Genomic DNA, 287414 nt, shown 5'->3' with positions numbered 1-287414 from the left:
GCGTGAGCACCCTAGGACCGGAACATGGAGAAGTGTGAGTGCTCTTGAAGTGCTGGGTTCGGTGTTCCACATATCTCCCAAAGACAGAGCTGTTCATATATTCCATATTGTTCCTGATTTTCTGTCTCCTGAGCGCTGGACTGAGTTATCTCACTGATAGTGGTGTACTTACCAACCTTCTTTGTAGTTTGCCCAGTTTTACTTTATGTGATTTGGAGCTTCTTCGTTAATGACATACAAGTTTGAAAGGGTTACATCGTACTCCTGTCCTTTCCTCCCTCCCTGCCTTCCTCCCTCCTCCTGAGCCCATTCTCCTTGCTGTCCCAGTACTGAGGGTGGAGGATGGGCAAACACTTCCTCTGAGCCGCTGCCAGCTGGACAGTACCCTCGGGAGAGGGGGGGGGGGTCTCAGACAACAGCAGAGTCTCTAGTACTCTCCAAGGGCTGCAACCGTGCAGGACGAGGAGTTGCAGAATCTGAGGGTTTGTGTTTTATATGGGTTCTGGAAAATTCTTGGTTGTTATTTCTACAACTAGTGGATTTCTCTGCTATTTTTTATTATTTTCTCTGGATGTTCTAAGTATTTTGCATCTTCTTTATCATTGGTCCTGATAGCTGTTTCCTCTCTTTGTCTGAGTTTCTGCCTGTTTTCTTAGCAAATTCTCTTTTGGGTGGTGTCTGATGCTATTTTTGTGCATGTGTGTGTGTGCTGGTCCTGGTGCTTGAACTCTGGGCCTGGGTGCTGTCCTTGAAGCTTTTGCTCAAGGCTAGTGCTCTACCACTTGCACCACAGCATCACTTCCATCCTACCTATTATTTAACCCAATTCACTGAGTTTCTAATATCAGTTATATTGTTCCTTTCTAGATATTCTATTTGGTTCTCTTTAGTCTGTTCTGTGACTGGAATTTTTTCAGATATTCCTATTTCTTTAAATGTAGATTGCTACATTTAGATGTAAACTACTCAGTGTGTTAATACTTTGGTTTCTGCATTTCTTGGTTGTCCTATCTGCATTTTTGTGGTAGTAGTTGTAGACTTGTTTCTGCTAATTCTCCGAGTAGCTTGCTGACTACAAGTTACTACAGTGGCTTATTTTTGTACTGGTTGTTTTTACGCTAGGTTTTCCCTTCCTGTCTGGACAGTGACCTCCATGAGGCCAGCTCATGCACAAAGGGAACAGTGAGCCAAGTCCTCTCAGAGCCACAAAACACCAGGAACAGAAAAGACAAACAGGTAGTGAGGATGGTACTAGCTCACATTCAGAGAAAACTAAAGCAGGAAGAGACTGGGCTGAAGGCTGGCTGGGGTTGGGAACAGGGAGGGAGGTGGAGATGGTGTAAAGGCTGGAATCCTGCGTGGAACCTGATGGAGCCAGCATCGGGGAAGCAGAGTGCAGGAAGGGAGGCAGTGGCCGGGAAAAGACTGTGGTCTGCTGCCAAGCACACCCATTCCTCAGCTCCACAGAGTTAATTAACATTCCTCAGCACTCACACCTCTGAGAGGACAAGGACTGAGGAAGCTGGACCCAGACTCAGGTCCCCAGCTGTGAAGACACAGGCAGCCCAGCTGAGCTCTCCAGAGCTCCAACCTCTTGCATCACCGGTCTTCAAGAACTATGGTGGTGGCAAGCACCCATCTGCCCCATGTCTCCTCTTCTTGTTCAGTCCTGCCACCTCCCTCCTCCTCACATTCTGATTTTCCTTCCATGTTTTGGTTAGAGCCCTGTGGCTTTTGCCCAAACAAACAAATTCATTATAAATATGGTATGAGAAGAGTCTATGCCTTCCTCCGGTTGGATGGCAGGCATTGCTGTTTGCCAGCATTTCATGAAGAACACACCCCTTTCCTTCCTCACACTGAACATATCAGCTTCCTTAAACATCTCCTTTCGGAATGAAACAAAGTCTTTGCTCTCTTCTTATTTCACCCTGAATGAGGAGCCCCAGGGTGTGTGGAGATCAGAAGAGTAGCTTCAAGTTCTGGTTGCAGGGCTCAGGGGAAGCAAAGGACAAGATTGGCCTGCTGGTCCCCAGGGGGATGGGACCGGCAGGCTCAGGTTCTATGGGCCATCACCCCAGTGCAGCTGCCCATGGCAGAGCACACACACAGCCCAGCCAGGCCCAGCCTTCAGAGAGGAGCAGCCCCGGCGCTGCGGGATGTGTTGGGAAGGACAGGAATGTCTGCCTCCCTTGCTGTTCTTGAGCAACCACAAAAAGAGGAAGTGGGTCGCTGGTGCCGTGGCCTGCCGTCTGTCTAGACGCCACAGCCCTGGGTGAATGAGTTACGGTCCTCCAGGCCAGGACACAACACCTTCCTACAGCCTAAGTTCATAGTGGAATGTTGTGTCCACTTTAAAACTCTACTGGCTGTTTGCTATGATTGCACAGATTTTTCTAAAATGGGTCAAGCTGAGCCCATGGACAGATGGCGTGACAGGTGTGGCCTCTGGCTCTGCAGGATGGGGTCACCACCACAGGCCCTGGGGCCGGCGCCCTCTGAGAGCCATAGGTGGCGGAGGCCTGGGAGTGGAGGAGCCGGGTTCTACCCTGGCTCTACGGTACTCAGACTCCTTGGCCGTTGTTTTGTGTCTCGGGCTTTAGCTTGCTCACCTGCAAATTAGGAGCAGGGGCAAGGTGGCCTCCCTGGTCCTTCCAGGCCACAGCCCTGTCAACATGCAGCCCCCTGGTGTGTGCTCACCTGGGACCTGTCTTCCTCCAGCATCAGACACTTCGCTGTAAGCCTAGTAATGGCATTTTTAGTAAAGCCAGCAGAGGACAACTTTAGTTACTTCTAACGATAGTCTCTTCCTATTTCCAACAAGCCTCAGTCTGGCGATGCGCTTTGAGTTTGGGGGGAGCTTGGCATGCTGGAATCTAGGGTCTAAAGGTCACAACCCGGGGTCATCTCAGGGTACAGGTGGAATACACGGTCTCATGGCTCTGTTTGAAACTGCTGTCCTATGACAAGCCTCTGTGTAAACGCCGAGTGCCAGTACTAGCGCTTTTACGTGCACGGTGAAGAGTCTGCACTGCCGTCTTGTAGGCCACGGAACACCCCTTCCTTCTTGCCGCATCTATTTGTGTTCACTGTTTATGCTAGCATGCAAATTAGTCTCTTCCGCTTGGAATGAGTCAGTTTAACTAGAAGCATTAAATATAATTAAGTAGACATGTATATTGTCTCTCTGGCATAGATAGAAAAGAAAAAAGAAAGAAAGTGGAAAGGCAGGCTGCCTTGCTGGTGCGATGGTGGGGGCCGCCGTGGGGCTGCAGTGAGGCCCAGGCTCGGTGACTGCTGGGGACTGCAGCAAGGGGCGGCCTCCTTGGCCTGTCTAAATACTGAGTCGAAAAGATGGCTTTGCATCCTTGAACAAACGGATGGCTGGTGTCTCCTCTGAAGGACTATGGCCAGGCATTCCCTGAAGAACAACCCATCGGGGCAACACAGGGAGCTACATAGGTAATCATTCCCAGCTGCTCAAGTGAAACCTCACAGGAAGTTCCTCCTGCCACTGGAAATAATGTGGAATTAGTGGCGAGGGGAGACTGGGTGTGAACTGACCTCCCATTAACTCTTGATTCCTGTCCAGCGCTCCAGAGCCAGGTGTGAGCATTGCGTGTCTAGGCAAGCAGGGACTGCAAGTGTGCTCCTGGCTGGCTTTCTGACCAGGACATGGGCCTGCTGTACTGAGCATCCACACCCTCGGGAAGGAAGAGCAACCAGACTCGGCAGAGGGCGGGCCACAGCATCGGGAGGCTGCTGTGGGAGCACACACAGCTGCAGAGGCTGTCCAGCTCCAGGGCAGTGAACAAGGTGGGCTGAGCACTTGGGTGAGACTGATGGTCGACGAGGGTCCTGACCCTCACCCCACACACCCCATCAGTCTGCAGATGCTTGGCCTCAGGGCAGGGCGGGCAATGGGCAGCACAAGCTTAAGGGCTTGGCTTAGAAGTGACGGTGTCTCCCCTGAGGGGCGGTGCCGACCAGCTCCCTCCATGCATCTGACCCAGACTGCTGTGCACCTTGGTCTTCCCACCAGCTTCTGCGCAGAACCTCTCTATACCATCAGCCAAGCAGGTACCTCTGCATCTGGGCAGCGTCACCTTCTCTGTTCCTCAGGCCCATCAGAGCGTGAGCCATACCAGGCAGCCAGAAACCTCACGTCCATCTCCCTGGGAGCCTCTGTCAGCTGGACAACAGAGCCGCAATTCATCACATGGCATTCTGAAAACTTCCCAGGATGCTCTAGGGAACTGATGGGTCAGTTTCCTTAGGGGGGGGGCTGGGAAGAGGAAGGGGAATGAGAATGACCCAGCACTGTCCACTTGCAAAGTCCACCGACCTGTGCCCAAGGACTGGCTCACTGGGCATAAGTCACACCCAGGGAAAATTCATTTAACATTTTTAAAAAGTCACCAAATGACCTAATTGATATTGATGATGTCCCTGTCTCCACTCTGGCCAGGGCCAGTCTAATGTCCCACAGAGAGAGACAATAGAGTCCCAGCATTGGCCACACACTGCCTAGCACTTAATGTTATGCCATGGGTCCATAAGACCATCCTCTGCTGTGATGTCCAGGTCTCAGTGCTGCCCGCCAGCCTTCGCCCATCCTCTACCCGACATCCCTGTCCCCAGGTCACATGTGACCTGTGTCACAGCCCAAGGGGCCAGCATGCTTCCGGGGGAGTCCGCAGATCCTCTCCCTTTTGAGTTTGTCCCACGATTCTGAGTCTTGCTGTGTGTGCCAGGAGACATTCTGGCCCGGCCTGTGGCGGCTTGAGCAAAGGGGATGCAGATGGAGAAGAACAACCCTGGGGTCCTCCTCTTTCAGGCTCCCATAAGGTGGGCATCCGGCCCAGAGTCCTCTGCTCCCCCGAGGCTCTCCACTAGCTCAGCCATGGCCCTGGGCTTCCTCCGCATCCCACATCCTCTGTGGTAAACTTCTGCCTCTCAGGACCAAAACACTTGGACAAAGTAGGTTTTCACGTCTCCATCAGACACAACTGAGCCTTGAGAGATCTGAGGACTTGTTGGAGTCATGTGCTTTAGACTCCAGGGCTCCAGGCTGTGTTTTGCAGGGAGGCTGTGGGTCATCCACTCACACAGTCCCTGATCTGAGCAATGGTGTAGTTCTCAGCTGGCCACGGCTCCAGGGTGAGGCATTTGTAAACCAGCAGAGGGCCCACGGTGACTAGTGTGGTTCCCTCACTAGCCCTCACTTGGAGAGACGTTCTCCTGCCCCAGTGGCAATGGGACAATGCCTGTAATGGGCCTCCTATCCCAGAGACACCTGTCGAACATGCGTGTGGGAAAACAAAGGGAGATAGACATCATGACCCGAGCAGCCGTGGTTCAGACTCAGAACGCAAGGAGCTAAAAATGGTGATCTGAGGCCAGGGCTGGCAGGAATCAATGTAATTCAGTCGTAAAGTGGCTGAACCTTGATGTGACAGCACAAATGGTTCTAACTGATTAAAGGACTGTCGTTGATCCAAAGAAGCGCTTTCCTGTCATTGACCCCAACTGCAACCTGCAGCTCCTTTAAAGTGGCTGTGCGCATCGCTGGGTCCCGTGTCTGCAAGGTGCATCGAGTAGAATGGTACACATCCATTTCTAAGGGTGGTTTTGGTAAAAGCTTAGGCTCCAAGGGGAGCCTTTCTTTCCTCAGATGGACACATTTGAAAATACACACATGGCAGCGATCTAAGCGCCACCATGTCTCCCCCCACACGCAGTTCCTGGGCGTACCAGTGGGGCACTGGTGGGAGTTTTCTCCCAACCTGGATTTTCGTCTGAGGGTGGGTGCTTGTCTGACTTCCAGAAGCGCCACGCAATGGCCTCCACTCACGCCTTTGGCTGTGCTGCTCACCTGAGGCACCTGGCAAAGGACACCAACGCCAAACAGTTCAGAGCCTCAGGCAGTAGTCTGAGCACAGCTGCCACTTCAGTCACTGGAGCAACTGCCCTGAGGAGCCAGAAACAAATGTCACGCCCCTGTTCCTGGGGTTCTGACATCACAGCCTTTAGGACGTTAGATGAAGATGTTCCAGCTGAGTGCCATTCCCAGCTCGCCCTAGGCTCTTGCTCTGGGGACTAGGGAGTCCACTGAGATGCTGCAGCCTCTAAGGAAGAGGGGGAGCTGGGTGGCTCTCCTCCCCCCACCCCCAGGGAGTTGGCATGCAGGGCTCACAAGATGGCGTAGAGGATAGGGATTTCTCTGCCTGGGCAGGGGCAGGGAAGGTGTTGTCTGTCCTCTCTTTCCCTTCCCCCCCCTCCCCCAGGAGCAGGACTCGTGGCTCTTACTTAGCTAGGCTCCCTAGTGGAGCCGGGCATCAGGCTGTCTTTCAGGTTGGGCTGGGGCGGTGCTCACAAATGCCCTTTGCCAAACCTGTTGCTCCCTGGACGGACGGACCGATGCAGGCAGTCTGTTTCTGATTCTGCCTTTCCCCAGTGACTATTTTCAGGGCATCTGCACTGATCCACTTTTGTTCCGTGTGAGTGAGTGGTGGTGCCAAGAGGGCAGTGGAGAGGAAAACAAAAACAGAAAACAAGTGGGCATCAGTGGCTCACACCTGTAATCCCAGCTACTCAGCACACTGAGATCTGGGGACTGTGGTTCAAAGCCAGCCCGGGCAGGAAAGTCTGTGAGACTCTTATCTCCAATTAACCACCAGAAAACTGAAAGTGGAACTGTGCTCAAGTGGTAGAGTATCATCCTTAAGTGAAATAGCTATGCAAGAGTGAGAAGCTATGAGTTCAAGCCCACTACTGGCACAAAAACAAAAACAGAATGGCAAAACCCATCCAGGAGGGAACTTCTGTCCTGTTGCTGCCATGTTAGGGTTTACAGTCCAGGGTCCATCTGACTGAGTGAGGTTTTTCTTTCTATTTCTTCTGGAAGTTTAGGATTCAATAATTGTGATTTCCATTGGTCTCTGTCTGCTGACACTTTTTCTGGAACCCTCCGCTAATCTAGCCTTTCCCTTAACTCCTGCATCTGCAGTTGATCCACAGACACAGGGAAGTTTGGCTGTCCGCAATCCGCCATTTTCTCCATTCTCGCCTTAAAGCTACTTTAACAGTGAAGCCACATTCAGCACGTTCACATTGTAGTACAACAATTACTGTCATCTATCTCCTGAATTTTTGTCATTTTGCAGCACTGAGACTGTCCCCATCAAACATTAACTTCCGCACCCCCTTCCTTCTGTCTCTGAGAAATCAATCACTCTGGTAAAATCAGGTGGCATTTGTCCTTTGTGGCTGCTGTTTTGCACTCTGTGTGATGTCTTCAAGTTTTATTGCTGCAAGTATCAGAATGTCCTTTTTGTGTGGCTAAGCATATTGCATTGCATGTACAAATCACATTCTGTTTATTTATTTGTTATCAATGGGAATGAGCTGTGTCCACCTTTGGTTGTGGTAAATAATGTCATTGTGATTCAGGGTATGCAAATACCTCTGGGATTTCAGTTCTTTCCATTCTTCTGGGCATGTGCCTGAGGAGTGGAACAGTGGCTCAGCTGGTAACCACATTCTTCGTTATTTTAGAGGTGCCATTATACTGTTCTCAACAGCAGTGACATCGTTTTCCTTCCCACAGTAGGGACAGGGCTCCCATTTTCCCACGTCCTCACCAGCATTTTGTACTGTTGCTTTCTTTCTTTGTCTCATGGCTTATGTTGTATGGAAATTTGTTTTCAACCTACAAACTAGTTACCTGTAGTTTTCATTGCTTTATATGTAGACTCGCAAGAGGACATTATTCTTATCTCACTGATGAGGAAATGAGGCTCAGAGAGATGAAGTAATCTGTCCAAGAGGAGAGGGCTTCTAAGAGCTGGTGTAAGGCAGCTCCCTTCCCAGAGGCAGAGCATCTCCCTGTGCTGGGCAGGGTCAGCCCTCTCCTGTGCTGTCCAGTTGGTGAGGGACTGCACCACTAGCCCTACAAAGCCATGTCCCGCAAGGAGGGCAGTCTCCCTACCCCAACCTGGTCCTGAGTGCCCAGCCAGCTCCCTCCTGAGCTTCAAGGTAAGCAGGATGGAAGGAGGAAGGAGGAGCTGAGAGTTCGGGCTCTCGTGAGGCGTAACTCTGGTGGCAGCTGCACCGCAGGGCATGTGTCTGGCCACTGTTGGTCAGTTTGTGCCAGGTGCCAGCCATGTCACAGAGGCGTCTGCCTCTGAACTGTGAAGGGAACCAGAGCCCCAGAAAGCGTGTTCTTATGCCAGGCAGGAACAGAATGCGTGCTACCGGAAATAAAGATTTTATGTATTTGTAGATTACCCTCTAAATAAAGTTTATATCATCTCTGGGAGTGCCACCCCCCAGGCTCATCCGCATCCAGTCTGCATGCTGGTTATTCACAGTGCCTGGAGCCAGCTGCTGCCTTTCTGCAATCCCACCTGGTCAGAGCCAGGCCCTCTGCCATCCTCTGGGGTCCCTGGAGGCAGCTCTGCCCGGTGCCTGGCCCTTCCTCGCTCCCCTCCGTGGGGGTCTAGGAAGGCACGTTAAGGCTCTGGCTGGTACCCCATGGCCCTGTGGCTCTGAATCACTGGGGTGTGGACTGTCCTTGAACAGGAACCAGCCAGAATTCAGCACTGGCAAGGAAGACCACTGTCTTGTGCTGTGGTGGCGTTCAGGCATCCCACTGTCAGCAGCCAGGGCAGGGGGCTAGAAGCACCAAGCAAAATCTCATTGTCTTGCTTTTTCATGTAGACTCAGGAATTACAGCTTGGTAGCATGCAGAGATTATATTTAACCCTCATTTGGTTCCATCTGTGTCAATTCCGGGTAATGTGCATAGTTCTCTGGATTTATAGAAGACAAAAAGAAACCTAAACCAGAAAGAAAGGTATGGGATGCTTTTCTGGCCCAGAGGACACAGCCACCAGCTCCCAGACCAGCTCCCAGACCAGCAGTGCAGCCGCTTCCCCAGGCTGAAGGAGGAAGAAAGCCTGGTCAGCCAGGAGACAGCTGTGGGCTGGGGAGTGAGCTCCTAGTGTCCTGCCCTTCAGGACGGCCTTCCACGGGCCTCCACTGGGCCAGACACTGGGATGGCCCCTGGGGAGCCTGTGTCCAGTAGGCCCCATGCTTCCCTTTGAAAGTTCTAGTTCACTGGGATAGGCCGACCATGACCAGTTAACACAGCAGCGATGAAGCAACGGCTGTGAGACGCAGGATGCGCTGCCGTAGCATGGGAAGGAGGGCTCAGGCAGAGAGGATTTCATCAAGCCAGGGTCAGTGTGGCTCTGACCCCTTGTAATCCAGAGCCAGGCTGCTCTGTCATACAACATGGGCATGTTGGGGCCTTGGTGTCCTCCTGGGTAAGACAAAGATTGATAGTCATACATCCTAAGAGGGCTCTGGGAGGAAGGCGTAGATGACACATGGAAAAAACTTAGGCTGGATTCAGAACGCAGCAAGCACTTAGACTGGACACAGAGCTCAGCACCCAGACTAGACTCAGAACCCAGCACCCAGACTGGATACAGAAGGAACTAGGCACCCAGACTGGGTACAGAACTCGGCATCCAGAGTGGACATGGAAGGAACTCAGCACCCAGACTGGACATCTAGCTAGCCAAAGGCCCTGAGTTCAAACCCCAGCACTGCCCACCCCCCAATGTAAATAACAGTAGAAAATCCTGCAGATGGTACCTGAGGTGGGGCTGAGGCCGCCAGGGTGGCGAGCGTCTCTGCGGGGTGGCAGGAGCACCTGAGAGAGCTGAGAATGATGAGAGATCAGAGCATGGGAGTGGGGGGGGGTGGGGGAAAGGGGAGGCTTCCACAGCAAGCACCAAATGGAGCGCCACCTTGGCTCCTCCACCCCAAGAAGCAGCCAGCTCTGCAGCCCTGTGGGAGCACGCTCCCCTCCTGTTGCCTTTGTGGCATCTGCCATGAACAGAGCAGGGCAGAACCCACGAACCTCCCACTGGCAAACACTCAGTGTGTGGGGTACTGCACCACCTTGTCTTTGTTTACATTCAGATACAGGGTCTTGCTCAGCTTCCCAGACTGGCCTTGCCCCTCCGGAGCCCCTGGGAGTACAAGGATGTGCCACAGTGCCTGGCTGGGGCCCTGCCCTGGAACATGAGCTCTGGGTCTGTGTGGGTGAGAAGCTCAGTAGAGCAGGTATGTGAAGATCTCTGGAACTGGATTAGAACTAGAGACGAGCTGCTGCCCATTTCCCAGGCAACACTCGGGCAGCTTAGAAAACAGGACCCACACAGGAGGCCACGCAGGACACTGTGTGCTGGAGGGACAAAGGGCTGTCCCCTGGCAAGGAGGACAGCGATGGGTGCAGAAAGGGATCTGGGGGCTCCTGGACTAGAAGCTCAGAGCTCCTGGAAGGACAGATAGCAGTGAGAGATCACAGCGATGGCGCCATGGCCACAAGGCTAGGGACGTGTCCACAATGCATGGACACAGGCAGGAGGAGAGCAGTCAGGTCGGGGCACAGGGCACAGGGAAGGAGGCACAGCCTGGCTCTGGGACAGACCTGGGGGAATTCAGGGAGAAGGACGAACATGGGGCCAAAGGTGGAAATTAGAGCATCTTCTAGGAATACTAAATCACTCAGCTGCAAGACACAGTTTGTAGAGGAATTGGAGCCAAGTTGGAAACAGGTTCATGATCCACTGTGACTAGCTTCAAGCCAGACAAGACAGAGACTCCAGTGGTACTTCAAAGTCTTTTCTGAGCATCTGCCCTGGGCTGGTGCTGTCCAAGAGACAGACAGGCACTGGCACTGTTCTGAGCAGGAGCACAGCATGCACAAAGGCTGGGGCGTGGCTGAGCAGGACCGGCTTCCAGGTACACATCAGGAGATGCACACTGAAGCCCTCTGCCTTCTTCCCGGTTCAAGATTGGAGTAGTTGATCTTGTCTTTGCCTCTGATCACTTCTTTAAGTGGACAGGTGGTTGGGGGGTGTCCCAAGTGTCCAGCCACAATTTGGATGGGGGCTGGAGGATGGGTGGGGTCTCCACTTCCTGCCAGAGCGGGGCTGTGTGAGGAAAAGGCTGTGCCCAGGGCCCTGCTGTCTTCCAGCCCCATGCCTATCCCCGGTCTTCCGCTCTTCTTCTGCAATGTGACTGTCTTTCTTCTCAGTTTGATATTTCAGCCAACATAGCTCAGTTCCAAGGTTCAAAGGCTGCAAGGAGTTCAGCGCCCATCTAGAAGCAGCTTGTAATGTGAAATGAAGGGCAAGACTCCTGCTTCAAGGCGGCTGCTGAAGGAATAAGTAATGGAAAGTTGCCTTCCACGTCTCACTCATTTTAGACACATTCTAATTAACTCTGCCAGAAAAAATAATTGGCCTGGATCGGGTCGATCGGATTGAGGATCTAAATAACCTCGGTTGAGTGGTATTTATATTTCAGCTTCTGGTCTTGGGTGCAACAATTATGTGGTATGCATGCTAATTGCTAAGTGGGGACAAAAATAATACCCAGGTTCATACGCATGACACCTACTTCCTTCTCGACTCCTGGTAAAGCGGTGCACAGGAGTTTCTCAAGAGTTCAAGTTGTATTATTTCCCGGAGGAAAGGATGTGGGTGTGGTGTCCCTGTCCAGAGACAGAGACTTCCATTGAGCATCCATAGCATGACGGGGTAACAAGGAGACACCTCAGGACACGCAGCAGGCATGTGTCTGGGTATGGATACTGTTTTGCTTTGCAGGAAGGGAGGTGGGTTTCTTCTCCTCCATCCTCACTCATGTGGCTGAAGCAGGGCCTCACCATATCCTGGTCCTTGAAGGAAGATAGAGCATCAGGGCAGAGGCCTTCTGTAAATAAGGTGCTTTTTAATGAGATAGGAAACGCACATGCTCAGGTGCTCAGACCCAGCCACCCCTTCCCCTCAGCTACAAGGAAGGCTAGGAGAGCTGTGAATTGAGGAGAGACACCCCATGGCAGCCTGGGAAATGAAGGCTGTATTCAAGGAGGAAGGTGTTCGGTACTTTCTGTACAGTGTCTGTACTTGTGCGGCTCTCGGGTAAGGGTCTGTGCTGGCTGAGTGGCGGCTTCAGAGCAGCATGGGTGAGGGTCTCAGCTTTGTTGGTGCTGAATGATGCCTGGACAGGTGTTGTCCCTGGAAGTAATGGGATGAAGGGGTCCTCCATGCCTGGGGGTCCCACGGCACACCACCCGGCGAGAAGACAGAGACTCACAGTTTCTCCACTGACAGCTCTAGTCCCACGGGAGGAGTAAAGTGTTAGAACAATCGAGTCTCCTCCTCAGGCCATCAGCACCCACAGTCTGGAGGCTCCTCTGGCTCTGCTCCAGCTTTAGGAGAGCAAGCTGCTGGCCGTGGGGTGAGCTGCTGGCCGTGGGGTGAGCTGCTGGCCATGGGGTGAGGGCTGACTGGGGGTGAGGGCTGGCTGGGGGTGAGGGCTGGCTGTGGGCTGAGGGCTGGCCATGGGGTGAGCTGCTGGTTGTGGGGTGAGCTGCTGGCCATGGGCAGAGGGTTGGCTGTGGGGTGAGCCACAGAGTGAGCTGAGGGTCACGGGTGGAGCCGCTGGCCATGGGGCTCTGGGCAGAGCTCCATGGGAGATTTAAGGCAGCCGCAGATGGTTCTTGCCCCTTCATGGAGCAAGTCCTGGTTGTGTGCCTGTAGGATTCTCTTAATTTGACTTTTGCTCCTCCCATTTTAAATAAGAAGGTTCGTGGATGTGAGCGAGGAGGTTAATCAATCGTCATATGACTTCTCACAGTACATTCTAACCCTTACAGCCCTTTCACAGTTGGCCTTAGGCAAGCAGGCTGAGTGGGCCGCCTCAAGGAAACCTATTCTGGAGCTCAGCAAAGGTGCATTCCAGGAAGTTCTTTGTCCTCATCCTCCAGCCAGACAGTCCTGGAATCGGTGTGAGCCGGGAGCAAGGAAGCTTGTCTTTGCCCATCCATGGCTCATCTTCAAAATCAGAAAGCCAAATTGTCAAGGATTTTTTCAGCTGGTCTGAATGACAGAACCGAGGTCATAGGGCTTTCCACGCTTGCATTTACTGAGCTTCTCTGTGCTACATACAAATCTCAGCGTGCCAATCAGCACACCAGGTACGTGCGCATCATGCACTCTACCAGTGATGAGAGGAAAGTCACGCGATACCCCAAGGCACATAGCTAATAAGAGTCTAACCTTGAGCCTGAGACTCTTCCATTCAGTTTAAACAATCTAAACGAGGGCTGAGAACAATCTATTGTGTTCAGGCCCTGGAGCTTCACTCAAATGCTTTGGACACTGAGATGGACTTTTATTTCCAGGGACAATGGTAAAATATGGAGCACCTGGCCCTGCAGGATAAATGCAAATGTGGAAACATGCATATGTGTCATTGAAGGGGCTGGAAGGCTTTCTAGAGCAGCGAGGAGTCAGCTGGCATACGTCCTGAGAAAGGGCATCCAAGTCAGGAGTGAGAACTGGCTGGGGGTATCTGCACCTGCAGAGGAGGAGGCTCCAACCCTGGCAGGCACCAGCCCACTCCCAAAGGCCCCACGGGTGTGGAGAGTGAGATGTTGGGCACTGCCTCCCCACCATGCTTCGTGTTGTATGTGTTGACACAGCCCTTGTATAACTACCTTTGTAACAGAAAACAACGCAAATATCTTTCTGTGTGCCTACTAGCCTCATTGATGTCTTCTTTAGTAAGCTATCCACTCTGGTCTTTGGCCCATTTGTACAGCTTTGCCTTTGTGTGACTGGGCAGGAAGAATCGCTCATATACCCTGGCCAAGAGTCCTCAGACAGAAGTCCTGCAGATGCTCCCTCTCAGTCTGTGCCTTGTGGTTTCTTTTCAAAATTGCAAGTGATGGCTTTTCGTACAACGTTAGAGCTAAATGGTCCAGCAGTGCTTTCATACCTTTGCTGTTCTACATGTACACCTGCAAATGCATCTTCATCACGTAGTTCAGATCAGGAGTGGTCCTGGTGCTTGTAATGTTTGGATGAGTAAGAGCATAGAGGGCACTCTGCTGGGTGCCTAGTTGCTCAGAGGCTGAGATCTGAGGATCAGGGCTCCAGGTTAGCCCACACAGAAAATCTGAGAGATGCTTATCTCCAATTAACCAACAAAAATCGAGAGCTGGATGTGTGGCTCACCAGCCATGAGTGTGAGTGAAAAAGCCAAGCAGGCGTGCAAGGCATGCAAGACCCTGAGCTCAAGCCCCAGTACTGGCACACAACAATTGTGAACATTCATTCCCTAGACTCTTACTCAGCAATAAGAAAGGACAGGCCACTGTGACCTCCGGCATCTGCAGCCCGTGGGTGGCTTCTGGATACAATGGTGTATAAAACAAAACAGCACTAAATCTCGCAAGTAGGCTGCATAGAAGAAACCAGGCTCAAATGAAGAAGTCCACCAGTAGAACATCCTAGAAAAGGCCAAATGCCAGGATGGAAACACTGAGCTGTAGTTTCCAGAAACTGCACAGGAAGGAGGGACAAATTGTCTGGTCATCCTACAGTATCCTCTGGGACAGGCCGCAGGCTCCTCCACAAATACCCAAACCTACGGACACACAAGTCCTTCATAGAAAATGGTGTGCAATTTGGTAACCTGTGTAATCCTCCCAGGCACTTTAAATTACCTTTAATTACTTATAATGCACAATAGGATATAAATGATATGCAATTCATTGTTATGTTGCATTCGTTTTTTACTGTTATATGTTTGGGCTTTTGGTGGGAGGGATTTGAACTCAAGGCCTGTGCTCACTAAGCAGGTACTTTACCACTTGAGCCATGCCCCAGCCCCTTTCTGATTTATTTTTGAGCTGTGGCTGGTTGGATCTGCTGATGTGGAGCTCCTAATTACAGAGGGCTTGAACAAGCGCTGTTTTAACAAACACTTTGCCCTTTCCACTAAGGACTGCAAGCCCACGGGTCTTTGCTGCCAACATGTGCTAAATATTTAATGAAGAATGATACTAGCCCAGAGCAAAAACTCTCCTAGAGAACAGAAAAAGATAGAACTCCACTTTTTTTTTCTCAGACCAATGTAAACCTGATCCCCAAACCACAGATGCAATACTGAAAAAGGAAATCTATTGGCCAACTTACTAATTCTAAATAAAATATTAGCAGAGCAAACCTAGCAATATAAAAAAGGATCAGATAGCACAATCTGTTGAGTTTATCCTGGGTATGCAAGATTAGCTTCACATTTGAAAATTAATCAGTACAATTTACCAGAGTAAAGAAAACTATACAGGGACTGGGAAGGTGGCTCAGTGGTAGAGCACTTGCCTTGCATGTATGAGGCCCTGGGTTTGATTCCTCAGCACCACATAAGCAAAAAAAAAAAAAAAAAAACAGAAGTGGTGCTGTGGCTCAAGTGATAGAGCGCTAGCCTTGAGCTGAAGAGCCGAGGGACAGCGCCCAGGCCCAGAGTTCAGGCCCCACGACCGGACTCCCCCCCCCAAAAAAAGACTATACAATCTCAATGAATACAGAAAAACACTTGATAAAATGATGTATCCACATAATTTTAGAAAACTCTCCACAAAACCACAAATGAAGGCCAATTTCTTAACTGGATAAGGTAATCTTTTTGAAAACCTCTAGCAGAGTGCGTGTGGTGCTGCGCTCTGAGATCAGGATGTGACTGCTTGTCCCTATCAGTTACAGTTAATACCCCACAAGGGACCCAACTCAATATAGTGAGACGATAAAAACAAATGCAAGGCTGAAGGGATGGGTGGCAAAATTACACCTGTCCTCTTTTTTTGCACATAATATGGTTGTGTTTGTGTGCATTAAATCTATAGATTATTGCAATAAATTGTCAGATATAAGTGTAGAAAATATAAAAATATTTATATTCCCTTAACAGCAATAAACATAAAATGAACCTTAAAGATTCTGAATACAACAGTGTATGAAACAAAATAGCACTAAATCTAATGATGTTCAAGTCAATAAAATGATTTTGAGGGAAATTAAATAGACCTAAGTAAATGGGAAATGTATAACAATCATGGCTGAATAGAGAAGGAGATAAAAGCAACAGGGAAAACTTGGTAAAGACATTATCCTTTGATGATAGGATTGAAATTGATTGAAAGATTCAATAAAATCCCCGCAGATCCCTGTGGGTGTGTATTTGTGGGGAAACCAGCAAGCTAATTCTAAAATTCACAGGGAAATGTCACTGTGGAGGAATCCAAGGAAACAGAGCACAGGCATGGCCCTGTAGAAGATGCATCTTTCAGAGCTGGCTGGCTCAGAAATGCACACCAGTGAGGCAGGATGGAGGGGTTTTAAATAGAGCATGTTACCCATTGCTCAGTGCAGAACAAAGGATCAATGCCCATCTTTAGTAAGTGGCACTGGGTCCTTAGATATTCAATCGAGGAAAAGTGAAACCCAACCTCCCACCTTACACCAAATGCAAAAGGAAGAGTCCACACAACTCTAGACTGAAGTGTGAAGGCAGGACAGGAAGCGTCATGAACCCATAGGAGCCTTTCTTTGTGTTCAGGAGGCAGGAAAGGACTCTTATAGCAGAGCCTGCAGGCTTAAAGGAAAAGGCTGACAGGTGACACTTCATAGAAATAAAGCAATCACAGAGCCCTCCCATGTGGAGAGTAGCATGCGGACGGATCGTGGCGAGACCACCTTTGTTTGTGCTCTCTGTAATTGTGGCCTGCAGGAAACTCAAAGCAAGTCAGGTCTGCAGATCCTCAATGCAAACCTAGCAACCACAGGGCAGGTTTCAGTGCAGTACCAGGCAAGACCCCCTCGCTCTGGCCCTTGGGAAAGCTCCTCCTTCTTCAGCAAACCCATCCCTGCCTTGCTCCACAGAAGGCAGCCATAGGTCTCCAGGGGCGGAGATGTGGGGTGAACTGTGGCAGAAAGTTCTGGAGAGAAGGCGGATGTCATCAGTTTCCACTGAGGAAGCTCTGACGCACAAGGGTGTCACACTCATTGACCTTCTGCAAAACTCGAGTGCCCGGGCTGAAGTCAGGTGACACAAGCACTCGTGGGAGTGAGCCCAGCTCAGATCTGAGAAGGCCATGTTTCGAGAAGGAGAGAGCTGGTCCCCATGTGCAGCGAAGTCCTGGGTTTGTCTCTGAGGCTAACTGCAGTGAGAACAAACGAAGGTTGAGGCTGCCTTTCCTCCTGCAATTCCCAGGCACTTTTATTCTTCTGTTCCTCTTTCCTTACGCCTCTCCCTAACTTCCCCTTCTCTCCTCAATGTTCATTTTCTCATTTTTTCCCCTCTCTTGCCTATGTGTTCTATAGTCTCTCGTTTGTGTCACTGAGACCTAAGTACTTCAAAGGTTTCTCTTGGCTGTCAGTTTCGGCTGCTTGTGGAGGAGGAAGGGGGCAGCAGTTCACCTCTTGAGGGCAGGAAGCAGGGCTGAGCTGCAGCAGGAAGGCCCCAGGCCAGGGACAGCCTCACCGACCAGCCCAGGCACCGCCTTCCTCCCGTGCCGGCTGGCCTTCCACTGGCACCAGCACCTGGCCGTCTGTGCAGTGTTGAGTCCATCCGTGGGTTGAAGCGGGTTAGCTCAGAGCCCTGAAACACTCACCGGAGCTGGGCTTTTCTCATCTCCACGCGTGCCTCCCACCCGCCAGCCGGTGGCTCCTTCTCTTTACAGTCCAAGATCTCTCACTTTCCCTTACGCTAGGCTTCCCTCCTTCCCTCCCTAGATCACCATCTTCCCTCCTTCTCGAACTCCCCCTCCCACCCTTTAAAGCCTAGGCTAACCCAGAGCTCCCATCCACCTCATTCTGTTTTCCTTGCCTCTCCAGACACATTCGCCCATAAAGCTGCCCCTATGCCCTCTGGAGGTTTTCAGACAGATGCTTGGCCTGACAGGGCGTGTATAGAGGGCTTGGGAATGGGTGTGGCAGGGGAGGTGTAAAGGGGGCATGGGAACAGATCGGTGGAGAGACATCGAGGCAGAAGCCTTGGGTGTTGTGTGTCAGGAGACAGGTGCAGTGGGCTGTAAACCATGGTCTTTCGTGGCTGTCAAGTTTGCGTGACATAAGGGCCACAAGCTCACACAGAACTTCTTGCTACTGAACCACTGCGCCAGAGACGAATGTGAGATGAGGCAGAGGGAAGGAGTGGGAAGGACCTCCCTCCCCCCTCCCCCCTTGAGGTTTCCCCTTGGCCACAGCAGGTCTCTGCTGTGTGCATCCCTTTCTCACTCACAAGCTCTGGACCAGAGCCTGTCATTTTCCCCTCAATAATATCTGTATCTTTTTCTTTCTTTTTTTTTTTGGGGGGGGGGGTCAGGTCGTGTTTCCTGAACTCTGAGCCTGGGCGCTGTCCCTCAGCTCTTCAGCTCAAGGCTAGCGCTCTACCACTTGAGCCACAGCGCCACTTCCGGCTTTTTTTCTTTTTGCTTATGTGGTGCTGAGAAATCGAACCCAGGGCCTCAGGCATGCAAGGCAAGCACTCTACCACTGAGACACCTTCCCAGCCCCATGTATCTTTTTCTTGTCAATAAAAAAATAGCACGGAATTTGATTGCAGATTTTTTAAATTGTTCATTAAAACAATTTTAAAACTCACTTAAGCAATTAGCAAGCAGCTCTTCTGAGTTAACAGTGTGCCTGAACAATTTATGAGCTAGCAAAGTCTTGATTAGATTAATCAATCAGGCATTATTTAACTGTTTTCGCTGTCTGCTTCTGCATCCACTGCCTTGTGTGAAATCACCATCTTTCGTTCTGGTGGTCAGATGCCGTGCCTAGTCTCTGTCAGAGATGCCCTACTGTTGGAGTGGCCTGCTCCTGGGGTAGGCTCAGAACTGGGGACAGAACAGAGCAATCTAAGGACAGGAAAGTGGATTGAGGGCAAGACTGGGATGAGGGTGTGCAGGCCTGGTGCGTGGTAGGACAGAGAGGCTGGGGAGGAAGGAAGGAAGGAAGGAAGGAAGGAAGGAAGGAAGGAAGGAAGGAAGGAAGGAAGGAAGGAAGGAAGGAAGGGCATCCATGCTGAACACAGGGAACCAGGAACTGTCCACATGCTGTCCAGTCACAGATCCCCAAAGTCCTGAGGGTGATGACTGCTATTCCCATTTTATAGGTGAGGGATCTCATTTCCCAGTGGCCTCATGCCCAGTGTCCTGTGTCTTTTCTCTGAGAATCACCACCCACCTACACTTCTGCAAATGGGACGATGGGCTGACCTGGAAAGACTTGTCTAGTCTGGCTGAACACTTGTACAGGCCACAGGCTGCGGCTGTTGGGGAAGGGGAGGATGGGCCTCACGGCCTGGGGGTGGGGTACTTAGCGCATGGTGCCTGCCTGAGCAGACAGCTCCCAAACCACTGCTCAGACCTGGCTTCCAGCATTGGCTTCCAGAGACAGCCACTGTGAAAGGCTTCAAGCCACACAGAGTTCAGTTTACAGTCAGCTTCTATCATGTGATCTGGCTTTGGGTGAGTGCACTTACCTTCCTGAGCATCGTTCTTCTCCAGAGAGGGGCTCACCACCTCTTCCTTCACGTGGGACTCAGGAGAGGTACGCCTGTGGAGCCAAGCAAGGCCAGACCAGATCCTGAACCTGCTGCCGCCTGACCTCAACTCCCAGCCCTACAATGAAGGAACGAACTTCCATTGTTTCTAGTTTTGCCAGAGCATCCTAAAGGGGCTGAAGCCCAGCCTGATCTGATCTGACAGAGCATTAATGAGAGGAGGGGATTTGTCTCCTGGTATTTGTGGGAAGTCCACTGCAGCCAAACACATTTTCTCGCCAGACACACCAGCTTGGGATGCATTTTTCCAAGCACTTGGCTTCTGTTTCTCTCTCCCTGATGGTGCCTTGCAAGTTGGGTGTGTTGCTGAGATGTCACCTCTTGTGGCCACACGTGGTCTCCTGGCTGTGGTCTCTCTCTGCTGAGGACTGATGAGTGAGCGGCGCCCATACAGAATGAAGACTGGGAAAACTAGATTCTCCAGCCCTCCTGCTGATGAGTCCTCCCTGCTCTAGAGGCAGTGCCCGTGGCTGGCCAGCACCATGCACGTTGGTTCCCACACAGCAAGGGCACTGCATGCAGTTTGCCCAACCCCAAGGTCCCTGTGGAGCCCAGCTCTCTGAATACCATGACCGACTGTAAGATAAAGACCAGAGAAATATCCTGAGGCCTTCTGAGGTGCTGGTGTGGGGGAGGCTGGGTCACTTCCACTGGCCATGGACAGGGGCTCTGCCAGCGGGCAATCCTGACACCGGCCCCAGGGATGCAGACCAGGCATGCAGGAGCTCCCACTCCACCCTGGGTGGGCTCCAAACCCGGTGGAAGGGGGCGTGGGAGCCTCCAAGGTCAGACTGCACCAGCTGCATATGCTGGCTGAGGAGAAGGGAGAGGGGAACAGCCTTCTGCTGTTGTTAAAAGCAAGTATTTCATTTTTAGGACCATGTCCTCCAAAGTGCTATGCTATGGCATAATGAAATACATGCTCTGGATACCAAACCAACGCTTGAATAAGGCCACCACAATAACACTGCGTGAGATGCCTGCCAGAGAGGCCATGCGGGCAAAGGCTGGAACAAGTAGATTCCTTCCCTGTGTGTATTTGCTTCATGCAACATGTGCACATGATCGTGAGCATGAGTGTGGGGGACCTCGGGGAAGCCCACGGGGCAGTCTCGGAGGACAGCTCGCCCTGCAGGGCTGGATCCAGCCCTGGGCTCTGGGCAGAGCCCAGGCTGCAAAGGGCTCCCCCTCAGAGCTGTTCTCAGCTCCTCTGCCCCTGCCCCTCTCCCCATAAAACCTCTCTGTTGCCCCAGGAGCAGGGACAGCTGCAGTGGTTGTCAGTGGAAACACAAGTTGTCAAGACCCTTAAAAAATGTTTACACCATGTAAAAGAAGAACTTTCTCAGACATTTCTCTCCTGGGTAATCTAATCCAGAAAAGCAATCCAAAATTAAACTTAGGTTTCTGTACATTTTTACCACCCTCCCAAATCATTTTTGAAATGGAATAAAATTATCACCAGTGAAGACTTCTACTAAGAGAGTAATAGTCACAGTCAAATGCTATAAATCAAATGATTCTGATGAAGAGCCTGCCAAATTGGAATCCTCGCCAGGCAAGGTGGCACACCATCCCCGCTATGTGATAGGCTGAGTCAAGATGATTGCAGTTCCAAGGCCAGCCCTGACAAGCTCAACAGAAAAGACTGGGCATGGTAGTGTCTGCCTGCCATCCCAGCTATGTAGGAAGCTTAAAAAGAAGATCACAGGCCAAGCCAGCCTAGACAAAAAGCAAACCCCATCTCAGAAAGAACCAGTGCAAAAAGAGACATCGGGGCAGAAGGTGTGAGTCTTGCTCAAGCCCTCACTGGCAAGTTTAAGACCCTGAGTTCAGAGCCAGCACCCACCCCCTAAAGTCTGTGAAAATCATAGGCTGATTTCAGAAAGGTGAGTTTGAAAACTCTTTATGATAAGAAGTATTAAAGATGCAAGCAAGAGGGGCTGGGAAGGTGGCTCAGCGGTAGAGCGCTTGCCTTGCATGCTCGAGGCCCTGGGTTCAATTCCTCAGCACCACATAAGCAAAAAGAAAAAAAAATGCAAGCAAGAAAAGCTGACAGGAAACAAAGTGTAATCATCTGTGTCTATGGCTGGCGAGGTCATAGATCTCATTCTTGCTTTTGCAAATTGCACCACATGTTCCTAACTTCCTAAAAATGGTGTGTGGCTATTTTACAATCTGGAATGACCAAGCAGTGAACTTGAAGTGGGGCATCCTCGTGGGGTCTCGTCCTCGGGGCACCCCTCTCCCTAGGCCCGGCAGTCTCAGCCTTCACTCCTCATGCCATAAAAGACACCCCGAAGGTCCATCAGAATTCACGCAGTCCAAGGACCTTGTGTCCAAAGCAACAATGCAGGCACACATTTGAGAAAACAGCACAGTGGAAGCAATCCTGCTACTGAGAAACCAGTGGAGACTGCTTAGCCCTGGTTGCAGTTCACACATATTTCATAATTGTCTCCAAAAAGCTTTGATACCTCACCAACCAAGAAGAAATGATCAACATCAAAAGCTTTAAAATAATAACTCTACTACAAAATTTAATGGTACAAAGCTGATACGGATTTAAAAATTCCTACAGCAGATGCCGGGCACTGGTGGCTCACGCCTGTAATCCTAGCTACTCAGGAGGCTGAGATCTGAGGATCGTGGTTCAAAGCCAGCCCGGGCAGGAGAGACTGTGAGACTCCTATCTCCAATAAAACCACCAGAAAACCGGAAGTGGCACTGTAGTTCAAGTGGTAGAGCGCTCGCCTTGAGCTGAAGAGCTAAGGGACAGCGCCCAGGCCCAGAGTTCAAGCCCCACGACCGACCAAAAAAAAAAAAAAAAAATTCCTACAGCAGGGCAACATGAGCATTCTGTTCTTTTTTTGGGGGGGGTCCAGTCATGGGGCCTGAACTCTGGGCCTGGGCACTGTCCCTCAGCTCTTCAGCTCAAGGCTAGCGCTCTACCACTTGAGCCACAGCGCCACTTCCAGCTTTTTTTCTTTTTGCTTCTGTGGTGCTGAGGAATCAAACCCAGGGCCTCAGGCATGCAAGGCAAGTGCTCTACCACTGAGCCACCTTCCCAGCCCAAGCATTCTGTTCTTTTTTTTTTTTTTGGTCGGTCGTGGGGCTTGAACTCTGGGCTTGGGCGCTGTCCCTCCGCTCTTCAGCTCAAGGCGAGCGCTCTACCACTTGAGCTACAGCGCCACTTCCGGTTTTCTGGTGGTTTATTGGAGATAGGAGTCTCACGGTCTCTCTTGCCCGGGCTGGCTTTGAACCGCGATCCTCAGATCTCAGCCTCCTGAGTAGCTAGGATTACAGGCGTGAGCCACCAGCGCCCGGCTAGCATTCTGTTCTTATTGGCCAACTGTAATCACATAGGAAGCAGTACACAGTATAACCCTTAAAGAATTAGTTTGTAAATTAATTGATATGTTCAATGAGTAGTCTTCTAAGTTAGTGGGTAGTTTTTCTTCAAAATCACTTGGAAATCTTTCTTTCTTTCTTCCTTCCTTCCTTCCTTCCTTCCTTCCTTTCTTTCTTTCTTTCTTTCTTTCTTCCTTTCTTCCTTTCTTTCTTTCTTTCTTTCTTTCTTTCTTTCTTTCTTTCTTTCTTTCTTTCTTTCTTTCTTTCTTTCTTTCTTTCTTTCTTTCTTTCTTTTTTGGGTCTGGTTGTGGGGCCTGAACTCTGGGCCTGGGCGCTGTCTCTCAGCTCTTCAGCTCAAGGCTAGCGCTCTACCACTTGAGCCACAGCGCCACTTCCAGCTTTTTTCTTTTTGCTTATGTGGTGCTGAGGAATCGAATCCTGGGCCTCATACATGCAAGGCAAGCTCTCTACCACTTCCCAGCCACCTTCCCAGACCTCACTTGGAAACCTTATTCCCAGGAATCAATGCACGAAGCACCAAAAGTCTTCTAGAATTTCTTGACAATTTCAGGGAATTTAATTAATTCATCTCTAATTTATTTTAATTTTTTTGTGTTGGTCCTGGGCTTGAACTCTGGGTCTGAGCACTGTTCTTTAGCTTTTTTTTTTTTCTTCCCCAATGCTAGTTCTCTACCATTTGAGCTTCAGCTTCACTTCTGGCTTTTTCCTGGTTAACTGGAGATAAGAGACTCACAGACGTTCCTGCCCAAGCAGGCTTTGAAGCAGATCCTCAGATCTCAGCCTCCTAAATTGTTAGGATTACAGGCCTGAGTCACTGGAGGCCAGCAGAATTGAATTTAGTAAACCAAGACTTGCAAAAAGGGGAATAAATTTATCTGTACTGGAGTACAAAAAGCTCTAAATAAATTAAAAGAACACTGTGCAAGATTAAGGCAGTGCACCATTTAGTTCTGAAACTCAACAAATGAGCTTTGGAATATTTTAAGTCCTTTAAGGAGCTCTTATTTTTGACCAGATATATTTTATTTTACTGGAATGGAATGAAATTGAGAAAGGCTTTTTTTTTTTTTTTGGTAGCATCTATCTTTAGCAAAACATTTAAAATCATAATAGATATAACCTCAAAAATTCTGTTGAAAACTGGGCACTGGTAACTCACTCCTGTAATCCTCACTACTCAGAAGGTGGAGACCTGGAGGATCCAAGCTCAAAGCCAGCCCAGACACAGCAGCCAGTGAGACACCAGCTCTAATATAACCAGCGAAAAAGCCCAGGCTGGAGGCTTGGCGTAAGCGATAGAGGACTTGCTCAGCAAGCACCAGGACCGGAGTTAACACCCTGGTACTCAAAAGAGCAGGTGGGTGGGTGGGCCCCAGAGGGCAGCTCCAGCCCAACATGGTCAAAGCGGAGCTCACACCATGGAAGGTGCAGCTCCGCCCACCGCGGTCAGAGCGGAGCTCACACGCGAAATCGCACAGCACACTTGATCTGCACCGTATCTTCAGCGTTCAAATAAATATTGTAAAATGTAGTTTAAAATCTGGATCCACTGCCAGGACAGGTTCTGTTTCTGGAGAGAAGGAGCACTGTGATGTAATGTGTCCGTGTCAGGAACCTGGCTTCCGTGGCAGTCCGCTATAGTGGTCAGAGGGTTTCCTCTGCCCTGTACGCCAAACAAGATGCCCGGCCAGGCCTGTGTCTGCGAGGCCCCGCCCCCGGCCTCTCCCCCGTGGCTCCGCCCCTGGCATCTCCTCCATGGCTCCGCCCCTCTGCCTCTCTTCCCTGGCTCCTCCCCTCGGCTGCTTCTCTATGCCTCCACCCCTGGATGCTCCCCTGTGGCTCCGCCCCTTACATCTCCATGACTCCGCCCCCAGTCTCTCCCCTGTGGCCCCACCCCTGCCATCTCATCCATGGCTCCGCCCCTCGGCCCCCCTGGCCTCGCCCCTCAACCGCTCCTCTGTGCCTCCACCCCTGGCTGCTACCCTGTGGCTCTGCCCCTTACATCTCCTCCATGACTCTGCCCCCCCCTCCATCTCCTCAGGGGCCCCGCCCCGACCTCTTCCTGTGGCCCCGCCCCTCCCCTCCCCCACCTCTCCTCCAGTGGCCCGCCTCCAGCATCTCCTCCTTGGTCCCGCCCCTCTGCGTTTCTTCCAGCTCTCCCAGCCCTCCCCCCACCTCTCTGCGGCCCCGCCCATCAGAGCCACTTCCTGGGCCCCTTCGGGTCACCCAGGGTTGGGTTCATGGTTGTGTAAAGGCTCTGGTGGCTGTGCACTCTGGAAGCCTGTTCCGCTCTGTTTAACTTCATAATGGAAGGCACAGAAGACGCCACAGGGCTAGCTTCAAAAGGTTGTGAACTAATGCACGCAATCTGTGTTAGGGGTTAAAGGGACGAGCTGAGACCAAGGCAGATAGCTAAGGCTGACCGCCAGCAGACCCTGCACGGGGTTGTGGAGAGGCCTGGCGGGAGGATGTGTCTGTCCTCAGTGGGTGGTCAGAAGACCCTCACAGGGCTATGGACAGGCCCTGGTGGGAGCATGTATCTGTCCTCGGTGGACCGCCAGCAGACCCTGCATGGGGACAGGACCTGGCCGGAAGATGTGTCTGTCCCTCCGTGGCCCTAGGATGGGTTCTGACCCTAGAGACGTGGTCCCCTTGACCCCTGAGTTCCTCCTATGGCTCCAAGGCGGCCTCAGCCCCCGGCTCCCAAGCAGTCCACCACTCCTTGGCTGCACCAGGTCAAGTCTGGGCCCAGTCCACCCCTCGGCAACCAGAGCCACAGATGTCCTCCTGGTTGTCTTTCTTATTCCTGCTTGTACCTGTGTTCTGACTTACAATGGACAGAGCTTAGCCATAAAGCTTCAGTTTCTTTTAGTTATGTTTAAAGAACAGAACCTTCTTCTGATGAACATCTCCTTAAATACCACAACTCTACCCCTGGTTCTCTTTTAACTGTTGCAGGTGCCTGACTCCATCATGGGGCTATGAAGTGGCCTTCTGCTTGCCCTCCTGACAGAGGAGGATGAGGTGTGAGGAGGCTATCGAATCTATCCAAGGTTGCAGAGCCAGGATGGGCGTTAGCCGTTCTGGCTTCCCCAGTGTGCTTCTGCACTAGGCCTCATGCTGCCTGTGTGTGGACAAACAGACACCATCTGTGTACAAGATGACTGGGTGGAAAGATTTCCCAGAGACTGATAAAGGGGCAAATGAGGGCTGAAGCTGAAACAACCTGTGGAGACTGTGCACGACAGGATGCTCCAAAAGGCCCAGGGTGTGGTCATCTGTTAGCAGGTATGGCCAGGGGCATGTGTCCAACAAACTGCCCTTGCCTCCACCAACCATCTCAATGGCCTCTGATCTGACCCTGAGGTTGGAGACACCGCTGCCTGTGAGCCTTTCATGCTTTCCCAGCAGGAAATAAAAGAAATAATTGCTCCTTTATTTTCACTTATCAAAGGTCACTCTGTGTGGTATCTTGAATGCTTCCGTCTAGAGCTCTGTTTTTTGTTGTTAGCAGGTTTTTTTCCTGAAGTCTTTCTGCCTTTGTACCTGTGGATGTCCCTTTATTCCTTCTCATTCTTTGTTATGGTATAGTGGATTCAGGAGACTTCATGTATTCGTATATTTTAAAAAATCAATATGTGGTTTTCTGTTCTAAACAGTATCAAAAAATAGATTTTACTTTTGGCAAGAGAGCAAAATGTGATTTATTGCTGGAGCCTGATAAGTCACATGTATTTGACCATAAAGAATAACATCCAGGGTGTTCTTGGCTAATAACCTGTCCCAGCGGAATTCACGGCTTTTGATAGATTAATGATCTTGTGTGACAGGCTAATTAAATTGCCATCCTGAGCTCAAAGAAAAACCAGTTATCCAAATGCCTCAAATTCCTTCTTTAGTTCTTAGAAACCAACCATTTCCTCCCCCACCCCTTTTCCTGGGAGTAAAACAAAGCAGCAGATGTCAGTGAACTGTGAGTCCCAGGCCTCTGACACAGGAAAGGTGTGCACAGGCTGGTAGGGATGGTCTTGTGGTCCAGATGTTCCTTCTGGGTTTCAGAGCACCGGGCTGGCTGGAGCTGGGCCTGTGCACACCACCATGGCTGCTGAGATGGGGAGACCTGTGGCATGCCTTAATCTAGGTCTGCGCCATGCATGAGCAGGACCTGGGCCTTCTGGGAAGGAAGAGGAGCCTCTCTTCTCCAGGGAGAGAGGCTTGCTAGCAGGGCAGAGAGCCTGGACAGGACTGCTGGTCTCACTTCTGGTGCCATGTTCAGGACTCCCCTGCCCTAGAGAAGTTGGGGCATTAGTCTGACTCATGCAGGGACTCCCCGTTCAGCCATCGGCTCCCTGATACTTGGGTGTCTGTCCTGACTCACACCTGGTGACATACACGTGGCCATGCCTATCCATTCAGCCAACACGGCAGCTGGTGATAGAACCAAATTGGCCTTTTGGCGATATGACAAAGTTAATTATGGGTGCTGACAATCCAATTATGCATATCCACACAGTCTATAACAAACTCAACAACTGTCTGTAGTTGGTAGGATTCCAAATATGTTACCTAACTTTTCTCAGCTCCACATCTTTTTCTAACTTTGGAGGGACAAATGTAAGCTATCTGGCACAATCGAGAATGTGTACAAAAATGTCCCTTATAGCATTTGGCATAATAACAAAGCGTGTTAATAATCAAAACATGCACCTGAAGGATTAAATGAAGTACAGGTAGCACCTTCAGACTCTACATCTAAAAGACATGATTTATATGACTGTGTAGGAATCTGCCCATAATACATGTGTACAGTGGGAGCAGAACTAGATTATGTGACAACACACATGTCACAACCACATTTTTCCATGTGCATGGATACGTGTGCACTTCCAATCACACATGAGCTCATCTCTGACAGAGTGTGGGATTGAGGGGAGTAATTCCAGGAGATCCTCACGTGTAATTCCAGAAGCTCTCTACCTGTAATTCCAGGAGAACTTCACCTGTAGTTCCAGGAGATCTTTACTTGCCATTCACATATGGCCCTATACTGTTTTATTTTTATTTTATTTTACACATGTTAGTTTTATGATTTTAAAGGTCCAATAAATGCATTTCTATTAGAAAAAATAACTTTTGGTTTTGGGATGGGAGAGTGGAAGCATGCCAATAATCAGGCAAAATGAGGTGCATCTTTTAAAGTTAGACTACAGTAAGTTAGACACAGATACCCTGAACTCTAAACCCAGCACTAAAGCCAGGCGGGCTGATGTGTACCTGCAATCAGCAGCTGGGGAGGCAGAAGCAGGAGGATTTCTCAGGCCCAGGAGTCTGAAGTCAACCTGGGTCATAACATGGCAAAGGAGACCCTGTCTGAAAACAAACAAAAATAAGTAAATAAAATCATGTGTGCCACCAAAGTAAGATTAATTGCTAATAAGCCAAAAAGGAACTAAAATAGAATTAAATCATTCAATTAATTCAAAGGAAGACAAGAAATGAGAAAAAGAGAGGGAAAACAGAAGAAAGGACTAATAGAAAACAAATATTAAGAAGTAAAGCTATTCCTATAAATAATTACATCAAATGGAATATTGTAGTCTAAACACCCCAACTAAAAAAGACAGCCTGGCCCAACCATATGCTGCCTACAAGAAATACAGAAGTTGGCTAAAAGATGGAAAAAATAATTCACAAGTGAAATTAGTAAGAGTGTTTAACTGATGAAAAATGAAAACACCAAAACTTGTGAGATGCTCCTAAATGCTAGAGCCAATTTTGATGCACTAAACTAAAATATAAAAAAATAAGGAAAGTCTCAAACAAACAACCTTTGTTTTTACACTAGGAAATCAGAAAGCAAAAACAACAACAACACAGTAACAAAAGAAAGGAGCAGAGATAAATGAAGTAGAAGCAGAAAGGTGATAGGGGGAAAAATCAATGAAACCAAAAACTACATCTTTGAATTGATCAATAAATTTCATCATTCTCAAAGAAGACTAACCAGAAATAAACCTACCACAGGCTGAAATTCCCAGTGTCTAGAGAGGAGATAGGACTGGAGACTCTAGAGATGTTGGGAGAGAAATAAGACAGATCACTGGCGTGAGTTTCCTGGGTGCGGTGTAGTCATGTTCCCCGAGGTTCTAGGAAGATCCCTTGCTCCCTTTCCCAGCCTCTGCCAGTGACCTGCAGTCCTGGTGCCCCCTGGGTTTGAACTTTATCACCCCACTCTCTGTGTCTGTCCCAACAGGACGTTGGCCCTTGTGTCCGCAGGACTCTGGAAGTTAGCCTCACCTCCAGCCTGCAGCTCTCAGAGCACAAAGGTCAGATTCTGAGCATCCAAATGTCCCTCTTCTTTTTTTTGGGGGGGGGTCCGGTTGTGGGGCCTGAACTCTGGGCCTGGGCGCTGTCCCTCAGTTCTTCAGCTCAAGGCTAGAGCTCTACCACTTGAGTCACAGCTCCACTTCCGACTTTTTTCATTTTGCTTATGTGGTGCTGAGGAATCGAACCCAGGGCCTCAGGCATGCAAGGCAAGCGCTCTACCACTGAGCCATCTTCCCAGCCCAAATGTCCCTCTTCTTATAGAAATGCCAGGCACATTAGCAGTAGGGCTGGCCCTCAGTGCTATTTCATAACTAAGCATATACGCAAATATCATGGGACTTATGGACCCTCAGGTACTAGATGAAATCAAAGCTGGCTACCTCAGCCTTCCTTTTCTGTGTCCTTTCAACCTTAAAGTGTGAGTCAGATTCCCCGCTCAACTCTGCACATAGGTATGTTAGTCATTTCAGGAATGTTTGCCTAAGGCCAGTGGTCCTCCCATTTGAGGCTGAAGGCACAGCATTGATGCAATCCCAAGGGAGGAAGTTTTCAGATCTCAGAAACAGGGAGTCTTGCATACAGCACACGGATGAGCTGTCCCTGCTAGGCGGCCCCGGCATCTCGGCATCTCGTGTCGAGAACTGAGTTGCTACCCAAAGCAATAATGATGTCTCCAGAATGAAGTGCACCTTCAAGAACCCAGACCTGAGATCGTATCTGCTGGAGCCCATGTGATGGAGCTCCATGTGCACCTTGCACTGGCCTCGCTCTGTTCACTCCCCAGCCTGACCTCACACTGCACACTCCTTCACTCTGCTCACTCCTGGGCCTGGCCTTGCTCCTTCCCCATTGGAACTTGATGCTCTTGTCAGCACCCTGATGGTGGTTCTGGGTACAATTGCTCCTCTTGTCTTCTAAGACAACTACGCTGAATGAACTCCTCTCCTGATGTTCACTGTGGCTCCTTCTGTTTGATCTCTGGGGCAAGTAGGTGGGCTTGGTATATACAGGATGCCCTGCCATCAGCCCTCCCTTCTGGTCTAGTACTTTACTGACACAAAGACCACACTTACATATGGTCATATTCTGAGGTTCCAGAAGACATGAGTTTTGGGGAGATTATGCTAATGAAACTAATAGTTTAAGCCAAGTGCCAGTGGTTCACGCCTGTAATCCTAGCTACTCAGAAGGCTGAGATTTGAGGATCACAGTCGAAGCCAGCCCTAGTAGGAAAGTCTGTAAGCCTCTTAGCTCCCATTAACTATCAAAAAAGCTGGAAGTGGAGCAGTGGCTCACATGTTAGAGCACCAGCCTTGAGCAGAAAAAGCTCAGGGACAGTGCCCAGGTCCTGAGTTAACACTCCGGGACCAACACACACACACACACACACACACACACACACACACACACACACACACACACCTCTAATGGTTTAAATGAAAAGAGCATCAAGTTACTAAATCTTACTCAACAGGAAGTAGGTAAGTCAAATTGCCTTACATCTATTAAAGAAACTGAAGCTGCCTTTAAAAACATTCCCAGTAGGAAACAACAAAGATAAAAAAAAATTACACACAGAGCACTGAAGAATAAATGGGTTTTGATTAATTCAAGTGAAGGAATAAATAACACCAGTCTAAAATCTCTTCGGGAGCATCAGTTGTACAAGTCCTGCAAGGCAAGCGGCAGTGTCCTTCCACTCACCCCTCACCGGAGCCAGGTGAGGACCCACGCAGATATTTCTTCTGGCGACAGCAGCAAATTCCTTGGCCACATTCTAATGAATGGAATAAGAATATTTAGAAAAGGTCATTCTTGGGCTGCCTCAGGATTGCAGGGCTGGTTTCCCATTTGAGAACCAACATAGAATTCGCTGGACCAACAGACTCATAAAAGTGACAAGAGCATCTCAGCTGATGACAAAAGCATCAGCTGATGACAAGGTCGCTCCTGGGGGCGACCTTGGAGACAGTGACCTTTCCTTCCACAGAGATGCACTCCTGAGCTCCTGTGCTCCAGATTCTGAAGTTCTGCCATGACCTGGGTCACGTTTTCAAACCACTGTTGAGATGGCATGGAACAGGCTGCCTCCTGTGGGACAGGCCGCCCTATGGCAGCGTGGGCAGCTTGTTATTGGGTGCTAAGGAATTCGGGCTGACTTTTACCCAAGTGCCCGCATGTGGTGCCTGAGATCCTGCCTTCTACCTGGAAACACTGCTTCTACTCGGAAACACTGCTTCTACTCCATGGTCAGTTCCTAGAACTCATATTTTTCAACCGAGTTACAAATAAATACCAGCTTCTTTGCCTTGAGCCACTGTCAGCAGACTGAGGTAAGCTGTGCAGGGGGAGCACCTAGGAGAGGAGGAGCACCCAGGAGAGGAGGAGCACCCGGGGAGAGGAGGAGCACCTGGGGAGAGGAGGAGCACCCAGGAGAGGAGGAACACCCGGGGAGAGGGGGAGCACCTAGGAGAGGAGGAGCACCCAGGAGAGGAGGAACACCCGGGGAGAGGGGGAGCACCTAGGAGAGGAGGAGCACCTGGGGAGAGAAGGAGCACTGGGGAGAGGGGGAGCAACTGGGAGAGGAAGAGCATCTGGGGAAAGAAGGAGCACCCAGGAGAGGGGAGCACCAAGGAGAGGAGGAGCACCTGGGGAGAGGGGGAGCAGCTGGGAGAGGGCCCATCGAGGGCAGGCCTGGAGCAGAGGAGTAGAGCCGGGGAGCACACCCTGGAGAGCTGTGCTGTGGCTCCTCCCTGCCATGCCGGTGCTGGTGCTGAGCCCACAGCACCACGCCAGGGCTCAGGGAACACCTCCAGTGTCCTCAGCACTGCGTGCTTTCTTTGAGGCCCATAGAATCTGGGTCTGTCCAGTCCAGGCACAATGCTGAGGACATTGTTGGCGTGGGAGGGCCTTCTAATCACCATTGCCTCCCTCCCCCTCTCCCTTCTTGACCCATGTCTCCGCCACCTAGACAAAGTGCTATGTGTGCATGTGCCAGGTGGACACATGTATGCATGCATGTGTGTGCCGTACACATGAATGCATGTCTTCTGTGTACTCATGGACCTATGTGTGCATACATGTGTGCTGTACAAGTGCATGAACGTCTTCTGTGTGTTCGTGGACCCATGTGTACATAAATGTGTGTCGTACATGTGTGTGAATATCTTCTGTGTACTCGTGGACCCGTGTGTGTGTGTGTGTGTGTGTGTGTGTGTGTGTGTGTGTGTGTGTGTATGCGCAGGCATGTGTGCCAGCGTGGAACATGAATGCCAGAAGCACATATCCTCACATACACAGTGTCTGGATGGTGTGCTGCTGTCCTGAGTGCGTTGTCCCCTCCCTGTTCCCACCCCCCCCCACAAATCTCTCAGTACTTCCCAGAGCTGTTCTGAGAGCACCCCTCCCCCTCCCCAGCACAAAGCTCTCAGTACTTCCCAGAGCTGTTCTGAGAGCACCCCTCCCCCAGTACAAAGCTCTCAGTACTTCCCAGAGCTGTTCTGAGAGCACCCCTCCCCCAGCACAAAGCTCTCAGTACTTCCCAGAGCACCCCAGGCATAAGGCGCTGCTGCTTTTTTAGGTCCCTGCTTACAGAGATTTAGCACATCAAAGGGGAAAAATAAATCCTAGCTTCACCGGCCCCTCCCCTGGCCAGCCCCTCACAGAAGGGACTGGAACAAGGTCTGGACAGCCCCACAGCACTAGTACCAGTCTCCAGGCACCCGGAACCGGCACATTCATTGGGATGACCTTGAATACCTCTCTGCCACGAGAAATTCCTCTGGCTTCCGAGTCTCACTGGAATCCTAGTCAGTGATCCCAGGCAGTTTCTCAGCAAGTGAGTGCTGACAGAGGATGCTTCAGATGGGAAATTCAAGTGTGGCAGCTTCTGCGGGCTGCTCTCAGGCAATCGCTGCTGGCTGCCCACGAATCCAGGACTAACCTGCTCTCGCTCCTCCACTCATCCCCATCCCAGCCCTGAGTCCAACACCGCTGGGCTGGGGATTGATAGGAGAAAGAAGCCTAGCTTCCGGGTTTGGTTTTTGACTCGCGGAGGCTGGGAATTATGGAAGGCATGGGCACTGGGTGTCTGCAGGTCGGTGGCCCGCCAGCCGGTGCCCGTCTGCCTGGGTGCTGCTCCCGGTCTAAGGAAGTGAATGGTGCCAACTGCAGCTTCATGGCTGGCGCAGCAGTGGATCAGTTGGGCAGCCTCGGTAGGTCCTAAAGTCGGAGGTCATTCCTGTGCCACTTCCTCCCCAAGCAAGTTACAAATAGCGCTTTACTTCCCACCTCAACTGAGTGGCAAGGAAACCAGGCTCAGCAATTCAATTAACTGAGGTTGCTTTGCATATCGGTGTCTCGGGCACCCTCATTACGTGGTTCACCTTAATACCAAGATGAAGACAAACAAAAGGATGTCTTTAACTTGGATGCGTGCCCTGTAGCACAGACCCCAGGTGCCCTCCTGGGCCTTTGTGCCTTTCCAGGCATTGGTGCCACACAGCATTGACCCCGGGTGCCTGCTGGGGCCTTGGTGCCTGTCCAGGCCTTGGCACTATGCAGTACAGACCCAGCCATCCATGAAGCCTTAGACAGTGCTGGGACAGAGATGGTTGAGTTGGTCCAGGCCACGCCCTCTGGGCCGTGCTTGGGGCAGGGAGCGCACATGTTGTTGTACGTTTGGTTTACATTATAACAAAGTCACAGGACCAATGTCTGGGCTGGGTGGTCAATGTTAGCAATAGAAATGGCGGCAAATCACTTCTGGCTGGCACTGGGTCATCAAGTCCGTGGTTGCCATCTGAGCACCCCCCCCCCAGCCCCCAGCCTCCTCCTCCCTGCTGGCCCACCCCATGCGTCCAGGCACAGAAATGGCCAGCCAGCAGTGAGTGAGCTGGGACACAGACCTTACTGGAAACCACAGAAGGTGGAGCCTGGTTGCAGGAAGTAGTAACTGGGGGCAGACCTTGGAGGGAGGCTTTTGACCCAGGCCCTTCAGCTGCCCCAGGAGCAGCTTTCCCCACAACCCCCCTCTGCAGCATTGTTTCTCCTCACTGCTAGATGCAAAGCACCGGCCAACCAGGGACTGGAAGCCAAATAAGGCCTCAATCCTTTCAGTGGCTTATGTCAGATGGTATTTTGTCACAGTGATGCAAAGTGACTTCCATGAATGCCAAAAATCACATTCTATATATACCAATAGCAAGTTAGAAAGGATTAAAATTAACACATTTACAAAAATCACTTAAAAGTCAAATACCTAAGGAGAACATCAAACAAGAGACACAAAAGACCGCTCTACCTAGTGAATTACAAGACATTACTGAAGGGGAGAGGAAGAAGGGAGGTGAGGACAAAAAACAAAACGCTGAATAACTATACTTTGATATGTTTGAATCCCTAGAGAACATGGGTGATTTTCAAGGAAATATTTATTTGCAAGATTAATCAAGACATGGAGAACTTGAATAGATCAATTACCAAATGGGGAAGAAAAGTATGAATTAAAGATCTACTACTAAAAAAAAAAAAACTAGGAACCAATGCTTTTAACATTTTTTTAAAAAAAATTTTAAAGATCAGACAATTCCAAGCTATAAAGATTAAATGTTTCCTAATGTATTTTATATAATGAATTTTAAAATGTAGTATAATACAAAAGGAAAGACACAGCTTAATCTCCCATATGAATGTGAAGCAAAAAATTCTAATACAATATTATCAAATACAATACATTATATCAAAAGAAAATACTATGCTAGACATGGTGATTCATATCTGTAATACCAGCACTCAGAAGGCTGAGACAGCCTGGGCCATAAAGTGGGACTCTGTCACAAAATAAAGAAAAAGAAAAGCCAAGCATAGTAGCTCATACCTGTAATCCTAGCTACTTGGAGGTTAAGTTTAGGAAGATGGAGGTTTGAGGCCAGCTTGGGCAATGTTTAGGAGACCCCCATCTCAACCTATAAAACACGAAAGCAGTAGTGCATGCCTATTATCCCAGCTAAATAAGCCTAATTAGGAGGAACACTGCCCAGGGTAGCTTAGGCAATAACTGAGAAGCTATCAGAAAAAATACCTGAAATTAAAAGAGCTGGGACATAGCTCAAGTGGTAAAGCCTGCCTAGCAAGCACGAAGCTTTAGGTTCAAACCCCAGTACCAACAACAAAACATACAAACTGTAAACAAGCAAGCCATGTCCTTCGAGATGCGTGTGTGCGTGCGCGCGCGTGCGCACGCACACACACACACACAGAGGTAGAATTAGATCTGTATACAATTATATCTGTATAAAAACAGGACCAGTAGTGATATACAGGGTAGGAGCAGGTTACAATATAATACTTTTATTTCAATGAATATAAATGTTACCTTTCCTTTACTGCAACTAATAAAATAACTTATAACATCAAAAGCTTTATTTTGGCTCACAGTTTTTGAATTTTTGGAATTAGGAGATAGTATTTTTGAAATGACATTTTGGCAATTAACAGAAGCTTAGACATCATGGAAGAAAAGATTGGTGACTTGGAAGTTACAAAGAAAGACCATGCGATAAAACAGAAGAGGGAAAAGCCTGAGCAAAGTGCCGGCCTGGCCTGTGCCCAGGCCTGCTGGGAGGTCTGTCCAGTAGTGCAAGGCGACCCCACCATGCCTGCTGGGAGGTTCTGACTCTCCCCGCCACTCTGGGAACTCACAAGTGGTCAACTCTGGAACCACAAAGACACCGTGATCACTGGGCTGAAAGCAACACCCCAGTTCCCCAACTGCAAGCTGCCTCCTGGGCTCTAGGAGGATGATGATGGCCGGGACTCCTTGGTCCCCCTTGTCAACGTGGCGTCCAGGGCTCAGGGCTGTGAGGTCAGTAGGTCCAGCATCACCCCAGCTCCCACCAGGCCTCTGGGAGAGTCGCTGCCCCCGCTTTGCCTGTTCTCTCTGCTTCTCCAGATGAGATCACTGAAAACTCAGATCATTAATATTCCAGGGCCTGTGTAAAGCAACAGTTCCAAATAGCGCAGCATCTGTGAGCCGCCATTTATCATCCAGATCCCTGTGTTCAATTATTCATACCCCACCACCACGCGTCCCCAGAGGCAAGCAAACACACGGGGCATCTCAGCCCTGGTGGAGGATGGGCCGAGAATCCAGGCACACTGAAGGACTCAGACAGACGTGCAGAAGCAGCCAGGACACTGCCAGGAAGGCACCAGCCCCTGCCCGGGGCCCCAGGGGGACCTGGCACAGGTGTCATCAAACACAGTTCCTTCTAGCCACTTGGGGACAGACCTCAGTCAACATTTCTGCAAACATCTGTTACTTGTCTGCCGTGTGCCAAGCTCTGTGCATGGCACAAATATTGAACAAGATGTGGTTCTTGACCGGTAATCTGATGAGGAAGGGAGGCAGTCCCACTGGCTGACAGCTTCCCTAGAGGTGTACCTTGGGGCAGAGGAGGTGGGTCAGTTTAGGTCACCGGGTAAGGGAGCACAGCCCCAGTTGAGCCAAAACGAGTGGGGCTGGCTTCCACCGTGGGCTTCCACATCTCTGCGGGATTGCTTGGAGCTTTCCTACCAAAGTTAAGTATGAACTCTAAGATGCAAAACTGCTTGAGTGTTGGCCGGGCTCATGGACGTATTTTCACACATTACAGGCAACCTACACTGTTAAACAACAGGGAAGAAATTAAGTCAGCAATGCATGCAGGCCTCCAGGCATTAAAAACAGCAGTGCCCAGGGTCATTCCATCATCCAGCTAACCCTTGCCAAGCCCGAGGAACGGGGCCACAGCAAGATGAGCAAGCTGGAGGCAGATGCCGGGGCAGGGGTATTTGGACAAGATGACCCAGGGCTGAACACCAAGAAGAGAGGTCCAGAGGCGGGGACCTGGATAATCTCTGTTCAGGAAATAAAGCTCCGTCAGGTTACCAAGAGGGCAAAGGGCTGACTAGAGGAAAGGCAGAAGAATATCCATGGCCACACTGATCAATCAGAAACCACGAAGCCAGCTGGGAAGTCTAGACCAGCGCCGCCTCCTTCCGGGGGCTTCTATTTAGAGCATTTCCCAGAGGGCCGTCTGCTGTCTAAGCTCCCCGCTGTCTGCAGTCTTCACCGTCTGCAGCACTCCTCCCCACCCCGCTTTACTGTATGACAAGGCCGGCCCGGTGCACAGTGCCACAGGCAGAGCCTTCACCAGCCCCAGGCCCCAGGCCTGGGAAGGGCTGCAGGGCAGACTTCCTGTCACCTGAACAGCCCCAAGAGAAGCGCTGCAAGACCTGCGTCTGAATGCACTGATCTCCGGTCTGGGCTCCTGTCTCTGACCCGCAGTGTGAAGAATGCGGCTGGCTGAGGTTCCCCCAGAAACTCCTCCACCAGACACAGGAGCGGTGGTCAGCCCCAGAGTCTGCGCTCCACCTCCTTCCTCGCTTCTCACCCCTGTCCACCTGTTCTTTCCGACCCTTGTCCTCGCCGCCAAAGCCCGGAGGAGGCCAGCAACACGGCCTGTCTGTGCAGTCGGGAGTCATGGGATCAGCACCGCCCTCAGGCTCCAGGGATGCTCAGACGGGAAACAGCCTTGGAGCTGATCTGCAAGCGGGCTAGTTGCTGCTCTGCTTAAATTCCTGAGGTTGATACAGAAACAAACAAACAAACACAAAAAAAAAAACCTGCTCACAGGCAGGGGTCCAACCAGGTGTCTTGGGGACCATTTCAAGGGTAAGAATATGAGCCAAGTAGTGTAGTGCATGCCTGTATTCCCATCTACTCAGGATGCAAAGGCAGGAGGATCTTGAGTTTGAGGACATCCGGACAAAAATGGTAGTGATATTCTATCTCAAGAAGAAAATACAAACAATTAGGGTTATGGCTCAAGTGGTACAGTGCTTGCCTAGATGTGCAAGGCCCTGGATTCAACCCCACACACATGCGCACACGTATACGCGTGCACACACACACAGGTGTACACGCAAATGGCCACATTTCTGAGGCCTCTCTGTAGCCTGTGAGAGGCCTAAAGCACGAGTGTCACTATTTCATGGCAAATGCAGCTACCCTTGTAGCACAGGGTACCCCTACCCGGGCTTGCTGGTGAAGAAGGCTCCGGAAGGGGAAAAGTAGTCCACTTGGCATTGCTGGACCAAGAGAGACTGTTCCGTGCTCACCCACTGCTGTGTGGGTACCTTGGCTGTGCCTGGCAGCTGGCAGCGTGGGCAGCTTGATTGCGCAGACATCTTGGTGTGCCTGGCCCAAGGTGAGTAGAAAGGAAGCACTGCAGCCTTCCCGGCAGAGCCAGCATCCAACTCACCAAATGGTTTGCACTTGGGAGGCCTAGACCACTCCTCAGAGGCCGGAGAGCACTGTCTCCCTGCTACCCCAGAGGGAGCTCACACGCTCCATCCTTTGTGGTAGTTTTAACAGGGCAGAGATGGCCATGTCTTGGCCATTGCATCTGTTCAATAGTCAAAAGCTGACAATCTTTAACTCTTGAGTCTGGGTTGGAGAAATGTGGGTTAGAGAAGTCTGTCTGTAACAGTATTGCTACTTGGAGAGTGGAATTTGGTTTGTTTTTTGTTTCTTGTTTTCACATTGAAGGGGACAGCCACGACTCTAGAGCTGAGCTTGGCTCCTGGAATTGTCTACCCCGACAGAGACCTCTGAGGCCCGCAGGATGTGGCTTCTGCACACAGGACAGCTCTGGAAACACGGCAGGTCCAATCAAGGTGGGCTGCTCACTTGTTTTTAATACTAATTTCTTTGGCGTGGTTTTAAGCAGCCCTGCGTGGCGGTGGCTACCACATTCCCAGTAAGAAGTTGTCTCTGAACATGAGAGGAATTGCAGCCATGAGGAAAGCATTTGTGTCACTGTGTAAAACCATAAGCCAGGAAATCACAAGTGAGGCTAAAATAAAGCAAAGAGGGTTTTATTTAGCTGCAGCATAGATTAACAAACTAAGTGTATGTGTCAGTCTATAAAGAAACCAAGAAAGAGTTCAGCTTACCTGCCCCCCCCCCCCCCACCCTGGACAGAGCAAGGCCCAGGCATCTATTAGCAGAAGGAGTGTTCTTTGGGGATGTGTAAATTCAGTGGTGAAAAACTGGCACAAGCCAAGGAGGTGGTAAATACGTAAATGTGTAAATAAGTCCACCAGCGCATCCTTGCCAGTCCCATACTTCTTAAGCCTTGCCAAGTGCTGTTGGGTTTGGAAGCTTGTCTCTTTCTGTTTGCTGTTGGCTTATCGGGAGGCTGGTGGTGTAAGTGTAGCACGTGACAGTTCAGAGATCCTGGAAAGCCGCAGAAGCAGCTCAGGTAGAAAACTGCTCCATCTGTAGAGGAAGCGATCACAGCGATGTCTGCTACCTCCAGGCACAAATCTAGAAGAGTTTGTCCCAGAAACACAAGTCCAGCAGAGCAGAGGGCAGATCAGTTGGGCAGAAGGCCGCTGACCTCTTGGGCTGCCACTGCCTCCCACACTCTACCTGTAACCTGAATTTCGTGTCCAGAGTCTCCAAGGGCACAGACACCCCAGGAGCTCGTGATCCACAGCCCACATCTCCAGAGAGGGCCACCAACAATAAAGGACAAGCTGACCCTACAGAAAAAGTGATCCAAGTGGACAACAGGTCAGTCCAACTCTAGCAGAAGGAGCAGAGTGAGGACCCAGACTAGTGGAATGTTAGATGAGCATGGTGTGCAGGTGTCCCGGTCCGAGATCACACTCAGGATGCAGATGGCGATGCCCCGGGCACTCCCGGCAGCCCCGTGTCCCCTCTAGCGGCACATCATGACCAGTGATGCCACCAGAGCACCTGTTGGACATTGGCTCCATTTGTGGGGGACTCCTGCTACCACACACAGGAGGCTGAATGTGTCTCCTCGACCTCGGGGGACAGCACAGAATGGAAGCAGGGCGTGTCATGAGCAAGAGCCAGAACAATGGACGTGTCCAATCTCACTTCCCAGCAGGGAGGAACAGGCTCCAGAGAAGGAGCTGCCACAGGGCTACACGAGGGCTATGCCAGGCGCCGGCAGCCTCGGACACATGCACCTCCACCCCTCAGCCAGCCCAGGATGTGACACACATCCAGAGCCCTTTAGAGCAGTGTCTGAGCCACCGCGGAGACTGGGGTGAGAGGGCCTCAAGGAACCCAGAATTCGAGCTCCCCCAAAGCCCAGGGTGACGGCCGCAGCTATCCACAGAGTGGCATTGGGAGCCAGTCAGATAAATGACCGAAAGTGGTTCATTTTGAGGCTTTGTCCTATCTTCAGGGATAACTTATTATAATCCTGTCTACTTTTTTCCAGCAAAGAAAAGGTCATGGTTCTTTTCTTTCTTCCCTTTTTAATATCTTGGGTAAGGTTTCAGTCTCCGCCTGGGGCAGTCTCAGACTTCCATTCTCCTACTTACACCTCCCCAAAGCTGGGATTACAGGTATGAGTCTTTGCACTTGGCTCAATGCTTCCTCTTCTCTTGACCCTGATTCTTTGACTTTCATGTTTGTCCCTCGAGTCCTCAGTCCACACAGAAGACAAGACCCCCAGGGCGCCGTCCCCAGAGGGAGTGGCCCCCAACGTGCTCGGACAGCATGCCAGTGTGTGAGTGAGCTCCCTCCCACTCCTGACTTGGTCTGCCCCCACCCCAGAGGTTTGTTCCCACCCTAGCTTGGGGCCCGAGAGGATCAGGACTCTCAGTGTCAGTGGCTGCCCACTGACCTGTCATCAGCATCCTGAGCCTGGTTTTCCACTGGTAAACCAGCAGTAATTCCTACAGCAAGGGCTCCAGTATTACACCTACCCAGATCATTCAGAATAATCCCTTTTCTCAAGACCCATCTACCAAAGCCCTTCACCATCAAAGACCAAGGACCCACCAGAGACCCCAGGGATTAGGATGTGAACGTCTCTGAGGCAGCCACCGCCCTCCCTTGTGAAAATGGCACTTCTGACAGGACAGTCACTCAGCATTATTTGTAACATGAACAAATGAAAATAACCCACACTTATTGGAAGGAGAGTTTGTAAACTCTGGTTCATATGATGAAGTATACTACACAGTTGTTAAAAGAACGAGGCTACAGGAGAGGGCAGCAGGGGGCAGACCCCGGGGCCCTGTGGCTTCTCACTTGGGCCTCGGCTGCACAGTGACAGAGATTGGGAGAGGACAGGGGCTGTTTCCTGCTCTTTCCTGTGAGCCCCTTACCCATGCAGACCCCTGTGTGGGCCCAGGCCTTGACCCCTCGGGGCAGGCCTTGACCTCGCTGGCGCTCATCTGCAGCTGTGCCAGGGCAGACGGTATGCAGAGAGAGCCCCGCATCACCTCTGCTATGAACCATTTGCCAGACCTCTGAGAAGCAGCCCCACAGAAACAAACACTAGAGCCTTTTCAGAAGGAGTTATGACTGGCTGCCAAGGAAAGCTCTGAGCCATGATTCTTCAGGGGAAATCCAGGCCTTCATGATTAACCAAAGGCAAAACAGGGAAATAGTAAATTTGTACTAAATCGCTACCCTGGAGCAGTGCCGCTCTCCTCAATTCCTGTCAGCCTTCGTTCCTGACAAGCAGGAAAAGGAGTAAATGTCCAGATTCTCTCTGTCTTTCTGTCTGTCTCTGTCTCTCTCCGTCTCTCTGTCTCCCTCCCTTCTTCCCTCCCTCTCTCTCTCTTTCTCTTCTTATTTTTCTCTCTCCTAAAGGTCAAACGCAAACCAAGCCGCCTCCAGGAATAGTTGTCTTCCACTCAAAGGCTGAAATATTGCCAGCAATGAAGCAATGCAGTGAAGGCCAAAAGTCATGGCAGTGAGCTCCTGGTGGCCTCTGGGGGACACTGTCCGTGAGGGACACACCCACGGAGGACATGTCCATGGAGGACACGTACAGAGGACACCACCATGGAAGACACGCCCATGAATGACACGTCCACCGATGACACGTTCACGGAGGACACCTGCACAGACAGATCCCCACGGACAGACCCGTCATGAGCAGACTCCTGCAGACAGACTGCATCCCCCCTTCCCTAGGCCTGTGGAGCTGGGATGGCCGGGCCAGGCCAGGCCGGGCCGGGCTGATGCAGTCAGCTCTCGGCTACTGCAGGATGCAGTGCTGAGGGCTGACCCTGGTGTCTCAGGAACCAGAGGTGTCACCCAGAGCAACACCTGTTTCTGGCAAAAGTCGGCTCACCTGTGCCCAGCACAGTGTGGGACCCGTCCACCATGCTCACTGGTGTGGCTAGCCAGGTGCCTCTGAAATACTCTATCCAATGATGTGAAAAGCAAACACAGCTCCACCACGCACAAGGCTGTGAGGCACCAGAGGCTGCTTCCCTTTGACAAATGAGCAATGGCGGGTGCTATTTTTGGTTCCGCTTCCAATGTTTGCCTAGCACTGGAAAGTCATGGCTGTTTATCCTGGGGTTGTGCCTCTCTGTTTTCTCTGGAAGCTCTGTGTTGTGGATTATTCTAGAAGGTGGCAGAACCCTGAGTCTAGGAGAGCAGAGAACCAATCAGGGAAGAACCAGCCTCAGAGCTGTCCTGCTCCCCTGGGGCCAGCAGCAAAAGAGGAATCAGGACCAGATCAGGAGAAAGCAACCGACAGCAACACAGCAAAGGCCCAGGGGTACAGGCCTGGCAAGGGCTAGCTGCAGGAGGTGAAGGTATATCTACATTTACACACAGGTCCCTGGGGCGTTGGGAAAAGTCAGAGGTGGACTCGGGACATGGCCCAGAGAGGCCAGGACAGGAGGCCACCATCACACAGGGCTTGTATTTTAGCATATTTCAGTTTATTTGATTTCACAGGAATCACATATGCTCACAGTAGAATTCGAATAATTTCTAAGGTGGATAGCTAAAAAGGGGAGAGAAAGACAGCCTTTGTCCCCGGCCCCCCGGGGCTGGTGTCATCTCAGTTTCTTGGGTTTCTTTTTCACTGTCCCATTTATTTATAAGCACAAATCCTCTTTCTGCGCACTTTGATTTTATCTGGACTGGATTCCAACTCTGCTTTCTTCACAAGGCAATGTCCCCTGGATGGTTGGCCACAGATCTAGTTTGCTCCTCTGAGCCTCTGGCTTCTGTGGGTGACATCTACCTTGTGTCTGGATCCTTGTGACAAACAGGCCGTAGGAACAGTTCTTCCGGGGAGGCCTTTCCACAGGTTTCTTCAGATACACCTGGCCAAAGCCATGGAATCTCTTCATGTAGGATTTCGACAGATTGCTAAGTTTTTCTGCCAACATGTCGCAAGAAATCACACTCCCCACACAGGGCGCAGGGCATGGACTTCCTTTCGCCCTACCAGGCACAGAACAAGACCACGTTTCCACCTCTGCCAGGCAGCGGATGAAGCAGTTCCTCCAGAACGAGGGTGAAGTTCTGCTGTCTGTGAAGCCTCGGTATTTTTTTTTTAATGAGATTGCCCTTGTCTGTAATTCCATGGGTTGTTCTTATTTTTCTTAGGGATGTCAGAGAGCTCTTGGCACTGACAGAGTTTTAATGACTGAATCACCAGAGCGAGACTTCTTTTGGATTCTTTATGTCAGGCTTTTCCCTGATCTGGCTTCTCATCAAGATTGTCCAGAGGTGAAAAATGTACATGTTCCTGGCCTCCATCCCAAGCTGTAACAGATGGGTCAGAGGCAGGGCCAGAATCTCCTTCCCCGACTCCCAGGTGATCTTTGGAGCCTCACTCCTCCATGTCCAGCTTGACAGCGCCAGGACTGGACACATTGCATCCTCCCGTAGGAGTGTGAAGGCAAAGGGCCTGCAGTGTCCAGCTCCCTCTCTGTGGCCTCCCTTGTACTTTCGCACAGGGGAAACAAGAGAGGGAGGTGTGGGTGCTGCGTGGACCTCAGCTCACTCGGTCTAAGCCTCTCCTGGGAGGCATGGAGGGAGGCCAGAGGCAGACGGGGTCCCTGGTGTCCCAGCTGCTGCTCCTTCCCCTGGGGAGACACTGGACAGGACCTTGGCTCCAGGTAGAATTGGGTGTGGCCCACCATCTTCATCTTCCCCCCTTCCCTTGGCCCCCTGGAGCTACTTCCAGCTCTCTAAGACAAGGCTGAGCATTCTGGTGGCTCAGAGCAAAGCCAGTACCTTAAACAGAGCGAGCACCTTTCGCTGTGATGCTGCCGTCTGGCTTGCGTTGTTCAGGGTGGGTGAAAGTTGCACTGGGGGAGGCGGGTCAGTCATGGGTGACTGATGCTCACCAGGGTGTCCCTGGGGCTGGGGCTGCCTGGACAAGGCAGGAGGCTAGGAGGGGTCCCCAGCGTGACGGGATAAGGCTGTGGCTCTGCCACAGTGGGACCTGGGCAAGAGGGAGGGCCGTGCCAGCAGTGGCACTCTTCATGTTTGGCTCATAAACCAGAGCACGTGGCACTTCTCAAGCTGGGAACTTTGGTGTTGCACAATTGTTCTGCCTTCGTCAGGAGCACCAGCAAGCTTGGCCTATTTTATGGGAAAAAGAAACAGGAAGAAAAACAGATCAATTTCAGCTCATAAACAAGACCAATTACAAGACTGTAATTTTTACTTTTTAACCCTCTAGCATTACAACCAACACACAACTGGCCATAGACAGAATCTGTGCCTCCATCCCCTAGAGGCCTGAAGGGAGCCTCTCTTCCAGGCCACCCTGTGCTGGGTGGGGTGCTGCTCCCCACCCCTCTCTGCTGTACCCCTTCATTCTCTCCCAAGCTCTGAGGCTCAGGCTGGCTGCAAACAGTGGTCTACCTGCTGCCCCATGGGAACCCTGTCCTCCCAGGACCACTCACGTGAGCTTCACAGATGTCCTTTCAGCCGCAGGACATCCTCTCCCTCTGGGTTCAGGTCCTGACTCCTGGAAGAAGAACTAGTGGTTCTTTCAGAGAGGTTTCTTTGTGGCAAGTTACTTGACTCTTGTGTGTCTGAAAGTACTTTTATTTCCTCCTGACTCTTTGATAGTGTTTGTAGTACACAGATTTCTAGGATATCAATTATTCTGAAATAGATTGTGTTTTCTCTTCTGTGGATTTTTCCCCCCTGGTCCTGGGGCCTGAACTCTGGGCCTAGGCTCTATCCCTGAGCTTCCTTTGCTCAAGGCTAGCGCTCTACCACTTGAGCCATAGTGCCACTGCAGGCTTTTCCTGTGTGGTTTATTGGAGATAAGAGTCCCACAGACTTTCCTACCCAGGCAGGCTTAGAACTGGGATCCTCAAATCTCAGTCTTCTAAGTAGCTAGGATTATAGGCATGAGCCACCAACACCGGGCTTCTGTGTTTGCTACTGAGAACAGTACTGTCCATCTCATGTATGTAATTCTGGTTTTCTCTTTGTTTGGTTTGGTTTGGGGATTTCTTTTGGAGATAGGGTTTGCTGGGTAGCCCAGCTGGCCTCAAATTCAATCCTGCCTCTATTTCTAGAGTTGTTGGGGTTGCAGGTATGAGCTACCCCTCTCAGTTGGTATCTATATGCTTTTTAAGTCACCTGTCTAAACATGGGCAGAATGGGTCATACCTGTAATCCCTTGGGTGATCAGGAGAATTGTGGCTCTCCAGTAGCCCCTCAAAAAGATAGTGAGCCTCTCACTCCGTCAGTAAGTGGGATGTGTGGCATATCTGTCACAAGCCTCTCACTCCATTGTAAGTGGGGCGTGGTGGTTCATCTCTATCATCCCAGCTAAGCAGGAAGATAGGTAAGGAGAACTGACGTTGAGGCGAACACTCAAGACCCCGCTTAAGCCGGGCGCTGGTGGCTCACGCCTGTAATCCTAGCTACTCAGGAGGCTGAGATCTGAGGATCGCGGTTCAAAGCCAGCCCGGGCAGGAGAGACCATGAGACTCCTATCTCCAATAAACCACCAGAAAACCGGAAGTGGCGCTGTAGCTCAAGTGGTAGAGCGCTCGCCTTGAGCTGAAGAGCTGAGGGACAGCGCCCAGGCCTGGAGTTCAAGCCCCATGACCGACAAAAAAAAAAAAAAAAAAGACCCCGCTTAAAATATAACTAAAGCAGATAAAGGGCCAGACTGAAGCCCAGGAGGTAGCCTCCCTGGCAGGTGTAGAGATCTTAGTTCAAACCTCTGCATGGGGAGGAGGGGGATGGACAACAAAAAAGTAAACGTGGGGAGCTCACGGAGCTGAGCACACTCATGGTTTGCTGTGCTAAGTCCACGTGGGACGCAGGGTACCTCATGAGTCCAAGAATTGTGCCTTACAGTTGTGGATAATTCTCGGCCCTCAGCCCTCAGTCTTTCCCCCATTCTCTCTCCTCTCAGTTGGAATTTCTCCTCATCCAAGTCACCCAGAACACTGAGCTGTCAAACCTGGAAGCCCTGGGATTGATGCCTGTAAATCTCTGTCCCCAGCATTCTAAGCTGAAGATTAAGTCACTCTGATCTCTGCATTTGTGCTTAAGAATGCTGAGAACTGTTGACTCATTAACAGTGAATTCTCAGCCAGCGGTGTCACAAACAACGCTCACAGTCTTTCCTCCTGTGCTGGGGAGAGTGGACAGTGCCCTGGCACCCCACGGAGACCTGATGAAACAGGGAACAACAAAACCGTGTGAGATGCACGGTGTTATGTAGCCTCTGGAAGGACAAGGTCTGCTGGAACGCTGGACCTTCTGTGGGAGACTGGAATTCCTCACCTGGAGGGGCTGTGTGTATGGAAATGCTGCCCAGGAACAAATCGCAAGCCTTGGTTCCAGGGCCACAAACAATTTTACCAAGGAGGCAAATTAGCTGAAAAGGAATGGGAAAACAATGAGTATTTGTCTCGGCCTCTGGGGAGTTTCCTGTCTTTCTGGGAAGCTTAACTAGGTGCTTTGTTTGCTTTAGTTTGATCATTACAGGTGTCCTAGAAGCAAGAAAAATGTCAGCTTATCTAACCCAGCCTAAAAGAAAGCCCCTTCTGTCTCTGCCAGAGAGAGGAAGGCATTTCCTGGCAGTGGGGTGAGGGTCGTCTCAGTTCAGGGGTCAAGGTTCCGTGTCCGTGTTTCCTAGCTATCCTGCAGGTCAAGTGAGCTGCAGCAGGAAAGCCATTCTAGCACCTAGACAGACACTGCATCCCCAAACGCCTGTGACACGTCAGGCACTGAGCACAAAACCAGAACAGAGACCAAGACCTGTGCTCTCCACCCTCCTGCCAGCCCATGAAGCTTCATGACTTTTGTCATAAAGGAGAAGGCTTCCACGCACAAAGGGTCGGAACAGCATCCAGTTTCTGAGACACGCCTGTCCTCCTCCCACAGCGTACATGATGTGACCATCGACACACACTCACCAAGGAAGGCCATCCTGCCCAGCCACAGGGCCTGGTGGACATTCTAGGGCAAAGCATTTGAGCCCCAGATGTACCCCCAAAGGGTCAGTATGTGCTCACCCCATGGACACTGTGTGTGGACAATTAAGAGGGAGACACAGCAGACCTACGGTTGTAGGTCTATCTGCTTGGCTGGGGCCCGCTCCTGCCTTCCCACAGGCCACAGGGTCCTCCTCGTCTATGGTTCTTCCACTGGTTTCTTTGCTGGTCACCTTTAGCCTCTTGTTTGCTTTCCTATAGCTGACCCAGGGAATGAAGCTGAGCCTGGGCAGCCTTGGATCTGACTTTTCTTTCTCACTCAGATGATGTCGGATTTCTTGCCCCAGAGCAAACTTCTTCATCCTTGAAGAAGGCTGGTGCTGTGGACAGGCACAAGGCAGAGGCACAATACGCTGGAGTGCTCTCCCCTGAGGTGGAGGAGGGGGAAGAGAAGGAGGAAGAGGGGAGGAGGAGGGGGAGGAGGAGGGGAAGGAGAAGGGGACTTCTGGCTGGTTCTTCTGGGGAGTTGGGACATGAGGGTGCTGTCTGAAGATGGACTCCACCTATAGCACTGTCCTGAAGAGGGTGAATGAAGAAGGCTGGAGGAATACAATGGTGCCAGAAGCCACGTGGAAGCAATTAGAACCAGGAGCAGCAGGAGGCCCTGGGAAAGGAGGCCGGGAGAACACAGCCAGCCAAAGCCTGGAAGGAGCCAGAGTCTAAAATAACCCCTGACGCCCAAATCCTGCCAGGTTGGTGTCGGGATCCGGAGTAAGGCCAGGGGAATCAATACTTGTTCTGATCACCACTTATGGACAGATCCTGAAATTTGGAGATCCCTCATTTGAATTTGACTGTCCTCAGACTGAAGATTCATCCATTCCCTGTAAAATCTCACTGCTTTGTTGATGCCCTCTTTGGGGACAGGATAACTGCTTCCATTCTACTCACCTTGGGCATGATAATGATCCGCGTGGAGCCCTCGGAGAGTTGATACACGCTGACGGGTCACAAGCATCAAGGAAAGGTGTCCAGGCTCCCAGGGCCCCATGTTCTGACCCTTGTCTGGCCCAGCATTTCCAGGACAGTCCATGCTAGATTTGGGCTGGGTATGCTTCACGCGCTATGGCTTCAAGCCCTACGGCTTGCCTGAGGGGCAAAGCCCTTACAATTCCAGGGTGCTGCTCCCCGTTTACCTGTTTACCTATGCTGCTCCAGTCTGTTAGGCTGCTCTAGCAAAGCACTATATACTCAGTGTACAACTCCAGCCTCGAAGATGGAGCTACCTTACATGAAGGAGGCTCTTACCAGCATGTTAACCCTTTTCTTCAGAGTTTTACCCTCCTAGCCTTGGCCCCCAAAGCTCCATCTCCTAATCCTGTTGCCTTGGGGTGAGCAGGTGACACATGACTTTTGGGTGTGCACAGTTCAGCCCATTATACTTACCCTGACCTTCCCACTGGGTGCTGGTGTTCAGTCTAGCTACTGGGAAGCAGAGAGCAGGGGTTACAGCTCAAGCCAGCATAGGCATACATCGTTCACGAGACTCCATGGACTAGTGCTAAGGACACTGGTGGTTCCTAGTTCCTGCAGCTCTGTCCAGCCTGAGGGTTCGGGGAACTGAGGCAGAGCTGTCCCCTCCCCTGTACAGAGGCACTGAGGGCCTCTCTGAGGCCCAGGGTGCCCGACTGTGGCCCCACACCCAGTACTGGCCTTGGGCTGAGAGCTCCGCAGGCTTCCCAACTCAAGGGCTCCCAGATTTGGGCTTGCCCACCATCTGAGCAGGACCTTGTCAGGAGGCCAGCAGCTACGGCAAACAGAACAGAGCAATCATTTTCCCCAGTCTGTCTTCAAGGGCAGAGCGTCTGCACCTCCCGAATCATACCACACTTTCATTCAGAGCACACCTCTGTCTGCCCACAGCAGGATGCTCAGCTTGCTCACTCTCCTCCTGCTCTCCTTCCCCTCTCCTCTCCCTCTCCTTTTCTCTTTCCAAATTCTCCTCTGGTGTTTCAAGCTCACACTGAATGCTCTTGCCCTGGGGCATCTAATTCTACATTTGATAAGAACTAAACACACAACGGCCATATATGGAGCAGACTTTCAGAGGTAAAACTCCCTACTCCGCACAGGCCCCCGGCTGCCCCACAAAGATAGTTAAGAGCAGGTGGTCTTTGCAATGGCTGGTTCTGTGTCACCTCCTTGATTGCAGAGCAGCCCTGAGGGCTGGTGAGACTCAAGTCTCACGACTAGAGGTCGTGAGTTCAAGGAGTGTCTCTGGGCTCTTTCCAGAAAGGCAGCTCCTGAACGGCTTGGATGGAACAACACAGGGTAAGAAGGGAGAATTTGTTCTCTCTACAGGACCTGGGACTTCCCACCTTTCCTGCACGCAGGCCTTGCTCTCCAGGTACATCTTCAGCCACTTGGCCCTCGGGCCTCCATGTTCACAATGGCCAATCATGTCTTTCCAGTTTACAGGCATCAGAGCAGGACTTTCTTGGCTTCCGTAATCATATGGGCCAGTGCCCAGATGAATTCCATTGTCCACCTTTCCTTTTTTTTAACTCAGAGCCTAGGTGCTATCCCTGAGCTCTTCAACTCAAGGCGAGCACTCTACCACTTGATCCACAGCACCACTTCTGGTTTTCTGATGGTTAACTGGAGATAAGAGTCTCATGGACTTTCCTGCCTGGGCTGGCTTTGAACTACGATCCTCAGATCTCAGCCTCCTGAGTAGCTAGGATTACAGCAGTGAGCCACCAGTGCCCAGCCGTTGTCCACTTTTCTATCTGTCCTACTGGCTCTGTTTTGCTGGACAACTTTGACCTAGTCAAGCCCAGCGTTTTTGCCAAGGTTCCTTACACTTCCTGCCCTGCATGAACAAGGTCTGGTCAGCAAGAGGATGCTCATTGTCCCTGAAAACCAGGTCACGAACAGCACTTTGTCTGCCCTGAGTTAATTCTACCCTTCCTCTCCAAGGTTTACTCTCCTTACGAGGAGTAATTATTAGGCACTTTAAAACCAGTAATTATTGTAGCTAATAAATTTTACCCTTGTGTGTACGTTGTGCAGAAGGTGAAAATCCTGGCTCTCCATAGTGTATCGATTGTGGGCCCTTGATTGAGTTTTAAATTAAATTAAATTTTACATCAGTCAGGTGGAAGGCAGAATGAATCGATCGGCTGATGCATGGATGTGCACGGCTGTTGGATGAGAGAAGAAGAAAAGGAACTAGAAGTGGGATTCATTATGCTAGCTGTGGAGACCCACTCCAGAGAACAGCTTCCAGCTGTCTTGGATCCCAGGGGTCAGCAGCGGGTGGCCCGCAGATCCCGGTACCCACGTGGGAGGTCTTTCTTTGGTTTGATGTGTTATGCCTATGTGAATTAGGTCCCTTCTGACACCTCAGGATTTCCCACTCCCAAGCCCCTGTCACCTTCCAGCAGCAGCACAGGTGGCTGGCCCGTGCCACACAGCTGCGTCAGGGACACTCACAGCCCAATCATCACAAAATCTAATTGGTGCTTAAAAAAATTATATTGTTATTATAAAGGTGATATACAGACAGGTTACAGTTAACACAAGTCAGGTAAAGAGTGCATTTGTTTTTGGACAATGTCACATCTTCATGTATTACTTTTTATACAAGAAAGTATTTACATTTTTTAGCTTTATCTTAAAATTTTGGATACATAGCTTTAGTTGGGAAACCGAGTGGCAACCACAACCCCTCCAGTGGGCCCCCATGGTTCTAAAGCCTATCTGACGAAATGGCAGATTGTTTCTAGATCGTCATTGATTTATTGTTTTTGTTTTCAGAGTAGAGATTTCCCAGCTTAGGATAAGCTGAATCACCTGGGGATAATGAGATTCTTTTTCTTTGCTAATTTTTTTTTTTTTTGAGAACTAGGGTTTTCACCTGCATTCTCCAGGAGAGGGCTTCTCCAAAGGCCTCCCTGAGCATTGTGCTGTGGTAGACATTTCTCCAGCCAGGCCTTTGTCTCAGGAGACAGAAAAGTCATTATTTCTGTTACCAGGAAAATGGAAAAGAAAGAGAGAGAGAGAGAGAGAGAGAGAGAGAGAGAGAGAGAGAGAGAGAGAGAGAGAGAGAGAAGCTGCATCTTATAACCACTTTCTCTCTGGTGCGGAAAACCCTGGTGTCACGCACAAAAGCATTAAATTATTAAAGTCCGTGCCTGTGAAGCTGAGGAGAGGTGTTCATGAACACCACCGTGACCACTAAATCCACTTTGCTGCGGGCTGTGACTTTATTTTCTTAAATTCATGGTGACACACTGCTTTGAATCATGCAGGTAGCAGGCACGCTGTTTTATGAGGTCCTTTCCTGGGTCTAAAATGCACAAGAGTGTGTGGGAGGAGGGACAGCCGAGAGCAGGAGGGAGGGCAGGAGGGAGGGAGGTGCTCAGGATGCATGCAGAAAGGGCTAAAGTGGGAACTTCTATGTATTGTACATTTTAACACCAAAATCAAACCCACAAAACCATTCTTGCCAGTGTGGATTCAGCCATCTTATCAGAAACAGGTCTCCCAGCCAGACGCCATTTCCCAGGCCTCAGCTGCTCCGTTCCCTCATCTCTGCAACCACCAGCAGCCTTCATTGTCGTTTTCCAGATCCGGGTTTCTTAGCATGGTCTCTCTATGGTACCCAGACTGACTTCCATCTCTTGCCAACAATCATCTTTTTTTTTTTAATGGTTTGTGCTTTTTGTGCCCTATCACATGTTTTGCTCAACGTGCATATCAATTTATTCCTAATTTTCCTTGGACAAGTTTGTTCTATAATCTTAGATCTTAAGCTTAAATCTGTGGCCCGTTTTTCCCCTGCTTTTGGCAGTACTGGGGTTTGAATTTGTGGTCTTTTGTTGCTAAGCAGGTGTTCTACCTCTTGAGTCAAGCCTCAGTCCTTCAGCTTTAGCTATTTTGGGGGGTACGGTTTTGTTTTTGCCTACTCTGGCTTTGAACTTCAATTCTCTCAATTACTGCTTTCTAAGTAGATGGGATTGCAGGTGTGAGCCACCATGCCCAGACCTATAATCCAAGTTAAATTTTATTTGCCACTAATACTTAGGCTTTAAAGTCCAGTGTTCAAGCCTTTTAGGTAGACAATCCATTTTCCACCTTAGCAGCTTGACTAACAGCCCATGAGCTGGGTATATGTAGTTTGTTTCTGAGCCTTCTTGTCTGTTTGATCTCATTACTGGTTTACAGCATTGTCTTTTAAATCAGATAAAACAAAAAAAGGCAAAAAATACACTGTATGCCGTGTGTGTGTGTGTGTGTGTGTGTGTGTGTGTGTGTGTTCCACTGTAAAGATTCCAGATACTCTACTGCTTCTGCCTGTCAGCAGGAAGCACTCTTTATGCCTTAGCATCCTTTGTAAGACAGGTATGCCAAACACAGTTGCGCTCATTCAGCTTTGTTTTATCTGGAGATGTCTGGGCTTCTTTTTGGTTTCTGTGGGAAATCTGATTCAACAGCCTTTCCCCCTGCAGGTTGAATTTGCCTGGGTCTCCATGTCACCCGTCTCCCACGACAGGCCAGCTGTGAGCCCACTGGGCCTCTGGCCTGGAGGCTGGACTCACCCGGGCATCTGCCTCTCTGTTGATTTTACCATTGGGTTGTGGTCTATGCAGGGATGCATCTCTTGCTTACGCTACTTGAGGTCAGGCCTCTCAGATGTACAGACTAATGTTTTTGGTCAGATTTGGGAAACTTTCAGGCCTTATTTCTCAGCGTGGTCTTTTGCCCATCTTTCCCCTTAAAGATTGTGTTCCATTTTGTTTAATTGGGGTTTATTGACATGAGTTGTGTATACTTCTTTTACATACTGGGAGTATTTGCAGACTCTGAAGTAGTGGCCCATTCTGTCAAGCCTCAGATCAGTCACTTGTGCCTTCTCTCTTTTTTATCTTTTCTTCGCTTATCTTATTTTATGACTGTCCCTCTGATTGGGGGGTGGTTATATATCTTATGGATCTTCTGACAAGATCAGCTTTTGAAATCATTGGTTGTTCTTTATTATCTTCAGGTTTTTATTTTATACTATTTCCTTTATTCCAATTTGCTGGGCTTTACTTTGCTCTTCCTTCTTAGTGTGTTTGGTGGAGACCAGCTCCTGTGAGGCTGTCTGCCTGTCTTTGGCTGGTGAGCACATGAGGCTGTACACGTCTCCAAGGAGAATGCATGACCTTGAATGCAACCCGAGAATCTTTGTGTGCTGTTTTCCTTTGCGTGTCCTCTCAGAGGTTCTTCTTTTTTATCATATAAATTGAGGTGTGAGTGTTTTCATTTTTGCTATAATTTCTCCTTGACTAGTAGGTTATTTAGAAGAGGGCTAGGTAGTTTGATTTTATGATTTAAATCCACCGGGATGTGTACTATTTTGGTAGCTGATTCATATGTTCTGAACAATAGTACCCACCGTGTAGCTAGCTATAGTCTGTCTTCTCCAAAACACATATTGAAATGCACTGCTCATTGTGGGATGTGAAGAGGTGGGATATTTCAGATATGGTGCACCTGTCATACAATTGATGAGTTCCTGGATTCAGGGGTCTTCTATGAAAGCCAGGTAGGGGTTTCCTCACAGGTTCCCTGTCTCTCACTATGTGGTGCCCTGGGCCACCTCAGAGCTCTGTCAACAGGAAGCTAACAGTCAGATGTGGTCCTTCAACCCTGGAACAGAACCATAAGACAAAATATACCTCACTGCCAATAAATAGAGCTGTTCTTAGATGGGCTGTAGTGTAAAAGATGAGGTTCTGACTGGGCGTTAGTGCTCACATCTGTAATCCTGGCTGAGATCTGTGGATCACAGTTTAAAGTCAGCCCAGGCAGGAAAGTCCCTGTGAGACTCTTATCTCCAATTAACTACCAGAAAGCTGGAAACAGAGCCATGGCTCAAGTGGTAGAGTGCTAGCCTTGAGCACAAAAGCTCAGGGACAGTGCCCAGGCCCTGGGTTCAATCCCTATAGCTGACCAAAAAAAAAAAAAAAAAAGGAGAGGAGAGGAAGTTCTGGATAGTGTTGTTGAAATCTTCTGTTTGTGCTGAGTGGCACTTCCCTTGGAAGACGGCACCCATGTCCTAGGGGTTGGGGGCTGCCCTCACTTGCTGGGACACAGACGCTCCCTTTGGCTCACACATGTCAGCCTTAGCTTTGCAGAGCTGTTCTCCAGTCCTGTGGTCTTGTGCACATGGGTGGGTCCGTGTTCATCAAAAGACAAAAGCTTCCTGCATGGCCATCTGGGACTCTTTCTGAACAGTTCAGCTCCTTTTTGTGCTCTCAACATGATGTCCCACAGACCTAACCACCTTGTCTCTGCTTGGAGCTAAGACAGAATCTGGGACCCTTTTCTTCACGGTGGAAAAGATGCTCTCGGATGCAGGCAAGAGAAGATGAGCAGAGAGCAGATGCTCTCTGAGATCAGGGCTGTGGAACTCGCAAAAAGTTTCCAGAAACCATTCGGTGACATTTGCTTTCCCTGTGATATGGGAGACACAGCCCTCAGTTTAAAATGCCGGGAGACTAGAAGTTTTGGGGTTGTGAGGTTGTGGTTTGTGGGCAGCTGGCGGAGGCGGGAGTGCGAAGGGGCCCCAGTGGGAAGAGGCTAGGCTGCTGGGACCATGGGACTCAAATCACAGCTCCGTGAGGAGGCCAGTGGAAGAGAAGGACGACAGAAACAGCAGCAGTACATCTGAAATAATGCTCTGGTGTGTCTCCACCCCTCAGAACCCCAGGCTCGTGGGCATGGAAGCAACCCAGGCTTATGGTCATGGAGCACTGCTGTCTTGTATTGGGCCCTGAGCAACCAACATCTGGGTGGAACTGAGTAGAAATGCCAACCATGTGAGGTCTCCAGCCCACTTGCAGGCTTGCCTGTGAAGCCATCCTTGGACATGACTCTATTGCTTCATTAAGCAGCCAGAAAGGAAGCCAGTCATGGTGGTGCATAATTATAATCCCAGCTATGTGGGGGTGAAGATAGGAGGATTGTACTCTCAGGCCAGACTGGGAAAAAAAGTAAGGGAGCTACGGTATTGCTCAAGTTGTAGAGCACCTGCCTAACAAGTGCTAAACTCTGGGTTCAAGGTCCAGTTCTGCCAGACAGGTGGGCAAAAGAATAGAGCAAAAGAGGTGGGGGTATAGCACAGTGGTAGAGCACTTGCCTAGCAGGTGCAAAACCCTGGTTCCATCCCAGGCACTGTAAAAATACACAAATATAAAGGAAATAATGGAAAAGACAGTGGGAGAAGAAAGGAAGGGAAGGAGGGAGGAAAGAAAAAGGAGGGAAAGAAGGGAGGGAAAGGAGGAGAAAGGGAGGAGAGAAGGAAGAAAGGAAGGCAGGCAGGCAGGCAGGAAGCAAGGAAGAAAAGAAAGAAGGGAGAGTTCACACTGTGAGGTAATCAGTCAGATAGTGCTCCTGGGCTGGAGAGTGGAATCCCCCTTCCCCCCCAAGGATCTGGCACCACCAGGGCAAGGCCAGTCCTGGGTGAACCACACACAAGCCCTTTCCTCTGAGCCTCGTTGGTACCAGTCCTCACATTTACACATTTATAGCCTCAGTTTATTGCCCAAGTTCTGCCCAACTTTTAATGATGAGTTCGGTGAGGGATGCCTGGCTTCTCCTACCCTCCTTCCACATATGTGAAGTCCCGTGTGAAGCCTCTTAACGTGTGGGGCGGGGGGAGTGGGGGGCAGAGTTCAGGCACCAGTCCTGGTACCTGGCCAGCCTTCTCAGTGCAGTGTACCACCAACCCCTGCACAGACCTGCTCTTCTCCCCTTGATCCTTTCTTTTCTCTTGCTACAAACAGTTCATAGTAGTTTTGCTGATAGGCAGGGCCTGGCCTCTTCATTTGCTTTTTGTTTTTCTTTCCTTTTTAAAAAAAAAAAAAAAAAAGAAATCAGGCAGCCCCATTCCCAGCAGTGTGCCTAGAATGCAACCACAAGCACGCTACGTTGCCAGTTGTTGGGCCAGCAAGAGTCCGGAGAGCCAGAGGTCAGCAGAAGCATCCTGTCCAGCAGTCATCAAACCCAGTGCCAATGTTTGCTTTCCAGGTTGTGTCTGGGGATCTGGGCTCTTTGGCCCCAAGGACTAGGACTTGTGTGTTCGGTGCAGGACTCAACGCGTTGAGTGCCCCCTGTCTACAGTGCATCTGCCAGGGGGTTGGGAGTCTGTGTGTTCCACAGCTTATCTGACAATAGAGGGTCTTGTGTCTTCCTGTCCTCCCCCAGTGCCGTGTCAGTGGGAAGCTCTGCTGCAGCCTCTCTCTCTGCACTCCGTCCTCACTCCTTGGGTGAAGGGGCTACACGGGTTTTCTGCCATTGTGTAGATGCCACAGTCTGGGACAGCACTGTGATCATGATGGCACTCGGCCACTGGTTTCGGTCTGAATGACTGTCTCCTCAGGACAGTCTGGATATACACCCCAGGCTGGCTTCAAACTCATGATCCTCCTGCTTCCATCTTGTGAGTTCCTGATTACAGGTGTGTTCTGCCATGCCTGGATCCTGACTCCTCTCTTCATCTATTTTATGGTTTCCACATCCCCCAATAGCAATAAAACCTACACTTTAAAACTAGTAGGACCCAAGATCTTGTCGGATTAGGAGAATCTCTGGAGTCTTGCTTGGAATTATAGGGCAGCACTCTACCCTACCCCAGGGAGAGAGGTCTGCCGGCCCTCGTGCAGTCTCCTTGTGCCTATAGAGAAGCCATCCAGGTCTTGCACTCACTGGAGGGGTGGAAATCTTTCTGATGACATCACGGCCTCCAAACCATCACTTGGCTCACCCTGAAACTCCAGAGCTATCCACAAAGCCCCTGAGCCAGGGTGCAGGAGAGAACCCTGAGCAGCACAGAGGATGCTCAGTTATCTCCAGAATGGCCCTCCGCCCGCTTTGCTCTGCAGAGCCAGTGTAAAGTGGGAGATGTGAAACCACCCAGTGTGCCATTCTACCCAGACCAGATACCAAGTGCAGCCGGGGCTGCACTGCCCGGCCAGCGGGACATGACGACCAGCACAGACCTGGGTAGGATATATACACAGTGTCACCACAACACACGTCCAGAACACTTCTCACCGGCCATGGCCTACCCCACAGGGACCAGGGTGATGATCCACACAGAGAGTGACACCCCCCCCTGCCATGGGATTCTGCCACCCTGGGATGCAGGTGCAGTCTGGTGTGCACAAGCACTGGTCCATGGCTCACACAGTCAGCGAAGGTGTTCCTTAGAACCACCCCTGTTGGAAGTGATGTACAACTGCCATCAGATACTAGGAAGGACAATAGAATTCACCTCATTAGTTAAATGAGATCTCATATTTACTTTTCTAATTCTTGATGAAATGGGCAGGTCACCTCTGAACATGGAGATCTGACTGGCAACGCCATCCAGACTACAAAGCAACAAGCAGAGGAAACCCAACACCCACGTGGCTGCGAGAGGTGGTGAGGGACACTCCACTCCTGGGGTGCTCCAGTCACCACCTCTTTTCTCCTGGAAACCCCAGTGGCTTTTGACTTAAAAGCCAGATCAACAGTAGCAGGGATTAAGGACAAGATGCCTCTTTCCACTGAAAATCCAACAGGGATTTGGAGAGCAGCCTGGCTTGCTCTCCATCACCTACGCTGAATTTTAAATCTTCTGTTGACCTCTTAACAGTCCCTCTCCAGAGTCTGCCACTGTATGTATTGCCTTATATTCGATTTCCATGGGTGCCCCAGAGGTCAAGTCCTTTCTAGGGAGAGGCTGGTTAATAAAGTGATACCTTGATTAAAACCTCCTCAGGGCCGGGCACTAGTGGCTCACTCCTGTAATCCTAGCTACTCAGGAGGCTGAGATCTGAGGATCATGGTTCAAAGACAGTCTGGGCAGCAAAGTCTGTGAGACTCTTATCTCCAATAAACCACTAGAAAACTGAAAGTGGTGCTGTGGCTCAAGCGGTAGAGCCCTTACCTTGAGCTGAAGAGCGCAGGAACAGCGCCCAAGCCCAGAGTTCAAGCCCCATGACTGACAAAAAACAACAACAACAACAGCAAAACTCCTCAGGAATGAGGCTCATTTATTCAAAGTCAACCGTGCTCAAAAAAAAAACATTAAAGCATAACATCTTCATAAATCATTCCTCACAGAGCTGCCTGCTCAAAGCTGCATGTCAACTATCCTAATGCATAGCTTTTGTTTGCATCTGCCTATTTTGGCCAACATGGCCATCCTAGGGGCAATATGCAGTCTTGAGGTTTGTTTGCCTCAGCTTCCCCATTCTCCGTCTCCAGCAGCTTTGCTGGGAAGCCTCTGGAAAGGTGCACATCCCCAGCTTGGATTCCTGGAGCTCCTGGAGAGTGGGTAGATCTGGGGGGCCGTCCTCCTCTCTTTGCAGATGAATTAGCTGCGGTCTTGGGTTGTAGTACGCCAGAATGGATTCGGACACAGTAAGTATTCCTGGAGCCTATGGCTGTTTTCCCAATGGGGTTTATCCTTGGAGAACTTTATCTCCAGTTGTTTGTGAATGTGTATGAATGTCCCCCTTCTGTGCATGAATGTCCCCCATCTGTGCATTTTGAAGCAAACATGCATGCCCCTGAAATTCCAGTAGGCTGATTAAACTGACTGACTGTGTGGCTGGGCTCGTGTGCCTCTGGAGGCTGCAGCTCTTTCCTGGTAACTGGCAGAGGACAGGCTGTGGCAGGGCCCTTGTGTCACCAAGCCCACTCCAGCCTCTTCCATCTAGGCTGGACCCTGTCTTTCATCCCTGTGGAAGCATGATGGTTTTCCCTTGGCCCTTGACTCCAACCCACCCACTCTGCGCTCCCTTCTCTCCTGTGTAGTAAACTTCTGGAGACACCATTTTCTGCAGTCCCTGTTTGGGATCTGATTTAAGGACTTCTCTTTGTTAAAAACCTCCCCTTTCTGGCATCCTCTAACATCTTGGATCATTTTCTTCCTGGCTTTCTGGGAAAGATACTCTTCCTGGGAAAGAAGCCTGTTTGCTAACAAAAGTATAACTTTGGTGCTTTTTTGGAACCTCGTGAAGAATGCTCTCCAGGGCAAAAACATTCTCATGGAGCTGGATTTGACCATTACTGTTTCGAAAACAGGAGTTCCCTAGTGTATATTTCTGTTTCCTTTTTGTTATTTGTAGACGGTTGTGGCCCAGTACAGGCCTGTAATAAACACCTGTTGAATGATTGATTGACAGACAACCGGGTATGCCAGATGTTTCTGTTTGGTTGCAATGTCTGGGATTTTTTTCATATAGTAAAATTCTAATTATTTTCATTGCAATTATTCTCCAGATTTCTCTCACTTGTCCTTATTTTTCTTTTTTTCTCCCAATTTTTCACTTTGAAATGGTAAAATAGACACAAAAGTCTAAAGGAAGGAATGTAATACTCCATCAAGCTCTACATCAGGGCTCACCAGTAGCAGTTTCCCATATCTGTTTTTATCTCCTCCTAACCCTGTGTCCATGTTGTATTCATGACTCTATAAATATGGATGCATATTTTTTTCTAAGCCATTTGAAAGTGAGATGCAGACATCAAGACACCTCAGGCCTGAGTACTTGGGCACACAAGACAGGCCCTGCACATCAGAACTCCTCACCCCCAAAACTTGACGTAAAACCTGGAAATATTGCCAGTGATAAGGAAGCCTCTGATGACCTTGTCTGATAGGAGGTCACAGACGTCCAGAAAAGTGCCCTGTCCCATCCAGGGAGGAGGCCAAGAAGACCAACAGCCCTGCTGGGTCCTCTTCAGCCTGCCAGCCCTTTTGTGCAGTCATTTCTACATGTTGTCCTATCATCGTCAGATCTAAGCATGTAGACAATGTTTTCCTGGGTTCCTGTGGCTAGCAAAGCTTGAGTTAAGTGAACCTGCCTCAGCCTTCTCTTGACCCCTGTTCTTCTGCTGCAGGGATGCGGGGTATACGTCCATGATGGTAAGGGGAGGTGTCTCCTCTCCTGCCCATATCTCAGCCAGGTCTGTTCTCTGTAGCTAGCGTGGTAATGGTGTCCTCACCCTACTCCTGTCAGGACTATAGCCCAGATTTTTCAGCAGGAAAAAAGCTGAACAGAACAAAGGGACTGTGGTGCTGACTGTCTGCTCCCGGCGGAGCCCTCTCTGTAGTTCTGACCCATGAAGGCTCCAGGAGGACCCCAGGCGGAATGAAGGAGATAGGAGCCGCTCTCCAGTGTGGGAGCAGCCCAGGGGGCAGGCCATTACCGCAGGGGCCTGATCCCTTCACCAGTGGGGCCAATGACAGCTGAGCTCACGTGGGGGCCACTAGCAGCCCTTGGAGGCTGCAGGAGGCCCCCCTTCCCCAGCAAGTAGTTCCAAGGGCTGGGCTACTGGGCCCTAGGACCAGGCAGGGGCAGGAGCTCACTGCTGCTGTGCTCTAGAATGTGCTGGGGTGACTGCTGTGGAGGCTTTCACAGAGAACTGGGATAACAGGAGCAGTGACCATGCATCCTTCCTTTTGCCGAAGTGTAACTTGTCTGTGGAAAGTTCACAGAGTAGAATTGCAGTCCAGTGGACTTTCTCAGCACGTCTAGCTCCTGGATCTAGAGGTCAGGTGACCCCAGCCTCCCCAGCACCGTGAGTGTGTGTAGCCTGCCTCTGCCTCATCTTCCCTGGAGCCATGGCCAAGAATCCTAGCAGGGCAGACTCATTCTGTCAGCAGTGGACCACTGCTCACTTGTTAGCAGGTGACCTAGGGCCATGCAATATGCTCTGTAGGACTAGAATAGTGGCAGCATGTAGTCCATCCTACCACAGAGATTTAATAAGACAACTTGAGTGCTGTGTGGACACAGTGCTGGGCACAGTTCTGAGAAGCCCATCATGAATACTTTATGCTCATTCTCAGTCACAATTCAGGGTGGCAGAGGGAGGTCCACCCTGTCCGTGGGGTACAGAAGTTTGAGCTCTTGCCACCAAGAGCTAATTACTGTCAGGTATCAAACTGTCCCCTCCATTATAGCCAGCCAAGGTGAGCCCTGGGATTGACAGAGCATGGACAGGGTTCTTCAATATCATCTTTTACACAAGATTTTGTATAAAAGTGCTTGAAAACATGGGCAGGGAACGTTCTGATTATATGGTCTCTGTGTTTCATATTTTGGTCCTATTTAAGCAATCATCTTGCTTTCTTTTCTCCTATGGAAATGTTTTAGAAAAAGGAAAATTGAATAGATTGTGAAAAGACTCTATTGTATAAAGTCCCATTGTATCACTAAATTATACAGGACTCCTGACATCTCAGACAGTGGTAAGAGGTCAGTGAACTTTAAGGAGATACTGGAGTAATATTTATGTGTTGCCACTGACGTGTAGATGTTTCCACTGTATTATACAACCAGGAATAGAAAAAAGCTACCCTAAGGGCTTGTGGTAGGAAAATGTTACAGTGATAAATGACAGTCATGGTGCTATGCAGAAGCAGGGCCAGAAAAGCCCAGGCTGTAGCACTTGGGAGCTTGCTACATGGCCCTTTGCCTGTCCAAACCATGGAAACCACCTGGGAAAGACTGAAGTGTGTGTGGTGTGTCAGGAAGGTAAACAGAGGCAGGACAAATGGGGAAAAGAGGTCATGTGTGCCACAGCTTCCTGGGGGTGCAAGACATGGAATCCAGAGGCCTGAGTTGTGTGGCCTTACTGGGATGATTTCAGCTTCTCAATCTGTAAAATGAAATTAGGAACAGAGCCTGTCACAGTTCAAGAAAAGTCACTTTTTTTTGGTACGAGTTTAACTTGGGACATAGCTTGGCTTACCATGCCTCTAGTCTTTCAATTGTCTGTTTATGACTTTCTCCATTTTATAGGATTCTTCCTCCTCTGTTGTTTCAATTCTTTATATATCAGACGTATTACTATTTTGTCTATGTGTGGAAATGCTATTCCTCCCTCCCTCTCTTCCTACAGGATCTCCCTATTTAGCCTAGGCTGACCTTATATCCCCAATGCTCCTGCTTCAGCCTCCTGAATGCTGGGCTATGGCTGAATACCATGCCTGGCTCTATGTTCAGTTTCTTCATTGTTTTCTTGCCACTCTTCAGAGTCCTTTGTCTGTTTTCATTAGGATGTATTTTCCCTAGAGTACTTTGCATTTATTCTCTGTTCTGAGGTAGGTAGTTTTCTTTTTCTTTCCTTTTTGGTGAAACGGGGGTTTGAACTAATCAGCAGGAACTTGATCTCCTGAGCCACGTCCCAGTCCTTTCTGTTCTGATTACTTTTGAGACAAGAGTCTCACTTTTAGCCCAGACTGCCTCTCAAAGTTCTCACCATCGCTGGAAGGAAAGGCACGTATCACTGGGCCCAGGTATTGGTTGAGATGGGGGTGAGGTCTCCAAAACTCTTTTCTCAGGCTGCCCACTAACCAAGAACTTCCTAATTTTCAACCACTACTACCACACTGCTACCTAGTAGCTAGGGTTGGAGATAGGAGCCACTGGAACCCAGCTGATACCGGGGTTTTGAACTCAGGGCCTTGTGTTTCATAAGGAAGGTGATTTCCTTCTCAAATCATATCCTAACCTTTTGCTTTAGTTATTTTCAGATAAGGTCTGTGTTTCTTGCCTCTGCTTCCCATGGCTGGGGTTACAGACATGAAACTCTGTTCACCCTATTCTTTGCTATAAAGTTTTGGTAACTTTTTGCTTGGGCTAGCCTTGAATGGTGATCCTCTTCCCAAGTGGCTGGGTTGCAAGGATGAGCCTCTGAGTCTGGCTCATTCTACTTCTTAATTTGGTAAGTCTGTTCTGGGCTTTTGACATCCTATTTCCAGCCATGTATATGTGTGTGTGAATCCACAAGTCGTTCAATTTCATGTATGGTATTCCAGTGTTCTGCTCCACGGCTTTATGGTATCTTTTACAGATCAGGTGACATGTGCGTCCAGTTTTCATCATCAGAAGTGTGATAGCTTTTATTCTGGTAGTAGCCTTTTCCTTCCTTTTCTTTTTCTTCTTCCTCCACTGGTGGATGGATGTTTTCTGCTCCTAGGCGCTCGGGGCGTTCTCTGTCGGTGTCTGAGCTTAGGCTGTGAGCAGTGGATGCTGGCATGGAGAGCTGCGGGATCTGCAATTTCTGCCCTTTCCTCTCCCCTCCCCCGCATCCTCCCGGGCCGGGGTGGCTCGTCCCGCGTGCTGGTGTGGGTTCGAATCCTCCTCCCTGATGGAGGTCCAGGCGCTGGCCGGGGCTCGGCTGGGGCCGGGCTCCTGGCTTCGGAAGGCGGCGGAGGGTCGGGACCGGTTTCGCGGCAGCGCGGACGGACCGAAGTTCGACGCTGCACGCCCAGGCGAGGGCGGAGAGCGCGGGCTCCGTCCCTCGGAGGCCCGGTCCGCCGCTTCTTCCAGAGGGCATCCGGGGGAAATGCCCCGCTGGGCCGCGCGGGCCAGGCGAGCGCCGCGGGCCCCGATGCCGCCTTCCCGGGTCCCGCCTCGGCCTGGAGGTCAGCGGAGCCCGCGGGGCGGCCGGGGCGTGGCGCCGGCGGGCTCGCGGGAAGCCCGGGCCGGAGTGCGGGCCGAGCTCCCCAGCTCACGCCCGGTCCCACCTCCCCCCCGTACCCCGGGCCGCCCCGCGGGAGCCCGGGCCGTCGGGCAGCTCCCCGAGCTGCCCGCGGGACGCGCAGAGCGCGCCCGGGACCAGGCGCGCCCTCGCGGCGGCCACCTGCCACTCACGGGGGCGCCGCTGCCATGGAGACGCGGCCCCGCCCCGTGCGGGCCCCGCCTCCCGGCTCCGATTGGTCGCCCTTTGCTCCCTGACCCCGCCGCCGGGGCCGTCGCTTCCTGCCGGGCGCGAGCGCCGCCCGCCCGCCGCCGCGTCCTCCCGCGTCGCCGCGCCCCCGCGCCCCCGCCCCGTCCCGTCCCGTCCCGCGCCAGCCCGCCCGCCCGCCGCGCCGGCCAGGCTGCGCTCCCGCGGCCGCGCCGAGAGGGAGGATGCGGCGGCGCTCGCGGATGCTGCTGTGCTTCGCCCTACTGTGGGTGCTGGGCATCGCCTACTACATGTACTCGGGGGGCGGCTCCGCGCTGGCCGCGGGCGCGGGCGGCGCCGCCAGGAAGGTGAGAAGCGCGCGGCCTGCGGGCGCGGGGCCGGGGCACCGGCCGGGCCTCGCTGGCCGTCCCGCGGCGGAGTTCCGGGCGGCGGGGCCCGGCGGGGGCGGCCGCCCGCTCGCGTGTCCAAGTTTCTCCTCAGACGCTCGGGGGCGGCGGCCGCGGACCCCGGCGGCGCCCCAGGCTCTGGCGGGCCGGGCCCCCGGGCTCTGGCTCGGGGACGGACACGGGGACGAGGACGGCCCGGGCCGGGCGAGCGCCGGAGCCCCGCGCCGCGCTCCGCCCACCCACGGGCGCTATCCCCGCCGCTGTCCGCGCGGCCCCACGGGGCCCGCGGCGCGGCCCGCGTCTCAGGGCCGGGCGCCGCGGGGTGAGGAGCGCGCGGGGCACGCGGCGAGGTCCGGCCTGGCTCCCGCGCGCTCGCCGCCCGGGTCGCGCGGTGCGGCCGACTTCCCCGCGGCGAGGGCGAGGCTGTCATTTTCAGACCGGGACGCCAGGGCTCCGCTGGCCCGGGAAGTGGGAGTTCCCCGGGCCTAGGCGTGGGGACCCGGGGCCGCCCGGGGGCACGGACGGACCCGGCCTCGAGTCCGGGGGAGGAGGGTGGTGGAGGAGGCTCGGAGGAGTCCCGAACTCACTTCACGAAGAGCACCCCCGCTGGCCTGGCTTGCGCTCGCGGCGGCTGGCCGGGTCCTCGGGTTTCCACGCGTGTGAGGCCCCTGCTGCTCCGTGACCCGCGCCCGAGGCAGCAATGTCCGGAAACCCAACGGTTTGCGCACATGGTGCTTCCCCCAACCCGGTCCCCGGCCCAGCCCAGGACTCGTGAGGCGGCTGCCCAGTGGGTGCAGCCTGGTGAAACTTTCTGCCTGTCACACAAAGAAAAGCAAGCCGGGGACCCACGTGCTTAGGTGGGCGCAGGTGCGGCAGGAGGCCGGGTGGTGCCAGAGGACGCTCCATCCCGGACTTTAAGCTGGCGGGGGGTCTCCCGGGAAAGTCTTCAGACACCTGTCAGGAGTGATCTTTACCTTAAAAAACGATCCAAGGACTCCCTGTGACCAGGTAGGAAAAGTGGGTAGTTGAACAACTGGTGACAGGGTTCTGTTCCGTGGGTGAGCCGTAAAATGTAACCCCAGCCCTTGGATTGGCTTCGTTTCTCGGTGGAGGAAGAGGTGTGTGAACGCAGTAGCTTTTGAAATTGTAGAAGTCCCATTAATCTGGTGAGGTGGACCCTGAGAGAAATAAAATGTAGAGGGCTTAACGCCCAGCTGCTGGAGGAGGTGAATAGAACCGGGCCTAGAATTCCTAATCTGTTTCATCTCCTTTTCTGGATTGTTTCCATGGGTTTAGACACTAGAAGTCTTTCCACATTGAATTCATCATGATAAAGGAATACATTTGGCTTGTTTAGCTTGTAAAATAAGGATGTAAAAAGAGTGGGGTATGAATGTAAAATCAGAATGTAAGCGCTCTAGTTTTTCAGATGTAAGGACTTAGGTTTCTTGTTTTCTGTACTGCTCAGGTTTGGGCGCTAGTCCATATTCATGGACGAGACTGTTTTCATGAGCACCAGGCTTCTGTGTCATGCTTTGGGGGATTGTCTGAGAAATCCGTGCTAGGATTTCTGCTGCTTCAGCAGCCCAGCCTGGCCCCTCTGTGTGTCCTGCCTGTTAAGTAACTCATCTCTGAACTGTTATTTTCTGTTTGGCCAAACCCAAAAATTCAGCTCACCTGGGATTGTAGATTTAGTAAACTGAGGAGGGACTGCTGTACACAGACCCCCAGTATTTGCCAGAAAACTCCTGTCTCACTGGTGTTGCTGAGTGTGTGTGTTAAAGCAATTTATGCATGCCATTGTTTAAAATTACATTTCATTTACATTTGTATAGGCACCCCCTTTATTTTACTCTTTCTTAAATTGATAATTTGCACTTCAAGGTTGTCTTTCCTTTGAGCATCTTAAATGCTTTAAAAATTTAATCACGTTAAGTTTCCCTGGGGCCTTGGATGGAGCTGCCTGTGAGAGCATCTCTGTTGGCTTCAGTGTAGCTGTCTGGGGTGCAAAGGAAGGGTTTCCAGTGGACGAACAGTGAGTGTTGCTAACAGTCTGTACACCCTTTGCCCTTGCTTCCTACATCCTTGGTGTAGGCCCATTGTCATTGTCCTTCTGGGGTGCTGTGCCCTTGCTTTGGGGTCTGAATGGAGGAGTTTGAGTGGGGAAAATGGAATGAGAAAAGCCTACAAACTCCAGAGAATAGAATAAACCAGGAGTCCCATGTGTTGTTTTGTATTCTGGAAAACTGGACCCTCTTATCTCATGTTTGTATTTCTGAGACTGAACCGATCGGTTCCTTTGTGGCTTGTGCAGTGAGCCTTGAATGCCACATGCAACTGACGTTTGGAATGTTGTCCAGGCACCTCTTCTAGCTCTGTGCCCAGCTGTGGTGTCACAGGGAGTTCCCATTGGCTGTCAGTAGAGAAAGTGGGTGTGGCGTGGAGCTTGCCTTTGGGATAAAGTCCACAGTGGTGGGGCACTGGTGCATGTGCTGAAGCAGGGCGTCCTGGGGAAGGCTCTGGGTTCCCTCCGTCTCCTGGTTTTCCTTCCCAGAAGGAGTTTTTGAAATTGCTGGAAGGCACATGCCTGAGGCCAACCTGGTATCAAGTCCAGAGTAGTGCTGTGAGTAGACTAGGAGTGGGGAAGGGGCCGCCAGTCCCTTCCACCTGCGATCAGTTTGCAGCCCAGAGGAAGTTCATTGGCAGTGGGAAGCTGAAGTTAGGGTGGGAAGACAGTAGGGTACATCCTGTGGCCTAGTTGGTCAGAGGCCACTGGGCCTCTCTTTTTAAGGAAAATAAAGCTCCCTGTTGGCTAGATCTGTGGTGGCTGCCTGCCGGTACTCAGATACAATAGAAACAGATTGTAAACAGAATAAGTGTTCAGCCCTGGGCCTTCCAACAAAAGTGAAAAAGAAGCTGCAGTACCCTGGTGTGGGGTCAGCCTGCTCTGCCTGCATGGCGGTCACACTTCAGGGTAGGGTGGGAGGCCCTGGAAACTGGTCAGGGTTTTCCCAGGCTTCAGACCCTCTCTTGTCTCTCCAGCCTTGCTCCGGGTTGGGAGAAAGATGGCTCTTGGATGGATAAAGAGGTATTTAGAGGTGGCCAGCAGAATAGCTGGGGGAAGACATGCACAGGAGGTGGTTTCTCATTGCTGTGTCTCTGACTCTCAGGTCTTTGTGGAGGAGTCCCTTAGAATGATGTCAGCATCAGATGGGCTGAGGCTGTTGTCCCGGGTCCATAGTATGCAGAGGTGAAGAGGTGGTGTCAGGTTGCCTGGGCAGAGCTGGAGGCTCTGGTGGAGATTGGGGAAGGTACTCCTAGAAAGAAGCTGCTAAGTGTCCTGGTGGCCCAGCAGGATCCACAGAGGAGGCCTTCAGCCTTGGCCAGGCCACTCACTCCCCTGGGGTAGGTAGTTATTCCTTTCTCCTTGGGGAGCCAGTCCCAGGAGCTCCAAGGGCAGGCCACAGAGGTCCTTCTGTTCACTCTCTTAAACTCCCAGAACTCCCATGCTCCACCTGCCTTTTCTCTCCTTGGCACCCATTTTCAAGGTCAGCAGCTGAGGGTGAACCACCTGGGTGGCTCCGGACCTGCTTCTGTGCCAGGTGTAGGAGTTGGGACAGGTGTGTGTTACCCTGCAGCAACCTACCTCCAAAGAGGTTAGGGCCTCACCCTTAACCTGAAAGACACCTTTCCCTGAGCAAATCATTACTGCTAGGAGCTGTCATCCCATGGTGGCGGTCTCTGGCTTCTGCATGGTGCTCTCTTGAGGAGGAGGAACCCCTCGCTGCCTCCCCATGCACATCTGAATGGTTTCCAGGACAGGGGGGCTTGGTGGGTCACTGTACTCACAGAACAGTTACTCTAGATGCACTGAACGAGCAGACTTACCAACTGACAACCCTGCCCTCAGAGGGCAGGTTGACCTGTGCTCTCGGGATGAATGCTCTCAACCTTTGGCCTGTGTGTGATCTTCAGGATTAACTCCTTGTGAGGAGGGGCCAGGAATGTGTGGCTTAGTTAAGTCTCCCCGACCCTTCTCTGTAGACATATACCCATTCTCAGGATATAAATATCAGGCCACAGCATCGATCGACCTTTGCTGCTAGGCCTCCCTGTCTCAGTTCTTGAGCTGGGCAGGTGACTGTCCAGCCTCAGTGTGGGGTAAAATGCTTTTTGTTTTTGCACTTAGTCACATCCAGTAGTGTGGGCTTGGGAAACATATGTCATTTTGTAGAGATCAGGTTCCTTAGCATGCTGAAATGTAGACCAGTGATTCATCTGGGCTGGATCTAGAAAAAACAAACCCTGTGTTACATAGAGTCTCCCTCATAGGCCTGTAATTAAAGAGCTTTTGCAGCCTTCCAGTTGCAGGAGTCCTCTATCCTGCAGTCCATTGGTGACTAAACTGGAGGGTGGCTGCCTGGGCAGGCTATGTCCCGTCACTTGTGGCCTGGCAAATCTTTGGAGTACGTGAGGTTCCACCCCAGGAGCACTCACCAGTGGGCCCTCTCACCTCAGCCTCTCCTGCTGTTGCCTGGTCCCACAGGGCTAGCAGCCTCCTGTCCCTCTCAGGGAAGAGTGGCTTTTCTAGGGAATTACTAGGTTTCTAGAACCCAAATTGAGATTTGCGTTTTGGCAGAGACAGGACACTTAGAGACAGTAGTTGCCCTAGTTTGGGGTTTCTCAAATCTAGCCCAGGTGACAGCTTATGACTGGGCAGTTTCTCTTGTGGAGGCCTCTGTTGGATGGTCTGACATTTCAGGAGAGCTCCTTGAGTCATAACCAAACGTTGCTGAGTATGTGTGGAATACAGAATTGACTGCACCTACTGAAAGCACTATTGGTTGTTCTACTTGTGCCTGTGTGTTTAGAAATTCTCAGAAGGAAACTGCTGCTGTGTGGTTGACAGACCCCAGTGAGGAGTCATGTGGCTTTTACTATTTTAAATGTAATACATGTTCGCATGGCATTGTGGCTTTAAAGGAATTTTACAGATTGACTCCCTGCTCTCCAGAGCATCTCTGTATCTTTCCCACAGTACCAATGAAGAAGCTGAAAAAACAGGCAAGAAGGTGGAGAAAATCTGCTGGGCTGCAGAGACAGCTGTAGTTGAGGGCATGGCTGTCATCCCCTGGGCTTCCCAGGCCCCTCTTGTTTGGGCAGTGCTCCTATCCAGTGTGCTGTTGGGATGTCTGGAAGGCACCCTGGAGTCACACGTGCTCAATAGTGCTGTGATCTGGAGCCATGTGTGCTCAGCAGTGTTGTGACCTGGAGCCATGTGTGCTGAGTAATGTTGTGACCTAGAGCCACGTGTGCTGAATAGTGCTGTGACCTGGAGCCACTCGTGCTCAGCAGTGCTGTGACCTGGAGCCACGTGTGCTGAGTAATGTTGTGACCTGGAGCCATGTGCGCTGAGTAGTGCTGTGACCTGGAGCCACCTGTGTTCAGTAGTGCTGTGACCTGGAGCCACGTGTGCTGAGTAATGTTGTGACCTAGAGCCACGTGTGCTGAGCAGTGCTGTGACCTGGAGCCACGTGTGCTGAGTAGTGCTGTGACCTGGAGCCACGTGTGCTGAGTAGTGCTGTGACCTGGAGCCACCTGTGCTCAGTAGTGCTGTGACCTGGAGCCACGCGTGCTGAGTAATGTTGTGACCTAGAGCCACGTGTGCTCAGTAGTGCTGTGACCTGGAGCCATGTGTGCTCTGTAATGTTGTGACCTGGAGCCATGTGTGCTGAGTAGTGCTGTGACCTGGAGCCACGCATGCTCAGCAGTGCTGTGACCTGAAGCCACGTGTGCTCAGCAGTGCTGTGACCTGGAGCCACGTGTGCTCAGCAGTGCTGTGACCTGGAGCCACGTGTGCTGAGCAGTGCTGTGACCTGGAGCCACATGTGCTGAGTAGTGCTGTGACCTGGAGCCACCTGTGCTCAGTAGTGCTATGAGCTGGAGCCACACATGCTGAGCAGTGCTGTGACCTGGAGCCACGTGTGCTGAGTAGTGCTGTGACCTGGAGCCACGTGTGCTGAGCAGTGCTGTGACCTGGAGCCACGTGTGCTGAGTAGTGCTGTGACCTGGAGCCACGTGTGCTGAGCAGTGCTGTGACCTGGAGCCACATGTGCTGAGTAGTGCTGTGACTTGAAGCCACATGTGCTCAGCAGTGCTGTGACCTGGAGCCACGTGTGCTGAACAGTGCTGTGACCTGGAGCTACGCGTGCTGAGCAGTGGTATGACCTGGAGCCACACGTGCTGAGTAGTGCTGTGACTTGAAGCCACATGTGCTCAGCAGTGCTGTGACCTAGAGCCACGCGTGCTCAGCAGTGCTGTGACCTGGAGCCATGCGTGCTCAGTAGTGCTGTGACTTGGAGCCACGCATGCTCAGCAGTGCTGTGACCTGGAGCCACACATGCTCAGTAGTGCTGTGACAATAATGTTTTGCCTTTGGGAAGCCAGAAGTTAGAGCCTGCAGTATTCCCCTCTCTCCCACTTTGGAGAGGTAGTTGTTGGCAGTGGATTACATCTAAGCTCTATGATCTGAGGTGTTTGTGGGAAGTGATATGAGCTATGGCTCCTGAGTGTGGTTGCTAAGGGAGGGGGTCAGTGGGAGCTCTTGGGCCAGACGGTGCCAGGTGAGTATCCAGCTATGTTCTCAGAGGCTGGCAACTCATAGAATGTCCATATGGTGGCCAGAGGCATCTTGGCCTGAGCCAGGGATGCTGTTGAGGTTTCTTATTTGCTTCCAAGGCTGAGCTGCTCTAGAAAACCTACAGGCTTCAGTAAAGATCTACTTTCCCAACTGATTGCCTTGTGGAAGCTTGAGAAGTTGGAGTAAATTGAAGACCTGTGTTTGGAGTTGCCCCTAAATTAAGGGTAAGTGAAGACACCTGCACTGGTGGTTGTATAGTGGCCGTGGTACTTGGCTCACTGCCTAGTGTAGATGCATTGATGTCCCTCTGACCCTGTGCTTCTCTCCTCCAGGCCTTTCCTTTGACCCAGATGTTGAACCTTTGCTCTGTGACCTCTCTCACTCCCACCCTGCTTGTCCCAGAGCTCCACAGCTGTGTGCCTTCTCAGCTCTATTTTGATCATCACTAGTGTCATCGTGTCTCTCCTGATTATTTCATTTTTATGAACTCAGATGTCATTTGGTAAAACACTCTTATTTTATGTACCACTAGGAAAGGGAAAAAATGCTCTCCATTGAACCAGATCACAATGGTTTCTTATCAGCTAACATTTTTATTTTCTGCTTATTGAAAGAGCTCTTTCAGACTTAATTAGACATTGATTTTTCCATATATTACTCTGTGCATAGAAAAATAGAAAAAAAGGAAAAAGAAAAGTGGAATACATTGGGTAAGATGTTCCTAAAACTTTTCAGAGTTGAACTGCTCTGAGTCATGTTTTCCTGCTTCTCAAACAGTTGTCCACTGGGCCACCAAGAGCTTTTGGCAGGGTAGCCTTTCCCAGGAAAAACCATAAAAGCACTAAAGGCCATTGGCTTTTTCTGGACCCGTTAGACAGCTGGTCAGTTATGTAGTTAGCTAGCCCATGACCTGAAGAGGCTCAAGTCAACATCTGTCCTGCCTTATATGATTTGTTTCTAGGGATTTGTTTGAGGGTTTTCTTCTAAATCAGTGACATACTTGCAGCAGAGTTACATGTTTGAGTTGGAGATGATACATCATGGCCCTTGTCTACAGCATCTTCAGGTACCATTGGGAGATGCATCTCAATTTCTGTGAAAAACTGTGGCAGGCAGCTCAGAACCAACCAGTGGTGACCCTTGCTGTCCTCAGCTGCATGGGAGCCAGTGATAGCCCCTGTGCCTTTGTCAGAAAACTGACTCCTTTGAATGTGAATGTCAGCCTTGGGCCACTTCTATTCCTGGAGTCATATAAAGAGTAGTTTCAGAGAGCTGCTGGGCACGCACACAATTACGCATTTCTGGTTTGCCCGGTCACAGTCTGGCATTGCACAGGGTTTTCTCTCATCCTCATGGCTGCATGTTTGGAAGGCTTAGAGTTATTGCCCACTTACCCAGATTCTCAGGCGAGATGTCAGGTAGGTGTTCATCCTATGTTCCCAATGCAGTTTCTGGCAGACCCTCTGGTACCAGGTCTCCCCTGAAGGTGGTACTGTAGCAGAGCTGTGCTGGAGGTTGAATGTTCTACTAGCTACTGGGAGCCTACCCTGGCTCCCTGGCTTTCCATCCTGTCCCTAACCATCCAGGTCCAAATAGCAGGCTCCCTTCTGTGGATGCAGAGCCACAGCTCCAGACCTGGAAGGTGCTGATTAGGGACCAGTTATCATTTACTTCATCTTCATCCAAACTGCTGATGTAGGCTTAAAGGAAGTTGGGAGCTTGGAGTGGAACAGTCTGGGTTCCTGGGTGGTCTGAACTCCAGACCCAAGGCCCGGCATCATGAGTAGGTTTCTCAGATGGTTGGTAGGGGCAGTGGGGACTTTGGCAGAGAGCACTCTGTGTGTGTCTGGTGTCTGTGTTTGCCCAGGAAGACTTGAATCAGATGTCCTTTGTCTTACAAAGGAGAGCAGCACAGATAGGTTCTCCCACCCTGGGGATAAATAGGACTTGCATCTGTCATCATTGCATCAGTCTTTTATTTTAAAGTTTTCTTTCCTAATAGGTGGTAAAGAGCACATGGCTTTGTTTGCCTGCAGTGGCCCAAAAAGGCATATCTGATGATGGGAGACTGTGCTTCCTTTTTCTTTAATCCAAGTGTTGGGAGGTGCCAGCCTCCTTCCCAGGAGTGTCATGTTTGTTTGGAAGCATAGAGCTCATTAGTGCTGTGCATTCAGGGATGGCCCTGTCTGCAGAAATCCCAAGTGCAGAACCCAGGCTGAGTCTGACCTCAGGCCTTGCAGGGAATTCCTCATAGTTTCCAAGTGGTTGCCTTGCCACCAGGCCACTAAGGTACTGGTGCTGGTGGTAGGCCCCATTGCCAGAGGATGGCAGACAGCTTTGCTTCTTCCTGGTTTTGTGTCCTGACAGCTGGGAGCTGTGCATAGCAACTCTCAATGACACAGTTGGCCCTAGGGCATCTCTGTGGGGAAGGTGTGGGATTGAGGGCATAGAGTGCAGGGGCCAGGTCTGGGCGCTTGCCAGGCTGCTTGGGTGTGAATTCTGGCTTCCTGGGCAGTGCTGTGGCCTCAGGCAAGTCACATAACCACCTCTGTGGCTGCTTCACTATCTCTCATGCGGAGTACAGTGACGTGTGAAGTGCTCTGAGTAACACACAACCAGTGTTGAGGTGGTGGCAGCAGCTAGTGGTGAGTAGTGGGGAGGTGCTGATGTAGGGACTAGAGACCCTCGGCCTCCACAGTGGTGGGACCTCCTCCTCTACCAGTCTTGTTCTCCACAGCGGCAGGACCTCCTCCTGCACTAGTCTTGTTCTCCCTAGTAGCAGGATCTCCTCCTCCACCAGTCTCAGCCTCCACAGTGGTGGGACTCCTGTATCCTTCCTTGCTCCTCCTGTAGGCGAGGAAACAGCATTCCAGCCAGCTAGCTTGGTGAGCTGCCTGATGTTTGCCCCTGGTCTGATGCCTGTAGCTTGAGCCCTTTCCATCCTATCCTTTATCTCTTGTTCTTTGAAAAGTAACATCAGGATGTAGTCTATAACTGTGTTGCTATATATATAATTGATAGTTAAACTCTGACAGTTGGTTTCTCAACATCTTGAGCCATTATTATCTGAACTTAGCATGTTATTTGAAAAACTTCTCCCCAAGGTTTTAATTGGTAAACATTCTTTTAGATTCATTAGTGAATTCTGGCTTGTAGGAGAGTAACAGAGAAGACAAAGTAGCAGTGGTGGCAGCAACAAGTCCCCTGCAAGGCCTGAGGCCTTGTGTCAGAGATCTCAGTGTGAAGATGGCTTCCTACACTGCAGATTAATAGCTGCACCTCTGATGATTTTAGGAGGAATTATCTGGAAAAGCTTCGTCATTTAGTGATGATGACTGGCATGAGGACTGGCAATGCTCCTGGGTGGCTCTGGGACTTTGTCTCCTTGGAGGGTATGTTGGGTGTCAGTAGGCTGACAGGCGGATACCAAGGGGCACAGGAGACCCCTCCTACTGCTGCTTCTGTACTACTTCCCTTACCCTGGAGCTCTGGCTTGATCTTCTGCCCCAGTGGGATGGTGAGAGCAGACATGCTGGGGACTTGTTGGGGTTGACCCCTCTGCCCCAGTGTGGGATGCTGGGAGCAGGGCTGGCACACTCAGCATCCCTGGGAGGGTGGCTTTCCCTTGTTACCTTTCATTTCTTTTTGTCTCCCCCTCTTTCTGGCCTTACCTTGGATCTAGGAAGACCCCTGTTCTCATCAAAGGAAAAACTGAGGTTCCATTTTAGAGTGCTGTAATGAGTCCAAGTGCAGTGGATGCTCCCAGAGGCACTGTGGAGCAGAGTGGGCCCAGTGGTAGGGGCAGCTGAGGGTGCTGGTGGAGTGGTCACTGTATATCTGGCTTTCATCCCTTCCAGGTTCCCTAGACATCCATGCCCCACGAGCTGGTCTCCCCCTGAGCTCCCCTACTCTTCGTTTCTTTCCCCCATGCCATCATCACCTCCAGCTCCTCTCCTGACTCCTTGCAGGGCAGAGCTGGAGGAACATCTGGAGTGTGGTAGTTGTCAGTCCCTCTCAGAGCTTGTCACACATAGGAGTAGTGGACAAAGTGTGGAAAGCTGGCTGGTGTTCAGTACACAGTTAGGAATCCCTACATAGGAACATACATGCTGGAGTGCTGGCTCGGCCGGTGGGCAGAACAGGAGCTGCAGGACTTTTAAAGGCCACCTGAGCCTCTAAATCCTACTCCATGTTAAAATGTTTCATTTGGAAGCATGGATCCGTCCTTTAGGAAACAGCCTTTGCTGTCAAACAATGCTTAGGGGGAGTTGAGAGGTGGACACCATTTCTTGTGTGAATGGTAGTAGAGGCCTATGTTTTCACACTATATATCTGGACAGATTGGGACTAGCTATAACTGTGTGGACCTAAGTGTGTTCCATGGCCTTTGTGTGTGCCCTTTGACTTGTGCTTGAGCTAAGGGACTGTGCTTGCTGGGGGCAGGGCGGGGCGGGAGAGTCGGGGAGTCTGCTCCACCTACTGGGGTCTGTCAGTTTTGCCTTTCACACTGGACTAGTGCTACTCTTTAGAGTTCCATCTGGTCCTCACTGGACTCCGCATGCTTGGTCCTCAGCTGATCCTCACTGGATTCCGCACGCTTGGTCCTCACAGCCAGTCAGGCATGGCAGTTGCATCGTTTCCAGGTGCTGGCTTTTCTCCAGGTGCAGCAGGAGGAATTAGGGGAGACAGCATCAACTTTTGTCCAGAAATGCCACATAGCCATTTTGGCTGTTTGTCATTTAACCCCTAAATCCTTGTGCTTTCATAGGTAGAAGTGCCTGTCACGCCTCAGGAGTGTGGAGATGGTGCAGACATGTTCAGCTATGTGGGGTACACTGCTAGACCCTGGATCAGGCCCTTGAGGGTCTTTTATTCATTACATATGGGACTTTGGGCCCTCCTGTTGACTGATTAATGTCGTGTCTTGACTGACCCTCTATAGAACTGTTGTTGTGCCGCTGACTTATGGGGTAGGCCGAACTTCTAGGGTTCTCAGACAGGATGGAGATGGAGTTACATCTGAAATGCTAGGGATGTGTCCAAGGCTCTACTTAGAGCTTCCTAGGTTCATGCCCAGCGAGTGCTCCTCCTTAGGCTGGATGCTGCATACAAGAGCAGTGCTGGCGGTTTGTGGGCACTATGGAGCTGGCTTCCTGAGTTAAGGGTAGAAATGTGTTGAAGGGCTCTGTCTACCTTTGTGGAATGCAGAGAACAAGTGAAGGCTTTTAATTGGAAACTTGATATTCTTAGGAATATCCTAGAGAATATCCTTGATCATGAATGAGTTTGTAGATACATGTAATCAAGGCCCCTTGGCAGAGGGCATCTGGAGTAATTTCAACTAGGAGAAGAGATAGTGGCAGATGTCAGTGGGCTGGATGCAAGGGCTCTGCAAATCCTTCAGCCAGGGAGCAAGGTGGCATGGGCTAGGATGGAAATGCGTCCATGGAGGGCAAGAAGGTAGGATACTGAGGCCAGAGGAAGACCCACAGAGACTTTGCCACCTCTGGTTTATACTGGCCTCTGAGGAAAGCAACTGAAAGAAGTCATTCTCACCAGACACTGGTGACTGACACATGTAGTCCTAGTTACGTGTCCTAATTACATGTAGTCCTAGGATGAGATGAAGATTGTGTCACAGCTAGCTTGAACAGACAAATCCAAGAAATTCTAGAAGTGGAGGTGTTGCTGAAGTGGTAGAGCACCAACCAGCCTTGAGTGAAAATGCTTTGTGAACACTTGAACCTCTGAGTTTAAGCACCAGTAACTGGGACACACAAAAAAAGGCAGGGGGGCGGAGTGGGGGAGAGATCCTTCTCTATGTATTGAGGGACTTTGCTTCACTCTACATTCTCCCTCTTCGGGATCTTCAGCTTGGAGGTAACTTTTACAGAAGGAAGGGTCCCATTGCAGGTTGACTAGTCCCCATTCAGTTTTCCATTCTGATGAGTAATCACTTGAGGAATCAGATATAACAAGTTGTACCATGTTTGTCCTTTCGTGACTTGTTTAACTTTGCCCAGTGTCTTTGAGGTTTATCCCTTTAGCATATAGCAAGATTTCCTTCTTTTTTGTAGGAATGAATTCTATTGTGTGGATATGTCTTGTTTGTTTGTTTACCAGTTGATTGACAGCTGAGTTGTTTCCATTTTTTGCTCTTGTGATAATGCTGCTATAGACATGCATGTGCAGATCTCTTGAGACCCTGTTTTCTGATCCTTTGGACATGAATTGAGTGGAATGAGGTATCCTGGTAATTCTACTTTCATTATGTGTAGGAACTGCCATCCTGTTTTCTACAGCAAGTTGCACCATCTTAATTTCCACTAATATTGGGCAAAGGTTCCAGTTTTGTTGCATCCTCACCAATGAGTTACATTTTCTCTTTTTTCCTAACAGCCTCCTAATGCATTTCTCTGGAGTTATATTGAGTGCCTGTAATCATGATGTGGTGGATGTAGTTCCCAATGAAAAACTCCTGAGGACTTGAGGCGATTCCTCCTTGGAGATGCTAGCCCCAGTCAGGCAGTACCTCTGGTGGAGTGTTGCCCTGCACAGCTTCTGCACAGCACATGCCTGCAGGGGTGATGCTCTCACCCCCAGCGTCTGCATTCCCTGTAGTTGTTGACTGCTTAGAAGAGAGGGACCGAGAAGTGGGATGAAGTTTGGAGGTCCCGGTGGCCCTTGGCCTTAGCAATTCCTCTGCTGGGGGAAATGGTCAGTTTAAGAAATGCAAATGGGCCGGGCGCTGGTGGCTCACGCCTGTAATCCTAGCTACTCAGGAGGCTGAGATCTGAGGATCGCGGTTCAAAGCCAGCCCGGGCAGGAGAGACCGTGAGACTCCTATCTCGAATAAACCACCAGAAAACCGGAAGTGGCGCTGTAGCTCAAGTGGTAGAGCGCTCGCCTTGAGCTGAAGAGCTGAGGGACAGCGCCCAGGCCCAGAGTTCAAGCCCCACGGCTGACAAAAAAAAAAAAAAAAAAGAAATGCAAATGGGCCTGACCAGCAAGCTGAGTCTTCATGGTGAATGTGGTGTATTTATAGAAATAGTGGTGGCTTCCATGAGTATTTGCTTCAAGGGACCTGTTGTGTTTTTAGCGTGCTCGTTACTGGTGGTCAGACCTGTGGTGGGAGGGCCTCAGGCTGCTTCAGACCTAGACACTGTGCTCAGGGTTCTCACTCAGTTCTCCTACTGTTATTGGTCAGGGATTGGGGTTTGCAGGGGTCAGAGCTGTGTGGTATTGCTGTCTGAGAGATAACTTTTGACTGGTAAGATGGCCTCTGAGAGGCCCCTGACTTGTGGGTAAATTCTTAGCAGCCCGCAGCATGGTTAGGTGAGCAGATACATCTTCTGTAGGTTTGTTTTTGTCACCTCTCAGTTCTGGGGATCTTTATGTAGCATCAGTACCTCCTTCCTTGGGTAGCAATGGATACTTGTTTTTCCAATCTCTGGTGTGCAGTTTACCATATCAGAGTCTCAACCCCAAAGAGTCTGTACTTGCAGGGATATGGAGCAGGCTGCCTTTAGCATTGCCACACCCCTCTGCTTGACTCCACCATAGAGATTTGGAGAGGGACCAGTAAGACGGAGGCCAAATGTGGTCCTTTTTTTGTCCTCCATCTGGCTGCCGTTTTCCTAGCACTGGCTGATCATGGTCCTTAGCCCTTGAAGGTACCAGCACTAGCTGAGCAGTGGTCCCCCCTGGGGACTCAGGTGTCCTGCACCAAGGGTCTCTGCTCTCTGCTGCAGAGGCCCATAAGCACAGTCATCCTCCTTCCTTCCCTCCTTCCTTCCCTCCTTCTCTCCCCCCTTTCTCTGCCTCTGGAGGAAGCCGGCTCTCTGATGCCTCTGACAGTTACCTGGTTGCTGATGAATTTATGTGAATGCTTCTGTGTTGGACAGTTTACATAGGCTCCAGATCCTGAGTGGATCTGATTGATTCATGCCATGTACCTTACAACACTGCTGCAATCAGTGAACAAGACTATTTTGTGGTTGGTGGATCATGCTTGATTAAGTCAAAGTTCCCCTGATGTTCCTGGAGCTCTCAGGACGCCCTGAGAAGGTTGCAGGTATGTTTCTCCACGGGACATTCTCTTCTCATCAGCCACATCCCTAAGTGCTCAGCAGGATTGATCCGTGCCCTAGAAGCGTCATTGCAGAAGGCTAACAGCATTCATTCTGCTGGTCCTTCTGGCTTTATTTTTAGAGGGTGGCATTTCCAATCTTAGCCCCACAGTTACTGTCTGTTAATGGAGCTGTAGATGGTTGCTACTGTATTTTTAAGCTTCTATATATTCCTAAAAAGATTTAGCCAGTTTATTAGAAAAAGTGTGTATATTGTGTAAATACAGATATGTTGAAGATTTTAAAACTACAGGGCTGTGTAATTTTAGGGGTGAGGGTTAGGACAGGGAGAGTAGATAAAGAGGAAGTAGACAAAAACAATCAGTGATGGAAAAGAAGTGTAGAGCACTTGGGTTGTTCTTTTTTTTTTTTTTGTTGGTCATGGGGCCTGAACTCTGGTCCTGGGCGCTGTCCTTCAGCTCTTCAGCTCAAGGCTAGGGCTCTACCACTTGAACCATAGTGCCACTTCTGGCTTTTTCTGCTTCTGTGGTGCTGGGGAATGGAACCCAGGGCCTCATACATGCAAGGCAAGCACTCTACCATTGAGCCACCTTCCCAGCCCCACTTGGGTGGTTCTTGGTTAGGTATTTCCCTTTTGTTCAGTGCTCCATGTAATCTAGCTTGATAGGTTCCTGATGAGGAGCCTGAGGGTCTACAGGACCCACTTGTGCATCCACATGTCATTTGACACTGGCCAAGGAAATGCTTTCAGTTAAACACAGGGTTGTATATAATGTCCAAAGCTAGAGAGAATTCAGGGTGGGCTGTACATTTCTTATTTTGTGATAAAAATGAAGCATTTCCTTGGGAAGACATTTTGTTAGCCTTCAAACTTGGTAAGAATATAGTGGATTCTAACCTAAAAGTCATGGAACATAACTAGTTAATGTCCACGAGGGCAACTAGAAAAGCCAGGTGCAGATAAACACAGGCTGGTAGCTAAGAAGTCTATACCCAGAGCTACTCCTCGCTGGAGTTAGGCCCTGCCTCAGTCACCCAGGAAGGCTTCATGAGCTTCCTGGGGACTTTGGGCATATGGAAGGGACTAAAGTGAGGTGTGCTTTATGTTTCTTTTACTTTACTCTTCCATTTCCCTGGACAGGATGAAGTGCAGAAGCCATGAGCTCTGTCCCCAGTACTGCCTCTGGATTCTTGGGGTGGCACAAAGTGGAGCTAGGATAGTGGGCTTTGGTGAGAAGCATAGATCAGTCCTGGACTGTGCACAGGCTTGTAAACTTTCCTTTCTAAGCCTTAGCCTCTGCATGTACTATTAGATGAGGAACAGCATTTTGTTTTTTATGCACGTAAGTTTGTGTGTTTGTTCATATACATGGACAGCCAGGGGATGATGACCTTCCGTTTTTGCAGGCAGGAAGCAAATTTCAATTTGGATCCTTAACTATGTTAGTGTGGTCAGAGTTCCTCATGAGGTGATGAGGACATGTGATGCCCTGCAGGTAAAACCCTGCATGTACTGAGATTCAGAGGCCGCCAGAGCCTGGCCCTGTGTATGTTTGTGGAGCAGAGAGCTGGCACCGAACGTGGGTAGGAGTCTGTAGACCAGGGTTTGAGCCTGTCCGTCTGTGGCATGAATGGACTTTGGAGATGCCATCCAGCAGAGTGTCTGATGTGTGAGCTGTACCAGTCCACACATCGAGTCTTTCTAGAAACCCCACAGGCTCTGAGAACAGGTACAACATAGTGGTTCTTTGGGGCACTGGTGGCAGTGGTAGGTTAGAGTGTGGATTCTGTTCACTTAGCTCCTGGCCTGGCTTACATTAATTATCTGTGATGTAGACTCTGGGAAATGATGTCCAGTTCTAGGTCCAGTCCCAGGTGGGTTTGAGGACCTTCCTTGGGGGTTAACTGGCCTTGGAGGTAGTGACCTGTGATCCTCTGTGGCAGGTGGGCTCCAGCTTCAGCCTGGCATTTTCTCCTCCCTTTATACCTGCATACTTCTCACTTGGTGCCTCCATTCATCTGGGCCCATCCAGTGAAAGACAAACTACAATGCTGTAGATGTGGCACTGAGCCTGTGTGTCTTATCTTTGCTGTCTGGAGCCAAGCTGTCCCATCCCATTGTTCTGCTGAAGAAGGAAGCCCTGTGCAGGCCTTGGAGGGCAAGTCTGTGTGGAAGAGGCTAAGCCCTCATGCCCGGTTTGTCCAGTGCAAGGTACCTAGAGGACATGTAAGGACTTGCTTAGGCCCCTGTATTTGGGGAGGGCTTCCTGCAGAAATAGTCCCTGAGCTGCTTGCTGTGCCACCTTGTGTGTGTGTGCACATGTGGTATATGCACTGGCACTGGACACCTTGTGTGTGTATTCACATGTGGTATATGTGCTGGCACTGGGCACCTTGTGTGTATTCACATGTGGTATATGCATTGGCCCTGGGCACCTTGTGTGTTCACATGTGGGTATATGTGCTGGCACTGGGCACCTTGTGTGTATTCATATGTGGTATATGTGCTGGCACTGGACACCTTGTATATGTGTGTGTACATGTGGGTATATGTGCTGGAACTGGGCACCTTGTGTGTCTTCACATGTGGGTATATGTGCTGGCACTGGACACCTTGTATGTGTTCACGTGTGGTATATGTGCTGGCACTGGGCACCTTGTGTGTATTCACATGTGGTATATGCATTGGCCCTGGGCACCTTGTGTGTTCACATGTGGGTATATGTGCTGGCACTGGGCACCTTGTGTGTATTCACATGTGGTATATGTGCTGGCACTGGATACCTTGTATATGTGTGTGTACATGTGGGTATATGTGCTGGAACTGGGCACCTTGTGTGTCTTCACATGTGGGTATATGTGCTGGCACTGGGCACCTTATGTATGTGTGTACATGTGGGTATATGTGCTGGCACTGGGCACCTTGTGTGTGTTCACATGTGGTATATGTGCTGGCACTGAGCACCTTGTGTGTGTTCACATGTGGTATATGCACTGGCCCTGGGCACCTTGTGTGTGTTCACATGTGGGTATATGTGCTGGCACTGGGCACCTTGTATGTGTGTGTGTACATGTGGGTATGTGTGCTGGCATTGGGCCTCTTGTGTGTCTGCACATGTGGGTATGTTCTGGCACTGGGCACCTTGTGTACCTTCACATGTGGGTATATGTGCCTGCACTGGTCACCTTGTGTGTGTGAGTGTGTAAGTGTGTGTGTGTGTATGTGTATGTGTGTGTGCATATGTGGGTATATGTGCTGGCACTGGACACCTTGTGTGTCACATGTGGTATATGCGCTGGCACTAGGCACCGTGTGTGTGCACATGTGGGTATATGTGCTGGCACTGGGCACCTTGTGTGTGTTCACATGTGGTATATGCACTGGCATTGGGCATCGTGTGTGTGTGTGTGTGTGTGTGTGTGTGTGTGTGCGCGTGCGTGCGTATACATGCGAGCGCACACACATGTGGGTATCTTGATAATGCATTTGTGGCCCAGGTTGTAGAACCAGAAGCTTGTTCAGCTCTCATAGCAACAGGAACTGCCCTTGGTTCTTCTCACTACCAGAAAGCTGCTTGGGTGCTTTGGGCTGAAGGATAGTAAATCACCTGCCTTTGTCTTCTCATTCTAGCAGCCAGGTTAGGTAGAGCCATGAGAGAAACATTTCCCTTTTAAAAAGGGTCTAATTACTGAGCTGAAATATTAACAAGCACTTATCTATGGTAATTATGACTAAAGCAGCCTTATCAGCCCAGCTTAGTCATCTGCTTAAGTGATTGAATTGTATTTGTTAATAGAACATCTTATCAGGGGAATGTGGAGGGCAGGACTCTGTTGGGGGCCCTGCTCCTCTATCTCCTCCTTCCCCAAGATCTTTCATGAATCAGCACTTGATCTCCATGAGCAATCCACCCTTGGCCTCTCAGTTTATGATTAGTTCTGTCTCTACCCCTGCCTATCCTTGTCCTGGACACTGGTAGAGAACTAGTGTCCCCAGCAGATATGCTCCTTGTCATCTCATTGATCTCTGCTCAGACACAGTTTGGTACTTGGTCGTGATTGATTCTGGGCCTGAACCTAGAAGTCGCTTTTTCTTTGGGGTTGTTTGAGTCACAGGAGGCCCCCAGCCTCTTGTTGGGGATAGCTCCCTCAGTGACAGAAAGTGACTGCATCCTGTTTCCCGCAGAGCCACTAATACCTTGCCTGAAGTCTGAAAGGTTTGTTCAGAAGCAGGCAGAATGGCTCTCCCATTGCTGGCTCACTCCCATGTTCTTAAATTTGTCCTGAGACTCAGGATCACCCTAAATTGCTCTATAGATAGTTTTTGGGGAGGAGCGTAAATAAATAGTGAAAAAAAAGAGAAAAGTTTATTCAACAAAAATTCAGATCCAGGGGAATAGGTAAGATCAATAACAACAAAAATACCACCCCCCTCCAAAAAAACCCCCCAAAACCAAAACCTCAAACATTCCTGGAGCTGGAGCCCAGGACCTTGTGTCTCACTGGCCTTTTTTGCTCAAGGTTGGCACTTACTCTACCACGTGAGCCTCACCTCCACTTCCAGCTTTTTGCTGGTTCAAGATAAGAATCTCTCAGCTTTGTTGCTCTAGCTGGCTTCAAACATAAGACTCTCAGATCTCAGCCTCCTGAGTAGCTAGAATTATAGGCATGAGCCACCAGCTAGAAGATAACCAGTTTTGGCATCAGAATCACCTATTTGTTCACACTGAATGCACTTCCTCACTTTTTAAAATCTCCATTTGTAAAAAGTTACATTTTGGTAAAATATGTATAATGGAATTTCTTTCCTTAGTCTTTTCTTTTTTCCCCCTGGAACAGACATTTGAACTCAGGGGCAGGGAACTATTCTTTAGCATTGTTTGCCCAAGGTTGGCACTCTGCCAACAGAGCCACATCTCTACTAGTCTCAGCCTCTTGAGGAGTTAAGACTGTAGATGTGAGCCACCAATACCTGGCCTTAACCATCTTTAAGTGTGCAGCTCAGTGAGATCAAGGGCAGTCGCATTGCTGTACAGCCATCAGCAACAACCTCTTCCCAAAGGAAGCTTGTCCCCTTCCTCACTAATTGCCCCTCCTTCCTGAGTCCCTGGCACACCTTTGCCTATTTGTCTTTTGTATTTGGCATTCTTGGTACCTCTACTTGTGGAATCACACAGCATCTGGCTCATTTCACAATGCAGCATCCTCAAGATTCTTGTATGTCAGAGTCTCCTTCCTTGTTAAGGATGAGTATTAAGGTATGGGTGCACCAGGTTACTTGTTCATTCCTTTGACTAGGATGCTTGGTCCTTGCTGTTCTTTATGTTTTTTTAGCATTGAAATAAATTGTTGAAATTTACATTTGATATCTTTATATCAAATAGTTTTTCTTGGTGAAGAATTGCACTCACATCTTTAATACTTAACTGGTCTTCAGATTTGGCTTTTATAAAGTAGTTATAATACAACTAATTGTATTTTGGATTGGGGAATCAAAATGAGTCAGTATATAGGATTGTGCTTTGCAAAAAGAAGTATATAAATATTTGTAGTTGGCACCAGATAACTAGATGATTGATTCTTAATTAATTAATAAATACATTCTGATTTTTTATTTGTATTCTGTAAACAATTACAGTGGTTTGGTATGACTTAATTTCTTGTAGAAACATCAAATGTCTATTAGTCCTGGCTTGAACTGTAATGGAACTATGTGAGGTTATGAGAGTTTGTGTGTGTATATGTACGTGTACATGTGTGTGTGCATGCACACATGCATACGTGTATGCCAGTCCTGGGGCTTGAACTTAAGGCAGCCTAGGTGCTGCCCCTCAGCTTATTTGCCCAAAGTGAGGGCTCTACCACTTGTGATACACCTCTGCTTCTGGCTTTTTGGTGCTTAGTTGTGGATAAGAGACCCACAGACTTTTTTGTCTGAGCTGGCTTTGAACTGCCAGTCTCATGAGTAGCTAGTGTGAGTGTGAACCACCTTACCCAGTAGTTATAAGTATTAAAGCTGTATCTGAATCTTGCAGATTCCCTAGTCACTGGAGTGACTTTCTTATTTCCTCTGCCTTCCCTCTGTTGATTTACCTGTTTTTGTAGAGTACACGTTACATACTGAGGAGTAGCATTCTTTCCTAGACCACATGAACTATACAAATTGTGTAGTTCATAGATTTCTTGTGTCTGGTTTTAGAAATGTGTCCAGTGAGTGCTGGTTGGGTGCTGGAGGCTGACCAAGATGTGAGATGAGGCCCAGGGGGATTCAGCCCACAAAAAGCTGGAGGTTGTGTGGAGACCCCAAGCCATAGGGCACACGGTGCAGTTCTGCACCGAGCTGGCGGGCCCAGTTTAGGTATTCCTGTCCACACAGGATCATGCTGCCTCAGGACTTTCAGATGTTTTTTTTTTTTTCCTTAGAAGAGCTGGCTTTTGGCTTCCTACACATTGTGACATTGGCAGTTCTACAAAGCACACATTATGTGCACATGGTGTGTTTTGCAGTTGCTCAGAGGCCTGGAATGTTAGAGTCACCTGCCCAGACTGGCTTCCTTGAGGTCGTTTCTCTGGTTGCCATTTGCATGCATAGGTTGTTCCTGTTTCTGACCAGCTTCAGGGACCCGGAGCCCAGGGTAGACAATGTGGCATGAGACGCACACTTGCTCACATGTCTTTGGGAGTCAGGTGTAAGCACTGTTGACGCACACTCTTCTGTGAATCTCCACCCAGGCTACACAGCTCCTCTGACAAAGCTCTCCACACAGTCCAAGATGCTATCCTGAGAAATGCCAGCTGGGGAGTCTGGTTTGGGAACAGTGTGTGTCACAATGCCATGGCCAAGTCAGCACCAATCTGTAGCTACCACACCTGCCTCCAGAAGGTCTACCATGGACAGTTTGTGCATTTTGGGCTTTGATTCTGGAGGAATCCCTCTTTCCACTACAGTGCAGAGATGAGTGCAAGTCTGTCACTTCCCCTGGGGGGTGTGGTTACACTTGCTTTGCACATAGTATGGCCAAGCCCAGAGGGGATCAGTCTGGAAGGTTGATGTGGTACCCAGGAGCCCTGTCTGTACTACAGGATTATGAGATGCCCCAGTCTAGAAGTTGCTTTACCTGAGTTTCATGTCCCCTGCACTTCACAAGTGAGTAGTTAATGACATTTTCTTTCCCCACTGGGCCTAGATGCCTCTAGGGCCAAGGCTGCAAATTACCTGCAGATGCATTCCCAGTGCTGCATCTGTAGCACAAAACTGAAAGCCCATGAATTGTCAGTGAATGGCTAAAATACAGAGTTGAGTCCTAGCAGCAGTTTTACTTAGCTGAAATCCCGGGCAACTTGCCTAAGAACTTTGTCTTCTAGATTTTATGGTTCTCCTGGCTCTGGCACCTGTGTCTGTTGTCCTGCATGGTTGCCCACCCAGTGCATGGGGAAGAGTATGTGCATAGACCTAAGAGGCTCTAGCCACTCAAGTTGAGTTTTTCCAGTTTGTCAAGTAGGAAACAGAGCCGTTGTTAGGCTCTATGAGAGGTTCTTGATGCAATCCTTGTGGTCTTAGCAGCTTTCAGGCCTTGGCCAGCCAAGCCCTGGGCCAGAAGAACGTGTTAATGATGGCATCAGGTGACATTGGGGGTGGTCCCTCTGTGGGCATACTACTCATGTTTCTCCTGAGAATTTTTCTTTCCCTTTGGGATATGTAGCAGTTGTTGAGTCTCAGTAGACTGCTGTGTAGTAAGAATAGCAGACTTGGAGAAATGTAGGGCCTAATATCTTTATCTTCATTTTTGTCCCTTTGCCAGGTAGAAGGCAGAGGCTGGGTGAGGGCTTCGCTTCCCGAATCAGCCCTGTTTCCCCAGGTTTTCACTGGTGAAGTGACATGATTGTCTTCGTAAGCACTTGTATCATGTAAAAGGTAAAGATGGATTTGCTGCATCAGAGGAGCCCATTTCAAGTGCTGGTAGGTTCTAAGTGCTTACAAGACTCAGGTGGCTTTTTTTAAATTTTGGGTCCGGTTGTGGGGCCTGAACTCTGGGCCTGGGCGCTGTCCCTCAGCTCTTCAGTTCAAGGCTAGTGCTCTACCACTTGAGCCACAGCACCACTTCCAGCTTTTTTCTTTTTTGCTTATGTGGTGCTGAGGAATTGAACCCAGGGCCTCATGCATGCAAAGCAAGCACTGAGCCACCTTCCCAGCCCACAGGTGGCTTTTATTTATTTATTTATTTATTTTTAATTTTTTTATTGTAAAGATACTATACAGAGGGTTACAGTTACATGAGTGAGGTAATGAGTACACTTCCTCTTGAACATTGTTACCCCCTCCATTGTTTTCCCCTTACCATTCCCTCCCTCCCTCCCTTCCCCAGGTTCTTTTTTTTTTTTTTTGATTGTGATTAAGTGATTACATAATTTCTGGAAATTCACAGTATTGTGGAATAATGATGCTCATTTAAAGTCACAAGTTCATTCTAACTTTCCTGGAGCAAATTGTCTATCACAGTCTGTAATATATAACGGTGCTCACATGTTATATACCATATATGTGATCAGCAGCATGGGGATATTTGGTAGTGGTTCAACCAGATGAGTGGGAGTTCTTTGTTTCTTAAGTCCTGTTAGTTTTGTCATATCACCTAACATTTTGGATTTATCATCCACTTATCAGGGAGACCATGTACTGTTTGTCTCTTCGTTCTTGGCTTACCTCGCTCAACATGATTCCTTCTAGCTCCATCCATTTCCCTGCAAATGCCATTATTTTGTCATTTCTGATGGCTGCATAATATTCCATTGTGTATAGATACCAGTTTTTGGATCCATTCATCTGTGGTGGGGCATCTAGGTTGTTTCCATATCCTAGCTATTGCAAACAGTGCTGCAATAAACATGGAGGTGCACGTGTCCTTGTATATTGGTTCCTGTTGTTCAGGGTAGATGCCTAGAAGTGGTATGACTGGGTTGTAAGGGAGATCAATCTTTAGCTTTCTAAGGACCCTCCAGACTGCTTTCCAAAGTGGTTGTATGAGTGTACATTCCCACCAGCAGTGTAATAGCGTTCCTCGTTCTCCACATCCCCTCCAGCATTTGTCGTTGACTGATTTGTGGATGTGGGACATTCTGACTGGGGTAAGGTGGTATCTCAGGGTTGTCTTTATTTGCATTTCCTTCACCACCAGGGATGATGAACATTTCCTCATGTGTTTCTTTGCCATTTTTATTTCTTCATTTGAGAAGTCCCTCTTTAGTTCCCTTGCCCATTTAGTAATTGGTTTGTTAGGTTTGGGAGGGATTAATTTCTTGAGTTCCCTGTATATACAGGATGTTAACCCCTTGTCTGATATATTGCTGGTAAATATTTTTTCCCAATTAGTTGGTTGTCTTTCTAGCTTGGTTGCGATAGCTTTATCTGTGCAGAAGCTTTTTATTTTAAGGTAGTCCCATTTGTCGAGTCTCTCTCCAACTTGTTGTGACCCTGGGACTCTGTTCAGGAAGTTCCTTCTTGTGCCTATTAGTTCAAGTGTCTCTCCTACTCTGTCCTGCAGTAGTTTCAGAGATTCAGGTTTAATGTTAAGGTCTTTAATCCATTTTGAGTTGATGTTGGTGCATGGTGATAGGCTGGGGTCCACTTTTAGTTTTCTGCATGTGGCTGCCCAGTTTTCCCAGCACCAGCGGTTGAAGAGGCTGTGTTTCTTCCATTGTATGTCTTTGGCTCCTTTGTCGAATATCAGCTGGCTGTAGGCCTATGGATTTATTTCTGGATCTTCTATTCTGTTCCATTGGTCTTCGGGTCTGTTTTTGTGCCAGTACCATGCTGTCTTTGTTATTATAGCTCTGTAGTAGAGTTTGAAGTTCAGCATGGATAGCCCTCCCATATTGTCTTTATCCCCTAGAATTGTTTTGTCTATTCTAGGTCTTTTGTTGTTCCATATGAATTTTTGGACTGTTTTCTGTATTTCAGTGATGTACGTCATTGGGATTTTAATAGGAATTGCGTTGAATTTGTATATTAGTTTTGGAAGTATTACCATCTTTACTATATTAAGTCGGCCTATCCAGGAGCATGGGAGGTCTTTCCATTTCCTAGTGTCTTCTGCAATTTCTTTCTTTAACTTTTTATAGTTCTCATTAAATAGTTCTTTTACATCTTCGGTTAGGTTAATTCCTAAATATTTTATTTTTCGGGAGGTTATTGTGAATGGGGTTGCTCCCTTTATTTCCCTCTCTTCCTGTACATTATCAGTGTATAGGAAGGCAACTGATTTTTGTGGGTTTATTTTGTATCCTGCTATTTTGCCGAAGTGATTTATGATTTCTAAGAGTTTGGGGATGGAGTTTTTGGGATCGTGGAGGTATAGTATCATGTCGTCTGCAAAAAGGGATAGTTTAACTTCTTCTTTCCCTATGTGGATCCCTTTAATGTCTTTTTCTTGCCTTATTGCCCTGGCTAAGGGTTCTAGGACTATATTGAAGAGGAGTGGAGACAGTGGGCATCCTTGCCTTGTTCCTGATTTTAGGAGAATTGGTTGTAGCTTTTCCCCACTAAGTATAATATTGGCTATTGGTCTGTCATAAATGGCTTTTATTGTTTTTAGAAATGTTCCTTCTATTCCTATTTTCTCCAGAGCTTTTAGCATGAATGAATGTTGAATTCTGTCAAAGGCCTTTTCTGCATCTGTGGCGATAATCATGTGATTCTTGACCTTGGCTCTGTTGATATGTTGGATTACATTTATTGACTTACGTATGTTAAACCATCCCTGTGTCTCTGGGATGAAGCCTACCTGGTCATAGTGAATTATTTTTTTTATGTGTTTCTGGATTCTGTTAGCTAGAATCTTGTTAAAGATCTTTGCATCTGTGTTCATCAAGGAGATTGGCCTGTAATTCTCCTTTTTGGTTGGGTCTTTGCCTGGTTTGGGGATGAGTGTGATATTGGCTTCGTAGAATGAGTTTGGGATAGCTCCCTCCTTCTCTGTTTCTCTGAAGAGCTTGAGGAGTATGGGTATTAGTTCTTGTTTAAAGGTCTTATACAATTCTGCTGTGAATCCATCTGGTCCTGGGCTTTTTTTTGTTGGAAGACTTTTGATAGCTTCCTGTATCTCATTATAGTATATTGGCTTATTTAATTGGTTAACTTCTTCTTTGCTCAGTTTGGGCAACTTGTATTTCTCTAAAAATGCATCCATTTCTGCCCAATTTTCTTCCTTTAGAGAGTATAGCTTTTGAAAGTAGTCTGTTAGAATTGTTTGGATATCTTGGGTACGAGTTGTGATGTTTCCTGTGGCATCCCTAATCCTATTAATATGGGTTTCCTCTCTTTTTTTAATTAATCTAGCCAATGGGCCATCAATTTTGTTTATTTTTTCAAAGAACCAGCTTTTTGTTTGGTTTATTTTGGTTATGGTTTTCTGATTTTCTAATTGGTTAATCTCTGCTCTTAATTTGGTTATCTGGCTTCGTCTAGTAGCTTTAGGTCCCATTTTTTCTTGTTTTTCTAGCTGTTTTAATTGCAACATGAGATTATTTACTTGGTCTGTCTCTATTCTCTTGATGTGGGCACTGAGGGCAATAAATTTGCCCCTCAGGACTGCTTTTGCTGTGTCCCACAAGTTTCTTTGTGAGGTGTTTTCATTTTCATTGAGTTGTAGGAAATGCTTTATTTCTTCTCTGATCTCTTCTGTTATCCAGGCATTGTTAAGGAGTGTGCTGTTCAATTTCCATGTATTAGAGAAATTTCTGCGGTATGCTTTGTTATTGAGAGCTAGCTTGATTCCACTGTGGTCAGATAGGATACAGGGGATTATGTCGATCCCTTTGTATTTGCTTAAGTTCCTTGCATGAACTATGATATGGTCTATTTTGGAGAAAGTTCCGTGAGCTGCTGAGAAGAATGTGTACTGTGTTGTTTTAGGGTGAAATACTCGGTAGATGTCAGTTAATTCCGCTTGAAGTATGGCCTCTCTTAATTCGGTAGCTTCTTTGCCAATCCTCTGGTTGGTAGACCTGTCCTTTGGTGAGAGTGGTGTGTTAAAGTCTCCTAGTATTATCGTATTGGGATCTATTTTATTCTGTAAGTTTGAGAGCATTTGTTTGACATATCTGGGTGCACCAATATTTGGGGCATATAAGTTGATGATGGTTATATCCTCCTCTTGGATTGTTCCCTTTATTAACATGTAGTGTCCGTCCTTGTCTTTCTGTACTGATTTTAATGAAAAGTTTATTTTGTCAGATATCAGGATAGCTACACCTGCTTTCTTACTGGGGGTGTTTGATTGGTAGATCCTTTTCCACCCCTTCACTCTGAGTTTGTTTGTATGTTTGGCTGAGAGGTGGGTCTCCTGAAGGCAACAGATGGATGCGTCTTGTTTTCTGATCCAGTCCTCAGTTCGTTTTCTTTTAATTGGCGAATTCAGCCCATTTATATTAAGAGAAAGTATAGAGAGATGCATTGTTGTCCCTGCCATTCCGTTTTCCTAAGTTTTTCTTTTTTCCTTTCCTCCTGTGCTTGCTCAGTTAGACTTTGAGTAACGCCTGTTTGGGGCAGGCCCCAGTTCCTGGTTGCTTTCTTCAGGTTGTGTCCCCCCTCTTAGAATTCTTTGTAATGCTGGCTTAATGTTTATGTATTCATTTAGTTTTTCTTTGCTATTAAAAGTTTTCAGTTCTCCATCGAATGTGAATGCTAGCTTTGCCGGGTATATCAGTCTGGGTTGGCAGTTATTGGCTCTCAGGGCTCGTATGGTGCTTTCCCAGGCTTTTCTTGCATTCATTGTTTGTGTGGAGAGATCTGCAGTGATTCTTATTTTTTTCCTGTTGTAGTATAGCTCCTTCTTCATTTTTGCTGCATGCAGGATTGTTTCCTTATTATTCAGATCTATCATTTTTACTATAATGTGTCTAGAAGTGTTTCTCCTGGGGTCTTGCTTGTTGGGTGTTCGATAAGCTTTTGTGATGTAGTTAAGATGGTCGTTTTTGAGGTGGGGAAAATTTTCATTGATTATATTGTTAAATAGGTGTTGCATTCCCTTGCTCTGGAATTCCTCACCTTCGTCCACTCCAATTATGCGGAGGTTAAATTTTTTAGCATTATCTGCTTGCTCTTGAATATCCCTTTGGTTTAATTTGAGTGATTTTTCCATATCTGTCACTTTTTGGTCCAGTTGGTGTATTCTGTCTTCTGTATCTGACACTCTACCTTCCATTTCATTCACTCTGTTGACAGTGGCTTCTATTGTGGTTTGCATGGAAGATTATGGATTCAATGTTGGTTCTCAGAGTACTGATCTCACCTCTCAATGAGGTATGCATTACCTCTAATTTGGCATTTATCTCACTTCTTACTGAGGTTTGTGCAGCTTCTATTTTTGCATGCATCTCTTGTTTGATACCCTGTATCTCTTTGGATAGTTCATCCTTGTGCTCTTTCAATTTCTGATAAATTTCTCGCTTTATTTCTTGAGTCATTGCCTCCAGCAACCCTTGGATGTAGCTTTTGTCTTCCATTCCTGCTTTGCTCCCACTGGGGCTCTCCCCTGCGTGGCTGCTGGCTTTTGAGATGAGCTTGCTGTCCTGGGTGGTGGTAAACCTTGTGATTTTCGCATGGAGGTTCAGGAGACTGCTCTTCAATTTTGTTTTGGTGTGTCTGTTTTTGCTTGGTTGCTGATTCTGTATTGGTAGAGAGAGTCTGTGCCTGATCTGGGTTCTGTTGGGAGCCTATTTCCAGCTGCTATTCTGACTTACTTAGGATTCTCAGCTCTCTGCTGTAGATTGCTGGCAGTTCCCGCCTTTGGAAGGGTTGAGCAGCCTAGACTGCTTGTGTTTGCTCCTACGGGTGCTCTTGTGAAGAACAGATGCTCTGGATGCACTCTCCCAAATACTGGAGTCTGCTATGGGCTCCTGATGTGTTTTTGTTTGTTTTGGGCTGGTTGTGGGCTTGAACTCCAGGTTTGGGTGCTGTCCCTCAGCTTTTCAGCTCAAGGCTGGCACCCTACCATTTGAGCCACAGCACACTTCTGACCCTTTTTACTTTTGTGATGCTGAGGAATCAGATCCAGGGCCTCATATATCCAAGACTATCACTCTATTGCTGAGCCGCCTTAACAGTCTGAGCTCCTGCTTACTATCAGGTGCTGGCAGCCTGTGTTGCCCAATTCCCAGTCTAGGGTATATGGGTGGAGTTTTGGTGGGGTTTGGGCTTCTCTTGTCCTGGGCCTCCAGGTCTTTTGTTGTCACAGGCGTGCTTCCCGGGGAGTGTTGTTTCCTGGTTTTCTCCCCTCTGTTGAGGCATATGCTCAGCTTTTTACTTCAGTTGGGAGGAGTTGGTTGTGTTGTTCAGGCGCCGGATCCCTGGGCCTGGTTCCGGCCCCAGCCTGGAGCGCGCTTGTTAGGCCTGTGCTGATGTGTATACCACCTAGGTTATGCAGCCTGGAGCGCACTCGTTAGGCCTGTGCTGATGTGTATACCACCTAGGTTATACAGCCTGGGGGACACAGTTCAAATTTCTTCTACTGTTGGTAGTCTTGACCCAGGGGCGCTGTTCCTGGCTTGGGCATTTAAGCTCCCTTCCAGGGGTGCTCTTGCTCTAGCCTGGCCAGCTGAGTGTGCTCCACGGGCTGGTGGAGTTCTCAAACAGTTCCCAGTTTTAGTGGGTCCTGTGGTCCGGGTGTTGGGGTAGGGAGTCTAGGTCAGGGTCTGGGGATTCCCTCCAGCTCTGGTCTCCCTTGAGGGATACACTTCCCCTGTGGGGTACTCACCCTGGAGCTGGTTGTTTCTGTGTGGTGTAGGTCGTCAGTTGTTGTTGCAATCCGAGTTCGGTTGGGGTGGTTGCGGGTTGGGTTGGGCGGTTGTGGCTCTGTGTGATTCTTTTCTGTCTCTGCCTCTGTCGAAGCTGTCGGGTCAAAAGTGTCCACGCTCAGGCAGCTTCTTCGCGGTGTCTCTGGGGCCCGAGCAGCCCCGCCGGGTCGTTGCGATCGTGATCGGGCGGGCGAGTGGTCTGCAGACAGGTCCCTTTGTCGCTGCTGGTGCCGCGCGGCTTTGGCGGGATGGAGCCTCTCTGCTCCGGTGGAGAGTGAGGGGTGGGGGTGGGATCCTCGTGGAGACTCCCGGCTGGTAGGTTTCTCTGTTCCTGGCGATCCGCTGTTCTGCAAACCGGTACCTGGTGATCTGAAAGCGGCCCCCTGTGTCTCTGCTGTATCTCTGGGGCTCCCGCAGCCCCCACCTGGCCGGCTGGCCGGCGGCTTGGCGGACTGTTGTGTGGCCAGTAAAGGTTGAGGGAGGGGTCTTCGCTTTTCTCTGTTCTGAAATTCTTCTTTTCCTCTCTTTCTTTTTTTGTTATTCTCCGCCTCTGGTTTTTCTCTGAGTGTTCGTCTTTTTGTTGTTGTCGGTCTCTTGGGGAGATTAAGCGTTGGAACTCGAACTCTCTTTTTGGTTGGAGAGAGCTGTGGCGTTTCCCTACTGCCCCGTTGCCATCTTGGTCCCCCAAGCCCCAGGTTTTGAATAGATATAATCACTGAAAAAGTGCTGAATGTGAACACCACATTCACCAAGTAAATGAAACCTCCGCAACGCCGTGGCCGCTGTTCCTCCAGACCACAGAAGCAACTGCTTTGCCGCGGGCCGCCCTCAATAATCCCACAGGTGGCTTTTAAAAGTACCTTCCTCCCTGAAAAACAAGCTTCACTCTCCTTTTAAAGTCAGGACCAAGAAAACCAGAGACAGCCTTATGAGGGCAAGTCTACTCGGCCATCTTCAGTGCCCTTCTGACTCCTGCTGTCACACTGGCCACTGGCAGGCCCTGACATGTGGGCTGGGACTCTCGGGTGTAGGCAGGAATGGAGCAGTGAAAGGAGTTCTGCCTCAGAACTCCTCAGAAGAACCACAGCTTTAGGCCAGTCTTCCATTAGGGTGTGTCTGCAATTAGAAGCCCAAAAGAATAATAAACACAGAATCTGGGCTTCTTTTCTGGGTGAGGTTTTGGCAGATGTGGCTGCTCCCAGGGGTCCTGTTGGGAGGACAGAAAAGTATTACTGCTTGCAACAGGTAGATGGGAATCTACCTAAATCTGACAGTTTATATGGACTTCTTGTGACAAACTCTCTGCATCCAGTTGGAGTGACAGTGTCTAGTGTGGCCACTAGGGTCCCTCATCTAGTTAGCCTGACAGCATCTACTGTGACAGCCCAGCTTGGCCACTTGTGACCCCTTTTCTGGTTAGAATGGTAGCACATAGCATACTGGTCTTGAGTCCTTTGTCCCACTAGAATGCTGACACTCCCTCATCCCCAGTAACTTCACTTTAAAGAGTGAATGAGCTGATTAAATCTTTCCTTATGCCTGTAGGTGAAGATACTCAGTCTACCAACCAAGCCTGTGAGGATGGGCACAGGAGGGCATGGGGTAGGGGTGAAGTCATCTCTGGCTTTATTTGGTATAATTTGGCTGCGCTTCTCTCCCTACCTCAATGAAACTACTGTCTAGAAAACCAAAATTTCATCTTCTGGGAGATTTAAGCAGAGAAGTCTAGAGGACCCCTTTTCTGTCATTGTGGAAAAGATTTCAGAACCAGCTGGCGGCCTCGGGTCAGTGTCTCTCCAGTCAGAGGACCATGGTTCCTTGCCTCCTAACTGTACAGCATCTGAAATGGAAAGCTTTGAAACAGCTTCCAGGTTGGGTGCAGCGGGTCATGAAATACATTGATGTTCTGGATTGGGGGCAAGAACTGGAGAGAAATAGGTTGCCGGGGCACTGAGATCCTGCAGGTGCAGGTAGCTTGGCCTGTGGCCTGAGCTTGTGACATCAGAACCTTCTATTTTCTGTTCAGCTTTGTTTTGTGCTTAGCTTTCATCCAGTCCTTTCACTTCACATGGGGGGGGGGGGGGGTTATAGAGGTAGAAAGAGACAGGCCATGAACCAGCAAGGAATACCTGTAGAGTGTTTGCTGTGTCGTGAGTAGGAGCAAGTATGTGTGTGTTGCTGCACTTCTCCTTGCTCATTTCCTCCTGGAGTTGCCCTGGCTCTGCTGAACTGCAGGAAGCTGGCTATGGTGTCATAGTTTGTCAGCACCCTTGTGAAACTTGAGTGCTTTTCTTCACATGGGGCGGCATGGGCACCAGTTCCTGTTATCCTCTCACCTTATGCCAGTCACAGTGTGTGAAAAGGACAGTGTTGTTATCCTGTATGTTCACAATGAGGTGAAGGCCTGTGATCTGTCCTGCAGTGAGGCTGGCATTGTCTGAAGGACTGGTTGTGGCTCTGGCCAGCGCTCTTGAGAGGAACTGGCTCTGAACCCAACCTTGGGATGGACCTGGGGTCGCAAGACATTCTCTTCAGAAGGTCTCCCCCTAGCAGGACTACAGTGTTGGAACTTGAAATGTGAATTCTGTGATGAGTGCCTTACAGAGTTGGAGGTAAGGAATGATGATGGGCCCAGATGGTACTTGTCCCCCACGGGCAAACTCACTGTGCATATAGACTGGGAGAGGTTTTAGCTGCAAAAGATGGGTATGTGTAAATTACTAATTGTAAAAAGAATTATAGCACTTTTTGAACTCAAGATGAAGCATAGTTTAAGTATGGTGTAAGCATGGTTTATGTTATGTTGGAGCAGGAATTTTGGAGGGTGGTTTATGTGTATCATTAAGCTAAAAATCTTCCTGGAAGATGTTCATTAGGCTTGAGATATTAAAAGTAAAATCCAGGGTGAGGGAAGAAAGAATCAGGGTCTGGCAATATCTGTGGGGTGCCAGGACTAGGGTAAGGTTGCATTACAGGAGGGCTCATGGGTAAGTTAAGGGTCCTGGGTTCTTCCCTGGTTCTGACTCACCCCCTTGCTGTGTGGCAGGGGCAGAGTTGGAGCCCTGTGGTTTGTGAGTGTGCACAGAGTTGAATATCGCCACTGTGAGGTGACTGGGGTTGTGTTGTAGGATGAGCAGACTCATTCACAGAACTGATTGATTGGAGAGAAGAGTCTCATGGACTTACTTTCCTGACTGGCTTATGTGAAGATGGTGTCCTGGACCTGCTCAGGTGAGGAATCCAGGCTCCACTGACAGGGGTTTAGCTGAGCCCTGGAAAAAGGATTTGTCTGTGAAGCTACAAGGACAGTTTTGACAGAGCAGTTGATTTGGACTTAAGTGGGCTTGAAATGTTGCCCTAGGAGGGATTTCCCTCATTTTTGGAAAACAATAAATATGTGTGTAAAATGATGAGAAAGAAAAATGATATATATTATATATATGATTTTATATATATATATATATATATATATATATATATATATATGATGAGACAGCAGAATGATGTGTATAAAAAATGTGGATGGTATATGTGAAAGCGGAGATTTATGTGGGTAAAATGCAATGGTTTGTACCCTTGACTTAGGTGACCTGTGCTATGCTGTCTAGAGCTTTTCCTCTCTCTCCCTGAATTTGGTTACTTGCTGTGGCATTGTTCACATGCTCATTTTCTACCCTGGTCATTTTTAAGATGGACACACCTGTTCCTTGTGTGTATGCATGTGAGCTAGCCCTAGGGCTTGAACTCAGGCCCTACGCACTATCCCTTAGCTTTTTTGCTCAAGGCTGTGCTCTACCACTTGAGCCATATAAGAGTCTCATAGACTTTCCTTTCCTGACTGGCTTGGAACGGGGATCCTTAGATCTCAGCCCTCTGAGTAGCTAGTTACAGGTTACAGGTGTGAGCCACTAGTACCTGGCTCCCTGTTACTCTTATATGGCTTAGGCCTGGATTGAAAGGTTTGTGTTTGGAGGAGCAGATTTCCCCTGGGCTGGGGCTCTAGCCATCCACTGGGTCCGGGCCCTCTGTGCCCTCCACCTGAGCTCTGCACCCTCACGTGGATGGGGAGAGGCCTGGAGGACAGTCATGCAGGCCTGTCCAGAGCCCTTGCCTCAGGTCCCCTAGTACAGCTGGGGTTGGGACCTGTCTGGACATTGTGACAGAGGGTCCTGCAACCAGAGGAGCCAGCCAGCATTTAAATAGCTGTGATTTATGGCTCATGACTGAGGTCTGCATAGAAACAGCCTTGTCACATGGCCACCATCTTCTCAGCCAGTGGACTTCGTTCGAGTTCCTGACTTAGAAGGGGGAGGGATAACCTCATGCACCATGTATGTCTGTGGCCACACACACACACACACACACACACACACACACACACACACACACACACACACACACACACACACACACACACACACACACACACACCATGCATGATGTGTCCCTGGCTCCACACATAGCCCACATGATATGTCCATGGCTCCACATGAACCACATGTCATGTGTCCGTGGCTTTACACACACCCCACATGATGTGTCCATGGCTCCACATGCCACACACGCAATATGTTTATGGCTCTGCATGCACCATGCATGATGTTTCCTTGGCTTGGCTTGGTGCTAACTGCATACAAGTGCTGCCATCATCGTTTTGATCACACAATCCTTCCAGAAGCCTGAGTCCCCAAATTCCAGACCCCAGAGACATGAAGATGTGGCAGGAGCCCTGCTCATTTCTGTCTTAGCTGAGAGCCCATCTCTTCCACAGGTGGGAGAACCCCAGCCAGGGTCTAAGCCTTAAGTCTCCTTTCCTATGCTGTGTACCCTGTGCCTAGAGCCATTGACTGTTTGGCAGTTTTTTTTATGACTGACAGAGAATTTATGTAGAGAATTTTAGTGGCCCAGGTTTCCTGATAGAGACAGAAGTAGATCTGCAAAAAAGTAGCCTTGTATGAGGCTGGAGATAGTGGGAAGAATAGTGGACCACTAGGACCAGATGGGCCCCAGGGGATAGGTCAAAGGGTAATTGGAGACTGAGATGTTTCAGAAAGGCAATGAGGAAGATTCCTTCTGGCCAGTCTTTCCTCTGGACTGCTCAGTGGACTTGCCACGCACCCTGGTCCTGTAGTTTTCAGGGTGCTAAAGGTTACCTTCAGTCCTGATACCTCCTCAGGCTGCTCATTGTTGTTCCTGGGGAAGGGAGGGCGGTGTTATTCTAAGAAACTCAGAGAAGACTATATGGAACACAGAGGTTACACTTTGGTAACCTGGAGAAGGCTACATTTTGGTCTAAGGAACTTGGAGAAGGCTTTACTTGGTCTAAAGGGACCCAGAGGTTACACTTTGGTCTAAAGGAACTCGGAGAAGGCTATGTTTCAGTCTAGCACTGACAGAAACGTCCTTTTGGCACATTGAAGAGTGAACAGGACAACCTCTTGGGTATAGTGCTGTCCTCAGGCTCTTGGGGGTGACTGTAGTGGGCTAGCATAGCCTCCCAGAATGAAGGTGGGATACCAGGGGAAGAAGACAGGGAGGGGTATTTGGGGACTGAGAGGTGGAGAGGTTTGGCAGCTGGGGCAGCAGCATCTCTGTGAAGAGCAGAGGCTGAGGGATGAGCTTCAGTAGGCCCTGGAAGAGGGTGTAGGCACAGACCTGGCCTGACCTTGGAGCCAGGGTGACTAGGACAGAGTGGCGCTAAGCTTGGATGAGCCACTGCTGGAAGTCTCATCTTCACCCAGTTGGCTGATGCTGTTGTTCATGGGGTGTGAGCATGGCTTGAGTTTATTACTGTGACTTACATGCATGCCAGACACAGGAAAGAAAATGGTTGTGCAGCAGATGCCCCCCGAGTGGCTAGAAAGATGGTCAGATTGCTCTGCCCCGCTGTCAGCACAGTGTTGGGCAGCCTGAATGAAGGTCTCTCCCGAGGGACCTTTAACTGACAACCCCCCCCACCGTTCCCCAGCTTTACAGCTTATTGGTTTCAGTTTTTGTGAATCCTTCTCTTTATTGGCGTTTATCTGTATAATAGGAATATTTAGAGACAAAAGAATTTCTTGTCTCTGCTCTCTCCTGAGAGAGCAGCATGGTTAAGGCTGTTTTCCTTTGAGCTACTTCGGTGAACAGCATGTCTGCCATTATACAGGTCAGTACACAACTGGCCTAGCATGGTCCTGAGTTCAGGTTCCATCCCTGTCCTCTACTGTTCTTCTCCACTTTCACTAAATGTGAGAACTCAGTGAGGCAGTTTAAGCAGAACGCTTAGTGTGTGTGCAGGCACCGCAGAAGCTGCTCCTGCTGCTGTTCCAGCTCTACTTATATCTGAGTCCAAGGGGTCCCCTCAACTGTGCTTTCTGGCTTTTGTGTCTTTTTCCTAGTAAAGGAGAATTTGGAAGTGTGGATATATTGAGCACGAATCTAGTATAGCTGGCACATGGGCCTGATTTGCAGAGCTGGAGGGGATTGCAGTGTCTGTTTTCCTCCTGGCTGGTCCTGCTATGCCACTGGACCTTTGTGGAAACAGAAGCGGAAGCTCATGATAGGATGGATAGCGCCACTGGCCAGGCAAGAAGCTAGCGGGGGAGGGTGGGTCATGGTTAATTTGTGGGAATGTGTGTTTGCACGTACATATAGTGTGCATCAATACATATGAACACATTGCACGTATGTTTATATTCATGTACATATGGGAGTGTGACCTTTGTATGTAGACATGTGCACATATGACACATGCCACATGATCATGACAGATTCATATGATCATGTGCTCACAAGTGTCGTGTTTTATTTCCTTTATACGTGGCATGTGTGCTTCCATGCATGGGTGTGGCATGTTTCAAGCATGTTCACAGCACTATTCAGTGCATTTTTATATGTTAAATGTACATGCTACACAGGTTCAAGCCTGTTTCTGTGCTCCCCATCACATCAGGATATGCTCCTGCCATCAGGAAACTGTGACAAAGCTCTCCAAGCATTCTCTCACTCTTAATGCAGAGACTGAGTGGCTGGCTTCCTCTTTCCTACAGAAAGCATCAGGGAGTGTTTCAGTCTTCTGATTTTCCCTCCTTTAAATCCCAAAGTCTGCACTTGAATAGAAACAAGTTTGCTGTTATGCCTCTCACTTTGATTAGCTTGTTGGATTAAATTAATTGTCAGGTTGCTTGGAACTAAAGCTTCTTAAAATGAAAACTCTTTGACTGGGGAAATTTATGCAAGATCCAGAATGGAAGACTTTCTCATGGAGGAAGGGGAAGGTAGCCTGAATACAAAATCTAGGGCTTTGGACCTGAAGCCAACTGCTTTATGTGCTCTTTGTTTAAAAATATATCTCCTTTTTTAAAGCCTCTTGGTTACAAGTGAAAGTATCCTACTGCAGGCTGGCAGAGCAGAGCAGAGAGGTGGCCATGGGATATCACTTCACAGAGAGGACCTGACCCGGAAGCAGTCCTGGCCAGTGGGGTCATCCTGCCTGCTTGTGGCCACTTGCTTCTCTCTGCAGTAGGGTTTCTCTCCTCCAAATCTGTTAGTACAGAAGTGGGGTCCAGCTCAGACTGGACTGAGCCCATATACGCCTCCTTGGGGAAACTGAGCTTAGTTTAATGTGAGCATCTAGTGTTGGCACTTGTGCAATTGTAGTGTAGCAATGTAGTTTGCTCTTAGAGGGGGCTGGAAGTTCTTAATGGGGCACACTTCCAGTTACTGATAACCCCATGTAGCTCATGTGTTGAGCATATGTCTTCATGGAGTCTTGGGGATCAGAAAGCATTTTGTTGCTGTGTGTCGGATGCTTACATCTGACCTAGATTAATAGGATGTGGTACAAACAAGGGAGAGGCCTGGTGCTTCTTTTTGTTGCATGTTTACTTGGCAAATCAGTTCTTCTGTAGTTAGTTGCAAAAACACACTGTGTAGCTTTTCCTTGACAAAGTTCATCTGCTAGATGGAGATTTAAAGAGCTCGGTTCATAGCCTAAAGCCTCTGTAAGTGGCTGCACTGTGGCTATTGAACTGGTCTTCCCATAATACTTCAAGTCCTAGCATATGGGGAGAAGAGTTCTTGCTAGGGCTAGTGTTCATGTTCATCATATGTTTCTTAGCTGTATTTTAAAAACAGTTTTCTTCCCATGGGTTGGAAACTAGAAAGCCACAGTGGTTTAGTGAGTGAACAGGAATGTGCCATGGCTATGTGTGTCTGTGTGTGTGTGTCTGTGTGTGTGTGTGTCTGTGTGTTTGTGTCCACGTCTGCAAGTCCATCCTTTACAATGAAGTTCCGGACACCCCAGCCTTTGGGCTTCAGAGCTGCCTTGCCTCGCCCTCACTTTTCAGCCTTGTCTTTTGCTTTGTTCCCATTCAGTGGATTGTCATGGTGGAGCCCCTGTGGAGATAACCTTTACCTCACTCCCTGGAGGCTCTACTTACTCTCATTTTTCTGTTATGGAAAGGAAAAAATAATATGTGTTATGTATACAGCAACGAGTATGCTATGTCCTTTTCCTGTATTGCAGGTAATAAAAACATTTTAATTGCTTTTTGGGGGGGGGTCCTATTTTACCCTACGTTTTTTAGGCTTTCAGCACCTGAAGTTCTGAAAATGACCCGTATGCTTGGCAGGTCACAGAAACCAACCCCCTAACTACTACCAAGCACTGTCAAGGTCCAAAAACAGCAGTGCCATGAGGTGAACTTTGCATGGTCCAATGGCCCAGGTTTCTCTCTGTAGTAAAAGCAGACTTCCTGTTCGCTGGACTCAGTGGTACCTCGGTTGCTCACATGCATGGTAGCTCAGCTTTAAGAAGAAGCAGGGATTGGAATGGTGTAACTCAGTGGTCAAGTGCTTGCCTCACAGGTACAATGACCTTGGTTTACTTACTAGCACCAAACAAGACAAGATGATGTTGTCAGAGCTGTACAGTGTGAAATTAAGTACAAACTGACGGATAACTTCTTGGAGTTGATTCTGTTTTCTGTCTTAACTTTGATGCACACAGGAGACAGCAGAGAAGATACTTGGCATGTAGTAGTTTGGTTGGTAAATGCTGCGGAACCTTCAGATCCCAGTGGCTGTACTGTCTCCTTGTCACCAGTGGTGTGTCACCACTAGTAGTTCTTCCAAAATCTGTTTGTGACGTGGAAATCTGCCTCGTCCAGTGGCAATTGCAGTAGGACACACACACACACACACACACACACACACACACACACACACACACACACACACACACACACACACACACACACACACACACACACACACACACACACACACACACACACACACACACACACACACACAAAATATGATGTTTTGGTGCTTGGAGGAGGCATGCAGCAGCCCTTCTTTAGCGAGGTTTGGCATGCAGGTGCTGTGTCTTCCCAGTGACCCTGAACTTGCCCAGTTCCTTCAGCTTCTTGAAGAAGTAAGAGTCATATTGTCTTAGGTCTGAGCCCTGCCCATGATCTCAGCACTCCAAGTGGAGTCCTGGGACAGGCAAGGCTGCACTGAAGGTCTCCCTGGGTTTGCCTCGTAGCTCGGTAGACTCCACTCAGTTGGGTCTAAGACAGCTTTCCTGAGGACCAGATTGTGCAGACTCAGGTTGCAGCCTACCATCCGTGCTGTACAACCACACTACTTGTTGCTTCAGCTACACACCTGATGGTGTCCACATGGCAGACACGGTTGGAAGGCCTGATCCTGTGCTGAGGATGAAACATGTCCCAGGTCTGGTTCTGCCCTGCTACCTGCTAGACACTGCCCAGTGTTGGGAAGATTAGAAGCTACCAGTGGACTAGAACACTCACAAGCAGGACAGAAACTGTACACACTGTAGAGTAGGGGACCTCACAGGTGCAGCCAGCTAGAGTGGGTATAAGAGCAAGAGAAGGGTGGACAGGGGAGACAGGCCATCTGGCTGAAGGGCCTTGTGTACTTCAGCTTTGTAGTTTGTATATCATCCCTTCTGAAGAATGTCACTGGGCTGGTTACAGTTTGATTTTAAATTAAAGTTAAATAAGGAGAGATGAAAGGTTTACTGTATTAAGATCAAGAGTCAGCTAGTATTGTATCTCAGGTTTTGTGTCTCTGGGGAATGTCAAAGGCGCTGACAAAGCCCAAGCTATGTGGAGAGGAATACAGCTTGTCCACTAGAGGTCTGGGGGTGATGGGCTATGCATGAGAGGGGCTTGGTAGCTGACCCAGGCTGAGGACTCTTTCCTAGGCCCTGAGAACAGTAGGAACATTAGATTGGCCAGAAAAGTCTGAGAGTGTGGAGCTTATGTCCAGCTTCCATTTAAGCAAGGTGACAGGATTGTTTTTATTTATTTAAAAAATTATTTTGGTAGGGTGTGACTTGAGCTCAGGGTCTTGTATACATTAGCCAGGTATTCCACTTCTTGAGATATGCCCACAGTCTTCTGGTTATTATTTTGTGCCAGTCCTGGGGCTTGCTCTCAGGGCCTAGGTGCTGTCCCTAAGCTTTTTCACTCAAGGCTAGCATTTTACTACTTGAACCGTAGCTTCATTTACAGCTTTTTGGTAGTTAATTGGAGATAAGATTCTCATGGACTTTCCTGCCCAGGCTGGCTTCAAACCATGATCTTCAGATCTTAGCCTCCTGAGTAGCTAGGGTTATAGGTGTGAGCAACTGGTACCCTGCTCTGTTCTGGTTATTTTTGAAAACAAGATCTTGCTTTTTTTGTCCAGGTAGTTTGCACTGTGATCCTATTTATGTTTCCCACACAGCTGGGATGACAGGGAAATACCAGCACACTGGCTTTTTATTGATTGAGATGGGGTCTTAGGAACTTCTTGCTTGAGCTAGTCTTTAACATGATCGTTCAATCTCTTCTTCCAAGTAGCTGAGCTTGCAGATATGAGCCACTGTGCCTGGCTTGTTTAAAAAAAATTCTTCCATGTTTGGTAGCATCATTTCCCCAGAACTGGGACACAAGTGACACGCTTCCTGAAAGGATTCAGATTAGTTTTAATTTCCCCTTCCTAATCTGTGTGCCCTGTCCTTAATTCCATGTTTCAGGAACCAGACTATAGATGCTGGGCAGGACAGTGGTATCCTGGGTGCTCCTAGGCTGGGTGGAGACAGCAGGAGGAACCTGGAGCAGTACACACCGCATCCAGAGGAGGTGGACCCTGACAGATGGAAGAGAAGTGAAAGGAGTTCTCTTGAAGCACAGCCCTGGAGCCTCATGGGGAGGGGAGAGTTCTCCGTGGATGAAAGGGTGCTTGCTGGCTCAGGGGGGCTGGGCATAGCCATGGAGCCAGGAGAGGGACTCCCGTGTATGTGTGTACGCGTGTGCATACGTGTGTGCCTGTGTGTGTATGGGTATGGCAGTGTGTGTGTGTGTATGTGTGTAAGGATGGGTGTGGCAGTGTGTGCGCATGTCTGCGCATGTGTATGTGTGTGTTTGGTGTGTGTGTGTGTGTGTGTGTGTGTGTGAGAGAGAGAGAGAGAGAGAGAGAGAGAGAGAGAAGGATGGGTGTGGCAGCCCCCACCCCACCAGTGCTGTGACACTTTGGTTTGAGACTAGTAGGGGTGGCAGCTGAGGACCACCTGGCCTATGAAATAAGACTTGGAGGTGGGGTGGGGTGGGGTGGCTTCCCAAGCCCACAATGCATAGAAGAGTGAGCAGGAATGAAAATGGACCACACCTGCAGCCCCCAGGGAGCTGCCTCAGTTGGAGTCAGGTTACAGACCCCATGGCTTTGTGGCTCTTTCCAGAGGCTGATGAGGGGTGGATGAGGGGCAAGCAGCACAGCATATCACCACAACTGGCCGGGCACTTGGGACTGGAATTCAGCGGCCACCCTCTCAGGAGTTGGAGTAGGGAGAAGAGGACGTAGAACAGACCTTGTTTTTACACTTAGTCCATGCTGTATGTTTGCAACATTATTGCTTAGCCTGGTGGTTTGTAAGCTGCTAACATGTTATATGGATGCTGGACAAGTGTTCCTATCTGTACCAGTAGCTGGGAAAACCTATGTTCTTCCCATTGGTGACTGAAGTGGTACCGCGACCTCTCCCCCCATGCTTCATGTGCAGGTGAGCGTTTCCCCACACACTGCCGTGAGCCCGCCCTGCTGAGGCTCTGTTATAAACTGACATGCCCTTGCTCATCTCTGTGGTTTTTCCATTTGTCTGCCTTGGAAGACAATAGTTTGCTTTAAAACTTACCCTAGAAGCCTTTTTTTATTTTGAAGAATGGTGTCTACTTGAGCACCTCACAGTATTATGGTGCTCTTCAGCAGATGTGCTCCATCACAAGTCCTTCAGAACAGTTTGTCATCCACCCATGTGCACAGCTAGAATTATTGTATCAAATAACTAGTTCCCTGCTTGCTACCACTGCATTGCTTTACATGCTGTGATATAGAGTGTTGTGAGGGCCCAGATGAGGCCCAAATAAGGTCCACCTCGTGGTCCCACACCCTCTGAGGACCTGTTGGCCCTAGTGTCACAGTGGGAACACAGGCATATGCTGAATGGATATCTTGCTCAGGTGCAGATTGTCTTCTCTGCAGCTTGGCCTTGGTAGGACCGGCTTCTGAGTCTTCTCTAGTGTCTGTGGAGCCACTGCTCAGCACCGTCTTGGTCCTGCCAGACGCCCCTGTCCTTCACAGGCTTCCTGTCTTAGTTACTGCCACAGCCATTCTCTTTATGCAGGTGTTTCTACATGTGAACACACTGCTAGATGCACATGTGGAGTTGGGGTAAGTGGGACTGCAGTTGCTGCTGCCATGCTTAGACTCTGTGGGAGCATTGATATATTTGGCTCTAACACCCTCCTCGATCGAACCCTGTAGCCACTCTAAGCAGTTTGTGCCCTGAGATCTGTACTGGTGGTGGCTTGGATCCATCGTTGGCATGACTGCTTGGTATGCAAAGGTCACACTTGGTTCTGTGTGTGCAGGGTGGGGCTACTTCTTTCTGGGTTTGCTTCCAGAAAGTAGAAGTAATCTTAAAGCAGAGAAAGTAGCTGGACACAGATGCATATGGGACTTTGCTCTTTCCTCAGCATGTCTACTAAAGGTTAAGGGGAGCAGCCCAAGCCACAGGTGGGTCCTTCTGACCCTAGTCTCCTGTGGAGCACATGTGGTAAGGCCAGGTCTGCCCTGTGTTGCTCCATGTTGTATGGAGTAGCAGCTTCAGGCTGTACATAGCCTCGAGTCACTCCTTTTCATACACCAACAGCATTGACTGAAGCTATTCCATTTTGAATACAAGTGCCAAAATAGCATGACTAAATCTTGTTTAGATGAGTAAATAATTACCATCTGCTAACACACAAGATACCGTTGCGTAAGTATACAAAAGCTTATTAGAAACACCCATTAACTTACCTGCTCACCTGGGTCTATAAAAGGAGGAGCATCCTGAGAGGGAGAAAGGCTGGCACACTGAACCATCACCAGGCCAGCCGTCAGGAACCACATCCAGGGAAATTGGTACAGTCCCTGGGCTTTGCCTCTGTCCAGGGGCTCCAGTCTGAGCCCAGCTTTTCCTGCCTCTGACATCCACTTCAAATTGACATTTGAAACAGTCTGCCACATGGAGCTGCATTTGACAGCTCCACCTCAAACCTGTGGTTGGCAAAACTTCTGGTCCTCATGGAGGCTTTTTCCATCTGTGTCAGCTCTCTTTTGCCTGTGGCTTCACAGCATGGCCCTGGGAATCCTGCAGCCTCTCCCCCTTGTCCTGACATTCTGCAACCTACATATTATGTGAAAAGGGCAGCAAGATCCGAGTTAATACTAGTAACTAAGGATTGAGCACCGGAGGCTGAGCCAGTGCTCAGGGCTCTCAGTGAACTCAGTAGTACTTGTCCAATTTTAGCCACAAAACTAATGTAGCTTGTGAACTTGTATTGCTATGAATAAATTGTGGCACTGTGGCCAGGCACCTGTGTGTTCATCTGTGTTTCTGACAGGTCACAGCCCTCCTGAGCTGTGGTCACCTGCCCTGGACCGGCATCTTGGCCTCACCCAGGGATTAATTGTGCTTCAGCATCCAACAGAGCTGTCCCCCTCTGGCGTGTACCGAGCTTAGGAACAGTGGATGGGATTTTCTGGGTTGTTGGTGATGCTTCTTCAGCCCCCTTCTCAAGCCCACAGCAGATGGCAGCATGGTCTCCTCAGGGCCATGTGGCCACTGGGAGCATTGGAAGTGCCTGTGTTTGGGGCCTGTCACTGTTTCATGATGAGCTTGCTTTTCACTTAAAGTGTGTTTCCAATCTGGCTCATTAGGAATTAGCTAGCTTGTCTCATACTCAAAATAGATTATGTTGCCAGGATCCAAAGCCAAGTTTTCTAAATCACTGCAGATATGCTGTGAGGATTTCTATTTCTTAACACTTTCTCTTTTCTGCCCTGTAGCCTGTTGGCTACTTGGGGAGAAAAACCACACTTACCTCTTAGGAGAAGGCAGTAAGCCTGAGTGTCCTATAGGGCCACATGCCTTGGTACTTGGTATGGAGCACTGGGCTTGAGGGGTATGGACGGCCCCAGGCCACAGCTCAGTAGTGTAGCATTAGCTGTGTACGTCCCTGTCCCAAGGACAGATATCACTTGCCTGTTGGGATTCTCTGGGTGGTGCAGCTGTAGGACTGCCGCCTTTGAATGTCATTGGAGCCACACAGACAGATGTATGGCCTCAGTGTTCCTTCTTGTAAGGTGAGCTACAGTAAAGGATCCCTGAAGCCCACGGACCCACAGCCAGTATCAGGAGACTCAGTGGTTCTGATGTCTTGTACGTGGGGCCTCTCAGACATGTGGAGGCCATTCTGCTGCCCCTTCTGCTACACGTCTTCCTTCCGTCAGTGAATCCTGATTATGCCCTTGTAGTGAGGCTTTGAGGGATTTCCTCATCCAGCTCTTCTACTTTTAGTGGCATGTCCTAGTATGCCTTTGTGCATCATGGACTCTCATCGCCCACGTCAGTCAGAGCACAGGCACTGCTGCTGAGGTGATTGAGTGGCTGTGGAATAGTACTTAGAGCTCTGGCTGTGCCTGCTTCTGGATGCTGCTGGGTCATGCCAGGGACGTGTTACACCTAGCTGTAGAGGATCTGGAAGCCTGCCATTTACCCTCACAGTTGGGGTGAGGTGCCTCAGGGCACCAGTTGACATAGCCGTTTGGGGTTCACCAACAAGGCAGCCAGTGGAAATCATACAGCATCAGGGCCATCAGGGGCCTAAGCTCACCTTTGTGGGTCCCTAAGTAGGACATTCTCCAGTAGAAGTAGGACCAGTATCCGGGAGCTTCTGTCTGCCTGGGCCTGCAGAGGGACCTTTGCTACTTGTGGAGTTTATATACAGGCATGTGCGGATGTCTCAGCAACCACTCTCATGTGTTCAAAGTCAAGCTTGGATGACGATGACTGAGCTATTCTCACGAGTTTACAGAACGGCAGCAAAGCAGCAAATTGAATCAGGATGGAAGGCATGGGGGCTTGGAAGACAAGGGAGGGCTTGGAAGACAAGGGATCCAAGATGGGAAGAGGATGTCCACAGAGGGCTGCCTCTGCCTGATTTCCTTGCTGTTCACAGGAGTAGGAATGTGTGAGTGTGGGGGGAAGACCTAGAGAGAGGAGGAGACCAGGGTTGTCAGATCAAGCTGTGGACACTTTAAGTAACCTGCTGCATCAGAGTAGATGTAGATAGACAGGCTAAGTAGCCCCAAACTGCCAAATGGCCCAGATTCCATAGGGAGAGTCTTACTTGTTTCCTGGCTTGGTGTCCATTGGTCTGGCTGGTCCCAGATTGGCTGTACCTGTAGCATGCACTGGCCCTGTGGTGTTACACAGGGCTGGATCTTGCTGATGAATGGGAGATCTGGAACCATAAGGAAGGGACCTTGGTGGACTTATTATATAATTACTGTGCATTCTGTTTTGGAGTTTGCTTGGAAAGAAAAGGAGAATAGTGAAACTTAATGAAAAAAGGCATCTGTACTGTTCTTGAAGCAGGTAGAAACCAGCAGTTGCAAGAATTACAGCAGTATTTCATTGCTTTTTTGTGTTTTTCCAAATAAAAGTCTGCTAAATTACCAGATGCCTGTTGCTTCTGGGTCCCCTCCCTGTTAGAGTAGTGATACTCAGATGGTGAACAGAAGGGAACAGAGAGAAGAAACAGATATCCATACTGCAGAGCAACACCCTAGGCATGATTTCATGGTCTATTCTCCTTGGTTTTTAATAAACTTGAGATAATCATGTGCTATAAGCTTTTTTTCCACCATGAAAAACTTAACACCTTATAAGTAATGATCTTATGTGATCTGGAAGGCTTTTATTGACATTTATTAGCCCCCGTGTAGACTGTATTTTTGGTTTCCTTAATTCCTGACTTCAATTTCCATGTTGATTTCCTTAATTCCTGACTTCAAGAGCTTCTCACTATGTGCTTTCTGATCTCTTAGCCAGACTTTTTCATTTGACCTTGGCTGTTCATAACCCTGGTCTATTTTTGGCAATGTTTTCACCAGACTTCTTTTTAAACAAGGAGAGCTAGCTTTACAGAGATCAGTGCCCATTCTTTTCCTTCGTGCCTTTTCCTTCCATTGCCTTTAATCTTAGAAGAGCCTTTCTCAAAGCCTGGAAGTCGATGTTAGGTGAAATGAACCCCAAGATAAGTATTCGAATGTTTTTTTTCTTTCTTGCGATTGTTTCTAACATTTATAAGATGATTTCTTTGTTGCTTTGTATGTCCCTCCCCCACAGTATAACCCCTGCTTTCACTGTATTTGATGATGGTATAATTTGTGGAGGGGAAGGGAAAAAACAAATCATTTAAATAGGGATACAGGTGGACCCATTGCAACAATGAGATGTACAAGTCGTTATGTCGAAAAATGAACTTTGCAACTTTGGTGGGGGGGGGGTGTGGAAGGTGGGGGTGGGAGATGGGAAGGGATGGGAAGGGGAAACAAAGGAGGAGGCAACAATGCTTGATAAGAAATGTACTCATTACCTTGCCCATGTAATTGTAACTGTATTTTCACAATTAAAAAAAAGCCTGGAAATCAGAAAGTAGTATTTATTTTTGTTTTTCTAATAATTCTTTAGCTTGCAGGACTCTCATATCTAATTCTTAATCTGTCTGAATTTGTTCAGTATTTTTTTTTTTGTCAGTCGTGGGGCTTGAACTCTGGGCCTGGGTGCTGTCTCTCAGCTCTTCAGCTCAAGGCAAGCTCTCTACCACGTGAGTTACAGCACCACTTCCGGTTTTCTAGTGGTTTATTGGAGATAGGAGTCTCATGGTCTTTCCTGCCTGGGCTGGGTTTGAACCGTGATCCTCAGATCTCAGCCTCCTGAGTAGCTAGGATTACAGGCATGAGCCACTGGTGCCTGGCTTTGTTCAGTATTTTTGAGAAGTGGAGGTCTGGTTGTTTTTAAAGCCCACTCCTCACCCCATGTGTAACAATGTTCAGGTATGAGAGGCTTTCACAGAGTACCACTGTATCCAAATATCTAGACACCATTTGTGGAAAGGACTAGGAAGCTATCTCACACAGTCCTGACCCTTTCCCGGTGGTGCTCAAGGCATACTATAGTGTGACCTTTGTCCTCTGCCAGGGCTAGGAGGAGCAGAGTGTGGGTGGGCCCTTGAACATGTCAGATTCCTGGCCGGCTCCCCATTTCCCTGGTCATGTGCTGTAGCCCAGAGCATGGAGAGTCCAGATGCTGGCTGTTGCTACCATTTGTTTGGACAAATTTCTGATAGTCTGCCTTGCTCTGGCTTCTCTGATTTTATGCAACTATGAGTAGTAAGAACTCAGCCAATTTGGCTTTCCTGCTGTGAAGCCTAAATGGGACAAAAAGGGAGCACTCAGTCATCTTGAGTGCTAGATCATTTCAAAGCAGTGCTGGTGTTAATTTGAATCTCAGGTGTTAAGAGCTTTGATGTACTGTCACTCCTCTCTGAGGGGAAACCATGACAAATGTCCTGTCAACTTCATTTCAGAGGAGGCAGATAGGAGAAACCATGTATCCTGGACCCGCTGGCTGGTGTCAGCATCTGGCCTGCTGCTCGTGAGGTGAGAATGGCAGTGGGCTCAGGTTTGGGTGCCCGGCACACAGGAGAACTGTCATTGACATCTCTATTGTATTCTGTCATAGTGTACAGGCTTTATTTGCACCCATTCCAAAGGCTTGCTATTGTTTTTTGTATAATTAGATTTTTGAGTGCATTCTCTCACTTTATCTGTTTTCTGATGTGTGACGGTTGCTCTGGATTTAGCTCAACTTAGCTTTTGTCTTTTTTTTCCTGTGAGTTGTCAGACCTGAGCCAAGAAGCTGTGAGACTCTGGTTTTCATGTGGAAGTTGCACGGGAAGGGGGAGATTCAGAACATCATTGGGGTGTGCAGATCTTCCTGCTTCCTTGCAGACAGGTGAAAGGCCTTGCTTCTGGCAGGCTGGGCTTTGGTTTGAATTCTGCAACTGCCCTTTATCACTTGAGAAACCTGAGACCATGGCCTCTTCTAGTCTTCAGTGTTCTTCTCTTCTGCAGGATCAGAACAGGTATGTTCTGGGCCATGTGAGCTGAGCTGTGTGCTCATAGCCTGCGGCTGGTGGTCAGTGAGCATTGCTTTCAGGTTCTTGCTTTTCTGGTGGTGTTGGGTAGCTGTGGTTGAACCTACAGACATTTAATTAGTGCATATTGGGATGTGCCTTGCTCCATCAATCTGCAGATGACCTGCTCCGAGCTCCAGGCCACAGTGGGCCTGGACCTTGCTGCCTGGATTGTTGAACTAGGCCCTGCCATGTTTACTCTGCCACTCTACCATTGCAGAGTTCATGGTAGTCCAAAGGCCTGTCTTCCCATGATCGCTCCCTGATGCAAATTCCAACAGTGATGCAGCTGCCCTGTGTCTGATCCTCAGCTAGGGCAGTGTTCTGCTATGAGGCACAGCTAGATCTTCAGAACTCACTTGTTGCGCCCAGGGACTTAGGAAGCAGCCTACATGAGTGGGCAGAGGCTGCAGCGTGTGCTCTCTACAGCAGAGGCTGCAGTGTGTGTTCTGTACAGCAGAGACAGAGGCTGCTTCCAGCAGAGGAAGTAGCCCTCACCTGGCCCTCAGTCATCTGGCAGAGGCCAGGATGAGCTAATGTTCAGACCAAGAGCCAGCTTTCTCCTTTCCCCTTTTCCCCCTTTCCTGTGGCCCAGCCATCGACTTCCTCTCACAAGGCCTGGCCTGTCACGGTAGGCACTGGGCAGCCAAGACTTTGGCCGTGTGTGGCAAGAGTGTTACCAGCATTGGGGCCTTCCCCACTCAGCTTCCGTTTTACAGCTGTGTCCCCAAAGGCTTGCCACGAGGAGCCTGATAGAGCTCACTGGAGCAGAAGGGTCTGGGAGGCCCAGGTCTCTCACATCTTGGAGCTTTATGCCGGCTGAGCCTGGTCTGCAGGGAAGAAGGCTGGACAAACCCAAGTCTGAGTCATGCTGAGGTCAGGCTGGGTTTCCTGGATAGCGGGGTCCCATTGCTTGGAAGTGCCTTCCACTCAGGACACAATGTCATCTCCTCTTACCTCGTGCCATCTGGGGGTTTTCTGCTGGACCTTGTGTGTGGAAGAATGGGGCTCAGGGGTGCATGTGAGTCCCCTTATAGGGGAGGGTGGCAGGACTAGACAGACCTCTGTTCTTGCTACAGTCTTCTGGAGGAGTCAGTTCTGTTGCAACCCCATCAGCTGCCCACACTGAGAAGGAAGACAGAGAAAAGAGGATTTGGTCCAGAAGTATTGTGTGTGGTTCAGCCTTTATTTTCTGTAATTTCCTTTGATTTCTCTTCACTTTCATCAGAAGTAAGGATTTCATTCCTGTAACTTAGTGTTGATTTGCTTTGAAAGTAGTTGTGCTTATTCTGTCCCTTTTACCTTTTTCTCTTTGGATTTTGTTTGCTTGAAGCTGCGTGTCTCTGCCAGGGACATAGGATGTGGGGAATGGTGCCCAGCGTCTGCTCTCCGAGGCCTGATAGCCTGACAAGGTCCTTGGCATCCAGTGTCCCTGCTGCGCCCGATCCTTACACATGGAGGGGTCTGCGGGTCTTCCTCTACTCCTGTGTATTTAAATGTGAAAATTTAGGTGAGAGCAGCTGGGTTTGAAAAGTCTTATAGTGCAGTCCTGTAGTGCAGAAGCCTTTCCTTCCTCATATAGCCCTTCTGATGAGTGAGAAAGCATTTTGTAGGTCATGGGCCGATAGGTGTGAAGGCCAGTCACCCCGAGTTGCTTGTGGAGGCAGACAGCATATTACAAGGCCCTTTTTTCCTTGGGCTTGGGCTCCTGAGTAGATCTGTGCAACAGGCCCCAGCTTTCCAGTGCTGGACACCTCTGGCCTAGACAGCAGCCATGCGAGCGTAGTGGGGGCTGGCTGAGCGTGGTGTTCCTGTCTACTTCTGTCCTATTGGAAGCTGGGCAGACTGCTGGTCGGCCCAGGGTCAGTCCTGCCAAGGACAGCACTGGGAAGAGGAGAGAACAGTAGGTTTCTGTCTCTTTTTTCAAACAGATTCTAAGAGAAAAAGCAAAGCTGAGGGAGAAGGAAGGTCACAGTACGTGTTTAGGAAGCTAAGAGCTTCTTCCAGCTGCTTTGTTACTCAGGATGCTGGAGAATAGCACTGTTTTGGGTCACTGTGTCTCCTCAGCATGAGGCTCTTTAAGCTCCTGAAGCCCTTTAATTGTAGATGTACAGAATGGCAGAGTGCTGGAAGGGACCAGAACGAATCTGTCCTGACTTGTTTAGACATGGGGCAAACATGCAGGCCCAGAGAGGCCTGTGTCTCTGTTTGGCCACTGTGTCTGTGTAGACAGATGAGAGCCATTTGATGGAGATTCTGTCCTGCAGGACCTCTCTGTTCCCCAGACCTTCCTTGTCCCTGTCTCCCCACTCCCTTTAGCCTTGAACTGCCAGGAGGATGGAGGCAGGCCTGTGCAGTGGCTGACCTCAGTCAGTGGGCCTGCAGAGAACCTCCTGGGGGGTGGGAGAGGCTCACCCTACTCCTCACTCAGTTTGCAGACTGCCCAGGGTAAATGGAATGACCAGTCTCTGTTGGGGGTGTGTCAGTAAAGAGTAGCATGGCCAGGACGTTTGGCTAAGACCTTGTATGACTTCTACTACTACCACTGTTTGGCTATGCCACTACTATATATCTCACCTCTGGACAGCAGTGCCCAGGTGGCCACAACTAGCTTCTGTCTTTCTGAGAGGATTGTACCTGTTTGCAGCTACTTGTTAGAAATCACTGCTTATTGCTGTAGAAGTTCAGAATCTGTTCTGAGGGTGTGGGAAGATTCCCTGGCTTTCTGCTCCAATGCCTGCCCTGGGGCTTTTATTAATGTGTCCTGGTTTCATGTGTCCCATGCTGTGTTCTGTCTGTGTTGTGTTCTCCCCCATTCCCAGGGACTGGCTGTGTACCTTTCCATGGTGAGTGAATTGTCCTAAGTCCTTCAGCACAACAGAACACAAAGTAACTCCTAGCAGCATGTGCCTTTCCACAACCCAGTGACAGGGTTTGCTTGTGTGTGGAAGATCCTGCCTCAATTCCAAGGTATAGTGTGAGGGGAAGAAAGTTGGCTCCTGCTCTCCTGGCCCTGTCCTCATGGAGGCCCTGACATAGCCTCATCCTTTGTCTATGGTTCTGTGTCATCACAAAAAAAAAAAATCTCTCCTTTCCTTTGAAGTGTGCATATGTCGCACATACCACAGCTGAACTGTACGTGCCAGTTCAGATGGTGATGCTTCAGACCCTCCAGGTGAGCCCTGACTTCAAGGGCCTGTGAGCCTCCTGCAGGAGACCCAAAGGAGCTGATTAGTTTAGAAATGCTGGCACCATTTGTTGGCAGTATATCTTGGAATCCTGATAGAGCTGGAAGGAGAGGAGAGACCTTCTGTGGTCATTTCAGACACAAAGACACGCCAGACTGTTCTCGTTTGGCCTCTGGCTATGTTCCTTTTTGCTTTTTCTGCTTTATTTTTAAAAATGGTAGTAGAGCACATACCCCATGGAATTTGCCATCTTACACATCTTACACTAAACTGTACAGTTTAGTTGTGTTAACATTCCCATTGTCTGTGTCACCCAGCCACAGAAATCTCTTCATCTGCAAAACAAGCTCTGTTCAGTAAACAGTAATTCTTTCTCCTCCCAGTCCTGACAGGTGTGTTTGGCTTAGCAGTACTATCTTCAGATTTCTCTATTGAAGATTTCTTTCCTCTTTGAGGCTGAATATACTTTACTGTATGGGTGTGTACCTTTTGTCTCCTGGTCATCTGCTGATGGGCACTTGGGTCTGACTGTTTTGAGTAGAGCCATGGTGCACAGGGGAGTATAGATCCTCTTCAGGATTCTGCTGCTTGTTCCTTTGGAGTAATCACAGAGCATATCAAGGAACTGGGCAGGAATTATGCCCTGCACTTGGTAGTTGTGTCATTTGGGTAGGGAAATCTTAACCCTATTCAGCCAAAGATGAGGTGTGTTTGGGGGGCAGGTGCTGTTATGGGAAGGAATGGGAAGTTGCAAGAGGGAGAAGGTGCTGCAGACCTGATACCCATGCCGGGTGAATGGTACCTGCTCTTTCCCCCAGCTGGTTCTCCTTCCCAAATCTGTCTCTTGTGTCCGCTGTAAACCTAGAAGTTATGACCAAAGTTAAGACAAAGCAAAGATGGTTTTATTCAAATACAGAATAGATTTGTGTACTGGAGTGCAGGCTCAGTTATACTGAACTTGCTTTTACTGAAGGGAAGTGGAAGTATACTATAAAGTATATATTATAGCAGGGAACAGTGTGTGGTGTGCTACACACCCATGGGGAACAGAGAAGGATTGAGGCGAGTTCTGTACAGACTAGAATGGTATCAGTTCTTCAAGGCCATTGGCATGTCCAGGCCAAGAGGCAGACTGGCTGGTCTGATCTTTCTCAAGTTTCACAAGTATTGTTACCTCTGGTAGACTCTGCCCCCCAAAACACACACACTAGTGAGAGCAATAGGGACACAAGGGTTTTGTTGTGGGTGGGTTTGCTATCTTTAAACCTTAGGTTAAAGTAACTCCTTTCGGACAGGAGGTTATGTGTTTCAGACATTTGTAAAGATTGAGGTGGCAAGAGTAAATGTCCCACACCTTGTCCCTGAGCAGGACGCTTGCTTTGGATTTTGGGGATGTCGGTAGATGGAGGAGGCAATCAGCAGGCTGGGGGGGGGTTGCAGGCCTGTGGGGGTTAATCAGTCCAGGGGGGGTCAGTAGACCCCTAGATGGCTGTGGAGGAACTATTTTAGGGGCCCTGTTCCTGAGGGGTCCCATTGTCTTAGGGCTTTTTCACAGCATCTAGGACTGTATACTCAGTACCAAGGCCAGGCAGCTTTGAGACTGAGAAGGTGTGCTAGTACTATACAGGGACAGCATCGAGACTGAGAATGTGTGCTAGTACTATACAGGGACTGTGGTTATGAGTTAAAACAGTGGGCCCGTTTTGTCCCTGTGAACCAGCAGGAGAGCCAGCCTCATGCAGAGGGGCTCCAGGCCTGGCCGCCAGCCAACGTGTACTCATGTGTACTCTTTCCTTAAAACATTTTAATGTGCCAGTGTCCCTCAGCTGTGGTGGTCCCAGCTGCCACCTTAGCAGACACAGGGCTTTGCCCGGCTTGTGTTGTCATCTCCTGCGAGGCTTTGTGAACACAAAAGATAGTATTTTTAGAGCAAATCCAGAGATGTTTTTCTTCTTACAATGCTTGCCTCCAAATAGATATTGACCTGTGTTGGGATTCCTGCATGAAGAGAGGAGAGGAGGGTGTGGGAGAGAAAAGGTCGGGGGAGACAAGGGTGATGGTAAGAGACTTGGGACTCCAGAGGAGAAAGAAAGTTCCAGGGCAGCTGCTGATGGGTACCGAGGTGTGCTACTCCTGAAAGGGGGCTTCCAGACCAAGGTGGGAAGGATGGCTTGTCTGTGTATCTGTGGCAGCCTTGAGTGATCTCCAGATCTCCAGGTGACATTTCTAGATGAAGTGAGACTCCCCGTTTGCCTGGTAACCCCAAGTGCTAAGCGTCCCAGCCTCCTTTAAGCACCTGCAGAGCTGGGCAGGCTGTATGCCCCTGGTTGCCAGTCACTGTGTGTGTTACCACCAGCATGTGTGGCTTATGTCCCACATTGTCCTTGTAATTTGTGTGCACGTGTACATGCACATACTACTGCCAAGATTGCCTTTGTCCCTCAGAGCACCTGTGTTGCCTGTTAGCAGGCAGATTCCACTTCTCATTTACTCAGAATCGATAGCCATCTGCACACACCAGCCACCTACAGAGGGTCTGGGCCGGGCTGTTCTAGAAGCTAGGTCCAAGTCCTCCTATCATCTTGCCCTCGATGCTGAGTCTTCTACACCCCCTGGGCTACTGGTGTTGGGTATTTGAAGCAGCCCAGGGTCCCCCGATTGTTCTTTGACCCTGTTCCTGGTCCTCAGTGTGCTTGGGCCTGGTGTCTTGTCGCTGGGCTTGTTTTTAGAAGCGCTCATTCCCAGCAGCTTCATAGAGAACCACTTGCTGAGGTGCCCAAGGCCTTTGTCCTGTACTGTGAGTGTACAGAGCAGTGGTGGGAAGTCCACAGTGTGGCAGACAACTTCGCTGAGGAAGAGGCTCCAGATGGACTGGGACTTACCAGGTGTGAAGACCTCTGTGGTGACTGAATTTCAGAGAAGTGGGCTCAGGCATCCTATTTTCCTCCCCACACGCCCTGCCTCCAGGGAATGTCCTGCATGCCCTCTGCCTTTTGTGTCCTTAGGTCACTGGAAGAGGGAGCAGGTCCCACCTCTGTCTGGTTGCCATAGCTGACGAGCGGCTGTTCGGGCACTTCTTGTGGTTTAGCTGTGGTTCTGTCTCATTGGCACTCTCTTTCTCCTTTGCTCCTGTTGATCTGTAGACACGTATTTTCAGTTAGCTGAAAAAGTCTCTGTGTTTCTACTGTTTGAGAAATTGATGAGCTCAGACAGACTATTCCTTTCCCTCCTCATTTATGTGTCTTGCTAGAAAGCCTGGTTCACACCTGAATGAGTCTTGACATCTGTGTAGAGACCAGAGCAAGGTTTTCCAAACTGACCTACTGAGTAGATCATGAAACCAATTATCAGTAGTCAAACAGGAGAGAAGGACCAGAGCATATCACATGTGTATGAAATGTAAAAAAAGATGGAAAGGTCTGTGAAGCTCATTCTGTGCATGCAGGTATCTATAGCATGTTTTGTCTTCTGTGAGCAGGGCTGGTGGTACACACCTGTAATTGCCAGCCTCTGCTCCATAGCAGGTGTATGCCAACCTGAGCTCAGTCTCATTATACAAAAACCCCAAATGGGTTGTGACTAAGTCTAAGTGTTCCTGGGCCAGGGAGACAAGCTGGCCCACCCTTGTGTCTGTGTGTGACAAGTGAGTGTGCCCACCCCTTGTATCTGTGCGTGACAAGTGAGTGTGCCACCCCTTGTATCAGTGTGACAAGTGAGTGTGCCCACCCCTTATGTCTGTGCGTGACGAGTGTGCCCACCCCTTGTGTCTGTGTGTGACAGGTGAGTGTGGCATTGGAACACAGCTGTGGACTCCCAGACAGCCTCCTCTTGGGTCTATTGTTGCCCTAGGGCAGGAGCATATGAGTGTTTGTCCTCTGCTCAGGATACAAGCCCAGGAGGGCTGATGCTCACCTTGACCTTCATCCCTCACGCCGGCTTTGGCACCCTTTCACCTATGTTGCTGCCTTTGCCAGGCTGGACTTCAGTGTGTCTGCTGTGGATGAAGAATAGTACTTGCGGTTTGATGAAGCTGCCTTCAGTCCTCTGGGCCCATTTATTTAAATGGGATAAAATTAATTGGGATAATGGAGATAAATGTGCAGAGTGCACCGGGACTGTGCAGTTCCTTCCTGTAGAATGAGTTTCTGGGTCAGCTTGGACCCGGGCACAGAGCAGTTATTACACAAACCTCCTAAAGTGTTAGGGGGTTTTGCCTTGTCTTTTCTCTCCCCTTCCTTATCCTTCTTTGTATCAATGCATTTCCACCTATAGAGAAAGAGCAATGAGAACCTGTTGAATACTGTCTACTTAGAAGTAAGTGTTACAGTCTCCCAGTCCTTCTAAGAAATAATTCATGGAGAACAGCCAGTTGTGTCTGAGGACACCTTTGCACATTCACTGTTTACCAGTCCCTGTCTCCATGCCTCCCTTCCCCCCCTCCCCCCACTTGGCTGTTCTCACCCCTGAGGTCTCTGATGTGTTTCCTTTTGTCAGTCTTTGTCAGCTCAGTCTGTATGGGGCCTGCCCCCTGCTCCCACCATGGGAGATGGATTGCAGCCATTGTTCTCCTGGGCTCTTGGCAGGCTGACTGGGAGACAAGGCTCCAGCGGGCCATTCACTGCTGCCTTCTCCTTGAGTCTGGTGGAATTGATACGTTAATAAAAGCCGCCGGTGCCCAGCCCCCTTTACAGCTCTTTCACAGATTTATTGTGTGAGTCTGTCTGCCTGAGTGTCTAACTTATAAAGAAAACAAAAATGGTTCCTTTTTGCCCATTATTTCAGGAGAATAATTGGTCTCTGTCAGATTAGTTTCTGGGGGCTCCACTCTGCATGTGTCTGTAGAGCTCTTACACTAAGACGTACCTCATTGTGGAGCTGAAAAGTATAATCTGCACATTTTAATATTTCTCTGTTCAGTGTTGTCAGAAACAAGCCTCAGTGAGCCCCACGGGTGGGCTGGAGAGAGTGCGGACGGAGCCCAGGTGCACGGAGGAGCAGGCGCCCACAGCTACCTCACCTGCCTCCCTGGCCGGAGCAGCCCAGGCCAGCAGTCATGTCAGGAACTAGCAGCCACGATGGACTGGGACACACAGGAGTCCCTTCTGTTCACACTCTGTCCTCCAGAGAAATTTGGGGATGGAGGTAGTAAAAAAGATAGGGCAAAGCCCCAACCTGCACCATGTCAGACTGGGCCTTTTTGGGAACAGGCTTCTTGCAGAGGAAAACTAGTTAAAACTAGGTCATTGGGGTGGACTGTAATCCAGTGTGATTGGTACCCTCACAACACCAGGGTCCAGAGCCCCAGAGGCCACCTCCTCCAGGCCAGGAGAGGGGCTTACAGAGACAGGACTCCCACCTCCAAGGGAACCAGCCCCACAACACCTTGATGTGGACACCCAGAGCTAGGAGGCACTTGTGTGAACTTCGCTGCTGGGGTCCTTTCATGGCAGTGCTAACAAGCTTACTTGTAGTGGGTCTCTCAAAACACTGATAATAGGCTGTTTTTCACACCTGGTATGATGGGAAGGGTGCCTTGTAGGCTTGTACCTTATAGTCCTGTGACTGGGGCTGTGGTAGAGCCTTGGCATTCAATCACAAGGACTCTCTGGGGCAGGCAAGCTCCACCCACTTTTATCTGTGGAGCTCTTCCAAGCTCTTGAGAATCCTGTTCTCCTCCGCCTACCCCTCTACAGAGAGTCACAGAGGTTCTGCTGTACAGCTAGTCTCCTTGATTCTGGAGTCCATCCTCATGTATCCTCTCGGCTCTAGGCTCATCTCCTGGAGCACATCTCATCCCTTGACTCCCTAATGTTACTCTGGGCTGCCTTAGCCAAAAACTGGAATGCAATTCAACTAGGTGTTTTGTCACAACTCTGATTCACAGGTAAAAGTAAACAAAGCCCAGACGGCTAGGACTTGGGGTGTTTTGTGGACAGGTCCTCCTCCCCCAAATGGGTCTCCTCTCTGTGGCCAGTGGACTCCCCTAGAACAGCCCTGTGGACACAGTGAGGCTGGCACTCCCCATCGCACATCATTCTAGGAGGAAATGGATGATAGACCCACAGGGTTCCAAGCAAGCTGTGCAGATAAAGGAAAGCAACCCACAGGGCACTGCTGACACCCATTGGTGTCCCATCTTGACTTGGAGTGACGATTGAATTTAGGGCAGACTGTCTGAGCAGGAAGTCCTTGTTGAAGTGCTGACCCTGATTGGTGCCAGAGAGCAGTGCCCCTGTGGCATAGAGGCAGCAAAGCACAGGATGACCCCGCTGCTCAGCACAGAGGCCTGTGTGGGAAGGGCTCATGGTGCAGTAGAGCATCCCCGGCGTGACCGGAGAGCAGAATCTGTGGGTGATCATGGAGATGGAATATGTTTCTCGTGAGGAGAGGTTAGCTATTGAGATGCAAGAGTCTGTGGGTGATCATGGAGATGGAGTTTATTTCTCGTGAGGAGAGGAAGGTTTATCAGAGACTGGGACTAGAGTAGAGAGACATCACTATGGTTGCCCTGTGTCCTTGTCCTTTGGGATGTCCTAGTGTTTATGTGGTGAGGCTTGCCTAGTACCAGAGACCAGATTTCTGACTGTGGCCCTGGTTTGCATGGGTATCTGGGGAAGTGAGACCCAAGTTTCTGACGTTTCCTGGTTTGCAGGTATATCTGGGGAGGTGACTGTGCCCGTGGTGAGGTGTTGAGCCCACATTTCTGACTGCAGCCCTGGTTTGCATGTGTATCTGGGTAGGTGACCATGCCCCTGGCAAGGTGTTGACATGAGCATTCATTGTGTTATGTGACCTCTTGAGTTCCTGGTACCTGCCTTCAGCACCATTATGGCAGGTGAGAACGCTGTATTATGCCATGACACACCTGGTGGAACAGTTCTGAAAATAAATGCAAGTGTAACAACAAGTGCTGGTGGGGATGTAGAGGAAGTCAGTGGGACTCTCACTGAGGCTGGAGGAGGAGCAGATGACTCGGTGGCTGTAGGAGCAACTTGGCAGCTTCTTGCATAGCTAAGCACTTGCTCACATGTAGACCAGCAGTCCCACCCTGTGTTTATCCAAGGGTGATGGAAATTCACGTGCTCATGGAATTATCAATAGCTTTATATTTTCCCAAGCTAGCAGCTACTTAACTGTCTCGGAGGCAGTGGAAAATGTGCCCAGCCCCTGAAGCAGGCGTGAGCACCATCTGCTGCAGTGCAGTGGCCGTCTCGCAGACCGCCTGAGCAAGAAGTACATCAGGAAGCCACAGGCTGGGTGATTCCTTTTCCACTGCAGAAAAGGTAAACTCTAGAGAAACAGGAGATTCAAGGTTATCACGCTCTGATGTGTGTGGAGCTTTTTGGGGGATGGAGCCATTCTGAATGTAGAGCATAGAAATATTTGCACAACTATATGCAACTGTCAAACTTCAGCTCAATTGCTGAAAAAGTGGGCATTACTGTAAGTTACAGTAGTTAAAAAGTAGGGAAGAAATCATGAGCCAAGTCCAGAAAGTGAGATCAGTCATGTCATATGCAAAGCTATGGCAGAATAGGCCAAAGCTGAGCAGCTCTAAGGTCAACCTAGCTAGGTAGAGCAGGACTCTGCTACCAGGATGCATCCACACAGCCCGGGACTTTGGGAGCCCAGGTGAATGTATGCCTGTGTAAGGGCTAGAAAGCATGGGGGAGGGAGAGCTGGAGGGCCGTCAGGTCTTGGGCGGTGCAGCATTGTACAGATGAGGTCCGGATCTTGGAGAGACTTGAGGTCCATGGACAATGTGTTACCTTTTCTTAGACATGGACACAAATATATGAAGTCATAATTTCTATTTCAGAAAAATGCCAAAATCAGGAGTAAGCAGCAGGTTTCCCGAGGACCTTTGCCCACTGCATTGCTCCACACCTGTCATCTGCAGAATGTTTTCATTTGGGGATTCTTCTCTTCTTGGCTTAGCTGTCAGGGCTGCAGGCCTGGACCTGCCCTGGTGTCTTTATCATTTGTCTCATAGACCCACTGAGTCAGCTATGTGAACCCACATCTCCAGGAACACTTGCATGTATCATGCTAGTCACAGGTCAAGCAGATGACTGCTGTTTGAAAGGCTTTGTTCATTACCCAGGTGTCTATGGAGCCACAGGGAGGACCAGGCCTTTGTGGTGGTGTTTCAGAGGTCTGCCTGCCCAGCTCTGGGTCTCAGTCGTGAGGGCAGCCTGTCACCTGGTGTTTGGAGGACCGGCTGGTGGGGTTGCTGCTCTGGGTCTCAGCTGCGAGGGCAGTCTGTCATCTGGTGGTTAAAGAGGACCAGCTGGTAGGGTTGCTGACTTTACTTTTGGATGAGGCAGAGCACAGTGGTCGAAACAGTGTTTAGAAAAACCTGTGTCACCTGCAGTCTATAAATATTCTTTGGCTTTGCCTGGCTTGGGAAGGATGCCTGTGTTCAACTGTGGCTGCTGCCCTGTGCTCTTAGCCAAATGACTGTCAACCCAGAAGTTAGTCTCTGGTTTGTCACTAGTTGCTTCTTCCTCTGTGGACATTAATGACACATGACTTCCTATCTTTGCAGACAAGGCCTAATCTTTTCTCTTGAGACTTTGTTTTTTCTTGAGTTTACTAGAAGGATCAGGAAAAGGAGACATATGGTATGAGGCTGGAGCATACAGAATTGCCCAGTGAATTCATGTCTGTTTGGCTTGTGATTTGGCATCCTCATGAGTCTGAAGAGGGCATTTGAGCGGGGGTGGGGGCATCCTAGTGGATGGATGGAAAGGGCAGTTGAGCTGGGGGCATTCCTGTAGATGGATGGAGAGGGCAGTCAAGCTGGGGGCATCCCCATGGATGGGTGGATGGAGAGGGCAGTCGAACTGGGGGCATCTCCGTGGATGGATGGATGGATGGAGAGGGCAGTTGAGCTAGGGGATTCCCCATGGATGGGTGGGTGGATGGATGGATGGATGGATGGATGGATGGATGGATGGATGGATGGAGAGGACAGTCGAGCTGGGGTCTCCTTAGGTCCAGACATGCCAGGCTTTCTCACAGGAGGGGACATTGCTGCTCCTCACTGTCAGGGTCTTGAGTTCCCTGGGTTGTGAGACAACCTCTGAGTGCCACCTGCCCACCAGGCAGGCTACATATGATGACTTGGTGAATTCTGACTCTCACCTGGAGCAGGGCCAAGTATGTCTTAGCCCCTCGGCTCAAGTCTAGTCCAGCTACCCCCTGCAGACCATCTCCAGCCACAGTGGCTCCTCTTCCTTGAGCTGCCTTTTCATGGGAGAGGTATTGAACCTGGGCCAGGCCAGCTTGGCAAGGTCCTTGTGGAGTCCCTGTCGAGAGCCTTGCTCCTGTCCTTGGAGAGACAGGCAGTGGGCTTCCAGAATGATGATGAGCTAGTGAAGAAGAGAGGGGAGCTTCAGTCTTCATTTTGCGATGGTATCTCTGAGTCCACATGCCCACCAGGTACTCATTGCTGTCCCAGGACCAGCACTGTCATCTCCCAGTAGTCCTCCCTCGCCTACCCTCCAGGTTCTCATGTGTGTACAGAGGGCACCAAACCTGGAATGGGGCTTGTCAGCTCAAGCGGTGTGGCTGGCATTAGCCTTCACTCTGTGTGGGTCTGTCTGACTGAGTCCCTCTTCCTCTTGAAGTTCAGGGCTCCTCCGCCGAGCAGTTCTGGTTAAGGATTTTCTGCATGATGTTATTCTGCACCCACGTCTCTGTTACCTGCTGTCACCTCACGAATTATCCCAGACACGGTGGTTCACAACACAATGCTTGCTTGCTTCTTGAAGCTTGCAGTGGATGGGGAAGTCTTTGGTGGTGAGAGGTAGCGTCTGTGTCTCTGGTGTTTGCTGGCTCTTGACTGGGGTCTCCTCTTTCCACCTGGAAAGCAGCCCAGGCCTGCTTCCACAGAGTTGCTGGCATGCGTTGGGCAGAGCCGCTCAGGTGACCAAGTCCAGCTCCCCACTCCAGCCATCCACAGAGGAGTCATGAGGAAATGTGCCCATTTCTGAACTACCATATTCAAACCCCACTTCTCTCCAGAATTAGATCTCTGGTTGGGAACTTATGACTTTGAGTGACGAGAATGTGGTTCAGTGGCTCAGGCTATAGTGTCTTACCCTGTATCAGACTCTGCCGGCCTCCTCCTACACATTGTCCTACTTAATATGTCAACATTGCTACAAGTGGAAAACATGACTTCTGTGTCTGTGGCCAGAGTAGAAAGTTGAGTTTACCTCAAAGTCTGAGTTCCTTGCAGCAGGTCGCTTCTGCCTCAGTAGGTCAACAAGACAGTGTGTGCATGGGAGAGGCAACATTTGTAAACAAGTCTTCCAGAGTTAGGTGAAAAGAGGAGGGGTGGGTTGTGGCCATTTGCTACCCAAGCAGCTGTGGGCCACAGCAGGGGCCAGGTACTGTGGGGGAGCTTACTGAGTTTAGCCATCCTACTGTCTGCCTGCCCTGTCAGCCAGTCAGGCCTGCAGTCACTGTTTATATGCCCCTGATTCTATCATTCAGGCCTCTCTTTTCTCCTCTTTTACCTGGAGTGCCAACATTGCCTCTGGGGTGGTGGTAAAATGCAGGAGCACAGAGGTTTGGGCAGTGCCTAGTAACCTTGTCAGCCTGTGGGGTGGTGTCACTGTTGTTGAGTAGTGGTGAGTTGCCTTCTAGGATTGCCTGCCTGCTTCTCATCTCTCTCTCTCTCTCTCTCTCTCTCTCTCTCTCTCTCTCTCTCTCTCTCTCTCTCTCTCTCATGTGTGTGTGTGTGCATACACGTGCACGCACCTGTACTGGCATCAGTACCCAGTGATGACCTTACATTCAGTCCAGCAATGACCACGAGGTCACGAGCCCTCAGTGTTTGGCCAAGTTCTTGGAAAAAGCACAAAAACAATAGAGAGGATGATGCACACTACTGTCAAAGACTGTAGTAGTGCCAGCCTCTACTCAGCCCAGCAGAAACCTCTTTGGAGCCTGTCTCGGGAATAAAGGCCTCAGCATCTCTGGAGTAGCTCCCAGACCCTGGAGAGCATGGACCAGCTGTGTCTGGAGCGGAGGCAAGGTCTTCTCAGCTGTCCTGATGCCTCAGCAACTCTGTACATGCATGTTCACATGCTAGCCATACAATGTCTGCACTAGAGTTTAACATTGCTCATGTAGATAATTTAAGAATATGAAGTAATTGGAGTAGAAACAGCACCCAACATTCTCACTCTAGCATTTTTACTTCCTTGCATTTCATTTCAGACCAATCCATATGGATATATATTTTATATAGTTGCTTCATTGTGTACATAAGTATCTTCTGCATTTTCATCTAACATAAGCATCTTGCATATGCTATGTGATCTTTATCATAATTTTAATGGCTGTATAATACTCTTAAGGGGCTGTAACATAAATTAATCTTTTAGTAGAGGAATATTTTAAGTTCTTTTATAAATAATGCTGCAGTATGTGCATGGAGTGGAATCCTTATTTTGGGTTAATTTTTGTGATAAATTCACAGAAGTCCTGTAGTGGAACTGGAGAGGGGTCAGGCCCTGTGGCTCCCAGCTCCCAGGAAAAGCAGCAGCCGCCTACGGTGCCAAGGGTTTCTGTGGTCCCATGTACCACACCATGTTTGGGGTGGCACAGAGGCTCTGTCCAAACGGACGTCTGCGCCAGGCTCAGTGCTGAGAGATCAGCCATGGTGTAGTGGCTCCCCTGTTCTTCCTGTGCACTCTCTCTAGCAAGGCAGAGACCTTCTTTCTGTAGAAGAAGGATTGGCACTTACTAAAGCTAAGATCTTATGGGAAAAGTAGACTTAGCAGGTAGCAGTTGGATCTACAAATGGAGAATGCCCATGGTGCTCTTTTTAATTAGCAGGAAGGGTGTAGTAGTAAGGGGTTGAAATTCTGTTTATGGATGCCTGTGTGTGAGAACTTCTGTGGACTGATGCCTGTATGTCGTCACTCTGAAGTGCTCCTTGCTTGGTCTTTCCCCAGATGCAGACAGTGCTTGTGGTGCCTCTCCTGTGGTTCCTGTCTCCCGCTACACTCACCATCTTTCTCACAGGCCCTTGGAGCCACCCTTGTTTTTCTTCTTCACTGTGTCACGGGCATCTTATCTCAGCCTTTGGGTTGCACAGCCTCAACCCGGCTGCAGGTGTCACGGGGGCATGAGATGTGATGTTATACTACCACCTCTCCTGTCACCACCTTTTCTCCCTGTCTGGTAGCGGGCCAACATCACCATCCCATAACTACCCTACGACTTCCACCTGGCACTGATCAGCTCCCCGGGAGCCAGGGCCAGCTACAGAGCCAGCTTGGGTTTCCAGTAGGTATCACCCACACCAGTCACCATATAGATTTCTCCCTTCTTCTCGTGGTCTCTAGGGTGCACAGGTCATGCTGTGTCTCCCTTCTTCCTGTGGGCTCATCTTAGGATGCAGAGGTCAAGGCGTGTTTACTTTCTTCCTGTGGCCTCATCTTGGGTACACAGGTCATGCCATGTCTCCCTTCTTCCCATGGCCCCATCTTGGGATGCACAGGTCATGCCTCTCCCTTCTTCCCATGGTCTCTGGGATGCACAGGTCATGTCCTGACTTCTTCAGCAGCATTCTGAGGCCTCTGTTCTCCAGCTTACTGCTCACCTCCCTCTTCAAGTTCTAACCTTAATGCTCCCAAGCTGAATGCAGGAATCTGAATGAGCCCCTCCGTTGGAAGTAGGGAGATTGCTGCATGGGTCACCTTCTGGTTGGAGGATCGATGAGTTTGCCAGCCTGTACAGGCCTGGTGGGTATTTAAGAATGCCCATCCTTCCTACTCTGGGCTGCTCCACCTGGGCTCTGCTGCCTAGAAATGTGAGAATTTGTGATGCTTTGTGTGGAGCTGGTAGGAAGAGGCTTATTCACAAAAATCTTTGTTTAGTTCTCACCCCTGGGGCCCTTAGGGGCTCTTAGTAAGTGGAGATCCATAAAACAGATTCTTGATCTGCTGCTGGTTCTGACTCAGAGACCACAGGAATGTCAGGTGAGACCCCTGGTATGGAAGCCAGGCCATGCTTCCTGGGAGAACGGCTCAGGATGGAGGTGTTGAGCCCAGGTGTTGCTGCCAGGCAGTGAGGACTGGGGTCACCGTGGGGGTCAGGATGGCAGGAAGGGAACTGTGGCGAAGGGGGCGGGAGTCATGATGCCAGGACCAGCAGCTGTGGATGCTTTCTGCTCCCCACCCCACCCCTCTCTGCTCTGCCACTGCCCTGGGCTCTGCACCTCAAAACACTGCCTGTTGCTTCATCTCCATCATAGGCTTGCCTTCTATTGGGAGTCAGAAGTTACTGCTTTATTTTAAAATGCATCTGCTTTCTATATAAGTCAAGAAAGCATTTGCTAAAATAACTAATGTTCTTGTGAAAAGCCATTTTCCAGTCAAGCTGGCTGATGTGTACAGCCTTTCTCTGTGTTAGAGAGTCTGCTCAGCCTAGCTGACAGTGGAGCTGCAGTGGAAGAAAGGTTTGGTTATATGCCAGCTGGTGGCTGGGTTTTATGTTCACAGGAAAAGACAGACATCAGCGAAGGACTCTGTAAAGCAGCAGGAACTGAGCTTACCTTTGGGCCTTCACAGGTCTAGGGTTCCTCACCCTCATGACCTCAGTGGTCCTCACTCTCATGACCTCAGTGGTCCTCACCCTCATGACCTCAGTGGTCCTCACTCTCATGACCTCAGTGGTCCTCACCCTCATGACCTCAGTGGTCCTCACTCTCATGACCTCAGTGGTCCTCACTCTCATGACCTCAGTGGTCCTCACTCTCATGACCTCAGTGGTCCTCACTCTCATGATCTCAGTGGTCCTCACTCATGACCTCAGTGGTCCTCACTCTCATGACCTCAGTGGTCCTCACCCTCATGATCTCAGTGGTCCTCACTCTCGACCTCAGTGGTTCTCACTCTTGACCTCAGTGGTTGTCACCCTCATGATCTCAGTGGTCCTCCTTCTCCTTCATGAACCAAGTGTCTCCTCATCCTTATGGGCTCCACATTCAGAGCAAAGAGAAGTTGTAGGTGTGTTGCTTGCTTGTGACCACCTCATGCTGGCTTCTCCTGTAAGTAGGAGAGGTAAGTAGGTCTTCTGTAAGTAGGAGAGGTTAGGGTGGGATGATTGTTCTTGGAAAGAGGACTGTGATATGAAGCAGATCACCTCTAGGCCTTAATCCTCCTCAGTCTTCCAAACTGGCTGATCATTCTCATTGGAAAAATGGCTTTAAAGTCAGCATATTCCAGGAGATATACACCTTAGTTCCCTTGGCAGGAGAGGAAAAGAGTTAAAATACTGTTAAAATGTCCAGGCACCCCAGAAATACACATTGACTGATGTTGGCCCAGGAATGTTTAATTAATTGCTCTCCATTTATATAAATAAGATACAGACAGATATTTTGCTTGTAGGTTTCTAAAGTGTTAGATGGATAGAACAATTGGGAGAGATGTGTGAAGTTCCTGTGTACACTACACCCAGTTCCACTATGCCTACAATGTTGCCTTAGTAAGGAAAAGTTTTCATTTAAAGAATCAACCGTGGATATCTTTTTGTCAGTTAACTCCCTTCTCTGTTCTCATTTCCTGAGCTTCCTCTTGCCATTGCCCTTTCTGGCCTACACTGTCTAGGATACCCTTTGTCTCCCCTCAGCTGTAATGCCTTCTTAGACTTTCCTTCTGTGTTGTTGGTTCAGTGATTGGTTTGTATTTTTATGGCTCTGGCAGTTGGAGAAGTCCTAGGATTGTATGGGCTTTTTGTTTGTTTCTTCCATGGTCAGATTGGAGTTATAGACCTGGGGAGAAGGCCACAGAAGTAAAATATGTATTTGTTTCTCAGCAAGTCAAGAAGGAGCCAGCAGGAAATGAGGTTAGTGTCCTGTAGAGGAGCTGGACCCTCAATGGGAGAAGTAAGACTTAACATTCTTAGTGCTAGGATTGATGTTCACTTGGAGCCTTAGAGTTACATTATTCTGTCCTTGTTTGGTCTCAAGGCCATTGGAACTGAGGTTCATGGGGAGTAGCCAGAGTTGATTGAGGTGACAAGCCAGTACCACCCCAGCAACCTCAAACTTTCCCAGTGTGTTTGACATGTTAACACTGTTTCCCAATATGTAAGACTGTGAGTGTTCTTACATCGTTTGTTGGTTGGTAGCTACACATCCTGTGGAGAAACTGGATGTTATGCAGTGATACCACAGGTCTCATTCTCATAGAGAAAACTGGAGACTTCCTCTGCCTAACCCTGAGTGAGGGCCACTGAAGAACCAGTAGCAGCCAGCAGTTCCTTGTTCCACTGTAGACCATCTGTGGAGCAAACAGTTGGCTAGGTATGCAGGCCATGTTCTTTAGCAAGAAACTAGTGTGCCCTGAAACCTTGCTGTTAACTATCATTGTAGTGTCTTACCTCTTGAGAGATGGGCCACAAGTCTGAGTTGCCACTTCTTGCTACCAAACCTAGCAACCAGGCTTTGTAGAAATTTGAGTACTGCGGTTTGCATCAGGCTTCTTGACAGTTTCTGAACAGCCTTTAAATAACAAAGACAGTCAGTCAGTGAGAAAGGAATCGGTCATTTAGGTATTTTTGGTTCACATTCTGTGCTTGAGCATATGGTCTAGTAGCTAAAACAATTTAATACTATGAAATATACTTCAGTAGGGGAGACTAAAAACAGCCTATTTTCCCCCCTCTCCTTCCACAGTAATGGAATATCATCTTCATTGCAAGCATGATGTTAGCTGCTTAAATTATTTGAAGGCAATTCTGAACAGTTTAGCAATATGCCTAACATTTATTCTTCATTATTAGCTACTTTTATGTGTGTAAGCATGTTACTTTGGTAGTGTTTCATAATTGAAAAAACATCACAGGTGATAATTGTCCTAGGTGGGATGGGTTGGTGTGGCGTTACACCATGAAGATGTCCTTGCCAATTTGGAAGTAGGATGGGTTTGGGCTGCTGTGCTTTCAGGTCATGGTGAGTAAAGGCATCCCCCCTGATCTCACTCACACAGGGCCTGACTCTGTCTGGGTCAGCTGCCTGTACTGTGTCCTGGGCAGGGTGTGCACTCTGAGCTGTGATTCTGATGTCTAGGTCATAGCCACCAGCCTGATGGGTTAGGAAGTGTAAGACGAGAACCTCAAGTTCTCATTGTTCTGCCCACATATTCTAGAGAAAGAGAAGGAAAAGTCTCAGCACCTGCTTCAGACCACAGGGTCTCAGGTGGAATGTGAGTGTGTCCAGCTTTCTGCAGCGGCAGCCCCCTCCCCTGACAGCAAGCCAGAGTCCTGGGGAAGGCCTTCGGGTGTTGCGTTTGACCCTTTCTTCCCGGTGGAACCTGACCCACCACCTCTCTGCCCTGGATTTGGCTCAGCTTACTCTGCTGGTGTTGCCTCACCAGCCTGGCCACCTAGCCTCTCCCCTGTCCCTTCCAGTTGGTTCCCACCCCATCGCCAGAGCAATGGGCACAGCCTCAGACTACCCTGCCATGTACGTCCTGACCCTTTCCCTCTTCTGGAGCATCTGCTGCCAACCAGCCCCTCCCCAGCCTTCCCCATGCCTCCCTCAGTTCCCTGCACTGTGACCTCCCTGTGCCCAGTGCACAGCCTTTCTCAGAGGCTTCCCAGCCTGGCTTCTGGGTTCCTGCCCTTACCCCCTGTGGAACATGCATGTGTGGACTGATGGGCCAGGACGGAGAGAGGAGAGGAGATAGGTATCTGGGTAAGTGAGCTGCAGCCAAGGGAGTTGTGCCTGAGCTCTGAATTAGTCAGAAAGTCTGATCGTCATCCCAGACTGTCTTTGTAAGGTCTTGTTGTGATCAAGTGTATTCCAGGGCAAGTGGTTAGCAGGTCATTTCATGCTGTTAGCTCATATAGGGGCAGGACAGCAGGTGCCAAAACCTGGACTTAAGCCCTAAGTGTCCTGGGTTCAGATCCCACTTCTTTATGCATCTCTTGCCCCTCAGACTTTGTGTCCCAGCCTCGTCTTCTGTGTGGTGGAGATGGTGATTGTCAGAGGACAGCATGTATACAGTGTCTTTGGGCAGTGGGCTTCCCCTCCCCCCCCCCCCCAAGCAGGTAGCTAACTGACTGATTGCAAGTTTGGGCTTGGAAGCCCAGAAGATATCAACTCTGTGTGAATGACAGGCATGTACCTTTTGTGACATGTGGAGATTGAGCCCCTGATGACTTGGCTTAACTTGAGCTCTAGCCTGCTGTCCCTGTTCTGACCTGTGTGGGGACAGCTTCAGCTTTTCACTGCTGTGTGACTTGGACAAACTTTTAACCTGTCTGATCTTGTGAGTCGGGTCATTGCTAGTAAGTGGTGGCAGCTGTGCAGTGGCCTTCATCAGAGAGAGGCCCAGTGTGGTCTCTCCTGCCTGGTGCTGTGCCCCTGCCTCTCTAGTGTGTTCCTGTGGGTATGTGTGGCTGATGGGTGGGAGGAGGAGGAGGTTGGATGGTTTGAACCAGTAGCCAGGGTTTATGAGAGGCCAGATGTCTGGTGTGGGAGAGGTTATTAGCCACAAAATACTATAAGCAGGCTACAAAATAAAAATTAGCACCTAATTGAAAGTCTTCGCAGTGCCGCTCAGGCAGCTTCATGACCTGCTGATCTGCTTTCCCATACAGTACTGTGAAACCACTGGTCAACAGCTGATTCTGCCGCTCATACAGCTACCATGGCGATTGCAAAATTATTGCCAATTATAGCTTGAAAGTTTATAGCCAGATAATCTCAGAAACTAATTACAAGCATCTTCTCAATCTTTTTATAGCAGAAAACACTGAACTCAGGGCCTTGTGCTTACCTGGCAAGTCCTACCACTCTAGCTGAGCTATGTCCTCAGTCCTTTTGCTTTGTTTGTTCTTTAGGTAGGCTCTCCTATCTGGCCACTCTCAGACCTCAATCTTCCTATACCTGCCTCTTGAGTAGCTGAGACTATAGGTGTGAACTCCTGACCAACAAAACTTTTAAGTTGGAAAAATGTATTAGGTTAAATACATTTTTACATACGGGATAGGAAAGTACTAGGGGTGCTAGGGAGTCTGAGCAAGGTCTGCTGGGTAAGAGTTCCCCCCATGCAGCCTGACCCTCCGGCTTCCCTTGCAGGGATAAACCCAGCTGTACTGCCCACTGCAGATGCCGCAGGAGGAGAGAGAAGAAAAGCTGTGCCAAAAATGGGGGCTGAGATTAGTTCCTTCTTGTTACTGTGCTTCGGGCAGCAATGCCAAATGCAGAGAATTGCATTTGGGAAAGATGTGTCCTAGGGGTTGCCACTTTGCCTCCTCTTCCTCCCCCACCTCCCCTCTCCTCTTCCTCCCTCTCTTTCCCCTTCTCCTCTCCCTCCTCCTCCTTCACAGTACTGAGGCTTGGACTCAGGACCTGGAGCTCTCACTTGGCTTTCTTACTCAGGGCTGGCACTCACCTGAGCCACACTTCTTTCTAGTCCAACATTTTGTTTAGCTGACATGATATAGAGTCTTGGATCCTCTGATCACAGCCTCTTGAGGAGCTAGGATTACAGGTGTGAGTCACCACCACTGCCGCAGGATTGCCCTTCTTGAAGGTCTCACTTTGTACTTTAAAAAGCTGGCAGAGGTGCCAGCCTGGTCCTGAGAGCTAGCTGAACCCCAAGGAGTGGCTTCTGCTGCCCAGGCTTCTGTCGGCATCTGTTCAGGAAATGGCTGGTCTGTAGTACTAGGCCCAAGGGACACTTCTGATTTGTATTCTGCATAGAAACCTTTCTTATTTTATTCACAGAAATCAGATTCCAGAGGGTGGAAAATGCATTTAGCTCTGTGGTTGTGGAGTTGTAATTTAGTTTGATTTACTGTTGATGAATTAGAGCAAAACATTTGCCCAGATGAGTGGGATATATTCCACAGAGCTTGCATAGTCTTTGCTCTGCAGACCTACGCCCTGGCAGTCTGCTCCCCAGCCCCTAGTATGAAGCCACAGAGAAGGCCCACAGCCACCCACTCTGTGTGTCAGGCACCCAGACTTAAAGCAACTGCCTGTAGAGCTCCCAGAACCTTCAGAGGTTTGCTTAGAGTCACATGAGTTGTCTCAGAGCCACCTTTGTTTCCATGACCTTGCTGCCACAGAATCTTGTCTAGTCCACTTTGCCTGCTGTCTTCATGCTTGAAACTCTGGGATCCAGGGCACTGCTCTGAGCACATGCAACATGGGGATGAGGGGCAGTGCTTTCCAGCAAAGCCACATCACACTGTTCTTCTGGGTTCTGACCTTGTAATCCCCTGAAGGGGGGCCCTAGGCAGGAACTCAGCCACCCACCATTCATCCCCTGGGCTGACTGCATGGACTGTGTCCTAAGACAGCGTGCGTGCGTGCGTGCGTGCGTGTGTGTGTGTGTTTGTGTAGCTGATGCATGAAGGCATGCTTCAGTATCAGCAGATTCATTTGGTGTCTTTGTTCCTCCAGGAGGACTGGAATGAAATTGACTCCATTAAAAAGAAAGACCTGCACCACAGCAATGGCGATGAGAAAGGACAGAGCGTGGAGACCCTCCCTCCAGGTACGGTAGCCAGCAAGCATCTTGCTCTGCCTGAGTGACAGAATGAGTTGAATGTGCTGCTCTGAACAAGTGGTGATGGGTAGGCAATGGTTCTCCTAAGCCAGCAGATACTGCCCTAGAGATTCCTTTTCTTTTCTTTTTTTTTTGGGGGGGGGTCCGGTCATGGGGCCTGAACTCTGGGCCTGGGCACTGTCCCTCAGCTCTTCAGCTCAAGGCTAGAGCTCTGAGCTCTACCACTTGAGCCACAGCACCACTTCCGGCTTTTTTCTTTTTGCTTATGTGGTGCTGAGGAATCGAACCTAGGGCCTCATGCATGCAAGGCAAGCGCTCTACCACTGAGCCACCTTCCCAGCCCCGAGATTCCTTTTCTTATTCTGTTAGCTCCATTGGGGGTGGGGGTCGGGAATTAGTCAAAAAGAAAATAGAATTGAATAGAAACAGAATGATGTGTATTAATTTAAAATAGATGGTTTTTTAGAGCAGTTTTAGATTCACAGCAAAATTGTGGGAAGATACAGAGTTCCCTTATGCCCCCACCCTACACAGACACAGCCTGTCACTGCCAGAGTGGGACATTTGAAACAACGCGTGATCTGCATTGACAATCAGCCACCACCTGGATTTACACTGAAGGTCACTCTCTTGACTTTGCACGTCTTGTGAGTTTTAGTAACTGGACTTACCATTGCAGAATTGTGAAGTAGCTTCAGGTCCCTAAAAACCCCTTGTACTTGGCCTGTTTGCCCCTCTACTCTCCACCCCCTAGATCTTAGGGTCCAGCTCTGCATTTCCAGGCTATCATACAGTTGGCTTCACACAGTCCACAGCTGTTTCAGAACGGCTTCTTTTACTTAGTGACAGGCTTTTAAGAATCTTTTATGTCTTTTTGTGGCTTGGTAGCACTTTTCTTTTTAGTGTTGTACAGTATTCTGCAGTCAGGATATACCATAGTTAACATCTTGGTGGCTTTCAAATTTTGGATATTATGAATACAGCTGCCATCAGTGTCCATATACCGGTTTTGTGCAGGCACAAGGTGTCAACTCATTTCAGTAAATACTAAGGAGCATAATGTGTAGATACAAGGCAAGACTATGTTCAGGTTTAAGAAATTCTCAAATTGAGCTGGGTATTGTTCCCCAAGCCTATCATCCTCACACTTGGAAGGCAGAGGAAGAAGGATGGTAAGTCTGAGGCCAGTCTGGGTTACATTGTGAGACTCAATCCTGTTTCAAACACAACAAAACAAAACCCAAACCAGTTATCACTGGTCACTTTGATTTGCTTCATATTATGTTCTATGAGGTTTACATTTAAGACTATGCCATTTTGTGTTTGTTCTTATGAAGGAAATAAGGTTTGTTTAAATGGATTTATTTGCCACTGGGTGTCTAGTTGCTTTATAACCATTTATTGAAAGCTGTATTTTTCAATTGTATTTCCTTTGTATTTTTTTGTTTTTTTGGTTACACATTGGTTGCCTGTATTTCTCTTTTGTTTTGTTTTTTTTTGGTTACACATTGGTTGCCTGTATTTCTGCTTCTGAGCTTTGTATTCAGTTCAGTTGATGTATTTGTCTGTTCTTGGCAATACTATACTGTCTTTGTTCTGCGACTCTACTGTATGTCTTGAATTTGGCCAATGGTAGTCTGACTTTTTTCTTCTCCTTCAAGATAGCAGTGGCCCTTCTGCATCTTCTAGCGAGATGAAGTTTCACATCAGTGTGTTGATATCCATAAAATAACACGCTGGGGTTTTTATTGGAATTGAACTGATCAAGCTGAGAAAACTGATGTTTTGACTATTGTGCCTTCTTATCTACAAATATGGGATATCTTTCTATTCAGTTCTTGAATTATTTTTTTTAAGTAAAAATATTAAGTTAGGCACCAGTGGCTTACACCTGTAATCCTAGCTACTCAGGAGGCTGAGATCTGAGGGTCACAGTTCAAAGCCAGTCTAGGCAGGAAAGTCTGTGAGACTCTTATCTCCAATAAACTACTCAGAAAACTGGAAGTGGTGCTGTGGCTCAAGTGGTAGAGTACTAGCCTTGAGCTGAAGAGCTGAGGGACAGTGCCCAGGCCCAGAGTTCAAGCCCCATGACTGACCAAAAAAAAAAAGTTACTAAGTAGATGTTCCATTTTTCAGTTTTCTTCATGCATGCAGATTGGTATTGACATCAATGTGACATTTTGTTGTTGATTCTTGTGTTAATTTTTTTTTTTTTTTGGTGGACTGGGTTTTAAACTTCAGCCCTTCTAGGCAAGCACTCTACCGCTTTAGCCACACTTTCATCCTTCAATATGACTTTTCTATATTAACATTGTCCTTTACAGCCTTGCTATAATTGCTTCCAGAAGCTTTTCTATTGATTCAGATTTTCTACATAGACAAATGTGTCATCTGTGAAAAGAGATTTATTTCTTCTGGTTTCTTTTGTTCCTACATTAATTGGGTAGAAGTTATCAAAGGGGTATCCTTGTCTTCTTCCTATTGCAGAGGGACAGTCAGGTTTCTTGTTCATAAGTATCGAGGTGTGGATCATTGTAGTGGCATCTTCATTAACTTGAAGAAGTTCTCTCATGCTTAAGATTTTCTATCACAAAGGTGTGTTGGGTTTTGTCAGGTGCCTTTTCTGCATCTACTGACACGAAATCATTCATATAAATGTGTATTTGTATGCTTTTATTCTTTAGCCTATAGATAGAATGGATTGCATTAATTGGTTTTCCTTTGTCCAACCAGCCTTGCATAACTCATACAGATCCCTCTTGTTTATGGCCTTGAGCTCCTTTTACATATTTTTGGATTTGATTTGCTAATACTTTGAGAGTTTGTATATGTTCATTAGAGATGTTATTTTCTAGTTTTGTTTTCTTGTAACATCTCTGTCTGAGTTGGACATTAGGGTATTACTGGCCTCACAGATAAGTGAGGAAGTTCCCTCTGTTCCTACTGTATTCTGGAAGATACTGTAGAGAACTGAGCTGGCATAATTTCTTCACTGAATGTTTGGAAGAACCCATCCGATGCTTCTTCTGTTTTGGAGAGGTTGTTAATTATTGATTCAGCTTCTTTAATAGATGTAGGTCTGTCCAGATTGTCTCTTTGTGTCTGGGTTTTGGCAAATTGTCCTTTATAGAATCCATCTATTTCATCTAGGTAATTGAATTTGTGGGCCCAGAATCATTCATACTGTTCCTTTTAATGTCTGTGGGATCTGCAGTGAGGCTTTCTCTTCATTTTTCTCTCTCTCTATCTTCAGTCATGGGGTTTGAACTCAGAGAAGAGGCACTGTCCCTGAGCTCTTTTGCTCAAGGCTAGTGTTCTACCACTTTGAACCACAGTTCTACTTCTTGTTTTTGAGTGGTTAATTGGAAATAAGAGTCTCACTGACTTTTCTACCTGGGCTGGTTTGGAATCGTGATCCTCAGGTCTCAGCCTCCTGAGTAGCTAGGATGACAGGCATGAGCCACCAGCACCCAGCCTCATCTCTTTATTAATAGTTCTTGTGCTCCCTTCTGTTGGCTAGAGCCTTACACACTTGTTGGCCTTTCCAAAGATCCAGCTTTTGGTGACATTTGTTTTCTCTATATCCTCTTTTTACTTTCATTGCTCTCTGCTTCCTTTTTCTTTTTTCTTGCTTTGGATTTAACTTTCTATTGTTTTAAAGATGGAAGCTTAGACTGTTGGATTTAGATCCTTCCTTTTTTTTTTTGGTGCTGGTACTTGGGCTTGAACTCAGCACCTAGGCACAGTCCCTTAGTTTTTCAACTCAAAGCCAGTTGAGCCACAGCTCCACTTCTGGCTTTTTGATGGTTAATTGTAGATAAGAGTCTCATAGACTTTCCTGCCTGGATTAGCTTTGAACCGAAATCCTCAGATCCCAGCTTTCTGAATAGCTAGGATTACAGGCATGAGTCACTGGTGCCTAGCTTCTTTTCTAATATATGCAGTCAGTGCTATCAATTTTTTGTGATTGCTTTCTTTGCATTCCACAAGTATTGATAGATTTTTTTGTTTTCATTTAATTAAAATATTTTAATATTTCCCGTTTGACCTACACATTATTCAGAAAGGGGTGTGTGTGTGTGTGTGTGTGTGTGTGTGTGTGTGTGTGTGTGTGTGTGTGTGTGTGTGTGTGTGTGTGTGTGTGTAAGAGAGAGAGAGAGAGACTTGAACTCAGTGTAGATACTGTCCCTTTGCTTTTCACTCAAAGCTGGCATTCTACCATTGAGCCAAGCTCTATTTCTGGTTCTTGGCTGGTTAATTAGAGATAGGAGTCAGAGATTTTTCTGCCTAGGCTGACTTTTTAATCATGATCTTCAGATCTCAGTCTTCTGAGTGGCTAGGATTATAAGCCCAAATCACCCACCTGGCTAGAGGATGGTATTAATCTCTTAAGCATTCTGGATTTTCCTTCTCTATTTCTGTTACTGCTTTTCAATTTAATTCCTCTGTGATCATACATTATATGGTTTCTTTCTTTCCTCCCTCCTTCATTCCCTCCTTTGTTCCCTCCTTTCTTTCTTCCCCCCTCTTTCCCTCCCTCCCCCCTCTCTTTCTTTTCTTCTTTTTTTGTTGTTGCTGCTTTTTCTTCTTCCTCTTCCTTCTTCCTTCTTTTGTTCTTCTGCTGATTTGAACTCGGGGCCTCTTTAAGAGCTGTATTGCTGAGCCATGCCTCCAGCTCTTTTTTTTAATATTGGTTATTATTTTTGATAGGGATCTGCCTACTGCCCAGGTGTGTGCCTGAACCATGATCCATCTGTTAGCTTCCTGTTGTAGCCAAGACAACAGGCATGTGCTGCCACACCCAACTTATTTCATTGAGACAGAGTCTGTCTAGGCTGGCCTAGAGAACCACAGTCCTCTTGGTCTCATCTTCCGTGTAGTTAGTATGACAGGTACACACCACCAAGTCCCTCTTCTGTTAGTATGGAATCTCATGGACTTTTCTGCAGGGGTTGGCTTTGAACTGTGATTCTCCCCATCTCAGCCTCCCAAGTAACTGGGATGGCAGGAGTGAGCCACAAGTACCCAGCTGATTTTCATTAATTTAAATTTGTTAAGGTATATTTTATGTTTCAAAATGTATCTGTTTTAGAAGAAGTCTCATGGAAATTTTAAAAAGAAAGTGTATTTCATGTGTCCAGTGAAGCAGTTTGTGGTTGTCAGTTACAGAGTTCTGTTCCTGCTTCTGTTGAGTTCAGCTGTTCCTGCTGGGTCTGCCTGCTGGGTCTGCTCCTGCTTAGCAGCAGATCAGTGTTGACATCTCTAACTGTAAGAGAGGATTCATCTGTTCTGCCTCACTTTGGTAGTGCTCAGTGTAGTCGGGATGTTTTTATGCCTTGCTGGAATACTGACTTGTTGTCTTTCCATGATGTTCTTCTTTATCTCTGGAAATTTCCTCCTAATCTGAAGTATGACCTGTGAGAAGTTCATGTAACTATGTATACTTCTTTTGGTTTGTGTTAATGTATCTTCTTCCATCTTTTTACTTTTTTTAAGACATACTCTTGCTATGTAACTCAGGCTGATCTTTTTAGCTTACTGTCATCCTACCTCAGCCTCCTGAGTGCTGGGGTTGCAGATATTTGCCACCGTGCCCAGCTCAGGTCTTGGTTCTTATTCTACATTGACAATCTCTATCTTTTAATTAATGTATTTAAATAATTGATATTTAAAGTTACTACTGATACGGATGATTTAACATCCACCACATTGGTTACTGTTTTTTGTTCTCATTCTAGTTCCTGATTCTGTTCTTTGTGCTTTTTGTAGTTGTTGTTACTGATTATGGGGCTTGATCTCTGGGTCTGGGCACTGTCCCTCAGCATTTCAGCTCAAGGCTAACACTTTACTACTTGAGCCACAGCACCACTTTTGGTTTTCTGGTGGTTTATTGGAGATAAGAGTCTCATGGACTTTCCTACCCAGGCTTGTTTTGAACTGCATTCCTCAGATCTCAGCCTCCTGAGTAGCTAGGATTACAGATGTGAGCCATTGGTGCCTGTCTTTTGTGCTTTTTCTGCCTTTTCCTTTTTTTGGGGGGGGGTCCGGTCATGGGGCCTGAACTCTGGGCCTGGGAGCTGTCTCTCAGCTCTTCAGCTCAAGGCTAGCGCTCTACCACTTGAGCCACAGCACCACTTCTGGCTTTTTTCTTTTTGCTTATGTGGTGCTGAGGAATCAAACCCAGGGCCTCATGCATGCAAGGCAAGTGCTCTACCACTGAGCCACCTTCCCAGCCCCTGCCTTTTCCATTTTTAATTGAGCATTTTAGATGATTCCGTGTTTTCTCCTTTTGTAGTATATCGATTTCACTTTTTTTAAACAACATTTTTAGTGTTTTCCTAAGTTTCCTTAGAGTTTGCAACATCATTGATGCAACAAATCCAAGTCCTTTTTCTAATCACACTGCTAATTACTGGAAGTGTGTGTGTACCTTACAGTAACAGCACAGTAGGATTCCTCTCCTGTTCCCTGCTGTCTTTCTGTTCACCTATACACAAACTTGCATGAACATCTTTATATTAAATATACACAAACATTGAATCCTTTGTGGTATTATTTCCTGTTCATACATGTCTTCTGCATTTTAGTGTACTATATATATATATATATATATATATATGAATAGGCAGAAGGGACTCTGGGCAAATGGTCCTTTGTGATAGGGGTAAGGTAGTGAGGAAGTGTTAGTGAGCCTGGGTTCTAGGCTGTGACCTTTGAGTGCCTCAGTGTCTTTACCATCAGATCAGTGCTGGTCAGAGGGCAGGCTTGTTAAAGTTGAGATCTTCTGGTTCTTGAGAACCTTTCCCTCCGTTCAGCCAGCCTGAGTCTTCAGCCCTCACCTTCACAAGTGCCTCGCCATTCTAGGATTAGGGCCAGTTTATCAAGTGCGGTGTCCTAACAACAGAGCCAGTGATTGGCTTCACATTTTGGACATCCACCTGATGGAGATCAATCCCGTCTCCTTTCCTTCTTGATTTGGAAAATGAATTTGTATGGAAAACAAGCTTCATCTGGTCCCTCTTGCCTCCTCTTCCTTGCCTCCTCGAAGTGTTCATCTAGCTAATGCCTGCCACTGAAAAGAATCACAGGCAAGACCAGCCAGTTCCGAGACCTGGGGCAGGTGGGGCCAAGGGGCTGGAAAGCTGGAGCTGTCGTTTTGGACAACTGGTGATGAAGTTGCTGTTAAGGGATCTCATCCTTGGTCAGCATGATTTTTCACCGCTGATGTTCTGTTTGCTTCATTTACCTTAGTGCCATTCTTGTTTCATTCCTAGTGTAAAAAGAGCAAGGCTTCGGAGAGTTGAGGAAGCAGAGACCCACTCTGGTCCTCACTGCTTCACCCCTCCCTCCAGACTGATGCTTTCTCAGAACGAAAACATGTGGCTGAATAGAGCAGGAATGGCATGGTGGACAGACAGTGTTAACGGCCACTGATCCCAATGGAAATGGTTTGACATTTCTGCCTCCCACCTTCCAGGGGAAGGGTAAAACAAGCCCAGTTACATGTTCCTTTGGCATTGCTGCAGCATCAAGGAAGTGGTCCTTGATCGATTGTGTCTTTAGTATTGTGGTAAAGTAACATAAGCATTACCACGTGAATTATTGTTGAGCATGTGGTTCAGTGGGTACGTGACACACAGATGCCTTTGTGGTGACTTTGGCCGTAGTCCACTCATCACCGTGCAATGTCACCATTAGCTAAATCGAGCTGTTTACTTCCCATACTGCCTGTTGGCACCCCCACTTCACTCCTGTCTGTGAACCTCACACAGTGGAACTAGACAGCATTTGTCCTTTGTGCTGAGCTTAGTGTCTTTCAGATCCACCCAGTTGTCACATGCATCAGAACGTCCATCCTTGTATCTCTGAAGACCATGCATCCTACTGGCCTCTAGCAGAGTTGTACAGATGTGGAGGCTCAGGCTACACAGGTTCAGCAACTGGGTCTGAGGCCTAGCAGTCTATACAATGTCATCAAAGACAAAAAGTAGCTGTTTAGTGCTCTTAGGAAAGCAATGCCTTGATAAGCATGAACCTTATGGAGATACGCTTAAGAAATGAAGATCAGTAAAGCATTTTTAAAGTTTAAGAAATGCCGGTTGGTAAAAATAAGACAATTACCTTCACACTGAGCTTAGCATCCAAAACTAGCCACTGCTGCTCTCTAGCCATGTGTCTCTCCAGACCTGTTTGGGGCATATTCCCGGGAAGGCACACTCCCCCCAGCAGATGAGGTGTCTCCTGTGCCCCTTCTGGATATAGTGGACCCTAGCCTGTAGAGCCTTAGCCTCTCCGTGTCTGAAGTCAGCCGCTAGGGCTTTGGGCCTCTCTTCCCACAGGTGCCAGAGTTAAATGTACTTCCAGAGTTCAGTCTGTTCATGCATTCCTGTGAAAAATGTATAGATCATTTACATATGAATGCCTTTTCTGTATACCTGGGCGCTTTGCTGTGGTATTTCCCATACCACATAGCCCTCCTAGCACAGAAACTTCGAAGCTCTGGTTCTTGGTAGAGGAGACCCCCTCCAGGGTCTGCTTTTTGAAACAGGGCTTGTCTGCATGTGGTCCCTGCCAACATCTCACGTTATAACACTTTTTTTTGGGGGGGGGGGTCCAGTTGTGGGGCCTGAACTCTGGGCCTGGGCCCTGTCCCTCAGCTCTTCAGCTCAAGGCTAGCGCTGTACCACTTGAGCCACTTCCGGCTTTTTTCTTTTTTCTTATGTGGTGCTGAGGAATCAAACCCAGGGCCTCATGCATGCAAGGCAAGCGCTCTACCACTGAGCCACCTTCCCAGCCCACGTTATAACACTTTTATACACACAGCTGTGGTATTCTGTTTTTGCTTAAATGACAGCCTATGAATATCTTCCAGTGGCCATTCATATCTCTCATGGTGACAGCCACACTCACCATGGCTGTGCTGAACCGTTCTAATGGGGACAGCTAGATGCTTCAGCAAGACCCAGTTTCCTTCAGGAGACTCTACCTGTCCATAATTATTTCCTTGAAATAAATTCCTGAAGGCAAAATTGCAAGGTCAATGGCAGCATGTATTTTAAGGATTTTTTTTGCATTAATTGCCATCTTGTCTTCAACAGAGGGTCCATTTCTTTGTCCCACCCCCACCCCCAGCCAGCATTAGAGAAAATAAATCATCATCCTTTCCCATTGTGACAAGTAAGAAAGATCAAGGCAGTGGGAAGTACGTGGCCTGTGAGAGCAGGGCTGCCTCTGTGTGTGTTAGTCAGCCAGGGGTCTGTGTCAGGGCCCATGACTCACACTGCAGGCCTTCTGGTCTAGGTACCAGATTTCTGGGATGCCGATGGATCAGTGTTGGCCTGGCTGGTGGTAAAGGGGTGAGGTGGAAGCAGGGTCCCAGAAGGAGCTCTTACAGTAACTAGATGTTGCTATAGAGGGCTCTGGAGGGAAATGGAATGTGATCTCCAGCTTTTTGGAAGGCTGCTATGCAAAAGAGGCCAAATGCCTTTTTCTCCTTTTCACTTGGAACTCCAGAAAGTGGAAGCACAGTGAAACAGCTTCTGTGGTAGGTGAAGAAGCACACTGCAGCAGGCTAGAGTCTGCCATATGGCTTCTATGAATAAGGAGCTCCCGAACTCAGGGCCTGGGCACTGTCCCTGAGCCCTTTTGGCTCAAGGCTAGTGCTCTCCCATTTTGAGCCACAGCTCCACTTCCAGTTTTCTGGTGGTTAATTGGAGATAAGAGTCTCCTGGACTTTCCTTCCTGGGCTAGCTTTGACTCACGATACTTAGATCTCAGCCTCCTGAGTAGCTAGGACTTCAGGCGTGAGCCACCCCTGCCTGGCTTGGTAGCTGGACATTTGTAAGAGAATTTCACCCACACAAGAATGTGTCTCTAGTTCCTTCTTCCTCTACTCATGCAGTGTCTGATTTCAGCAGAGAAGAGCATGTGTTCTTAAAGTCACAGATGCCTTCACACCAGCAGCAGGTGAGGGCTAGAGAGGCCACACTTTACCTGGTAACAGCAGAGGTGGCTAGCCTGGTGGGAGTGCACAGGTGTGGGGCTGCTTCTCACGTCTGTTTTACTCAGAGTGAGGTAACAGGCTTAGTAGAAGAAACACAGGTTAGCCAAGAAGAGTCTGGTTTTGGCATCATCACTGGAGTATGTAACTCCTGAGTCTTAGCAAGGTGGGAGCTAAGGTGATCATGTGTCCTGTGGGTTATGGTAGGTGAGGCTTTCTCATTCCAAATAGTAGTCTTGGAGGCTTCTATGTCCATGTTCTTCTCCTGCTCTTTCCATCTGCCCACTGAGGGTAGAGTCACTCGATATTTTGACTGACATTTGGAGTAGAAAGTAGATCAGTGGGTACTTTGAACAAGTTGACTGTAGTTAGACACTATCATGCATAGAAGAAATATGAAGATTATTTTCCTGAACTTCAGAGAGGAGCTGGGCTTGATGCTGTACCCTACAGTTGCAGGATCTGGGGCACACAGGCAGGAGGTGGATTGAGAGTTTAGGGCCCTCCTAGGCTTCATAGTGATGATACTTTCTCTCAAAAACAAACAAAAAAAGCATCTTAAATTCAGAGAAGAGATCTGTGAAATTCATATATGAAAAATTTGAGCCTCACTAGTGAAACTTAGCCTCTATGGAACATTATCATGTAAAACAGTTTCAATAGTTTATTTTTGCTGTTTTGAAAGCACTGATTCTTTAGAATAAATGAAGTCTATTTCTCTTGTAAGTTTGGGTATTTTCTTAGACTTTTGTATTATTTTTGTCACCTTTTGAGATTCCTGGGGCTTTCTCGCCCTTAATGTTGAATTGTTTAGAATTGCTTATTTTAGAAGACAGTTTCTCATGGGTGAAGAAAATTTCTTGTCATACAAGATATCCAGTGTTAAATCTAAAGTATTGCTTTTATTCCTGTGTCATCGAAATGGATATATTTGTTTGTAATCCTGGCCTTGCCTGGTCTTTTCTTTTGTGCTGTGTATTATGAGCGTCTAGAGGAAGAACATGGGGAGGGTTTTCTTTTAAGCACAGGAAAATTACATTCAATTTGAGATCAACCAAGAGGTTAAAGTAAATCTCAGAGGCTGTCTTTGGTTTTAAACAAGTTTCCTTTCTCTTCCTTGGCTGCTTTCCCAGAAGAGGAGTCACCTCTCTGCGCAGAGTGGCCTGGCCTTTGTTTGCACTGCCTCCCCCGCGGCTGCACCTGTACAGAATTTGGGCTTCCCACAGCTCTTAGGTTCCTGAGCCTGGGAGACACCTGTCCTGTGTGTTGCCCACCCCCTGCGGTTGTAGACAACCCACCCAGCCCCAAGCAGATAGGTTGGGCTGTTTCTAACCTAATGGCATCCAGTGTGTGCTTGAGTGCTTGGTTCCTCTGTGCCACTTCAGCTCTTTGAAAGCCCAGAATCAAATAAGATTAAATTGTTATTTTTCAAGTATGAGGTTTCATAAAAGCAAAACTCTTAGGAAGTAGCATTGTTTGAAAATGTAGCATTATTCTAAATCAGAGTTTACCAATACAAGTTGTATAGAGACAAGCAGTCCGCACTGAAAAGCCAGCCACCTCCTCAGATGCTCATTGGGTATGGGTTCTTAGGACCTAAAACGAGCCTTGTGAAGTGGAGGGCTGAGTAGCCCCAGGGATCCTCCTGGCCTGAACACATTGTGTGCTGGTTTGCTCAGGTCCCAAGCAGAATAGCATTCTCCCACAGTCCCATGCTCACCGCTGGCCCTGGGCTAAGTATTCCTGCAGGAACCAAAAGACTCTGGAAGGAGAGTCATACCTTAAAAACTAGCTCTTGAGTCAGGGAGAGAAAAAGCACTGGACACCGGGCAAACTTCGTGCTGTGAGAGGACAGAACATGTGTCAGATTCACCAAGCAAGTCAGGGGTGAGGCAGGCAGGAGGCGCCCTGCAGGAAGAAGGTGGGCAGTGGCCAGGCCAGGACACCAGATGGATAGTCAGCAGATAAGGGTTTTCTTCACAGCGCCAACCTTAGGGTCAAGGCCCTTCTAAGGGCCTGGTGGGGCCTAACAGACCAGTGTGGAGTCTCATCTGTCCTTTCTCCAGAGGTGTCAGTGATCCTAGTAGCCCCCCCTTACTCTGGGCATTGCTTTTGTGGCTGCAGAGTGTGAGTACTGCCTTGTGTCTATTAGGTGCCCACACTGGAAGGCCTTGGACTGAGGTTCGTGTGATGAGAGGAACACTCTTGCTACTAGCCAGGCCTCTCCAAGCCACCAGAGACCATCGACAGTGGCAGAAAGACAGAAAAGAGTGCCGTACACCTGCAATCTCTGTGCCTCTGTTTGGGGCTAGCTTTAGAGAGAGCTTCCTGGACAGGGGCTGCTCAGCTTGTTTTGTCACTGAACATGGACCTCCAGGTGGTCCCAGGCCAGGCCTTTGCCTGCCAAGACCAGGAGCACTGACCCAGGCAGCAGGGGTCCGAGGGTGAGAGTGAGCACAGGCAAGGGAGATGGCATGGTGTTCTTTGAGAGAACTCAGAGCCCATGTCCTCCATGGGCCTGACCTCACACTGACCACACACAGCCTGTCACACTGGCTTAAGAACCATGTCCCAGACCCTGATGCCCAGATGAGTCTACTGAGCACCTGTGAGAGGGCTTTCCACGAGAGCATCCTAGGACCAAACAAGGAGTTGGGTGGCACAGCAGAGTGGACAGGCACCGTGGCCTCTGTGCTGTAGCACAGCAGAGTGGACAGGCACCATGGCCTCTGTGCTGTAGCACAGCAGAGTGGACAGGCACCGTGGCCTCTTTGCTGGTGGCACAGCAGAGTGGACAGGTGCTGTGGCCTCTGCTGTAGCACAGCAGAGTGGACAGGCGCCGTGGACTCTGTGCTGGTGGCACAGCAGAGTGGACAGGTGCTGTGGCCTCTGTGCTATAGCACAGTAGAGTGGACAGGCACCGTGGCCTCTGTGCTGTAGCACGCAGAGTGGACAGGCACTGTGGCCTCCGTGCTGGTGGCACAGCAGAGTGGACAGGCACTGTGGCCTCCGTGCTGGTGGCACAGCAGAGTGGACAGGTGCTGAGGCCTCTGTGCTATAGCACAGCAGAGTGGACAAGGCACCATGGCCTCTGTGCTGGTGACACAGCAGAGTGGACAGGCACCGTGGCCTCCGTGCTGGTGACACAGCAGAGTGGACAGGCGCTGTGGCCTCCGTGCTGGTGACACAGCAGAGTGGACAGGCGCTGAGGCCTCCGTGCTGGTGACACAGCAGAGTGGACAGGTGCTGAGGCCTCCATGCTGGTGGCACAGTAGAGTGGACAGGCACCGTGGCCTCTGTGCTGTAGCACGCAGAGTGGACAGGCACTGTGGCCTCCGTGCTGGTGACACAGCAGAGTGGACAGGCGCTGAGGCCTCCATGCTGGTGGCACAGCAGAGTGGACAGGCGCCGTGGCCTCCGTGCTGGTGACACAGCAGAGTGGACAGGCGCTGAGGCCTCCGTGCTGGTGGCACAGCAGAGTGGACAGGCGCCGTGGCCTCCGTGCTGGTGGCACAGCAGAGTGGACAGGCGCTGTGGCCTCTGTGCTGGTGACACAGCAGAGTGGACAGGCGCTGAGGCCTCTGTGCTGGTGGCACAGCAGAGTGGACAGGCGCCGTGGCCTCCGTGCTGGTGGCACAGCAGAGTGGACAGGCACTGTGGCCTCCGTGCTGGTGGCACAGCAGAGTGGACAGGTGCCATGGCCTCTGCTGTAGCACAGCAGAGTGGACAGGTGCTGTGGCCTCCGTGCTGGTGGCACAGCAGAGTGGACAGGTGCCATAGCCTCTGCTGTAGCACAGCAGAGTGGACAGGCGCCGTGGCCTCCGTGCTGGTGGCACAGCAGACATGAGAGGCAGAGCTTCTGCTCTACCTCAGGCTTGTCATCACACTGGCTTGAGTTCTTAATGGCATTTAATTGAGAGGCATTCTGAGGAGGAAAGTCCTGGTCAGTGTGAGACTTTACGAAGAGTGGGGAGAGGAGGGCTGGAGACATCAGGGAAGGTTCCTGGATGAGGAAGGGTCATGCTGAAATGCCGCAGGGCCAGCTGGAGGAGCACATACTTGGCCAGGAAACCACACTGCTTTTTAGTACTACTGTTTCCCACCTGTAAGTATTGCCTTTGAGTGTGGAAACCCTGGTGCGAGGTTTACCTGTGAGTCCGCACACTGGTCCGGAGATTTACAGGAGACGGATTGAGTGGTAGGCAGGTCTCGCCATGCCATTAGACTGAGTAGTAGGCAGGTCTTGCTGTGTCATTAGGAGTGAGTGCCAGTCTGCTGTGGATGCTCACAGGACACTGGGTGGAATGACAGCTTAAATGCATCTTCAGGGTCGCAGGTATGGGGCTAGCTTGGAGGAGGAACTGCTTGTCTCTGGGGCATCCTCTGACAAAGTATTCCTGGGTGAGGCAGCTGAGTGCCCAGCACATCCTGACTCGATACCCTTCTGCTTTTGGCTTTCAGGGCCCCCACCTGCCTTTCCCATGGGCCTGGCTCATTCCTGGAGTGCACATGTGCTTCAGCACGCACTACACCGAAATTCTGTGTTCTCTGAGGTGTGGAGGGTGTGAGCCCTTCAACTGCGCTGGCGATGATACATGGCCACTGGTCCCAATGCTGGCCCCCACTGACCCTCCCTACTGCAGGCTAGCCTCCCCTGGCCCTCCCTTGCCTCTTGACACTGTTTCCCGCAGTCCCAGTGACTTGAGTCATCTTCTGATACATCTCTACCCATACTGCAGTTCTTTCTCAAGTGCCCTCCCTCTCCCGGGACCTGCCTGGGGCCATGGTCCTCCGTGCCGTCATCTGCCCTCCTTCTCATTAGCTGCTGCGAGCAGTGAGGGAAGGTGGTGAGTGCTAACATGTAGCTGCATTCTTCAGCCCTGTGCAGGGTTCTGCCTTAGGCAGGGTAGACTAGGAGGAGACTATAGTTGTAAAGCAGTGGTGGACAGGTGTTTGTGGGTATTTGGGTACCCAGGTACTGCAGGTGAGAACCAGAAGGAGCTCCACTCCAGAGTGTGTGTGTGTGTGTGTGTGTGTGAGAGAGAGAGAGAGAGAGAGAGAGAGAGAGAGAGTGTGTGTGTGTGTGTGTGTGTGTGTGTAATGGACACTGGCACAGTCAGTCGAACAGGGAGAGCCGACTCTGGGCTGCTGTTTTTGTTTCATGTGGCCTTCAAGTGTCTCGTGGATTTAGGAGAGGCCTAGAGCTAGGCTGAAGCATACTGACCCATAAATTACCACTACAGTGCCTCATCTTCACAATTCATATAAGGGCACTCAGCTCAAAAGGCCACCAAGAGAAGTGGTTTCCCAAGGCAAGCCACCTGAGTATCTCTGACCTTACTGTAAGCCTGAGCTTGTCAATGTGTTTTGTTTTCTTGTCAGCTTTGGGGATGACCCTAGTTTCTGCCTTCTGTGTAAAATTTTATCCTTAAGATTTTCTGTCAGCCTTTGCTTTAAGTTAGCCTTACCCATTTTCATGTTTCATGTTGGGATCCTACAGGCAGCCTGTGAATGTGGGCTCCTTCCCTTGCTCTGCTGTGTCCCCGGCAGACTGCTTGGCCCTCAGTTCTCGGCTGTTTGTGTAGGCCGGCGGGGGCACATTCTGTCTGAGCTCCTTGTTCTCCAGACTTCCTCTTGTCTGTGCTGGGGACTCGAGTCTGATATTGTCAAATAGAAATGACTGAGTTCTCTGATGTTCCTAAGCCGTGTTTTCGGATGCTAGGTTGTGACCATTATTAGGTGATGAGGCCAATTTCATGTCATGCTCACAGAAAAGCAGATGTGCCCTCCCCTTCCGTGTGTGTGTGGGGGGGGGGGCATTGAGAAGCTCAGCATCCGGGTCCTGATGTAATGTGTCCAGTCGGACGTGTTTACCAGCCCAGGCATTCTAGCGCACTGCTACTCTTCTATGAAAGAAGTCCTGTTTACATTCTTTGTAGCATTGTTTCGTGTACTGGGAGACTCCTGTCAGGGCCTGCAGCCAGTGGTTATGGGTCAGAGGGAGGGGTCGTGTGGGCTCTCCTCAGAGTGGGTGTGTGTCAGTGCTGAGGAATATGGTATCCTCACGTCTTTCCTGCAGCCTTCCCCTTCCCTTGGTCTAGATAAGCTTCCCTTAGGTGCATCTGTGGAACTATGCTTTCTCTCTTGGTGCCTTGTTTTTAGCAGTACACTTGTTAGCGCAGTCCCTTGAGTGTTGTCTGTCTCAGCCCAAGCCTAGGAACCCAGAGAGACCTGCTTTTGCTTGCTGTGCATGAAGGGTCTATAGTGTGACACCATATGGGTGCTGGGCCAGAGCCACCCGGCTGTTGCATTAGATATCTCTTCTGCTATAACCATTCCTAATAAGGAGAGGACAAACGCAGGCGGTATGCAGACCAAAGGGGCTAGAAGCCCAAAGAGCCAGCAGAAACCTCCTCCCATAGCTGCTACCTCTCCCTCACAGGCCACCCACCTGGGCCTCAGGCCTTGCTTTCCTCCACACCAGGTGCTGAGCTGTAGGACACACAGAATTTCCCAAGGTGAGACCCAAGTCATGGGCTCTCCCTGGTGTGCCTGGACCCAGTGGTTTCCTGTCTGGTACATCGAATGGATTCAGACCACTAAAGTGGCTAGTGAGAACTAGGCCATTTGAACCCTATGAGAGTGGAGGGACATGCTCTTTGGCATTGTGGGTGTTTTTCTTCACATCCCTCCAAACCCACAAGCATGGAGGCAGTGAGGTGGAAAGAGATGGAGGTTCAGTAGCATTGTTAGGGTTGTCTGCACATGAAAAGCATGTTTCCAGCATCTTACTTTGCGTTTAAGAAAATGCTAATACTGCCAGCTCATCAGGGCTGGTGGTGTTTAGAACCAGCTTCCTATTAATAAGATAGGACCTCTTTGCCATGCCCCCACCCACCCCAGCAACAGCAGTATTTCCATAGCAAACACTGAGAATAGATAGACTTGACCTCTTGGGACAATTGCAGCAGGAAGCAGATGAGTTTTGTGATAGAAAGTTTGCTCTTCAGCCTTGAGCAAACCATAGGTAACTGAATCTCTTTTCTCTGTGGCGTGAAGGAGTGAGATGTGTATAAGGACTTGAGTCACAAAAGCACTTCTTCAGACGCATGAGCCCCAGTTCTGATTTGCTGATCTGAATGCTGTGAGGCTACACTGCCTTTGTGTACTTGATCCTGCTGCCTGGCTGCCAGTATTCTGTCCCTTCTGACCTGCTTCTCATGACTCAATGCCCACGTCCGTTTCCTCCCCCCTCTCCCCACCCACCTTGACCTAGCTCTTTGACTTGATGCCTCACATCTATTCTTCGTCATACTGGATCATGGCTGGTTCCTGAATGGGCATGCTCATGACCACACTCCAGGACCCATGTTCCTCCCAGAGTTACTTGCTCTGTTCCCTTTGTTCTGGCACCGGTAGTCATTTAATTAAAGGCTGTGCCAGAACACTTAAGTAAGCAGCAGTCTGACACTGTATACTTTACTTTTTTTCTTTCCTTCTATTAAAAAAAATTCTGGGGCTGGGAAGGTGGCTCAGTGGTAAAGCTCTTGCCTTGCATGCATGAGGCTCTGGGTTCGATTCCCCAGCACCACATAAGCAAAAAGAAAAAAAGCTGGAAGTGGCGCTGTGGCTCAAGTGGTAGAGTGCTAGCTTTGAGCTGAAGAGCTGAGGGACAGCGCCCAGGCCCAGAGTTCAGGCCCCACGACCGGACCCCCGGTCCTTTCTGCCCAGGGTCTTGCACTTGTTAGACAGGTGCTGAACTACTGAGTGGCCTCAGCCAACCTGTCTGCCACAGGTCATCACCATCTGAAGTTTTATGAGCTCCATTTGGGTGGCTGATTGACACTGCTTTGCTTTCCTCTCCTTATAGAACTGAAGCATAGTAGGTCAATAAGTTCTCATGAAGCACCTCTAAAAAATATTGACCAACTAATTTGTTGGAAATGCAATCTCAGGAGTGATTTCATGTCCTGGTTATGTAAATAGATGTAGATAGCAAGTAGCAAGTAGTGGGTTTACTGTTTGCTTTGAGTCTGACCTGCTTTGAGTGCTCACCCTGACTGCCCCTCCAGTGCTCACCTTGGCTTGTCTCTACATAGAGCTTTTTTTATCACTCCAGGCTCATCCCCCACACACAATAGTGCTCTTCCTTCTTGATGCCCACTCTTCAAGGTACTATGCTTTCTTCTTGGGAAGTCATTGCCTGGCCTGGGAAGCTGTGTGAGCATTTGGATGAATGGACTACCCATTTTAACCACAGTCTCTCTAGGACGACCAGCCAGATCCCATTGTGTACCTCATGGTCTCTCAGAGCTACACTGTTCACTTCCTGTCCATGGAGTCAGGTGTCTTAACCACTGCAGGAGTCCCAAGGAGGGCTCACGAGAAGTTCTTTGGGAGTGTTGTTCTTGTACTATAGGAGCAGAGGGTACCTTCCTTCCTTTTTGGGTTCAGAAGTTGAGAAAGTCGTGCAAATATATCATGTATTAGAGTGTCACAGTAGTGAAAATGGGAGTGCCCAGAACCCCTGTGAAATTTAGAAGCTCTTTATGAGGACACAGGTATGTGTGGAGAGGAGTAGAGGTGTTCGTGGAGGTGAACAGGTCCAAAAGAACAGGCAGCATCCCCAGTTTGTCTGGGCAGTGTGCCACTCTCCCTCCTGTCATCCACATGAGCCTCCTCTGGAGATGTGACTTGAGTGGACTGCCCTCTTTGGGTGTTTCGTTGGCCGCTGGCTGGGGCCAGAGAAGGCCATCGACCGCTGCTGCCTCACTCACCATGACAACTCAGTGCCACAGAGTGCCTTGCAGTATAAACTTGGACTTTGAGGTGGCGTGCTAAGACACCTTCTACCTAGCTTGCACTTGCTCTCCAGAAAGGCAGATGAGCTGAGTATCTCCAGGCTCTACAGACTCCTGTTACATTTGTGAATGCTTTGGTTTTACTTGGTTCACTGGGTAGATCCCTGGATTCTAAGCCTTTCATGTCCTTACTGTAAACACTCAATTCCCCTCTCTTACAAACATGAGGGCGCTTGCTCAGGTTGGCTTTTTTATTTGCTAGTTTTTATTTATTATTATTAAAATTGTCATCTTATGGAACAACCATATCCTCTATTTCTTGAATGAACACTTGAGTCACCCTGAGGTACATTCTAGTTTCCTGTCTTCTGATGCTGCAACTTCTGCTCTGCTCCTTCCAGGGAAAGTCCGGTGGCCCGACTTCAACCAAGAGGCATACGTCGGAGGGACCATGGTTCGCTCTGGACAGGACCCCTACGCCCGCAACAAGTTCAATCAGGTGGAGAGTGACAAGCTGCGCATGGACAGGAGCATTCCTGACACCCGGCACGACCAGTAAGTACTGCCACTCACGTACCACCACCTTCAGACAGGCTGGGACTGTCTTCCCCCATGGTGCTGGCGTTTCCTTTACTCGGGCACTTGGAGCAGGCTGGCCTGCACAGTGGTATCCAGGAAGCTCCTGAGGTGTGTGGAGTGAAGCGTCTCTGGGTAAGGTGGTCCTGTCCTGTGCCATTAACAGAGGGCTGAGGCTGCTGGCCAGAGACAGGACTAGAAGGGAGAAGTTGTACTGGCCTTGTATTTGCTCTTTACTTGTTAAATTAAAAAAAACTGATTTACAAAGTAGAGAATTTTTCACCATTCACAATCTTGAGAGGAAGAAAAACCTAAATTCCTACTTATTACAAGTGTTTGGGAACTAGAGAAAGGAAGTGAAGGAGGCAATAAAATCAGGGCTAAATGCAGCAGGAGGAACAGGAGAGACCCATGACACTACCCTCCTGGTGGTCAAAGAAAGGCCCCTCCTTCATGCTGCTGTGTTGGTGCTAAAGAAAGAGTTTGATTTGTATTATGCTGTATTGGTGCTAAAGGAAAGGGTCTGGTTTGTACTTTTCAGGTACCTGAGGCTGAGAGGTGGTAGGTGCTGGAGCCTGCCATTCTCAGCCCAGTGCCTCTGTGGGCACTGTAGAATGTTTGCTACCACCTACCGGGTGGGTGATATTCACGCCCCTCACCTTCTGTTGACCTATAGCATTGCTGTGGGAACTTGGTGGATTTTTTGATTGGCGTTCTGCTTTGTACCTTCACACTAGAATGTTTGGTGACTCCTCATTCACTGAGAAGTGAGGAGCTACCTACGGCAGGCCACCGTTGTCCTGGTAGGTCTTCTGCTTTTCAGAGCCAGTGGTTGCTCAGGTAATGTGCTACAGATTACACTCTTCGTAGGTGTGGCTTACCAGATGGTCCCAGGTATAGGTGTCTCGATTACCCTCTCCCCCACCACTGTGCTCATGGGGTCCTCTTGCCCCATGACAGAGATGCAAAAGTCATCTTCATGTCTCAGAGTAGAAATCAAGGCACCTGGAATGTTTGTTACTTACCTGATGGCCCATAGCTACTCACCGAAGACCAGAAGTTAATCCAGTGTTAATCTGGATAGGGGCCCCTGCTTCCTGCTTCCAGCTGCCATCAGAGCTGGCTTCCCATCATAATGTGACACTGTTCCCTTGAGCTGCAGAAGAGTTCTTTCTGGGGCTTACCAACAGGAGACCGGCTATCTCATCTGCCTCCTTTGCACGCCTCCTCAAAGCCCCCAAACGGTGTCCATAGTCTTTCAGTGTTTGGGAATAGGAATTTGTTCAACAGATGTTTGAAAAGCTTTCCTGTGCTGTGCTAAAATTTTAGTCCAGCTACTACATCTTGCTCATTCGCATGTGTTAAAGCAGCAGCTGTGAGGAATGAGTTAAATCCTACCTGAAGTCCACAGGATGTTTAGACAAGAATGTTTCAGACCCTACATGTGTCGGCTCCAGGACAGCCATCTGGCTGAGGTGTGTGAACGGCACCAGCCCACCTCCTGGTCCCCCAGTGTTCAGTGGAGGTAGTGCAGGGTTAACACTCCTGTCTCTGTATCTCCCTGGCTGTGAGTCTGAGAGCAGTCTACATGGTAGGTGCGTGCACATGGTGGCAGCCAGTCTCCACAGCAATGTTCCAGGACCCAAGTGGAAAGCCTGAGACCGCCAGATGATAGGACCAGCCCTGCAGAGGTTAAACTGTGTATTGAAGCCATCCCCTCCCTGAGATGATGCTTGAAGACCACCCAGCAAGGCCCCCCGGACCATTCCAAGCCCTGCCCAGAGCCTAGCCCTCTCCACAGAGCCCATGTTTTCCCTGCCTGACTTTTCTCCATCGCTCTTACCACAGCTGTGCCTCACTCTACTTCTTGTTGTCTGTCTCTGCCTATCAGCATTGTGACTCGTCACGTGCAGGTGTGTTTTTTGGCACCGGGCACTCAGGAAATAGTGTCAAGGGAGTACTGGGTGTACACTTTCAGTGCCATCAGGCATCACATAGTTGGTGGGGGGAGGAGAGGCTTCAGCTGTGAGAGTGCTGTCACCTTAGGACAAATAGAAGCAGGGTTCAGAGCCTCAAGAACAAATGGTACACTGAGAAGCTGGTCAACACTCCCCCCCACCCCCCCTGTCCTCCCCCACCCCCTGTGTCCTCCCCCTCCCCATGGTCTTTCAGGATGTAGGTAGTTTGTCTGGTTCTGCCAAGCAGAAACAGGAAGTTTTGGGCTCTCATTTTCTTGGCCAGGAAAAGCTGACGTGGTTTACTTTGAGATTGTTTATAGGAATAAAATTAAATAAGCCTTCTTGGAAAACACATTATCTTTTCTTTGTTTCATTCTTTTCCCTGCTACCCAAACACCACTCCTTTTTGTTTGTTTTACTAAATCCCTTGCAAGTGAGAACTGCTTGGGAAAGGAACAGGTCTCCAGCCTTCAGACATGAGTCCTTTGCAAGTTTGTCTCTGTATTGCCACATGTTTGTGTCTCACACTGAAAGACAGCCCTGAGAACCTATGGAGAAGCCTCTGCGAGAGAGAGCAAGAGCAGTGCCTGTGGGGGGCTGCAATCAGGAGCACCCTGTCTTCACTCAGTTTGCAAATCACGGTTGACTAGCCCACATTTATTTAGAAGAAGTGGAAGAACTCTGACCACCTTTTGAGTCACCTGTTTCCAGCACTGCTGGACAGAGGTCACGCTCTCCAGGCCATTGCTTAAATCTGTGTGAGGACATTGAAGCAAGAGGCAGGCATTCTCTGGAGAGAGAGGCACTCTCTCTGGCTGGTGTTCTGAAAGGTCTTCGCCAGGAGTGGGGATGAATTCTCATTGTTTCTCTGGAGAATAGCATGGTGGATGCCAAGTTCTCCCGTGGACCCAGCCAGCATAGGGGAGGCTTTGGGAAGACAGTGAGGTCACCAGGGTGAATGGAGTTTTCTATAGAGGGACTGAGATCTGGATGAACGCACAGGCTCGGGGGGACTCTGGATTGTCTTACCGTATCTTAGACATATGCCACCTACCTATTATCCTTTCTGAGGGGTGCTGCTGTTCTGGTAAGCTGCCCTGAACCTGCCCCTCCTGGGTTGGCACACTCAACTCAGCATGCAGGGGGAAGAAGGGAGGCAGCAGCAGGGCAGCAGCATGCAGGGAGAGGGAAGATGGCAGCACCAGGCATTGAGTGCAGGGGAGGAAGATGGCAGCACCGGGCATTGAGTGCAGGGGGAGAGAAGGGCAGTCGCACTGGGCATTGAGTGCAGGGGGAGGGAAGGGCAGTAGCACCAGGGCATCACAGTGGGGAAGACGGTCTCTGGGCTCACGTGGCCTTCAGACCCTGTGGTCAGTGTTGGCCCATGGCTGGTCTGTTTGCTCATTAGTCATGGTGACAGTGTTTGGTCAGGACAGAGGTGGTGCTCATCCTCTTACCTGTGTTACTTTTTCTCTTGGCAATGATTTTGAGGAGGTGGGTGGGGTTATTTCAGATGACTGTGGGCCCCAGACTCAGAGCCCATCCCATGTGTACAGAGGTCTTACCACAGTGCAGACTGGTGTGTGCAGACCAGGGGGGCATTCTGCTTTCTTAGGTCGTTCTATGGTTTTTTCTAGAGTGTCTTCCAGAGGCTTGTGTGCTGAAAACTTGGACTCCGTGGCAGCAGTGTTGAAAGATGGAGCTTTGGGGACATAATTACATCCTGAGGGCGCTGGTCTTGTCACTGGATTAATCCATTGATGGGTTCATAGTTGGATGGAGTGTTTGGGAGCTGGTAGAAACTTAAGAAGTAGTACCTAGATGAAAGGAGCTTGTCCTCGGTGCCTCTATCTTACCCCTGGCTCCTCCCCATCCTCCTCTCCTGCTTCCTGCTACCATGGTGGTAGCTCTGCTCTGCCAGTTCTTTCTCCTACCCTACTCCCCCACTTCCCCCAATGCCCCACCTCACAACAGGCCTAGGTGATGAGGCCAAGAAGCCTTTAAGCTGACCTTCTCAGATGTTCTGTCCAATGTCTGCCACCAGTGCAAACACATGGACAGGCAACGGGGTGTCCCTAGGCCCATGTGGTGCTGTCAGGAACCTTAACAGCCCCGTCCCTGGAAGCCAGGCACATCCATGGTGTTCTTTATGTGTCTGGAGGCAGGTGCAGGTGCCAAGCTGCAGAGGTGGAACCACTGGCTTGAGGCCGAGCTTGGTACTGGTAGAGGAATGGGAGCTAAGGGCTCTATTCTCTACACATAGCTGCCTTACTGCCTGCACTATGGAGTCTAAGCCTGAGCCTCTGGTGTGAGGCTTGAATGTACATGCCTAAACCCAGGGGAAAAATGGGGCTGTCATCTTGCAGCTATACTCCCAAGCAAAGCTGTGCTCCTCCCTAAAAGACTGGTAAGAAAGAGTTCTCTCTTTTCCACATCCAGGTTCTTGTGTGAACATGGGGAAAGTGTGTGTATTATTCATTGGTGCACTCTTTTGTATACTTGTTTTTTTCTTTAAAACAAACTTGATTTTCAGCCACAGAACATTCTTCTTCTATGTGTCCTCTCCCTTTTTGATCATCTCAGGCCTTACGTACATGTAAAGAACATACCAGGCTAGAGAGATTGTGTGTTAGAGGGAAGAGTTTCGTTGTGTCTGTATTAGCCTCTGTGGGCCTGGCTCCTTCCTTGTCTCCTAGCATTGCAGCAGAATTTTAAAGCTGAACCCTAAGTACCGCGCCACTCGTGGCTTAAGTTCCTGCCCAGGATGCTGGGCAGAGCTGTGCGGGTCCTAACTGAGGAACATGGGTTCGTTTCTTATCTAGTCCTTCCTGTGTACCAATGCATAGAGCTGTGTGCTCACCACGAGCATATCTCCCTCTACAGGCTCTGCTCTCTGGTGGAGCAGTAATTTCTGTCTGAAAGGCAGGCTGAGCCAGCCCGTGGGGGCATTTAGCTCAACCCTGGTTGTGGTGTCTGAGACCTTACTGAGTTTTTGCTCCTTCCAGTGGAGTGAGCCCCTCTTGTATTCACTATCTTTGCCACCCATAGTGCTTGTCAGTATCAAAAGACCCACTCGGCCTTCATTTGGGCCAGTGATTTTGGTGTGTGTCTCTCCGAATGCTCTTTGTGTCCTCCTGTGAGAGTGTCTCCTATAAGGATCCCATCATCGTTGAATGCTAGAATTCTGTCTATTCTGTCAGCCATTGCCTTGTACCCATGTCATTTGGTCCTCTTACGTGTGAAGCAAGCTAGCATGTCATCATCTGACTGCCTCGGCCCTACTTGCTCTGTGCTCTTTTGCTCTCCTGTCATCCCCGTCCTGGGTTAAGTATTTCCCCCCTCTATCACCTTCTTACAGTCAGTTTCAATGGTTTTGTTATTCTCTGAACGTTATACCTGTTGCCCACCTGTGTTCTGCTAGTCCTTCCTAATGAGTCCTCTTGGAGTGAGCCTGTTGGCAGCAAATTATGTTTGTCCAAAGACATTCATTTCAGTTTTGGGTTTTTTTGGTTTGTTTATTTGTTGGTCCTGGGGCTTGAACTCTGAACCTGGTCCTGAGCTCTTCAGCTCAAGGCAAGCACTCTACCGCTTGAGCCATAGCACCACTTCCAGTTTTCTGGTGGTTTATTGGAGAGAAGAGTCTCAGACTTTCCTGCCTGGGCTGGCTTTGAACCTTGATCCTCAGATCTCAGCCTCCTGAGTAGCTAAGATTACAAGTGTGAGCCATTGGTGCCTGGCTTTGAAGAGTGCTTTTATACATACAGATTTCCAGGATGACCAGGACCTCGGAATTCTAGGATGGTCGTACTTCAGAATTCTCAGACTTCTTCTAGACTGACCAGTACTTCAAATTCTAGGATGAATGTGGGGCTTTAGAATTCTAGAATGGCCAGTATTTTAGAATTCCTGGGTGATCACAGCTTCAGAATTCTCAGATGAAGAGTTAATCTCACAATTCTAGATTGACTGATATGTCAGAATTCTAGGAAGAATGTGAACTCACAGAATCCTAGGATGGCTGGATATGGTCAGTCCCTCAGAAATTTGGGATGACCAGTGCCTCAGAATTCTAGGACAGCCCATCCCTCAGAATTCCAGGATGGTGGGCATTTCAGCATGTTTCCCTCAGTAGTCCTCTGACTCCTGTTGTTCAAGTGAAATAGCTGCTGTCCAACTGTCCTGTTCTTACCCATTTGGCTACTTCTTTCTCCTTTCTAGTGTCTTTTTTTAAAGACATTTCTCTTTGTTTCTGTTTTTCAGCATTTATACAAGAATGTAACTGGATGTTGTTTCCTCTGAATTGAACCTGTTTCTGTTTTATAAGAGTTATGAGCCTGTAGCTTTTCTTTGTGTTCCTGAGTTCCTTTTTCTCTCTCCTATCCCAGTGGGATCTTAAACTACATCTTCTTCGATATTTCTACCTGTCCTCTATCTTCTTGTGTTATTTTCTGTACTTTTTAAATTTTTATTCCCTGGGTAATAGTATGGGTATGTTTCTGGTGGTCTGCTTCCTAGTCACAAACCCCTCCCCCCAGTAATCTAGCTAATCTGCTTTAAATCTATTCTGAGTTCTTACAGTATTTTGTTGTATGTGAACAAGCAGAGATAATTAAAGGCTGTAATTGTTATTTTTATATTCCAAAGAGGCCTTATTTTGCAGGCAGTTAAAATATTACAGTTCTCTTTTGCTGATAGGAAGCAGTCCTTCGAGATTGTGTCTGGATGCCTGGAGAATTCATCTGAGCACCATTTTCTATGCAAGGTCTGGCTTGGCTTCTGGCCTCCCTAGCTAGTGGCACTTCCTGAAGTCTAGCTTGGCTTTGTGCCTACAGGACTATGGCTTGATCAACCTCTTGGCTTTTTACATGAGAGGTTCTGGGAGAAGAGCACAAGTGCTGGCCTTGTCCTGGTGCTTCTCTCTTCCCAGATGTCTCTAGTGCCTTTAAGTAGGGTATCTGCATTCATCCAAAACCCTTTGGTCAGTCTAAGCAAGAAACGTTATTTCTATCACTGAAAGCAGGAAGACACCTGAGTGTTTCACATGGAGCCCAAACTCAGTATAATTTTTTCTCTGAACAAGTGAGTAGTAGATACTCAAGCTTTTGTTAATAGCTCTGCCATCTACTGCTTACAGGCGAAAGACATAAAAATCTGGGCAGGAGACGCATGTGGAGTGAACAGCCAATCACAGGCCTGCAGGGCAGGAGGTGCCATTGTGAGAGGTGTTATTGCCCTGTTTCTGCTGCTATCATGAGATGCGTGAGCCCAAGTAATTACTGAGAGTTGAAGGTATTTCTCAGTTCTAGAAGCTCACAAAATCGAGACCAATGGGTTTACTATCTAGAAAGGACTTGATTTCCGTTGCCAAGATGGTACTTGGATGCTGCATTCCAAAGGAGAAGAGTGGCAGGTAGCAGGCAGCAAGGACCCCTCCAAAGAGTAAATGTGGCCAGGGCAGTGACACAAGGATCCCACAGTGGTGACCCTGCTGCCTGCTCTTCAGGTCTTCGGATGCCTGTGTGTTCTGGCTGAGAACCAGCATTCTGCAGATGTACACATCTTTGTTCGGGACAGGTCATTCCTCCACCTCCAGGCCTTCTCGGTGGGGACCCTGGCCCTCAAGACCTAGGTTATCTCATATCTTCAGGAACTATCCCCTCTAGCCCACACCGTAGCGTTGTCCCACCTCGATAATACACATCTCCAGTTCCTAACTCAGCTTCCAGGGGATTCAGATTTTCTTTAAAATCCAGGTAGGTAAATTGTGAAATCACATTTATTAAGTGGTATTTTTAATCCCAAGGATAAAGATTTGTGTGTGCTCTGACACACTTATACTCATATAGCAAACATGAACATTCACAATCACACCAAGTGGTGTAAATAAGCACATAGGCATAGTTCACCTGGGGCTGACTGTCACACAGATTCAACAGTCAGATTTCGCCACAACATATGAAACCTAGCTTTCAGCCAGGGTTACTTTTTTTTTTTTTTTTGGAGGGTGTGGGGCTTGAAATCTAGGTCTGGACACTGTCCCTCAGCCCTTCAGCTCAAGGCTAGTGCTCTACCAGTTTTCCAGTGGTTTATTGGAGATAAGAGTCTCACAGACTTTCCTGCCCAGGCTGGCCTTGAACCATGATCCTCAGATCACAGCCTCCTGAATAGCTAGGATGACAGGTGTTAGCCGCTGGTGCCTGGCCAGGGTTACTTTTTAAAGATAATTTTGTTATTTTAGATTACTCCAGGCCCTTAATTGGTAGAGTGAGATTCAACAGCTCAGATTAAGTACCCCAAATGAGCTTTAGGAAAAAGGTAATGAAGGGTAATGGAACCCCCAGAGTCTTCTGTTTGGCTTCTACAAGGCCTGTGGCCCAGAAGTCACCTTGAGGTCAGCTAACTCCTTTGATAGCTGCTGGCCCTCTAAGTCACCACTGACTTCCATTCCTACTCAGATCTAGGGCATTCTTGCCCAGGATGGCAGCTATTCCCAAATGTAACTGCTGGCTCCTTTGTGTACGGGCTGCCCCCCAGAGGCCAGAGCTCAGTAGTGCTAGCTATGTCTGCCTGAGCAGTGCCACCCGCAGGAAATGAGGTGAGATAGTGATCACACCTTAGACAGATGGTAGCTAATGTCCTGAACACCAGTGGTCCACATTTCGTACAGCTAACCTGTATTGCAGCTTCCCACATCCTCATTCCTTTATTACACCTTATTTCTTACAGTTTTCTTTTGAAAGTAGCTTTTAAAAAATAGATACATGCTGGGCTGGTGGCTCGTGCTTGTAATCCTAGCTACTCAGGAGGCTGAGATCTGAGGATCATGGTTCAAAGCCTTCCTGGGCAGGAAAGTCCCCGTGAGACTCATATCTCCAATTTACCACTTGAAAACCAGAAGTGGAGCTGTAGCTCAAAGTGGTAGTGTTAGCCTTGAGCAAAAGAGCTCAGGGACAGCGCCCAAGCTCCAAGTTCAAGGCCCACCAGACATTTGTTGTGAACAAAAAAGGAAGAAGCTCACTGCCCTCCCCTTGTCGGAGATAGTCTTCTGGTCTGTCACCCTCCAGTTGTTAGATGAGGCAGTTTACACAGCCAGCTGTCCACTTTCATACCTCCGAACATCCTGGGCCTGCTGATACGGCTTTTTTTCTTAATAGCCTCTACATGCCAGCTCAGGTTTATGCAGCTGGTTGTCTGGTAATGGACCTGGATGTCCTTTTTAATGCCAACAGCGTTGGGATGAATATTTTATAATCTCTGCTCACTGGCTTGAAAGAAGATATAACTTGCAGTGACAGTATATTATTTGGTTCTGGTAATGTACCAAAATTTATTCTCAATATGTGACTGAGTTTGGTTACCTCTCTATGTTTAGTTTCAAGAGTCATAATAAAAATTATCTGTGGCCTGCCTGCTGTCTCCTTCACACCCTTCTTCCTTCACCAGACTTTGGTTTCATGATTATGCTAACTTTCTAAAACTAATTTAGGACAAAGATATAAATCTCTTTAGATGCTTAAGAAAAATTCATTGAGCCTGGCATGGTGGAATACACTAATCTTAGCTGCTTGAGAGTCAGAGACAGGAAAATCAGGATTCAGGGCTAGCTTGGAACAATGTTTGTTAGACCCCTATACCAAAAACAAGCCAGATGTCATAGGACATACTTGTCACACCTATGAAACCCTATGTGAAAAGTAAAAGGCCTAGGTATATGGTAGAGTGATTGCCTGAGATAATACCCAGAGAACATTCCCAAGTACTACAGAAGAAAAAGGAGGAAGGGCGGGAGGGAGAGAAGGAGTTAGAAGGTGAGAAAGGAAAAGGAAGATGAAAGAACTGGGCACTGGTGGCTCATGCCTTTAATCCTAGCTACTCAGGAGGCTGAGAGCTGAGGATTGAGGTTGGAAGACAACCTGGGCAGGAAAGTCCGTAAGACTCATCTCTAGTAAACTACTCAGAAAAAGCCAGATGTGCCGAGGCGCATGGCTCACGCCTGTAATCCTAGCTACTCAGGAGGCTGAGATCTGAGGATCACAGTTCAAAGCCAGCCCAGGCAGGAAAGTTCGTGAGACTCTTATTACTAGTAAACCGGAAGTGGCGCTGTGGCTCAAGCGGTAGAGCGCTTGCCTTGAGCTGAAGAGCTAAGGGACGGCGCCCAAGCCCAGAATTCAAGCTCCATGACCGACCAAAAAAAAAAAAGAAAGAAAGAAAAAGTCAGATGTGGCACTGTGAGCCAAGTGGTAGAGCATTACTAGTCTTGAGTACCCAGGCCTTGAGTTCAAGCGCCAGGAAAAAAAAAAAAAAACCCTTTGGAAGGAGGGGGGAGGGGAGAGAGAGGAAGAGGAAAGAAGGAAAAAGAAAAAGGAGGAAAGACAAAGAATTAGATTAGGCACTGGTGGCTCATGCCTATAATCCTAGCTACTTGGATGTGGAGATCAGGAGGATCTCATCCCAACAGAAAATTGTGTGTGGTGGTGTATACTTGCTATCCCAGCTATGGTAGAAAGCATGAACTAGGAAGACTTGAGATCTAGGCTGTTACATGCAAAAAGCATGATCTTACCTCAAAATTAACCAGAGCAGAAAGGGTTGGAGATTTGGTTCAAATAATAGAATGCCTGCCTACCGTGCATACAGCCCTGAGTTTAAACCCCAATATGTGAGAAAGGAAAAGGAAAATTAATGTGCAAAGGAATATTTATCTCTTAAAATTCACTTGCAAAAGTCATGTAAACCCAGAGCTATTTTATTTTATTTATTTATTTTTTGGGTCCGGTCGTGGGGCCTGAACTCTGGGCCTGGGCGCTGTCCCTCAGCTCTTCACCTCAAGGCTAGCGTTCTACCACTTGAGCCACAGCGCCACTTCTGGCTTTTTTCTTTTTGCTTATGTGGTGCTGAGGAATCGAACCCAGGGCCTCATGCATGCAAGGCAAGCGCTCTACCACTGAGCCACCTTCCCAGCCCCTATTTTAAATTTTAACTGAAGCAATTCTTTTATGACTTTTGAAAAGTTCTTCACAGATGTTGGCATGTGGTAAGCTTCTCTGTCTTACTTGAAGCCATCAGCATTGTTGCTACTGTGCTCACTTGATCACATACAGTCCAGGTTGGTATATGCACTGTGACATCCACTGGTGTCCAGTGTATTTTGCTTCCCTACAGTTTGCTGTTCTGTCCTCCAGGAGCTGATGGGAGCCTTTGAGAACTTAGGGCCTCTTGAATTTTTCCTTCTCTCAGATTGACTCCGAGTACAGCTTTGGCTGCGTCTCACATATCATTAGCTGTTTTATTTCTGTTTGTTTTTTTACGCCTTTTTTTTTTTCATGCCCATCCTGGGGCTTGAACTCAGAGCCTGGGCTGTCCCTGAGTATTAATTTTGCTCAAGGTTAGAGCTCTACTACTTGAGCCACAGCTCCACTAATGGTTTAATGACTGAAATCTGTTATTTCTCACTGGCCTGGACTTCTACTTTTAATTTTTTTTGATGTAGTGCTTACTTAGGGGAGAGTTTCAAGATGGTACAAAAATTAATTTTTCTTCCATTTGGACTTAGGTCATTGGTGTTTATCTGTGTAGTCAGATATCACATCTGTGTAATTTCATTCTCTTGCATTTGTGGAGGATTTTGTGGCTGGTTTTGGTGGCAATGAAGTGTCACTTTAGCCTACCTTTGGTTGAGGGCTTTATTCTGGTGTTGTACTGGGCACCCTAAATTTTCATGAGTTCCCACAGAAGCTTGGTGGACTGTTGCTGTGGTTTTGATGAGAATCTGAGGTTTCACACTTGTCCTGCTACTTAGCAGCTCAACTTGGCCGCAGAGACCAGCTCACAGCCCCTCTCTGCTCATCCTTCAAAAGCAAGTTTCCGGGCTGGGAAGGTGGCTCAGTGGTAGAGTGCTTGCCTTGCATGCATGAGGCCCTGGGTTTGATTGCTCAGCACCACATAAGCAAAAAGAAAAAAGCCAGAAGTGGCGCTGTGGCTCAAGTGGTAGAACGCTAGCCTTGAGGTGAAGAGCTGAGGGACAGCGCCCAGGCTCAGAGTTCAGGCCCCACAACTGGACCCCCCCCCCAAAAAAAAGAAACACTGCTTCATCTTTTAATACTGGGGGTGCAAAAAAAGTATATATTCATGGATTTTACCTTCATTAACATATAAAATATCACATGCTATTTTGCTTGTTCTTGACAAGATTTTTCCTTTTTAGGATTTGTCTTGTTTTCTGTTACTATATGAGAATGCTTGAGATCAGATGGTTTATAAAGGGAACATGTTGATTTGACTTGTCTTTCTAGAGGACAGGAATCCAAGATGGTAACAGGGCTTCTGTTCAGCCTCTGGTTCTGGCCTTGTTCTGCTTCATCCCGGGGAGGGGTGGGGAGGGAAGGGGAAATGATCCAGATACTGGCACATACAGAGGGCCAGTCACCCATTTCCAAGGGGGCACTGTTGCATTCATGACCAAGCCTCCCTCCCCAAAGCCCCCTTCCAGCACAGCCACATGGAGGGATGTGGTTCCAGTGTGGACTTGGGGATACCCCATCATGGCAGGTCCTCTCCTATGAGCGACCTTACACTGCCTTCCGACTCCTATGCTAGCCTGATGGTCTGGGGTTTCACAGACTCTGAGACACTTTCAGGCATGATCTGTCACCTAGTTTTTGATATCATTCTGTTTTGGGGGGGTTTTCCCCTTTTTTCTTTCCTGTCTTTTCCATCATTTTCCTTCTATGTAGACACTGTGTTCTTTTTGTGTTACTGTGTTGGTCTTTTGTTGCTTAGCTTTCTTTCTCTTACTGGTTAAGAAGGTTTGTTTCTTCTAATTCAATTAGTTGCAATTTTTGTGTATTAAAAATTCAATAAAAATGATAATTAGACAAGTACTGGTTTAATGCCAAGAATAAAACAGTATAGATCTTAAAATGAGTTAATATGCTTTTACTTCCTCCCACCTACTTTCTGGCTTTGTTGATATTATGTGAGATTAGACACAGATTGTTGTTAAGTATTGAAATTCTATCTTTTAAGAACTTCTCATTTGCATATTATTTACAAGTCTATTGGACTGTGCTGGTGAATTGTTTCATGTTTCCTACTGTTTTGTGTCATGAGTTCATCAGTTTGGTTTTTAGAAGAGATTTTGCACAACTCTTGGTGTATGACTACAATATTTTCTAAGCCTTTGCTTACCTGAGAGTGGCCTCCAAACTGCATAGGAAAGCTAAATTCACAGTGCCAGTTTCCTGTATCAAGCTTTCTCTTTTAAAGTTTGATGCAAATTGTTATATTGTGTCATTGAACTTCATTATGATCAAGAGAGGCCTGAAGCCATCTTACTATCTTGCTATCAGTTGGGACATTTTAAGCAAAAGAGATTTCTGTTGGAGTTCAACTAGCAGCTCAGGTGACTGGAGACTTGCCCAGCGTGGGCCCCTCCCCAGTGCCGGATACCTCGTGGACATTCCCCAAGCTTGTCACAAACGTTTGGGGTTTTCAGACTTGCCTTGCTGGATGTGGGAGGCTGCACAGCTCCATGCTGCTCACTTTTCAAGTTGCAGAGAGGTCCTCGGTGTAGGTGGGGGCCGGCAGTGCAGGTGGGAGTGCCAGCAGAGCAGGTGGAGGCCAGCAGAGCAGGTGGGGGCTGGCGGTGCAGGTGGAGGCCTGTGGTGCAGGTGGGGGCTAGCTGAGCAGGTGGGGGCTGTTGGTACAGGTGGGGGGCTGGTGCTGTAGGTGTAGGCCCGCGGTGCAGGTGGGGGGGCCGGCTTAGCAGGTGGGGGCTGGTGCTGCAGGTGGGAGCCCGGTGGTGGTGGTGCAGGTGGGGGCTGGCGCTGCAGGTGTAGGCCTGCGGTGCAGGTGGGGGGCCGGCTGAGCAGGTGGGGGCTGGTGATGCAGGTATAGGCCCGCGGTGCAGGTGGGGGGCTGGTGGTGCAGGTGGGGGGCCAGTGGTGCAGGTGGGAGGCTGGCTGAGCAGGTGGGGGGCCGGCGGTATAGGCAGAGGCTGGCAGTGCAGGTGGGGCTGGCAGTGCAGGTGGGAGGCCATTGGTGCAGGTGGGGGGCCAGTGGAGCAGGTGAGGGGCTGAGGAGGTGGGGGGCTGGTGGTGTAGGTGGGAGGCCGGCTAGGATATCTGCCCCCATAGCTGTCTGGAGGGTCTTGAAGAACAGTGAGTATTATATAGTCACTTGTCAGCTGCTTTGGTCCTTCTCCTTTGTCTTCTATTTCCAATTTACATGCTGCCCATGGCCCCCTGGGCTTGGGGAGACTATAACAGCCTATCACTTACTCTGGGTGGGCTGAGAGGGGCACCAGACTATGAGGCATGCAGGCCTGGTGGGAGGCAGGGTCTCCAGCTCTCCTCCTTGTCACAGCTCCAGACCAAAGACTGGATTTGTTGTGATTGAACCTCCATCTGCAGGTGCTGGCTGCAAGGCCTTGGGCCATGGGAGAGCACAGCACAGGCAAGTGGATGCTGGGGTCAGGAGATCCAAGGATGGGCCCTGCCACCTGGGTGCTGCTCAGGGTGACCCGTTCTGTGTGCGGTCCCAAAGCTTGTAATGCCCTCCTGTGGCAGGTGGCAAGGGTGGCCTCTCTGAAGGTCAGCTTCCCAGGCCTCAGCCAGGCCTGCATGTTCAGAGTGCAGGTGGCAGCCCAGTGCAGAGTGCTGCAGAATATTCTATAGTAGCCATCAAGCAAAGAAGAATACGTGTGGGCTCTGCTATCCTGGTCTCACGGCTGTCCTGGTCTCACGGCTGTCCTGGGCTCACTGCTGTCCTGGGCTCACTGCTGTCCTGGGCTCACTGCTGTCCTGGTCTCGCGGCTGCCCTGGGCTCACTGCTGTCCTGGGCTCACTGCTGTCCTGGGCTCGCGGCTATCCTGGTCTCACTGCTGTCCTGGCTCACTGCTGTCCTGGGCTCATGGCTCTCCTGGGCTCACGGCTGTCCTGGTCTCACTGCTGTCCTGGTCTCACTGCTGTCCTGGCTCACGGCTGTCCTGGGCTCATGGCTGTCCTGGGCTCATAGCTGTCCTGGGCTCACAGCTGTCCTGGGCTCATAGCTGTCCTGGGCTCACTGCTGTCCTGGGCTCGCGGCTGTCCTGGGCTCACTGCTGTCCTGGGCTCGCGGCTGTCCTGGTCTCACTGCTGTCCTGGGCTCACTGCTGTCCTGGGCTCGCGGCTGTCCTGGTCTCACTGCTGTCCTGGCTCACTGCTGTCCTGGGCTCACTGCTGTCCTGGGCTCACTGCTGCCCTGGTCTCACTGCTGTCCTGGGCTCGCAGCTGCCCTGGGCTCACTGCTGCCCTGGGCTCACTGCTGTCCTGGGCTCACTGCTCTCCTGGGCTCACTGCTCTCCTGGGCTCACTGCTGCCCTGGGCTCACTGCTGTCTTGGGCTCGCGGCTGCCCTGGGCTCTCTGCTGTCCTGGGCTCACAGCTGTCCTGGGCTCAGCTGTCCTGGGCTCACTGCTGTCCTGGGCTCACTGCTCTCCTGGGCTCACTGCTGCCCTGGGCTCACTGCTGTCCTGGTCTCGCGGCTGCCCTGGGCTCACTGCTGTCCTGTGCTCACTGCTGTCCTGGGCTCACAGCTGCCCTGGGCTCACTGCTGCCCTGGGCTCAGCTGTCCTGGCCTCACTGCTGTCCTGGGCTCACTGCTGTCCTGGGCTCGCGGCTGTCCTGGGCTCACGGCTGTCCTGGGCTCACGGCTGTCCTGGGCTTGCAGCTGCCCTGGACTCACTGCTGCCCTGGGCTCGCAGCTGTCCTGGGCTCGTGGCTGTCCTGATCTCGCTGCTGTCCTGGGCTCACTGCTCTCCTGGGCTCACAGCTATCCTGGGCTCGCGGCTGTCTTGGTCTCACGGCTGTCCTGGGCTCGCGGCTGCCCTGGGCTCACTGCTGTCCTGGGCTCACGGCTGTCCTGGGCTCACGGCTGTCCTGGGCTCATGGCTGTCCTGGGCTCACTGCTGTCCTGGGCTCGCAGCTGCCCTGGGCTCACAGCTGCCCTGGGCTCACTGCTCTCCTGGGCTCATGGCTGTCCTGGGCTCACTGCTGTCCTGGGCTCGTGGCTGTCCTGGTCTCACAGCTGTCCTGGGCTCGCACCTGCCCTGGGCTCACTGCTGTCCTGGGCTCACGGCTGTCCTGGGCTCACTGCTGTCCTGGGCTCATGGCTGTCCTGGGCTCACAGCTGCCCTGGGCTCACAGCTGCCCTGGGCTCATGGCTGTCCTGGGCTCACTGCTGTCCTGGGCTCGTGGCTGCCTAATGCAGCAAGGACTGCTTGGCAGTGACACAACTCTAAAAGGAAAACGATTCCTTTGTTCATGAAGTTCTCCCGTCCTACTTTCTTGGAGCAGTATGAGAGTTTATATGAATTTCTCAGATGTCAGCATACTACATATGTCCACATACTCTCCATACACATGTTTCGCTTCAGCTTTTACTTATTATACCTCTGCCTTAAGAATGGCACCCTCTAATGTTCGTGATTACCAAGTCTTAGAAAAGCTTGATGGTTTGAGATCATGTAAAGGAATTTTAATAAAATGGGGTGAAATCTGGAGATCTTCCAATTCTGGAAAATGTTCCCAGAGCTCAGTGAGACTTCTAGATACTCATGGAAGGCAGACTTCCTGGGGAGAAGAGGGAAAGGTGAGAAGGCTCCATTGAGTCAGCTCAGTGTACTGTGATTTGAGGATGAAAGATACTACCCTGTGTCTGTTGAGCTGTTGGGCTGTATGAGCTCTGCTGAGGAGTTGCTTAGCCCAGGTCTGCTCCTGGGGCTCTTCCTGTTACGTTCAATGGGGCCTGATGTAGAGCTCATGCCCCTCCCCATGTGGAGGTGCCTAATTTCCTTAGCATTCAGATTGGGTTCTAGGGAGTGTGACATGATTTGGTAATTTGTTTATAGTTGATGGCCTGCAGGATCTTGCTGCCTTAATTGAACAATCCACAAGCCAGCTTATCTGTCTTCTTGTCAGAAAAGGCTTGGCTATAATGAGATTGGATATTAATTGCAGAATGCATTTCTCCTGAAACAGCAGTGACTGGTACTGTTTTCTCATAATTAATTGCAGTAAGCTAGCTGCAATAACTCACATCTTTATGTGAAAGAAGCCCCCTTTGTGATTCCGACCTAATTACTTTATAATTGCACTGTTATTCTTGCTCATGTTTGAAATCTGTTTCTCCAAGGCATCTTCTCAGTCTGAGGGGAAGTGTGTCTGTACTTGTACTCCTTGAGTGGTCGCGTTGGTCATCGTCCAGCAGCTGCTTATGATCCCCTCCTCAGTGTACCAAAGGTGGTTTTTTTTTTGGGGGGGGGGTCCAGTCGTGGGGCCTGAACTCTGGGCCTGGGCGCTGTCCCTCAGCTCTTCAGCTCAAGGCTAGCGCTCTACCACTTGAGCTACAGCGCCACTTCCAGCTTTTTTCTTTTTGCTTATGTGGTGCTGAGGAATCGAACCCAGGGCCTCAGGCATGCAAGGCAAGCGCTCTACCACTGAGCCACCTTCCCAGCCCATGTGGTTTTTGTTTTCCATCATCTTTTCCCACTGAATTCCCACTCAAGGCAAATGCTATCTTTAATCCTGGGAGCAGGCGAGTCAGGCTGTGAGAAAGAGTAAGTGCTAGAGTCAACCAGGTCTTCCTCAGCATGGGTCTTGTGGAAGGCAATGTGACTCCTTGGCCACAAGGTATCGACAGGTGAGGAGGACGAGCCTCCTTGGGAGACTCCAGGTAGCTGCTCTGGCACCTTGCTTGTCCTTGTGCAGGACCGTTCAGTCTGCTCACCTCCTTCCCACTCCGGTGTCAGTAGTGTACTGCAGTAATTTGCTGCCCGTAGCCACAGCTGACAATTTCCTTTGGTCCTTGTCAGGACCTTGCTCCTCCTGGGGACCATAGTCTTGGGGCTTTGAGACAGTCCTCTCTGAGTCACCCAGGGCCTGGGTTCTCAGGACCCTGGGATACTGCACTGTACTGTCATGTCTGAGTAGGCAGACCTGCCCAGAAGGGCACCCTAGGTTCTGCTGACAAGGTTCTTGTCTTGCCAGTTCTTTGAACCTAGTGATACTTTAACATCTTCAACCTAGAGCTGTAAGAGTCCTAACTTTAAAAGTAGTTTCCAGTGCTCTCCCAGCTGTGTGTCTGTCCATACTGGGTGAACAGCCCAGTGCCATGGATTGTGCTACAGGCAGCTGCACAGTGAGGGGAGCATGCCTGCCCATTTCCCACTGGTCACTGCCCATGGCAGGCTCTCGGAGAAGGCTGGTGAGCCAGGGAGGGGAAGCTCTGCCCCTGGAATGAGGGAGAGCAGTCAGCTTGTTCACCAGTGGGAGCTAGGTTGCCAGTCCAGCCAGCACTTGTGCCTGTTGCACACAAAGGAGAGAGTAGAAAAGGTCAGCAAGCACAGCCAGTGCCATTCCCAGCAGTTTCTGCTTTGGGTATGATGAGCCATTGTTGGAGGCGTGTCTGTGTGCAAGTAGAAATGATCTCACTGTTTTAAAACATGCATTTTTTTTTACATGTTTGGAAGATGTTCTCAGTTTGTTACTATTTGCCAAAATCTTTCATCTCTTAAGCATGACTCTAGTTGTGTTTGCTGTTTCCGTATGTTCCTGGGAGCTCAGTCTCAGCAGGCTGATGCCTTCCAGCCTATCCATCATGGCAGCCTGGTCCCTGGAGGGAGGAGGAGCCATGGCCAGCTGTGCCCATCATTCATAGGATGGCCTTTCTTTTCTCCCAGGTGCCAACGGAAGCAGTGGCGAGTGGATCTGCCAGCCACCAGTGTGGTGATCACATTTCATAATGAAGCCAGATCAGCCCTGCTGAGGACAGTGGTTAGGTGAGGCCACAGAAGCTGCCTATTACAGCTCATGGGGGACATCACCTGTCCGGAATGCCAGATAGCAGAGTGCCCACATATCGTCAGACCTGTGTGGTCTGTGGGGGCTGCTGTCGAGGTCACCCATATGGTCTGTGGGGGCTGCCGTCGAGGTCACCATGTGGTCTGTGGGGGCTGCTGTCAAAGTCACTGGGTCACTCAGCACTGGGCCCAGGGCACCCCACGCCCTCTTTCTCAGGGCCTATAGCCTTTGTTCTTCTGTTTTTTCTCAGCGTGCTTAAGCGAAGTCCACCCCATCTCATACGAGAAATAATCCTGGTGGACGACTACAGCAGTGATCGTGAGTACTTGACTTAACCAACCCAGCCCGGCCCTGGGCCTGCCTCCCATGGGATGGGGCAGCACTGAGGAGTGGACAGGCCAGGTGCTGGGGTAAAGGTGATCTGGATTCCCAGAGGCAGGGTCAGCTCATAGACCTTGGGAGTGCTCTGTCCCATCATGGAGGCCTAAGAAACCCCGCAGTCACCATGCTGCATTTCTGTTCTCTTCCTAGCTGACGACGGTGCTCTCCTGGGGAAAATAGAGAAAGTTCGGGTCCTTAGAAATGATCGGCGAGAAGGTAAGAAAGGCTTCTTTATTTATTTTTGGAAGGACTTTCTCTTAAGACACAGTGAGATAGCAGAGCCTCTGAGCCTAACATAAGTGACCCTGGACCATGACATGGATTCAGGTTGCCCTAAATGACACATGTCACCATGGGAGAGTTTACATGAACCTAGATGCTTGGAGAGCAGCGGAAAGCAGTAAATAAGTGCGTCTATAAAGACATTTGCTAGAGCATTAAATTGGCGTGCACACCAGAACACCACGGAGTGGGAAGTTTCTTCTGTTGGCTTCAGATGTGCTGACATTCTTCACGTTAGAGCTGGTGGCAGCTAGTGCTCTGCCTAGTGTAACAGCACATTCCACGTAGATGTCAGGTCATAGAAGTTGGTGTTAAAAAGTGTTACAGGGACTAAAAGTAGCCTGAGACAGCGGGTTCTAGATCTTCAGTGTTGCCTCTCTCCGTGAGCATGATGTGCAGGCAGGCAGGAAGGCTGTAGGATTTTCAGCATAGGCATGGCTTCAGAGAACTTCACTTCTTGTATGCCTTCTCCTGACCCAGGGGTGACATGGAGAACTGTAGTTAGTCATCTTGTCTGTCTGTCTGTCTGTCTGTCTGTCTGTCTGTCTGTCTGTCTGTCTGTCTGTATACCTCTGCCAGAGCTGCTTGGGAGCAGACACAGAAAGAACAGTAAAAGCTTAAATAATTAGAATTGTTTGCATACTGGGGCAAGTCTATTAATATATTTAGAAAATTAGCTTCTATTGTTCACAACCTAGGAAATCCCATCAGTCCCTTGACTGCAGAGTTTATAGAAGGAACAAAGATTTATCCAAGAAAAGCTTAGTGACTTCTTGCTCTAGGCAACTGTTAAAATGACAGGCTCAGGTTTGACAGCCTGCTGAAGGAGAGCACTGGAACACAGAGAGCACTGTCACTGTGCCAGCCACTGACAGGCTTCAGGGGAGACTCCTGGGGATGTGCCCTGCTGCGGGGTCTGGAGGCTCCATCCCACATGTCACTCACAGTTGGGCATCAGACAGTTTGGGAGCTCTGCCCCTTTCGTGCTCTGGAAGTCACAGCACTGTGGTGTCTTGGCACACCAGGCAAAGTGTGCTGTGGCCCTGCATTGGTGCTTACACCCCTCTGTCTTCTGGTTCCCTAGGCGGTCCCACCAGGGTTGAGGAAGGAAGGTGTTCCTAGCAGGAATCTAGTTGGAGCATTGGCCAGCCTGATAGAGCAGTTCCCCCTGAACTCTGTGCTAACCAGATCATCAACGCAAATGTCCTGATATGTAGACAGTGAGCTCATGCTCACTCTGAGCAGCTTGGCTGCTGGACTCAAGCAGCCCCAAGCCTACAGGAAATCAGAAGCCTACGGTCTATATTATTTCTTCTCCTAAACAATCTGCTGGGCGCTGGAGCTCACACCTGTAATCCTAGCTACTCAGGAGGATGAGATCTGAGGATCGTGGTTCAAAGCCAGCCTGTCAAGAAAGTCTGTGAGACTCTTATCTCCAATAAACCACTTAGAAAACTGTAAGTGGCACTGTGGCTCAAGTGGTAGAGTGCTTGCCTTGAGCTGAATTGCTGAGGGCCAGCACCCAGGCCAAGTTCAAGCCCTATGACTGACAAAATAAATAAATAACCTACCAACTGACTATAAACTTAAACTCAGAATGTCTTACTCCACACATACCTAAAAAAGGAAAAGGATGTTTTAGACTTAAAAAACAAAAAAGCAGCTAGAAGAGGGAAGAGGAAAGCAGAAAACATCATTTAGCCTTTGCAGTTTATAGCCGTGAAGTCATTTGTTAACTTATCAGAGTGCCTGTAACCTGTGTGGAGCTCAGAACAAGGCACTTCTCCTGCTTTAAGGAGGTGTTCACGTAGGTAAGGGCCTGTATATGTGTGCTGGGTATGGGAGGAGTGAGGCATCAAAAACCAGATCCCTGTGCATGTGCATGGAGTGGCAAGTGCTTGCTCTAGCACACAGATGCATGATGCCATTGGCACGTGTGTGTGCGTGCACACGTGTGCGCACATGTGTGCATATCTGCTCCCAGACAACAGAGAGAGCTGCTGCTCTCAGGATGACACCCACAGCATCAGTCGGAGACTGTGGTCTTGGAGTCACTGTGGCCACCCCTTGACGAAAACCCAGCAGCTCCATCCCCTCTTCCCCTGAACCATGGATACCACTTTCATCTGCATGTCTTAAGCCCCACAACGTATACTAAAATTCTGCTTCAAATAATATTCTCTCTTAAACTCAGAACAGGGACTGGTGGACTTACCCTGCTGTTCTGCATTTTTAGTATCTTGTTTCTTCCTATATATCCAAGTTTTCTTTCCATGTTATCACCCCCACAGACTGCTGCAGGATTCACCCTTGTAAGCACAGAAGTCTCTCAGCTTTTGTTTATCTGAAGAATCTGTGTTTTTTTCTGACTAGAATTCTGAGTTGGCCATTAATTTTTCCCACGACCGTTTAAAAATATGCCATTCTGATGTCTAGATCTGCGCCCGCCCCCCCCCCCCTTCCACCACAATGTGGTCATCCTTGGGTTACTCTCCCCTGCCTGCTAATGAGTTTTCTCTGAGCTCACCAGGTAGATCTGTGTTTAATTGGTTTATCCTTAAGTTCACCAGTCATTTCTGCTGCGAAGACTATTTTATTAAAGTTTCAAAAGAACCCCATTGCTCTTCTGCTGAGACTTTTCTATCTGTTCACTTGTTGAAACAAGTATCCTCTTGTAGTTCTTGACTACAGTTTTATTAACCATGTTAAAATCTTATATCTGCTCATTCCAGCAGCTAAGTCATCTCAGGGTGACATTCTATGGAGTTTTTTTCTGCTTAGGTTTCTGTTTCTTCTGATACTACGGATTTTTGTCATGTAACAGCCATTATGGGTATGTTGTCGATAAACCAGATCATGTTCTATTTCCCTAATAATCTTTGACATACTGGACAATTAAGTTATTGGCTGTGTCAGTTTTTCATTACTATGACAAAGTACCTGAGAAAAGCAACCTAACAGAGGCAAGTTTCATCTTAGCTCACCACATCAGAGGTTCTCCTGTGTTGGTCTGAGGTGTGTTGTTGCAGCTGGTGGCGGGCAGGGACTGAGGACAAGATGCACCCTACCAGGGAACCCCCATGATCTATTTCCTCCAACCTGGCCTACCTGCTAGCTTCTAACCCCCAACAATGCCATCAGATGATATGTTCAGGGATGGGTCATTACAGTGAGTGGGCTCATCCACTGGTGATGCCAGTGCTGTCATGATCCAGTAATCCCTCAGCTTCACCAGCTAGGGACTAAGCCTTAACACCTGAAGACACTTCATTTCCAAACCTCAATACCACTGATGACTTTGTATTTGCACCTTGTATAGTGCTTGTCTTTACACTTTGCTGGGACCAGTACATCTTTGGTGGATTCTTTATTGCTGAGATGGTTGTTATTCCCTGATGTGATCCTTATAGAGTTCTACAGAAGAGCTGCTGTTTCCTACGTTGTACCCACTGAAAGAGATAAACTGGTGAATATTCAGTTCCCAACCCATGTTTTTCCATGAGTGGGCCAAGGAATTGAGAGAAGGTCCCATATTTGGGACTTTCTTGCTGCCAGGATCAGCTCTTGAAGTTCCCAGCCCCTCTGAAGTCTACTCTACCCTCTGATACCTTGAAGGGCATAGGTAACAGAGCTGAAATGCTGTGGATCGTTGACCCTGGATGTCCCCCGGGAGGCATGCCCTGACTCGGGACTGCAGCCTGGCTCCTTGCCCTTGTCGGTTTTCAAGTGTTGAACCCTTTCACACATTTCTTCCCTTTGGCTTTTTTTCTAGCCCTTTCAGAGAGTTCCCTCTTATATGTAGCTCTGCATTATAATCATTTCAAAGCAAGGGTTTGTTTGTTTTTTCAATGTGAAACTGTAAATCTTTAGCTTTTTTCCAACATGAAACTGTAAATCTTTTTCCTGTCCTAGCATCAGCTATCTAAGAGTCCTGAAAAGTCCATTTTGACAGTGAAAAAAGGAACTTACACACTTGTCCTCACTGGTTGTGAATGATACTATCTTTCCAAGTGTGAAGCCCAATGTTTCTAATAAACTCTCCCCATAACCCCAGCATCCAGGGATAAAACTGTTTTCAATGAAGATGCACATTACTAACATCACAGGTGTGTCATTGTAAATTTGGGCCAGTGTCACTAGGCCTATGTGGAACCCAGGTAATGGGTTTTGGGTTGATCTGGCTTGCGGTAAGCCAGAGAAGACAAGGCTATTTGCAGCTACTTCATGGTGCTATGGCTGCCAGAACTGGTGCAGAGAGGCAAGGGGCAACTCCTCATCCAGAGAGACAGGGAGCTGTAGCTGGGCCAGAGGAAAGTGGTGCCAAGAGTCCACACTTGGAGGATGTGACACAGGAGACTCGTGTGGCAAGGAAGGCCTTTCTCAGAACGCAGCAGTCTTAGGACATGGTTTCCTGGTTCCAAAGCCTGGGGAGGAGCCTGCCTGGGCAGCGGGTGAGTAGTGCTACTCTTGTCCAGGGCTTCTCCCCTGATGTGTTTCCAACTCCCTGCAGGCCTGATGCGCTCACGAGTGCGGGGTGCCGACGCTGCGCAAGCCAAAGTCCTGACCTTCCTGGACAGCCACTGCGAGTGTAACGAGCACTGGTTGGAGCCGCTGCTGGAGCGGGTGGCAGAGGTGAGGCCAGGGCACAGTGGGGCAGGGCAGACGGGACAGCTGGAGCAGGTGGCAGAGGTGAGACAGGGCCGACCATGTGCAGTCCTGTGCTGGCTGCAGGATTTCTAATTGTGTGTCGGCCCTGGGATGGCCCATCCGTGCCCCATCTCCCAGAGCAAAAGGGCCAGTCATGTGACAGGCAGGAGACAGGCCCTGTGTGGCTCGAGATACTGTTCTAGATGCCTGTTACCTACAGGCACAATCCACCCTGACCTGCACCTGGCAGTTGGCTCTGGAGCCTGGAAGTCACAAGGCTAGTGTGGAATATCTAGGGTGCCATCTGATAGGTGTCTGGAAGGTGGCCAATGTGCCCCCCTGCTTGGCCAGGCTCATGGACAGGAACAGGCAGTGGTTGCCACAGTGCCTGGCTGGGGCTGTCGGTGGTGATATGGCGCCACGCTCTCTGTTGTACCTTCTCCCTTCCAGAAGCATCATCACTGATGTCACATTTGGCTCTGGGTTATATCTCTTGCCTCCTGCTCATCTTACTGACTTCCTGCTGTGAAAGTGCTTCCTTAGGGGGGCGTAAAGCAAAGTTAATGAAAGGAAGCAGAAAAGGAACAGGACAGTTTTCCCTGCAGCACAGCAAGGATGGCTGATGGGCAGCGAGTCATGAGATACCAAATGTCCAAAGGCTACTTATGATGATGAATTCATCTTTACAGCCTGTGCTGGACTCAGCCAACACACTAGGTGTTCCTTTTACAGTCGCTCTGTTGCAGGTGATTGACAGGTGCAGGTGCTGTGCTTCAGGGAGCCTGGCTGTGCCTGAGACCGTGCGGGTGGCAGGATTGCCAGCTGTGTTCTGCTGAGGCTCTAATGTACCTCCAGCACATATCCCTGTGGCAGAAATGGGACCTGATTCCCAGCCCACCACATCTTGCTCTCCAGGCTGTCTCCTGGAACATGGAGCCAGGTCCATCCTGCCACAGTGTTAAAGCACAGACCACCGGCTTGCAGCCAGCCACACCCCTCCCAGCTGAGGACCCAGCCTGCTAGTTGAGCCACTCGGTCATTCCATCTTGTGGAAGAAATGCAAAGAAGGATATTCTCTGATTTCTGTGCCAAGGCCAGGCTGACCCAGGCAAGGTCTTCTCTGCTTATTTTCCCGCAAATCTGCTTGTGGGTGGTGTTGGAACATCATAAACATCTCTGCTGGCTCTGTGGTTGAGTTGTTCTTCTGGGCCTTTCTTCCACTAACAAGGGCTCCTGAAGTGGCTAGGAACACCCTCTCTTGTTAACTGTCATTGTAGGCAGTGCGGTAGTTTATAGATCAGAAGGGAAAGGTCTGTCAGGCCCCTGCCAGAGCATGTCAGTGTGGCCTAAAGAATGGCTGCACCTAGGAGAACATTTCTTGGTAGAGCCACAGTTAAGGCAAGCTTAGCCTCTAGAGCCTCAGTTTGCCTTCTGTAAGGATCATATTGATAGCCCACATCATGCACTCATACTTCGTGAACTAGGAGAAAGATTTAGTCCACTCCCAAGTCTTCCTGAAGCTGACATTCAGCCAGCCCAGCTCAGGACAAAAATGGCCTGAGGTGGAGATTTTGGACTTGGTACAAGGCCTGTGAACTCTGTCCTTTCTAAGTAGACAAGTGGCAGATATCCCAGGTTCTGCTGTCCCCTGTCATTCACTCCACAACAGCAATGTCCCAGTGGGGCGGGGACATTTAGGGAGTACTCCTCCAGGAGAGAGCTCCTGGGGGGTGGGAGCTCCTGGGCGCGGGGTTGCTCCTCAGGGAACAGGATGCTGTTCTGCTGGGCTTGTATAACCACTCTTATTCTACACATGCTCAGGACAGGACCCGTGTGGTGTCTCCCATCATCGATGTCATTAACATGGACAACTTCCAGTACGTGGGTGCCTCTGCTGACCTCAAGGGTGGTAGGTGTCAGTCATCATCTCCTACCAGTTCATCACTGGTCCCACTGTTGTAGAACTGTCATTACTTCAGTGAGTGCTCACATGCCCACAGCTCCACATACCACAGCTGACCCTGGGAGCTGGCCTGCAGTGAGGACTCTACACACCACAGCTGACCCCGGGAGCTGGCCCTGCAGTGAGGGTTACACACACCACAGCTGACCCCGGGAGCTGGCCTGCAGTGAGGGTTACACACACCACAGCTGACCCTGGGAGCTGGCCTGCAGTGAGGGCTTTGTACACACACCACAGCTGACCCCAGGAGCTGGCCTGCGGTGAGAACTCCACACACACCACAGCTGACCCCGGGAGCTGGCCTTCAGTGAGGGTTACACACACCATAGCTGACCCTGGGAGCTGGCCCTGCCTTCTGGACAGTGGGCACTGGCTCCACCCTTTTTGTCTTCAAACTCATCACTACTGTGAGCATGTGACATGGGGCACTGAGCTCTCTTTGCTGGTGAGAGCTGATGAGAGGCTCTGCACTGAGGGTTTTCACTGGAGAAGCTCTAGACCCTCACAGGCACGCCATGTAGGATCCTGGGACACTGCGTGAGCAGGCCCAAGGAGTCCAAGGACACTCAGTGAGTGGGCCTAGACACTTGGTGAACTGACACAGGGACACGTGGTGAGCTGGCCCAGACACTCAGTGAGCAGGCCCAGGGACACTCACTGAGTGGGTACAGGGACACTCATTGGGTGGGCCCAGGGACACTGGGTGAGCAGGCCCGTGGATACCAGGTGAGCACCCGAGGGTGATAGCAGACAAACCCTGAATCCAGATGATCTGAGTACTTCTAGTGCCCTTGAACAAAAATCCTGAGGGCAAAGGGCTTAGAAAGTAGTGAGCTATAAGGCCAGAGGTGGCCCCTGGAGACTAGGTCTGGAGTCAGGCCCTCAGCCACAGCCTGCTTTTGTCAGCAGTGGCTTTGGTTCCAAGGAGTGTGGATGCCTTGTAGACAAGAGCAAGGCCCAGCCACGGAGCCTGGGGCCTCAGCATCTGGAACCCTGTCCAGGGTAAGGCCTAGGCTCTGCCACCCCTGTGGGTTCTAAGAGGGAAGGTGGATGCGCCAGACTGATGGAAAACCAAGCTCCTGGCCCAGTTTGCAGCTTCCTCTGACACATTTTTCTTTTAAGAGCTTTCACTCTCCCACTCCATCCTTGCCCTGAAGTACAGTTTTGGTTGTGATAAAAAGATACAAGGAGAGGGAGTTTGCAGGCTAGGGAACAGATGATAAGTGTCCCCTCCAAGCTTCCCAGCCACGGGGCCATAGTGGAGGCCCGCAGCGAGTCTAGGCCATTCCTCTCTCATCTTGAACACCTTCTCTGTGCAATGGTCTTACACACATCCCCCATCCTCACACTTCACACGTTCCCCTGTCCCCATACTTCACACTTCACTTGCCTATTGTAGTGTTAGAAGAGCCAGGCCCACCTTTCCTTGGGAGGTTGGGGAAGGTTTCAGTGTGCACCCCTACCCCTACCACCCCTCCCCCCCCGCCCACACCATCACATACTCCCCACTCTATGTCTTCGTTTACTTGGTTCTGGGAGTTGTGTACAAATGTCAAACCAGGATCAAAGGGTGAGTGTTTTCTCAGCACATATCTCTTCTGGCTGGCAGGTTTTGAGTGGAACTTGGTGTTCAAGTGGGATTATATGACGCCTGAGCAGAGGAGGGCTCGCCAGGGGAACCCTGTTGCTCCCATAAAGTAAGTACCAGCTTGGGCAGACCCTGGTCTCTGGATAGCAGTAGGGAACCTGGCCTCTGGTCAGTGTGCACGGGGAGAGCCTCGTCTCTGGTTAGTGTGCATGGGGAGAGCCTCGTCTCTGGTTAGTGTGCATGGGGAGAGCCTCGTCTCTGGTCAGTGTTCACAGGGTGGCCCTCATCTCTGGTCTGCGTGTTCTGGCCCCTGCAGACCTAGATGCCTTGGCACTGTGGGTTCTCCCCATCCTGATCTTTTTCCTGGACCTAGCTCAAGGTGAGAGCCTGTCACCAGGTCACACTCTAAGGTCTTCCCTTTCCTCAGAGATAGTGTCAGGCTCACCATGTAACTCTGCTAGTTTATGATATAGAACATCTTTCATATTGTGATGGAGCTTCCAGCTGATGTCAGGGACCTAGGATTGCATGTTATTTTTTATAATCTTCATCACCTGTAAGGAGGCATAGAAAGGTTTAGTATCTTTCCAGGGGCAGCTGGCCATCCAGTGTCCCAGCCCCTGTAATCAACTTGTTGTAGAGAAAGCTTGGTCCAGCCTTGTCCTGTGAGGCCACAGGCAGGGTCTTGAGGAGGTATCTGAAGTCAGCAGTGGAGAATGAAAGTCAGCTTGAAGTCAGGAGACCAGGCCTGGCTTTTGTGGAGGGTACTGGCCCGCTAACCCTCATCTTCTCTCCTCTTTGCCTCTTCAGAACTCCAATGATTGCTGGCGGGTTGTTTGTGATGGATAAGTTCTATTTTGAAGAACTGGGGAAATACGACATGATGATGGACGTATGGGGAGGAGAGAACTTGGGTATGTATGAATCCACGCCTCAAGATCAAGAACCCTACCCACTGGGTAACATCTATGGAATGCAGAGTGCCGATTGCAAAGCATTTGAGAAGGTTCCAGAGTGGCCATTCAGTGGGCAGAGCTGGCCCCTGCCATGTGTCCCACGGGTAGATGATAAGATGCTGCCCCACATTGGATGGAGGCGAGGACTCAGGTAAACTGAGTCAGAAGCCAAAATCTGCCATGTGGTTTGAGCAGGGGCTTTGGAATGCTCATATTCAGAAATGGAGGGAAAGAGCCCGGGTCCCAGCTTGATGAGCCATGTGGAGGGGAGCCGGGCAGTGAGCTGTGTGTGAGCATGTGGATGGGAACAGGGCTGTGAGCCATGTGTGAGCGTGTGAGCAGGTGGAGGGAGCAGTGTGTGAGCGTGTAGAGGGAGCCGTGTGTGAGCGTGTGGAGAGGAGCCGTGTGTGAGCGTGTGGAGGGGAGCCGTGTGTAAGTGTGTGGAGGGAGCCAAGCTGTGAGCCGTGTGAGTGTGTGGAGGGAGCCAGGCTGTGAGCCGTGTGTGAGCGTGTGGAGGGAGCCGTGTGTGAGCGCGTGGAAGGGAGCCGTGTGTGAGCGTGTGGAGGGGAGCCGTGTGTGAGCGTGTAGAGGGAGCCGTGTGTGAGCGTGTGGAGGGAGTCAGGCTGTGAGCCGTGTGCGAGCGTGTGGAGGGAGCCAAGCTGTGAGCCATGTGTAAGTGTGTGGAGGGAGCCATGTGTGAGCGCGTGGAAGGGAGCCGTGTGTGAGCGTGTGGAGGGGAGCCGTGTGTGAGCGTGTGGAAGGAGCCGTGTGTGAGTGTGTGGAAGGAGCCGTGTGTGAGCGTGTGGAGGGGAGCCGTGTGTGAGTGTGTGGAGGGGAGCCGTGTGTGAGCGTGTGGAGGGAGCCAAGATGTGAGCTGTGTGTGAGCATGTGAGCGTGTGGAGGGAGCCATGTGTGAGCGTGTGGAGGGGAGCCGTGTGTGAGCGTGTGGAGGGGAGCCGTGTGTGAGCGTGTGGAGGGAGCCGTGTGTGAGCGTGTGGAGGGGAGCCATGTGTGAGCGTGTGGTGGGGAGCCGTGTGTGAGCGTGTGGAGGGAGCCAAGCTGTGAGCCGTGTGTGAGCGTGTGGAGGGAGACAGGCAATGAGCTGTGTGTGAGCGTGTGGAGGAAAGCTGGGCTGGGAGCCGTGTGTGAGCCATGAATGAGCATGTGGAGGGGAGCCGGACTGTGGAAGCTGGGGTGTTAGTAGACTCCTATTTGTGGATGACACGTGGACGGGCCCTATAATTTGGTACCTGACTTTTCGAGTACTTCTGTGAATAGTTCCAGACTTTTTTATTTTAATGGCCCATGCAGATTTTTACCGAGGAGTAGAGACAACAAAACTCAGTAGGCTGGGGGCTGGGAAGGTAGTTCAGTGGTAGAGCGCTTGTCTCGCATGCGTGAGGCCCTGGGTTCGATTCCTCAGAAAAAACAGAAGTGGCGCTGTGACTCAAGTGGTAGAGCGCTAGCCTTGAGTTAAAGAGCTGAGGGACAGCACCCAGGCCCACCCAGGACCAGAGTTCAGGCCTATGACTGACAAAAAACAAAAACAAAAAAAACTCTCAGTGGGCTGTAGTCTATGAAGGTGTCTGCCTCATCTTTCCTGCATAAAAGATGAAAAATCTGGTGTTTGATAACTTTGTTGTTTGCTTTTCTTGCTGGCTTTATTTGAAGCCTTTGCTTCCAAGTGGTTGCAGTTGTGAGATAGTTGCTCCTGGTTACCGAATATGGAGTTTCTTTTGTCCTTTGGTGAGTTCTCTGGGACAGAAAGGGGGCAGAGAGAGGGAGGGAAGGTGACACTGCTGCCATCTGAGTGACAGAAACTTTGATAGTATCTGTTAGCTTAAAAGAATGGAGTAATCTAGCCTGATCATTCCTCTGTGGTTTTTGATGTTGAGGGTGGCAGACATTACCTCTCTGAGGACGCCTCCAACTTGGTTTGATGTTGAAAGCAACTTTCAGCTCAGGCCCTGTGTGAGGGAGGCAAGGACCATGAGTCAGTCTCTTCTTGGGTGTTTTAACCTGAGACCCCAGAGCCACATCACACCCCAGGATCCTGTGGTCAGGTCCACCTGTGGGGCCCTGTCTGGGAACTCCATTAGCCACATCACAGGAGTGGGGGTAGTTCTAGAAGCAGCTAGTGATGAGCGGGGAACCAGCACTGTGTCACACTGTACAGTGAGATTTCTAAGACTTTGTCTGCAGGCCCCGAGAAGATAGAACTCATTTTAATGGACTGGCTTGCTATTATTTTGGCTTTTACATTCCTTACATAAGAGCCTAAGGGGCCAAGGAAGGCCGGATCCTGGTAGGAACAGCTCCCTTACCAGGGGGTCTGGTGCCTTTTTCTCCCAGCTGGTGCTATGGGATGAGCTAGGCAGAGGCCAAGCAGCAGGCATTTAGAACAGAAGATCTGTAAGTGAATCATGCTCTCTCCAAAGTGTGGCTCCTGGGTCCTGCTTCTGGGTGCAGGGCACACAGCTGGCTGCTGCTGGCATTTGGTAGCCATGTGGCTTTGATGGCCATGTGGCTTTGATGGCTGTGTGGCTTCAGTGGGTGTTACTTTGGTGGCCGTGTGGGTTTGGTGGGTGTGTGGGTTTGGTGGGTGTGCACTAAGAGAGGTAGCTATGGGGGTTGCTGCAAAAAACCCACTGTCCACCTGATAAAAAGTTAATCACTGCAGGGCTGGGAAGGTGGCTCAGTGGTAGAGTGCTTGCCTTGCATGCATGAGGCCCTGGGTTTGATTCCTCAGCACCACATAAGCAAAAAGAATAAAAGCCGGAAGTGGCGCTGTGGCTCAAGTGGTAGAGTGCTAGCCTTGAGCTGAAGAGCTGAGGGACAGTGTCCAGGCCCAGAGTTCAGGCCCCACAACCGGACCCAAGAAAAGAAAAATTAAAAAAAAAAAAAGTTAATCACTCAGAGTTCAAGGTCCTGCCTCTTGGTCCAGTGAGGTGGGGTGGCTCCATGGGGACAGTGCTGTCTCTATGGGCAAATCCCCAAAGTGTTGGTATGCATGCTACCTGTGTGCAGTGGGGCCTCCTTAGAGGGACTCCTCGGAGGCCACAGCCAAGAGCAGGATTCAGATGCAAACCCCCTTGCCCTAATTAAAGAGCCACACAGGTCGGAATCTGCTCAGGAGAGGTCAGGGTTGAGCCCCTCCCTCGGACATCCATATAACCCCTCCAGGCCCATAGATCCTACACAGAAGCCAGTCTAGTCTTCCAGTGAGGCAAACGTGTATTTCATCTTTGCTTTCTGAAATATACAGAACTGGCTGCTCAGAGCTTCGTAGAACACATGGATGGGCTGAGAGCCTTAATTCATTTGCTCAGATAGTGCAGACTGCACTGTGTCACTGTGAGGACAAGGTTAAGATCCATGGCAGGCTCTCCTGAGTGCAGGCTCTCCTGGGACCTAGTGTTTCTGAGCCCGTGGCTCTTCCTATGCACTCCAGTCCTGCTGCTTTGCCAGATGCTCATTCATATACTTTTGTCATCTGTGGAACTGTTACATGTTTCTAGTTCACCTACATAGTAGCATGCAGACAGTTAATTTTCTTTTCTTTTCTTTTTTTCTTTTTTTCTTTTTTTTTGGCCAGTCCTGTGGCTTTGAACTCAGGGCCTGAAAAGTATCCTTGAGCTTCTTTTGCTCAAGGCTAGCACTCAACCACTTGAGCCACAGTGTTACTTCTGGCTTTTTCTGTGTATGTGGTACTGAGGAATTGAACCCAGGGCTTTATGCATGCTAGGCAAGCACTCTACCACTGAGCCACCTTCCCAGCCTCTGTTGATTTTCTTGTTGCCCTCAGAATGTTCTGAGATGTCTCACATGACCCAGAGGGAAGGGCTATTATCCAAACCTCAGTGTCCTTCAGGAAAAGCAGTGTAGCTTTTCCAGAGGTTTAAGCATAGTCTCCTCATCCAGAATGAGCAACAGTTAGGACAAGTGCCTAGAAAAAGTACCTTTGCTGAGGGCATCCAGCATCCATCATGCACATGCCAGGTCCCTGGAGTTGTACTTGGGGGTGCCCATGGTGGTGCAGTGGTGTGGCTCTGCCCTCCGGTCATTCTTACAGCCAGTCTTCAACTCTTCAGAGCACTCCTGCCTGTTCCCGGGGTTCCTGACCGCCCCTAGGCACTGCCATGAGCAACAAGGCCTCGCCAGGGCGTGAGGCATGCCAGCACACACGAAACAGGTGCACGCTGTGGCTCCGGAGAGGAGATACTATTCCCCTGATGGAAAATCCCCTTGCACCCGGGTGTCACTCGGTTAGGATGGGCTGGGGTGGCTGGCTGCCCCTCACCACAGCATCCACACATCCTCTTGCCGTCCCGCTGGCAGTGTGAACAAGGGTAGCCTCTGGAGGTAGCTGCAGGTCGAGGCTGAGGCCTCTGCATTCAGCCATCAGGACTCACCTTCATCTCAAACTTAGTCCTTCCAAACACAAAACTCTTGTTGGAACTCTGGAGTCTGCCCGTCTGAGCTGCTTCCAGCGTGTTCACGTAGAAAGCTTTGACCGGTTCTGGAGAAAACAGGACTCCTGGGCTCTCTTTCAGCAGCCGTGGGCATGGTGGGCAGCGAGGGCATCCGCGCGTGGCAGATCAGCCTTGTGGTTCCAGTGGTCACCAAGTCTCCTTCCTGTCTCAGAAATCTCCTTCCGAGTGTGGCAGTGTGGCGGCAGCCTGGAGATCATCCCCTGTAGCCGCGTGGGGCACGTGTTCCGGAAGCAGCATCCCTACACCTTCCCTGGAGGCAGCGGCACAGTCTTCGCACGGTAAGCAGTGAAAGGCAGGCATGCCCTGGGGTGTGTGGAGACAGTCTGCTCTGATAACCATGGCCCTGGCGTCAGGGCTTCGACCTAGGCCCAGAATCTTTCTGCTGAGGGAGGGCAGAAGCTGCCTTCACTCTGCCCAAGGCAGTCTAAAAACAGCACTGGCCGGGGAGGAAGCAGATAGTGGCCCCAGGATGGAGGGGGAGATGACAGCTGGGAGCAAAGCAGGGGGTGGATTCCATGATAGCCACACAAACCTGCATGTGTGTTGCACAAACCCCATAGAGTTAAGAGAGAAAATTATAAAGAAGAACTCTTATTTTTTAAAATCATATCAATGTTCATAGTACAGTTAAACCCCAGCTGCCTGCGTTTGCTGTGTGCTACTGTGTAGGATGCCACAGATGGCATGACCTACAGAAGGACAGGCTTCTGGCCCTGGAAGCCCAGCGTCCAGGTGCTGACCTCACTCATTGTTGTGGAGAAGGGGCCCATGGCCGCAGTCCTGACCCCTGTGGGAGATGGCCCCCATGGACCTCCTAGTGCTCAACAGGCCTGCCTTTGGTGCCAGAACAGTGGCAGTTAAATTTCATTAGGGGTTTGGAGAGAGAGGTTCAACCACGGTAAAAGTCAAACTGTGCTACATTCACACCAGAAAAACATCAGGGCACATGGGTTTGACTCATGGTATATTTTAATAAAAACAAAGTGCCAGATGAGGGCAGAACAAGTCAGCTTTCCATCAGACCAGATGTTTGCTGGGAGCTCCTCAGATGCCAGAGACAAAATCTGTCCAAGCTAGGCCTCAAGGTGGTCACCTCCTTGTGAGAGCAAGCACAGCTAAGTAAAGTCTCCTTGGATGCTAAGCCAACCCATACCTGTACTCTAGCTCCTCAGGCAGTTGATAGTTGTGGTGAATTGTGAACCAAGGCAGCTCAGGCAGGAATGCATATGAGACTCCAGCTGCAAAATAAACCACAAAACTACATTCCATGCCTCTTCGGTGCCAACATTCCACACCTAGGCTGCTCTCTCCGGTTACCTTGTTTCTGTGTCAGTTACTTTTATCATCACTGAGACCAGACAGCTGACAGAAACAGCATAGAAGGTTCTTTGGCCCATGGTTTCCCGGGGTTCAGGCCATAGTCACTCAGCTCCACATTTCTGGGCCCTTGGTGAGGCAGAACGTTGTGGCGGCAGCAGGATTGTGGAGCAGAAAGCTGTACTTGGGGCAGAAGGGAAGCAAAGAGCCAGGACGGTATGTGAGAAAGAACCAGGCAAGAGACTGACTTAGGGCACATCTCCACCTCCTGTTGGGACCCCTCGAGGGACTGATCTACTGAGTGGGGTAGACCCCTTACGGTCTGGTCTCTAGAAACACCCCACAAACACACCTAAAGGGCTGCTCTCGCTAACCGAGGCATCTCAGTCCAAACTGCCATTGAGATTAAATACCACAGCTTCTCTGTCTCCTCCTTATTGTTATTGTTATTTCTGTCATTTATTTAATACTGGGACTTGAACACAGAGTCTTGTGCTTACTAGAAGGTGCTCTGCCATTTGAGGCCCTCAGCCCTTTTTTGGTATTGTTGTTGTTGGTAGTGGGGCCCGAACTCTGGGCCTGAGTGCTTCCCTCAGCTCTTCAGCTCAAGGCTAGCACTCTACCACTGGAGTCACAGTGCCACTTTGGATTTTTCTGCTTATGTGGTGCTGAGGAATTGAACCCAGGGTCTCATGCATGCGAGGCAAGCACTCTACCACTGAGCTACCTTCCCAGCCCAAACTCAGCCCTTTTTTATTGGTGTTTTTCAGATAAAGTTCTGTGTTTTTGCCCAGGCCAGCCTTCCTCGCCTCCTTGAGAGTTTGGGATTACAGACCAATGCCACCATGCCCAGCTTATTTTGAGAGAGTCTTGCTGATGACTTTTTGCCAGCCTCAAACTGCAGTCCTCCTTGTTTCTACCTCCTAAGTACCTCAGTTTGTAGCAGTGTACCACCATCCTCAGTCTTCATTTTTTTGGCCATCATAAATAAATAGTGTTAAAATGAGCATATGCTTTTCATTCCTGGCTATTGAGATAAAGTTCCAGAAGAAGCACTGGGTCTGAGTGTGGTGTTTTTATACCACCTATATTTCAATAAATCTGTAAAATGGCAGTCAGTGGTCCTTTCATTCAGGAAGACAGGTGTGTACATTATTTCCTGTGGAAGACAGAGGCCTCACACATAACTTGTAATTATGGCTTAGTCAGAGAGACTTAGCATTTAAGAGACCTTTCTGACAAAGGAAAGGATGACAGTGGCCTCCCTGATGTATTTTCTTTGGCAGTACAAAGTGAGCATCCTGGCACTTCTGGGTGTGCCTGTGCATGTGCCCCCAGGGAGGGGACCTCCATGCCCCGGGGAGGACTCCACAGAAGGCTGGAGACAGGAGCACCTTGCACTGTCTTGTCCTTTACGGCACAGCCCAGGCTCTTCTCTAAAACACCTGCTGTGCTACTTAATTCCAACATTGCTTCTACTCTTTGCTAATCTGCTCTGAAGGACAGGAAAGCTGCATGTGGCCTCTATGGTCCCTGCCGAGCCCCTGCAGCACAGCTCCATGCTGGGTGGGCTCAGGGATGGACCTGGGCAAAGTGGTTTTGCCTCAGGAATATCTGCTTTGTCTCCAGCAATACCCGCCGGGCGGCAGAAGTCTGGATGGATGAATATAAAAACTTCTATTATGCAGCTGTGCCTTCAGCCCGCAATGTGCCCTATGGAAAGTAAGTAGCACCTAGAGATTTCATGATGGCAGAGGAGATGGACGGGTGGGGCCTCTGTTCAGGGCCCATGAGGCCCCATTGGGGTAGGGGAGCCAGGTGGTCCCAGCCGTACCTCTTGCCCTGTCCCAGCCACATTGGCTGATGTTGGGGTTTGGTGTGGGGCCATCCATTCCTGAGTGTAAAGGAGTCTTGTTTCCCTGGTGTAGTATTCAGAGCAGACTGGAGCTGAGGAAGAAGCTGAGCTGCAAGCCTTTTAAGTGGTATCTGGAGAATGTCTACCCAGAACTGAGGTAAGTCCTGGGGGCTGGCTTTTACCTTGAGAAAGATGGCGGGAGAGGCCCCAGGGAGATCACGCTGCAGCAAGGACACTTGGAAGCAAGGCTCAGGAGAGAGTTTGTCCCACCCCAGGGAGATCACGCCACAAGGAGATCATGCTGCAGGCAAGACGCCTTAGAAGCCAGGCTCCGGGGGGTGCTGGGAAGGTGGCTCAGTGGTAGAGCGCTTGCCTTGCATGCATGAGGCCCTGGGTTTGATTCCTCAGCACCACATAAGCCAAAAGAAAAAAAAGCCGGAAGTGGTGCTGTGGCTCAAGCGGTAGAGTGCTAGCCTTGAGCTGAAGAGCTGAGTGACAGTGCCCAGGCCCAGAGTTCAGGCCCCACGACCAGACCCCCCCCCCAAAAAAAAAGCCAGGCTCCAGGGAGAGTTTGTCTGTGCCCCTCTCACCACCCCCACCATGCCCCTGCCTCTACAAGTAAGCTTCGCAACAGCCCCTGCTTTCTCCTCCAGAGGCATCCTGACTCGGTGAAGGCCTGGAAGAGGCCCAAGGCAGCCCCTGGTTTCAGCCTGGCCCCCTTCTTCAGAGATGAGCTAGTGAGGCCCAGGGCTTTGTATCCTGGTGAGCAGCCCCAGCTTCTCTGAGCACGTGTCAAGGTGCCCCAGTGACTGCTCCCTAAACGAGTGTAGGGACGAGAGGAAGCGGTCCTGTTGCTTCCGCTTCACTTCGGTACGCAGGGTGCTACTGTCCCCTTTGGCCTCGGGTGACACAGCCCCATAGGACTCAGAGAAAGGACCAGCCTCCCTCCCACAGGCCAGTTTTCAATGGCAGAGGCCACTGACAGCAGGTGTATCAGACCATTTCCCTGTGAGCTGTCAGGAGCTCCACAGACAGGGACACTGAGCATTGTCTTCTTAAAGAGGTGATGTTGCTCAAGATGCATTGTACTCACACACTGACATGTTGAATTGTTACCCTTTGTACAACGACTTAAAGTTAATAAATACAATTAAATAAAAATTTAAAAAGCACCCGTCCGTGCTTGTGCTCTGGTGGCCATTCCTTATTCCAGATATTCCTAGAACATTTATGATAGCAGGCACATCAGCACAGTGAAAGGATCAGTGTTCTGGTGGCAACTTCTGATCCCTGACACTAATCTGTGGGTTTGGTAGGGCAGCCTCAGTGTGGCCGCTCCTTCCTCCGCTCTTTAGCGCTATCTCCCTGCTTTCCCAGCAAGATGGTCAACAGGTGGTTCAGGCCCAGGTTCTCTCCTGTGAGGTGTGAGCAGGTGGTCCAGGCCCAGGCCCAGGCCTTCTCCTGTGAGGTGTGAGCAGGTCCAGACCCAGGCACTCTCCTGTGAGGTGTGAGCAGATGGTCCAGACCCAGGCTCTCTCCTGTGAGGTGTGAGCAGGTCCAGGCCCAGGTCCTCTCCTGTGAGGTGTGAGCAGGTCCAGGCCCAGGTCCTCTCCTGTGAGGTGTGAGCAGGTGGTCCAGACCCAGGCTCTCTCCTGTGAGGTGTGAGCACGTGGTCCAGGCCCAGTTCTCCTGTGAGGTGTGAGCAGGAGGTCCAGGCTCTCTCCTTTGAAGTGTGAGCAGGTGGTCCAGGCCCAGGCTCTCTCCTGTGAGGTGTGAGCAGGTGGCCCAGGCCCAGGTCCTCTCCTGTGAGGTGTGAGCAGGAGGTCCAGGTCCAGGCTCTCTCCTTTGAAGTGTGAGCAGGTGGTCCAGGCCTAGGCTCTCTCCTGGACCCCTCTACCAGGAGTGGTGGCATTCAAAGGCTCTGGTTATTTCCATCCAAATGGTAAGCACTGGGTCACAGCCCCACAGTGGCTTCTACTTTGTTGTTGCTGTCATGTGACTTGATGAGTAACAAGCATGATAACTGACAGGAAACGTCTGCTGTGGTGGGCTGGCACTGAACCTATGCTTTGAAGATCACACCTCTGCATTCAGCAGCCTGTCCACTGTGCAGGCTGGGGAGGTCTGCTTCCTGCTTTCACATGTCTGATAATTACCCCTCTTCACCTGTGAGCCAGACCCCGGGGCCTTCAGGAGCTATTTCTGGACTACTTGGAGCCGACCTGAGTAGTAGATTCTGCACAGCAAAGTAGGTTGTGGAGAGTGACCCTTCCCTGGATGACCCAGAACTTAGGACTGCCCACAACCAGGGCCCACTCAGGGTTGGGCTGACGCCTGGTCATTCCACAGCCAAGGACTCTCTCGTGTCTCACCTTTGCCTTTTGGGCCACAGACAGCCACACAGAACTGTACTGGATGAAGGCCAACAGTCCTGACTGTGCTGAGTGGATTTTTAAATGATGTCCAACAACCAGTGGCTTTCCTTTCCAGCAAGCTTATGATACAGAATGAGAATGTCCCCCACTCAAAATTATTTTTCAGGAAAGAGAGGACTGGTTGGTCCTGGTGCTTGAACCCAGGGCCTGGGTGCTGTCCCTGAGCTTTTTTTTTTTTTTTTGCTCAAGACTAGAATTCTACTACTTGAGCTACAGCATCACTTCCAGCTTTTTGGTGTTCACTGGAGATAAGAAACTTACGGACTTTCCTGCCCAGGCTGGCTTTGAACTGCAATCCTCAGATCTCAACTTCCCGTGGAGCTAGGATTACAGGCGTGAACCATGGGTACATGGTTCCGCTGAGAATCCTATAGCCAATCCAGAAGCTAGGACATGAGGTTCTTGCTGCCTGGGAGAAGAGGTCAGAGGTCGGATGGGGCTGCCAACCATGGCTGAGTGGGGCTCTGTTGGTTTTCAGGGTTCCAGATCATCAGGATATCGCCTTTGGGGCCTTGCAGCAGGGAACCAACTGCCTAGACACTTTGGGACACTTCGCAGATGGAGTGGTTGGAATTTATGAGTGTCACAATGCTGGGGGAAACCAGGTGGGTTTGTAATAAGCTTAATATCTCATGGCCAGAGAGGCTGGGAGGGGTAAGTGGATGGAGCTGGCCAGCCCTGCAGCCATCAGCGTCCTTTCCTGAGGCACCTAACCCTGGCCACACTTGTCTCCTGTGCCCTGTCCTGTGACAGTGCTCAGACACGGGTACCCTGTGCTGTGTCCTGTCTCAGTACTGTTCCGTGGACTGTAGGACTGTTCTAGGCCTGTGCTGATCTCCACAGCACCCCCAGCCATGTGTCACTGTGAGAGGTATTACCAGAGGGCATTCATTTTATTGAATATCACTGAATTTGAACGAAAACCGCCACATGTGCTTGGTGGCTGGCGCCCCAGGCGCACACCCTGCTGAGCCTGGAGGGGACCTGGAGGTGAAGATGGGGCCGTCGCCTGGTTGTGACCCTGGCCCTGCGCTGATGGGACAGTTGGGGCTGTGCCCTGAGGATGGGAGGCAGGAGGGCACGAGCTCTGTCCAGCTCTGGCAGAGCCTCAGCAATGCATAGGAAAGAAGAAAATTAAGTCTGCGCTTTTTTAGAGCAGCAGCTCACAAAAGCATTTGCTAAATATTTATAAACCATATTTTCCAAGTTGAGAGCCTCGAGGGACGGTCGCACTGGCACAGCAGCTCTGTGGTTTGCATACCCAAATTACATTTTCTGGAATTCAGTGTATCTGCCTTAAAATAACAAAAAATGTGGAAGCAAAAAGGTCAAAGCTATTTGAATGTGGCCTCCACCTGCTGGCTGCAGAGCTCCAAAATCTGACACCGGCTGAGATATCCATCTACACCCTGGCACGGCCCACTGTCCCAAGCTCCCCGTGGTTCCCCACGGCCCAGCCAGGTGCCCTCAGGCCTGGAACATGAGCATCCCTGAACTCAGCGCTGTCCTGGCCCACCTTATTCCAAGAGCCCTGCGCACAGGGCCTCGGCCCTGTACCCAGCACGTTGGAAACACGGCCTCTCTGTGCTCAAGCTTGTCTGAGACTCCAGGCAGCTCACAACCCAGTTCTGATACCTCATGTAAACAGTACAGTGACACATCCAGGCTGTCTCCTATACTGACCAGCTACCGTGGACTGGCCACCTATGTCTGCCTTCCCCGGTCATTTGAAGAATTTACTTGTTGACAGCTGGTTGTTGGGGGAGGGGGGACGGGGAGCAGGAGGTCATGGAGCCTTGCTGCCATCTCTCCTTAGAACCTTGACCTTCTCAGACTTCTCAAATTCCTCTGACCTTTGCTCCCTCCACCCCCAGCCTTCCTCCTGCACCCTCTACGCTTTTCCCCTGTCCCTCTGCTCCTCTGACCCTCAGCCTCCTCTAGGCCCCCTGTCCTCTGCCCCTCCTCTGTGCCCCTTCAGAGGAAGGTGGGAGATGAGAGCCTGGCTGGTCCCTCCCGTCAGCACGGCAGTCATTCCTGCCTTCAGTTCCCAGATGGTTTGTGAGTGCCAGCAGGCCGCTGCAGCACTCGGGACCAACACCACACATCTCGCTCCCATCTGCAGTGACCTGTTTGCGGTCTCCACACATTCGCTCCACATCACAAAGCTGTTTCTAACCAGACCTTCGAAGGACACCGTCTGCACACAGGAGTGAAGCAGCAGGCCTCACCGTCCACTGCCTGCCTGGAGCCATACTGAACCATAGACGAGCCCATGGGGTTCTTGAGCTTACTAGAGTATTTCATGTTGATCTGGACAGCTAGGCCTTGTCCGCTGGTCAGTCCAGTGTCCAATCCTGGTGAAGGCCCGCCAGGCTCTGTCCCCTGGTTAGCAGCCCAGTGTCCAGCCCTGTGAAGGCCCGCCTTGGGTTGTAGTGAGCCTGAGGCTAGAAGAGCACTCTGGTTCTGAGTTGGCCCACAGTTCCCGGCATACTTCCCAGCATGCCCCTCCTTTCCTCTGGGGCCCTAAAATAAGGCACTAGTATCTCCTGCTCTGTTGAGTACCACCCTCTGACTGTGCCCTGTGTTCTAGGAGTGGGCCTTGACGAAGGAGAAGTCAGTGAAACACATGGACTTGTGCCTGACTGTGGTGGACCGGGTGCCTGGCTCCCTCATCAGACTGCAGGGCTGCCGAGAGAATGATGGCAGACAGGTGCGGCTGGGGCCCTGGGCTGGGAGCAGCCCCATCCTGTGGGTGGGAAGATCTGGTGCCCACTCAGGCATGGGGTGCTGATCCCCTGGGCCCTGGTGTCCGTTTGTGCCAGGGGCAGTGCCCATCCAGGCTCCTGTGGCGTCAATCTCGGCCTGCACCCATGTGTCTGCTGGTTCATGCTTGAATACCCACTCCTGCCTGTTAGGCCTGAGGTCTTGTTGATTTTCCCAACTATGTCCTCATTCTCTGCTGGCTTGGAGTATACCATGTACCTTAGAAACCGGTTCCATCTGATGTATTCCCTGGTGGAAACTCGGCAGCATTGGTTTTGTAGCCCTGGGGAGAGAGCTGGCATCAGGAGCAAACGAAAGTCTGGCCTGGGCCCACAGTGCGCCCGGTGTGTGGTGCTGTCCCCTGTCTTCCTGCAGCCTCTCCTTGAACAGGGAGACCACCAGGGTAAAACCTAGCTTAAAATAGATATTACAAAGTGGGAGGCTGAGGCCCAGCACCAACTTACTGGGGAGCAGGGGACTGAGGTCAGGAATTGTCACAGAAATGCTTACGGAGGAAGTGGTGCTGTGGCTCAAGTGGTAGAGTGCTCGCCTTGAGCTGAAGAGCACAGGGACAGTGCCCAGGCCCAGCCAGAGTTCAAGCCCCATGACCGACGGGAAAAAAAAATGCTTGCGGAGTCCCTTTCATTGGTGTGTGCTTGGCACCCCACCTCCCCTGCTCTACAGAACCCCAGCCTATCTTGGTGGGAGTCAGGGCATATCTCCAGGGCTCTGTTCCCTGCCTCAAAAATGATAAAATAGGCCCAATCTACCCCAGAGAACAAGATGATGCCTGTTAGACAAGGGAAGACCACTGTCCCTGCCCCTGATGTCCAGGACCCAGCCAGGCCCGCACTGCAGGGGCCTGACATCTACCCTTCCCCCCTCCCCCAGGTAACGGGCCTTCATGCAGAGGGATGGCCAAGGGCTGCTTTCAGTGGTCTTTGTGGCTGTTTGTAACCGTGTCTGTTTTGATCATTTATCTGAAGAGTGACAGGACTATTCCTGCTCTAGTCAGTCTTCGTGGAGGCCACGCCAAGCCCTGCAGGCTTTGGGAGGGGCTGTAAGCCCCCGCCTCTGTCTGTTAGCATACTGATCCAGATTCACTAGGCTATCTAATATAACAACAGACATCCCAGGCTAAGGGTCTCTGCGCACTCGGTGTTGATAAGTGACAGGCAGGGTCCCCACCAAGCCCTGCTCGGCGGCCCAGAGCACCAGGTAGCCTCTGCACTGCCTGCCTTGACAGAGGAGGAAGGCTGCCATTGTGTGGGACCCCCTGGATGGGAGGGGCAGGTAAGGAGAGGAGAGGGAGTTGGGAGGGGCAGATGAGGAGAGGACAGGGAGTAGGGAGGGATGGATGAGGAGAGGACAGGGACAGGGGGGACCGCCTCTTCCATCTCACCATTGGCCATTGCTCCTGGTATGTAAGTGACAGGGTGGGGGAGAGAGTGTGGCTGTTCCCTGAGGGGGGCAGCTGCCCTGCCCCCTGTCCCCGCCCCCCCCCATGAGAGTCTCCTGTCCTCGTGGACAGCTGTGCTGTCTGCCAGCTGGGCTTTCAGGACTCCTGGCATGTCTAGGGTTTGTGTTGTTTGCATTTGCAGCGTCGGAAAGGTGAGAAAATGTAATTCCACGGTGTCAGGAGGATTTGCAGAAATGTAAGAAGAAGCGTTAGTGCACAAGGTGTAAAAAATTAATTAGAGCCACAGTCTCCATTAACGCAGGGAGAGCCCTGGGGAGAAAAAAGCTGTATTGCTTAAAGGAAAATAATTATTTTCTAAATACTCGGACAGTGGGGCCCAGATTTCCTCCAGGCTACAGGCTTTGCTTCCTAGCCTGTGGGCTGGTCAGCTGGCGGCTGGTGGTTGTGGCCTGGTTCTAGTGCCCTGGCTTAGCAGGAGTGTTACAGATTGTACCCCATGTGGAGTTGCAGCGCAGCGCTGACATTTCTTGGCCTCTCTGTGCAGTGGCGGTCACTGTTAGTGGCTGGGCTGGGTCCCCACCCAGGCCTGTGGTGCCAGCAGAGGAGACAGTGTAGAGATGGGATCCTTAGCGTTCTCTTCTTTCACGAGCCTGACACGGTTGTGCTGCTCCTTCATTCCTAAAGCCCTGTGTGGGGACAGGGAGGTGCCAAGCAGGCTGCCACCCACAGCCAGCGCTTCCCTGGGAAAAGCTGTCTCATCAGCCGCCCTGTGACAATGGAGGGGCTCGTGATCATCAAGGAGTCAGCACCCAGGCCCCTGGACCAGGATGAGGGTACACCCAGAACGAGGTGGGCAGAGGGTAGGCACACCTCCTCCCTCCTCAGCCACATGGCAGGCTTGCTGGATCTGTGCAGGCATAGGCCCTCGGGAGTCAGATCTGTCAGCTTGGAAGAAAACTGGGCCTCGCCCTGGGCCTGGCTGGCCTGTGCCCTCCCCAGGCCTCTCCCTGGGCCTGGCTGGCCCTTTCACCCTCCCCAGGCCTCTCCATGGGCCTCTGAGGGCCTGGCCCGCACCCCCTCCAGGCCTCACCCTGGATATCTTGGTCCTGCGCTCCCTCTCAGACCTCACTTTTGTCTTGCAGAAGTGGGAACAGATCGAGGGTAACTCAAAGCTTCGGCACGTGGGCAGCAATTTGTGTCTGGACAGCCGGGCTGCCAAGAGCGGGGGCCTGCGTGTGGAGGTGTGTGGACCCGCCCTCTCGCAGCAGTGGAAGTTCTCGCTCAACCTGCAGCAGTAGGAGCCCAGAGATGCCACCGTCCTCCTGCTCCTCGGCCCCATCTGGTGATCACATCATGGGTTATGGTTCTTCAACTTTCTGCGAAACTATATACCTCAGTGTTCCATCCTGGTCTGAAAGTTGAAGGACGCACGTGAGGTGTGGGCTGTGCTGACCCTGACTGTGTGGTAAGACAGAAGGCCGGTTCGTCCAGCTCGGTGCAGCAGCCCCCAGGCTGCGCCCTGCCCCCACACAGCCTGCTTCCTGCCGGCCCTCCCCGCCAGGTGGGAGGAAGGGAGGGCCCAACGGGCGCCTCAGCCAGAACCCTTGAAACCTCTGAATCATGTGTGAACTAGGTGTGACTTGCACCTGTGACCCAGCACGGGGGAAACTGAGGCAGGGGCATTTTGAGTTCACAAGCAGCCTGGGATACACATCCAGACCCGTCTTATAAAAGAAAATCATGTCATGTGGTTCCCACAAACCCACCCATGCCGTTTGTAGGTGTCCTTGTCCCTCCCTGAGCCCGTGGGCCCAGCCACCCTCGTGCCCCTCCCCTCCCCCACTGATGTGCTTGCCGTGTTTGGACATGAACTTCCCTGAGGTGGGACATCAGAGACGAACCAGAGCACGCTCGTGTAGGGTTCATCCCCTAGGGTTCCCATGGGCCTCCGTCCTGTGAACCCCGCGGCGCAAGCCGACAGCGTGCAGCCGGGGCGCTGGCTCTCCTGAGACCGGGCTGCCCTTGTTCCCGCCCAAGGCCTTGACGCCGCCCATGGCGTCTCCACTGCCCTTCCTGTGGGAGTTGTGGCTTTGTGGAATCTGTAAACCTGGATGGGTTATTTATTTGGGCAAGTTTTGCTTTGGGTTGTTTTATAATTAATATTATTGTTCAGTTTCTTTTCTTTAAAAGAAAGAAAGCCAACCCACAGCTCCTACTGTGAGCCCCAGCGCTTCCCCCCCAAGCGACAGAGCCCCGCCCGGTGCCTGTGCCATTAGGCAGCAGCCATACCCAACCTGTGTGGCAGTCTGACCCACACGGTTGGGTGTGGGAGCTGAGCGTGGGTGATGGGCCCCTCAGCCTGCCAGGAACTCCGTGTGGTGTCAACCTCACGCCGCCCACAGGGCTGTGGTTCTTGGTGAGGATAGACAGGAGCTGCTGCGTGGGGTCGTGTGAACACCCCAGTGTTACGGGAAGAGGTGCCGGAGGTCTGCCACGAGGTGCTATGAGCATCACCGCGCGCCCCTTGGGCCCCTGTGAGCACAGAGGCCCCACGCTGTGGCTCACAGGGGCCTGCCGTGGTAGGAAGGGAGCTCTGCTACCATCCTCCCCACTGCAGGAGTCCACGTCCACCCCATGGCTGCAGGTCCCCAGCCGAGGCGTGGCAGGTGTCCCCTCTCTCCTTCCTCACCCTCCCAAACAACTAGATGAGCATAGACAGGGCAGCTACGTGCCGCTCTGGCTGCACATGTCCACCCTGCGGGGTGGCCCTGAGGAAGGCCACTCACAGGCACTGGGCTGGGTCTCTGCTGTGAGCAAGTCCAGCCGTTCAGCCCTTCGCCTGCACACTTCTTCTGTGTTAGGAAAAGACACAGATGCAAAACAAGACACAGACGCAGCTGTTCAATCAGTGTGTCACAGGACCTGCGCCGTGCCTCCCCTGCCCGCCTGGGTGATCAGCTGGCCACTGGCGTGCCCCCCAGCACTGAGCTGTGGGCAGCTCAGCGGAGGCTGGCTGGGCGGCTGGTGGGCCGTGTTTACATGACGCAGAGTGCCAAAGTGACTGACCGTGCTTGCGTTGTCTATTGTCACCCGGGCCGTCCCACCCTCCCTCTCCTGTTTGTAAAACTGCAGACTGCCTGGGCCCTCCGGGCAGGCGGCCAAGGCGTTCGTCTCTGTGGGGTCCTCGTGTCTCCCTAAAACGGAAAGGATGGTGTCTTGCATATGTTTTGCAGATTTAAAATATAGTTTGGTAATTTTTTTTCCAGTTGATTTTTAAAAAGAACTGCTGTACAGAGCTTGTACTTTGTCCATTTTATAGATGGAAACCATCCTTGAAATTGTTTAACTTAAATAAAGAGAAGATACTTTATAGATACTGCTGGTGGTGGCCACTACGGTCTCCTCATCCAAGGTGGGGGGCTTGGTTGGGAACTGTGCATCTGGACCAGCTCAATTGCCTTGACTACATGCCGTCCACGCTCTGACAACTCTGTCCACGCTGTCCACACTCTGACCATGCTGTCCATACTGTCCACACTCTGACCATGCTCTGTCCACACTCTGACCACGCTGTCCACCACTCTGACCACTCTGTCCATGCTGACCACACTGTCCACACTCTGACCATGCTGTCCACACTCTGACCATGCTCTGTCCACACTCCGACCATGCTCTGTCCACACTCTGACCATGCTCTGCCCATACTCTGACCATGCTGTCCACACTCTGACCATGCTCTGTCCACACTTTGACTATGCTCTGTCCACATTGACCACACTCTCCACATTCTGACCACGCTCTGTCCACACTGACCATGCTCTATCCACACTCTGACCATGCTGTCAACTCTGACCATGCTGTCCACACTCTGACCATGTTGTCCACACTCTGACCATACTCTGTCCATGCTGTCCACACTCTGACCATGCTCTGACCATGCTGTCCACTCTGACCATGCTGTCCACACTCTGACCATGTTGTCCACTCTGACCATACTTTGTCCATGCTGTCCACACTCTGACCATGCTGACCGCACGCTGTCTACACTCTGACCGCTCTGTCCACATCCTGACCACGCTCTGTCCACACCCAGATCATGCTGTCCAATAACAGTGAAGCTATTCACTCCTTTTCTTACCGTGCCCTTCTGCTGTTCCCTCTCCTTTGTGGGAAGGATCACTTGTGGAGTGGCCAGGCATGATAGGCTTGCAGCCCTGGTGGACATGGGTGGGGGGGGCGTGGGTGGCAGGCATCACCCTGCCTTCTGCTCACCCATACCCTGGGCTCCATCCGGAAGCCTCATGTCTGTCATTCCTATGTTATTTAAAGTGAAGGGCTGGGGACACAAGGCTGTGCAGAGCCCTGGTTCCCTCCCCAGCGCTGCTGCAGTGAGCATGTCCCCAGCCTGCGGCTGGTTTCCGGGGGAGTCACGGAAATCCTTCATCCCTCCCACACCCCCCGGCATATCAAGAAGCCGCTTGGATTGAGATGGAACCAGTAAAAGGATCTTTTGGTGAGTGTCAGAACCTTCTGGACACCATGCAGTGTGTGCCTTCTCCTCATTATCGGAGACACTAAGTGTTGACTTTCCCAGTCTGAGGGGCAGGGCTACTTGTGGTTCAGAAATGTCCCCGATGCCCAGGACTGTAGCTCCTGCTGGGAGTGTTGCCCCTCAGGGCGGTGGAGAGTGGCTGGGGTGCCATAGACACCGGTGCCAGCCCTCAGGCTGGACGAGAACCGGGCAGGTCTCGCTGACCAGGCCTGGCAGGGTCTCTGCCTCAGAGTGTGATGGGAGAGGGGCATTGGAGGCTGAGAGGCCCAGCCTCAGAGACAAAAGGCCATCCCTGGGACAGCCACACGGAGGGGGCGAGGCAGCCCCGGGAGGGCCGCTGAGGCAGGGTTTGGTGTGCGTGAAGACACTCAGGTCTGTGGTGCTTTTGGAGTATAGTGTCGAACCAACTCCACTTTTGATTCTTCATTTTGATTTCACATTTTTAAAATAGCCAGCCAGAAAATGAGATCTTTACTCAGGCTGTGTTCACCTGAAGTTATCTTCCCATCCCTCACATCGTGACAGAGAATGTGGTGTGTATCTGACTCTTAGAGCGTGTTCCCCAGTCACTGTGTTTCAAGGAAGCTTAGGGTTCCTTGCCCTGGTGTCCATACCACACCTGGCCACGGTGAGACCCTGGAGCCCACCCTGCCTTCTGCACCTGGTCACTGGAGGCCCTGGCATCCACCCTGCCATCTGTACCTGACCACGTGAGGCAGAGGCCCTGGAGGACACTCGGAGCCTGACCCTGCACTTGTGATGGGCTTCATGCTGCAGCTAGCAGTGACTGATGCTCTGAGAATCAAGTCTCAGATGACGCTAGTTAGAATGGGTGGGAGGGCCCTGGTGTTGCATGGAGGGCATGGGCAATTGCAGATGTTGCCCTGTGCTGCTCCTCCGATGAGAAATCTATGCGAGCTGTTCATCCCCTCATGTAACAAGAAACACCAAGGTAGTGTTCCGGCGCTGTCCTGAGGCCCAATGCTGGGGCAAGGGGACTGGTCAGTCCACCGTCCACCCTGGTCCAGGAGGGCAGGGAGGCCCTTTGCCCTGGGTTGCCCACAGCTGGAAGTGCAGAAGGAGCAGGAAGTTGCCACTTTCTGTGTGTCCAGCCTGAGGGTCATGAGAGGGAAGGCTCTTGCTGGTCCCACCTGCCCTCCCTGAAGGGTTTCACAGTGGTGAGAGATGCTGTTCCAGGGTTGCTGTGTGAGGTGGCGGTCTGCCTGCCATCCCCGCTTCTGCCCTGGGCTCATTAGGAGTCTGCTGGCAGCTCAGGGTCTCTTGGGAGGGATTCACATGAATACAACTGACAACTGTGATTTTTAAATTTTTATTGTGATTAAGGGATTACATAAATTTCACAGTGTTGTGAGAGAGTGATTCTTAAAGTCACAGACACATTCTAACCTTCACCAGGCAAATTGTCATTATCATGGTCTATAAAGTTTGTGAATTCTATGAGTTTTGACAATACAGCTATTTCTTCCATATTGGGTGATATGTACCTTTCTTTCCTTTTGCTTAGTGTCAGCTGTTCCCTCTTTCCCTCTCATTCCCTCCCATCACTGCCATTGAGTTGCTTAGCTTGTTTTGATCAATGTCCAGTACAGCTGATGGGTCCTGCTGTTGTATGTTTTCCCCTGTTTCCCTCTGTTTCTGTGTCCTCCTCCTGGTTTCCCTCCAGTGTGCACATATATAGCATATATATGATCAGCAGCATGGGGTTATTTAGTAGTGATTCGACCAGATGAGTGGAAGTCCTTTGTTTCTCAAGTCTTGTTAACTTTGTCGTATCACCTTACGTTTTGGATTTAACATCCACTAATCAGGGAGACCATGTGCCATTTGTCTCTTTGCTCTTGGCTTACCTCACTCAACATGATTTCTTCTAGTTCCATCCATTTCCCTGTGAATGCCACTATTTTGTCCTTTCTAATAGGTGTATAATATTCCATTGTGTATAGATACCACAATATTTGGATCCATTCATCTGTGGTGGGACATCTGGGTTGTTTCCACATCCTGGCTATTGTGAACAGTGCTGCAGTGAACATGGAGGTGCATGTGTCCTTGTATCCTGGTTCCTGTTGTTCAGAATAAATGCCTAGTAGTGGTATAGCTGGGTCATAGGGGAGGTCTATATTTAGGACCTCCAGACTGCTTTCCAGAGTGGTTGTATTAGTGTACATTCCCACCAGCAATGTAGTAGAATTCCTCTTTCTCCACATCCCCTCCAGTGTTTATCGTTGGCTGACTTTAGGATATGAGCCATTCTGACTGGGGTAAGGTGCTATCTCAGGGTTGTTTGTATTTGCATTTCCTCATGTGTTTCTTTGCCATTTTTATCTCTTCTTCTGAGAAGTCTCTCTTTAGCTCCCTTGTTCATTTAGTGATTGGTTTGTTCGATTTGTGAGAGGTTAGTTTCTTGAGTCCCCTGTATCTAATGGGTATTTAGGCCTTTGTCTGATATATTGCTGGTAAATATTTGTTCCCAATTGGTTGGCTGTCTTTCTAGTTTGGTTGCTGTGTCTTTAGCTGTGCTGAAACTTTTTATTTTAAGGTAGTCCATTTGTCGAGTCTCTCTCCAATTTGTTGTGACCCTGGTAATCTGTTCAGGAAGTTCTTGCCTGTGCCTATAAGTTCAAGTGTCTCTCTTTGTCTGTCCTGTAGTTTCAGAATATCAGGTTTGATGTTAAGGTCTTTAATACATTTTGATTGATGTTACTGCATGGTGATAGGCTGGGGTCCACTTTTAGTTTTCTGCATGTGGCCGTCTAGTTTTTCCAGCACCAGTTGTTGAAGAGGCTGTGCTTCTTCCACTGTACGTCTTTGGCTCCTTTGTCAAATATCCACTGACTGTAGGTATGTGGTTTTATTTCTGGATCTTCTATTCTATTCTATTGGTCTTTGGGTCTGTTTTTGTGCCAGTACCAGGCTGTATTAGTTATTATGGCTCTATAGTAGTTTGAAGTCTGGCATCGAGATCACTCCCGTGTTATCTTTTTTGCCTAGAATTGTTTTAGCTAATCTAGGTCTTTTGTTGTTCCATATGAATTTTTAGACTGTTTTCTATATTTCAGAAATGTACATCATTGGGATTTTAATAGGAATTGCGTTGAATTTGTATATTAATTTTGGCAGTATGGCCATTTTCACTATATTGTCTGCCTATCCAAGAGCATGGAAGGTCTTTCCATTTCCTAGTGTCCTCTGTAATTTCTCTCTTAAGTTTTTATAGTGTTCATTGAATAGTTCTTTTAAGTCTTTGGTTAGTTTAATTCCTAGATATTTTATTGGGGGTGGGTATTGTGAACGGGGTTTCCTTGATTTCTCTTTCTGCTTGTACATTGTTGGTGTACAGAAAGGCAACTGATTTTTGTGGGTGGATTTTGTATCCTGCTACTTTGCCGAAGTGGTTTATAATTTCTAAGAGTTTGGGGGTGGAGGTATAGTGTCATGTCATCTGCAAAAAGGGATAGTTTAACTTCTTCCTTCCCTATGTGGATCCCTTTAATGTCTTTTTCTTGCCTTATTGCTCTGGCTAAGGATTCCAGAACTATACTGAAGAGGAGTGGAGAGAGTGGGATCCTTGCCTTATACCTGATTTTAGGAGATTGGTTATAGTTTTTCCCCATTAAGTATAATACTGGCTGTTGGTCTGTTTATGGCTTTTATTGTTTTAAGGAATGTTCCTTCTGTTCCTATTTTCTCCAGAGCTTTTACCATGAATGAATGTTGTATTTTATCAAAAGCCTTTTCTGCATCATTGGAGATACAATTGTGACTTTTTGAAAAGATTCATCAACACCATTACCAACTGCTTATAATATAGGCTTTCTTAGTGCCCTAAATAACAAGGCCTAATTGCTTCTGTAATTTTGAAATATGGGGGAACATAAAAGATATCTTGAGAAATCTGCAATAATTAGCATAGTGAAAAGCATCCGCTCTGTTTTTTCTTAGACTAGACATCCCGTGTCTTGACCGCACTCATCATGGAAGCCTGTGGGTCATGCTAGGAAGTTCCCTGAACCATCGGGATCTGAGCCTGGTGCTGGGGTGTACGGTGCATCTGAGCTCAGTGAGCTGATGATTGTGGGGTTCCCACCTCCACCTGGAGAGGGGGTGCCGTATGTCTGCAGGGGTGGGCAGTGGGGAGCGCCCCCCACCCCAGTCCCAGGGCTGGTTTGGATTCTTTAGGACTCTGGGAGCTGAGACATTCACTCTCCTGCCCACAGACATCAGAACACTAGATTCAGGGCCTCCATTGCTGGGCCTCCAGACGTGGGCTGAGCAGCACTGCTGGCTTCCCTGTGCTCCGGCCTGAGATACCAGGGAGCCAATCCAAGCCCCTTTGGTGTCCTCCTACTTGGGACTAGGAGCAATATCTGAGTTTGCCTTCTCTGCCATGATGTCAAATGGAACATGGTCTTAACAATGAGTGGGGGTGGGAGGTCCACAGAGTGTCTACAGAGGCCCCGGCTCCAGCTGTCAGCAGGCCTGGGCTTCAGCCCGCTGCTGAGGACAGAACAGCTACAGATCACACTGAGAACAGGCCTGCAGGAGCTGGAGACACCCTCCTTGGGAGTCAGGCACCCAGCTTGCCAGTTACCGCATGCCCTTACACTGCTCACTGCTGGAGCCCGAGTCCTCACACTGCCCGCTGTGCCCTCACACTTCCCACTCTGTCCTCACACTGCCTGCTGTCTCCTGACAGTGCACACTGTGCATTCATATTACCCACTGTGTCCTCACACTGCCCAATGTGCCCTCACACCACCCACTGTACCCTTATACCGCCCATGTCTTCACATTCCCACTGAATCCTCACACTGCCCACTGTCTCCACATAGCCCATTGTATCCTCACACACCCACTCTGTCCTAACCCTGCCCACTCTTCTCCTTACACCTCCCACTGTGTCCTCATCCTGCCTACTGTGTCCTGAAACTACCCACTGTCTCCTCACACAGCCCACTGTGTCCTCACACTGCCCACTGTGTACTCACATCACCCACTGTGTCCACACATTGCCTACAGTCTCATCACACCGCCCACTGTCTCATCACTGCTCACTTTCTTCTTATATAGCCCACCGTGTCCTCACACTGCCCACTGTGTCCTCACACTGCCCACTGTGTCCTCACACTGCCCACTGTCTCCTCACACCACCCACTGTCTCCTCACATCACCCACTGTCTCCTCACACTGACCACGGTCTCTTCATACTGCCCACTGTGTCCTCAAATTCCCCACTGTGTCCTCACACCACCCACTGTCTCCTCACACCGCCCACTGTCTCCTCACACCGCCTACTTTCTCCTCACACTGCCCACTCTGTCCTCAAATTGCACACTGTGTCCTCACATTGCCCACGGTCTCCTCACCCAGTCCACTGTGTCCTCAAACTGCCCACTGTGTTGTACACCTCCCACTATCTCCTCACACTGCCCACTGTGTCCTCAAACTGCCCACTGTGTTGTACATCTCCCACTGTGACATCACACCGCCAATGGTGTCCGCACATGGCCAACTGTTTCCTCGCACTGTCCACTGTCTCCTCATGCCACCCACCATGTCCTCACATGGCCCACTGTCTCTTCACACCACCCACAGTGTCCTCACACTGCCCAGTGTGTCCTCAGGCTGACCACTGTCTCTTCACACCACAGACTGTGTCCTCACACTGCCTACTGTCTCCTCACTCTTCCCACAGTCTCCTCACACCAACCAGGGTTTCTTCATACTGCCCACTGTGTCCTCAGATTCCCCACTGTGTCCTCACACCACCCACTGTCTCCTCACACCACCCACTGCCTCCTCACACTGCCCACTCTGTCTTCAAATTGCACAGTGTACTCACACCGCCCACTGTCTCCTCATATTGCTCACTGTGTCCTCACACTGCCCACTGTGTCCTAAAACTGCCCACTGTGTCATACACTACTCTGTCCCCTCACACTGCCCACTGTGTCTTCACACTACCCACTGTGTCCTCACACTGCGCACTGTCTCCTCACACAGTCCAGTCTCCTCACACCCACCACTGTGTCCTCACATCGCCCATTGTGTCCTCACACTGCCCACTGCCTCATCCCAATGCCCACTGTCTCCTCACATGGCCCACCATGTCCTCACACTGTCCCAGGTCTCCTCACACTGCCCATGGTCTCCTCAAACTGACCACTGTGTCATCATACCGTCAAATATCTCCTCACACTGCCCACTTGGTCTGCAACCACCGTTTGTGCCCTTACACTGCCCACGATCTCCTCACACTGCCCTCTGTCCTCACGCCACTCACTGTATCCTCACACCGACCACGGTGTCCTCACATGGCCCACTATGTCCTCATACTATCCACTGTCTCCTCATACCACCCACTGTGTCCTCATACCAGCCCACTATGTCCTCATACCATGCAATGTGTCCTCACACTGACCACTGTCTCCTCATACCACCGACTGTGTCCTCACACTGCCCAATGTGTCCTCAAACTGCCCACTGTGTCATACACTGCCCACTGAGACATCACACGGCCCACTGTGTCCTCACACCACCCACAGTGACCTCACAGGGCCCATTGTCTCATCATACCACCCACTGTGTCTTCACGCTGACCATTGTCTTCTCACACTGCCCACTATGTCTGCACAGTGCCCACTGTGTCCTCCTACTGCCCATTGTGTACTAACAACTACCCACTGTGTCCTCACACTGCCCACTGTCTCCTCATACTGCCCAAAGTCTCCTAACACCCACCACTGTGTCCTCACACTGCCCACTGTCTCCTCACATTCCCCACTGTCTCCTCACACCGATGAATTTCTCCTCACACTACCCACATTCTCCTCATACCGCCCACTGTGACCTCACATAGCCTACTGCCTGCTCACACTGCTTACTAGGTCCTCACACTGACCACTGTCTTCTCACACCACCCACTGTGTCCTCACAATAGCCACTATCTCCTCACACCACCCACTATGTTCTTACACAGCCCACTGTCTCCTCACACCACCCACTGAATCCTCACACCGCCCACTGTCCCCTCACACTGCCAACTGTGTCTCAAATCGCCCAATGCATCCTCACACTGCCTACTGTGTCATAACACCACCCAATGTGTCCTCACAGTACCCACTGTGACCTCACAATGCACACTGACTCCTCACACTGCCCATTGTGTCCTAACAATGCCCACTGTCTCCTTAACTCCCACTGTGTCATCACACCACCCATGGTTTCCTCACACCGCTCACTGCGTCATCACACCACCAGTTGTCTTCTCCCATGTCCCACTATGTCCTCACACTGACCATTGTTTCTACACACAGGCATCCGTGTCCTCACACCACCCACGGTCTCCTCACACTGGCCACTGTCTCTTCACACTAACCAGTCTTCTCATATCTCTGTGTCCTCACACTATCCATTCTGTCCTCACACCGCCTACTATGTCCTCATACCCTTTAGTCTCCTCACACTGCCCACTGTCTACTCACACCTACCACTGTGTCATCACACCTACTGTTTCCTCACACCACCCAGTGTCTACACTGCCCACTGTCTTCTCCCAGGGCCTAATGTGTCCTCATACTGCCCACTGACAGCTGACATCGCTCTATGTGTCTTCACAATGCCCACTGTGTCCTCACACCACCCACAGTCTTCTCACACCGCCCATTGTGTCCTCACCCTGCCCACTGTGTCATCACACCACCCACTGTCTCCTCAAACCACCGTCTCCTCACACTGCCCACTGTGTCCTCACACAGCTGTGTCCTCACACTGCCCACTGTGTCCTCACACTGCCCACTGTGGCCTCACATGGCCCACTGTGTCCTCACACTACCCACTGTCTCCTCACACTGCCCAGTGTGTCCTCACACTGACCACTGTTTCCACACACCAGCCTCCATGTCCTCACTCCACCCACTGTCTCCTCACACTGACCCATTTCCTCACACTAACCACAGTCTCCTCATATCTCCAACTGTGTCTTCACACTGCCCACTGTCTTCTCCCACAGCCCACTGTGTCTTCATACTGACCACTGTCTCCTCACATTGCCCTATGTGTCCTCACAATGCCCACTATGTCCTCACATTACCCACTGTCTTCTCATACCACCCATTGTGTCCCAACCCCACCCACTGTGTCCTCACACTGCCCACTGTCTCCACACAATGCTCACAGTCTCACACCGACCACGGTGTCCTTTCACCACCCACTGTGTCCTCACACTGCCCACTGTCTCCTCACAATGCTCACAGTCTCACACCGACCATGGTGTCCTTTCACCACCCACTGTCCTCACACTGCCCACTGGCTCATCACAATGGGCACTCATCATATTGCCCACTGTCTCCTCACATGGCCCAGTGTGTCTTCACACTGCCCACTGTCTCTTCACACTCCCCACCGTCTCCTCATACCACCAACTGTCTCCTCACACCTACACCTCCCATTGTGTCCTCACACTAGCCAATGTCTCCTCACACCACCCACTGTGTCCTCACACTGCCCACTGCCTCCTCACACAACTGTGTCCTCACACTACCCACTATGTCATCACACCACCCACTGTTTTCTCACACTGACCACTGTTTCTTCACACCTCCCACTGTGTCCTCACACTACCCACTGTCTCCTCACACCGCCCACTGTCTCCTCAAACTAACCAGTCCCCTCATATCTCCGACCATGTCCTCACGCTATCAATTCTGTCTTCCCACTGACCACTGTTTCTTCACACCACCCACTGTCTCCTTACATTTCCCTGTGTCCTCACTGTGCCCACTGTGAACCTCACACCACCAACTGTGTCCTCACACTGCCCACTGTCTCCTCACACTGCCAGCTATGTCCTCAAATCGTCCAATATGTCATCAAACCACTCAGTTTCATTATACCGCAACTGTGTCCTCACACTGCCCACTGTTTCATCACATTGCCCACCATGTCCTCACACTGACCAATTTTTCCACACACCAGCCTCCATGTCTTCACACCACCCACTGTCTCCTCACACCGCCTTCTGTCTCCTCACACTAACCAGTCTCCTCATATCTCCGTGTCCTCACACTATCCATTCTGTCCTCATACCGCCCACTGTGTCTCACACCACCACTGTGTCCTCACACCCATCACTGTGTCGTCACACCACCCACTGTCTCCTCACACTACCAACTCGGTCCATAAATCACCCAATGTGTCATCATACCACTCATTGTCTCCCCATACCACCCACTGTGTCCTCCCACTAGCCACTGTCTCCTCACGCTGACCACTGTTTCTCCACACCACCCACTGTGTTCTCACCCTCTCCACTGTCTCCTCACATCACCCTATGTGTCCTCTCAACGCTCACTGTGTCCTCACACCACCCACTGTCTCCTCACACTAACCAGTCTCCTCATATCTCCAACTGTGTCCTCACACTATCCATTCTGTCCTCACACTCCCACTGTGTCTCACACCACCCACTGTGTCCTCACACTGCCCACTGTCTCCTCAAATCCCACTATGTCCTCACACTGACCGCTGTTTCCACACACTGCCCACTGTCTACTCACACCTACCACTGTGTCATCATAACACCCACTGTTTCCTCACACCACCCATTGTCTCCTCACACTGCCCACTGTCTACTCACACCTACCACTGTGTCATCATACCACCCACTGTGTCTTCACACTACCCACTGTCTTCTCCCACAGTCCACTGTGTCCTCATACTGCTCACTGACTGCTCACATCACTGTATGTGTCCTCATAATGCCCACTGTGTCCTTACACCACCCACTGTCTCCTCACATTGCCCACTGTGTCCTCAAACTGCCCTCTTGGTCTTCACACCTCCCTCTGTGCCCTCACACAACCCACTGTCTCCTCACACCATCCTGTGTCCTCACCCTGCCCACTGTCTCCTCACATTTCCCACTGTGTCTTCACACTGACCACTGGCTCCTCACACTGCCCACTGTGTCCTCAAATGGCCAATTGTGTCGTGACACTACCCATTGTGTCATCACACCGCCTACTGAGTCCTCACACCATCCACTGTGTCGTCACACCACCCACTGTCTCCTCACACTGCCTACTATGTCTTCAGAGTTCCCACTTTTTCCTCAAACAATCCACTGTGTCATCAAACTAACCACAGTCTTCTCATATCTCTGACTGTGTCCTCACACTATCCACTGTGTCCTCACACTATCCACTGTGTCCTCACACTATCCACTGTGTCATCACACAGCCCACTGTCTCCTCACACTGCCAGCTGTGTCCTCAAATCGCCCAATGTGTCATCAAATCACCACTGTCTTCTCACACTTCCCACTGTCTCCTCACACCACCCATTGTATCCCAACCACACTCACTGTGTTCTCGTACCACCCACTGTCTCCTCAAACCACCCACTGTGTCCTCACACTAACCACAGTCTGCTCATATCTCCAACTGTGTCCTCACACTATCCATGGTGTCCTCACACTGCCCACTGTGTTGTCACACAGCCTACTGTGTCCTCATACCGCCCAGTGTCCCCTCACACTGGCCAATTGGTTCTCACAATACCCACTGTCTCCTCATATCAACCAGTGTGTCCTCACACTAACCACAGTTTCATATCACCAAGTGTGTACTCACACCACCCACTGTGTTGTCACACAGCCCACTGTGTCCTCACACCACCCACTGTCTCCTCACACTGCCTACTTTGTTCTCACAATACCCACTGTCTCCTCACACTGCCCACTGTCTGACCACTTTTTCCACACACTGGCCTCCGGGTCCTCACAATGCCCACTGTCTCCACACACTGCCCATTGTTCCTCACACTAACCAGAGTCTCCTCATATCTCCAACTGTGTCCTCACACTGCCCACTGTGTCTCACACTGCCCACTGTGTCTTCACACCGCCCATTGTCTCCTCACACAGCCCACTGTGTTATCACACCACCCACTGTTTCCTCATACCACCCACTGTGTCTTCACACTGTCCATTATCTTCTTCCACAACCCACCATCTCCTCATACTGCCCAGACTGATCACATCGCTGTATGTGTCCTCAACGCCCACTGTGTCCTCACACCACCCACTGTCTTCCCACACCACCCATTGTGCCCTCACACTGCCCACTGTCTCCTCACACTACCAACTTTGTCCATAAATGACCCAATGTGTCATCACACCACCCATTGTCTCCACAAACCACCCACTGTGTCCTCACACTAGCCACTTTCTCCTCACACTGCCCAGTGTGTCCTCACACTGACCATTGTTTCTGCTCATCCCCCACTGTGTTCTCACACCGCCCACTGTCTCCTCACATCACCCTATGTGTCCTCACAAGGCCCATTGTCTTATCACACCACCCGCTGTGTCCTCACAGCACGCACTGTGATCTCACAAAGTATCCTCACATGGCCTATTATGTCCTAACACTTCCCACTGTCTCCTCACACCACCCACAGTTTCCTCACACTCCCACTGTGTCCTCATCCCGCACACTGTCTCCTCACAACACCCGTTGTCCCCTTACATTGCCAACTGTGTTCCCAAATTGCTCATTGTGTCGTAACACCACCCAAGGTGTGCTCACAGCACCCACTGTGACCTCACAACGCACACTGTCTCCTCACACTGCCCACTGTGTCCTCACTGTGCCCACTATGACCTCACACCATCAACTGTGTTCTCATACCACCCAGTCTCCTCACACTGCCCACTGTATCCTCACACTGCCCATGGTCTCCTCACTGCCAACTGTGTCCTCAAATCACCCAATGTGTTATCAAACCACCCACTGTTTCGTCACACCGCCCACTGTGTCCTCACAGTGCCAACTTTGACCTCACAACGCCCACTCTCCTTACACTGCCCACTGTTTCCTCACACTGCCCACTGCCTCCTCATATCTCCAACTGGGTCCTCACACTATCCATCCTGTCCTCACAACACCCACTGTGTCTCACACCACCCATTGTGTCCTCACACCGCTCACTGTCTTCTCACACTGCCCACTTTGTTCTCATAATACCCACTGTCTCCTCACACTGCCCACTGTCTCCTCAAATCCCACTATGTCCCCACATTGCCCACCATTTCTACACACCGGCCTCTGTGTCCTTACACTGCCCACTGTCTCCTCACACTAACCACAGTCTCCTCATGTCTCCAACTCTGTCCTCACACTATCCATTCTGTACTCACCCCACACTGTGTCTCATACTGCCCACTCTGTCCTCACACTGCCCATTGTCTCCTCACACTGCCCACTGTCTAATCAGACTTACCACTGTGTCATCACACCACCCACTGTTTCCTCATACCACCCACTGTGTCTTCACACTGCCCACTGTCTTCTCCCACAGTCCACTGTGTCCTCATACTGCTCACATTTCTCTATGTGTGCTCACAACTCCCACTGTGTCCTCATACCACCCACTGCCTTCCCACACTGCCCACTGTCTTCTCACACCATGCATTGTGTCCTCACCTGCCCAATGTCTTCTCCCATGGCCCACTGTGTCCTCATACTGCTCATTGTCTCCTCACACTGCCCCGTGTCTCCTCAAACAACCCACTGTGTCCTCACACTGCCCATTGTTTCCTCACACTGACCACGGTTTCCTTACACCACCCACTGTCTCCTCACACTGCGCACTGTCTCCTGTGCTCACTGTGACCTCACACCAACTGTGTCCTCACACTATCCATTCTGTCCTCACACCACCCACTGTTTCCTCATACCACCCACTGTGTCTTCATGTTGCCCACTGTCTTCTCCCGCAGTCCACTGTGTCCTCATACTGCCCACTGACTGCTCACATCACTGTATGTGTCCTCACAATGCCCACTGTGTCCTCACACCACCCACTCTCTTCCCACACCGCCCACTGTCTTCTCACACCACCCATTGTGTCCTCACCCTGCCCACTGTGTCATCACACTGCCCACTGTCTCCTCACACCACCCAGTGTGTCCTCACACCATCCACTGTCTCCTAACACTGCAAACTGTGTCCTCAAATCACCAAATGTGTCCTCACAACTCCCACTGTGTCATAACACCACCCAATATGTCCTCACAGCACCCACTGTTACCTCACAATGCACACTGTCTCCTCACACTGCCCACTTGTCCTAACAATGCCCACTGTCTCCTTACACCCCCACTGTGTCATCACGCCACCCATGGTTTCCTCACACCGCTCACTGTCTTCACACTGCCACCTGTCTTCTCCCATGGCTCAATGTGTCCTCACACCGCCCACTGTCTCCTCACACTGCTCTCTGTTTCCTCACAGCTTCCACTGTGGTCTCACACTGACCACTGTCTCCTAACACTGCCCACTGTGTCCTCACTGTGCCCATTGTGTTCCCATACTGTGTTCTCATACCGCCCACTGTGTCCTCACACAACCTCACTGTCTCCTCACTGCCAACTGTATCCTCAAATCGCTCAATGTGTCTTCAAACCACCCATTGTTTCATCACACCCCCACTGTAACCTCACAACACCCACTGTTTCCTCACACTGCCCACTGCCTCCTCATATCTCCAACTGGGTCCTCACACTATCCATTCTGTCCTCACAACACCCACTGTGTCTCCCACCACCCATGTGTCCTCACACCGCTCACTGTCTCCTCACACTGCCTACTGTCTCCTCAACCCTACCACTGTGTCATCACACCATCCACTTTTTCCTCATACCACCCACTGTGTCTTCACACTGCCCACTGTCTTCTCCCTCGGCCCACTGTGTCCTCATACTGCCCACTATTTCCTCACATTGCCCATTGTGTCCTCACCCTGCCCACTGTGTCCTCACACCATCCACTTTTTCCTCATACCACCCACTGTGTCTTCACACTGCCCACTGTCTTCTCCCTCGGCCCACTGTGTCCTCATACTGCCCACTATTTCCTCACATTGCCCATTGTGTCCTCACCCTGCCCACTGTCCTCACACCACCCACTGTGTCCTCACACCACCCACTGTGTCGTCACACTAGCCACTGTCTCCTCACACTGCCCACTGTCTCCTTAAACTGCCCACTGTGTCCTCAAACTGCCCCCTGTCCCCTCACACTGCCAACTGTGTCCTCACAGCACCCAGTGTGTCATCACACCACCCACTGTGTCCTCACAGCACCCACTGTGATTTCACAACACCCATTGTCTCCTCACACAACCCAGTGTGTCCTAACACTGCCCACTGTATCCTCACACCTCCCACTGTGTCCACACACCACCCACGGTTTCCTCACCCCTCCCACTGTGTCCTCATACAGCCCACTGTCTCCTCACAACACCCACTGTCTCCTCTCCTCACACCATGCACTGTCCCCTCACATTGTCAACTGTGTCCTCAAATAGCTCATTGTGTCATAACACCACCCAATGTGTCCTCACAGCACCCACTGTGACCTCACAATGCACACTGTCTCCTCACACTGCCCAGTGTCCTAACAATGTCCACTGTCTCCTTACACCCCCACTGTGTCATCACACCACCCATGCTTTCCTCACACTGTTCACTGTGTCATCACACCGCCAGCTGTCTTTTCACATGGCCCAATGTGTCCTTACACTGCCCACTGTCTCCTCACAGTGCTCGCTGTGTCCTCACAGCTCCCACTGTGTTCTCATACTGACCACTTTCTTCTTCACACTGCCCACTGTGTCCTCACTATGCCCATTGTGACCTCACAGCACCAACTGTGTTCTCACACTGCCCAGTCTCCTCACACCACCCAGTGTCCTCACACTGTCCACTGTCTCCTCACACTGCCAACTGTGTCCTCAAAACGTCCAATGGGTCATCAAACCACCACTGTTTCATCACACCACCTGCAGGGGACACGGGCAGCAAAGATGGCACTGAGAGAGAGTTGAGTGGGCAGAGCCCGATTTGTTTACATTGAGTGTGTGAACAGCTCCTGGAAGCTTAGGCGCATGATAGGGTGTGACCTTTATGGTGATTGGTTGGTTCCTTTTCCTCCCCTCCCATGCCACTTGGTCTTTTGCTTTAAAAAGTGCTTGCTGTGTGGTAATAAACGAGTTCTTGCTTGACTTGACTCCCCGCTGTGTCTGATTGTCTGAGGCTAAGGGAGGCTGGGGAATAGGCAAGTGGCACACTTACCTTTCCTCAGACCCTGTCCATCTTCCGTGGGACAGACAAAGACCCAACAACTGCCCACTGTGTCCTCACAGTGCCCACTGTGACCTCACAATGCCCATTGTCTCCTCACACTGCCCACTGCCTCATCATATCTCCAACTGGGTCCTCATACTATTCATTCTGTCCTCACACCACCCAGTGTCTCACACCACCCATTGTGTCCTCGCACTGCTCACTGTCTCCTCACACTGTCTACTGTCTCCTCAAACCTACCACTGTGTCATCACACCATCCACTTTTTCCTCATACCGCCCACTGTGTCTTCACACTGCCCACTGTCGTCTCCCATGGCCCACTGTGTCCTCATACTGCCCACTGTCTCCTCACATCTCCCTATGTGTCCTCACAATGCCCACTGTCTCCTCACACTGTCCATTCTGTCCTCAAATTGCCCACTGTGTCCTCACACTGGTGATTGTGTCCTCACACCATACACTGTCTCCTCACACTACCTACAGTCTCCTCATGTCCCTGATTGTGTCCTCATACCACCCACTGTGTCCTCACACCACCCACTGTCTCCTCTCCCTGCCCACTGTCTCCTCACATTACCCACCATCTCCTCACACCGCCCACTGTCTCCTCACACTGCCCACTCTGTCCTCAAATTGCCCACTGGGTCGTCACACTGCCCACTGTGTCCTCATACCTCCCACTGCCCACTGTGTCCTCGTTACTCCCTTGGTCCTCACACCTCCCTCTTTGCCCTCACACAACCCACTTTCTCCTCACACCATCCTCTGTGTCCTCACACTGCCCACTATCTCCTCACCCTGCCCACTGTGTCCTCACACTGCCAACTGTCTCCTCATACTTCCCACTGTGTCATTCTGCCCACTGTCTCCTCACACTACCCACTGTGTCCTAAAATGGCCCACTGTGTCGTGACACCATTCAGTGTGTCATCAAACCGCCTATTGTGTCCTCATTCCATCCACTGTGTCCTCACAACACCCACTGTGTCGTCACACTGCCCACTGTATCATCACACCGCCCACTGCGTGGTCACACAGCCCACTGTGTCCTCACACCACCCACGGTCTTCTTACACTGCCCACTTTGTCCTCAAAATGCCCACTGTATCCTCACACTGCCTACTGTCTCCTCAAAGCCCATTATGTCCTCACACTGACCACTGTTTCCTCACTCTTGCCTCCATGTCCTCACACTATCCACTGTGTCCTCAAACCGTGCACTGTGTCCTCATACCACCCACTGTCTCCTCACATTGCCCACTGTCTCCTCACACTGCCCACTTTCTCCTCAAATGCCACTATGTCCTCATACTGACCACTGTTTCCACAAACTGGCCTCCATGTCCTTACAACGCCCACTGTCTCCTCACATTTACCACTATGTCATCACATCACCCACTTTTTCCTCATACCGCCCACTGTGTCTTCACACTGCCCACTGTCTTCTCCCACGGCCCACTGTGTCCTCATACTGCCCAATCTCTCTGCACATCACCCTATGTGTCCTCCCAATGCCCACTGTGTCCTCACACCACCCACTGTCTTCTCACACTACCCAATATGTCGCAACCCCACCCACTGTGTCCTCACACTGCCCATTGTCTCCTCAAACCATCCACTGTGTCCTCACACTAGCCACTGTCTCCTCACACTACCCACTGTTTTCTCACACTGACTACTGTTTCTTCACACTGCCCCCTGTGTTCTCACAATGCCCACTTTCTCCTCACACTGCCCAGTGTGAACTCACTGTGCCCACTGTGACCTCACACCACCAACTGTGTCCTCACACCGCCCACTGTATTCTCACACTACCAACTGTGGCCTCAAATCACCCAATGTGTCATCAAACCATCGAGTTTCATCACACCAAAACTGTGTCCTCACACTGCCCACTGTGACCTCACAACACCCACTATCTCCTCACACTGCCCACTGTCTCCTCACATTGTCCACTGTGTCCTCACACTGACCAATTTTTCCACACACCGGCCTCTCTGTCCTCACACTACCCACTGTCTCCTCCACCGCCCTCTGTCTCTTCACACTAACCACAGTCTCCTCATATCTCCAACTGTGTCCTCACACTATCCATTCTGTCCTCACACCATCTTCTGTGTCATCACACAGCCCATAGTATCCTCACACCCCTCACTGTCTCCTCACACCTACCACTGTGTCATCACACCACCCTTTTCCCTCATATCACCCACCGTGTCTTCACACTGCCCATTGTCTTCTCCCACTGCCCAATGTGTCCTCATACTGCCCACTGTCTCCTCATATAGCCCTATGTGTCCTCACAATGCCCACTGTGTCCACACCACCCACTGTCTTGTCACACTGCCCACTGTCTTCTCACACCACCCATTGTGTCCCAACCCCACCCACTGTGTCCTCACACCACCCACTGTCTTGTCACACTGCCCACTGTCTTCTCACACCACCCATTGTATCCCAACCCCATCCATTGTGTCCTCACACTAGCCACTGTCTCCACACACTGCCCACTGTCTCCTTACGCTGCCCACTGTCTCCTCACACAACCAACTGTCTCCTCACACCGCCCACTGTCTCCTCACACTGCAAACTGTGTCCTCAAATTACCCAATGTGCTGTCAAACCACCCACTGTTTCATCACACTGACCACTATGTGCTCACAGCACCCACTGTGACCTTACAAAGCCCACTGTCTCCTCACACTGCCCACTGCCTTCTCATATCTCCAACTGTGTCCTCACACTATCCATTCTGTCCTCACACCATCCACTGTGTCATCACACAGCCCATTGTTTCCTCACACCCCTCACTGTCTCCTCACACTGCGCACTGTCTCCTCACACCGACCACTGTCTCCTCACACCGACCACTGTGTCATCACACTAACCACTGTTTCCTCACACCATCCACTGTATCTTCACATTGCCTACTGTCTTCTCCCACTGCCCACTGTGTCTTCATACTGCCCACTGACTCCTCATATCGCCCTATGTGTCCTCACAATGCCCAGTGTGTCATCACACCACCTACTGTCTTGCCACACTGCCCACTGTCTTCTCACACCACACATTGTGTCCCAACCCCACCACTGTGTCCTCACACCACCCACTGTCTCCTCAAACCACCCACTGTGTCCTCACACTACCCACTGCCTCCTCACATTGCCCATTCTTTCCTCACACTGATCACTGTTTTTTCACACTACTCACTGTGTTCTAACAACATCCACTGTTTCCTCACACTGCCCAGTGTGTCCTCACTGTGCCCACTATGACCTCACACCACCAACTGTGTCCTCACACTGCCCACTGTGTCCTCACACCACCAACTGCCTTCCCACACCACCAACTGTCTCCTCACACCACCCACTGTGAACTCACTCTTCCCACTCTCTCCTCACACTGCCCAATGTGTCCTCACACTGCCTACTGTCTCCTAATACAACCAATTGTCTCCTCACACCATCCACTATGACCTCACAACACCCACTGTCTCCTCAAAATGCCCACTGTGTCCTCACTCTGCCCACTGTCTTCTCACACCAACCAGTTTTCTCACACTGCCCAATGTGCCCTCACACTACGCACTGTCTCCTCACACTGAACACTGTCTCCATACACTGCCCACTCTGTCCTCAAATTGCCCACTGGGTCATCACACTGCCTACTGTGTCCTCACACCACCTATCTCTTCACACTGCCTACTGTGTCTTCAAATTGCCCGCTTGATCCTCACACCACCCACTGTGCCCTCACATCACCCACTGTCTACTCACATTGCCCTCTGTGTCCTCACACTGCCCACTGTCTCCTCACACTGCCCACTTTGTCTGTAAATCGCCCCCTGTGTTCTCACACCACCCACTGTCTTCTCCCACAGCCCTCTGGGCCCTCACACTATCCACTGTGTCCTAGCACTTCCCACTGTCTCCTCACTCCAACCTCTGTGTTCTCACACTGCCCTCTGTGTCCTCAAATCGCCCACAGTGTCCTCACACTACCCACTATGCCCTCACACTACCCAATGTGTTCTCACACTACCCATTGTTCTCACACTGCCCACTGTCCTCATACCACCCCATGTCCTCAAAATGCCCAGTCTCCTCCCACCTCCCACTGTGTCATCACACCACCCAATGTTTCCTCACACCACCCACTGTGTCCTCACACCAACACCTGTCTTCTCCCATACCCCACTGTGTCCTCATACCACCCAATGTCTCCTCAAACTTCCCACTGTGTCATCACAGCACCCATTGTTTTCTCTCACCACCCACTGTGTCTTCACACCACCACCTGTCTTCTCCCATGGCCCACTGTGTCCTCACACTGCCCACTGTCGCCTCACATTGCCCTCTGTGTCCTCACAACACCCACTGTGTTCTCACACTTCACACTGTCTCCTCACCCTGCCCACCCAGTCACCTCACACTGCCCACTGTCCCCTCACACTGCCCACTCTGTCCTCAAATTGCCTACTGGGTCATCACACTGCCCACTGTGTCCTCACACCACCCACTGTCTCCTCACACTGCCCACTCTGTCCTCAAATTGCCCCCTTGGTACTCACACCTCCCTCTGTGCCACCACACAACCCACTGTGTCCTCACACCACCCTCTGTATCCTCACAATGCCGTCTCCTCACTCTGCCCACTGTGTCCTCACACAGCCCTTGTCTCCTCACAATGCCCACTGTGTCCTTACACCACCCACTGTCTCCTCACACTACCCACTGTGTCCTCAAATCACCCACTGTGTCATGACACCACCCACTGTGTCATCTCATCGCCTACTGAATCCTCACATACCCATTGTGTCTTCACACTAGCCACTATCTCCTCACACTGGCCACTATCTCTTCACAATTCCCACTGTGTCCTCACACAACCCACTGTGTCCTCACACTAACCAAGGACTCCTCATATCTAAGGATGTGTCCTCACATAATCCAATGTGTCTTCACACTATCCACTGTGTCCTCACACTCGCCATCGTGTCCTCAAAGCGCCCTCTGTGACCTCACAAAGCCCACTGTCTCCTCACATTACCCACTGTGTCCTCACACCGCCACCTGTCTTCTCCCATGACCCACTGTGTCCTCACATTGCCCACTCTCTCATCATACTGCCCTCTGTGTCCTCACACTGCCCACTGTGTTCTTACACTGCTTATGGTCACCTCATACTGCTCACTGTGTCCTCACACTGCCCACTGTCTCCTCACCCTGCCCACTTTGTCCTCAAATTTCCCACTGTTTTGTCACACTGCCCACTATGTCCTCACACCACCCACTGTGTCCTCACACTGCCCACTGTGTCCTCAAATTGCCCCCTTGGTCCTCACACCTCTCTCTGTGCTGTCACACAACCCATTGTCTCCTCACAGCACCCTATGTGTCCTCACACTACCCACTGTGTCATCACACCGGCCACTGTGTCCTCACACTGCCCACTGTGTCATCACACCGGCTACTGTGTCCTCACACAGCCCAGTGTGTCCTCACACTGCCCACTCTTCACAGTTCCCACTGTTCCTCACACAACCCACCATGTCCTCACACTAACCACAGTCTCCTCATATCTCCAAATGTGTCCTCACACTATCCATTGTGTCCTCACACCACTCAATGTGTCTTCACACTGCCCAATGTCTCCTCACATTGCCCACTGTGTCCTCACACTAACCTCAGTTTCCTCATATCTCCAACTGTTCCCTCACACTATCTATTCTGTCCTCACACTGCCCATTATGTCTCACACCACCCATTGTGTCCTCACACCGCTCACTGTCTCCTGACACTGCCCATTGTCTCCTCACACCTACCAATGTGTCATCATGAGACCCACTGTTTCCTCATACCACCCACTGTGTCTTCACACTGCCCAATGCCTTCTCCCATGGCCCACTGTGTCCTCATACTGCCCACTGTCTCCTCACATTGCCCACTGTCTCTTCACACCGCCCACTGTGTCCTGACACCACACATTGTCTCCTCACACTGCCAACTGTGTCCTCAACTGCTCACTGTGACCTTAAAATGCCCACTGTCTCCTTACACTGCCCACTGTTTCCTCACACTGCCCACTGTCTCCTTACACCGTCCCAGTCTCCTCACACTAACCAGTCTCCTCATATCTCCAACTGTGTCCTTATACTATCCATTCTGTTCTCACACTACCCACTGTGTCTCACACCGTTCACTGTCTCCTCACACTACCCACTGTCTCCTCAAACCTACCAGTGTCATCACACCACCCACTGTTTCCTCATACTGCCCACTTTCTCCTCACATCGCCCACTGTCTCCTCACACCGCCCACTGTGTCCTCACAGTTTCCTCATACTGCCAACTGTGTCCTCAAATCGCCCAATATGTCATCAAACCCCTCACTGTTTCATCACACAGCCCACTGTGTCCTAACACCGCTCACTGTGACCTCAAAATGCCTACTCTCTCCTCACACTGCCCACTGTCTCCTCACACTTCCCACTGTGTCCTCACACTCACCACTGTTTCCACACATCAGCCTCCGTGTCCCCACACTGTCCACTGTCTCCACACGCCACCCTGTCTCCACCAATCTCCTCATATCTCCAACTGTGTTCTCACACTATCCATTCTGTCCTCACACCGCCCACTGTGTCTCATAATGCCAACTGTGTCCTCACACCACTCAATGTCTCCTCACACTGCCCACAGTCGCCTCACACTGCCCACTTTCTTCTCCCATGGCCCACTGTGTCCTCACACCTCCCACTGTCTCCTCACCGTGTCCTCACACCAGCCACTGTCTCCTCACACCAGCCACTGTCTCCTCACACCACGCACTGTCTCCTCACACTGTCCACTCTGTCCTCAAATTGCTCACTGAGTCCTCACACAGCCCACTGTGTCCTCACACCATCCACTGTCTCCTCATACTGCCCACTGTGTCCTCAAATTGCCCCCTCGGTCCTCACACTTCTCTCTGTGGCATCAAACAACCCACTGTCTCCTCACAGAACCCTATGTGTCCTCACACTGCCCACTGTGTCATTACACCAGCCACTGTGTCCTCACACTGCCCACTGTGTCATTACACCACCCACTGTGTCTTCACACTGCCCACTGTGTCATCACACCACCCACTGTGTCTTCACACTGCCCACTGTGTCATCACACCACCTACTGTGTCCTCACACTGCCCACTGTGTCCTCACACAGCCCAGTGTGTCCTCACACTGCCCACTGTGTCCTCACACAGCCCAGTGTGTCCTCACACTGCCCACTGTGTCCTCAAATTGCCCCCTTGGTCCTCACACAGCTCACTTTGTCCTCACAGGACTCTATGACCTCACAATGCCCACTGTCTCCTCACACCGCCTCCTGTCTTCTCCCCTGGCCCACTGTGTCCTCACAGCGCCCACTGTCTACTCACATCGCCCTCTGTGTCCTAACACTGCCTACTTTGTCCTCACAATGTCCACTGTGTCCTCATTCCACGCACTGTCACCTCACCCTGCCCACTGTGTCCTCACACCGCCCACTATGTCCTCACACCACCCACTATGTCCTCACACCGCCCACTATGCCCTCACACTACCCAATGTGTCCTCATATTACCCACTGTCCTCATACCGCCCCGTGTCCACACAATGCCCACTCTATCCTCACACCTCCCACTGTCATCACACCACCATTTTCCTCACACCCCCCACTGTCTCCTCACACCCACCACTATCTCCTCACAATACCCACTGTCTCCTCACACTGCCCACTCTGACCTCAAATTGCAGTTTTGTGACACCTCCCACTCTGTCCTCACACTACCCAGTCTCCTCACCATGCTCACTGTGTCCTCACACTGCCCACTGTCTACTCAAACCTACCACTGTGTCATCACACCACCCACTGTCTCCTCATACCACCCAATATGTCTTCACACTGCCCACTGTTTTCTCCCACTGTCCACTTTGTCCTCATGCTGTCTACTGTCTCCTAACATCACCCACTGTCCTCACGCCGCCCAATCTCACATCACACCGTCACTGTATCCTCACACTGCCCAGTGTCTCCTCACACCTCCCACTGTCATCAGACTGCCCAGTGTCTCCTCACACCTCATACTGTGTCATCACAACACCCAATGTTTCCTCTCACTGCCCATTGTCTCCTCACACCACCCTCTGTAACCTCACACCACCCACTGTGTTCTCACATCGCCCACTCTCTCCTCACCCTGCCCACTGGATCCTCACACCACCAACTGTCTCCACCGCCCTCTGTCTCCTCACACCGCCCACTGTGTCCTCACACCACCCACTGTCTCCTCACAATGCCCTCTGTGTCCTCACACTACTGTGTCCTCAAATTGTCCACTGTGTCCTCACACCACCATCTCCTCACACCTCCCACTATGTCCTCACACTGGCCATTGTCTTCTCACACAGCCTACTGTGTCCTCACATTCCCCATTCTGTCCTCAAATTGACCACTGTGTCATCACACCACCCACTATGTTCTCACACCACCCACTATGTCTTCACACCACCTGCTGTCTCCTCACACTGACCACTGTGTCCTTACACCACTCACTGTCTCACATTGCCAACTGTGTCCTCACATCGCCCACTTTGTCATGACATCCCCACAGTGCCATCACACTGCCTACTGTGTCCTCACACCACCCATTCTATCTTCACACCACCCACCATCTCCTCACACTGCCCACCGTGTCCTCAAATTGCCCCGTTGGTCCTCATACCTCCCTCTGTGCTGTCACACAACCCACTGTCTCCTTACAACCGCCCTCTGTATCTTCACACTGTCTACTGTCTCCTCACACCAACCACTGTGTCCTTACACCGCTCACTGTCTCCTCACACTGCCCACTGTCTCCTCACACCAATGGTCTCCTCACACCACCCACTGTCTCCTCACACTGATCACTGTGTCCTTACATTGCTCAGTCTCCTCACATTGCCAACGGTGTCCTCAAATGGCCCATCATCTCCTCACACTGCCCACTGTCTCCTCACACTAACCACAATCTCCTCATATCTCCAACTGTGTCCTCACACTATCCACTGTGTCCTCACACCACCCATTGTCTTCACACTGTCCACTGTGTCCTCACACCGCCCACTGTTTCCTCACACTTCCCAGTGTCATCACAACACCCACTGTGTCATCACCCCACCTACTGTGTCCTCAAACTTCCCAGTGTGTCCTCACCACCGTCTCTTCACACTGACCACTGTCTCCTCACAATACCCACTGTCTCCTCACAATACCCACTGTCTCCTCACAATACCCACTGTCTCCTCACACTGACCACTGTCTCCTCAAAGCCCACTATGTCCTCACACTTACCACTGTTTCCACACACTGGCCTCCGTGTCTTCACAACAACCACTGTCTCCTCACACTTCCCACTGTCTCTAAACACTAACCACAGTCTCCTCATATCTTCAACTGTGTCCTCACAGTATCCGTTCTGTCCTCACACTGCCCACTGTCTCCTCACACTGCCCACTGTCCACTCACACCTACCACTGTGTCATCATAACACCCACTGTCTCCTCTCTCCCATGGCCCACTGTGTCCTCATACTGCCCACTGTTCCTCACACTGCCCACTGTGTTCTCACACCACCCACTGTCTCCTCTCACTGACAACTCTGTCCTCAAATTGCCCACTGGGTTTTCACACTGCCCACTGTGTCCTCACACCACCCATTGTCCCCTCACACTGCCCACTGTGTCCTCACACCACCCACTGTGCCCTCACACCGCCAACTGTCTACTCGCATCACTCTCTGTTTCCTCACACTCCCTACTTTGTCCTCACAATGCCCACTGTATTTTTTTTTCCAAAATTTTTATTGTGATTAAGTGGTTACATAAGTTCCCCAATTTCACAGTATTGTGGGATAGTGAAGCTTAAAGTCACAAACACATTCTAACTTTCATAGGAAAATTGTCGATCATGGTCTACAACATTTATGAGTTCTATGAGCTTTGCAATAGTTATTTCTTCCACTTTAGGTGACATGCACATTTCTTTTGTTTTGCATAGCATCAGCTGTTCCCTCTTTCCCACTTGTTCCCTCCCTCCCATCGCTGCCATTGAGTTGCTTAGTTCATTTTGGTCAATGTCCAGTGCAGCTGATGGGTCCCGCTGTTGTATTTTCCCTGATTCCCTCTAGTTCTGTGTCATCTTCCTGGTTCCCCTCTGGTGTGCACATATATACCATACATGTGATCAGCAGCATGGGGTTATTTAGTAGTGATTCGACCAGATGAGTGGAAGTCCTTTGTTTCTTAAGTCCTGTTAATTTTGTCATATCACATAACATTTTTTTGGGGGGGGTGGTCTGGTCGTGGGGCCTGAACTCTGGGCTTGGGCGCTGTCCCTTAGCTCTTCAGCTCAAGGCTAGCACTCTACCACTTGAGCCACAGTGCCACTTCCGGCTTTTTTTCCTGCTTCTGTGGTGCTGAGGAATCAAACCCAGGGCTTCATGCATGCAAGGCAAGCGCTCTACCACTGAGCCACCTTCCCAGCCCCCCACCTAACATTTTAGATTTAACATCCACTTATCAGGGAGACGTGCCGTTTGTCTCTTTGCACTTGGCTTACCTTACTCAACATGATTTCTTCTAGCTCCATCCATTTCTCTGCAAATGCCATTATTTTGTCATTTCTAATGCGCCCACTGTATTCTCATACCGCCCACTGTCTCCTTACCCTGCCCACTGTGTCCTCACACTGCCCACTGCCCACTGTCTCCTCACACCACCCACTGTCTCCTCACACTACCCACTGTCTCCTCACACCGTTCACTGTGTCCTCACACCGCCCACTGTCTCCTCACACTGCCAACTGTCTTCAAATCGCTCAATGTGTTGTTCACACCGCCCAATGTGTCATCACATCGCCTACTGTGTCCTCCCAGCACCCACTGTGACCTCACAACACCCACTGTCTCCTCACACTATCACTGTGTCCTCCCACCGTCCATTGTGTCTTCACTGCCCATTGTGTTCTCACACTTCCCACTATCCTCTCACCCTGCCCACTGTTTCCTCATACCTCCCAGGGTCCTCACACCAGCCACGGTCTTCTCACACCTCCCATTGTGTCATGACACCACCCATTGTGGCCTGACACTGCCCACTGTGTCTCACACTGACCACTGTCTCCTCACAACTCCCTCTGTGTCCTCACACCTCCCACTGTGTCCTCACACTGCCCACTGTCTCCTCACAACTCCGTGTCCCCACACCACCCAGTGTCTCCTCATATGCCCCAGTGTCCTCAGATAGCCACCTGGGTGCTCACACTGCCCATTGTCTTCTCCCATGGCCCACTGTGCCCTCACACTATCCACTGTGTCCTCACACTGCTCACTGTGTCCTCACACCACCCGCTGTTCCTCACACTGCACACTGGGCCCTCACACCACCCAATATGTTCTCAAACCACCCACCGTCCTCACACCACTCACTCTGTCCTCACACCGCCCAGTGTCCTCACACCACTGTTTCCTTACACTACCCACAATCTCATATCTCTGTGTCCTCACACCACCCTATGTCCCCCCACTGCCCAGTCTCCTCACCCTGCCCACTGTGTCCTCACACTGCCCAGTTTGTCTGTACGATACCCACTGTCTCCTCACACTGCCCACTGTGTCCTCATACTGATGACTGTTTCCCCACACCACCCAAGGTGTCCTCACACTGTACACTTTGTCCTCACACCTCCCACTGTCTGCTCACTCTGCCCACTGTGTTCTCACATCCCTTACTGTGACCTCACACAGCCCACTGTCTCCTCACACTACACACTGTCCTTATACCACTTTCTGTGTCCTCACACTGCCCACTTTGTCCTCACAATACCCACTGTCTCTCACACTGACCAGTTTCCTCACTCCACCCTCTGGGTTCTCACACCACTCACTGGCAACTCACTCCGCTCACTGTGTCCTCACACTATCTATTCTGTCCTCACACTGCCCACTGTGTCCTCACATTGCCCACTGTCTCCTCACACTGCCCACTGGCTACTCACACCTACCACTGTGTCCTCACACCCCATTGTTTCCTCATATGGCCTGCTGTGTCCTCACACCTCCCATTGTCTTCTCCCATGGCCCACTGTGTCCTCATACCGCCCACTGTCTCCTCACACTGCCCTTTGTCCTCACATCACCCACGTGTCCTCACACCACTCACTGTGTTCCCATACTTCCCACTCTCTTCTCATACTTCCCACTGTCTCCTCACACTGCCCAGTCCTCACACCGCCCACTATCTCCTCACAATGCCCTGTGTCCTCACACTACCATGTCCTCAAATTGTCCACTGTGTCCTCACACCACCATCTCCTCACACCTCCCACTATGTCCTCACACTGGCCATTGTCTTCTCACACAGCCCACTGTGTCCTCACATTCCCCATTCTGTCCTCAAATTGACCACTGTGTCATCACACCACCCACTATGTCTTCACACCACCCGCTGTCTCCTCACACTGGCCACTGTGTCTGCAAATTGCCCATTATGTCACACCGCCCACTGTGTCTTCACAGTGACCACTGTCTCCTCACACTGCCAACTGTGTCTTCACACTGCCCTCTGTCTCTTCACACTACCCACATTCTCCTCATATCTCTGAATGTGTCCTCACACTATCCATTGTGTCCTTACACCTCCCATTGTGTCATCACACTACCCATTGTGGCCTCACACAGCCCACTGTGTCTCACACTGCCTACTGTCTTCTCCCATGGCCCACTGTGTCCTCACACCTCACACTGTGTCCTCACAGCACCCACTGTCTCCTCACACTGCCCACTGTGTCCTCAACTCGCCCACTGTGTCATCACACCACCCAATGTGTCATCACACTGCCCACTGAGTCATCACACTGCCCACTGTGACCACACAATGCCCACTGCCTCCTCACACTGCCCACTTTTCCCTCACACTTTACACTGTCTTCACACTGCCCACTTTGACCTCACACAGCCCACTGTCCTCTCAACCTACCCCACTGTCTCCTCACACCTTCCAGTGTCATCACACTGCCCATTCTGTCCTCACACTACCCATTCTCCTCATAGCTCCAAATGTGTCCTCACACTATCCACTGTGTCCTTACACTGGCCACTGTTTTCACACCACCCACTGTCTTCTCACACTGCCCACTGTCTCTTCATACCCCCTTCTGTGTCCTCACACCACCCAGTCTCCTCATACTCCCCAGTGTCCTCAGTCACCTGTGTCCTCACACCCCCTACCGTATCCTCACACTGCCCACTGTCTCCTCACACCACCCACTGTCTCCTCACACTGCCCACTGGGTCCTCAAATCGCCACCTGTGTTCTAACACCACCCACTGTGTCCTCACACCACCCACTGAATCCTCTCACTGCCCACTTTGTCCTCACAATACCCAATGTCTCCTCACACTGCCCGTTTCTTCACACTGCCTACTCTCTCTTCACACTGCCCACTCTGTCCTCAAATTGCCCACTGTGTCGTCACGTGGCCCTTTGTGCTCTTACAACATCCACTGTCTCCGCACACCACCCTCTGTGTCCTAACACTGACCACTTGGTCCTCACCCTGCCCACTGTGTCCTCACACTGCCCACTTTGCACTTATACCGCCCACTGTCTCCTCATCCTGCCCACTGTGTCCTCACACTAGCCACTGTCTCCTCACACTGCCCACTGTGTCCTCAAATTGCCCCGTGTCCCCACACCACCCAATGTCTTCTCCAAGGGCCCACTGTGTCCTTACTGCCCACTGTCTCCTCACTCCACCCTCTGAGTCTTCACACTGTCCAAAGTGTCCTCACACTGCACACTATGCCCTCACAGTACCCAATGTGTCCTCACACTACCACTGTCCTCACACTGACCACTGAATCTTCTCACCGCCCACTTTGTCCTCACAATACCCACTGTCTCCTCACACCACTGTGTCCCCAAACTGCCCACTGTGTCCTCACACTGCCCTGTGTCCTCACACTGGCCACTGTGTCCTCACACCACCGTCTTTTCACACCAGCCACTGTGATCTCACCCCTTCCACTGTATCCTTACCCCGCCCAGTATCTCTTTACACCACCTACTGTGTGCTCACAGTAGCTACTGTCTCTTCACACAGCCCACTGTCTCCTCACACTGCCCACTGTGTCCTCAAATTTCCCCCTTGGTCCTCACACCACCCCGTGCCCTCACACCTCCCACTGCCTCCTTACACCGCACTCTCTGTCCTCACACTGCCCATTGTCTCCTCACACCGCCCACTGTTTCCTCACCCTGCCCACTGTGTCTTGACACTGCCTACTGTGCCCTCAAATCGCCCACTGTGTCATCACATCCCTCACGGTGTCCTCACACCGGCCACTGTATCCTCACACTACCTACTGTCCTCTCACCACTGTGTCCTCACATTGCCCAGTGTACGCACACCACCCAGTGTACTCACACTGCCCACTGTCTCCTCACACAGCTCACCGTGTCCTCATACTGCCCACTTTGTCCTTACACTGCCGACTGTGTCCTCACACTGGTGACTGTCCTCACACCTCCCACTATGTCCTCACACTGCCCACTGTGTCCTCACACCGTCCACTGTCTCCTCACACTGCCCACTGTCTCCTCACACTGCCCACTGTCTCCTCACACCGCCCACTGTGTCCTCACATCACCCACTGTGTCCTCACACTGCCCAAGAGGGAGCCCGTGGCAGGGGCTGTGACTCCAGGCAGCAATCACATGAGAAAGTGGGCAGAAGCGGGATCCCAGGCTAAAGAAAGGTGAGAGTAATCCCTGACGTGGGTGTGGGCGTGTCTATGAAACCATGCTCACGACTCCCCCTCTGCTCTGGCCCACGGATCCCTGGAGCTTGGAGCTGGAAGGCTGTCAGTCGGTTCAAGGCCTTCCATGTGCTGTGGCTAGGGAGGATGGGCGGCCAGAGGCTGGTCACCTCCCAGCGCCTCCCAGCACCATAGGTGCAGGGCCCTGTTCCTGGACTGAGGCTGAGCCTGGGGTCATGGGCACTTTGGGGTGCTGAGCCGTCCATCCTTGGTGGACTTCCTCTTAGTGCAATCTCGGGTCTCCAGATAGCTGCCCTCACCTCCCTCCCAGCCCTTCTTCCTCTCCTTTTCCCTTTGGAACCGAAGTGTGGCAGCAGGGACCAGCCTTGTTCATTTAATTCCCCCGAAGTCCCTGATAGTGCCCAAGCCCAAGAAATGGCAGGGGGTGTGGATGTCCGCTGGGGCCACCCCTCCCCATCTGGCCCCCATCACCTCACAGTGCCGTGGCCTTTGCTGACTCACTTATTTCTTTTTTATTTTTTTTGAAGGACATGACACTAACAGCTTATTTTTAAAAATTGTACCACACTGATCCCGATGAGCAGTACCACAATAATGGCTTTTCTCCTGGGTATTAAAAATAGGACCAAGAACATTAGAGAATAAGGTTCTTAGATGAAAATGGACACAACTCTGGTGTTCTATCTACCCCAAGGAATTTCCCATCAGTGGCATTATGTTATGTAGTATGGAGAGCACAAGTTCTCTTAGAAATTGGCAGCATGAACTTAAGACTTCTTTGTACTTTAAGCTTTAGCTTTTATAATTGTCCATCCTGGCAAAGCACATTTGTACAAGACACCTCAGATCATTTCCATGCTACCATTGCACAAGTTTAGTGACTTTTCTTAAAAAAAAAAATCAAACCACCATCAAAATGAAGAGGCAAATAAATGTGACTTTTAACTCATTTGAAAAGCATAGTGCTTCTTCTTCCAATATAGATCCAGACTTGAATGCTGTAATTGGAACTTCCAAACTTCTGTGATAAAATTAATATTTAATGCATATGGGTTTATAAAACTGTACTTTGTAATCAACAAGAGGTTACTTTTTAGAGAACAAAGTATTCAGTGATAGTTCCAAAACAAGGGGAAGAGCATCTCCTACAGTTGATTCATTTATTTCTTAGCTTTGTTTCCAGCCTGATTTGAGGCTGGGTCCCGTTTGTCCCCAGAAGCAGGAATGCCGCCGGCGAGCTCTGCTGCTCTCTGCTGGGAGCACTGGGAACCGCCTCGCTGGCCATTCAAGGTGAGACCAGGTGGTCAGCGTCCTGCCCTGTCCCGCATGGCCACTCTAACAGGAGTCCACATCTGGGCAATCCCAGGCCCATGAACACCCCATGCTGTCCTCCATGAACGCAGTCCTCCTGGCAGGCCACGGGGCCTCCGAGGGAGACCACTCTTCCCCATCTAAATGTTTTGTGTGCTGAATGTGAGTAACAAACGCCTGGTACCAGGCCTCACCCCCACGTCAAGGCCGGGCTGCCGCCAGGGCCAGACATGACTGGACAGTGGTGGAAATCCCTGGTGGACAAACCCTGACCTATTGTTTTCTAGTGCTGGGGACAGGAAGAGGGTGTAGAGGGACAAGAAGAGGGTACATGAGGACAGGAAGTAGGTGCAGAGGGACAGGAAGTGGGTTCACAGGGACAGGAAGAGGGTGCATGGGGAAAGGAAGAGGGTGCAGCAGGATAGGAAGTGAGTGCAAAGGGACAGGAAGAGAGTGCACAGGGATAGGAAATGGGTACACAGGGACAGGAAGAGGGTGCAGAGGGACAGGAAGAGGGTGTACAAAGACAGGAAGTGGTTGCAAAGGGACAGGAAGTGGGTAGAGAGACAGGAAACAGGTACAGAGGGTCCCATTCTGTCACCTTTGGCTTCTCTGGGCTCTGAGCTTCTTTGCAGACTCCCCACCTTTCTAGAGGTGTGCTCTAAATGATGTAAAAGCCTCTCCTGGTGTGGCTGATCTTAGCAGAATGACAGCTTTAAACTCACACATGATCTTTCTTGGGGTCCAAGGAAGCCTGCAGAAGGCAGTCCATGGATGGTTCCAAGACCAGGTGTGGCCATGGCAGGCGGCCATACTGGGCCCCTCGGACCGCCTGTCCCTACAACCACCCTTCCACTTTGCCACCAGGGCAGAGCTGAATGGCAATGTGAATACCACATGCCTGGTACCAGGCCTCACCCCCATGTCAAGGCCAGGCTGCCGCCATGGCTAGGCATGACTGGGCAATGGTGGAAATCCCTGGTGGACAAACCCAGTGGCAGAGCTCAGCACCAGCCGGCCAGGGTCATGCGGGCTGCTCTGGAAACAAGTATGGGTCAGGCGTGCCACCCCAGGGATGCTGATCTCTGTAGATTCCCATGGCAATTCAAAAAGTTCGCAGGACACTAACCAGCGCCTGAGCACATAGCCATCATCCCAAGATGGGGAGAGCATGCGGGCTGGGCATGAGGTCCCGGCCCAGGCTGGCCTGGGTGTCGTAACGGCATAACGCAGTGCCCTGCCTCAAAAACCACCAAGGCACAGGGGGCTGGGGGCATGGCTCAGATGACAAGAGCCGCAAGCAGGCACTAGGCCCCAAGTTCAATCCCCAGTGCTGCCCAGAACGTAAAAGGAAAACCACCACAGACTGGATGTGAATAAAGCCACTGTTTGGGGTGCTTCATGCACAGACCTCAGAATGCAGTTCATGACGCAGACTTGCTTGCAAGTGCCCTCAGGGTGCTCTGACAGCTCCAAGCCAGACCTCACCTGTGGCGGGGCCCTCCTGCAAATTATCAGCTGAGAACAGGAGGAGAGCAAAGAAAGGGCAGAGGACACTCAGAGCCAGCAGCCTTCCTGCCGCCTCACCCTCTTGCCGTAGGGCTTCTTGCTCCAACCGCTGCTCCCTGGAATGCCGGGACCTGAGGAAGAGGCACTTGGAGGTGGATGTGCTGGGGTGCTTCCTCCTGGACTCTGGGGGCCAGGCTTGGCCTCCTGTCTCTCCTGCTCCCCCGCCCACCACAAGGCAGCCCAGACTCCACAGCTGGGCCGCCTCCAATATCGCAAGCCCAGTGTTCCAGGAGAGCTGCTCTGTGCCCACTCCCTCTCTGCCCAGCTCAAGTGCTGGGGCCGCCTTGCTGGGTGCAGGCACAGCCTTCGCCTCCCATGCACTGGAGACTGCTGCAGCTAATGCCACACCACAGATGCAGGAGGAAGGGCAGCAGCGTGTCCCTTCTGAGCCAGAGCTCACCGTGTGCGCCCCTTCAGTCCCTCCTTCTGCTCCCCCTTGGCTTGCTTCTACCTGGACCCCCAATCCCTGCCCTACCAGACCCCTAGCTGGTCACTGTCTTAGTTTAGGATAGGGTCAGGACTTGTTCATCGGATAAGATCCTGCAGACTTGTGAGCATCATGATGAGGACACCACTGTGGGCAAGGTGAGGAGTCCATGTTGTCACACTGGATACCATAAACTGTCTCACTGTGATACCATAAACTGTCTCACTGTGATACCATAAACTGTCTCACTGTGATACCATAAACTGTCACTGTGATACCATAAACTGTCACACTATGATACCATAAACTGTCTCACTGTGATACCATAAACTGTCACACTGTGATACCATAAACTGTCTCACTGTGATACCATGTCACACAGTGATACTATAAGATGTCACACTGTGATACCATAAACTCTCACTGTGATTCCATGTCACACTGTGATACCATAAATTGTCACACTGTGATACCATAAACTGTCACACAGTGATACTATAAGATGTCACACTGTGATACCATAAGATGTCACGCTGTGATACCATAAGATGTCACGCTGTGATACCATAAACTGTCACTGTGATACCAGTCACACTGTGATACCATGTCACACTGTGATACCATAAAGTCTCACTGTGATACCATAAACAGTCTCACTGTGATACCATGTCACACTGTGATACCATAAAATGTCTCACTGTGATACCATAAACTGTGATACCATGTCACATTGTGATGCCATAAACTGTCTCACTGTGATACCACGAAATGTCACACTCTGATACCATAAACTGTCACACTATACCATAAAATGACACAGTACACTACAAATCATACTATAAAATGTCCCACTATGATACCATAAACTGTCACACTATACCATAAAATGTCACCTATGATACCATAAAATGTGACACTATACCACAAATCATACCATAAAAATGTCACTCTATCCCATAAATCATACCATAAAAATATCACACTATCCCACAAAAATGTCATATGATACCACGAGACATCATATAATACCATAAAATGTCATACTATACCACAAATCATACCATAAAATGTCACACTGCACTACAAATCGTACCATAAAAATGTCACACTATACCACAAATCATACCATAAAATGTCTCACTATACCACAAGAAGTGAGACAATAAAAATGTCACACTGAGATACCATATGATACCGTAAATGACACATTGTCGCGGTGCATCATGGTGAGGATTCAGTGACCAGAAGAAACGCCTCAGACGAGAGAGCCTGAGATGATGCCACCTTGCTGCCTCCCCAGACTCTCCTTACACACCTGGCGTGCTGGGTCTCACCCTCAGCTTGGGGAGCCTGCAAGGAGGCAAGGGAAGTTTTAAAACAGCACATCTAGGAGAGGACCAATGAAAATGCTAAACCCTCACTGCCCAGTGAGTGGATTTTTTACAGCTGTGGGCATGGCTGAGTGAAGGCGGAGGGTGTGGACAGCACACAGCTGGTGCAGAAACACAGATGTAAGGCGAGCAGGGCTGGAGGCCCACAGGAAAGGCCTCTGCCAGCCTTACTCTGGCCATTGCCCCTGAATGGGCTAGTCCCTCCTCTCCAGGAGTCTCCAAATGCATGCAAAAGGTCCCTGCCTGAAAATCCTGCAGGTCTACCAGCTGCGACACTGACAGAGACACAGCTCCTTCAGAGGTCCACAGACCTCTCCCGCAGGGAAGGGAGCAGCAAGCACTGTGTGGGGCCAGAGCCTGGGCAGAGTGGGACACACACCGGGCGAAGGGAGGAATGCAGACACAGAGGGCAGGTGGAAGCCAGAGGCCACTGCGCACAGGGGGCCCCAACACACCCTCCTCATGGGAGCCACTGGGAGCCTGGCTTCCGCTTCCTGCACAGGAAGGTTGGATATGAGCTGCCTTTATCAAGCACTCAGCACTTCAGAATTCGGATCACACCATTGGAAATCAAGTCTCAGAATAGTTGTCTCGGAGGTTTGAAACAGACCCACATATGAACAAAGAATCAACATCTAAATAGACTTATTTTTATTTTACTTGTTTGGACAGAAAAGAAAACTCATCAGCCTTCATTAGTCTCCCTAAGTGTTGGAAACACATTAACTCAGAAATAGTGGACCCTGTAGAAAAGCATCACAAATTAAAAATATATTTCTTCACGTGGTAAAAGTGCTTTCAATCCGATTAAGGGGCACAGCAAAGGTGTCTGAATCACAACCTAAGCTTTGGCCTGTGGCCTGTGGCTGGGCTCCCACCACAGGCCAGTCCCTTGTGGTGAACCGGGGTGGGGTTGACACGGAGGGCAGGGTCGACACTGAGTTGGGGCGGGGATGACATGGAGGCAGGGAGGGGATGACACAAAGTCAGGGAGGGGATGACACAGAGTCAGGGAGGGGATGACACGGAGTCGGGAAGGGGATGACATGGAGTCAGGGATGACACGGAGTCAGGGAGGGGATGACAGAGTCGGGGAGGGGATGACACGGAGTCAGGAAGGGGATGACATGGAGTCGGGAAGGGGATGACACGGAGTCAGGGATGACACGGAGTCGGGGAGGGGATGACACGGAGTCAGGGATGACAAGGAGTCAGGGAGGGGATGACACGGAGTCAGGGATGACACGGAGTCGGGGAGGGGATGACACGGAGTCAGGGATGATAAGGAGTTGGGGTGGGGATGACACGGAGTTGGGGAGGGGATGACTGGAGCCAGGGAGGGAATGACACGGAGTCAGGGATGACACGGAGTCAGGGAGGGGATGACACGGAGTCGGGGAAGGGATGACATGGAGTCGGGGAGGGGATGACACAGAGTTCGGGGAAGGATTACACGGAAGTGGGGGCAGGGATGACAGGAAGCCGGGGCATGCGGCCAGCAACACTGAGGGAGTGGGGGGTGAGGGAGGAATGTCAGCCTGAGTCGAACAGATTCTGCGTCTGAAGAAACGAGGTGGCTGCGTGGCTGCACTGGAGTTACCTCAAGTTACGGCTGCTTGTCAGCGAGGACAGCCCTGGCCGACCCAGGCGGTCACTGAGCCACAGGCCAGCGCCTCCCACGGCCACCCACACCTTTCTGAGGGGCCACAGGGTCATCGTAGGGTCACTTCACTTTTGAGAAAAGACAACTGGCAAACGGTCCTCAGCAGAGGGTTTTGTTTCAGCTACGCAACACATTTCTCACAACAGGGAGTTCTGCAGCTCCCAGGCCTCGGCGCTGTGCACATTCACTCAAGAAGCCAGGGGCCCTTCCCACCCCGCCACAGGCCAGACACGGAACTGTGATCATGCAAGGGCTGAGAGGCGAGGGATGAAGAGTAGGGGGTACCTCCCCTTGACAGTAGACCTTAAGCAACAGTAAGAAAATAACCTGAAGATATATTTAAAAATAAAAAATAGCATCACCTTTGCTGCCCTCCAAGCAGGTCCCCTCTGCCCGCCTGCCAGCCCTGAGGGAGGAAATGAGAAGAACCAGTGGTCAGTGCGGGCGGCTTGCCCACGTCCCAGGCATCGGCACCGGCTGCTTCTGCTTCCAGAACAGCTAAAGTGCTGGCCCAGGGAAGTGTGGTTACCAAACCGTCACCCTGTGCAGTCTTGCAGGCACGACCCTGACTGCATCAGTATCTGCACAGAAGTGCTTCTCAGTGCACTCGGCCTCCGCTTGGAGCCCGGGCCACAGACCTGTTACCAACACGGAGTGCGCACCGTGCTGCAGACACAAGTCCCAGGTCTGCAGAGCTTACACATGCGGCTCGAAGGCCCTCAGAGGACGTGACATCTGAACAACGCTGACCACACACAGGCCTCAAGGGCGGGCACTGGGCAGGCTCCCTTCTCTTCCTGCCACGCCCGGGCAGCCGCATGGCCTCAGTGGCTGGGGGAGGCATCCTCCAGGCCCAGCAGCTCCCTGACCAGTCTCTCGCCAAACTGCGCCCGGCTGTACCGCTTCACGTGGTAGGCGTCCGACATCTTATACAGAATGTAGGCATTGTTGACGGCGATGCTGATGGCAAACCAGAACACCTGTTGCCAAGTCTTGTTCGGCTTGTGGGAGATGAAGTACCTGTGGGCAGAGGGGGCAGCTGATGTGGCCCGGCCAGCCTTCGGCCTGCAGACTGTCCCAGAGGGTGGGCTCGGGGTTGGGGCAGGGCCTGGCTTGTGAGCCTGCAAACTTTCCTGTAGGGAGGGCTCGGGGAAGGTGGGTGCCAGCTGGGTGACCAAAGGAGAAGTACCTTCAAGGGACTAGGATAGCAGGAGTCCCCAACATGGGCCTCCAGCCCAGATCCTGCAGAGACTACTAGCCTGAGCCCCTGCTTTCCGCAGCCCTTCTCCACACCCATGGCACACACTGCCCACGGCGCATGCTGCCCCAGCCCTGTGCCTGTGGGCGCCCCTTCTCTGCAGCCTTCCTTCTACTTCTGCGCCCTCTGGATGGTGGATGGACGGTACTGCCCTGAGGGAGACTGCCAAGCCTGCAGTGGCCTGAGGACGCTGCACAACCCTGTCTCTGTCTCTGAAAGCACCACCCATGAGGCACTAGTGCCCAGTATGCTCAGGACATCAGTGAACACGGAGCAGAGCTGCCCCACTACTGTCCCCAGAGCCTCATGACGGGTACTCGAGAGGCCAAAGTGTGCCAACTGCACCTAGGCACCCTGGCTCTGCTCAACAAGCTGGCAGCCCAGCTGTCAAGCCAGCCCCGCCTATGCTGGTGGAAGGCCAGCCCAGGGGTGGAGGCCTCAGGTGGCCACTGTGACACTGGGTATGACAGAAGCAGGACACACATCCACAGCTGTGCCATGCCGGCTGTACCACATGTGCCCTCTACATACGGTGCCCCAATGCATGCCCATGGAGGTCTTAGGCACTGAGTCTGAAGGCAAAGGCCCTGGGCCTTGGGTGGACACTGGGTGACAGAGGAATAAGGGACACAGGTGAGGGCTGATCCGTGTACCGAGACACTCATGACTGTGGACTGGAGGGTGGGCATCTTGGCAGACAGAGGCGTGGCAGCCAAGGGCATGGAGCCATCACATACACCTTCACCCTTCAGATCTCAGTCTGGGGATCCAAATGGTGATGTCCAGCATACGCCCACTGCCGTGCCACCATGGACCAATGCCCACCATACTGCCTGTGGGTAATGTCTGCACCGTGGCCTAACACTCACTCTGCGGACAGCGCCCACTGTGCCTCCGTGTAGACCAGCACCTATACTGTGGGCAGCACCCACCGAGGCCTGTGGAGCAGTGTCTGCCTGAGTACAGTGCCTGCTGTGCCCTACGGACAGTCCCACACTCACCTGCTGTACTTGTCATCGTATCTGCAGATGTAGCTGAGGTGGGCGGCAAAGGCCTCCACGGCCAGCGGGCAGGGGATCTCTCCACTCCGCCTCTTGACGATGACCCCTGTGGGGAGACGGGAGCTGGATCAGTACCACAGACAACACCGCTGGGCTTCCCGGGACGGGATGGGGATGGGGGACTGGGACAGAGTGGAGGGTTGGGGGTCTGGGCTGGGTCACGGTGTACTTCAACTGCTATCTCCACACACTAGTTTACTGAATTCACCTAACACAGCAGCGCAGAACACAACTCATAAACTGCACCAGCAGAGCCTGGGAGCTGATTACCCCCCTACCCCTACTGCAGCCACTGCCAGGTGACCACACACGCTGCCCTAGCCTCTGTAGACTGGGGGGATGGAGAAGGACGTTGTCCCCAGCAGCCACAGTGTCAGGAAGCCATATGTGCCCCAAGAGCCTTCCTGAGGTGTCCCAAGAGCCTTCCTGAGGTGCCCACACGTGTCAGGGCCACGGCTTGTGCATTATTTTAAGGACTATCAAATATTCAAGTGAACAAAAACCAGAACCTGCCTTGCAGGTCCCCCAAGAGCTTTGCCTGGACTAGAACCTGCACTACTGGGGAAGGTGATGGGGTACAAGGGTACAGAGGCTGCCTGAGCAACAAAGTTGGGGAGCACCATTGTTCCCCAAAACACTGCCATGGACATGAGGGAACACCCAGACCTGTGAAACGTGGTAGCTACCACTGGTCAATCTCGAGGCACCACGTGCACGTCTGCCTGCCCCGGTGACTGCAGATCTCCCACAAGCACATCGGTGCAGCAGAGAGGCTCCGTCCCCAGGGCTCACAGTTCAGGGCTCTGCATTCAGTGCTCACTGTTCAGGACTCAGGGTACTCACCCTGCTGCACCGGGGAGTAAGCGTTGGTCAGGAAGCGGAAGTGGCCCTTGTTGTACCAGCAGATGAGAGACATGTTCCCCTTGGTCTTGATCTGGTGCTGGCCCCGAGCTAGCGGGGTGGCAGGGTTAGTCAGCATGGACGGGGGGAGGCCAGTGCAGTCACTCTTCCTGGAGCTGAGCAGGCCGCAGCAGTAGATGCCTGGCATTGGGAAGCAGTCATGTAAGCCTCTTACAGTGAGGCCCTGGAGCCTGATGGGGGAGGCCTCCAGACTCCTGGCTGGCAGCAGCTACAAATCCCCACCATCTACCACTACGTCCTAGGCATGTGTAACACACACGGTGGTCATGGCAGAGGCCACAGGCCATTGTAGCAGCAGTGCGTCTAGCAGCCCTCTGCTTCCGGAATCGCTGCATCATCAGGGCAATGCATGGACACTAAGGAAAAAGCTACAAGGCTGGTCAAGCCCCCAGGCCAGCAGGAGGCCAAGACGCAATGGGCCCAGTCCTGGTAGTCCCTCAGCAGGGCACAGCAGAAACCAACGCCCCCGGTCATGGCAGAGGACACACAGTACTCTGTGGCACAGTAAAAACCAATGCCCCTGGTTATGGCAAAAGACACACGACACTCCATGACACAGTAAAAACCAATGCTCCTGGTCATGGCAGAGGACACACAGCACTCCATGCGAGGAGCTGAGGGAGGTGAGACGCTTCTGAAAGCAGACAGTGAAGTCATTTCACACCCCTCATCCCTTCCTCCTAGAGTCCTATGTGCTCCTTTCAGAAGCCTAGTGCAGCACCCCAGCTCTTGAGGGCTCAGGCCATGTTCGGGCACCCTGGTCCTCTGCTCCGGAGCCTCCGTCCACCAGGCAGCGACTCCACGGCAATACACACTCAGCCTGGAAGGCTCTACTGACTCCTGGTACAGCGGAAAGAGAGGCCCCGGGGACCCATCACAGACAAGCACAGGACACGGACAGGGCACCCACACACTCCACGGCTCATCCGAAGAGCTGCTTCCTACACAGTAGAACGTTTCTCACAACCTCCCTCCCAAGTACCGAGCACTGATGGCTGGTGAGTCACACACACGAGAATGGGCAGGGAGAGGGCCAGGCCAGAAGGGCACAGCCTGCACCGCCCGGCCCGGCCCAGCCCAGCCCCAGAAGGCCTGCCGAGAGCCTGTGCTACAGCCAGACACTCGCTCCCCAAATAAGCAAAACGCACACAATTAAGGGTGATGGCTGGATAGCACAGGCCCTGGCTGGGCTCCCAGAGGACAGGGTACTCCTCAGCTCAGGGAGAAGCCAAGGGAGCCACAGCCTGCCCAGGCTGTCTCCACTGGGCCAGGCTCAGTCTCTGCAGATACAGAAAGCACCAGGCCCTTGGGGACCCAAGGCCATTCTGAGGTCACTGGGTTATTCTGAGCACACACGTTCCCCTCCAGCCAAGGTAGCTCATGGGAGAGGGAGACGGTTCAGGTACCTGCAAGGTCCTCATTAGGGTGAAGCCTGGGGCCCCACCCAGTCTCAGCCTGAGACCAGGGAACACGGGGCGGGGTGGGGGAGGACTGGAATATGGTCAGAGCTCTGTGCCAGTAGTGCCCAGGACCAACCTGTGCTTTCCATCATCACTACCCAGTGGAGCCTGTGCTGTCCACGCCGCCTCCTCCCCTACTCCCTGTCACTCCACAGCCATTCAGCAAACCTTGCTTCTCAAACTCTTCAAACAGTGTGAGGCTGGTGATGCTGGGCCCTGTGAAGATGATGTAGTTCTTGCCGGCCGCGTTCCGGCACAGACTCCTGGCCACCATGCCATGGAGCTGGGGCTTGTTCTTCAGTGTGTCCAGGCCGTCTGGACCCCCTCCTTCCTTCAGGTGAACATAAATCTTAGAGAGAAACATACCAAGGTCAGGGCACTTGCAGCAGCAACACGCTGGAGTCCAAGCTACAGGGTGCGTGTGCTTCCATCCTGGTCTGAAGCCTGGGAAGGCACGCCAGTCTCCCCAGACCCCGCAGCCCCCTATAGTCCCCAACCCCCCCCCCAACCCAGGCCAAGCAGCCGAGGGCTCGGCCCAGATGCATCCTTTTGGGAAAAAAATCAAGGCACAGAAGGAAAAGCAGTGACAGGTAACAGGCCAGTATGTGGGGATCGACACCTCCCCAATCCTGGTCCTCAGCCAGAGGCAGGCCTACCTTTACCATGGACAGACACCAAGCCCCCTTACAGGTTGGGGTACACCCATGCATGCCCCCACATGACTGTTTTGTTTGTTCTCTGCATCCACCCGGGGAGCAGGCTGTACAATCCCTGACTGCCATTCTGCTGCCTCCATGACTGCCACCAAAGGAACAGACCAGGAAAGAGACTTTCTGAACACCCAGCCCAGCCCTACCTATGGACATCCAGGAAGAAACTCCCAGTGGCACTGACTAGTATCCTAGAGCAGCCGCTCTGGAATGGTCCACAGCCTCTGCAGGGGCTGCTCACCAGTGCCTTTAGCTCCCTGTGCCCGCCCTAACTGCAGACCAGGATGACCCTGTAGGACAGCAATGGCCCTATGTCTACACAGAACTAAGTATGCTGGGCCACCAACGTGCTCCTGGGAGAAACACCACGCTGTGCCCCGTTGAGAACATGCAACAACCATCAACCTAGAACCTGTCCCACCAGATGACTGTGGCATCACTTGACAAATACAGCTGCCCTGTCCTTACAGTGGTGGGCTGTGGGAAGGTCTGGACATCAACGGCCACACCACAGAGCTGCTGAGCCTGCCACCCCGGTTCTACCAGGAAGCCAGAGCAAGGCTGTAACCAGAAAGCAGCACCAGGACAAGGCAAAGACCACCAAACTCGGTCACTCATGACAAAAAGCAACTGGTTTTTATGGTAAACCCCAGAGGGTCTACACTTAAGGCACATAAAAGCATGGCCTCAAAGTTCCAGCCAAAGAATCTAACTCGGGGAAACACCACGCTAGGCAAGTTTCCTCCACAGGGACTACTGGCTGACATCAGGGCCAGAACCCTGACATTGGCTACCAGGAATGCCTACAACAGCCACTGCCCCTCACTCAGCCGCCGGGGTCAGCCCTAGTGCAATATGTAGCCACCCTCAGCTGCTGGGTGCCAAAGGCACCCTTGCCCCAAAGGGGGTCCCGAAGAATCACACCACATGCGTGTTCTCATCTGTAGGAGCTGCAACACACACCCGCACCGCTGCCACTGTCCACCATGGTGACTTGATTTCTCAGCTCGCTGCTGGTGGCTGTGAAGAAGGAACTGGTTGGTACAAGACGGTGGGTAGAAGCCCAGCGGGCCAGGCAGCCTTCTGGGCTGGTGCCAGGCACCCAGCCCAGGGCCCTGTGCAGCTGTGGGGAGGCATACGCATGGGGAAGGCCACTGTCTGGGGACACCTGCGTTTCTGTGGCTCCTGTCCACCCAGAGGGTGTCAGTGGACAGGAAGAGAGCAGAGGAACAGGCCAGGCCCAGCCAGTGCCCCCTAAAGCCCTGCACACCCAGCTCACCTGGATGATGAAGCCCGTGGCAGAGCACTGCCGGACCCACAGGCTGAATTTCCGCTTTTTCCTCTTTCGTAGCTCTCGCTCGGTGCACGTTGCGATGAACACAGGGTCCTCATCAATTAGGGGTTCATGTAGCACCTGCCAGGAAGGGAGAAGCAGGGATTCATGTGGCACCTCCTGGGAAGGGAGAAGCAGGGGTCTCCCAGGACAGCAGGGTAAGCTCAGCTGCCATCTGCCTCCAGTCAGCTCTATGGCCTTGGCCAACTTCCCATCCTTCTCTGCTGTCTACACAACATGGAGGCACCATCAGCCAGCATCCAGGAGTCAGCCAGAGTGGGCAGAGCCTCCGCACAGACAGTGGGCGACTCAGATCACCACTGCTGTCACTGTTGCTGGCATCCAGTCCCATCTCTGTGCCCAGGGTCTCCAGCCAGGGGGATGGAGACTGTATCCTCAGCCTCTGGCTAAAAGTGTCCAGCAGAGGGCACCCGCAGCCTTTCAAGGAACACTCGAGTCCTGAGTCAAATTCTATAATGAACTTAAACCTGCAGGAAACAAAGCAAACACCATACTTTCTTTCTCTGGGCTTCCCTCGTTCCTGTGGTGCTGAAGAAGAACCATCGCCCCATGTGTGCTGAGTGCCTGCTCCTTAATGAGCACCCAACCTCTTGTGGGTCCTCAGACAGCTCCCTGCGGCCACGCTCCTCTTCCCAGGCTGAAGTTCCTCTCTGAACAGGGCGCTGATGGCCCAGGCCGTGCTGCCAGACGCAACAGAGCCGCTGGCTGTGCCCCAGGCACTGTTCTTCCTGACAGAGGTCCCCAAGGCAACTTTAAAGGTACTCTGTCTGCATCAGCTTCTGGATAACACATTTCTATTACAAGATGGCAGTGTGAAAAGAAATGGGACGATAAAACAGCTCCAGGAAGCACTGGACGCTGTTTCTTCAAGCTGAATGTTCGGGGAGGCTCCCAGCTATGTTTTAGGATGGTGATACTTCTCTCTTCGGTCCTATTTCAAGATTAACTATGAATTTACTGTGTATGTCTGTAGTTAAATAAAAGTTGTAGGCAATAATCTGATTTCAAGAACTCTGCACACACTCTTTGTCAGGAGTCAGGAACCGCAGCATGGCCTAGCCCACTGCCTCCTTGTATAAATAAGGTTTTATTAGGACATGGCTGTGTTGACCAGCTTACATACTTTCTAAGACTGCCCTGAGGCTGCAGTGGCAGAACTGACAAGCCCAGAGACCACAGGAAGTCTACCTGGTCACCTGCCAGGAACATCTGAGCAAACCAACCATCTGGGGACAGTATAAAACACGTGGCACGTATGCCCCGCTTGCATGCTCTCTCTCTGTCTCTGTCTGTCTGTCTGTCTCTCTCTCTCTCCCCCCCCCCCCCTCCTCCCCATTCAACTTCTTTGTTGGTTAATTCGAGATAACAATCTTGCATAATTTTCTACCCAGGCTGGCTTCAAACCTTGGTCCTCGAACCCAAGCCTGAACTGGGTGGGTCTGGGTTACACACTCAACACATTGGGCTTTTACTGCTGGAAGTTCCTGACTCCGGTCACGAGGACAAGACACTAAGGAGGCCAGACCGGCCCTCAAGCTCACATCTCATACTGTGGGTCCAGAACATTCCAAGCTTCATTTTGATCCAAATGAAAAGTCTACATACAGTGAGGAGCAGAGAGACAGGGAGGAGGGCACAGAGGAGCCTTCAGTGCCTGCCAGCCCCTGCCAGGCCTGCACACGCCCCGTGCCTCAGCCACCTGGAAAGTGAGCCGCCTCGACCTCATTCTGACAAATACACAAACCGGCATCACGGCACAGCAGGGCCAACGACAAGCTCTGAGCCTCTGCCATCCTACCCTCTCCGGTCAGCACTAAGGCTTGGCCTGGAGAGCCTTGCCACCCTGCCCTCTCCGGTCAATACTGAGGCTGGGCCTGCTGAGCCTCTGCCATCCTCCCCTCTCCAGTCAGCACTGAGGCTGGGCCTGATGAGCCGCACAGCGCAGGGTAGCAGACACCCACTGCACACACTGTGTCTTATGACAAGCTCATTCTGGGGATGTTGGGGACATTTCTCTCACTGTAGTTTAGAGGAAACACCATGTCTTCCATTTTGCACTTGCATGTGACAGTCACACACGGACATGCTTGCACACACTGCTGCTCTGTTGTGAATAGATTCTGGGGTCCTCTGAGGGCTCTGAAAGCCTCAAAGCACCACCCTTGCTGACACTGAGGCGGCCGCATGTGGAAGCCTGGGGAAGGATCCAAGAGCTGGGAGCACGTGCACGAGAGTGAGCACAGAGCCTCTCCCAGGACCCAACATCTTACAAGGCTGAGGGAAGGGGGCTGCTCCATGGATCTCACAAAGGGCAGGAAGAGCCAAGCACCACACCCTGGGGTGCTGCTGCAGGCTCAGCAAGGAGAGCAGGAGCACTGTCGGCTAGGCAGGAAGGAGCACAGAGCCTTCTGAAAGCCCAGGAGTGTGAGGTAGTCGCGATACACCTAACTGTGCTCCACAGATCTCCACACCCACCCTCCATGGACCTCCGAGACTGCTGATGCTCCTAATCGCTGGCTGGGTCCCAGAGCTGACCTCTATACAAGACATCACCAGGCTCCTGCAGCCGGACTCCAGCACAGGTGGCCACAAGACAATCTCGGGCTCTGAGACCTCTCAAGGCCTTAGCCCTTCATGCCCTATGCTGCCCCATCCTCTCAGTCCTGTCAGCACCCTGGGCCACCAACTCTTCCCATACATTTTGCTTGTTCTCCACCTGGATCCCAACCAATGCCAAAACATCAGATTAATTAAGGGAAAAGTGCTGAAGAAAATAAAGACTATGTAAAGCCAAGAAGAGCAAAAGGAGAAGGGGAAGGAGTGAGCCTGACCTGAGATCCTGCCCGAGCCCCATCAAAGAAGCAGTAAGAGGTACAAGGGCAAAATGCTCACCCTGTCCCTGGGCCTGCATGACTCACTGGGGCCCTGTGACCAAGGAAAACCCACTCGATCTGCAGCTCAGGCTCAGGAAGGACTCTGTTACCTCAGACACCCACACCAGGGCTGACAGGGGCGGACCCCCAACTGCAGGTCCCCGGGGGTACTGCAGCGAGGCACAGCATGACCCTGTGTCCAGCTCCCAGGCAGCCAGGTCTGCATAAGTGCAGGATGCAGTCAGTGCACCACAGGTGACTGGACTGGACACTGGAGGGCTTCCAGCAGCCCCATCCTTGGGCTGCCATGTGTCTGCTGTCCACTCCACCGTCCACCCCTTGACTCCTCTCCCTCCCCCCCCCCACTGGCAGCTGGATTCCTAAGAGAGGCCTGGGCTTGAGGTGCCCAGTCACCCAGCGCCGAGGACAGTCCCCAAGGATGGCTAATTTCCTGGCATCCAGTCAGCATGTCTCTGATCTGATTCATTCCTGTGCCAGGCTGGCACTTGGCCCCAGAGTCTATCAGAAGGAAGGTCTGTATTCTGTCTTGAGGGAAAGTGGGAAAGCCAGCATGTGAGAGCACTGGGCCCTGGAGAATGGACAAGTCTTCTCAGAGGAGAGAGGAGGGAAAAGCCAGAAAGTGGGCCGCAACACCTGCACATCCAGCATCGGCCTGCTATGCGCAACAGGGAGAACTTGGCACCCAGGGCCCATGTGCAGCAGAAGCCCTCATCCCTTCAAAAGCCCTGCGGCACCCAGCTGTGCACCTAACTCAAAATCACAGTGATCCATCAATATAAAAATAACTGCTTAAGCTGGGCACCAGTGGTTCACGCCTGTAATCCTAGCTACTCAGGAGGCTGAGATCTGAGGATCACAGTTCAAAACCAGCCCGGGCAGGAAAGTATGAGACTCTTATCTCCAATCAACCACTAGAAAACTGGAAGTGACGCTGTGGCTCGAGCGGTAGAGCGCTCACCTTGAGCTGAAGAGCAGAAGGACAGCGCCCAAGCCCATAGTTCAAACCCCACGACCAACAAAAATAAATAAATAACTGCCTGTGGAACAAGCCAAGGGAATCCGGCTCAGATGGGCCAAGCATTTCCCAGATGGGCTAGAGAAATCCCCACACCTCTTCAGTCTGCAACATCAACAGAGTAATTTTGGGGAGTGGGGAGTGGTACTGGTGTTTGAACTCACAGCCTGTGTGCTCTACCACTTGAGTCATGCCCCTGCCCTTTTTGAGGTAGGGTCTTGTGTTTTATGTACAGGACTGGCCTTGTACCATGATGCCTCCTACACAGCTGGGATTACAGAGTACAAACACTACCACCATGCTCAGCCAGATCGTTGAGATGAGGTCTGGCTAACTTTCTGTCTGGGCTCTGAGCGGCCAGGACCAGAGAAGTACTGCAGGTCCAGCTCACTGCTTTGCCCCACAGAAGGCCCCAGCCCTCTTGCTACCACCAGATGAGCTCAGACTCAGAGGTTAGGATGAGATGATTACATTGGCCTGAACAAAAGCTTCACTAGAAGAGGAAGGACAACTGGAGGGTCAGAAGGATGAAGAGAGGCTGGAGCACCCCGCAAGGGCCGAGTTCTGACTGGTCTGTGGGTCACCACCTCAATTCCTACCCTCTCCTCCAAAGAGACAACAGTAACAAGGCAAAGGAAGAGCAGGGGCAGACGAAGTCCTGCCCCTTCTCCTAGCCAGGGCAGGGCCGGGGGCAGGGCACCTGGCCATGCCCCTGCTCCGGGCGGGCCTCACCTGGGTTTGGGATGGCCTGAAGGCAGCGTCGAAGCTGTTCTGGAGGGAGTCAAGGAAGGGCTGCACCTTGTAGAGCCCAGGCGTGGTCTGGCTGGAGCGGAAGGCCACCACGTGGAAGTACTTGAGGATCTTCTCAAAGCGGGCCTGGCTCATGACAAGCGCCAGGCTGCGGTTGCTGTAGAAGCCGCTGCTCCAGATGCTGAGGACAGACTCGCAGTGCGAGACGCTGGTGGAGATCACGTAGCCCAGGAAGGCCTTCATTTCCGCCAGTGTCACCTCGACCCAGGCGCTGTCGCTGCCAAAGCGCTCCTGGAACTTCCTGGCGTACATGTTGGTCTGCACCACCATGCTCTTGAGCGTGTTGTCTGGGACAAAGAGCTGAAAGAAGTCCACGGCACTGGCACCAGGGGGCATCTTTCGGGTTGGACCTGAAACCCACAGACAAAGCACTCACTCCTGCAGTCACCACGCCCACCCCACGCAGGCGCTGGTGCCCCTGGCAGCCCGACCCAGCCACCCTTCCCCTCCAGCTTCCTGAGGAGGTGGCTCCAGACGTCTTCCAGGAGAAGCCTGGACAGACCCTCCCATCCTCCAGTCCCTGCCATCCCACCCTGTGGCCCTCTGCTCTGCAGCCCCCGTCTCCCTGGACGCCTACTCTATCTCCTTGCTCTCCCCACACCTCTCTGTCCTCCACAGTCTGCCCTCCTGCCACCCAGGTCTCTCATCTACTGAGTCCTCCCTCCTACTTCCCAGGCCCAGCCACAGCACCCTGCACAGGCCCACCCCTCACAGTGCACACACCACACAGGAAGCTCAAGGGGCCTTCTCAGAACCCCGGCAGAATGCAAGTTCTGTCAAAACCTGGTTCACCTCAGAAACAAGGATCTCAAGAGAAAGTTGGACATAAAGCTACACAGTCCCCCCCCACACACACACCCTGGGGGATTCCCACTTTCATTTTCATTATGTGTTCCAGTACTGGAATTATATAATTGACTTGAAAGTTCACCTGTAGGAGCACTGAGATCACATCACCAGTATGCAAGTCTCACTACTGTCGAATGTGGCCCCTTTGCGCACAGGCAGGCACACAGGCTCGACAGGGATGTGGGAGCGCTGCAAGTACCCCAACATGGAAGGACACCAGTGAGTTGGTTCCCATGGCACCACAGGGTGTCAGGGCTAGCTGGTGCCTGCTGCCACCAGCCCAGGGAAGGCCTGTCACGCATCGCTGGCCAGGGACTAGATCCAACTCAAGACCCAAGGCAAGGTTTCCACCGAAATACACAACTTATGGAACCACCAAAAAGCTGAAAAACCCTAGGCCGGGGATCACCACTTATGCTGTTTGCCTTGCAATTCTGGGGTTAAAGCCAAGACCTCACTACCATGTGAGCCACACTCCATCCCTCTTAGATACATGAAGAGCCAGGCTTACAATTCTATTCATGGTAGGCTCACCGTATATAGACTAGCAAGGGTCAAGTTCTGCTTCTTTTAAGGCTGCACTGCAACTTTTAATAAAATCTGTGTGTTCTTTAGAACTTCACTTACTGATTTGGAATCTATTTGGAGTTTTTACAGAAAAATGAAGACAGATAACAGCCTGCATTTTAGAGGCAGGAGATTTAGTGAAATGACCCCCAAATCCAGTTTACTGTGCCATGGTAAATTTCTCTCTCTTTTTAATTGGTTGTGAGGCTTGAACTCGCCCTGGGCACTGTCCCTGAACTCCTCAGCTCAAGGCTAGCACTCTACCACTTGAGCCACAGTGCTACTTCCAGTTTTCTGGTGGTTTATTGTAGGTAAAAGTCTCACGGACTTTCCTGCCTGGGCTGGCTTCGAACTGTGATCCTCAGATCTCAGCTCCTAGCTAGGATGACAAGCATGAGCCACCGGCACCTGGCAGTGAATTTCTTAATCTCTCCTAGCTTGCTCTTCTCTGTGGGATGGGCAGGGGAAACATACATGGAAAAAGAAAATGCACACTAAAGTCAACAATGTGACACTATGCCCAGACAGTGCCCGTGGAGGGAAGGGGAGGCGTGAAAGCCTCTGCAGCGGTGCTGACACTGGCTGAAGGGTTCCACGGCCTCTCCCTGTTGGGACAGTGAGGCAGCCACCACAGTCACTGCCACCAGTCACACTAGAAAGGTGGCTGGCAGACCTGGTGCAGGGCATCGCTAGCCTTGAGATGTGGCCCTGGGTCGGGGGGGCCTGTGGGAGAAGCCATGAACTACACGACGGCATTGAAGAGAAAGCAGTGTTGAATGGCTGGACCACAGTGACCACGGGGAATGGAGCTTTCTCTTCCTAAAGTTAGGTACATCTGGCCCCAGAGCCAGTGGGGCCTGGACAATGGCTTCATGAAGAGGACGCAGCTGGCTGGCTCTGAGCTCACCATAACTGCTGGCACAGGAAACACAGTAATTCAGAGCAGCCTCTGCAAAGGAAATACTGTGTTGGGAGTGGGGGTGGTACTCAGCTCTTGCCCCCAGCTTCCAACACCACAGGCCACTTAATGATGTGGTCCTAGGGTGGTAGGTAGCATCTGCAGCCACGTCCACACAGTGGGCCTTGCAGGCATCAGCGTCCCAACTGGCCACTAGGCAGTGCTGCACTCACTGTACTCGGCTGTGGCTCACAGGGCCTGGCTTCCACCAGCCTTCCCTTCCTTCGTCCCCAATTCTGGAAGCAGACACAGAGCCCCCCTGTAGTCGGTGGCAGAGACCTGGTCAGAAAAGCAACAAAACCCAGTGGACAGTCAGGGAGCCACTCGACCAATAGACACGGGAGGGCCATGCTGGTCCCAGAAACAAAGAACAGGACCAGTGCTTCCCTCAGGGGCAAGCAGAAGGCTTGAAGGAGGCCATGCCCACAAGAGGGACGGCAGATCCTGACCTTAAGGGAAGGAGGATCTGGAAGGCTCCCTGGAGAAACTGTGAGACAAGATGAGCTTCAAAGACCACCTGTTAGCAGTCACCAGCCCATTGGAGAGCTGCGAGTATCCCAGGCAGCAAGAACAACATGTGTCAGGGACTCGTGCAGTGGAGGAGAGGGAACTGGAGGCTGCAGGTGTCCAGGGGTCCAGTGAGGAGTCAGCAGTGGACGTGGGTATGGTAGAGCTGTTTTATACCATCAGCAAGGCAGCCCTCCACACACATCTATGCAAAGCATGCAGTGGTCTCTCCTTCCTACTAGGATAGATCACAGAGGACCACTCCTGGCCTTCCCTCCCTCCTTCCCCCGGAGGGCCAAGCTGCTGGCCTTGCAGTGTTGGCAGGAGACCACCTCTATGTACCGATGAGGCCAGAACTCACAGGCTTCTCGCAGACCTCCATATGGAAGAGGGCTGGTCCTGGCCTCTGCTCTGGATCTCCTGGAATGGATTTCACAGCCCTGGGATGGAGGCCAGCTGCTGCCCTCATCACACACACACACATCAGAAAGGCCAGCAAATGTTCAGGGCAAGAATGGTGTTTTGGGTGAACTAGCATTTTTTGTAGAAACTATCAGCAGTTTGTGATACTGATGAAGACCAATTAATGTTTTAAATTAAAGGCTTAAAATAATGGATTTGTTTATCTCCAAGCTAAACCAAATAAGTATAAAAATTACTGGAATATCCTGCATCACCACAAAGAATCTCCTCTCCTTTGAGACGCTGGAAATTATATTCCATAAATGGAAAATGCAGAACATGGCCAAGACTGGCCTTCCTGGTGCTGGCTGTAGCCAACCCTCAGCTTCCACAAAATGAAGCAGCTGCTCTCACAGCCTTTCCCCTCCAGAAGGCCAGTGCCTCACATCCACTGACAGCTGTCCACACTCCTCCGTGGACTTCAGCCACCGAGCCACTGGGTTCTGTAACTTCCCTCCCAGTTTAATCTTGGCTCACAGTTCAGTGGTCCACCTGATGCTATCTGTGCTTCTCCCAACTCAGAAAGGTAAAGACCATGTCACAACATGAAGCCAGACCTGGGAGATGCAAGGGCAGACCTTCCCCAAGCCAGGCCCCTGATCAGAAAGGGGCAACGTCAGCAACATCCAGACTCCATGCTGACGGTGCTACTGGGACAGTGATATAGAGGGTGTCACGGAGAACCATGTGAAAGTGCGGTGAGACAAGCACAGGAAGGACAGTTTGCCCCAGACAGTTCGCCCCTGCAAGCCCCTTCACCACCCAGGTCATCAGGGCATGGACTGGCCCAGAAGTTGGGGCTCAGTGTGTGCAATGTGGCCAGTGCTGGAACTCGCTCCCACATGGGCACTATTGGACAGTGGGGCCTCCTCTGTTAATCCTATCCCGTTCCCCCACCCCTGCACAAGCTGGTCTAACAGGGCACCCTGGTACAATCCACCTGCCATCTCCTGACAGCTATGCAGCCTAGCCTGCTGGCCACTGCCCAGCCTCTTCCCTCACCACCAGGCCATCTTGCTCACCCCGAACATCTGGGTAACAGGGCAAGGGTCACACACAGCTGGGTGAACAGAGAGGATGCAGGCACAGGGTCTGGTGAGCCTACAGTCCCTACAACCCACCCACCATCACAAAGTAGCTCTTCCAGAAAGAAGTGGGGCCTGAGATGCTTTCTCCAGGATGTAATTATTTCCCTCTGCTTCCCTGAACCCACCCCCCGACTCCCTGCTAGAGAGGAAAACAAGAGGAGGAAATGAGAGAAAGGGAGCTAGGTGGAGGAGGCAGTCTCAGGATGTCTTGCTCATGGGCAAAGGAATAATGAAACCCAGGCCTTAGTGTTCTCTCTCTCATGAGGAGCGGGGCTGATACCGATGGGTGCTGCAGGAAAGGGGGACCAGAAGAACAAAGGCCAGCACTAGGGACTGGGTACTGCCTGTGAGAGCAGCATGGTGTGCCCTGGCTCTGGTCATTCTGACCTGCAGCTCCTGACCCTTCTTAATTCTTCCTTTTTTCTCAGGCCACACTTCTGGGATGAAGCTTCATTGAGTATAGCCATGAGAAACGTTTTGCTACCTTAGCAACAAATATAAATGAGTTGTGTTTGTCTCATTTATCTTAACATACACAGAGAACTCAGCGTGTTTTTATATGTAAGTGTATGCTCGGTCCACTTGTTCCTGGATATCAACCCTATAAGATCTATAATGTAACTAGACCCATTTATCCAAGAAGCAAACTGAGTCATGGATGGTTAAGGGACATCCCTGAGGTAGTTGACAGCAGAACCAGAATTAGCCCCCAATGGAGATGGTCTTTCTTAGTACAAGATTTTGCCCTGAATTCAGAACTGGGGGCAGAAAAGCCTGGCTCATATTTATCTCACAAAGATACCCTCTGGGCTTGGGTCCCATATCGTAGCCAGCAGGATACTTTAACAAACATGGTGGCCGAATGGCACGCCCCATGTGCCACCCATCACAGCCACTCTTTCCTTCTGAGCCTGGATGGGCTGGCCACCTGCACCCGACCAGGGGTACAGTCCCCACTTGCTTCAAAAGGGAGACTTATAGGCATCTCCCCAGCTCACAGAGACTTCTGGATGGCTACACACACTCAGTCATCTGTGAAATTTTAAACTGCAATTTTAGCTTCACAACACAAAAGCTACTCTAATTGCCCCATCTCATGGCAATGTTTTTTTTAAGCCTTAAATTATGAGCCTGCAGGATGGAGCTCTTCCAGAGATGAAGTAGTCGTGGGACAAAGTGTCCTTGCTGCGGGCTGGCTGGGGTGGGCTTCCACACAAGACCCAGCCAGCTGGGAGTCAGCTCCAGCATGGGGAAGGACAACTAGCTGGAACCTGAAGTCTAAATAACCTTTGCTGCTTCCATGAGCTTGGATTAGAAATCCAGAGACAATGTTGTACCCCTAATAAATTTATTCAATTGGCTTGTCAATAAAGGAGGACAGCTGACCCTCAGGAAGAGGACTGAGGCTCAGAAAGGAGGACTGACTCTCAGAAAGGGGGACTATCAGGAAAGAGGACTGACCCTCAGGAAGGAGGACTGACCCTCGGAATGGTGGGCTGACCCTCAGGTGGGACTGACCATCAGGAAGGAAGACCAAGGCTCAGAAAGAAAGGCTGACCCTCAGTTAGGAGGACTGACCCTCAGGATGAAGGACTGACCCTCAGGATGAAAGACTGACCCTCCAGATGAAGGACTGGCCCTCGGGATGGTGGTCTGACCCTTGGGAAGGAGGACTGACCCTCAGGGAGGAGGACTGACCCTCAGGAAGGAGGACTGACCCTCAGGAAGGAGGAATGACCCTTAGGATGGAGGGCTGACCCTCAGGATGAAGGACTGACCCTCAGGATGAAGGACTGACCCTCCAGATGAAGGACTGGCCCTCGGGATGGTGGGCTGACCTCGGGATGGTGAGCAGACCCTTGGGAAGGAGGACTGACCCTCAGGTAGGAGGACTGATCCTCAGGTAGGAGGACTGACCCTTAGGATTGAGGGCTGATCCTCAGGAAGGAGGACTGACCTCAGGAAGGACTAACCTCAGGGAGGAGGACTGATCCTCAGGAAGGAGGACTGACCTCAGGAAGGAGGACTGACCTCAGGGAGGAGGACTGACTTCAGAAGGAGGACTGACCTCAGGGAGGAGGACTGACCCTCAGGATGGAAGGCTGACCCTCAAGAAGGAAGCCTTACCTTGTAAAAGAGACCTTGCCATTGAAAAATCTACACAGGAGAAAGATACAGGAAGATCTTGGTCTCAGGGCCAGCCTGCAAATCAGGAGCTCCTATCTAAAACTCAAACTAAAGCAAAAGTACTAGGAGTGTAGCTCAAATGGTAAAGCATCTGCCTAGCAACTTCAAGGCCCTGAATCCAAACCCCAGTACCACAAAAAAGGGGGGAAACTTTAAAACATTTTTCATGAAAACACCTTTAGAGAGATTACAATGTAATATGACATATGACACAAGCTTACTGGGAAAGCAGAGACCCAGAGAGGGTAAGGCTAAGGATCAGTGATGCCACTCCGGAGTCTGGCAGGGTCACTAGGAATCACCAACTTGTCCTTTATATTCCTAAAAGCAGGATATCTGAGAATCGTTAAATGTGTGGCCCTTGTCCATAGAAAAAAGAGTAGCAATGGGTTTTCCATGCAGTGTTGGGGACAGAACTCCAGGCTCTCACCCACACTGAGCACACAATCTCCCTCTGAGCTACATCCTAGCCCTGCATGTGGAGTTTTATTTTATTTTGTTTTTTTGGATCCGGTCGTGGGGCCGGAACTTTGGGCCTGGGCACTGTCCCTCAGCTCTTCAGCTCAAGGCTAGCACTCTACCACTTGAGCCACAGCGCCACTTCCGGCTTTTTTTCTTTTTGCTTACATGGTGCTGAGGAATCGAACCCAGGGCCTCAGGCAAGCAAAGCAAGCGCTCTACCACTGAGCCACCTTCCCAGGCCCTGCATGTGGAGTTTTAAAGGAAGAGGTAGCAAATGATCACAAACAAGACCATACTAAAGCTACCAGCACAACTATGTTTATTGCAGCTGTATTTACCATAGCTAAGATATGGAACCAACCCAGATGCCCCTCAGTAGATGAATGGATCAAGAAAATGTGGTATATATACACAATGGAATTCTATGCCTACATCAAAAAGAATGGCATTGCCCCATTTGTTAGGAAATGGAAAGACTTGGAAAAAATTATATTAAGTGAAGTAAGCCAGGCCCAAAGAAACATAGGTCCCATGGTTTCCTTTATTTGCAATGACTAGTATATGTCTGAGACAAGCAGAAATGGTCAGATAAGTTGATGTTAGGCAAAATTAACTCCAAGATAAGGACTCAAATGTTTTTTTCTTGCTTGCTATTTTTTCTAACACATTTATAAGATTAAATCTTTGTTGCTTTGTATATCCCTCCCCCACGGTATAACCCCTGTTTTCACTGTATTTGATGTTGGTATAATTTGTGGAGGGGAAGGGAAAAAACAAATTGTTTAAATAGGTATGGATACAGGTGGATCCATTGCAACAATGAGATGTGCAAGACGTTATGTTGAAAATGAACTTTACAACTTTGGTGCTGGGGTCCGGGAGGAACGTCCCCTCCCTCCCCCCTTCCCCCGGGAGGGGGGAATAGAAGGGCATGGATGGTAAGGGGAAACAAAGGAGGAGGCCACAATGCTTGATAAGAAATGTACTCATTACAGTATGTTCACAAATAAAATTAAATTAAATTAAAAAAAAGAAATGTACTCATTACCTTGCTCATGTAATTGTAACCCCTCTGTACAGTATTTTCACAATAAAAAAAATAGCCACTGAAAAAAAATAAAAATAAAGGAAGAGGTAGGTGCATACTTCCAGGTAAAAATCTGCCTTCACTTATGAAACCAGAGCAGGTTTATCTGCACCTGTCCATGCACTACAGCTGCCTGCCTCTTCATCCATGGCTATTCCCCACACAAGAGCCATGAGGGCCCAGGGGGGAGAGTGGGCGTGGGGGCAGCCCTGGGCTTCTAACAGAGCCTGCAGCCCCTGTGGCTCGCTGCCTTTGCCTAGGAGAGAGATCTCTTTGGAGATGTCCAAAGGCTTTTAGTCTTCAAATTCTTCCTCTCCAATCTAGGTTCCCAAGAAGGAATAAGAAGTCAGACAAGAAAAGAAAACTTCTGGGGACAGAAAGTAGCACAGACCTTAAAGAATGCATTCCAAATGAGGCTGAGAAAACATTAAAAATCCCCAAAATGTTTCTACGCAGTCAGTGATGGCGTGTGCCTTCCATTGGTTATAAATAGTCCTCTTTATAACCAAGGGTATTGTTTATCAGACTCTGGGAAGAAAAGACAGCTGTTAGCAGATGCTGGCAAAATGCAAGCAAGGGTTGGAGGGGAGGGGCTGTGGGGGCACAGAGACATGTTGAGGACACCGGAAAGACCCCTCACGCTCATCTTCCAAGTGGCTGTGAGCAGGTCACAGAAGGCAGCAGGAGGATGCTCAGACAGCAGATGGGCAGAGCAGACAGGCTCAAGTGCGGTCTCACCTGCTGAGGAGCAGCACAATGCCGGACAAAGACTGTTACCCCCTCCACAGAATAAAGACTGGTCGTAAACGTTTCAGGCCCTTTCTGGATCTTTAAATATACAACTGTCTTCTCTAGTCGGCATGGGCCTATATCCACTCCTGACACAAAGATGCAGAAAGAACCTGCAGTGGCCTTTGTACAGACCACAGCACAGTGCTAGCAGACTAAGTACTCAATGAACAGCAGTTGCCATTTTGACCAGCAAGCACACAAGGGTCCTCTAGAGCCAGAGTGCTCCTCAGGGGTATGGCTGCCTGTCGTCTGATGCAGAATGTATGAATTCTCTTGGACAGGAAAGGCTCTTTCTGACCCCACTGTACACAGCCTCCGGAAGCTGTTCCTGACCCCAGGTGCACATAACATCCAGAGGCTGTTCCTGACCCCAAGTGCATATAACCTCCAATGACCGTTCCTGATCCCAGGTGCACACAGCCTCCAGAGGCTGTTCCTGACCCCAGGTGCACATAACCTCCAGAGGCCATTCCTGACTCCAGGTGCACATAACCTCCAATGACTGTTCCTGACCCCAGGTGCACCCAGCCTCCAGAGGCTGTTCCTGACCCCAGGTGCACATAACCTCCAGAGGCCATTCCTGACTCCAGGTGCACATAACCTCCAATGACTGTTCCTGACCCCAGGTGCACCCAGCCTCTGGAGGCCGTTCCTGACCCTGGATCTACACAGCTCCCAGACACATACAATCCTCCTCCCGCCCCCAACAGAGATCATCTATGCATGGGTACAAGGCCTTAGGCTCCAACAGCCCTAAAGCAAAGTCTTTGAGATAAGTGGGTATTGGTTCAACACCAACCACATATGATGACCCCTGACTCCAGGATTCAAAGATCTACAGAAGCACAAAAAAGTCAGGTGAGACCTACAACAGCAGACAATTATGATTACTTCACAGGGGCACAAGCTTGAATGGGGACAAAGCCAGTGCCACGTTAAGGAGATCTGAAGCCTAGAGCTACAGGGCCTCACAGGACAGCCTGCCCATGGTGGACCCAGCTTCTGGCCTTGCCAAGCACTGGGCACAGTCATGTGGCTGAGTCCCTCGGAGCCCTGAGGTTTCTTTGTACGAAGAGGGCTCGGGTCTGCAGTCAGACTAGTGCAACTCCCAGTCCCTGGTTAAGGCACCTACCCCACAAAGCCTATGTGCAGCAAGTGTTCCCCTCTAAAGAACAACCATGAAAACAAACTAATACTGTGCACAAAGCAGAGGCAGCATCTGGTTCACACTGAACTTGTAATAACCACCAGCTATTGTTGTTGATGCCTTCTGCTTCCATGCCAACCTTGGCACGTGTCTCTGGATTCAGTGTCCTTCCCAGGGCCCAGCAAGGCTAGTGAAGGACACACGTTGGGCTAAAGTCTATTCTGAGGACACAAAGTGTGATATTCACAGATAACTAAGACATGCCCTCCTGGTTTTGAGCTCCTCCCGTGACTCCTGCATGTCTACACACAAGGGCTGGACCAGGCAAAACAAGCACACCTTCACTCCTGTTTCACTCCTGAGGCCGAGAGTGGCAGGGGACATTTCAGGGACACTGCTTGTGGGCCTCCAGCTTCTGTTCATCATTTTAAGCTTCTGCACAGGGTAGCATGCCAGCCATCACCTAGATGGCCATCAGGTGGCTGTTTTATAAGCAGGTTTTGCTGCCAAGGTGACACCGAGCACAAAGGAGATAAAACAGCCACCCTGCTTCTCAGCATTCACGTCTCCCCTGCATTTGAATACGAGGCTAGCTTTCCTCTGTCACCTATAGGACCTGAGCACCCAGGTAAGAGATGCCCAGGTGCAGGCTGAAGCAGGGGGCTGGGGTTTCTGGGACTGTTCCGTCTCTACAGCTCCCGTTTGAACTGCACCTGACCCTTGTCTGCTGGACATGACCCACAATGATGAGCTTCCATGGAAGCAAGCACCTGTCCTGAGCAGCCTCAGACACCCACCATGGGCGTTCCTGCAGCCCCCAGCACTTTGAGCCACCCTGTCCTTACATGCTACCTCCCATTTTCCACATGCTCATTCCCAGTGACGCATCTGCAGTCCTTCCTCTGCACCCTCATACCAGTTTATATGTAACACAGGGGGCCAACAGACAGATCACATCATCTACCTCACCATGCTTCCCTGTGTGCCCTGACTCCACCCTACCATGACATCTAGACAAAGCAAACTGAAGCCAGGGACCCAGTGGCTTGCCAACATCTGGATTTGAACCAGGAATTCCGGCTCCTGAGCCTCAGGTCTTCATTGTTACCTTAGCTGGGCAGATTAAACTATTGACTGCATTTATCCACTGCCTGGATAAATCTATTGCAGCCCTATACACAGCGAGTGTCACACTTCATGAGAACCTTTAAAGGAACTGCCCCAGGCAGTCAGGAGACATCTGCGGGGAGGGGTCTGTATGCTCTCATGGTAAAATAAGGCAAATGGCCTTCCTCTGTAATGGCAGGGTAGATGGCAGAGCCTCAGGACAGACCAACAATATTCCCATGCTATTTCCCTTTACCCAATTACACTGATAAATTAACCCTGCTTCCAGCTCCTAATTCAGATGCCAAATCTGTGTCACTGGCAGATTCAGGGCATTCCACCTAACAGTGCAAGGCTCCGGCCAATGCCGATGCCCATGGTGTCACCTCAGGGTGACAGCCTGCTCTGAAGCTTCCCAGCACCAACATCCTCAACCTACTCTCCAGGTGCAAGTAGGCGAAGCCCTTGCCCTTGGGGTCTCGCCATGCACCTGCAGAAGAGGGACCTGCACACCCTTCAAGCCACATGGGCACTTCAGGGACTAAGATAGCCCTGCGCTGTGAGCAGACACACAGGACCAGAGAAGAAGATGGACGGTGTCCCCAGACCACGGCACACCTGCAGCCTCTGTCCGTAGACTCCAAGTCAAAGCTCCACCACAGCCTGTGCACAGCTCTGCCCAGAGCAGGGCTGTGCGGTGGGAACTATAACCTCCAGAGCAAAGGCAGGAGCAAGGGAAGAGCAGCTGAAGGGATCCAGAAACAAGAGGAAGATTGGAAAGCAAGTAGGGAACCCTGGACTGAGGGCAGAGCTGCCTGCCTGGAGGGGGCGGGAAGGTATCAGCTGCCCAGCCCTCCTCAGAGGGGTGACAAGGAGGCACTCTTTGGGTATACTATTTAAACTCAAGATTTGAACTCAAGACTTTGAAATTGGTCAGCTTACTTGCATGGCTGGCACTCTACCACTTGAGCCATGCCTCTATACTCCTGCTTTTTTTGCTATTCTGTAGTTCTTGCTATTGTTTGGGGGGCCATTGGTGGTGGTAGATTGGATATGGAGTCTGATGGACTTTTCTGTCCAGTTTGGCTTCAAACCATGATCCTCTGGATCTCAGCCTCCTGAGTAGATAGGATAATAGGCATAAGCCACTGGCACTTGGCTTCTTTGCCAGGAATATTTGCTGAAAGGGAGGCAATCAAGAGAACTAGGGAACTATTAATCATGTACTTCACCTGTTTAATAAAATCAGTGAATATTGTGTTAAGAAAAACCAGACACTAGAGTTGTGAGAAGAGGATGTGCAGTCACATTCTGGATCATGGGTCTGGGTGGAAGACGAAGGCAGAGGTTTTGGAGGCTGTGGACTTAGCCACATGGCACAGCATGGTACCCCGAGACTGTGCTGTGCACAGCACAGTGCCCCGAGACTATGCTGTAATAAGGACACAGGCACCAGGCTCAGATCCAACCCTGGCAACACAGGGCTAACCTTCTGGCATGTTATCCTTTTGCTAACAGATTCGATCTGCTGAAGTTGCCCCTGCACCAGACATCACCACCAGTGCCCATCCGCATCCTCATAAGTATGGCAGGTGTAGGATGGCCCACATCTTACAGATAGAGAAACAGAAGCTTAGAGCAACTCTGGTCCAAGGTCAGACAGGTATTAGGGGCAGAGGAGGACCCCAGGGCTCCTGCCTCTCCCACAAGATCTGGCTGTTCCTGAAATGGATATCATAACTCTAAATCCAAAGCCTGGTGAAGCATCATCAGCTCCTTCCCAGCTCCCAGCCTCCTCCTAGTGCTTACCCTTTGCTCTAAAAAGCTGTCTGCAGAAAGGTTGTGCTGACCTGCGGCTGCTGGTGTCCAGATGCCGCAGCTCACCTCCCCCTCCAGCCACAGCCAGTCCCTGGCTGAAGGACTGGCTGTATGTAAACACACTTTCAATCACTAAGGCTCTGCTTTCCGCTAAGGTGATAGCTGAAACAGCTGCCTATTCTTTTCCAGGCAGCTGAACCTGAACAAAGAGATATTTTTCTCTTAGTACACACTCATGCCCAGCCTTGGGGTGAAATTTCAGGCTCACATTTTGGGTGTTTGAGGATTCTGCCTTCTTGTTTGCTGATTCACAGTGCTTCTGGCTATGGGGCCTCAAGCCTTGAGCTGAGAGGCAGATGCTTAGTAATTACAAAGACTTTTTCCTATGGTGGTGGGGGCTGGCAAGACACTGCCTTGTTTTTTCAAGGAAGAATTTTAAGCAATAGTTTAAAGAGACGACCCCTCAGCTTTTGGTGCTAGGAAAAATGGAAATGAATCTTGAGAAGGCTTTCCCCTTCTTTCCCAATGCACAAGATCTGGGGACAAGGTTGGAGACCGAGAATCCTAGGAACAGCAGCAGGATGAGCAAGGCCAGGGCACCATCAGCACCTATCTTACAGTCTCCCTCTCATAATCGTAGCCAGTACAGAGAAACAGCTTCATCATCAACCAGGTGTTAGCCAGCTAACTCCATCACCAGCATGGCTGCCACAACTCACTTACTTACTGACCTTTAGTTACATAACTTCTCCAGTTCCTCCTTAGTTTTTCCTAGGAGATGACTAGCATTTTCCTTCTTAAGAAATCTCTACATATTTAGATATTATCTTTTTAGATTTTACAAATATCATCCCAGTTTCAAACACAGCCCTGTGCCCAACATGGGACCATGTTCCATAGCAGGGAGAGATTTTAAGAAGAGAGAGCTGCAGGAATGCATTCACCTCCCTCCTGAGCCTTTTCTCCTTAAAGTGAGATTTTTAGAAAGAGAGAGACAGAGACAGAGACAGAGACAGAGAGAGACAAAGAGAGGAGGGGAGAGGGAGGGAGGGAGGGAGGAAGTGAGGGAGGGAGGGAAGGAGGGAGGGAAGGAGGGAGTGAGGGAGGAAGTGAGGGAGGGAGGGAGGGAGGGAGGGAGGAAAGAAAGGAGGAAGGGAGGAAGGAAAGAAGGAAAGAAGGAAGGGAGGGAGGGAAAAAACAAGGCTAGGCTCAAGGTTCTGACCCAGCAACTCTAACAGAAGACACACTCCTGCACTCAGGGCCGGCAGGAGGCCCCAGCCCACTAGGGAAGGCAAGTTCCCATCACCTTCTATTTTCAGACACTGGAGTTTTTAGAGCATGGGCTAAAAGTGCTTTTTATTTTTTAATAAACCCGCAGTCTAGCAGATCAGTGGCAGCAACATAGAGGCCTTTTACAGAAAGCTTTCAGCTTTCTAAGCGGCGAGCAGAGGTGGGGCGGGTGGACCACCCTGCTCTCTAAGGCCTGACTACACTGTTTCAGAGCCAACTGGACATGTGGTTTTCCTGATGGCACCTTTCTTTCCTGACCCTGGTACAATTCCTTATGCGGGAATCAGTGTGGGTCAGAGAAGAACTAGAATAAAGATAAAATGGGCTGCCTGGGAGAAGGAAGTCTTAAGGAGGCCCTCATGGCTGGCTAGCGGAGGAGGGGGAGGGGGGGACATAGGCCCCTAACTTGGCCAGGGTGGGCTCTCAGCAGGATTTGCTGCTTGTCAGGACTGTTGGGAAGCTGAGGCCTATAGGGGATAACTAGGAAAGGCTAGGTGGGCCACAGCTCCAGAGAAGGGATAGAACAGCACAGAATGGACAGAAAGAGAACTCACTGAAGAAAGAGAACTCACTCTGGAAGTCCTAGCAAGCCAGGGGAGGGGGAGGCACCCGGGCCATGGGATCTTTAATGCAAGGCAACTGCCAGCCAGGCAGTGCAGACAGCAGGTAATGTTTTCAGGGCTGAGCAGCACCGGTATACTGGAATAGACAACAGGAGCAGGGACTGGTCACTAAGGAAGGATACTGAGTTCTGGCTTCATCCCAGGCCAGAGAGTGCACATGGAGGCCGTGGTCCCCGATGGCCACTCCACTGGTCTTAACTACGTGGAGGAACTTTCCACCAAGCCTGGCAGCCTGCAGCCAGCGAGTATGGTCAAGGCTGATAGCTGGCCAGTCTGGCTCCCTCACAAGGACCTGCACCCAGCCTTCTTTTACCCCAGGCATGCACTGCAGCTGCGCTGCTATGTGCTCTCAGGAGTTGGAAGTGTGCAGAGGAGCTCGTAGCCTTGGACATCAAGCCATGCAACAAGGACAAGGAGGTAAACACTGGAAGGCCAGGAGTCAGGCAACCACACCTGCAGGCCCCTCTCGGCTGGCTCTCTCCTGTGCCCACCCTGGCCCATCATCTGGAGACATGGGGACAATGCCAAAGGAGCCAAGGTGTGATCACTGTGTACTTTCAGACTCTACCCTATCTGTTTCCAGGAGCCTCCCTCACTTACACAGCTCGGAACTGCAGGACTGGGGGATGGCCTCCTGATACACTAGGAGCAGCTGGCTCGTGGGGGTGGACTGCATCGAGGGTCAGGGCCAGTGTGTCCATACTGACAAATGGGCTGGGCCACCAGGGAAAGCATCACTACAGACAGGTGCCTGGTACATGGAGGTGGGTGGGGCAACAGACAGCCTGCTTCATTACAACTCCAGGTGAGGGGCCAAGATGGCATCTTGACAGTTTCCTGTGCTTCACGGAATCATGTGGGAGGACTCAAATAGCACGTGGCACTACAGTCTAGCCATGTGCCTGTTTTGCCCCTCTTTTTCTCCCCTGCAGAGATGTAAGTCTATTCCCTCCTTGCCCTTGGGGATTCTGCAGAAACGGAACTCCTCTTCAGACTGCATCTCTATGCAAGGTACACACCACAGTGCAGTTCACACCGATGCTGGTGTTGTGAAAATCCTAATACCAGACACCTGTGCCACATATTACACAGGGCCTGAGCACACAGGCTTTTGTTCCACTTTTAGGCTCAAATGCAAAGGTGGACAGAAAAAGCTGGAGTCACCAAGCTTAACATCAGACAGGGAGGGAGGGAGGGAGGGAGGGAGGGAGGGAGGGAGGGAGGGAGGGAGGGAGGGAAGAGAGAAAGAGGGGGAAGGAGCAAAAGAGAGGGAGGGAAGGAAGGAGTTAAAAAGAAAGAGAGAAAGAGGTGGGAGGGAAAGAGAGGGGAGGGAGGGAAGGAAGGAGAGAAGAGGAGGAAGGGAAGGAGGGAGGAGAGGACAGAAGATATAGACAGGAGAGAGAAAAGTAGGGACAGAAGAGAAAGAGGGAGAGAGAAAGGGAGAGGGAGGAAAGGAGAAAGCAGAGTCTCCAGGAAGACAAACTTCAGCCTCACCATTTCAAAAGCAGGTAACTAGAAGAGGCTTTACAATAGCCAGCCCCCAAGGGCTCCAAGGGTGCTGATCTTGACACCATTGGACTAAATGAGCCGCAGGCCTTTAGTAGCAAGAGCAGCCTGAGGGGTGCTGGGCTGCACTGCACAGGAAGCTAGACTGAATCCCGCTGGGTCTGCTCGATTCAGCAATGAGGTTTGAAAGGAACAGGAGATGAAATAAACTTTCCAGAGCAAAAGGCTGGCTTGAGGCTTACTAAGGTGGCAAAGCTATCCTACCAGTTGCACAAATGAAAACCCGACTTCCTTTGATTTTCTTTTAAAGCGCTTTCTGGAGCTGCCAGGTGCTGGTTTGCAGCGCCAGCCCCAGCTGGCTCTCTGCTCCCTGACCCCTCCCACAACAGGCTGCAGGAGGGGGAGCAGGCATCACCCATCACCGTGGCAGGTCCCAGGATGGGGCCCCAGGGAGAGCCCTCCAGGGCACCACGCATAGCTCTGGCCCACCTCTCCTATCTGCAGCCACTGAGGCTTTGATGTCAGGTGGCCATCAGCGCCCACGTTATGAAAGCCTCAAATGCCACTTGATTCCAGGAGCTCCTTCCTCCTCTAAAGTACCGGGTCCATCACCATTTTATCTCTAACTCCAGGAGACCTCAGAGCCAGGGCTCTTGCCCCATCCTCTCTCACACACCCCTCCATGTGGAGCTCTGAGGAAAAGTGCCTTTGTTGATTTTCTACCTCCAAATCCTTCACACCAGCCTGACTCTGCTGGCCCGCAAGTCCAGGTACAGCCCCCCATGTTCCCAGAGAACAAAAGGCTTTTCTCTGCTCTGTCCACCCTCCCCCTCCCCCGACAACCCAGTACAACCCTTGAAGCACCAAGAACTGCAGAAGAGACAGCCAGGCAAGAAAGCAATGTGTGCTGGGGCCTGGGACAAGCAAGCCACCAAGCAGGACAGGAGAGAAGGAACAGGCACACACAGGAGGCCCAACTCAGGAGTCCAGTGCCCATCTTTATGGATTTAGGATTCTCACAGCACAGGGGAAGGTCAGAGCATCTAGAACCCAGATTTCTGCCCCCAGACATTGAAACCAACCTGCTATGTGTCATGGGGCTTCGGCATGAGCTCAGAGAAGAGGAGGTGGTCCTGGGGGCCTTCCAGGCTCCTTCCCTGCTCTCTGCTCCTCCATCTCTGAAGGGGCTGTGCATCTCACAGAATCCCCAACCTCTCACCCAAACTCCACCTACAACTCCTCAAAATATCCCCACACTTCACCCCAGGGTTCAACAAAACCAGCTTGCTACTTTTTATCTCCTGGAACACCCAACCCTTGGCCAGAGCTGTTCTTACAGCTGTTCTTACAGCCCAGCATGGAGGGTGTCACCCACCTCCCCCTGAGCAGAGCAAGCCCTACCTGGACAGCCACCTCCAACTCTGGCTCATCTCTCCTTAATCACTGCTGGAATCAACTCTACCCAGCCCTCCCCCACCACTCCTGGGCTGACCAGGCAGGTCGCTCCCCTCTCCAAGCTACCATGTCCTGCACTTAACCCCAGAGGGTCACGGTGGGGAGACACTCTGCCCACAGGATGTGTCCCAGATCAAATCCATGAGAATCCCAAGCTTGTTTATAATGGGCAATATAAAACAGTCTCATTTAGCATCATGATGCAAACCAGAGGGGTTCTATGAAACTATACCCTTGTGGGCTCTCTAAGGGTTTGGAGGTACACCTGGCTGGAAGGTACATTGCACAACTGTAAACCATTTCAGCCAAATATATCTGGCCTGTTTTAGGAGCAGGGAACCTCACTCAACCATGATTCACCTGATGTACTCATGCACCTGTATGGATGGATATTCACACCTGCATGAATACACACATCTGGACAGGCTCACACATATCTGCACAAGCACAAGTACACACACATCACAAATACACACAGAAGCAAGCATGCCAAGCCTGCATGAACACACCCACCTGCACAGGTACAAACACAGATCTGCACACACACGAGCACACCTCCTGCACAAGTACACACACTGACCTGCATACATGCATGGGCACACCCCCTGCACAAGTACACATATGGACCTGCAAACATGCATGGACACACCCATCTGCACAGGTTCACACAGACCTGCATACATGCACGGGCGCACCCACTTGCACAGGTTCACACACAGACCAGCATATGTGCATGGGCACACCCACCTGCACAGGTTCACACACGGACTGCACACACACACACAGGCACACCCACCTACACAGGCACACACACAGATCTGCATACGTGCATGAGCATACACACCTTAACAGGCACATACATGGACCTGTACACAGACACCAGCACACCCCCTGCACAGGTTCACACACACGGATCTGCACACAGACACAGGCATACCCACTTGCACAGGTTCATACATATGGACCTGCATACATGCATAGGCACACCCACCTGCACAGGTACAAACAGACCTGCACATAGACATGGGCACCCCCCCCCCCCCGCACAGGTTCACAAACATGGACCTGTACACAGACATGGGCACACCCACCTGCACAGGTGCACATAGACCTGCACACAGACACAGGCACATCCACCTGCACAGGCACACACACGGACCTCCACACACACACAGGCACACCCCCTGCACAGGTTCACACACACAGACCTGCACACAGACACGGCACACCCTCTGCATAGGTTCACACACAGAGACCTCCACACACACACAGGCACACCTTCTGCACAGGTTCACACACATGGACCTGCACACAGACACGGGCACACCCACCTGCACAGGCACACACATTTTCACACTGACCCTGGGCCTGGGGCACGGGGGATGAAGTCCCTCCCATCAGGAGGGAAGGAATCTGGAGAGGTGTGCCTGGTAGGCTGCCCTGGCAGCCCACGAGCAGACATTTCATCTGCAGATCCTACCAGAGAATCTAACAGAAAAATCCCACAAGAGAACCCAATAGAAAAAGTCACTGTAGGGGCTGGGAAGGTGGCTCAGTGGTAGAAGCACTTGCCTTGCATGCATGAGGCCCTGGGTTCGATTCCTCAGCACCACATAAGCAAAAAGAAAAAAGCCAGAAGTGACACTGTGGCTCAAGTGGTAGAGCGCCAGCCTTGAGCTGAAGAGCTGAGGGATAGCGCCCAGGCCCAGAGTTCAGGCTCCATGACCAGACCCCCCCAAAAAAAAGAAAAAGAAAAAGTCACTGTACCTGAAGTGCTAGAACATAACAAAACGAAAAACCAGAATCCAGCTTTACTCTGGTTCTCGCCAATTAACCTCAGCTTCCGTTTCCTCATTTTTGACATTTGGAATGACATCTTTGTGAAGATAATTTTTAAATGACAAGTAAATTCAAGCAGCAAAAGAGACTAAAGAATATTTATTAAGTATACTCCCAAGAACAATGATAAAAACAATAATATTTTAATGACCCAAAGATGTCACTGCCATAAAAAATAGTTCTACAATATGTTTTACCTAAACCCACAAGGAATGCATGAGTGAATGTATGCAGATCAGCTACAGCTTAAGACTGGACACCTTCTGAAGGTTTGTGAGGCTCAGAAGACCCAAAGAAATGAGCCTTTGGAAGGTCAAGTCCCAACACAGCTTCTAAGCTGGGTGACATTTGCCTCATGCGACCTGCTTCTGCAGTAAGCCATGAGATGCTACAGGAAGATCCAGTTCCAAGACGGTAAGGTAAGCACACGCACGTCAGGGCCGCACCAGTGGCATCCCACACACAGCAAAGGCCTGGTGGTGCTGGGCCCTGCAGAACCTCTGTGGGTGACCTGGACCAGATCTTCAGCAGGCCTGCACTGCCATATCTGACACCAGACACTTCCACAGCCTCAGAGACCAGGTCAGAAAGCCAAGTGCAGACCACCCCATCACAGCCCTGCAGTCCGGCCGAACCGCTGCCGATTTTGTCTCAGCTGTCACTGCTCATCTCATTGGATGCTCTGTCATTTTGGTAAGTTACCAAAACAGTAATCCAGGCAGGGCAGCCTGGGCAAGTTTCTCAGTTCTGGAGTCTAGAAGGTCAAGGTGTGAGCACTTCGAGCTCCTTCTGAGGCCTCTGTCCTTGGCTTTGGATACCATCCCTGCCCATGTCCACACGTGGTCACACTGTGTGTACCACTCCATCCTGGTTCCCTCTTCCCACAAGGATCCCGGGTCAGACTGCACTCTAGTACCCCACTGTAACGCCATCATATATGTAAAGACCCTTTCTCTAAAAGGTCACATTCTGAAGCAGTGGGGGCTAGGGTTCCTGCCTGTGGTATGAGGGAATACAACCCAGCCTATCATTGATGGGAAATGCCATATGATAGTGCAGGTACTCAGGACAGAGCTGGAAACAGGACAGGCGGCCCCCCGGCAGAACACACCCAAGGGCTCATACCCCAGCCTGTGGGCCTCCATGATGCATCACTCAGTAGCCAAGGGTTCTGCACATTGGTGCGCTGCTCCTAGTTTTGGCCCAGCCTTCCATGGCTCTGCGCTGACGTGTCCAGCAGGATTCTGAACCCTGACGAGACTGGCATACAGTTCCCTGAAACGCCTCATCCGTGCAGGAGAAACAGAAGCAAAAGAAGGGTGGGATGCTCTTGACTTGCAACTCAGACCACAGGAAGACAGACCCAAGGGCTCAGCAGAACCACGAAATTAGATGGCTCGTTCACAGACAAGTCTTGTTTCCTAGTAACCACAACAGGTTACTAGGGCGGCAGGTGTAGCTAGCAAGGATTTTCCAGGACAAAGGATGAACAAATTTAACAGTGGTACTCACTTGAAACTTTGTTGAAAATGAACTATACAACTTGTGGGTGGAGACTGAAGGGAAAAACTAGGAGGGAAGAGTGACACTGTCTAAACAGAAATGTACTCATTACCTGACTTATGTAACTGTAACCCTTCGTCCATCACCTTTATGATAACAATTAATTTTTTTAAAAAAAGAAAAGGGGCAAGAAGCCTTTTCAGAAGAAGTATATATATACAGGAAGAGACAGCAGAAGGGGGTACAGGTGTAATTTAATTTTAATTAAAATAATCACAGTGCTCAAAGGGACTCACTGAAACACACATGGGGAAAAAATCCTGTAGCTACAAAAACAAAATTCCCAACCAGATGTAACTCAGCCTGAACATATACTTATGCTCCTTACAGACTGAAAATCTATGTAAGTTAAAATATGTATGTATTATCAGATATATACATATATGTGCATTGTAAGAATAAAGGTAATAATATGTTAGTTTTACAAACAAAAAAGAGATCAAGGGTTTTCAAATACATAGAATGAGAAATGATGGTAGACAAAACATTACAAATATTATGAATATTGCCAGATGCCTTTACACGGAATATTTATTCCTACAGAACTGACAGTTATAAAATGTAACTAATGATGCAAGGTCAATTAATAGTTTAGACTATATCACAATTATAATGTTTGGGAATCATTTCATGTATTAGCTTGGATAAGAGTAACAGACCATACAAGTTTAATGTAATTTTATAGTCATTCAATTTCATTCAAATTAGAAAAAGTCTGATTTGGGAATTCATCATCTAGCAATGATGGGAAATTAAAAATGGAAACTCAACTTAAAAATTCAGGGACAGAATTGGGGATTTAGCCCAGCGGAAGAGCACTTGCCTGGCAAGAGCAATGCCCTGAGTTCAGTCCTCAGTACCAGGGGAGAAAAAATTCAGGAACAGACCAAAGTTCCATAGTCCAGCTAGACCAAAACAGAAGACAGTATAAAGGAAAGTCTGCAACACTGGTGCTCACAAGACACTTGGTTGAAAATGAATGACACAACTTGTGTGTGAGGATAGAAGGGAAAAATTGGGAGGGAAGGAGGGAAGTGTGACACTGTCCTAAAAGACATGTACTCCTTACCTGACTTATATAAGTGAAACCTTTCTGTGTATCACCTTTATAGTAACAATAAAAAAAATTTAAGTACAGCAAGAAATTTATTTTCAATAATCAAAACTTAACAGACTTTGCAGGTGCCAGTGGCTCATGCCTTAATCCTAGCTACTCAGGAGGCTGAGTAGCTAGGATTCAAAGCCAGTCCTGGCAGGAAAGTACATGAGATTCTTATCTCCAGTTAACCACCAGAAAACTGGAAGTGGTGCTCAAGTTGTAGAGCATTCACCCTGAGCTGAAGAGTGCAGGAACAGTACCCAGGCTCAGAGTTCAATCAAGCCCTAGGACCAACAAAAATAAATAAATAGAAACCTTAACAGACTTTATAGGAATGCTACAAGAAGACAATTGCTTGTAATTTTAAGGTCTAGAGACTAAAGCTACATTCCATTTGAATGTTGAAATGATTACCACAGACACATCACCATTTTCAGTCATTAAAAGATGAAGAATTGCTAGGATTTGCCCAAACTACAAATCCTAGTTATTAAGTTCCTCCTGAAAAAACAAACCAAAAAACCTTCCCAGAAGTAGTGTGTTCCTTCTGTGTCTTGTACATTTACACATGACAGTCTGACAGCCAGCTGGATTAATGAGGTATTCAGCCATGTTTCTGCCTCTCTACCAGCCCAGGGAACTCTGGGAAGAGTCCTGATCTGTCAGGGTAAAAGGCTGTGATGAACCACAGACGAGAGACTGCTTAGCCCGCAGTGTTCTGTCCCTGACACCTACTGTATTGTCTACTCAGGGAAGAAGACACCAAAGGTAACGTTCATGTACTGAAATGCAGAAATCAAGAAATGCTCTTGAAAGGAAAACACACTACCCATTGCAACAGTTCTAGTTTTTCTTGAGGGACTGGAAAGTGGTAATGGCATTCAGCAATGTCAGAAGTAAAAGCTGTGGGAGGGGTGTAACACCTGATGTGTCTTCTGAGGCATTCCTGCAACACCTTTATGTGGGCCAAGGTTTGCTTATTCAAGGGTTTAGTCAATGAAATCCCATCATCCCACTGACCAAAGCCTCAAGTCTAGATGAAAAGAAAGATAACCCTTCACCTTTAAGAGCTGCCACCAGAAAGGAAAGAGGAATCTCCAGTGGCAGTGGCACCTTGCGCAATCAGAAGTAGCCAAGCCCCAGATGAAAGCAAACACCTCTTCCTTTTCACAAATGCACGGTACAGCAGCTCCAGGTACAACGAAGCTACGCACTACACATTGTTAATCCTTGACTATGAACATTCTCAATGTAATATTTTTAAACAAAACTTCAAGCAGTAGTCTTGTATTCTAGGTAGGTCATTCTACAATTGGCGTCAGCCCTAAGCAAACATTTAGCTATTTGGACAAAATGTGTATTTAGTATATCTTGTGCATGCATTTAGGTGTTTACATATGCATGTGTGACATAAAAGGATAGTAGTTAAATCCCTGGGACTGTGTATAATAAAACGTTAAATAGAGATTCTTTTTTTTTTAGCTTTCATATTTTTTTTATTGTGAAAATACTGTACAGAGGGGTTACAATTACATGGGCAAGATAGTGAGTACATTTCTTATCAAGCATTGTAGCCTCCTCCTTTGTTTACCCTTCCCATCCCTTCCCATCCTCCCTTCCCCCCCACCCAACCCTCCCCCCCCCCCAAGTTGTAAAGTTTGCTTTTGACATGACAACTTGTACTTCTCATTGTTGCAACAGGTTCACCTGAATCCTAATTTAAACGACTTATTTTCCCCTTCCCCTCCACAAATTATACCGACATCAAATACAGTGAAAGCAGGGGTTATACTGTGAGGGAGGGACATACAAAGCAACAAAGAAATAATCTAATTGCGTTAGAAACAAATGCATGAAAGAAAAAAAAACATTTAAAATACATATATTAGGGTTCATTTTCTAACATCACCTTATCTGATCTTTTCTGCTTGACTCATACATATACTAGATATTGCAAATAAGGGAAATCATGGGACCTATGTTTCTTTGGGCTTGGCTTACTTCACTTAATATAATTTTTTCCAAGTCTTTCCATTTCCTAACAAATGGGACAATGTTATTCTTTCTGATGGAGGCATAGAATTCCATTGTGTATATATACCACATTTTCTTGATCCATTCATCTACTGAGGGGCATCTGGGTTGGTTCCAGATCTTAGCCATGGTAAATAATGCTGCAATAAACATAGTTGTGCTGGTAGCTTTAGTGTGGTCTTGTTTGTAAACATTTGGGTAAATGCCCAAAAGTGGGATTGCTGGGTCATAAAGGAGCTCTATGTGGAGTCTTTTGAGGAACCTCCATACTGCTTTCCAAAGTGGTTGAACAAGTTTACACTCCCACCAACAATGCAGTATGGTTCCCTTCTGTCCACATCCCCTCCAGCATCTGTTATTATTAGAGTTCTTGATTACAGCCATTCTAACTGGGGTGAGGTGGTATCTCAATGTTGTTTTGATTTGTATTTCTTTTATGGCTAGGGAGGTTGAGCATTTCTTCATGTGTCTATTAGCCATCCTTCTTTCTTCTTCAGAGAAGTTTCTCTTTAAGTCATTAGCCCACTTATTTATTGGGCAGTTGTTTCTTTGAGGATTTGTTGTTAGGGGATTTAATTTTTTGAGTTCCAAGTATATTTTAGATATGAGACCCTTGTCCGTTGTATGGCTAGTGAAGATCTTCTCCCAATCCGTGGGCTTTCTAAATAGAGATTCTTAAAAGGTCTTGTACTGGGGAAATGACTGTAGAGAAATAGACACCGATTGAAGTTTGGGAAGAGAAAGAGACAAAAATATTATCAAAATGAAACATAAATTACAGTCTCTTGACTTTTGGTAGTAGGCCAAAATAATTCAACAGGGAAAAGAGTTGTCTTTTCAAAAAATGGAGCGGAAACAACTGAATATCCATAGCAAAAACAAGTGCTTTACCTTACTACAGATAAAATGGAACATTAGTGCCATAATAACATTCTTAGAATGCTAAAACACAGGGACTCCTCACAGAGATTGTGAACTTGTCAATGGTTTCTTAGCTATAACATCAAGAGCATAAGCAACCACAGGAAAAGTAAGTAGACAGAGATAAGACAGAGTTCACCTGTAAGTGCTTGGCTAGGGACCGATGCTGGGAATGTTCACTGGGTTTTTTTGTTTGTTTTCTTGTTGGCTGGGGGCCTGAACTCTGGGCCTGGGCAGTGTCCCTCAACTGTTCAGCTCAAGGCTCTACCACTTGAGCCACAGCACCACTTCTGGCTTTTTCAGCTTATGTGATATTGAGGAATCGAACCCAGCACCTCATGCATGCAAGGCAAGCACTCTACCATTGAGCCACCTTCCTAGCCCTCACTGGTTTTTATTGCAAGCACCCAACCTTTATGTTTTGAATAATCAAAGCTGTTGGACAGACAGCTGCCTGACTGACAGATGTAAGACTCCTCCCTTGTGCTCATTTGACTTAGGCAGGGAATTGTCAAACAAGCAGCCCCACCTCTGGAGACTGGCTGGACTGTCATCATGGTGGACCAGGGCTTGGAATGCTCTACAGTCATTCCAAGGAAGCTCCACTCTGACTTCAGGACAATGGAACCACACTGCGGCTGAAGCCATGACTTCTGCTGCAAGATGACTTGCTCCAGTCACAACCAGACGAGCTGCACCTGCTCAGTCTTTCTTTCTTTTCTTTTTTCTTTCTCTCTCTCTCTCTCTCTCTCTCTCTCTCTCTCTCTCTCTCTCTCTCTCTCTCTCTCTCTCTCTCTCTCTTTCTTTCTTTCTTTCTTTCTTTTCTTTCTTTCTTTTCTTTCTTTTCTTTCTTTTTCTGGTCAGTTGTGGGGCCTGAACTCTGGACCTGGGCACTGCCCCTCAGTTCTTCAGCTCAAAGCTAGCATTCTACCTCTTGAGCCACAGTGCCACTTCTGGCTTTTTTCTGCTTATGTGATGCTGAAGAATCAAACCCAGGGCATCCTCATGCATGCTAGGCAAGCACTCTACAACTGAGCTACCTTCCCAGCCCCACACCTGCTGGGTTTTAACTGCCACCATGACAAGTATTGGTGATCTCTAGATGGCCCTGCACATCCTGCAGTTATTTGCACTCAGAACTAGGGATGGAGTGTGACTGGGCCCAAAGGTGATTGGTGCATATGTGAGCTTAAGAGATTGATCAGAACTAGAAACTGTGCACCAACAAGGCTGTGGCTGAACAAGAAGCTGTGTACAGAATTCCACACCCCTCTTCTAGCTAATTAAGCAGGTTAGTTTTCAGTCTTTTCAGGTCAGTCCAGGAGATTTCTTTCCTGTGTGCTGTCTTCCAGTGATATAACATTAGGCTCCTGAACAGAACTTTTTTTTACCCACTTGTTGTCCTAACCATGAATACAGCAGACAAAACCTGAGCTTCTAGCCCCAAGAACAGCAGTACCAGCAGTTCTTAGGAGGCTGAAGGATTCCAGAGATCAGCCCGCAGCAATAACTGAAGAAGCTGATACAACAAAGGACTGTGGGAGTCCTGGGCAGGTGAGATGGTGGACAGTGAGAGCACAGAAGATAAAGAGCTGCGATGAACCACAGACAAGAGACTGCTGCCTGCAGTCACTGCAACAATCCAGAGCCACCGAAGGTTAGGAGCCAAGGGGCTCCTGACACCCGAATCTTGAAAGCAGTCACATTAGCTGCTGGGTGCAAGGCCGCTGGCATTTGAAGTCCAGGACAATAAGCTTTGACCTAAGAACCTACGGCTGTAAGTCTCTGGCTTTGAAAGTTTGAAGCCCATAGTTCTCAAAGCCTAGAACTGTATGTAAAGCCTCTAGAACTGGAAGATCAACTTACAAGCCCCTGGCCTGCAAGAGTTTAGGCTGCACACATTAAAAATTACTCCAGGCCTATTTGCAATTACCATCCAAGTAGAGCAAAAAGATCCACACACAACCCAGTCATGTATGACAGGCCTTCCACGTTACCTTTTCCTGTTACTTTCTCTGTCCCTGAAATATCCACTGAGATGCTCACATACTGCAGGCAGTGCTTAGATGGGGCCTTGAGAGATGACTGTTCACAAAAGCTCTGACTGCACAGATGGATTCATAATCTGACGGCAGTGGAAATATGAGGTGGTTGGCCTGACTGGAGTATTCAGGTCAATGGGGATGTGTCTTTGAAGGTCATGTACCTGGCCTGGGGCTGCTTCTCCATCTGACTCCCATCTGCTGCTTGGCTGCCGAGAGACAGGCAGCGCTCCTCTACCACACACTGCCCACACTGCCACACCTGTTCAGCCTCATCTCAGCACTAGAAACCCTAGGACTAAAGCTCTGAGACAGGGACCCAAAATAAATCCTCCTTCCCTGAAATTCTCTCAGGCATTTGTCCCAACAATGAAAAACTAACAACAGTTCTTGTTCACTGCTGAGAGGAGTGTAAGCAAGGCTCTTGCACAGCAATCACCAAAAGCCTTTTGAAAAAGTGAAAAATCTGGGGCTGGGAAGGTGGCTCAATGGTAGAGCGCTTGCCTTGCATGCATGAGGCCCTTGGTTCGATTTCTCAGCACCACATAAGCAAAAAGGAAAAAAAGCCGGAAGTGGCGCTTTGGCTCAAGTGGTAGAACACTAGCCTTGAGCTGAAGAGCTGAGGGACAGCATTTAGGCCCCATGACCGGACCCCCCCCAAAAAAAGTGAAAAATCCTTCCCTTGATACTAGTTTGATCCTTTTAAGAAGCAAATGAAGGATGTGGACACAAACTAAGCTTCAAGCACAGTTTCACAATCTCACTGATTAGTAGTGAAACAGTAAGTAAAACAAGAGGACAACAAACCCAATGTTAACCAAAGAAAACTGCAGCATATTACATACCCATTAAAATACCTTTGTAAAATTTAAATTACAATGTTCACAATTTATTAATTACAACAAAAAGGTCACCCATCATCTGGTCTATGATACATGGAAGGATAATGGAAAATTATGAGGGTTTCACATTTTTAATCACTTTTCTTCTGTCTTCTAAAATAAACACAAATTACTCATTAATAAGAAAAAAAATCACCTTAGTTTACCCAAATGTGTACAAACAAGACCACACTAAAGCTACCAGCACAACTATGTTTATTGCAGCATTATTTACCATAGCTAAGATATGGAACCAACCCAGAAGCCCCTCAGTAGATGAATGGATCAAGAAAATGTGGTATATATACACAATGGAATTCTATGCCTCCATCAGAAAGAATGACATTTCCCCATTTGTTAGGAAATGGAAAGGCTTGGAAAAAATTATATTAAGTGAAGTAAGCCAGGCCCAAAGAAACATAGGTCCTATGGTTTCCCTTATTTGCAATATCTAGTATAGGTATGAGTCAAGCGGAAAAGGTCAGATAATGTGATGTTAGGAAAACGAACCCTTAAATATGTATTTTAATGTTTTCGTTTCTTTCATGCATGTGTTTCTAATGCATTTATAAGATTATTTCTTTGTTGCTTTGTATGTCCCTCCCCCACAGTGTAACCCCCCTGCTTTCACTTTATTTGATGTCAGTATAACATGTGGAGGAGATGGGGACAAACAAGTCCTTTAAGGATTCAGGTGGACCTGTTGCAACAAGGAGAATTACAAAATGTCATGTCAAAGCAAGCTTTACAATGTCGGTGTGGGGGGGGGGAGGGGGGTTTGACTGGGTCGGGGGGAGGGGGGAGGCTGGGAAGGGAGGTGAAGGGTAAACAAAGGAGGAGGCTGCAATGCTTGGTAAGAAATGTATGCATTATCCTGCCCATGTAATTGTAACCCCTCTGTACAGTATGCTCTCAAATAAAATAAAATAAAATTTTAAAAAAATCACCTTAGCAGATAAACCACGGGGTGGGAGTCAGCTTGCCAAATGGGCCAGCTCCCCCCTTCCATGCTTTGTGTGTCTGAAGTTAGCAGCGTGCAGGGTGAGTTTCCAAACTGTGTACTTATTGCTTGTCACGTAAATTAAAGACCTTGTATTTAACACTTTTCCATACTTTTAGATAAACTTGTTCTTTGCAAGAATAATTGGTGTTTATTTTCCAAAACTTTGCTGTGAACAGATGTGATGACAAGCAACAGCATTTATCTAATGAACTACAGCTGTCTTAATCGGGCTCCTCCAGTCTTCTGTTGCACTTGTAAAATGCTACAAGGAATATTAAAAATCTATTCACTTTAACTTATAACAGCTTATGAAATAAAAACATGAGTCACAAAAAAAAGAAGAGTAAAAAAATCACAATCTTAAAAATAAAGTGAGCTGGGGACTCTAGAACTGCCCATCGCCCTGCCCAGAAGACACCCAAGGCCTGCTTCCTGCTGAGCTGTTCTGAGCTCCCTGGGACAGGGCAGAACATGGAGCAGCCAGGATTCAAATAGAGGTGTTTAAAACTCAAGGTTCTTCTCTCTTCTTTATCTGACTGGGGCATTGATTACAAACAGCTGTTTGTGCTGAACCCCACGGAATGCTGTACCCCTCATAAAAGCTAAAAACAACTCTAACTCCTGTATATATATTTTTTTAAGTGCTTTGGGCTCAAAACAAAAGAAGTTCCAGTTTAGAAAGGGGAGGTAAGGGGAGGAAGGGTCCACCTTTCCTGAATTATCAGGTCTGGCCAGGTGTATGCAGTCCTTTAAACCAGGTCAGCTCACCAACCCATGACTGCAAAGACAGCCACACCCTGTCCTCTGCAGAGTGGAGGTAACCACCTCTCTGCCCCAGGGCTGTGTGAAGATGAAGGGTGACTGTCCATGGAAAAGCAGTGCAGCATCACCAGGAGCCCCGGTCCAGCCTCTCCTACACAGGATCCTAGAAGAGAACCCAGCTGCTTCCTCTGACCCCTACGGTGGGCCTGCTTGCTATTAAGCACATCCTGAGCTTCAGCCTCCCTAGTATCTCCAGCTTGGCACAACACCAAGGCAGCAGGAACTGTTTCCAGTAAGCCCACAGATGGGCTCCAGTGTCCAGGCTCTCCTAAAAGACAAGAGGTCTCTATTTAACTCTGGCCTCAGGAGAAAGATTTCCTCTTCTTGCTAGTCAAAGACTTTAAGCCAGCTGGGTGTCGGTAGCTCATGCCTGTAATCCTAGCTACTCAGGAGGCTGAGATCTGAGGATCACAGTTCGGTTCTTCAAAGCCAGCCCGGGGAAGAAAAGTCTGAGAGACTCTGATCTCCAATAAACCACTAGAAAACCGGAAGTGGCACTGTGGCTCAAAAGGTAGAGCACTCACCTTGAGCTGAAGAGCACAGGGACAGCGCCCAGGCCCAGAGTTCAAGTTCCACGACCAACCAAAAAAAAAAAAAAAAGATTTTAAGCCAAATAAACTAGAAGCAAACTCTAAGGGCAAAATTATCATCAATGCTAATGAAGATAGCTTCCTCTCTTGCTTCTCAAGGTCAGGCCTCCCTCCAGATGACTACAGGGTTGCTGGCAGGGTACATGAATTTAAAGCCCTTCTAAGAAGTCTAGCCACTAACAGAAAAGGCAAAGGGCCCAATCCCAGCTAGCCACAACCAAGACCTCACAAAGCCAGAGACAGCAGTCTTCCCTCCCTCCATGTGTGAACCTGCCCATTCCTTTGCCTCCTGAAAGCCAATCTCAAGACTAGAGAAGAAAATCAGAGGGGCTGGGAAGGTGGCTCAGTGGTAGAGCGCTTGCCTTGCATGCCTGAGGCCCTGGGTTCAATTCCTCAGCACCACATAAGCAAAAAGAAAAAAGCCGGAAGTGACGCTGTGGCTCAAGAGGTAGAGCACTAGCCTTGAGCTGAAGAGCTGAGGGACAGTGCCCAGGCCCAGAGTTCAGGCCTCATGACCGGACCCAAAAAAAAAAAAAGAAAATCAGAAGGAGTCTGACCTAGGATGCCAAGCTACCTCCCAAATTTCATGCTGCTTCCAAAAGTGAGCCTGCATGCTGCATTGCTTATTTGCACAGCAGGCAGGCAATGAGGCTGACAGACTGCAGGGCTATTTTAAGGGAATATGCTGCAAGTCTGGCTTGGAGAGGGCCCTGGGCCCTGTGCTCTCAGGACAGATCCCATGACACCCTTCCATCCCAGCAGAGTTAACCGCCTGTCAACCAGCAAGCACAGTGTGTATATTCAGGTCCTCTGGACAGAGGGCCCACACCACCAAGAGCTGGCAAAGAGCAGGAGGAGCAAAGGAGGAGGAGGAAGAGGAAACGGAGACAGGAGACAGAGGAGTAGGACCCTCCACTAGTGAACTTTGGAGACATGCTCCAGGAAGAAGGCAACACAGACAGAGACTGGGAATATTAGCCTGAAGGTGGCCAAGATCCTCACTCATAATTACAAAGGTGCACTTTTTAGGGCTGGGTTCCAATTCTTGCACTATGTACTCCCATCATTGGGCCACAGGACAGCTCCAACTCCAGCTGAGAAAGCAAGCAGGTCAAGTCCTTCATGAGGACTCTGAAGGCTCCTGGGTCATTCTGAGGCCTTCTCTGCTCTCAGTAGCACAGGCAGTGAACATTCACATACAACACAGTTACACATTTATGTATTGTCACATTTACATACCTGTGTATACCTCTTTTTTTTTTTTTTTTTACAATGGGCAAGGTAAGTATCCTCATTGGATTGCATTCCCAATTACAAACATTCTACTATGAAACCTGATTACCTGATTGGCTGAGGCAGGAGGTATTGTGTTCAAGGCCAGCCTGACCTGCCATCACTGTAAATTAGTCACCAGCCTGGGCTATGTAGCAAGAACCTCTCAAAAAGAAAAAAAAAAAAAAGAAGCAAGTTAAAAATTAAAAGAAATAGTCTGGAGACTTGGTGTAAGTGGTAGAGTACCTGCTTAGCAAGTCCTGAGTTCAATCCCCAGTACTGCCAAAATCAAAAAGGAAGAAAAAAATCATCTAGGTGTCGGTGGCTACTCAGGTGGCTGAGATCCAGAGAATAATGGTTCAAGGTTAGCCAGGGCAGAAAAGTTCAATAAACTCTTATCTCCAAAATAGCCAGCAAAAAGTAAACCTGAAGGCATGATTCAAGTGGTAGAGCAAGAAAGTAAACCATGAAATCATGAGGCTGTGACTCAAACCCCAGCACCACCAACAATTAATTGAAATAAAATCTGATTTTAGATCAAATGTCACCTTCTTGCTCTCCACTTGCTCTCACTGTCTTTCCTCCTCCTCACTGCCCACCATGTGATTTGTTTACAAACAGGACCTCAAAGACAGAAGACCAAACTAGGAGGCTGCTTTCCTTACAAGTGAGCAGCGCAGGGCTGGGAAGATGGCTCAGTGGTAGAGCACTTGCCTTGCATGCCTGAGGCCCTGGGTTCAATTCCTCAGCACCACTTAAGCAAAAAGAAAAAAGCCGGAAGTGGTGCTATGGCTCAAGTGGTAGAGCACTAGCCTTGAGCTGAAGAGCTGAGGGACAGTGCCCAGGCCCAGAGTTCAGGCCCCATGACCGGACCCCCCCCCCCAAAAAAGTGAGCAGCACAGAATGCTGAAGCATGTGTGCCACCACAGGTTGAAGGCCTCCACTCCTCTTCTCTTGAACACATCTGCTGCTATCCATGCTAACGAGTCGCCAGAATTTCTCCAACTTGGATCTGGCATCTATTTTAAGGCTCCATAAACCACAGTGCACTGTTTCAGTGAACCTGAACTCAAACATCATGAACCACGGAACCGCTGCATGCACACCAGACTCTCTTTAGGGAGATCACATTCTAAATTAGCTCTAGACTTAAAGGACAAGGAACACCGAAAGCAGAATTTGAACCTAACACCAAATGACACGTCATACTGCTCTTAACTGTGAGTAATGCACTGGACAGATGAAAGGGCCCTGCTGCAGAATTTCTCCCATTACAGATTAGTAAGAAATACAAGACTGCTTTACAATTCCTTTCGGAGTGTTCATCCTTCTTGAACCAGCCCAGGCCCGATTCTCACTCATAACTGGTGCAACCTAGCACAATTCCCCTTCTGCTCTGAAACCTAAGAGGCTTGCTTGCTCCTAGGTAGATTAGACCTGGCATGCTCCAAGACAGACAGTGGATCACAGATGCTGGCTGCATAGGCCTGCCAAACCGGAGCTCTGAGCTGGAACAACCTTAGAGCTGATGTGGACAACAGCCGTCCAGGGCAGGAGGCCTGAATGACACTCAGGAAAATGCGGTGTGTATAAAAGACTGTTTACAGTGACTCGTGCAAATCGCACGCTCAGTCACGGTGCAAAGGATCACACTTTACAATTCACCCACCCAAAGCACTGCCCTGCCACCCCCAAACCCACCACGACCACCCTCACAGGCGGCCAGCCCCGCAGACCATTCCCTCCCAGCCCCGCAGCCTGCGGCCTCCAGCAGGCCGCAGCATGGCGATCTGGACAGCCCGGGTTCAAGCGCCAGCAATAAAGTAAGAGGAGAGAGAGGGCGGGTAAAGCCGCGTCGTGCCCGGCGCAGCCACTCCCCAGTTCTCCACTCGGCCGGGAGGCTGGGGAGGGGGCAGTGAGGGACGGCCCGGCCGGGGACCGCGGGCCGGGCAGCAGAGGGGCTGGGGGCTGGAGATCCTGGAGGCGGGGCGGGGGCTGGGGACCCCGGGGCGGGACAGCTCTGGGTCCCGGCCGGGCGCGGCGGCCGCCCCCCTCGCCGGGCCGGGCGCGGCGGCTGCCGGCGGCGACGTGCGCCTGCCCGGCTCCGCGGGCAGCAGGACGGCGCTGGGGCTGCCGGCGCCGCCGGAAACAGCCCCGCGCAGGCGGCCGCTGGCGTCCGGCGCGGCCTCCCGGCTGGGCTCCAAGTTTCCCAGATGAGCGAAGGGCAGCGCGGAGTCCAGGCCCGAGCGGGCCTCTCCCCCAGTGCCCGGCGGCCCCGCTCCCGGCTCCCCCGATCCCCAGTTGCTCCTCTCCCCGGCTGCCCCGCTCCCCGGCTCCCCGGCTCTCCGGTTGCCCCGACCCCCGGCTGCCCGGCTCCCGGCTACCTCGCTCCCCGGGCCGCGCTCCGCCACGCCCTCGGCGCTGACCCCGTCGGCCCCACAAAGGCAGTGACTGGCTTCGGAGCCCCCGGCAGTGGGAAGCACCGGACAGCGCCCGGGGCCGCCCCCACGGGGCCCGGCCCGGCTCCCCGCCGCCGCCGCCCCCGGACCTGACAGGCGCGACGGCACCTTACCTCCGGTGTCCTCGAAGCGCGGGGACGGCCGGTCCCGCAACACCGCGCTCCATCCCGCACAGGCCTCGTCCTCTAGCTCGAGCTCGGCGGGCGCCGGGGCGCCAGGCGGCGGCGGGGCGGCCCCCGGGGGCGCAGGGCGCTCGCGCTCGTCGTCCGAGGAGGCGGCCGAGGAGGAGCGCGAGGCGGCCGAAGTGCTGTAGAAGGGGTTCCCGCCGCTGTCGGCGCCCGACTCCCCAAACACGTCGTCTGAAATGTGTAGGCTCTCATAGCGCGCGCGGGCCGCCTCGAGCAGCGCCGGCGCCCGCCTGCGCGCGCCCGCGCCCTCGGCCATGGCCCCGGCCGCCGCCCGCGCGCCCGCGCCCCACAGCGCCTCCCAGCCGCACGCGCCGGGCCCAGGGCCCGCGCCGCGGCCCGCCGCCCCCCACCAGCGCAGCCCGCAGCACAGCGCCCGGCGCCCGGCGCCCGGCCGGCCCGCCGTCTTGGCCGCTCGGGCCGCGCGCCCGCGATGCGCCTCGAAGCTAAGCGCCGCCGGCTGCGGCCGCGGCGGGAAGGGGCTCCGGTGCCAGGCGCCGCTGCCGCCCGCGTCCGCGCCGGCTGCGTCCCCGCCGCGCCCGGCCGCCGCGTCCCCGCGGGCCTTCCCCGCGGCAGCCGCGCTGCGCCGCCGACCTTCCCGGGCGCGAGCCGCCGGGCGGGCCCGCCTCGCGCACCTCAGCCGCCGCCAATGGGGAGCCCGGCCCGCGCGGGGCGGGGCCACATGACAGCCCGCCCCCTGATGGGCGTGGTCACAAGACACTCCTCCACATGGCGCGGGGAACGCGGGCAAGCACGCCCCCGCATCTCAAGGACTGGCCAATGGGGGGGTGATCTCAACTCGCGTGGGGCGGGGTCACAGGACGCCCCTCCCTTGTGTGGGGCGGGGCCTCAGGACGCTCCTCCCCGGGGGCGGGGCGCGCGGCCGGGGCTGCAGAAGCAGTGCGGGTCCCTGGCGGTCTCCTCAAGCTGGGACCGTCGCCCGCAGGCCGGCCGCGGCCCCTCCAGGGTGTGGTAGGGGGCGGAGCCGGGGCCCAAGAGAGCTCGGCGGATCCGAACGGCGCCCACGGCTCGGGCCCGCCCGGCTCGCTCTCCGCTCGCGCAGTCGCTCTCAGACTCGGAGCTGTCCAGCCGGTGGTTCTGAACTCCGCGCTGCGGGCAGTGCAGTGCGGGGCTTCCCCGCGGCCACGAGCCCCACCCCCTCGCGCCTTCCCGCGCCAGTCAGTGTCTGCGATGGGAGCCATTCCCGAGCGCGCCCCGAGCGAGGCCGTCCTGCACGCGTCCTGCAGCCCCTATCGCCGCGGCGACGCGGGTCCGCACAGCCGGTTCCCGGGTCCCGGTCCGCGGAGCAGCCCGGGGTCCGCGCAGCGCTGCAGCCGGACCCATCAGGAGGAGCCCGGCCAGCGCAGCTGAAGGACTCGGGCTCGAGTCCGACTCGGGCTCGAGCCAGTCCTCAGTGAACACCGAGGCAGGCCCGGTCCTGCAGGGCCGCACGTTTTCTCCTGCAAACAATGAAATGGGGATCGGACAGCGTTGGAGGGACAGGCCGTGCGGGGTGGTTACCAGCTCAACAGGCCGCGGCCGCAGCGCGAGGTGTGGCACGATGGCCTGGCGTCGCGTAGGAAACCACAGGCTACGCCCCCGCGCCACCGAGGTCGCCCCGCCCCGAACGTGCATCGATGCGGCGCTACCCCCCCCCCCCACACACACACACGCCAAGCCGCAGGCCGCCTCGCAGAGGACTGCCTGCCACAAAGCACATGGGCTGGGAGGTCAAAACCGCCACCCCACATCTTGACGGGTAAAAACTCAACGACTGTTTAGAGACCAGTCTTTGTTCCGCCCTCTGCTCTGTGTAAACAAGCAGCTCCAAACCAGAAGAGCACGTGGCCAAGGACACGTGGTCTTTTTCTGGTTGTGAAGAGAAAGAGTACGAAACGATTAAAAAATACTCGTTCTCTGGATTCACTCTCCTTTATGATTCCCCGTTGATGATTTTTAATAATAACATTATGTGCCGATAATTACAGAATCCATACTACACTGAGATCTCTTAGCTTTGAATCATTGGAACATCTTCCAAATAACTTTGACATATAATTACTAAATAATCTTTAAAAAGTCTTATTGAGCTTTTAGCGAAGAGTTTTCCCAAAGAGCTCCAAGGTACTAAAATCAACCCATCTGTGTAGACAACTCCTCAAGTTTTGGGGGTCCCTGTGTTAGGCAACATGTTAATTTCCACTTCCAGTCTTAGCCTCCACATGTGGCATAATGCACCCTCCTTTTATGGATCCCAAAGAAAGAAAAAAAAGGCTGCCATAGAAAAATATACTACAATGTTTTTATTTCACCCCCAATTTTAATTTAAATTTTGAAAAAATGGTGATAACTATTTGGACATATTTTATAATGCATCATCCTAATGTATACATAAAGATAAAAACAGAAGTGAAAATAATTGACTAATGTGTTCCTAATGCCACAGATTTTCACTGTCCTTACTTGTTATCTAACTCGGTTGTTGAGGAAGCCCTGGTCTCTCCCACAGAAACCACTCAGAGCTTCCCCTCTCCAAGCTGCTGCCCCACCGCTCTTCTGCTTGGCTTCATGCTGGTTTTGTGTTGGTTTTGTTCAGTTTTGCCTTATCTAAGTGTTAGGAAAATGGAGGAGAACAGAGAAGGAATAGGCTAGACTCGAATCTCAACAGGCTAGGACTGTTTATTGCCAGT

General features: G+C 50.5%; 2 protein-coding genes across 2 annotated transcripts; one reads left to right on the top strand and one right to left on the bottom strand.

Annotated features, from left to right (window-relative positions):
* The first annotated feature begins 64281 nt into the window (after positions 1–64281).
* Galnt2 (polypeptide N-acetylgalactosaminyltransferase 2) lies at positions 64282–201082 on the top strand. The gene is made up of 16 exons (XM_069998169.1): positions 64282–64550; positions 135329–135422; positions 154637–154790; positions 173486–173584; positions 173857–173924; positions 174138–174203; positions 178780–178901; positions 180738–180825; positions 182489–182576; positions 183278–183381; positions 188068–188194; positions 190863–190955; positions 191162–191245; positions 194002–194128; positions 196114–196233; positions 198849–201082. The coding sequence occupies exons 1-16, from the start codon at positions 64428–64430 to the stop codon at positions 199002–199004; spliced, it is 1713 nt and encodes a 570-aa protein (XP_069854270.1). The 5' UTR covers positions 64282–64427; the 3' UTR covers positions 199005–201082.
* Positions 201083–237591: 36509 nt separating this feature from the next.
* Pgbd5 (piggyBac transposable element derived 5) lies at positions 237592–284998 on the bottom strand. The gene is made up of 7 exons (XM_069998168.1): positions 284653–284998; positions 250032–250459; positions 245316–245450; positions 243495–243675; positions 241789–241986; positions 240886–240991; positions 237592–239646 (listed from the first exon to the last, which is right to left on the bottom strand). Exons 1-7 carry the CDS (start codon positions 284981–284983, stop codon positions 239451–239453), a joined length of 1575 nt encoding a protein of 524 aa, XP_069854269.1. The 5' UTR covers positions 284984–284998; the 3' UTR covers positions 237592–239450.
* Between the last annotated feature and the right edge of the window lie 2416 nt (positions 284999–287414).

Source organism: Dipodomys merriami, unplaced genomic scaffold (genome assembly GCF_024711535.1).
Source record: "Dipodomys merriami isolate MVZ:Mamm:240054 unplaced genomic scaffold, mDipMer1.0.p SCAF_51, whole genome shotgun sequence".
In the NCBI taxonomy this organism is placed as follows: domain Eukaryota; kingdom Metazoa; phylum Chordata; class Mammalia; order Rodentia; family Heteromyidae; genus Dipodomys; species Dipodomys merriami.
This window is presented reverse-complemented; position numbering and strand designations above follow the sequence as displayed.

Bases quoted from the DNA above. Each gene is read 5' to 3' on its own strand.
- Pgbd5 (XM_069998168.1), bottom strand. From the start codon at position 284,983: ATGGCCGAGGGCGCGGGCGCGCGCAGGCGGGCGCCGGCGCTGCTCGAG. The intron at 241,987-243,494 runs GTTTGCTGAATG...TCCCAATGCCAG, and splicing joins TGAAGAGTTTGAGAAGCAAG to GCATCTACTGCTGCGGCCTG. The intron at 240,992-241,788 runs GTGAGTACCCTG...GTCTCCCCACAG, and splicing joins TTACTCCCCGGTGCAGCAGG to GGGTCATCGTCAAGAGGCGG.
- Galnt2 (XM_069998169.1), top strand. From the start codon at position 64,428: ATGCGGCGGCGCTCGCGGATGCTGCTGTGCTTCGCCCTACTGTGGGTG. The intron at 173,585-173,856 runs GTGAGGCCACAG...GTTTTTTCTCAG, and splicing joins CTGCTGAGGACAGTGGTTAG to CGTGCTTAAGCGAAGTCCAC. The intron at 182,577-183,277 runs GTAAGTACCAGC...TTGCCTCTTCAG, and splicing joins AACCCTGTTGCTCCCATAAA to AACTCCAATGATTGCTGGCG.